This window comes from Citrus sinensis, chromosome 8 (assembly GCF_022201045.2).
Source record: "Citrus sinensis cultivar Valencia sweet orange chromosome 8, DVS_A1.0, whole genome shotgun sequence".
NCBI classification, from domain to species: Eukaryota; Viridiplantae; Streptophyta; class Magnoliopsida; order Sapindales; family Rutaceae; genus Citrus; species Citrus sinensis.
In genome coordinates, this window is record NC_068563.1 from 13633791 (window position 1) to 13915394 (window position 281604).

A 281604-nucleotide genomic window follows, 5' to 3' on the forward strand; every position below is an offset into this window, starting at 1 on the left:
AACTTTTGATGCCATTGTTTAAGTGCTTGTTTTAATCCATATAATGATTTGACAATTTTGCATACCTTCTATTCATTTCCAGGTAGAACAAGCCCTTCTGGATGTTCCATGTAAATCTCTTTATCGAGATTTCCATTTAACATATAAACACTGTTGTTAACAAAACCATTAGAAAGAATAGCAGAGTCAAACTTTTGATGCTATTGTCTATGTACTTGTTTTAATCCATACAATGATTTGACAAGTTTGCATACCTTCTATTCATTTCCAGGCAGAACAAACCCTTTTGGTTGTTCCATGTAAATCTCTTCATCGAGATTTCCATTTAAGAATGCAATTTTAACGTCTATTTGATGAATATAAAGGTTATGGATTGAAGCTAAAGCAAATAGTATTCTGATAGAAGTTATTCCAGCCACAGGTGCATATATGTCAAAATAATCAATTCATTCTTTTTGTCTAAATCCCTTGGCTACTAATCTAGCCTTAAAAGTTTGAATGGTACCATCCGTATAGTATTTTCTTCTAAATACCCAATTACCACCTATTGGTTTAGAACCATGTGGTAAGTCAACAATTTCCCAAGTGTGGTTTGATATAATTGAATCCACCTCATCATTTATTGCATCTTTCCAAAAGTAGAATCTCTAGAAGCCATTGCTTCTTTGTAACTTTTTAGATCATCTTCAATTTGAAGAACAATGGGTATTTTTCTAATTAAACCCCCATTATTTCCTTCTACCAAGTAATGGGAAATTAATTGAGAATCAATTTCATTGGATTCCAACTCCTTTTGTTTTTTTACTCTTTGGCTTTTACGAGGTTCATTTGGTTGTTGCACAACCTTATGAATTATCTCCTCCTGAGATTTTTTATTATCTGGAGTTTGGGATTGTTTTGCACAAGTTAATAAATTCTCAAAGAACTCCACATTTCTAGATTCAATTATGACATTAGACTCCAAATTTAAGAGTCTTTATGCCTTGTTATTAATAGTATATCCAACAAATGCACATTTAATAGCTCCTGGACCCAATTTTGTTCTCTTTGGATCCGTGTTCTTACAATATGCAAGACACCCCCACACTTTAGAGTATCCAATATTAGGTTATCTTCCTTTCCATATCTCATATTGAGAAATCATAGATTTCTTTAAAGGAATTCTATTAAGGATATGACATGCAGCAAGAATTGCTTCTCCTCATAAACTAAATGGCAATTTAGCATTTAATAACATAGAGTTAATCATCTCTTGAAAAGTTCTATATTTTCTTTCTGCTAATCCATTTTGTTGAGGTGTATGGGGTGCAGACCATTGATGTATTATACCATTTTCTTCATAAAATGCATTAAATTCATTTAGAAAATATTCTCCACCTCTATCACTTCTTGGGATTTTAATCTTTCTTCCTAGTTGGTTTTCAACTTCTGCCTTATAAGTCTTAAAAACATTAAAAAATTCATCTTTACGTCTCAACAAATAAAAATAGGTATATCTAGAGCAGTCATCAATAAATGTTATAAAATATCTTTTACCACCTCTAGTTAATATATCATTTAATTCACAACATAATGTATTAGGTCTAAAAGTTCATATGATCTTTTAATACTATGAAATGGTTTCTTGGTCATTTTGGCTTTTATGCATGTTTCACACTTCTCAAAACTATTTATATCACAGGATAGCGTACCACATTTAACCATTCTTTTATTGGTACTAATTCCCATATGTGCTAATCTACCATGCCATAAAGAAACGGAATCAACCATATAAGCCAAAGAATTATTTTTATTACCATTATTGTCAATAATACATAATTTCATCATTCCATCACAAGAGTACCATTTCCCAATAAATATGCCATTTTTGGACAAAATTAATTTACTTGATTCATACACAGATTTAATTCCAGGCTTGATAAAAAGATCCCCACTGACAAGATTCCTATTCATATCGCGAACATGAAGAACTTGGCCAAAATAATCTTCCTTCTAGAAGTGAAAAAAAAATTCCACATTCCCTTTGCCAAGCACTTTGGATTGGCCTTCATTTCCCATCTGAATCTCATGTTCATTAGTGACATTTTCATAAGTCTTGAAAAAAACATAGGAAACATGAACTGTGGCACAAGTATCATACCATAACCTTGAACATTGCCATGGATAGCATTGATATCGCTCACAACAGGGACAATCTCTTCCTCTATAGTATTTACTTTTTCTTTTTTATTTGGCTTCTTTCGAAACTTACAATCACGGTCAAAATGTCCTACTTTGCCACAGACAAAGCATGCTCCTTTGGGTCTTTTGAATTTCTTGTTATCCTTTTTAGGACCAAGAGAATTCCCCTTTTTTATGGTTACTCTTACTGGAACTTTTCGGTTTGCTCACAATATTGGCCTTTGATGTGCCTTCATAAGACTCTTCAGTTTTATCCCTTGATCTCGATTCTTCCTCAATACGAAGATGTTTGTGAATTTTTTCAAGAGAAAAAACTTCACTATTGTGACTAATCCTCTTCTTAAAACCATTCCAAGATGGAGGCAATTTAGCAATTATTACTCCAACTTGAAATGGTTCTGGAAGATCAATTTTGACAACCCTCAGTTTGTTGACAACAACTTGCAATTCATGTACTTGAGGCAACACAGGTTTGTTATTAATAAACTTAAAATCAAAGTACTTAGAAATTAAAAATTTCTTTGTACCTTCCTCCTCTGCTTTGTATTTGTATCCCAAGGCATTCCATATTTCCTTCCTAGAAGAAGTGTTGGTTTAGAGATCATACAATTTGTCTGATAAGGCATTCAAAATATGTCCCCGGCATATAAGTTCATCCTCTTGTCGTTTCTTGCGCTCTACTTTCAATTCTTCACTATTTGTTTCTGTAGGTTCTGGAATGGCCTTTAAATTTGGATTTAAAATATAGAAAATTTTCAGAGTAGTCAACATGAACTTCAATTTGTCTTGCCAACGACATCGAAGCGATCTAGTTTCACCAAATCTTGATTCATCAATTTGATGGTGGCAATGGTGGTTTTGGTCTCCAAAATTAATGCTTTAAGATTGTTAAATAAATAAAATAATAACAATAGTAGATAAAGACTTGAAACACGTATTGAATATGTTTTCCTTAAAGCATTAATTGCCCCATCTTGGTAGAGATTGCTTATGGGTTTGTTGACAAATTGCTTTCAAGATATGACAAGCCTTTAATGTGAATCTGCACCAAGCAAAAGTGAAGAATTCACTAGGAAAATATAAACACTTTATATCTGACAAAATTTTTATTTTTATGTTATAGGAAATTGATAAGGACAAGACTTATAAAGAATTGAATTATTTTTTGAAAGCCATCTCCCTTGTCCTTATATAGACTTTTAAAACCGACACCCCACCACCAAACATTGTGATTTTTGCAATACCTACCATCAAGCACCATGACTTTTCATAATTAGACTTGACCACAACCCCACCAAGCATCATGATTTTTCATATTTAAATTTGACCACAACTCCACCAAGTATCATGACTTTTCATAATTAAATTTTATTCTTATTTGATCAAAACACAACATTTACACTCAGAGAATGGTGGGGATTTCGGTGCCCTAATTTCAGCTAGTGAAAAACCTCATTATTGAAGCTCATTAGCCTAGCTAATTCATTTTTTACGATGGCAGAACCACTCTCGTACCTACAGCATCCCCAAAATTTTAGAATTTTTTTTAGTAGTAAATAATTTTTTTAAAATATTAAGTAAAGAGTAAAAGTTGAGAAAATATTAATAATAGGTAACTCGTAAACTTTAGAAACACATTGATAATATTCGTTTTATTTCATTGAAAGTTTTGGAGTAAATTGGAGGGAACACATCAACCATCTAATAAGCAAGGGTAAATTTTATTGTGCCCCCTACTAGAGTGACTAGTTTCAAAATACCCCCCAAGGATACGAAAACATCACTCAATCCCCCAATTATCGTGATCTTTCTGTTAAAGTTATGAGCTTAAATGGTAAAATCGTATTTGAACAAATACCATAACGAGCGTTAGCCTAGAGAATTGTGACATGTCAAATCAAGGCAGTCTTTCAACCACTCCCTAGAATTTTATAATTTTATATAGGGTAATATAAAATAAGTTATTTTCAAATTTTTAATGAGAAAATATATAAGTGGTTAAATTTAAAAACAGCAAAGGATCATTTTCTCTTAATGCGAATCATCATCTTGTTTATAGTTTAGAGAGAGAAACTTTGAAACAGAGCATCAAATATTGGCCATAAACAATGCATTTTTTGTTCGAAAGACAAAAAAAATTGACTATTGGAGAATGATTGCTGGTAACAACAACCTTACGATGGCAGAGGTAAGGAATTTATTTTTTTCATTCAGTTATTTCCATTCAAAGCGTTTAGCAGCATTGTTTTAAAATGTAGGACAATATTAACTAGAACAATGACCTACATATATGAAAAATTTGTTCTATAATTTTTATTATTTGAAGAAAAATAGGTTTAAACCCTAATTCTTAGTGAATTGGGGCATTTTGTTTTCATTGTACCATTAACAAGATTTATAGTATTTCCTTTACAAATCAGTTGCTGCTAGAGATTTTAAAAAATGGTTGTTTAGCAAACATAACTAAAAAACTGAGTTATTGATATATTCCCTATATGTTTTGGTTTTGGTGATTGATATTTTGGTGTTGCTTTTAATTTTAAAGATATCATGCCTACATTGGTGTTATTATTGATATTTGTAAGGCTTTTGTTATGGAAGGGGCATTTGAGGGTTAAAGGCATTGTCAAATTTCGGACTTTGCACAACATACACACCTGTAAAGGCCTTGATAACAATCCTGAGGTAAATGAAGTTTGGATAGCAAGAAAGTACCGCAATAAAGTGCTTACTGATCCAAGGATAGCTATTGACACACTTGTAAATGATCTGAAAAAAAATACATGGGGTGACTGTTGCTCCACAAAAGTTTATAGGGCAAAGAGAAGAATTTTAAAATCAACTGTTGGTGGTGACCATGTTGAGAGCTTTAACTCATTGTGGGATTATGCAAATGTCATCAAACAGCAAATGTCAAGGGCATTGGCCTTGTTGAAGGTGACAAAGCATGACACACTTGCTAATAAGTGCAGGTTTCAAAGGTTTACGATGAGCTTCCTAGACCTTAGAGATGGGTTCAAGGAGGGTTGTAGGCCATTCATAGGGCTTGATGACTATCACTTGAAGGGGCCATTTGAAGGTATATTTTTATCAACGGTAAGTTTGGATACAAATCAAAAGATATTTCCCATTGCAATGTGTGCTTGTGATTCTGAGAATACTGAAAGCGGGACTTGATTTTTGGGCCACTTGCAAGAGTATTTAGTTGATGACAGGTAAATGACATTCATGACTGACAGGCAAAAGGGAGTATTTAATGCACTTCATTTGGAGTTCATTGGAGCACAAAATAAGTTTTGTGCAAGACATGTGTTTGTGAATCACAAGACAAGATTCCCACAAGTGGAGTTGAGGGATGAGTTTTGGAGGGCAGTTAGAGCATCAAGTAAAGATGTTTTTGTAAAGGCAATGAATGGCATACGAAAAATTGATGAAGATTCATTTCAGTGGCTGAGAAAGTTAAATCCTAAGCATTGGTCAGTGCAGGCCTTTGCTAAGTTTGTAAAGTGTAATCACACAACAAACAACATGACAGAGAGTTGGAATGCATGACTTGGTGAAATGAGGAAACCACTAGTTATAGCTTTGGTGAAATACATTAAGAAGCGCATGATGAAAGCAATAATTGAGAGAAGACAAACTTGTTTGAAGTGGCCAAGTGATGTTCCTGCTTTTATTAACAAGAAGATGAACAATATGCTAAAGGTTAGTAGGAATTATCACGTCATACCAACAAGTGATGCCTTATATGAAGTTGAAATAGGCCAAGAGTTTTATATTGTCAACCTTGATGAGCATACATGTAGTTGTGGGTTGTGGCAGATCAGTGGCTTACCTTGTAAGCGTGTAATGCCTTGTATAGCTCACATTAGGGCTACTTATGAGAAGTCTATTGCCCCTTATTTCTAAAGGATGCATATTTGAGATGCTATGCTGGCATTATTCATCTATTACCAGACAAATCTAAATGGGCACATGTTGAAACTGATGAAATATTACCCCCAATTGTTCAAAAACCACCTGGCAGGCCTAAGGCATGTAAAATAAGGGAGGCTGATGAACCACCAGCACATAGAAAAAGGTTTGCAGTATGTTGTTCATACTGTCGAGGTATTGGTCACAATATAAAGGGCTGCCTTGTTGATCCAGCCAATGCACATAAGAAGACCAGGCGCATATTGGTCAGTTTAAAGTTGCTTAAAATTTAATTTTTAATTTTTCATATTCTTTTAGATACTATTACGTTATCTTGAAATTACCCCCACCCAGAGTGACTATATATGGGGTAAACTGATGTTTTCACATTTTTTGGGATATAAATTAAAGTCTTGTAACTATATATTGGGAGTAATATGAATTTATCATAAGGATTGGGTGTACTAACATTATAATTACAAAATTTACTTAACTGTGCTAAACAGAAGCATCGCAAGAACTTGGCAGTAGCCTCAAGCTCAGGAGCATCATTTACAAGAGTGAACACTGTCGGAAACTCAACACCTAGTGGATCAGCAGCTCAGCCATCACCTAATACTTGTACGCCTACCCCAAAACAATTAACAAGAGGTTCAACAACAAAGAAGAGGCATTGAAATTGGAGAGGGAGGCAAATCTAGTGGAATCACTCCACAATCTGGCCCAATTCAAACAAAGAGAGATTTGAAGAGCAAAGCAATCGCTTAAATTGGCTTTAAGTTTTTTCTTTTTCTTTAAAAAATAATGTTTTATTTACATATAAGATATTTTTTTCTTTTTCTTAAAAAAATTAATCTTTTGTTTTGCCAAAATAGAAACTACTAATTGGGGCTTTATGTTGTAGAAAAATACTATTATAGTGAATGGCATGATAGTAGTAGTATGGACATTCATAGAAAATGGTGCTGCTAATTTTGATATTTTGATGTGCTTTTTAACACACTGCTACTACAGTGTAGTATATATATGTAATTAAAACCTAATTGTAGACTTTAAAAAAATGAGACGCAGTATGTGTGCTCATGTTTTTTTGGAATTGTTAATTTAATAATTTTATCTAATTAGTTAGGCTTAATTACTATTTCTTTAAAATTGCTTATTAAGAACTTCGCGGTAAAAATCAAATGAAAAAACCTAGTCAAGAGGAAAAAAAGAGTACAGTGCACATGTGTCTAGTTTAGTTGTAGAATTTCTTCTTTTGCAAGATTGCACTTCCCCTAATGTTTGCTCCACTAATGATTAATTTGATAATCTGTTCAAATGATGCATGCCAGTACTGTATACGATTTTCTCAAATGTTGAAGTGGGTAGAGTTTTAGTGAATATATCTATAAAATTATCTATAGAGCGTATCTACTTAATATCAATATTCTTGTCATGTTAGAGCTCATGATATTCCGTCTCTTTTAATATATCCTCCTTTGAGTTGAGTAATGCAAGCAGCATTATCCTTATATATCATGTTGGGGCATCCGCACTTAAAGTTAATTTACAGGTGCTCTGGATGTGATTAATGATAGACCGCAACTATGCATATTCTTAACATGCTTCATGCAATGCAAGGATGTTAGAGTAATTCAAGGATATAGCAAGAGTCTACTTCCCAGATTTGTAAAAAATTACTATACCATTGTAAGTAAAATCATATCCCATTTATGAACTTTATGAGGATCAGATAAATAACCTGCATCAACATAACCAACAAGACCTAATTTTTTTGTTAATTTATTAGATTTAAATAAGCTCATATCAATATTCCTACGAATATAATGAAAAATATGCATGACACCATTTTAATGTTGTCCAATTGGTTCATAACTAAACCTTGCTGACACGTTTAGTGAAAAAGTATGCATAGGCCAATATATTAAAGCGCCAATGACATTCAAATATGGTACTTTAGAATGCAGTATATGTTCATCATTCTCTTTAAGATAAAAAATATCGTTGTTAGGATCAAGAGACCGAACTACCATTTGGGTATTCAATGGGTCATCTTTATCCATATTGAAATATTTCAATATCTTCTTTGTATGATTTAATTGATAGATAGAGATACCATTAGATCTATACTCGATATGTAGCCCAAGATAGTATCTAGTTTTTTTTCTAAATATTAATTTAAAAGTCCCTTTTCAAATAATCAACAACCTTTTGGAGATCTTCAAGTTCTAATTAAATTGATATCTCTTTATATACGGTATAATAGTAAATCCATATTCTGACTTCTTTATGAATAATTAAGGACAAGTAGGGTCATTTATGTATCCTTCCTTAATCAAGTATCCATTGAGATGATCATACCACATATGTCCATATTATTTTAATGCATACAAAGATTTCTATAGCTTTATAAAACATAAGTTATATTATGGTGACTGAGATGCTTCAAGCATTTTGAATAATTTAGGATTTTACACACACACAAACACACATTTAATGAGCTATAGCAATATTTTGTCGCCACATCCATAACATGCAAATCAAGCTTCTAAGATATAGCCAAACTAATCAAGAATCAGAATGTAACTGTATACATTACTGATGAATATGTCTCATTTATAATTAATACCAAGTATCTTTGAGAAACCTTGTGCAACAAATTGTACTTATATCTAATGACCTCATTCTTTTTGTTACATTTTCGAACAAATATGCATTTATATCCAACTAGTTTAATACCAATAAGTTTTTTACTATAGGTCTAAAAACATAGCATTTGGCTAAAGAAACCAATTCTACGTGGATTGTTTCTTCACATTTGGGCCAATCATGCATTAGTATGAATTTATTGATGGATTGTGGTTCAATATCATCATTTAATAAGTTATGGCCACTGTGAACGCAAAAACATTGTTGATAATTTTTTCTTTATAATTCGACACTTTCTGTGTGTGAACAACGCTTATAGATTTTTTTCATTTTGAGCCTCATCAAGGGCATCAAGGGCTTAGTCCATTTATTAGGTATTTGCCTCTTTAAGAGGAAGTGTTACTATAAGGACACAGATCTCATCAAAGAACTTTTCCTCTAAAAGAACACTCTCAATTATAGCTTGATCATTAACAATAATATGATCTTGATTTTTCACCATTTTTTATTTATATGCAGTACTATCTTTTGAACTAAGTGGTCTACCACACTTCAAGTTTGTCATAGAGGATTCAACAGCTACCTTTTATTAGAATGCTTAGTAGGAAAACTTACTCGGCCAAGTTCATTTGTAGCTGGTATATATGATGATTATAGATGGTGAGTCAAATCTCACATAAACCCCTAAATGTCATTGGGGTCCCGTTTTAAGTATGTTGGGGAGGTGCAACAGTCACTTGTACAGTGTGACCAAAGTGTGTAGATGTAATATATTAGGTTGATGCTCTAGTATCAATTGTAATGAGAAATACTGGTGATAGATGTCAGGCCTCAAGCAAGTCAATGCCACATTGTGCAAATAGTGTGTCCTTATTTAGAAGTAGGTAATTGAATATATAACAATAATATTCTTACAATTACTCTTAGGCATTTGATAAAGGATTCTGCTAATCCACTTTTAGTACGCATATGTGGTACTAGGTGTTCTGTATCAATCTCAAATGACATGTAATAATCATAAAAAAACTTAGAAGTGAATTCATACTCATTGTCTAGTCTTATAGTCTTGATTGGATAGTCTAGAAAATGTGCATGTGCACTTGACCTAATATCTTATGCAAGCTATCTAAGAAATGCAACATATAATAAATAAACATATGACCATCGTATAAATGCATCAACCACTAAGTGGGTGAATAAGTTCACATATACCTCCTTAAATTATTTATAAAAATAATGGAGATTCAAGACTATCTTTTAAAATAGATGGTTTGATTACTAACTTACCTTGGGAACAAGTACTGCAACTATTTTCACAAGATAAAAGAATCTCCAAATTCTTTAAGGCGTCCATCTATGCATTATAATTAATCCAGGGTGACTGAGAGGATCATGATGGATCACAAAGTTTCTAGTTCATTACTGCATAGTTTTTAGTAGCTTTTAATTCTGTATAATACAAACCAACTGAGAGAGTTAAAAGGTTCTTAAATGTACGTTTCTGGTCAGAGACACTAGAAGTTTCGAATTATTCTCATATACTGTCTCTATAGGAAATTTAGTTAACGAACTTTTTTGAATGTCAAAAGATTTCTTCTAGATTTATGTGACTACAGAGCATCACAAATACATAAGCATGTACCATTTGTTAATAAGAACATGACTCTTCCAAGGCCCTTAATCTGATCTACAAGAGATAGTATTCACCTTAACTTCACTTAATATTAAACTCACAAATATTCCTCATTACAAATAATAATATATATAGTTGTACTGTTAGCTAAACACATTTATATCCTTTCAAGAGAAAAGTATGTTAGATAACATCCTAATAGATAAAAGCAAAATAGATCTAAATATAAAAGTTTATAAAACATATTAAATGGTCTTCCATCCACCCAATATTAATTGTGGGTTGGTTCTGAATAATGCAGAATTATATTTTTTGATGCTCTCGTAGTCGAAGGTTTCACCACTAAAATGAAGAAGAATAATTAATGACTTTAAGTGGCAAATCTCTCTTGTAGATCTTTGACGACCTGTTTTTAAGGATTGATGAAGAAGATGACGACGGAAGATCATGGCTTTGGTGCGATCTTGAGCGGAAGTGTTGTTAACAAGCTTGATTATGTTGCGAGGTCTATAGCATTAAGATGAATCTCTTCAATTAATATTCAAAATCTTCTGATGTATTGAAAGATCTCTAAATTTTGAAGTTAAAAACTTCAATCTTTAATTGATTTCTTCAGATTCTTGATTTAAGTCTTCGCTGTAGAGCACTAGTAGAAAATAAACAAAATCTAAACCTTATTTCCTAATGTGGAAGATTCAAATTAATGACAACCACAAAGGATAGTTGTATTAAATATACAAATGAAATAAAAGAGTAAAGGGATAAACTACTCCATGTACCAGAGCCATATCATGCTCATAACGTGTTATGCCTATGTAGAAGTATTCTAATATTCAAAGAAAAAATAAAAAGAAATAGGGAAAGAGAAAACTTTCATTATCATTCAATATACCCTGGATGAATTATAAATGTTCACATTGATAGCTTCTATTTATAGAAAAATGTAACTGACTATTGGAATTCTGAATTCAATCGATCATTGGAATTTCGAAACTTAGAACAGAAAATTCAAAACTTAGAACTCAATGCAGAATTCAAAACTTATGTGCCAATAGAAATAAAGTGGAAGATTGACAAATAAATTCACAAATATTTTAGCTTAGAATTTCTTTTTAACTTTAAAAAAATAAAAGTAGTAACCAACTAAGCAATGCGATTAAGCAAATTTTGGTTCTCTTATATACCTTATATTCCCTTTCTACATTCCTTTCAGAAGCTAGACTAGTTCTCTCCAGAACTTAACCATAGAGTGAAGACTTTGAAGAAACAAACAAAGATTGAATGATAAGTCAATGTGGAAGAACATTAACCACACCTTTATAGCCGAATAAGCCAAAATGCTTACGCAGCCTCCGACATCACAATCAAGTTGCTGCCACTCCTTCGCATAAATGAAAAGAGATTACCTCGTCTATCCTGATTCAGCCATGGCGTCCGAAACCAGCAACTTTCATTTTATCTTGCTTCCTTTCTTAGCTCAAGGCCATTTGATTCCCATGTTTGACATTGCTAGATTGCTTGCACAGCATGGAGCTACTGTGACAATTGTCACAACCCCAGTTAATGCAGCAAGGTTCAAAACAGTGCTTGCTCGTGCCCTACAATGCAGACTACAAATCCGACTCATTGAAATACAATTTCCATGGCAAGAGGCAGGATTACCTGAAGGTTGCGAGAATTTCGACATGCTTCCTTCAATAGACTTGGCCTACAACTTCTTGACGTCACTTCAAAAGCTTCAATTGCCTTTTGAAAATTTGTTCAGAGAGCAGACTCCTCAGCCCTGCTGCATAATTTCTGACATGTGCATTCCTTGGACGGTGGATACTGCTGCCAAATTCAATGTTCCAAGGATTATTTTCCATGGATTTTCTTGCTTCTGTCTCTTATGCTTGGACATCTTGCGTGTTTCAAAGGTTCACGAGAATGTTTCATCTGATTCAGAATACTTTAAGGTACCTGGCTTCCCTCATCACATTGAATTTACTAAAGTTCAGTTACCAATATCCCCCCCGACTGATGAATTGAAAGAGTTCAATGACAAAATTTTGGCAGCTGACAAGAAAACATACGGGGTCATTATAAATACCTTCGAAGAGCTTGAGTCAGCATCCGTAAAAGAATACAAGAACGCCAAACAAGGAAAAGTTTGGTGCATCGGCCCTGTTTCTCTGTGCAACAAAGAAAGCTTAGACAAGGTGGAGAGAGGTAACAAAGCAGCAATTGATATTCCCGAATGCTTAACATGGCTTGATTCGCAACAACCAAGCTCGGTAGTGTATGTTTGTCTGGGAAGTATTTGCAATCTAACATCTTCACAACTGATTGAGCTTGGTTTAGGCCTGGAAGCATCTAAGAAACCATTTATTTGGGTTTCAAGGGTAGGAAATAAATTAGAAGAACTAGAGAAATGGCTTGTAGAAGAAAATTTTGAAGAAAGGATTAAAGGGAGAGGCCTTTTGATCCGAGGTTGGGCACCGCAAGTAATGATATTATCACACCCTGCAGTAGGAGGATTCTTAACACATTGTGGCTGGAATTCATCTTTAGAAGGGATATCAGCCGGCGTTCAAATGCTTACATGGCCACTTTTTACAGACCAATTTTGTAACGAGAAATTGATTGTGGAAGTTTTAAGGATTGGTGTGAGTGTTGGAGTGGAAGTTCCAATGAAGTTTGGGGAAGAAGAGAAGATTGGAGTGTTGGTGAAGAAGGAAGATGTCGAAACGGCTATAAACATACTAATGGATGATGGAGAAGAAAGAGATGGAAGAAGAAGAAGAGCCAAAGAGTTTGGAGAGCTGGCAAAGAGAGCTTTAGAAGAAGGGGGATCTTCTTATAACAACATCAAATTTTTCATCCAAGATATCATGCAACTGCCGACCTCAGAAGTGATGTAAATGTTGTTCCTTTAATTTAATATTGTTGTTCGTACCTTTCAGTTCAAAAATTTTATTTCGGAACATTGATGTCGAACTTGTATCGATCACATTGTTTATGTATGGAAGTTATTGCTTTCTAGACTTGCATATGACTGAAGTTAGTCGATATGGCAATCGGGACATTCGATAAGAAACACATTCCCAAAATGCAGCCACCAGCTCCTTATAGTTTTCAGCTGAAGACTAATGTGCTTTAACACGAGTTCTTCTTTTGCAAAGCTGAATCCCGTCGCTTGATTAACTCCTGTCGCTTTAATAGTGCAACAGTATTAGCACTTACTCTTGCGAACATATAAGCTTCTATTTGTCGCCAAACAGCAATTAAATTTTCGACAAACGAACGGTGTCGTTGTCTTACAACCAGGGGTACCACCACTTTGAAGAACGGTCGTTACTCTGTGCAATGTGGTAGCAGTGAACAATGGCAGCTTTATAAATTGTCCGTAATTTTAATCACCATTTGGTAGTAAATGAAAGCTCATACGCCAAGGAGAGTACCATCGTGTAAATGGGGCAACAGAGATCCCACAATCCCATTTATCTCCTTAATGAATGGTGGGGCCGGCACTATCCGATTTGGTTCAGTTCTAGCCCAGAACCAAACCGAACCGAAAACATGCAATTCCTTAAAATTAAAACCCAAGACGAACCAAACTAAAGAACCGAACCGAACCAAACCAAATTCAGTAAAAACAAACTGGATGCCCACCCCTAATTTGAACGGTGTCCCATGGCCGTCAGCAAAGGCTTATGAAGGCCAGTTGTGAGACCTCTTGTTTTTAGCTTTCATCTTTTAAGTTATTAAAAGGACAATTGTACTTCACAAAATAGTAAGGGTAGCAAAGTTTTTCATTATAATAATCAAGAATAGATGATAATATGAGCTGATTATAAGTTCAAATGCACCATCAAATTCCACTTGTATATCATTTAAAAACATTCCAACACACATGGAAAGTAAGTTTCCAATGGTTTCAGTTTAAATATTTGGAATTTGTCTACAATTTTTTCCAATGGTTTCAGTTTAAATATTTGGAATTTGTCTACAATTTTACATAATTTTGAATCGGAATAGCAATATCTGCATCAATCACTTATTTCCTGATAACTTTATACAAGAAAACAGAAAGTGACACATATATACCTTGCGTGCATCATAGGGTACAAAGGAAAGGAATGGGAAAAGGAAGTAACATACAATTATTTCTAATCTCGAAACAGTAAGAACTATTTCAATCCAATCCCCTTCTTCAACAAAAACAACCACTTCTACAAGTTCTCTGAAAGCACTTAAACTAGGTCGTAAATGCACACTAAAATTCTGTTCAAAATAAAACAATCAAAACATGACAAACACATATCCCATCACACAATCATTCCATAGATCAACAGACGGCAATCATTTATAGCAAAGAACTAGCAGGAACTACAATTCTTTAAGCTGAATCTAAAGCAATTTGACACCAGATTCCCTCAGAGAATCAATAACGGCTTTCACTTTACCATGATATCTTTGTTCTCTCTTCAAGAAAACAGTAACAGCAGGTATATCCTTGAGAAGAAGTCGCTCACCTAGAATTTTCCCAATCTTGGAAGCAGCTGCCACATCCCGAGTGCACCCTATGCTCGACCTCAGGGCCTTCTCCTGTGAGGTTGCAGATGAAGCCACTGTGGCTGTTGGTGAGTGGATCACTTGCGCACTCACATACTTGTTCGTAAAGTGCATCCTCAGGACATATGGCTTCAGAAAGTTGGAAAGTTTAGGTGGCCTAACAGGTGGAGGAATTACCATCTCTGTTTTGCAATTAGATTACGCATTAATATTCAGTATAACTACGAACAGCAGCATAAAATGGCCTGAATTAACAAGGAGATAAGCAATTCTTCTTAAGCGAATTCCCGGTCTAGCGATGCAGCAAGCAAGATACAACTACACACACTGACTGACAAGATTCCGTGGAATGGAAAACCTATACTGTGAGACAAAAGTAATCGTGACCCTTTTAACGATGATATAAGAAGGTTGGCCATAAACTAAATTAATCCAACCTGCTCCCTAATCAATCCAGACCCAACAAAGAACAAACTGAGGGTATGTTTGTAACTACAGTAAAAGCCTCAATATGAGTTTCGGTTTCAGTTTAAAAGCATAACTACGAAAATATTTGACAAACACCCAATTGACAGCGAGTGATTCCAGTCCATCAGCTACCTGTGGACTGGAATAAAACAATAACGATATGCGACTCAAAAACAAAGTATCTCAGACATTAATGAAGAAGAGAGTTATTACCTAGGTTTAATTTGGAATCACCATCAGAACATCGCGACATAGAAATGAAATTCCAAAAGAAAATGCCGATAAAACTATGAAGATACAAATTAAATGCCAAGAAAACTAAAACGAAATTACCATAAATATGAGTTCTTCAGTAGCAGCGTTGATGGTCCGGCGTCGAGAAATAGGAGGCAGCGGGAGCAAAGACAAAAATGCGTCCGTCCTCTTAAAATGTCTTATAAAACCCCCACATTTTTATGTTTACAATTTTAACCTTAAAAATTAAAAAACAAAGTGATATTATTTTTTAGCCTATCTGCTGTTTAAAAAAAAAAAGGAAAAAGAAAAAACTCTGGTTTTCTATTTTTATTATCCGAAGATAATACTTCTATTGAAATTATTTTACCTTTATATTATCTGATTATGCGAGATAATTAGGACTGAAATAAATATTTCACTATTCACACAAGAAAGTTTATTGAATTTGAAATAGTCCATATAAAGAATGAATATTAAGTTTTTTTTTAAAGAAAAAGTCATGATCTTTTATTTGATTTTGTTAAGAAATAAAAATAAAAGGGATGATTTGAAATAAGGTTATTAATACTCAAATTTAATCGAAACTAAAATAGAGGCGGCTCGAGAACATTATTTAAGTTGAGAAATTTAATAGAGAGAGAAAATTATGATCGTTAGAGAGGGAAAATAAAGATTTTAAAAAAATAAATGTGTAAGGTTATTTTGTAATTAAAGTAGAAAATTGGGTTTAAATTAGTTTTCTTGCTGCTGGTGTGTAATAATAATAGTAATGACATTAATGATGATAATAATAATAATAATAATAATTAATATAATAAATTCAATAATGATGATGAGCATAATTAATTGAGGATAATTTAAGAATTATAAAAATTCAATAAGGTGAAATGGGGAGTTCGAGAAGTGAGAACTTGATTTCCACCTACCCTCATAGGTATCAAGTTTCTATTCTTTAATTCTAAGTAAATATCATAACTTACACCTATAAATCATACTTTTTAAAATTCAGAATAAACAATTTTATTGGATAAATAGAGTAACCTTAAATATTTACATTGATAATTTTGAATCAATCGAGAACAGCTAGAAGCCGCAGTGTCTGCTCACTTGAACGGGAGTGACAGTAGTGGTAGCGTGGTGGGCGTTTGTTACTGACATCAGTGGCTGTAACGTCGGTGTGGCTGTGTGTTGTGAGTGAAGGTTCGTTTTGTCTTGTTCGCAATGGAGAAAGAATAAGAAAGAGTGAAATACTTAGGGATTGCGTTGTTGCCTTATGTATTTACAACACACATATATATATATATATATATATATATATATGTGTGTGTGTGTGTGTGTGTGGGAGAAATTATCACTGCACCACCTCTCTTTTATCTTATTTTCATCTAACCACCACAAAATTTTAACATATTTTTTGCATCACCTTTCTTTTTAAATTTGTATCAATTAGCCACTTTTGCACTAACACCATTAAATAATTTAAATAAAATGTTAAAATAAATTAAAGGATCATTTTATTTTATAAAAGATTTGAAAAAAAAACCTTAAATTTAATAAAAAAATAAATCTCAAATAGAGGTACTCAGTTGATTTTTATTAAATTTAGATTTTACAAAATTTTAATAATTATTTTTAATAAAAAATTATAATGTTGCAATATTTTAATAAAAATAACTGAATTTATTTATTAAAAAATTATAATTTTGCAAAATGTTATTAAAATAACTGAATTTATTTATTAAAAAATAAATTCCAAAACTTTAATAATTTAGGGGATTTTTATTAAATCCCAAAATTTTGTAATTATTTTTATAATTATAATTTTTATTAAAAATAAAAATTCTAATTTTGGGATTTATTTTTTATTAAATTTAGGAGTATTTTTATAATTATAATTGTTTATTTTCAAAGTTTTTATAAAATAAAAATAGTCTTTTAATTTATTTAGGAGTAAAATTATCATTTCTTTAAATTATTTAATGGCGTTAGTGCAAAAGTGGCTAATTGATACAAATTTAAAAAGAAAGGTGGTGCAAAGAACATGTTAGAATTTTGTGGTAGTTAGATGAACATAAGGTAAAAGAGAGGTGGTACAATGATAATTTCCCTATATATATATAATTTATTTTGTTTAGAGGCTAACCCGATCGGTTTATAAAATTGAACCCGATCAAGTTGTTAAGGTCAACCTGAACCGAACCAAACCTGAACCGAACCAAATCCGAAATTTATTTCGGGTTCGATTCAGCTCGAGTTGACTCGATCCGAACACCCACCCCTACCCCTTGGATCTATGTGGAAATTTAGACCTAATGTCAACACACCAGTACAATTGTGAGAATATTTCAATATAGCTGTGGCATATAATATTCTTGATCCTCTATTTATTCTTAGAGTAGTTAATTAGGATCAAGTCACATAATATCCAAACTAGTAAAAAAACACAAAAAAATAAATATAAGAGAGTATTATGTTTATGATTTGAATATCAAAAATGAATCCCAACACCTTAGCACTTCTAAAATTTAGATTATTTCTTCTTAATTTACTTTTATACAACTACTTTCATTTAATTATTGATTACCAGATTTTTATTCTTATAATTCGTTCCCAAACTCATGAGATTATATTTTAACTAAGCACTCTTATTATTGGGAGTAATCAGCCACTTTTGAGTCATATCCAATAACGTAAAACAATGCCCAACCTTATCCCAAAAACACCGAAGAACCGGCCATGACTATCTCTAAAAACAACCCCGCAAGTCGACATACCACGATTATTCTTGAGAAGACTATCAGAATTTACCTTAACAAACAAAATAATAATAATAGAGAGGATGTCAAAACCCTTGAATGATCTAAGTTGCCGGCACCAACTAATCTTGATAGCAATATTTTTAAGAAGAGATAACTCCAAGAGAGAAGACACATAGCCTGGGCAAACAGAGGACGAGGAACGAAGAAATGACTTGCAAGTGTGAAGATAGCTCATTATGCAGAAGTGAAGAAGAAGAATCAGCGTGTCAAGTTACCAGCTGTCATTAGTGCCACGTCAGAAGATCCACGTCAGCAGCAGTTACCAACCTAACTAACTTCACAATGCACACGCTGTATTTGGTTATTGATTAGCTGAGTGAGCTTGTGTTTAATAATTAGTTAGTCAATGTAAGCATGTATAAATAGCTGCAAGTTCGTGATTGTTGTTATGTACAAAATATCAGTTCATTAATGAATAAGAAATTTTCCTCTGTATTTTCTCAGTTGCCAAACAGCAGCACTTATTCATTTTTACAATTTCTTCATGGTATCAGAGCCAATCATGGCAATCACAAGCAATCAAAATACAGTAGCTGCAAATCAAACGACCTTTTCTTTCATCACACCAATCAAATTAGATAGATCTAACTACATGCCTTGGAAAAATCAAGTCCTGGCCTCCATCAGAGGAAATCGACTTGAAGGATACATTAATGGAGAAAAGATTGCACCAAATCGATTCATAGCATCATCAAGCTTTGCCGAAACAGCTGCTGGATCTTCTCAACAGATCGAGAATCCTGAATACACAATTTGGAGATCTCAGGATCAAACATTACTCAGCTGGCTTCTTAGCTCAATAACTGAAGATATTCTCAGTCTAGTTCACTCATGTACTACTTCATTTGATGTATGGAAAACATTAGAGAAAAGGTTTGGTGTACAATCTGAGGCTAGAGTTCTTCAACTTAAGTATGAGATGAGTGTCTTAAGAAAAGAATCACTAATTATTGAAGAATATTGCTTAAAAATGAAACAAGTTACAAACGAATTGGCGTGTGCTGGTAGTCCTGTATCAGATAGAGATATGTTGCAGTAAATTCTCAATGGTCTAGGAGCTGGCTATTTGGATTTAGCTACTTTTATCACAGCAAGCAAATTGGATTATGATGATGCTTATGCTTTATTACTCACTCATGAAGCTAGACTTGAACAAAGTCAAAGTGAAAAACACATGTTTAATGCAAATTATGCTAATATGTCTAACTGGAATAATAATAGTATGATGAATGCATACTATGCTCAAATGAGATGTCAAGCTAGGAGAGGAGGATATACAGGAGGTGTCTAGGGCAATTATAATAGTCATTCAAGTGGTAGAAATGGCATGTTTAATGGTAGAGGAATATTTTTGAACTCTCATGTAAGAGGTTTTCCTGCCGGAACTGGTCATTTTGGTAATCATGGAAGAAATCAAATGATGATGGGAAGTAATAGATTTGGTTCTTCTGAAAGAGGTTCTTTTAGTAGTACTGGTTTCATTGGTACTGGGAATTTACCTTCTTTTGAATCACAAGCATCCAACAGTGATGATTCCATGAATACATGTCAGATTTGCTTCAAAGCAGGACATACAGCTGTTGAATGCTGGCACAGATTTGAAGAAAACTACATACCTCAGCCACCAAGACAATTTCAGAGAGGAAAAGGTTCAAATTCTGCTTACATAGCTAATTATGAACATGCATACATGCCTCACTATCCAACAAATGATGATCCATGGCCTGTCAATAATATTGGATTACAAGTGTCACATTCTGGACATTCTTGTGTATCTGACTATTCTGGTATACCCTGGGCTGGAGCTGCTTCTGCTGCATATTGTGAAGGACCTGCAGATGAAGGTTGGTACCTAGATAGTGGTGCCACTCATCATCTGACCAACAGCATGGGCAATCTAAATATCAAAGATGAGTTTAGAGGTAATGATAAGCTAATTATTGGTAATGGTGAAGGTTTATCAATAACTCATATTAGTGATTCTTATTTTTCATTCAAGAGTTCAAAATCTAAACCTGCAGATTCACATATTGCACTTAAAGATATTTTGCTTATTCCCTCTATCACAAAGAACCTAATAAGCATTTCCAAACTTACCACTGACAATAACATTTCTGTTGAATTTCTTGGATCATTTTGTGTTGTGAAGGATTTGCTGAAGGGACAAGTTCTAATGCAGGGCATTGCTGAGAAAGGATTGTATAAACTACTGGTCAAACCTTTGTCTTCTACCAAGAATTTTGAGTCATCATCTGTTGTGTCTCATAGTCAAGCTAATAAACCTCTGTCAATGTTATCATTCTGTCATCTTGCTTCTCATATGCCATCTGTAAAGTTCATAAATAATCCAAACAATTGTTTGCAGAATGGTTTTGATGTATATTCTAATAAGCCTAATAAAATAGCTCTTTTACACAGAAGATTTGGCCACCCAAATTCTCAAAGCTTATTGCATTTACTCAAACTTCATCATGCTGATAAGTTTTCTCTGAATATGGTTAAATAAGCAACACAACATTTCTGTGAAGCATGTCAGTTAGGTAAAATACACAAATTGCACTTCCTAGTTACAAAAATCAAAACCAAATCAGCACTTAAGCTTATACACACTGATCTTTGGGGTCCCTCACCAGTTATTTCAAGAGAAGGCTTTAGATATTATATTAGCTTTGTTGATGATTTCACTAGATATACTTGGATTTACCCATTGAAGTTGAAATCAGAAGCTTTAGAAGTTTTTAAGCTATACAAGTTGCAAGTTGAAAACCAGTTCCAAACAACCATTAAGATACTGCAATCTGACTGGGGGGGGAGAATACAGATCATTCACTGAATTTTTAAACTAGTGTGGCATTTTATTTAGGCACTCTTTGTTGTGCAAATTTTAATGTACTCGCAAGCGCACGAATCTATTATAGTATAGACCAATGGTGACGAGTGTCGATCCCACGAGGAGGTGGATTTTAATTGTGTGTAGAATTAATTTTATAAATGGGTGATTGGATTTATGGTGGAAATGATTTGGAATATGCTAAAACTTAAATTAAAATGGCGAGAATAAATTCTAAAATTGGAATTGAAATGGCGAGAATAAATTGAAGAGAATTCTATTGAGATGACGTACTTGGGTATCTGGATCCGTATCAACATGCATCATGGGCTAAATAATCTGTATTAATGCCAATTAAATCATGAGGGGGGAATCCACACCTCATGAACCACGCTCTAATCAATATGGTGCTAAGGACTTATCGTGCCAAATAATAATAACCTTGTACTAGAGAGCCGGTGTAACCAAGGCGGTATCTAGACAAGACTATTATTTGTCGACGAGAAGTCAAAACATCCACAAAAATTAGAGGGGAAGAGAAAATAAATTTACCAAATTAAGCCCATGACACATGTTGAGACTTCACCTTCAACCCAAGCTTGAAAGAAAATTAGCCACTCATAATTGAACTAGGGGCAAAATGTGAATTTATTAAAATACGAAGAAAATACAAGATGGAGAGAGAATTACAGAAAATGGATCCCAAAAATGGATTCAGAGATATCAAATTAGGGGGGGGAGGCCCCCTTTTTATAAATACATTAAGTAAATTGTGGCCATCAGATTAAAAACAGTTTGGACGCTCAGGATTTCGCCACGTCATCAGTCAATAGTACGCGTGAACAGTACGCGGTTTGACCACGCGGATGAACAGTAACACGGTTTGACCCGGGTGAACAGTGATGCGGTTTGGTTGAAAATAATCCTGTGTGATGCATGTACCGTACGCGAGATTTTTGGTCCACTGATATGCTGCCACGTCACCATCAACAGTACATAAGAATTTTAGTCCAACAGGATCGTGACACCTCATCAGTCAATGCCACATCATCGGTCAATGCCACGTCATCGATCCGTCTATATGAACAGTGCCGTGAACAGTAACGTATACAGTACCATACATGTGAATAATACCGTACATGTAAACAGTGTCATTTTTTCTTTTATACTCCTCCTAAGGTTTTCGACCGTCCTGAGTTCAAAAGTGATGTCCGTTTTGCCATCTGATCTGTCGTTTATTGTGAAATGACTACGATGCTCCTAAAATACATAAAATACTTAATTAAAATAAAACACACATAATTAAATCAAAAGAATGTTAAATTCATAAAAGTAAAGGTGTTAGTAAAACTTGTAGTGTAAAATGATGATTTTCTCCTTTATAAATATACATTTTCTAACACTCAACACACCCCCCAACCAGCTTATTGCTAGTCCCTAGCAAATAAAGGGAAAACAAAATTCAAAACCAAAATGATTTTTCTTTATTTTATTTAGAAACACTCGTGTTTATTCAATCAGATTAATGATAGCAATCAAATAAAAGTATAAGCATTATCTCTAGTCTAAAGCAACATCACACCCACATCAACCATCCACATGAATCAGCCCAGTAGACTTTGATATAGCTACTTTCAAGAATGACATGTCAAACCCCAAAATCTCACTAGAAGTAGTGACACTCTCACAAAGAAATTAAACCCAATAAAAATAGTCACTCCAATGAATGGTAATTGAGAGAAAATTATAAAGAAGTGATATCACATGCTCTCACCAAGATGAAATAAATATGCCCTCAACTTAGAAATAATACAATCTCAAGTCAAACAAAAATGCTAGTCAACCCAATTTATTTATCTCTTTTTTTTCTTTTATTTATTTTTTTTTTTTGTTATGCACCACTACATCTTTTTAGCCCATATAACTAGCTTCTACTTCAGAATATAGTTCCCTAAAATCAAGAAGGACTTTTATTAGGACGTAACGTAGGCTAGGGACATGGCTAACAAAGAAGGAAAATAGGGAAAACAAAGTGTATGTTTGAGAAAAATACAGAGAATTTTTTTTTTTTGGAAGTTGCAAGGTGGATTTCACCTATTATTGTTATTTTTATTCTTTTGAAACAACAACTTTTGTTTTGTTTTGTTTTTTTGTTTTTTTATTTTTTGCTTTTATTTGGCATAACTTCACTGAACAAAATAATTATTTACATTTTCTCAAACATAAATAGGTGACGGAACTTATAAGACATTGGGTAATACTCCAAATCGGAGTAGGTCAAGATGATAAGTTGACAAAGAAAAGGTTTTCATTTTTTTTTAAGTCTCAAAAGGGTTAACTATGGATATTTAATAAAAGGGATGGCTAGAAAGGCTCAAACGGATCAAAGATGGCCTTTCCATCGTCTTTTAGGGCTCTAAATAATCATTCATATCTACTAGTTAGATGGGCCTCCCAATGTAGCAACACACATTTTTTTTTCTTTTTTTTAAAGGGTTAACTCAAAAGAAATCTAGAGATCGCGTATACAATAATAAATTGTTAAGCTGTATAAAGAATGGGCAAAAGGGTTACTCTCCAAGAAAAATGATAGGCTCAAAAACTCACTTGGTACTTATTATGACATGTTCATTCCTTCAAGCAACTCATATTTGTCTTCGACATCAACATGTAGAGTAGCAAACATAATGTAACATCACTTAAGACCAAAGATAATACAAATACTAAAATTTGAAATAAATCATGTCATCCAATGTCAAAACAAATCACACAATTTTATTTTTTAAACAACATTCTACCCCCCAACCTATTCTAAACATGAAAGGAAAATATACATGCAGAAATGTGAAAATGATGCATAAAAACTAATTAGAAAACTTATACGTAAAATGATAGAAAACGAAAATGGTTTTTTTTTTTAACTTAGAAGATGCATTTCTAGAGGCACTACACTCCATATTCAGCCATCTTCGACTCAAAAATTTGAAAATATATATTTATAAGGATAAATTAAAAAGAAGAAAAATAGACATCAAAACATAATAAAGAAAAAGAAAATGTCTGAAATTTTTTTTGTATTTTTTATTTTTTAATTTTTTTTAATGATGAAGATGCGTTTCTAGAGTCACTACACTCCATATTCAGCCATCTTCAACACAAAAAGTTAGTAACAGTTAGTTTCTACAACAAAAAATCAGTAAAAACTTAACCAAGATTCCACAATTGTCGACTATTCCCTCCCCCCAACCAGAATGAAACATTGTCCTCAATGTTTGAAAGGAAAGAAGTAGAGTTTAGAAGACATCACCTGGGTGGTGTAACACAGAAGAAAATATTTACAAGCGGAGAGTTAAATCTAATTTGTACTTCTTACTGCGGCTACTGTTACCATCATTATTGGGGCGCTCCAACACAAAAGTCCAGAGGTCTGGCTCCGGTTTATAAGCTTGTAATAGATCAAGTAGCTCATTAGCAGTGTGAGCACAAATAAAAAGTTTTTTCACATTAGAAGGAATGAAATAGTTTTTTATTGCATGGTTAAGAAATGCGATAAAGCCATCATAAAAGTTATTGACATTTAACAAACTGATGGGTTTCTGGTGGATGTGCAGATGGGCCCAAGATGCTACTGTGATAAGTGCCTCTAGTGTTGCAAGATCTCCTGGAAGGAAAATAAAAGCATCAGCATGATTAAGCATTCCAGTTATTCTTTCTTGCATACCTGAGACGACTAACTCTTCTCCAGTTGATAAGTCAGACGAACTGCCCAATGGTTTTAAGACTCTTGGGATGATGCCTAACACTTGACTTCCTCTTATAAAAGCTGCTTCTGAGACCATTTTTGATAACCCTCGGTTACCTCCTCCATACACCAAGGGTAATTTTCTCGCTGCTATGCTGCGACCAAGATCTATGGCTGCCTCAACGAACTCTTTATGTTTGCCATATGTAAATCCAGAAAGCACACAAATGTTCTTGAATTGTCTATTGGGAGTAGCTGCCATTGTGATACTTCTCAAAAATAATTTGTGAGTGCTTGACAAAAAAGAAATCACATTTAAGAATCTTGATGACAGTGGATCACAGTTGTGTATGAAGTAACATGTCAGTGTCAAATAACGTGTAAAGCACGTGGCTCGCTAGTCAAAAAGGAAACAGTAAAAGGGAAAAAGCAAACAGCAATAAGGAAAAAGCAAACAGTAATAAAATTATTAAAGATAATAATGCACACAATAAAACAATAGTGAAATAAAATAACAGTAAAGTGGAAGGATATTTACAGGTAGTTGCAACTGTGTCTCACATCTTCCTCTGGTTTTACGTCCAGAAACGGCTTGAACGCCCTCTATAGGTCAAGGATAGGCTTCCCATCCAGTTTTCTTATAAACTGGCAAACAGGGTTGTTTATAGTCAGATTCCAGAGATTATATCGTGCATGCTCTTTCTGGAATAATGGCCATAACTGGAGAATCGCTCCTTGCACATATCCACTGGGATGCGTTTCAAGAGACAAATGGATATCATCCAATGACTCCTTATTCAAGCAATCCCTAATGAATTGAATCTTATCTTCCTTGTTATCAGACACCATTCCTAAAGAACATGGGTTTTTATTGTAACTCATTCTGGCACACTTATGACAAGCAACAAAAATTCTTCGAGCTCGTCGTTTTCTTGCATAATTTCCTTTACCACAACCAGGCATGTATGCAATAAATTTTGGAGGTAACTCACCTGCCGATCGTACTTTAGCCTCGATTAACCAACGGATGTCAGCATGTATGTTATTCCTCATGAGTAATCGCATGCGTTCGAACTGAGCTTTATAGATCGTAAGGAGGGCATTCTGAGGAAGTGAAGGGAATCGCTTGTGAAGCTTCGCTAGAATCTCGTTTCTGTCCATACTTTCGCCTCAGAATATCAATTATTATGGGAAACTGAAGTAACCGACTTGATTGTCACAGAGTATCGTTATCCGCCACTTCACCGGGGTAACAAACTAAAGCACACAAACAAAAAAACAAATTAAAACACACAAAGAAAATTAAAATCGTCCTCTTATTGAATTCACCTCAAGCTCCAACTAGATGTCGTAAACACTTCTCTCAATATCTCTGAGTTGGCTTTCTAGACCCTCAACATAGGATACTAACTCTGGTGGTTGTAGAGCCCAAATGCGATGTGTTTTACAAAATTGAATCTGCCTTTTGAGATGAGTTTTGACACGTTGAAGTGGTTTAAGAATGTTCAGGAGGAACGGTCTAAGTAAGGTACTCATGATAAAAAATGATAAGAGAAAACTTAATAGTTAAACAAACACACTTATGCAAAAATAATTTCAATTAGCAAAAGAATAATATAAAGAAAAAAAGAAAAAAATCAAATCACCGAAAAGAAAAAAAAATCAATTCAAATTTGGTGGGTCACTCAAATTTATTTCGATGTCTTCTCCAAGTGGTTGGTATTCTAGATATGGCTTTAATCTTTGACCATTAACTTTAAACGTGACACCGTTCTTTGGGTCCTTAATTTCAATTGCCCCATGTGAAAAAACAGTATGAACAATAAATGGGCCAGACCAACGAGAGCGTAACTTACCTGGGAATAGGTGCAAGCAAGAATTGAATAAAAGCACTTTCTGACCTGGAGTGAACGATTTTCTCATAATTTGCTTATCATGGAAGACTTTCATTCGTTGCTTGTAAATCTTGGCATTTTCGTATGCATCATTACGAATTTCTTCAAGTTCTGCCAGTTTTAATCTTCTTTCTGAGCTGGCTTGTTGCATGTCAAAATTGAATTTCTTGATGGCCCAATATGCACGATGCTCGAGTTCCACAGGTAGGTGGCAAGCTTTTCCATACACTAGCCTGTAGGGTGACATCCCAATCGGGGTCTTGAAAGCCGTTCTATATGCCCATAATACATCATCAAGTCTTAATGACCAATCTTTTCTGTCTGGCCTCACCGTTTTTTCTAATATGTGCTTTATTTCTCGATTGGATATCTCAACTTGGCCACTGGTTTGCGGATGATATGGGGTCGCCACTTTGTGAGTGATGGAATACTTTGTCAAAAGAGCTTTGAATGCTTTGTTGCAAAAGTGGGCACCATCATCACTTATTATTGCTCGAGGGAATCCAAAGCGCGAAACAATGTTGCTTTTCAAAAATCCTATCACCACCTTGTGATCATTGGTTCTACATGGAATTGGTTCTACATGGAATTGCTTCTACCCATTTCGATACGTAGTCAACAGCAACCAATATGTATTGATGGCCAAAAGATGGGGGAAAGGGTCCCATGAAGTCGATACCCCATATGTCAAAAATCTCAACCACTAAAATTGGATTTAGTGGCATCATGTTCCTTCGTGTAATGCTCCCCATTCGCTGACACCTATCACACGAAGAACAGAAAGTGTAAGCATCTCGAAATATAGATGGCCAATAGAAACCACATTGTAAAACTTTAGTCGTTGTTTTCTTAGCACTGAAATGGCCTCCACAAGCTTGTTCATGGCAGAATGAAAGGATATTCTGAATTTCACTTTCTGGGACACATCGTCTAACAATTTGATCCGCACAATACTTGAACAAATACGGGTCATCCCAAAAGAAATTCTTTATCTCTACAAAGAATTTAGCCTTATCTTGCTTGGTCCAATGCTCTGGAAGTTTACCTATAACAAGATAATTAACTATATCAGCATACCAAGGTAATACTCCCACTCATTAATTGTTCATGACACAACTTAAAAGTAAATTTTAACTCCCAAGTATAAGAGTGTCTTGTTGTATTATAACTCAGTGAGTCCGAGGTCAATCCACAAAGAAAAGATTTAATTAGTTTATTTTATTTTATCTAAAAATTGAAATTAAAACTTGAATATAAACAACTTAATTTAAATGAAACTATGGAATTGAACTAGTTAGGGTTATGGATCCACTCTTAGAAATAAATAAAACTTAATAAATTCTTTTTGCCAATTTGTTTTAGATTTATTACCCAAAAGATTAATTATACAAATTATTATTATTTTCCCTTTAATTTTATGATGGATTAAGTATTTATTGTGCCAAAATTTAATTTGTCTACAATAAGTCAAAATACCGTTTCACCATGCCTTATATTAAGATCTTAAGAATTTATTGTGCCAAATTCATTTGTTTGTCTACAATAAATCAAATTTTCAAAATATAAAACATGTATAAAAGTAAATAGAAAATAATTTAATTTATAAAATTAAACATAGAATTTGATTAAATCATATTTATTTCTTAAGAGTTTCACCTTCCCCTAACTAATATTATTTAGTTAAGCATAATTAAAATAAAAAGAAGTAGTAAAATTGAATTACTTATAATTAAAAGAAATAAAAACAACTAAAATTGGAAATAAAACTAATTTTATTAATGAAAATAATTATACAAAATATTAAAAACACACCTGGAAATCAAGATTACAAGGAGATGGAGAGAATTTGAGAAGAAGAGAGTTGTAGAGAGATGATCAAAACATAAAAATGAGGCTCTATTTATAGAAAAATAAATTCATAATCCAGTGCTTTGCGGTCCATCATAGGCTTCATGCATGTGCTCCTCACAACCCTTAGATCAAGATCCAATGGCTGGTCAAACTTCCAAAGTCAACATCACACATGGCATCATTTGACTCGTCCGATTTACCCAAAGAACGGTTGAGATTTGGCGGGTTAATGGGTGGATCGGGTCAACCCGAATACAAAGATTCGGATCCTCCAACTTGCTTCACCAACCATTGCCACATGGCACAATCATGGCCATTGAATCATGAACGGTTGAGATTTAGTCAAGATTGCCAGTTATCCCATGCACTCATATCTATTGTAAGCTCATTTCATCATCCAATCAGTGCTCAGTCAATAGGAAAAGTCAACTTTTTTTACACAAGCCCAATTTTAAGCCGATCTTGACTGATCTTAAGGTTTTCGGACCTCCGGAATCTAAATTTGACCTCCGTTTATCTGTTTGAAGCCTCGAAGTACGTGAAATTAATAATTTTCCTAATAAACACATAAAAATACACAAAATTAAATATATTTAAAACATAATTAATAATTCATAATATATTACATAAACACAAATATAAATTATAACATAAGCATAAAATAACATATTATCGCTTGATAATTAAACAATTTTTAATACTAATCAGTTCATCTGGAAATGACTCATTCAATATTAATGGCTCTGTAATTGTGTCAAAATGGAGACGAGAGAGGTGGTCCGCCACAACATTTTCTGTCCCTTTCTTATCTTTGAATTCCAAGTCAAATTCTTGTAAAAGTAACACCCAACGAATTAGTCTAGCTTTTGCATCTTTCTTTGTGAGAAGATATTTAAGAGCAGCATGATCTGTGAATATAATTATTTTACAACCAATGAGATAAGATCGAAATTTCTCTAATGCAAACACTACTGCTAGCATTTCTTTCTCAGTAGTTGAATAGTTCAATTGTGCATCATTCAATGTCATACTAGCATAGTAAATAACGTGGGGAATTCGATCAACTCTTTGTCCTAATACTGCTCCTACTGCATAATCAGATGCATCACACATGAGTTCAAATGGTAAGCTCCAGTTCGGGGCCTGAATGATGGGTGATGATGTCAACAACTGCTTTAATTTTTCAAAAGCCACAATACATGAATCATTAAAGATAAAAGGTACATCCTTAGCAAGTAAATTGCATAAGGGTCTAGAAACTTTGCTAAAATCTTTAATGAAACGTCTATAAAAACCAGCATGCCCAAGGAAAGATCTTACTTCTCTTACTGTTTTGGGTGGAGGAAGATTAGAAATGAGATCCACCTTGGCTTTGTCAACCTCAATACCTTTGCTCGAAATGATGTGACCGAGAACAATACCTTGTTTTACCATAAAATGGCATTTCTCCCAATTTAAGATCAAGTTCTTCTCGATACATCTCTGCAGAACTAGTGTTAGATGATGTAAACATTGATCAAACGAATCACCAAAGACAGAAAAGTCATCCATAAAGACTTCAAGGAATCGTTCAACCATATCAGAAAAAATGCTCAACATGCATCGTTGAAATGTAGCAGGTGCATTACATAATCCAAATGGCATTCTCCTATATGCAAATGTGCCAAAAGGGCAAGTGAAAGTGGTCTTCTCTTGATCTTTTGGTGCTATGGGGATCTGATTGTATCCTGAGTAGCCATCTAGAAAGCAATAAAATTTATGGCCTACTAATCTATCAAGCATTTGATCAATAAATGGTAAAGGAAAATGGTCTTTACGTGTGACAGAATTCAACTTTCTATAATCAATGCATACACGCCATCCTGTAGTTACTCTAGTGGGTACCAATTCATTATCGACATTCGTAACTACTGTGACTCCTGACTTTTTGGGGACAACTTGCACAGGACTGACCCATGAACTATCAGAAATGGGGTAAATGATACCTGCATCTAATAGCTTAAGGACTTCAGTTCTAACAACTTCTTTCATATTAGGATTTAATCGACGTTGCATTTCCCTAGTAGATTTAGCATTTTCATCAAGGTGAATGTAATGCATGCAATCTGCAGGGTTTATACTTTTAATGTCTGCTATGGTCCATCCTAATGCCCCTTTGTGCTCTTTTAAAACATCCAACAACTTACTTTTTTGTTCGTCATTGAGGGATGATGAGATGATTACTGGCAGAGTGCTTTCTTCTCCCAAAAATGCATATTCCAAAGTGTTGGGCAATGGTTTGAGCTCGAGTTTCGGTGGTGATTCTGATGATGGGATGAGTTTCTTCTCTGATGGTGCTAGTTGTTCAACTCGTGACTTCCATTTATTAGTGTCCATGGATGGTGCTAAGTCAAGCAGGGCGTTGACCTCATCGACCGATCTGTCAATATCAAAATCCAAACCAAAGTGAGTTAAGCATGTCTGTAAAGGGTCATCACTAAGGTTTGAAACAAAAGAGTCATCAACTAATGTTTCAATTAAATCCACATCAACAATTCCATCATCTGCATCGTGAGGTTGTTTGGCAATGTTGAAAATGTTGAGCTCCATAGTCATGTTGCCGAATGACAACTGCATATTTTCAGTCCTGCATTAAATGTGAGCATCCGCAGTTGCCAAGAAAGGTCGGCCTAGAATAATGGGGATGTGCTTCTTTGAATCCTGCATTGGTTGAGTGTCAATTACAATGAATCAACAGGAAAATAAAACTTGTCTACCTGGATAAGCACGTCCTCCACAATACCACGAGGTATTTTCGTGGACCGATCTGCAAGTTGTAACACCACTAGAGTTGGGTGTAATTCTCCTAGTCCAAGTTTCACGAATACTGAATAAGGCAACAGATTTACACTAGCTCCTAAATCCAACAAAGCATTCTCAATTGTGTGGTTCCCTATACTACAAGAGATAGTGGGGGAGCCTAGGTCTTTGCATTTTAAAGGAATTTTATGTTGGAGTATAGAACTGACGTTTTCTGTTAAAAATGCCTTCTTTTGAACATGCATATTTCTCTTTTTAGTACAAAGGTCTTTAAGAAACTTGGCATAAGATGGAACTTGTTTAATAGCATTAAGCAAAGGGATGTTAATGTTGTGAAAATTTTAATGTACTCGCAAGCGCACGAATCTATTGTAGTATAGATCTATGGTGACGAGTGTCGATCCCACGAGGAGGTGGATTTTAATTGTGTATAGAATTAATTTTGTAAATAGGTTGTTGGATTTATGGTGGAAATGATTTGGTATATGCTAAAACTTAAATTCAAATGGCGAGAATAAATTCTAAAATTGGAATTGCAAGGGCAAGAATAAATTGAAGATAATTCTATTGAAATGACGTACTTGGGTATCTGGATCCGTATCAACATGCATCATGGGCTAAATAATCCGTATTAATGCAAATTAAATCATGAGGGGGGAATCCACACCTCATGAACCACGCTCTAATCAATATGGTGCTAAGGGCTTATCGTGCCAAATAATAATAACCTTGTACTAGAGGGCCGGTGAAACCAAGGCGGTACTAGACAAGAATATTATTATTTGTCGACGAGAAGTCAAAACATCCACAAAAACTAGAGGGGAAGAGAAAATAAATTTACCAAATTAAGCCCATGACACATGTTGAGACTTCACCTTCAACCCAAGCTTGAAAGAAAATTAGCCACTCATAATTGAACTAGGGGCAAAATGGGAATTTATTAAAATACGAAGAAAATACAAGATGGAGAGGCAATTACAGAAAATGGATCCCAAAAATGGATTCAGAGATCTCAAATTAGGGGGGAGAGGCCCCCTTTTTATAGATACATGGAGTAAATCATGGCCATCGGATTAAAAATAGTTTGGACGCTCAGGATTGCGCCACGTCATCACTCAACAGTCCACGGTTTGACCACGCGGATGAACAGTAACACGGTTTGACCCGACTTTGAACAGTAACGCGGTTTGACCCGGATGAACAGTAACGCGGTTTGGTTGAAAATAATCCTGTGTGATGCATGCACCGTACGCGAGATTTTTCGTCCACTGATATGCTGCCACGTCACCATCAACAGTACATAAGAATTTTAGTCCAACAGGATCGTGACACCTCATCAGTCAATGCCACATCATCGTGTTAACATATATGTTTCCATAATATTGATTTTGATGATAACAAACAAGATTAAGAATGATATATCTTTTAAGCTTAGATTGTTTTTATTCTTTTTAAATAAATCATTATTTTTACATTATAAAGGTTTTATATTTAATGGAAAAATGATTTTATGAAATTGATTGTTTTCATTCTTTTTAAATAAATCATTATTTTCACATTATAAATGTTTCATATTTAATAGAAAAATGATTTTATGAAATTGGTTGTTTTTCAAAGTTTATGGTTTAATTGAAACATTTTGAAAACTTTGAAATAAACAAGTATTGCTTGAAATTTTGGAGAATGACTTATTTGAAAAGTGTCATAGCATTTTGGGCTATACCATAATTTCAGAAAGTTTTGGGATTAACAAAGCATTACTTAGAAATTCTGAAATTGGACCTATGTGCAAAGTTTCATAACGTTTTGGGCCGTAATATAGTTTTATAAAGTTTTGGGGTCAAACTGTAAATTTCGAAAATACTTTCACTGTAGCAATCACTGTAGCAAACGGCTAACCGTTTATTTAAAACGGCTAACCGTTTATTTAAAACGGCTAACCGATAATTTCCAGAAAGCATGTTCTGCAAAGTATTGTTAAAATGATGATTCTGCAAACTAACGGTGAACCGTTTACTTAAAACGGTTAACCGATTATTTCCAGATTGCTAACCTTGAACCGTTTAGTAAGAACGGTTAAACCAAATTTGTTTTGCAGGTTTCTGGAAATTAACGGCGAAAGGGTAAGCCTAAACGGCTAACCGTTTATTTGAAATTTGGCCCAACGGTAACTTTGACCAACCAAAACGGCTAACTGTTTATGGTTAACGGCGAACCGTTTTCTGTCCGACAGTTTGTAACGGCTAGATTTTCAGCTCTAACTATAAATAAGCTCATTCAAATTCAAAGGAGGTTGATCACAACACAATCATTGAGCTTATATTCGAGAATACAATCTTCATTGAGCTTTAAACACATTCTCTCTTCATCTATTCACACATTGGGCATTGATTTGTAATCTTAAATATTGTGTGAGAGAAAAACAATTTGTAATCTTCTACTTTGAGTGATTGTAAGTGTTGGGATACACTTGGGTTAAGAGATTGGGGATAATCTCTTGTTGTAAAGGTCCATTGACACCTTGGAAGTCAATTGTAAGCGTTTGAAGCCTTGGGAGGCTAGCTTAGTGAAATCCTCAAGCCCGGTGTGCTTGGAGGCGTGGACGTAGGCGGGGATTGCCGAACCACGTAAAAATCCTTGTGTTTGTTTTCTCTTCCCTTACTCTTTTAATATTGTTCATGATTGAATTTATTGTTTTCAATTTGATTAAGGCAATAGATTAAATTGTTGTGTGGTTTGCCTAGGATAATTTTTAAAATCCCAATTCACCCCCCTCTTGGGTTGCCTAGTTAGTATTTCATTTGGTATCAGAGCGAGGTACTCTTGTATAGACTTAACCGTCTAGAGTTAAAGATCAATAGCAACCCAAATTAGTTCAACTTTCATGGAAGGCCAATCCACCACTAGACCTCCATTCTTTGATGGTAATGACTATCCTTATTGGAAAACTAGGATGAGAGTGTTTTTACAAGCCTTAGATTATGAAATTTGGGAAGTTGTTTGTGATGATTTACTCATTCCTAGAAAGAATGTTTTAAGTGAATTGGATAAGAGAAAGATGTCTTTAAATTCCAAGGCTATGAATGCTTTATTTTGTGCCTTAGATAAAAATGAATTTCATAGAGTTTCAAATTGTTCTAATGCTTATGAAATTTGGAGAAAACTTGAAATTGTGTATGAGGAGACTACAAACGAGGAGGAATTTCATGAAGTGTCGAATTTGGCACTTATGGCAATTGGAGATGAATCGGATGATGAACTTGATGAGGTAAGTGATCCAACATATGATGAATTGTATGATGCTTTTAAAGAATTGTATGATGAGTGGATAAAAATTGGTAAAAAGAATGCATGTCTTAAAAAGAAAATGGTAGAGCCCAAAAATGAAAATGAATCTCTATGTGCAAAGATTACATGCCTAGAATTAGAGAATAAAACATTGCATGATAGAGTTGCATTATCAAATGAGAAATCTAGCACTTCACATGAGCATCTAGAATCATATGTAGATGACTTGAAAAATGAAAAGAATGCTTTACAAAAATGCAATGATTCATTAAATGAAAAGATTAAAGGACTAGAGTTAGATAATAAAATGTTGCATGATAGAATTGCATCATTTAAAGGTAAACAAAGTATTTCATATGAGCATGAAAAATCACATGTTGATGAGTTGATGAAAGAAAATGAAGTGCTTAAGAGAAAGAGTAATGAGCTCAATGAAATTGTTTTGAAATTCACAAATGGGCAAAAGATGTTGGATAACATGCTTAATTCACAAAAATGTGTGTTTGATAAAGGAGGACTTGGGTATAAGCCTTACTTGAAACAAAAATATTATAAGAATTATTTTGTTAAGGCTACCTCCACAAATGATCAAATTGTATGTCATTATTGCAATCAAAATGGTCATATGAAGAATAGATGTCCAATTAAAAGAAATGTGTATTATGGAGTCAAATGTATTTGGGTTCCAAAAGGAACTAAATCTAACATTCAAGGACCCAAGAGTATTTGGGTACCAAAGGGTACAACTTGAATTTATTTTTGTAGGTACCATAAACAAGGAATGGTGGAGAGTTCCTTGATGAAGCTTGTGGAGATAATCACTTGATCATAATCTAAAGCAAAAATAATGAGGCAAGATGATTTAATTGTTTTGGTAATTATTATTGCCTTATTGATTATAAGTGATGGTATTTTAATCTTAGTAAATATTTAACACTTCATTTGATATCATAACATTAAGTGCATTAACATGATGTGGATAAGTTTATCTTGGCTATTTACTATATTGAGTGAATCATGATAAATGAATTTGCGAAAGTATGCTTGTATGTTTACATGATGGAATTATCATTGTGTTTAACATTGAGTGCTTTATCATGATGCATGGTTATATATATAAGATGATAGCTTGTCAACTTATCATGATAGATTTGTTTGATTTTTAATGATTATGTAATGCCTAAGCATGATAAATAAGTGATATGCTTTAATTCTAAATCTTTGAATATTTACATATTTCATGATTGTGTGATGTATATGCATGATAGATGAGTTATATGTTATTTCTTGCATTAGAAGTGATCATGGTGGATAATTCGAAAATCATGCATTTGAGATTTTTTTGTAATGGTTTTGCCATTGAATATAAATTTTCATCACCTAGAACTCCACAACAAAATGGAGTTGTAGAGAGAAATGATAGGTCTATTAAAAAAAAAATGGTTAAGACCACATTGATTAGATATCATCTCAATAATACTCTCTATGAGCTTTGGAAATATAGAAAACCCAACATTAATTATTGCAAAGTTTTTGGATGCAAATGTTATATTTTGAACACAAAAGATAATCTTGGCAAATTTGATCCAAAATTTGATGTTGGTATTTTTCTTGGCTATTCAAACACAAGCAAAACTTATTGAGTGTATAACAAAAGAACTTTGATTATGGAAAAATTTATACTTGTTATATTTGATGAGTCTAATTCTTCCTCTATGGAGAAAGTTGTTTTTGATGATAATGTAGATGAAGAGCTACAAGAAGATTATCAAATGATAGCCAAAAGAATGCACCACTTGAAAATCAAGAGGAGCAACATGAAGAAACAAATGCGAAGTAAAATGAAGGTACTTCTCAAATACTCCCCAAGGAGTGGAGGTATGTTTCTTCTCACCTTAAGAACTTAATTTTGAGAGATCCATCACAAGGTGTAACTACTATATCATCTCTTAAAAATATATATGAGTATTTGTAATAATGGATTTGATCACTTGTTCTTTAACTCATCATTATGGCTTTTCTTAGTAGTCATGTTGATTTTTATGATCTATATATTGGCATATGTTGATTTTGATGATTTATATACTGCCATTATGTACTTATGCTTTGCTTAAGTTTTGATGATAAAATTTGTGCTTTGATGATTCCATTGTATTTGATGAAGTTTGATCTTATGGAATCTATGATTGGTGAATGGATACATTTTTGTTTGTGCTTTCTTGACGCATTGTTAAATATGCATAACTTGCTTTAAATGATATCGAAAAAAAGGAGAAATTCATATACTTCGATATTTTTAAGCATATGAGATTTTTTTTTATTAAAATGTCACATTAGATCTTTGATGTGTTTAGTTGTCTTTATTTATAAAATGTGATTGATAATTATGGAGCTTGGATAGTTGATAATATGCATGCCAATTTGGTAAACAAATCAAAACCTCTTTGCGAAGAGTAATTTTCAAAAATTCGGCATAAACTTGGAATAATTTGATTTCTTGATGATTTTGATAATTGATAATTATATATGCTTGATTTGAAGTCTTGATGATTGATAGGGGGAGACAAATATGATATGTTTTTAGATAAAATCTTTTTGGTTAAATTTTTAATTGGCCATATATTTAGGGGGAGCATATAATATGATTTTGGATAATATGCATTTTGATTTTTTTTGTCCAAAGGGGGAGACAAAGTAATATATCATTTCGATGTTATCAAAAGACGGAGAATAATATGCATTTTAAGTAATTGTTTTGATAATTGATATTTGATTATGATGATGATTTTGATGATTTTGAGATATGATGACGATTTGATTACATGGGTGTTTTATATGATAATTTCATATTATGAGTTGTTGATTTGGTAATTAATGGAATAATGGGACATGATATTTTGGTGTGATTATTTGTGTATGGAGTTGGCTTTTATCATGATCTATAATAATTTGGGAGTAATATTATTAATCTTGTATTTGAGGTAATGCTTGTTGTTAGGGGGAGATTCTTTCAAAATTTCTACTCAAACAACATGGGTAACAAATTTGCTACTTTTATTCTTTTCCTTTACGTTTTCTTTTTTATGATGAAAGGGGAGAAGAATACATGTTTTTAAATTTATAAAAACGTTTTCTTTTTTATGATGAAAGGGGAGAAGAATACATGTTTTTAAATTTATAAAAAAAAAAATTTGCTACTTTTTTTTTCTTTGCCAATTAAGTTTTTCTTTTTGATGATGAGGGGGAGAAAAATCCATGTATTTAAATCATTAACTTCGCTAATTGGCAAATTGTAAGAGCAGATTATATTTAGGGGAGTAATTTGTGGAATCATTTTTTAAATACATGAAATGTTTGTCATCATCAAAAAGGGGGAGATTGTTAACATATATGTTTCCATAATATTGATTTTGATGATAACAAACAAGATTAAGAATGATATATTTTTTAAGCTCAAATAATTTTTGTGGAATCATTCTTTAAATACATGAAATGTTTGTCATCATCAAAAAATGGGAGATTGTTAACATATATGTTTCCATAATATTGATTTTGATGATAACAAACAAGATTAAGAATGATATATCTTTTAAGCTTAGATTGTTTTTATTCTTTTTAAATAAATCATTATTTTTACATTATAAAGGTTTTATATTTAATGGAAAAATGATTTTATGAAATTGATTGTTTTCATTCTTTTTAAATGAATCATTATTTTCACATTATAAATGTTTCATATTTAATAGAAAAATGATTTTATGAAATTGGTTGTTTTTCAAAGTTTATGGTTTAATTGAAACATTTTGAAAACTTTGAAATAAACAAGTATTGCTTGAAATTTTGGAGAATGACTTATTTGAAAAGTGTCATAGCATTTTGGGCTATACCATAATTTCAGAAAGTTTTGGGATTAACAAAGCATTACTTAGAAATTCTGAAATTGGACCTATGTGCAAAGTTTCATAACGTTTTGGGCCGTAATATAGTTTTATAAAGTTTTGGGGTCAAACTGTAAATTTCGAAAATACTTTCACTGTAGCAATCACTGTAGCAAACGGCTAACCGTTTATTTAAAACGGCTAACCGTTTATTTAAAACGGCTAACCGATAATTTCCAGAAAGCATGTTCTGCAAAGTATTGTTAAAATGATGATTCTGCAAACTAACGGTGAACCGTTTACTTAAAACGGTTAACCGATTATTTCCAGATTGCTAACCTTGAACCGTTTAGTAAGAACGGTTAAACCAAATTTGTTTTGCAGGTTTCTGGAAATTAACGGCGAAAGGGTAAGCCTAAACGGCTAACCGTTTATTTGAAATTTGGCCCAACGGTAACTTTGACCAACCAAAACGGCTAACTGTTTATGGTTAACGGCGAACCGTTTTCTGTCCGACAGTTTGTAACGGCTAGATTTTCAGCTCTAACTATAAATAAGCTCATTCAAATTCAAAGGAGGTTGATCACAACACAATCATTGAGCTTATATTCGAGAATACAATCTTCATTGAGCTTTAAACACATTCTCTCTTCATCTATTCACACATTGGGCATTGATTTGTAATCTTAAATATTGTGTGAGAGAAAAACAATTTGTAATCTTCTACTTTGAGTGATTGTAAGTGTTGGGATACACTTGGGTTAAGAGATTGGGGATAATCTCTTGTTGTAAAGGTCCATTGACACCTTGGAAGTCAATTGTAAGCGTTTGAAGCCTTGGGAGGCTAGCTTAGTGAAATCCTCAAGCCCGGTGTGCTTGGAGGCGTGGACGTAGGCGGGGATTGCCGAACCACGTAAAAATCCTTGTGTTTGTTTTCTCTTCCCTTACTCTTTTAATATTGTTCATGATTGAATTTATTGTTTTCAATTTGATTAAGGCAATAGATTAAATTGTTGTGTGGTTTGCCTAGGATAATTTTTAAAATCCCAATTCACCCCCCTCTTGGGTTGCCTAGTTAGTATTTCACATCGGTCAATGCCACGTCATCATCCGTCTATGTGAACAGTGTCGTGAACAGTAACGTATACAGTACCGTACACGTGAATAGTACCATACATGTGAATAGTGCCATTTTTCCTTTTATGCTCCTCCTAAGGTTTTTGACCGTTCTGAGTTCAAAAGTGATGTCCGTTTTGCCGTCTGATTTCTCCTTTATTGTGAAATGACTATAATGCCCCTTAAATACATAAAATACTTAATTAAAATAAAACACATGTAATTAAATCACAAGAAGGTTAAATACATAAAAGTAAGGGTTGTTAGTAAGACTTGAAATGTAAAATGACGGTTTTCTCCTTTATAAATATGCATTTTCTAACACTCAACACACCCCCCAACCAGCTTATTGCTAGTCCCTAGCAAATGAAGCGAAAATAAAATTCAAATTCAAAATGATTTTTTTTTTTAAATTTAGAAACACTCATGTTTATTCAATCAGATTAATGATAGCAATTAAATAAAAGTATAAGCATTATCTCCAGTCTAAAGTAACATCACACCCACATCAACCATCCACATGAATCAGCCCAGTAGACTTTGTTATAGCTACTTTCAAGAATGACATGTCAAACCCCAAAATCTCACTGGAAGTAGTGACACTCTCACAAAGAAATTAAACCCAATAAAAATAGTCACTCCAATGAATGGTAATTGAGAGAAAATAATGAAGAAGTGATAACACATGCTCTCACCAAGATGAAATAAATATGCCCTCAGCTTAAAAATAATACGATCTCAAGTCAAATAAAAATTGTTAGTCAACCCAATTTATTTATTTTTTTTTTATATGCACCACTATATCTTTTTAGCCCATATAACTAGCTTCTACTTTAGATTATAGTTCCCTAAAATCAGGAAGGACTTTTATTAGGATGTAACGTAGGCTAGGGACATGGTTAACAAAGAAAGGAAATAAGGAAAACAAAGTGTATGTTTGAGAAAAATGCAGAGAATTTTTTTTTTTCAAGTTGCAAGGTGGATTTCACCTATTATTGTTATTTTTATTCTTTTGAAACAACAACTTTTGTTTTGTTGTTTTTTTTTTTTTTTGCTTTTTTTTTTTTTGTATAACTTCACTGAACAACATAATTATTTACATTTTCTCAAACATAAATAGGTGATGGAACTTATAAGATATCGGGTAATACTCCAAATCGGAGTGGGTCAAGATGATAAGTTGACAAAGAAAATGTTTTTTTTTTTTAAAGGCTCAAAAGGGTTAACTATGGATATTTAATAAAAGGGATGGCTAGAAAGGCTCAAACGAATCAAAGATGGCCTTTCCATCGTCTTTTAGGGCTCTAAATAACCTTCCATATTTACTAGTTAGATGGGCCTCCAAATGTAGCAACACACACTTTTTTTTTCTTTTTTTTTATTTTTATTTTTATTAAGGGTTAACTCAAAAGAAATCTAGAGATCGTGTATACAATAATAAACTGTTAAGCTGTATAAAGAATGGGCAAAAGGGTTACTCTCCAAGAAAAATGATAGGCTCAAAAACTCACTTGGTACTTATTATGACATGTTCATTCCTTCAAGCAACTCATATATGTCTCCGACATCAACATGTAGAGTAGCAAACATAATGTAACATCACTTAAGACCAAAGATAATACAAATACTAAAATTTAAAATTAATCATGTCACCCAATGTTAAAACAAATCACACAAATTTTTTTTTTTTTTTAAACAACATTCTACCCCCCAACCTATTCTAAACATGAAAGGAAAATATGCATGCAGAAATGTGAAAATGATGCATAAAAACTAATTAGAAAAGTTACACATAAAATGATAGAAAACGAAAATGAGTTTTTATTTTTTTTTAAAGAAGATGCGTTTCTAGAGGAACTACACTCCATATTCAGCCATCTTCGACTCAAAAGTTGGGAAATGTATATTTATAGAGGAGAAATTAAAAAGAAGAAAAATAAACATAAACACATAATAAAGAAAAAGAAAATGTCTGAATTTTTTTTTTTAAACGATGAAGATGCGTTTCTAGAGTCACTACACTCCATATTCAGCCATCTTCAACACAAAAAGTTAGCGACAGTTAGTTTCTACAACAAAAATTAGTAAAAACTTAACCAAAATTCCACAATTGTCGACTATTCCCTCCCCCCAACCAGAAAGAAACATTGTCCTCAATGTTTGAAATGAAAGAAGTAGAGTTTAGAAGACATCACCTGGGTGGTGCAACACAGAAAATAATATTTACAAGCGGAGAGTTAAATCTAATTTGTACTTCTTACTGCGGCTACTGTTACCATTATTATTTGGGCGCTCCAACACAAAGGTCCAGGGGTCTGGCTCCGGTTTATAAGCTTGTAACAGATCAAGTAGCTCATTAGCAGTGTGAGCACAAATAAAGAGTTTTTTCACATTAGCGGGAATGAAATAGTTTTTTATTGCATGGTTAAGAAATGCGATAAAGCCATCATAAAAGTTATTGACATTTAACAAACCGATGGGTTTTTGGTGGATGTGCAGATGGGCCCAAGATGCTAGCGTGATAAGTGCCTCTAGTGTTGCAAGATCTCCTGGAAGGAAAATAAAAGCATCAGCATGATTAAGCATTTCAGTTATTCTTTCTTGCATACCTGAGACGACTAACTCTTCTCCAGTTGATGAGTCAGACGAACTGCCCAATGGTTTTAAGACTCTTGGGATGATGCCGAACACTTGACTTCCTCTGATAAAAGCTGCTTCTGAGACCATTTTTGATAACCCTCGATTACCTCCTCCATACACCAAGTGTAATTTTCTCGCTGCTATGCTTCGACCAAGATCTATGGCTGCCTCAACGAACTCTTTATGTTTGCCATATGTAAATCCAGAAAGCACACAAATGTTCTTGAATTGTCTATTGGGAGTAGCTGCCATTGTGATACTTCTCGAAAACAATTTGTGAGTGCTTGACAAAAAAGAAATCACATTTAAGAGTCTTGGTGATAGTGGGTCATGGTTGTGTATGAGGTAATATGTCAGTGTCAAATAACGCGTAAAGCACGTGGCTCGCAAGTCAAAAAGAAAACAGTAAAAAGGAAAAAGCAAACAGTAATAAAATTATTAAAGACAATAATGCAAACAATAAGAAAATAGTGAAATAAAATAACAATAAAGTAAAAGGATATTTACAGGTAGTTGCGACCGTGGCTCACATCTTCCTCTGGTTTTACGTCCAGAAACGGCTTGAACGCCCTCTATGGGTCGAGGATAGGCTTCCTATCCAGTTTTCTTATAAACTGGCAAACAGGGTCGTTTATAGTCAGATTCCCGAGACTATATCGTGCATGCTCTTTCTGGAATAATGGCCATAACTGGAGAATCGCTCCTTGCACATATCCACTGGGATGCGTTTCAAGAGACAAAAGGATATCATCCAATGACTCCTTATTCAAGCCATCCCTAATGAATTGAATCTTATCTTCCCTGTTATCAGATATCATTCCTAAAGAACATGGGTTTTTATTGCAACTCATTCTGGCACACTTATGACAAGCAACAGAAATTCTTCGAGCTCGTCGTTTTCTTGCATAATTTCCTTTACCACAACCAGGCATGTATGCAATAAATTTTGGAGGTAACTCACCTGCCGATCGTACTTTAGCCTCGATTAACCAACGGATGTCAGCAGGTATGTTATTCCTCATGAGTAATCGCATGCGTTCGGACCGAGCTTTATAGATCGTAAGGAGGGCATTCTGAGGAAGTGAAGGGAATCGCTTGTGAAGCTTCGCTAGAATCTCGTTTCTGTCCATACCTTCGCCTCAGAATATCAGTTATTATGGGAAACTGAAGTAACCGACTTGATTGTCACGGAGTACCGTTATCCGCCACTTCACCGGGGTAACAAACTAAAGCACACAAACAGAAAAACAAATTAAAACACACAAAGAAAATTAAAATCGTCCTCTTATTGAATTTACCTCAAGCTCCAACTGGATGTCGTAAACACTTCTCTCAATGTCTCTGAGTTGGCTTTCTAAACCCTCAACATAGGCTACTAACTCTGGTGGTTGTAGAGCCCAAATGCGTTGTGTTTTACAAAATTGAATCTGCCTTTTGAGATGAGTTTTGACACGTTGAAGTGGTTTAAGAATGTTCAGGAGGAACGGTCTAAGTATGAGACTCATGATTAACAATGATAAGAGAAAACTTAATGGTAAAATAAACACACTTATGCAAAAACAATTTCAATTAGCAAAAGAATAATATAAAGAAAGAAAACAAAATCAAATCAACGAAAAGAAAGAAAAAAAAATCAATTCAAATCTGGTGGGTCACTCAAATTTATTTCGGTGTCTTCTCCACGTGGTTGGTATTCTAGATATGGCTTTAATCTTTGACCATTAACTTTAAACGTGACACCGTTCTTTGGGTCCTTAATTTCAATTGCCCCATGTGGAAAAACAGTATGAACAATAAAGGGACCAGACCAACGAGAGCGTAACTTACCTGGAAATAGGTGCAAGCAAGAATTGAACAAAAGCACTTTCTGACCTGGAGTGAAGGATTTTCTCATAATTTGCTTATCATGGAAGACTTTCATTCGTTGCTTGTAAATCTTGGCATTTTCGTATGCATCATTGCGAATTTCTTCAAGTTCTGCCAGCTGTAATCTTCTTTCTGAGCTGGCTTGCTGCATGTCAAAATTGAATTTCTTGATAGCCCAATATGCACGATGCTCGAGTTCCACAGGTAGGTGGCAAGCTTTTCCATACACTAGCCTGTAGGGTGACATCCCAATTGGGGTCTTGAAAGCCGTTCTATATGCCCATAATGCATCATCAAGTCTTAATGACCAATCTTTCCTGTCTGGCCTCACCGTTTTTTCTAATATGTGCTTTATTTCTCGATTGGATATCTCAACTTGGCCACTAGTTTGCGGATGATATGGGGTTGCCACTTTGTGTGTGATTGAATACTTTGTCAAAAGAGCTTTGAATGCTTTGTTACAAAAGTGGGCACCACCATCACTGATTATTGCTCGAGGGAATCCAAAGCGTGAAACAATGTTGCTTTTCAAAAATGCTATCACCACCTTGTGATCATTGGTCCTACATGGAATTGCTTCTACCCATTTTGATACGTAGTCAACAGCAACCAATATGTATTGATGGCCAAAAGACGGGGGAAAGGGTCCCATGAAGTCGATACCCCATACGTCAAAAATCTCAACCACTAAAATTGGATTTAGTGGCATCATGTTCCTTCGTGTAATGCTCCCCATTCGTTGACACCTATCACATGAAGAACAGAAAGTGTAAGCATCTCGAAATATAGTTGGCCAATAGAAACCACATTGTAAAACTTTAGTCGCTGTTTTCTTAGCACTGAAATGGCCTCCACAAGCTTGTTCATGGCAGAATGAAAGAATATTCTGAATTTCATTTTCTGGGACACATCGTCTAACAATTTGATCAGCACAATACTTGAACAAATACGGGTCATCCCAAAAGAAATTCTTTATCTCTGCAAAGAATTTAGTCTTGTCTTGCTTGGTCCAATGCTCTGGAAGTTTACCTGTAACAAGATAATTAACTATATCAGCATACCAAGGTAATACTTCCACACTCATTAATTGTTCATCTGGAAATGACTCATTTAATGGTAATTGTTCTATAATTGTGTCAAAATGGAGACGAGAGAGATGGTCCGCCACAACATTTTCTGTCCCTTTCTTATCTTTGAATTCCAAGTCAAATTCCTGCAAAAGTAACACCCAACGAATTAGTCTAGCTTTTGCATCTTTCTTTGTGAGAAGATATTTAAGAGCAGCATGATCCGTGAATATAATTATTTTACAACCAATGAGATAAGATCGAAATTTTTCCAATGCAAACACTACTGCTAGCATTTCTTTTTCAGTAGTTGAATAGTTAACTGTGCATCATTCAATGTCATACTAGCATAGTAAATAACATGGGGAATTCGATCAACTCTTTGTCCTAATACTGCTCCTACTGTATAATCAGATGCATCACACATGAGTTCAAATGGTAAGCTCCAGTTCGGGGCCTGAATGATGGGTGATGATGTCAACAACTGTTTTAATTTTTCAAACGCCATAAGACATGAATCATTAAAGATAAAAGGTACATCCTTAGCAAGTAAGTTGCATAAGGGTCTAGAAACTTTGCTAAAATCTTTAATGAAACGTCTATAGAAACCAGCATGCCCAAGGAAAGATCTTACTTCTCTGACTGTTTTGGGTGGAGGAAGATTAGAAATGAGATCCACCTTGGCTTTGTCAACCTCAATACCTTTGCTCGAAATGATGTGACCGAGAACAATACCTTGTTTTACCATAAAATGACATTTCTCCCAATTTAAGATCAAGTTCTTCTCGATACATCTCTGCAGAACTAGTGTTAGATGATGTAAACATTGATCAAACGAGTTGCCAAAGACAGAAAAGTCATCCATAAAGACTTCAAGGAATCGTTCAACCATATCAGAAAAAATGCTCAACATGCATCGTTGAAATGTAGCAGGTGCATTGCATAATCCAAATGGCATTCTCCTATATGCAAATGTGCCAAAAGGGCAAGTGAAAGTAGTTTTCTCCTGATCTTTTGGTGCTATGGGGATCTGATTGTATCCTGAGTAGCCATCTAGAAAGCAATAAAATTCATGACCTGCTAATCTATCAAGCATTTGATCAATAAATGGTAAAGGAAAATGGTCTTTACGTGTGACAGAATTCAACTTCCTATAATCAATGCATACACGCCATCCTGTAGTCACTCTAGTGGGTATCAATTCATTATCGGCATTGGTAACTACAGTGACTCCTGACTTTTTGGGGACAACTTGTACAGGACTAACCCATGAACTATCAGAAATGGGGTAAATGATACCAGCATCTAATAGCTTAAGGACTTCTGTTCTAACAACTTCTTTCATATTAGGATTTAACCGACGTTGCATTTCCCTAGTAGATTTAGCATTTTCATCGAGGTGAATGTAATGCATGCAGTCTACTGGATTTATACCTTTTATATCTGCTATGGTCCATCCTAATGCTTCTTTGTGCTCTTTTAAAACATCCAACAACTTACCTTTTTGTTCGTCATTTAGGGATGATGAGATGATTACCGGCAGAGTACTTTCTTCTCCCAAAAACGCATATTCCAAAGTGTTGGGCAATGGTTTGAGCTCGAGTTTCGGTGGTGATTCTGATGATGGAATGAGTTGCTTCTCTGATGGTGCTAGTTGCTCAACTCTTGACTTCCATTTATTAGTGTCCATAGATGGTGCTGAGTCAAGCAGGGCGTTGACCTCATCGACCGATCTGTCAATATCAAAATCCAAACCAAAGTGAGTTAAACATGTTTGTAAAGGATCATCACTAAGGTTTGAAACAAAAGTATCATCAACTAATGCTTCAATTAAATCCACATCAACAATTCCATCATCTGCACTGTGAGGTTGTTTGGCAATGTTGAAGATGTTCAGCTCCATAGTCTTGTTGCCGAAGGACAACTGCATATTTCTAGTCCTGCATCGAATGTGAGCATCCGCAGTTGCCAAGAAAGGTCGGCCTAGAATAATGGGGATGTGCTTCCTTGAATCCTGTATTGGTTGAGTGTCAATTACAATGAAATCAACAGGAAAATAAAACTTGTCTACCTGGATAAGCACGTCCTCCACAATACCACGAGGTATTTTCGTGGACCGATCTGCAAGCTGTAACACCACTGGAGTTGGGTGTAATTCTCCAAGTCCAAGTTTCACAAACACTGAATAAGGTAACAGATTTACACTAGCTCCTAAATCCAACAAAGCATTCTCAATTGTGTGGTTCCCTATGCTACATGAGATAGTGGGGGAGCCTGGGTCTTTGCATTTTAAAGGAATTTTATGTTGGAGTATAGAACTAACGTTTTCTGTTAAAAAAGCCTTCTTTTGAACATGCATATTTCTCTTTTTAGTACAAAGGTCTTTAAGAAACTTGGCATAAGATGGAATTTGTTTAATAGCATCAAGCAAAGGGATGTTAACACTTACCTGTTTGAAGATTTCAAGAATCTCACCTGTGGATTTTCCCTTCTTTCCTTTAGCTAACCTTTGAGGAAATGGAGCTTTGGGAACATATTCTCGTGGGTTAGTTTCTTCTTTCTCCTCCGGTGATGAGTCCTCAACATTCACAGGTACAATTTGATTTTCTTTTGTCACCGGCATCTCCACTTTGTTGTCGACTTCCTTTCCTTTTCGCAAGGTCATTACTGCTTTGATCTCTCCATGCTGCTGTGGTGAACTGGTACTTGCTTCATGTACTCCTTTAGGATTAGGCACTGGTTGACTTGGAAACTTACCTTTCTCAACGGTCATTGCCAAGGTCTGAACTGAAGAAGCAAGTTGTCCCACCATCTTCTCGAGGCTTGAAACTGATTGAGCTTGTGAGTTGAAGCCTGCTCTCAACTCATTTCGTAGTCCATCAATGGTGCGGTTCTGTTGCTCAATCGTGGAGTGAGTAACATTCCTGAAATTCTGGAATGCATCCTCCCATGGTCTAGGTTGAGAGTGGTTCTGGTTTTGATTGTATGGTCTAAATGGGGGCTGAGAGGCTGGAGGATTTTGAGGAATTGGTGGAGCTGGAGCTGCTGGTCCATTCTGTTGGAATCCTTGAGACCATGAAAAATTGGGGTGGTCTCTCCATCCAGGGTTATATGTGTTGGAGTATGGGTTGTAATTTGATGGCTTTCTCATTACACCTATGGCATTGGCTTGATCTGAGTATGAGTCATGGTCATGTGGTTCTGTTGATTTAGCAGTCGATAACGATGCTATTTGTCGAGCAAGACCTTCAACCATCTCCTTGACTTCTTTGATTCCTGAAGTTGATTCGCCAATTTGAACCTCATTCACTCCTTTAATTCTTCTAGTAGTCCTGAGTGACCGACTCCGTTGTTGGGAATTATCCGCTTGTCGCTGGAAGAATTCCCAAATCTCTGATGCACTTTTTGACATTAGCTCTCCTCCACTTGTTGCCATTAGCCATTCTTGCACATTCGGTAATAATCCCTCCAAAAAGTATTGGCATTGATGCCATTTCTCGTACCCATGATGTGGACACTTCAAGAGTAGCCCATTGAATCGCTCCCATGTCTCGAAAAACTGCTCGTCCTCTCTCTGAGTAAACTCTGAGATTTCCCTGCGAATAGCATTGGTTTTATGCACTGGGAAATATTTATTCAAAAATTTCGTTACCATTTGTTCCCATGATGAAATGCTATTGGCAGGCAATGTATTAAGCCATGAACGAGCTCTATCCTTTAAAGAAAATGGGAATAATCTAAGTTTAACATCATCGTCTGAAAAATTCTCGTATTTAAAAGTTTGACAAATAGAATGAAAATCATTCAGATGATTATATGGGTCCTCATTTTCTAAGCCATAGAATGTGGGGAGACAATTTAGCACACTAGGTTTTAGTTCAAAGCTCCTAGCAGCTACATTTGGGTATCTTATACATGATGTGCTCAAATTTGCTAAAGGACTGAAATAATCCTTAAATGGCCTCTCCTGTGGTTGCAAATCCATTTTATTTTTTACTTGTTTGTGTGTGCGAAGTGTTTTCTCAAGTTCAAGGTCTATAGGTTCAAGATTGGGTAATAATGACCTTCGACCATGCATGCAAAACAAATAAAATAAAAAATAAAGATGGGAACAAAATAAATAAAAATAAAGAAGAGGGAGAAATTACGATACTAACCTTATTGCGCTATTACAAACTTTCTATAAAAATACACAAAAACAAATACATGAAATAAATTAACTAAAAATTAAATTAATAAAATAAACAAAAAAATTACAAAGAAAAATAAATTGAAAAATAAATTACAGAATTTTAAAGAAGAGAAAAAATAAAAGAAATACTAACCTTTAATTGTAGATTTAATTTTTTTTTTTAATGAAAAAAAATTACAAGAAAACAATTAAAAGAAATTATTCACAAAAATTAATTCTATGAATTAAAATTACTTACCTCCCCGGCAACGGCGCCAAAAACTTGTTGTGAAAATTTTAATGTACTCGCAAGCGCACGAATCTATTGTAGTATAGATCTATGGTGACGAGTGTCGATCCCACGAGGAGGTGGATTTTAATTGTGTATAGAATTAATTTTGTAAATAGGTTGTTGGATTTATGGTGGAAATGATTTGGTATATGCTAAAACTTAAATTCAAATGGCGAGAATAAATTCTAAAATTGGAATTGCAAGGGCAAGAATAAATTGAAGATAATTCTATTGAAATGACGTACTTGGGTATCTGGATCCGTATCAACATGCATCATGGGCTAAATAATCCGTATTAATGCCAATTAAATCATGAGGGGGGAATCCACACCTCATGAACCACGCTCTAATCAATATGGTGCTAAGGGCTTATCGTGCCAAATAATAATAACCTTGTACTAGAGGGCCGGTGAAACCAAGGCGGTACTAGACAAGAATATTATTATTTGTCGACGAGAAGTCAAAACATCCACAAAAACTAGAGGGGAAGAGAAAATAAATTTACCAAATTAAGCCCATGACACATGTTGAGACTTCACCTTCAACCCAAGCTTGAAAGAAAATTAGCCACTCATAATTGAACTAGGGGCAAAATGGGAATTTATTAAAATACGAAGAAAATACAAGATGGAGAGGGAATTACAGAAAATGGATCCCAAAAATGGATTCAGAGATCTCAAATTAGGGGGGAGAGGCCCCCTTTTTATAGATACATGGAGTAAATCATGGCCATCGGATTAAAAATAGTTTGGACGCTCAGGATTGCGCCACGTCATCACTCAACAGTCCACGGTTTGACCACGCGGATGAACAGTAACACGGTTTGACCCGACTTTGAACAGTAACGCGGTTTGACCCGGATGAACAGTAACACGGTTTGGTTGAAAATAATCCTGTGTGATGCATGCACCGTACGCGAGATTTTTCGTCCACTGATATGCTGCCACGTCACCATCAACAGTACATAAGAATTTTAGTCCAACAGGATCGTGACACCTCATCAGTCAATGCCACATCATCGGTCAATGCCACGTCATCATCCGTCTATGTGAACAGTGTCGTGAACAGTAACGTATACAGTACCGTACACGTGAATAGTACCATACATGTGAATAGTGCCATTTTTCCTTTTATGCTCCTCCTAAGGTTTTTGACCGTTCTGAGTTCAAAAGTGATGTCCGTTTTGCCGTCTGATTTCTCCTTTATTGTGAAATGACTATAATGCCCCTTAAATACATAAAATACTTAATTAAAATAAAACACATGTAATTAAATCACAAGAAGGTTAAATACATAAAAGTAAGGGTTGTTAGTAAGACTTGAAATGTAAAATGACGGTTTTCTCCTTTATAAATATGCATTTTCTAACACTCAACAGTTAACACTTACCTGTTTGAAGATTTCAAGAATCTCGCCTGTGGATTTTCCCTTCTTTCCTTTAGTTAACCTCTGAGGAAATGGAGCTTTCGGAACATATTCTCGTGGGTTGGTTTCTTCTTTCTCCTCCGGTGATGAGTCGTCAACATTTACAGGTACAATTTGATTTTCTTTTGTCACCGGCATCTCCACTTTGTTGTCGACTTCCTTTCCTTTTCGCAAGGTCATGATTGCTTTGACCTCTCCATGCTGCTGTGGTGAACTGGTACTTGCTTCATGCACTCCTTTAGGATTAGGCACTGGTTGACTTGGAAACTTGCCTTTCTCAACAGTCATCGCCAAGGTCTGCTGAAGAAGCAAGTTGTCCCACCATCTTCTCGAGGCTTGAAACTGATTGGGCTTGTGAGTTGAAGCCCGCTCTCAATTCATTTCGTAGTCCATCAATGGTGCGGTTCTATTGCTCAATCGTGGAGTGAGTAAGATTCTTGAGATTCTGGAATGAATCCTCCCATGGTCTGGGTTGAGAGTAGTTTTGGTTCTGATTGTATGGTCTAAATGGGGGCTGAGAGGCTTAAGGATTTTGTGGAATTTGTTGCATTGGTGGAGCTGGAGCTGCTGGTCCATTTTGTTGGAGTCCTTGAGACCATGAAAAATTGTGGTGGTCTCTCTATCCAGGATTATATGTGTTGGAGTATGGGTTGTAATTCGATGGTTTTCTCATTATACCTATGGCATTGGCTTGATCTAGATATGAGTCAGGGTCATGTGGCTCTGTTGATTTAGCAGTCGATAACGATGCTATTTGTCGAGCAAGACCTTCAACCATCTCCTTGACTTTTTTTATTCCCGAAGTTGACTCGCCAATGTGAACCTCATTCACTCCTTTAATTCTTTTAGTATTCCTGAGTGATCGACTCCGTTGTTGGGAATTATCCGCTTGTCGCTGGAAGAATTCCCAAATTTCTGATGTACTTTTTCACATTAGCTCTCCTCCACTTGTTGCCATTAGCCATTCTTGCACATTCGGCAATAATCCCTCCAAAAAGTATTGGCATTGGTGCCATTTCTCATACCCATGATGTGGACACTTCAAGAGTAGCCCATTGAATCTCTCCCATGTTTCAAAAAATTGCTCGTCCTCTCTCTGGGTAAACTCCGAGATTTCCCTGCGAATAGCATTGGTTTTATGCACTGGGACATATTTATTCAAAAATTTTGTAACCATTTGTTCACATGATGTGATGCTATTAGCAGGCAAAGTATTTAACCATGAACGAGCTCTATCCTTTAAAGAAAATGGGAATAGTCTAAGTTTAATATCATCGTCTGAAAATTTTTCATATTTAAAAGTTTGACAAATGGCATGAAAATCATTCAGATGATTATATGGATCCTCATTTTCTATGCCATAAAATGTGGGGAGACAATTTAGCACACAAGGTTTTAGTTCAAAGCTCCTAGCAGCTACATTTGGGTATCTTATGCATGATGTGCTCAAATTGGCTAAAGGACTGAAATAATCCTTAAATAGCCTCTCCTGTGGTGCTTGTAAATCTATTCCAAATTTATTTTTAATGTGCTTGTGTGTGCGAAGTGTTTTTTCTAATTCAAGGTCTATAGGTTCAAGATTAGGTAATAATGACCTACGACCATGCATGCAAAACAAATAAAATAAAAATAAATATGGGAACAAAACAAATAAAAATAAAGAAGAGGGAGAAATTACAATACTAACCTTATTGCGCTATTAAAATCTTTCTATAAAAATACACAAAAACAAATACGTGAAATAAATTAACTAAAAATAAATTAATAAGATAAACAAAAAAAAATTTAAAGAAAAATAAATTAAAAATTAAATTACAGAATTTTAAAGAAGAGAAAAAGAAAAGAAATACTAACTTTAAATGTAGATTTACTTTTTTTCTTTTTTTTTAATAATAAAAAAATACAAGAAAATGAATAAAAGAAATTATTCACAAAAATTAATTCTATGAATTAAAATTACTTACCTCCCCAGCAACGGCGCCAAAAACTTGTTGTGCAAATTTTAATGTACTCGCAAGCGCACGAATCTATTGTAGTATAGACCAATGGTGACGAGTGTCGATCCCATGAGGAGGTGGATTTTAATTGTGTGTAGAATTAATTTTATAAATGGGTGATTGGATTTATGGTGGAAATGATTTGGAATATGCTAAAACTTAAATTAAAATGGCGAGAATAAATTCTAAAATTGGAATTGAAATTGCGAGAATAAATTGAAGAGAATTCTATTGAGATGACGTACTTGGGTATCTGGATCCGTATCAACATGCATCATGGGCTAAATAATCTGTATTAATGCCAATTAAATCATGAGAGGGAAATTCACACCTCATGAACCACGCTCTAATCAATATGGTGCTAAGGGCTTATCGTGCCAAATAATAATAACCTTGTACTAGAGAGCCGGTGTAACCAAGGCGGTATCTAGACAAGACTATTATTATTTGTCGACGAGAAGTCAAAACATCCACAAAAATTAGAGGGGAAGAGAAAATAAATTTACCAAATTAAGCCCATGACACATGTTGAGACTTCACCTTCAACCCAAGCTTGAAAAAAAATTAGCCACTCATAATTGAACTAGGGACAAAATGGGAATTTATTAAAATACGAAGAAAATACAAGATAGAGAGAGAATTACAGAAAATGGATCCCAAAAATGGATTCAGAGATATCAAATTAGGGGGGAGGCCCCCTTTTTATAGATACATTGAGTAAATTGTGGCCATCGGATTAAAAACAGTTTGGACGCTCAGGATTTCGCCACGTCATCAGTCAACAGTACGCGTGAACAGTACGCGGTTTGACCACGTGGATGAATAGTAATACGGTTTGACCCGGGTGAACAGTGACGCGGTTTGGTTGAAAATAATCCTGTGTGATGTATGTACCGTACGCGAGATTTTTGGTCCACGATATGCTGCCACGTCACCATCAACAGTACATAAGAATTTTAGTCCAACAGGATCGTGACACCTCATCAGTCAATGCCACATCATCGGTCAATGCCACGTCATCGATCCGTCTATATGAACAGTGCCGTGAATAGTAACGTATACAGTACCGTACATGTGAATAGTACCGTACATGTGAACAGTGCCATTTTTCCTTTTATGCTCCTCCTAAGGTTTTCGACCGTCCTAAGTTCAAAGTTGATGTCCGTTTTGCCATCTGATCTGTCGTTTATTGTTAAATGACTACGATGCCCCTAAAATACATAAAATACTTAATTAAAATAAAACACACAGAATTAAATCAAAAGAAGGTTAAATTCATAAAAGTAAAGGTGTTAGTAAAACTTGTAGTGTAAAATGATGATTTTCTCCTTTATAAATATACATTTTCTAACACTCAACACTCTTGTCCACATACTCATCATCAGAATGGCTTAGTTAAGAGAAAGCACAGACAAGTGGTAGAATTGGGTCTTACATTGTTAGCTCAAGCCAAACTTCCTTTGAATTTTTGGTGGGATTCTTTCCATGCTTCAGTTTATCATATCAATAAGTTACCAACTTTAGCTCTTAAAATGTTGACACCATATGAAAAACTTTTCAAACATAAAGCTAAGAGAATATAGATCATTCACTGAATTTTTAAACCAGTGTGGCATTTTATTTAGGCACTCTTGTCCACATACTCATCATCAGAATGGCTTAGTTGAGAGAAAGCACAGACAAGCAGTAGAATTGGGTCTTACATTGTTAGCTCAAGCCAAACTTCCTTTGAATTTTTGGTGGGATTCTTTCCATGCTTCAGTTTATCATATCAATAGGTTACCAACTTCAGCTCTTAAAATGTTGACACCATATGAAAAACTTTTCAAACATAAAGCTGATTATAAGATGCTGAAATGTTTTGTTTGTGCTTGCTATCCATACTTGAGAGATTACAATAAGCAAAAGTTTGATTATCACACAAGTAAATGCATATTCATTGGTTATAGCCTTGCTCACAAAGGATATAAATGTTTGCACCATTCTGGTCGTATATACATAGCAAGGCATGTCATATTTGATGAAAATGCATTCCCTTTCTCTTCAGATCCTATTTTCAGTTCTAAAAATAAAATACAACCAATATCCAGCTCTACTTTGTCTCCTCATCAAGTTTTTCATTTGTCCACTCTTCCTGTTGTGTCAAATCCTTGTGATAGCAGTTTTGAATCCTGCTCTCCAGCATGTTCCAATAGCACAGAACTGTTCCCAACAGTAGATCACCAATAAGCAAATGAGGCTACATAACTTCAAACACCAAATCTTAATCATGCTCTTGAACCTACTCATGATCTAAACTCACCAAACACTTCAAATTCTACTCCAATTCCATTACCGTCTCAATCTCAAATAATCTCAAACAGTATTCAACCTTTACAAAACAATCACCCCATGACTACAAGAGGAAAAGCAGGTGTTTTTAAACCAAAAATGTATACTACAGTGTTAGTTCACAAAGAGCCAGATTCAGTTGATAAAGCTTTGCAAGATACAAACTGGTTTACAGCTATGAAAAATGAGTATGATGCACTAATTGAAAATAGAACTTGGTCTTTAGTACCAAGAACAGAAACTCAGAAAATTGTTGGAAATAAGTGGGTGTATAGGATAAAGTATAATACTGATGGCAGTGTAGCTAAGTATAAGGCTCGATTGGTGGCAAAAGGGTTTCAACAGATTGAGGGTGTGAATTATTTTGATACCTTTAGTCCAGTGGTAAAGCTAGCAACAGTTAGAGTAGTTTGTAGTCTTGCAGTAATGAATCAGTGGATAGTTAGACAGGTGGATGTCAACAATGCATTCTTGAATGGTGAATTGTCAGAAGAGGTGTTTATGCAGCAACCTAAAGGCTTTGTTGATAAAAGCAAACCTAACTGTGTTTGCAGATTACACAAAGCATTATATGGTCTTAAGCAAGCTCCTAGAGCTTGGTTTGAAAAGCTCAGAGGATGTCTTCTGCAATGGGGTTTCAGAAATTCCAAATCTGATTCTTCTTTATTCTTAAGAAAAACTAAAGTGTCACTCATTATGGTATTGATATATGTTGATGACATATTAGTTACTGGACCTAACAGTGAAGAATTGGACAGCTTTATTCAACAGTTTAATATTGTTTTTGCATTGAAAGACTTAGGAAGATTGTCATATTTCCTTGGTATAGAAGTGTTGTATGGTCAGGATTGCATTTATTTGTCTTAGAAGAAGTATATCAGAGATTTGCTTGCTAAAGTAGTCATGCTTGACTGTAAAGGAGTGATAACACCAATGTACAGTGGCAAGGACTCAAAATTGCAGAAGATAGTTAAAGGAGATTTGGGTTACTATGTTGAAGATGCTACTCATTATAGAAGCATTGTAGGTGGTCTCCAGTATCTGATCTTGACAAGACCAAAAATTGCTTATTCTGTTCATAAGCTGAGCCAATATGTATCTGCACCAACTATGCAACATCTTATGGCTTGCAAAAGGGTTCTTAAATATCTAAAGGAGATACAGGATTATGGCTTAAAATTTGTTAAGGATGGTGATCTGAAAATTACTTCATTCACTAATGCAGATTGGGGAAGTGACCTGGATGATAGGAAATCAATTGGAGCTTATTGTGTGTATCTTGGAAATAATCTGATTTCACGGTCTTCGAAGAAGCAAACAGTAGTCACTAAGTCTTCATCTAAGAGTGAATACAGGGCACTTGCTTCAACTGCTTCAGAGATAGCTTGGTTGAAATCCTTGTTTCTAGAAATGGAAGTTTGTTGTGTAGAGAGACCAACAATATGGTGTGATAATATGAGTGCAACAGAACTAGCAAAGAATCATGTGTTCCATTCAAGAACCAAACACATTGAGATTGATGTTCATTTTATTCAAGATAAAGTGTTAGTTGGTGATCTCAAAATCTGTTATGTGCCAAGTGAAGATCAAATTGCAGATATCTTAACCAAGCCCTTATCTTCTCCTCAGTTCAATTACTTAAGGGACAAACTCAATGTCTTTCCATGCCCTTTGAGTTTGAGAGGGACTGTGAAGATAGCTCATTATGCAGAAGTGAAGAAGAAGAATCAGCGTGTCAAGTTGCCAGCTGTCATTAGTGCCACGTCAGAAGATCCACGTCAGCAGCAGTTACCAGCCTAACTAACTTCACAATGCACATGCTGTATTTGGTTATTGATTAGCTGAGTGAGCTTGTATTTAATAATTAGTTAGTGAGCTATTAGTTAGTCAATGTAAGCATATATAAATAGCTGCAAGTTCGTGATTGTTGTTATGTACAAAATATCAGTTCATTAATGAAATAAGAAATTTTCCTCTGTATTTTCTCAGCTGCCAAACAACAGCACTTATTCATTTTTACAATTTCTTCAGCAGGAAACTATGATTTAGGTAAGAGAGAGCCGCTTATCCTGAAAAATAATATGGTTACGAGCTCTCCAAATATGATGGAAAATAAGAACGCAAATGCGCCACACCAAAATAAACTTGAGGATGAAATCCTTTAGAAACCATGGACATCCCTAATCTGACATTTACAAAGAAGTACGAAATAGGCTTTCTAACCAATGCCAATGAGATTGCGCAAAAGAATAATGCACAAAAATGTCATCCAAAATTTCAGGGCTAGAAAGGTGAAAACACCAAGCGAAGCTAAAATCATGCTTTTGAAGATTATCTTCTGTACGAAGTATACGAGAAATAATTCTCCAAAGCAAGGATGAAAATCTTGGGGGAATAGGACTACACCGTATGAAAGCGGCCCAAGCCTGAGTGGGTCGTTTAATTCTCAAGCTTCATAACAACTAGTAAAACAAAGAGAACCTTCCTTAGGGTCAGCCCAAATGAGGGAGTCTTCGCAAGCTCTAACAAGAAGTGTCAATGTCACAATCTCCTTAGAGATATGAGGAAAAAGCTGAGTGAACCTCAGTAGAAGGTTCCATGATTGATTATCAATAAAGTCAGAGACCTTCAAGGTAAGAGCATGGAATCGATGGATGTTGTGGGGAGATAAAGGAGTATCTCAGAAGTCAGAGCCATTTAGAATGCCAAAAATCAACAGCTTTACCATCTCCATTAATCCAATTGGGCTTTGTCTTTAATAATATCTAAAACCTTGCGAAATCCTGGCCAGATAGACGATGGCTTACATAACACAGCAGAGTCCCAGAGGTCATGAAAATAAACACACCAAGAAGAGTTTTTTGTGAAAATAACTTAGGCAAATTTTAAAAGGGCGGCTGAATTGAGGTCCTTGAGGTCTCGAAGGCTAAACCACCTTCATTTTTTTCGCAAACAGACAATCTTCCATGAAGCAATAACTAGATTATGCGTACAATGATTACCATACCAAAGAAAATTACTAAATTCGCTCGGGAGTTCATTAAAAAGAGATCTTGGCCATTGATAAACATGGAAACTGTGCAAAAATAGAGAAGAGATAACTGATTGTAGAAGTTGACATCCCTTTTCAAAGCTGAGAAGCATTCCTTTCCAGCCTGCTAACGTAGAAGCAGCTCTGTCTGAGATGGCTTGAAAACACGAACGTCGTGGGCTGAAAGGAAGAGATCCCTCGTAAAAGCGAAGGATGTGGAAACTGCATTTCAGAGATGTTGAGATAGCGTGCTTAAATAAAATTGACTTTTATCTTCATTCACTTGCCGGCCAGAAATAGAAGAATAAATCTGTGAAAAAGAAGCTTTTAAATTATGAAGGGAAATGGCATGCGCTTGGGGAAAGATGAATATATCGTCCGCATAAAGAACATGAGAAGGAGCAATGCGACCTCTTGGAGCAGAGATCAGCTTAATGAACCCTTGCAAGTAGTGGTGGGATAAGCCCCTGCTAAGAAATTGTTCAGATAGAAAAAAACAGAATAAGTGAGTGGATGTCCTTGACGAACCCCTCTTGAAAAAGGAAAAAAAAAATCTATGAGGGCTGCCGTTTATCAAAACAGAGAGGCATGAAGAGTGAAGAATGGAATTAATCCAAGTTATAAATGTATCATGGAAACCAAATTTGTCACTCCCCAAACTATGAAAAAGAGTACAAAGGTGATCTTTCTAACAAACAATATCTTAAAAATGCGGAAATCATATTATAAATAAGACTATTTAAATATTTAAAAAATTATTAACTTACCACTAAACGTAATTATTCCCAAATACAAATGACATGTTACATTTTATAAGTCACAAAAATCTCAAGTTCTAGATACACATGTCAAAAAGTCCTTATGGATTAAGTGTCTATTTAGTATAGATTATCTAATGGTTATAAGTATTTATTTAATTATATAAATTCTTATGAAATTTTTTGTTATTTTTTGGTTGGGTTTTCAGTGGAGCTTTTGAAGATTAAATAAGGTATCTTACCTCTACTAGCAAAAATTTTAAACTTTTGAGAGTAGATATTGAAAAACTTTTTTTAATATTAAAATATTTAAAATATTATCTACTTATTTGACAATCTTATTTTATTATTTTTCATAAAATAAATTTTAAAAAACTTACCTATTAAATTAATTTTATAATTTTTAATAAAAACTCTCATTGATGACCAAACAACTAAAATTTTTTTAGGTGAAAGCTTTACTTATAAAAGCTCAATTCATAAAAGCTATTCTCAAATAAGCTTTACTTGAAAACTTATATCAAACGGAGCCTAAGGGAACCAAGGAATGCCAGTAGCCGTGCCAAATTCATCACATGCTAAGTCTATCAGTCATATGGGAATCACAACAAATTATAGTGAGTATAAAAACTTAGTGACCAAACTAGGCTTTCATATAGCAAAATAAACACATAACATATACACTACATGTGCATGCAATGGCATAAGTACAAAGTTACTTCCAAAGGTTTTACAATTCTAAAAACACTTAACAAAACTTATCACTCTTATTCTGGAAATATTTATAATTTTTTACCATTTAGTAAGACTTCATATATCATATATCAAATAATAAGCCTGAGTCCCTGTGACCTACCGTACATGTTACATATAACAATCCTAAAGAAAAGGCTATGCAAGTCAAAAGGCTCCACATAAGCATATGGGTGCCTATTAAGTTAGTAACAAACTCATTACAACTTCACTTGCAATTCCAAAAAGGTACTAACTTCTATAAATATGATACTCATATAAAAAGGTACTAACAAACTATTTTACTCAAGAAAATATTTCCTATAACTTCATAAATCAAAATATTTCATTCTCACAGTGTAGAAACATTAATGATCAGCCCTCAATCTCTGATTTTTATAAAATAAAATACTTATCCAAAAGCCCTGAAAAATTTTCAAAGCTTAAACAGATGCATTAATATATAGGTTGTAAAAATTTCAAACCTAAATTCATTCAAAATATATTGCAAATAAATTTTATTTCAAGACTATTATATCATGAAATCCAGAATCCATAATTAAAGCTTTAGTCATCAATTAACAATAATTAAAATATAAGGAATTAGGACTCCAATTTTGGATATGATATACAAGAGTAGATCTAGAATATTTTATAATTTTTGGAGAAGCTTTTTTCAATAATTTTTTTTTCATTCTGTAACACTGCAGAAATTTCATTTTTCTAGAATCACATTATATAATTCAAAAATTCATTAAAAGCATAATATAACTCATTTTTCAATGAAACAAAATTCTATATAACCTTCAAGACGTCTAGTTTTACTATATATAAGCAAATTTTTATAACAAAAAATACATCTATTTTTAAATAATTTTGGGAATGAGTGACTATCATAAAAATTTAGCACATTTCCTTAATCCTCATGGTTTTCATTTAATCAATAATTCCCCAACACATAATACCCATAAAAATCATACAAAAACCTCAAGAATCAAAAACCAAATCTTAATAAAAAAGATCAAAGACAATAAGTAAGTTTATACTAGAAAAAGAGTACCCAAATGTCATAGAACTGCATACCTTAAACACCTCTACAATTATCTAATAATTTTTACACTTCAATGATATAAGCCACCTAAAAATATTTATCCATCTCTCAATCTTTTTTTTTTTTATTACCTCAATCTTCTTTTTTAGGAGAAGCTTAAGTCTCTCTCATTTTTCTTTTTCCTTTTCAATTTATCTGTTTATACCTATAATGTGATTTTTTACTATTGGGCTTGGGTGGGCTTGACTAAAACAAATAAGCCTTGGCCCAATAACTATTCTAGGCCCAAAACTAAATAAGTCCAACCATTATTACATTATTAATACTAGTACTAATATTGTTGAGTTGTGTCCCACATTGGTTAGTAAAAGGGAAATACTTCGGTGAATAAGAAAGATATGTCACTCCACTCAATAGGTTAATCTTTTGGTTTGGATACCTATAAATCATAGGCCAAGGCCCCTCAACAATTAATATCAGATGTAGATGTTAGCAGTCAGAATGTGGTAGTGGAAGTACGAAAGAACCAAAGTCTGGAGGTAGTTTCATCCAGGGGATGGATTGTTGAGTTATGTCCCATATTGGCTAGTAAAAGAGAAATACTTGGGTTAATAAGTAAAATAGATCACTCTACCCAATGAGCTAACCTTTTGGGTTAGATATCTAGAAATCTTAGGCGAAATTCCCTCGATAAATCTTAATAGTAATAATAAATAACAATAATGATAATTATAACATAATAAAAAATTTAACGGTTAAATAAGAAAACAATCAATAATAACAATAATACTATAAAAAATAATACTCATAATTACTTACTTAATTCCCTAGTATTACAAAATTTCTTTAACACTCAACAATAAAATCCATATGAGAGTATCAAAAGCCTTAGTGAGTTTAATGTCAACATTCCCTTTGAACACTTTTGAATCCAGAAGAAGCTGTGGATTGTCTAAAACCAAGCCAATACAGTAAGAAATATTGCAACCTCTCGAAAATGCTGATTGTGTAGAAAAACAAGTAGAGATACTATTAGTATCTAAATTGGGAACTCATCCAAAAGAGAAATGAAATTTATTTGAAATATAACTCAAAGTATCGGTATTTGATGAATTTAATAAGAGTATTAAACATAAAATTAGTGGACTAAAAATTTGAACTTCTAATTGAAAAAGTTTAACCAAAATTAAAGGGTACTTTAACCAAAAATGAAATTCTATAAAGTAAATTTGGTATCTAACCAAAATTATTGGAATATCACTGAGAAAATGGGAACATTCAGCACAAATCTAGTGAAATTTTTAGTTGAAACATATGAGTCCAAAAAAGACAAAGTTTAACTAAAATTAGGAACTCACATAATAAGAAATAAAATTTACTTAGAATCTAACCTAAAATAAAGCTATTTAATGAATTAAAAATTACATTCATAAAACTAATGGATTAAAAAGTTGAAACATGTGAACCTCTAGTTGAGAAACTTTAATCAAAATTAGGGATTAATCCAACCGAAAATGAATATTTTTAGAGTAAATTTGGTACTTAACCCAAATTATTAGAATCTTACCTAAACAATGGGAAAATTCAACATAAAACTAGTGGAATTATTTGTTGAAACACCCAAACCCATAAGCGAGAAAGTTCAACCAAAATTAAGAATGCATCAAATAAAAATGAAATTTGCTGGAATAAAACCCAAATATTGGTATTTAAAGAAATTAATAAGAACATTAAATACAAAACTTGTAGACTAATAAGTTGAAGTAAATGAACCAATAAATGAGAAAACTTAACCAAAATTAAGGATATATGAAATAAACTTAGAACATCCATTTATTTAATTGGTATTTAAACAAAAGAGTTTGGATACGCTTAATAATGAATTTTCTTTTCATTCGATTTATTATTTTTTTTCAATGTTAAATTTGGGTAGTGGCCGTATAAAATACGATCACCGCATTGTAGGATTCAAGAAAAGGATGGGAACACAACCTAGCATACTGATGGTGCTTTAGGAAAAGTCAATTGACTGTGCCAGGAATTAGATACAGTAGGGGCTAACTTATATAACATTTCAATTTTTTTTCTCAATTATCAAAATGATAAATTTTAATCTGACACATGATATTGTTAAAATTCCACAATAATTTACTTAGATCATAGTTAAGACTTCTAAATATTTCATTATTTATCCTACAATATAGATTGAACCATTAGTTCGTTAGGATTTAAAATCTTGAAGACTTTTAATTTTATCTCTAATTTAAGTTGCAAATGTCGTTTGTCGAGTTGCGTCGTGGTGATAAATTCCTCAATAATTGAAAGAGAGATAAAAGAAATAAATTATTATAAGTTGTCTTATAATTTGATAAGGTTAATAAATAAGAGGAAGATAATAGAATCTATTGCAACAAATAATAATTGATGAACTTTCATATTTTTAGAGAAGAATAAAGTAGAAACTAAGAGGAGATAACCCTTATATTTTAAAAATGGGTAAATTTTATATTACTCTATTCGTGAATTTACTATTTTTAAATTACTCCTTACTTTTGAAAATCTCATATTACTCCTTAAAAGTAGTTAACTTTAATAATTGACTGCTGTTGACTTGATAAACTACAAAAATACCCCTATTTTAACCATTTTTGTTAACTAATGATTTTAATTAAAAAATATATCTGAATTAATAAAATAACAAAACAAAAATGACTTGAGATCTTTAAAATTCAAAAGGAAAGAAAAACTATATCTTCTAGTTTCATCTCCATACAATTAGAACCACACTACACCCTAGCTGAAATATCCATAATTTTCCCTATGACGTCAATTGGTTGGCATGGTTACGAGGATTTGGTTTTAATGGCCGCATGCAGCCATGGGTTTAGGCGATGCCTTGGCCTCATGCAGCCATGGGTTTAGGCGATGCCTTGGCTGCACACAGCCATGGCTTGGTTTTTATGGCCGCAGTTTGGTTGCTTTGGCCACATGCAGCCATGGATTTGATTGCCTTGGCCATGTGTGGCCATGGATTTAGTTGCCGTGGCCACGAGGCTAAGGTTTGGTTGCCTTGGCTGTGTGTGGCCATAGTTTTGGTTGCCTTGGCCGAGTGTGACCATGGATTTGGTTGCCATGGGTGGGGTTTTGCTGACTCTGAGTTCTCTGAATTTTCTTGACCATGGTAGGCAACTGTAATTGATAACTGTTCATAGATTATTCAAATCTATAATATTGACTTCCAAACTGACTAGGTTATTGTAAAATTCATTTAGATTTTAATTAGATTTAAATTTTACTTTAGCTTTTATTTATGTTTAGGAGGGAGAATGTCACAGTTGTACTACATTTATTTGTAGAAGAAAGCGAAGAGTATTATTAGATCGATGAAGATGAATGAACAAGAATTTTTAGAATTTTATTTTTTGAAATTAAATTAAAATTTTATGTTAAAATACGTTTTTCTCGTTCAAAATATAAAGGGTAATGAAGAGTAAGAAAATAGAAAGGTTTGACTTCTTTCGGCTGATTGGCCATTTTAATTATATAAATACTATTTTATCCTTTTAACCAATAGAACTAATGGAGAGATAATAGATTTTGATTTTCAAAAGTAAGGGGCAATTTGAAGATTATCAATTAATGAGAGAGATAATCCAAAATTAAACCTTTAAAAATTTCATAAACTTAGAAAGAGCTTTTAAGGTAATTAATAATAAACAGATTATTAAAATAAGGTAGGATATTTTGACCCTACAATATGTGTAAATCCACTGCATTTCAAGAAATATTTTACAAAAAATAAATAATTTTTTTAAATTTTAAAATAAAGAGAAAGTTTGAGCTATTAATTCATTTGATCCAATTTTTTTACAGAAGTCTTTTTATCGTTGTTGATCACTAATGTTGTTTTAGAATAACTTATTGCTTTTGTTACATAAGCTTTAACAATTAAGGAGGATTTAATTAATTAATTAATTAAATTTGTTCTTTATTTTAAATTTTTAAAAATAATATGAGTTTTTTTTTTAAGTGAGGTTGCTTCACAATTGAGTGGTGAAAATATCATCACAACTGAAAACAAAAACAATTTTAATTTTTTTCTTTTTTAAGTCAATAGGGGCTTCAGCCCTTTTTCGCACTCTTTGACAATAGGTATATAGAGATGTTTAGTGTTAATAAATATGAAAATGGTGAATAGAGTTATAAAGAGCATAATATAAAGAAAAGACAATGAAGGTGGAAAAGTCGGTGATAATCTAAAGATAGAGAGAGAGAGAGAGAGAGAGGATAGCCCCTAAATATAGGTGAATATGATATTTATATAGTGAATGCTAGTAGTGAGGACAGAGTATAAAAGTTAGGGTAAAAATTCATTATTAAGTTAAAAAGAGAGAATAATTTTAGGACTATGTGTCATTTTTAGGAAAAAAAACAAGAATATTCCCTTTATACTAGGTTTATTCTTTTCATAAATATCTTAATTTGTCTAAATTTTACCCTTAATTTCTAAACTATGTAGCAAATTCTTCAAAATAATATCTTTATATTACTTCAAGTTTGTGCCCATTTTAATGAAGTTTAGGATCCTTCATACACTCTCGTCTCTCACAACACATCCAGCAGCACACACTCACACCCCTCAGGGTCTCACACTCTCTCTCTCATCGGCACACTCCATTTCTACCACTGACAGTTGCTCCTCTCTCACACCATACACACAGTCGGCAGCCCTTAGCAGTTAGCAAACGGCCTATCAGCCACCAGCCATTCATCGCGTTCATGACAACCCCACAAAAACCATCCTTCAGCTGCACTCGTCACAAGCTGACGACCATCACACCAGATTTCTCAGTTTCTTCTTGTTTCTCTTGATTTAGATCAATTTCTGATTTTATCTTTGTTTTAATTCTATTTCTTTGTCCAAGTACAATAACTGTATTAAATTTTGACCTTTTTCTTTTCGCTGTTTTTTTTTTTATATTTTCTGCTGACCTGCTAGTTTTTGGTGACACCCATGTGAAGGCCTTTTTTGGTTATTGAAAAAATATTGGAATTAAGGGTAAGTGTTGAAAATGTTGGGAAAATGGAGAAATCCATGAGATTCTTTGTGTATTATTATTATTTTAGGAATAAAAGAATGTTATTATTTTCTTGTTATTGTCGATTTATAATTTGTATCAATTTCTTTTTTTTTCTTTTCCCCCTAAATTATTATGTATGGTCTGTGACGTATGTGTTGGGACTTTATTATTTTGCTAATTTGTGAATTTTATTATGTTATATCTAGTGTTAATATTGTGTATGTATTTTAATACAAGTGGAAATTGTAAAGCTAAAACTGAATAGAACCAAACCAATCCAAACTGAATCAAAGTTTAGAACTAATACAGTTTGGTTAAACACCGGTTCGTATTTGGTTCCAATTTTAAAGAACCAATTAGTTATGATTTGGTTTGATTCTTGGCCTGAATCAAATTGAACCAACCTGTATCATATAGTTTCTAGCCCTAATGTTGGTTATGAGAGTGCCTAAACACTGAGGGGAAAAAAAATTAGAGAGTTTGTCAATATTTCTCCTACAAAAATTAATATTTGGAACTTACCTACCATTGTTTTCGTAATACCTAAAAGTTCTCCTAACACAACAAATTTAAAAGAAAAAAGAGGTAAATGAATTATTTGCTTGATAATTTGTCTTGAGAATATAAAATATACATTTATTATAAGAAAAATATTTAAAAACAACAAAGAGAATAAAAAGTTAAGGGCTTTGTCTTTACTTTTTTAATTTACTTGTAATCTAAACGCTGCCGTTTTAAATTAATGCACTGGGATTAATATGTATTCCTGCGCCAAAACTTGGTCAAGGAGGAAAAGCATGGTGAAAGTCAAACTCATGGGGCACTAAAAAATTAAATTGAACTATAATGGGACTTGCTGCTTCTTTAAAGTGCGACCTAACTAGCTAATTATAAATTAACGTATCCAAATGTGCATATTAGTAGTCCATTGCTTTTCATTCAACTTATTTTTAAACCTCATTTTTAGAACATCAACGTTGACCCTTCCCACAACATCAACTTTTTCTGAGGAAACATCAACTTTTGTGAGACATAAAAACTACAAGAGGGCTTCCCCCTTCTATCCAGATTGAGCAATGGCATCCGAAGCCAGCGAGTTTCATATTCTCTTGCTTCCTTTCTTGGCTCAAGGTCATTTGATTCCCATGTTTGACATGGCTAGATTGCTTGCAAATCATAGAGCCATTGTGACAATTGTCACCACCCCAGTTAATGCAGCAAGGCTCAAAACAGTCCTCGCTCGTGCCGTACAATCCGGACTACAAATCCGACTCGTTGAAATACAATTTCCATGGCAAGAAGCAGGATTACCTCAAGGTTGCGAGAATTTCGACATGCTTCCTTCAATAGACTTGGCCTCCAAGTTCTTCAATTCACATAGCATGCTTCAATTGCCTTTTGAAAATTTGTTCAGCGAGCAAAGTCCTAAGCCTTGCTGCATAATTTCTGACATGGGCTATCCTTGGACGGTGGACACCGCAGCCAAATTCAATGTTCCAAGGATTGTTTTCCATGGATTTTCTTGCTTCTGTCTCTTCTGCCTGCACATATTGCGCGATTCAAAGGTTCATGAGAATGTTACATCTGATTCAGAATACTTTAAGGTACCTGGCTTGCCTGATCAAATTGAATTTACTAAAGTTCAGTTACCAATATTCCCGAGTGATGACATGAAAGATATTAATGAACAAATGTTGGCAGCTGATAAGAAAACATTCGGAATCATTATAAATACCTTCGAAGATCTAGAGTCAGCATATTTCAGAGAATACAAGAACGCCAAACAAGGAAAAGTTTGGTGCATCGGCCCTGTTTCTCTGTGCAACAAAGAAAGCATAGACAAGGTGGAGAGAGGTAACAAAGCAGCAATTGATGTTCCCGAATGCTTAACATGGCTTGATTCGCAACAACCAAGCTCGGTAGTGTATGTTTGTCTGGGAAGTATTTGCAATCTAACATCTTCACAACTGATTGAGCTTGGTTTAGGCCTGGAAGCATCTAAGAAACCATTTATTTGGGTTACAAGGGTAGGAAGTAAATTAGAAGAACTAGAGAAATGGCTTGTAGAAGAAAATTTTGAAGAAAGGATTAAAGGGAGAGGCCTCTTGATTCGGGGTTGGGTACCACAAGTAATGATTTTATCACACCCTGCAGTCGGAGGGTTCTTAACGCATTGCGGCTGGAATTCATCTCTAGAAGGGATATCAGCCGGGGTTCAAATGCTTACATGGCCACTTTTTGGAGACCAATTTTGTAATGAGAAGCTGATTGTGGAAGTTTTAAGGATTGGTGTGAGTGTTGGAGTGGAAGTTCCACTGAAGTTTGGGGAGGAAGAGAAGATTGGAGTGTTGGTGAAGAAGGACGATGTCGAAACGGCTATAAACATTCTAATGGATGATGGAGAAGAAAGAGATGTGAGAAGAAAAAGAGCCAAAGAATTTGAAGAGCTGGCAAAGAGAGCTTTAGAAGAAGGGGGTTCTTCTTATAACAACATCCAATTGTTTTTCCAGGATATCATGCAACAGCCTACCTCAGAAGTTATGTAAATATTTTTCCTTTTAATTTCATCCTGTTGATCTTCTTTCTATTTGAATCAGTTCAAATATTTAGTTATTAGAATATTGTTGTATGTGACTTCCTCTTGTTTTATTTGCAGCAAAAGAGACAAGCAATTTTTCGTAAAGTCCAATGGCTAATTAAATTTATATACTAGATGAATTATTTTGTAGAAGTTCAATGGATTATGGAAGATTAACAAACAAAGCACCAAAGTAGAAGATTTTCAGTTGAATTAATCGCACTTCATGAATCATATCATGATTTGAATGATAACATAATATAGCTTTCAAACCACTTTTGAGAATTTGAACTTTTCAATTCATATCGGATCAGTGTTTTTTAAGAAAAATTTATTTCTGAATTTTTTAATGATCAACCAATAATTTCAAAAATTTATTTCTGAATTTGGTTCATTCGTTTTTGCCTAGCATATCGGATCAGTGTTTTTAAAGCTCACGTATATCTAGGCAACTATAAGTGGAAGACTAATATTTGCAATTAGGAGTGAAAAACGAATTGGTTCAGTTCAATTTGGTTCTAAATCGACTTGAACTGTTATTTTGTAGAAATAATATTTCAAACCAATTTGATTTATTCGACTTTTTCGATTTTAAACCACAATTTCCTTCATATTTTCTAAATGTTTTTTAGTATTTTTTCTCGTATAAACATATTGATTTTTTTTTTTTAAACTGTAAAAACCAAAGGTTAGTTTGATTCAGTTCATTCGGTGCAATGGTTTTTTTGCCCATCCGTATTTGCAATGGATAAGTTATAATATCAGCCGCTTGGAACTATTATGATGAAATGGGTGACCTACTGTGGAATCAAACCGAACTCAACCAATTCGCATCTAATTTTTTAATGACTAAAAAAATTAAATTAAAATGAAACCAATCGGAGTAACTTTTTTTTTTTTTAATTTTATGTGCCCGCTAATAATAACATGACAAATATATAATTTATGGAAGGGTTAATTTCAAATTACTCCTCGTGAAATAATAATTTTCAAAATTCCTTCAAATTATTGTATACTTTAATTTACCCTCATTTTTATTAAGAAGATAAAAAAAATTATTAACTTATCCCGATTTTCTCCATATCTTTTGAAAAAAAAATAGAATAAGTTGATATTTACAATAATTTAGAGAATATTCAATAGATTATTATTTCACTAGAGGTAATCCAAAATTTATCCCTTATTAAAAAGTTTGAATTTTCATTCCGGTTTTCTATTCTAAAATTAAGAACCAAAATTGAATTGACTTTTTCGATCGTAATCAAAGAACAAGGACACGATACTAGTTGAGTGCTCTTTATGCTTAAGGGAAAAAAAAACAAACAAACAAACTGCTCTTTGCTTCAACTGCTTTATCTACTTTCGGCTTAAGGCAAAAAAAAAAAAAAAATTCATTTGTTGTTCAAAGCCTCAAAACAACAAAATTACAATTAATTTATGATTTCATCTCAAATTTTTAGATTCAATTTTTCTATTCTTTTTTTAATGAGTTATGTTATTTAGTTGTTATTATTTTTTATTAAAACATTCTTGGTTCATTGGTTTATTTTTTTTCTTTAGCCTTTTAATTATCTGGCATAATTGTTTGCTTGTTTTCTCTTTTTCAATAAAAATAAATAAATGTTATTAGAAAATATGCATGGAAAACTTCAAAATAAGAGAAGAATTGAAAAGTTAATTCTATCTTAAAAGGAGCTGTCGATAAGTTTGTTAGGAATAGTAAAAAAAAATTAAATAGATTGGTTGCAATATCTATTGAGAAAGATTTATTGCCAAATTTAGAATACTAATATAAATTTGATTAATAATTTTACTTCTCAAAAAGTTATTTTAAATATTTATAATTTTTAATATAATTAAAACATATATTTTACCTCAAATTTTTACAATGACCTAATTAAAATAATTCGCCTAAGACCCTAATAGGTTGAGCCGCCTCAAGTGCCCACATCTATATGTGGAGGTTGATATGAAAGAGCCAAAGGGTATTTGGTAAAACTATTCCAATTGATTGATTATGTTATATTAGTTTAAAGAATAATGAAAAAAGTATGTTAGCATCACATGATTTTATAGTTGTTTTTATGGTCATTCTTTAACCATTACGGATAAATATTATTTCTCTAGGAAAATGCTTGCCGTTTAGAATGGTGAGAGAATGATAAGAGAAACAGTAGCACAAGTTGTCGTTTTAGCTTCTCTCTCTCGCCATTCTAATAGTTTTTTATTGTTAAAAATAAAAAAAGGGAGAAAATGACAGCCCATATCCATAGAATCCCCATTACTCCATCACTCTCTCTCCCTCTCTCGACTTTCATCTCCCTCTCTGGTTATTCTCCAGCCGATGAGAATGTGCTAAATTCGATTTGTTAGTATTATGACTCTTAAAATGCTTTTTGTTATTTGCTTGTCATCAAGTCTAGTTAAAATTTAAATGGTTACTCTTCTTTTACATTCTTGTTGCAGCATTTTCTCATCTCACTTAATGGAGATTAAAGTGACTGTGAGCGCAACATAATGGAGAATTTTCAAAGCAATAATGAGGAGAAGTGACTGAATCCATTGAAACTGTTGGAGAAGAACGTCAAACCGATGAAGAGCACATGAAGGCTGCAGAAACAACACAATATAACTATACTCCAAGCAAGCACAGAGAAGCTTTGTGAGCAAATAGTCCCTCACGTATGCACTGGTGTTGAAATGCGTTATGGGTCCAAAGAGGAACCTCCAAAACAAGTTGAACTGTCTAGGGAAGGGCATCATACTAATACAGAGTAGATGAAGGTCATGGAAATATCATCACAAAATAGTGAATGTTAGGTTATGAAAAGAGAGGATCCATTGTCGAGGGAGGATGAAAGTCGAGAGAGGGAGAGAGAGTAATGGAGTGATGGGGAATCTATAGATATGAGTTATTTTCTGTTGTTTTCTCCTTTTTTAAAAAATATTTTTAGCAACAAAAAACTATCAAAATAGTGAGAGAAAGAGAAGTTGAAACGGCTGCACAAGCTGTTGTTTCTCTCATCATACTCTCGCCATTCTTGATATTTAGCACGACTGATTTTTCTATAACTTATAATAAAAGTGTTTACGACTATTCAGAATTTTAATATTTGTAATATAATTATATAATTTATTGAAGGAAAAAGGACATATGCACCCCAATGTTTGGGGAAATGGTCACAAAGACTCCTAAATTTTTAATAATAAACACCAAGAATCTTTTTTTTATCATAATACCCTTTGACTCTATAAAGCTAAAAAAATTAGCCCTAACATTTTATAATAAATAGTAACATGGCAGTAAAATAAATTTAATAATATAAAAATTTTTAAATGATTTTACTATATAAAAAAATATTTTTATATTTTACAATTTATTAGAACTATTTTATTATATTAAAGTAATTTTTAATAATAAATAAAAACATAATTTTAAAATAAATTAGTTGAAATTGAAATTATTTTGAATATTATATAAAAGGTTAATTTTAATATTACCAATAGGGAGATTTTTTTAATTTTAAAATCTATTTAACCAAAGATTTATTTAAAATGTGTATAATAAATATAAATATATTATTAAAATAAATATAATAATTTAAAATTTTAATATTATTTTAAATTTTAAAAATAACTTAGTATTATTAGTCTACTAGATATATTATATTATTTATATTAAATTTGTCTTACTTAAAAACCTCTAAAGTCAATTTTTTATTTACTATATACTAAGGGTATTATGGTCAATAAAAGGGTTTTAGTGTCCTTTTTTAGAAACTTGGGACTTTTTGTGACAATTTTTTAAAATTTTGGGGTGTGAATGTACTTTTTCCTTTATTAAATAATGAGCTGCTAGGCTCTATAGAGATTCCAATAACAATAGGGATGGCAATGGGGAGGGGAGGGGAGGGGACCGATCTCCCCGTACCCATCCATGATATTTTGCGTATGTCCCCGTCCCCTCCCCGTCCCCGTCAGAATTACTTGAGAGAATCCACATCCCCTCCCCGAATAATAACAGGGGATCCCCGAGAGTCCCCGATCCCCGAATAACTAATACATTTTTTTTTCGATTTTGAGTTAATCATATTAAAATAAAAAATTCAAATAAAAGTAAAGTTCAAAATATATCTTACATTAATATCTATTACAAAAGTCACATACATTAAATTAGTAAGTAACGCAACATGCAAGGGATACAAACTTCTTTTACAAACTATCATGAACAAATTAATAGTTTAATACAAAATTATTACAAATAAAATCAAATTTAGATTCAAAATTAACTTTTTCAATGGTGGAGTGGATACTTTATAAATGTGGACTATTCCCTTTACAACACAATAGTTAAATCGGAGCAAATCAAAAGCAAATATTAGATTAGATTAGATTAGATATTAAAATTGTGATTCGTTGTGGGCAATTATAACATCTATAAATAAATAAATAAAAAATAGATTTAAGTATAAAATATTTAAAGAATATTAAAATTAAAAAAAATGTTTGGCTATTAGAATCCATTCGGTCTTTTTAATGTCCTAAATAAAAATTTAGGACTTTAATTAGTTAATTATGCCTAAAAGTTTAATAATATAAATATTTTGATATTTTTTATTTTTACCAATATTTATAATTTTATAATTTAAATTTTATAATTTATTTACTAGTAATTTTAAAAAATTAAAATGGGGAAATGGGTAGGGGATGGGGATTCCACCTCATCCCCGTCCCCTCCCCGAATAAGAAATTGGATATGAAATTATCCCCATACTCTCCCCGAATGGGGAAAATCCCCGAGGGTACCCGTCCCCGTGGGGACTTTTGCCATCCCTAAATAACAATGACACTAGACATATCAAAATGTCTGAAGATATCAAACTAAAAGTTTAAACAAAAGAAAATTAAACCATAACTTTTGTTTACAAAGAAGGTTTAAAAAAAATAATAACAAAATTTTGGTCTCAAATTGGGTGCTGAGAGCAAATGGTGAAGGGGAAGACTTATTTATAAGAAGTTTGTGGGGGTAAATGCTTAATTAGTTCCAATATTTTGAGTTAAGTGTTCATTAGTTATTATATTTAAAAAGTACCTCAGGATACTTGTACTGTTAAATATATGCCCTTACTTTTTCTTCTTTTTAAAATAATACCCTTACAATAATAATCTTGGAGATATTAATAAAAAGAAAAACTAACAATGTATCAAATTAACCTTAATATTTTATATTATTATTATTTTACTTTTAGGACTAATTTGGTATATTAACTTTTATAAAGTAATTATTAATAAGATTGTTGTGAGGATATTTAACATTACTTTAAGTTGACCGATATCAATTTATATATAAATAATTATTAGTAAGATTGTTGTGTAAGTATAAAAAATACTAGTTCTTTTAACCGATACTCATTGATTAATTTGCTAATATATAATTATTGGTTAACTTACTAATTAATTTTTTTATAGATAAATCAACTAATGTCAAGAATATTGTTGAAATGTATTATTATAAAAAGAAATAAAAAGCAAGAGTAAAAATGTAATGTATTTAACTGCAGTGATATTTTGATATAATTTTAAAATATAGAGACTAAACGAATATTTACCTAAAGTTTGTGCCAAATCTCAAGGATTAATTTTGTAATCCAAGATCACTAAATCAACATTAATAATCCTTCTAAAATCTCCAAACTATTATAAAATCTTTCAGCTTAATATTCTATATATAATTAGAATCCTGATTAAGAATTTATCTACAAATTACTTTTACTTTGCAGAGATAAACTTAGAATTCTTATTAAGTAGTGGAGATAAAATCTGACCACATATTGAATTTTTAAACTAAATTTAAAGATATCTTAAAATTAAAATTCAAACTAACTTTGAAGATATCTTAAAAAGGGTAATTGTTAAGTTCATCATATGTAACTTATAATAATTTTAAAATAGTCATCCAATACAAGAGGGTGATAGCATATGAAACAAATGGAAAGTCATTAGTAACTACATTTGAATTTATAATAAGTTTCATTAACTTTGCAAGATCCCCTACAAAAATGCCTGCTAGTGTGGCTTTATACTCACTTTTTGAGCAATGATAGGTATCTCAATGCATAAGTCTTAATTTGAGTCTCAATTGCTGTGTCATTTATCTACTAGATGAGGGTTAAGTAATTTTACTAATTATGAAATTCATTATCTAATAAATATGTGACACATAATATTAAAATTTAAGTTGGGACTTAAATATTAGGATCTCAAATATTATTTTTCACTTTTTTTTAATGTAATTAGGTAAATTGCTATGAAAGCTGTTTAACTATTAAAAATTAATATGTTCATGTACCAAAACTCGGTCAAGGGACGAAAATATGGTCAAAGTCAAATGGATGCGCATCCAAAATGTGCATCGGTGTGGTCCATTAATTGTTCTTATCCAATATCCACGCCAGCCCATGGTTTTATTTTATCTTGTTTTGCTGTCACCATGTTGTGAACCTTGTTACGTCACGCTGACACTAATATAAATGACACGTCATCAATTTCTAATAGGATTCAGAGTCCGGGTAGGGATGGCAAAACTTCGGATCAGGTCTGTGTATTGCAATGACCGGATTTTGTCTGGATACAATCGGTCTGGATTCGGGTTTAGGTCGAGTTTTAATTTGGGTACCCGAATTTTATATTTTTTAATATTATATGTGTATATATTTTTATATTTTTTGATAATTTTATAAGTTTTAAATTTATTTCAATAAAATTTGACATGAAAACATAAATTTTAAGTATTTAAAACTTTATATATGTATAATAAATTAGTCAAATAAATATAAATATTTAAAATAATATATATATATTTTAATATTTTTTAATAAAATTTGAATTCCAAATTTATCAAGTGATACTCAAGACTGACCCGACTTCATATCCGGACTAAATAATACCCGACCCATAACACCCGGGTACGGTCCAGGTCCAGACCGAACGAATATTTTTACAACCTCTAAGTTCAAGTTACCGTATAAATAATCATTTCTGATAAGATTTGGAGTCCACGTTACCATATAAGTCATCATTTGTAATAGCATATTCAGTCCACGTTACCATATATAAGATCATCAAATCACGCAATTTCATGTGTTAATTGGATATCGTTATTATGGTTTTTTCCAATAACGACTTGCGATTATGAGTAATAATATAGCATAAATATTTTTGAATAAATTGATGTGACATATTATTTTTAGTTTAATTAAAAATATGATAGGACTCATATGATTTTTTTAAAAATAATTTTATCAATTTATCACATCTTGTTACATCAATTTGCATAAATTGTTTGTAACTCTACAATTGTTTCTAGAATATCTATTGAAAAACGAATAAAATTATGAAACTAGATGATCCAACTGCATGCGTGATAGAGACTATCTCACTTCAGATTATTTAAACATATTTTTGAGGTATCTAAAGATAGAAAAAAAAATTGTTATATTTTTTGTTATCCTCATCAAGAGCTTCAAAACAACAATACTTCTAAATCCAACATCATTTATCCTATCTAGTCTTTGCTGAAAAGTGTTCTTCAGTATAATGCTAAATTACATTATAAAAGCAAAATTATCTTTTCATAAAGATTTCCTAATAAATTCCAGACCTATCAACGGTAAGGTATAAAAATGGTATTATTCGAAACTTTGAGTGCCAAAATAATAGATTTCAAATGTTTGTAATATCTTTTACCTTTTATCATCTACAAGGTAAAAAATGTTGAAAATAACTCACAAGTGATTATTTTGAGTGGGATTCAATTAGAGTAAATGAAACTTTGAAATTGTTTTGGATACTCCTTTGTAAGTACCTCAGAATGATATACTTATGTATTCAAAATAATGCTTAAGTGAATGAGAAATTACCACGCACCCATAGAATTAAAAAAAAATAAAGAAAATACATTTATCCATCATGGAAAAGAGAATTAAGGTACAAAAAGTTGATATATAATTACTTATGTGTATATGGGTAATAATATAAGCATATAGACTTTTTTACACGCAAGGAGGTGCAATCATAACCCAATTAGCTTGACTCATATGCACCCACATCCTGCCTATGCAACTGTATGCCCAAATTGTGTCAGGTCGGTCTTATAAAATTATAAAATTTAAGGTAGTTGTTACACCTCCTTATTTAAGACCGAAATGCCCCTCCCAATGTCTATAAATTGATTGCTCCTTTCATTTTAAAGACCAAAATTTCCCTCTCAATGTCTACAAATTGGCTGCTCCTTTCATTTTAAAGACACTACATGCATCGCACAATTCATTATTCTTTTGACGTTATTTCGTATTTAAGAGGTCGAGCACACTGAAAGTTCACTTTGAAACGATCCAAAGGTGTGTTGAAATTAATTCGTCATGAAATAGTTGCCATTCAAACCTAAAGCACCTTACAATTTTGTCACTTATCCGACTTTGTTTATTATTGCTGTTGTTGTTGTTGCTATTAAGTTATATTGCAATTTATTGTACTTATAATGTTGCAGAGGTGGATCCACCTCATGACCAGTGAGGACTAAGCCCCTGCTGGAGAAAATAATTTCAAAAAGAATTAAAGAGAAAATTACTTAAGTTGTTAATTAGTCCCACTAAACTTATAAAAATAGCCCCCATAAACTTATAAACTCATAAAATTTAAACTTTAGCCTTGAGAATTATAGAAGCCCACACTTTAATTAAAAAAATACAAATCCATAGTAACTCATATGAATAGTTTTACTATTATTTAACTTAGTTCCTATTAAATCTATTAAAATAACTTTTACAAATTCATTAGCCCATAAAATTTTTATTTTCACGTCTTATTGTTTATAAATTAGCCACTGATAATTTTTTTTTTTTCTAAAAACCGCCATTGTTATGTTGCATATTTCTAACAGAAAAATGGTAATTTCCCTTCTTTTCCATAAAAGAACGTAGAATGACGAAAAGAGATTTGGTTATTGAGCAATAATTACAGCTATGAATTCTAAAATTCTTGCATCTGATAACTTGAAAATGTTTATATTTGCAATGTACAGGATTGGTTGTTATTATTATTATTATTATTTATAGAAAACCGGTTTTTTAAAGATATTTGGTAAAACAATAAAATTTGTTTGAAATGTTCATAGAAAAATTGAAATGCATTAATAATTTGAGGTATTTCCTTAATGAGAGAACAAATGCTTTCCAATCTTAAAATGATGTTAAACATCTTATAAAAAAAATGATATTAAACAATTTCAATAAATAAATATTTATTACCGAGTGAACAACTTGTTTGTATTACAATAAAATGTTGTGGGGCTCACATCATCGGTGGCGAAGAGATTGGAATTGGGACATTGGGTTAAGTCAAAAGATAAAATGCTTGCTTTTAACCATTAGTAAATTTTAATTCACCCAAATAGAATAATAATCTTCAATTTATTCTTCAAAAGTTTGAATATTTTAATTTTTTTTCTTATTTATTTATAAGATGATGATAAATGAGGGGTGCATTGATTAATTTTTTTTTATCCTTTTAATAAGAAATGGGGGCAAATTAAAAATTATCATTCTGTCAAAATAAATTCAAATTTACCCTACAGACAATTATCTCTATATCTTAAGGACCAATTTAATATTGTTTTTAGGAGATTCAAAAGTGATTTTGAAAAGTTAAAAATTAATTTGGTGTTTCGTAAATTTTTTTACAAGTTATTTTTGGCAAAATCATCCCATCTTATCACAAATTTTGAAAAGCAAAGAAGGAGTATCTATTCATAATCTGATTTTGAAAATAAATTATATACTTAATACAATTTCATATATATCCTTATATATATTATAAAAATTTAAAATTATCCTTATTAATTAGAAAATAAAAAATAAAATTAATGATATAAAATATTTTATATACATAATAAAAATATTTTATATACATATTTATAAATGTGTAAATAAATTTTATTTAATATTATATCCAATTAAGTTATTTATATTCTTGTGATAGTTTAACAATAAGATTTACCAAACACATATAATTGTCTTTAAAATTCACAGTAGTTTTAAAATAATTTTTTTCAAATGTTTAACTAATTCTCATTACAATTAATTATTTTTATAGTATAACTAACAACAATTATTTTAATAATTATAACATTAGTAAATTGACCCTAAGTCATATTGTTTGAAATTTAATTTAAAACTATGTTTGATTCATTTATTGAATGAGTTTTGGTGTGCTACGGTTTCACACAAAATTACACAAAAGATTTGGAGGGACAGGGCATAATGGACATCATTCAAGCTAGCATTATCACATATGTTATTATCATTCTTCAAGCTGGCATTATCAACATTATTGAATTCATCAACCAATTGATAAATACCACATTATTTGAGATAACTTTTTAAGATAAAAAATTTGGGATACGTACTGCTACTCTAATCATTATATCTTCTCCATTTCATCTCATACATTTCAATTAGATTTATTACAAATTTACCATGTTGAGTGTATCATAATTGAATCTTTATTTCTTATTTCCACCACAGCCTTACAAGTTTATAAGATATCTGAATTTTCACTGTATACAACCAATTTATTATTGTTTTTTAAACCATTTTTTAAAAATAAAGTTAGAAATTTCTTCAAAATTTTCCATATTTTTTTCTAGCACATCAATTTTGACCCTTATCTCGCAAGTCCACGACAACAATGAATCCTTGATAACATTATATATTTTAAATGTGCCCCATCTAAATTTTATTTAAAACCTTTTTTCTTTTCTACATTCTTATTTTGACCTAGGATGTTTCGCCATCGGCATGGGCAGACCCCACGGCCACATCATAGGTTCGCTCTTCTCTATCTCAATTAATCTAAGATGCAATAATTATTTCAAGAACCATTTTGCAAGGTTTCCTAAAACCAATAAATGATCTTGCACATTTTATATCAATACTGAACTAATATTATAATAATTCTTAAAATAAATGATGGTACTAAATCCTCATAATTTACCGAAATAGTCATAAAAATTCAATTATTTTCAGAAATAATCACAGAAATCTTTCTTAAGTTGATTATGTCCTTTAACTATAGTGACACACTCAACTGTATTTTATTTAATTATTATTGTTTAAAATGGGACTATATGACTATTATGAAAATAAATAAGTCTCTTTGATAATTTTAACATTACCAATGGGGTATCTTTGACATTTCACCAGGTTCGGTCAAAGAAAGCATGGGTGTCGCCCGCGTGCAACGAACGTATTTCCTTGTTGCTTCTTCCAATTTGCCTCCTCTTCTCATTCATTTGTAAATATAAAATACTATATAAAACGAAGAACCACATGCTTCAATTTAAAGACGAAACACAAACAGCGAAGACTCATTCAGCTTTGTTGTTGTTAGAAGAGAGATAGAGATTACTGGAGAGAAAGAGAGAGAGAGAGAGGCTTAAACCCATAACAAATACAAGGGGAAAATAATTAATGGCGGCGTCTCTCAACATATCTTCTCCTTCAACTTCAGCTCTCTCTTCTCCTCCGTAAGAAAAAATTCTCTTCAATTTTGAATGTTCTTTGTAGTATATATGTGTGTATATAATCAATGGCTTACAATCAATTTAATAATTCTATTTCTAGTTATGATGCTTTTATTTTATTTATTTTTTAATTGAGGTCCCGAGGAGATTCTTTTTCTTTTAATTTTTAAATAAGTTGATTAGATCCAACATGCTAATGGATGTTGAGATTTTGTATTGAAATTTACTTTGTTCGTAAAACAAGACAAGAAAAGTTGATTTTTTTTTCCAGCTGCTTTAAGGCTTTGTTTTAGTTTATGCTATTGTAAGGGATTTAACAAGTGATAAAGAAGGGATTGCAGCTTTATAATTGTGATTAGATATGTGTAACAAAACTTTTCCTTACGGCATTATGAGATCTGCTATAATTATTCATATAGAAGTTGAATCAAGGAGCTTCTGTTTCTCATCTTCATTGTTTAAAACTGTTGGAAAATCCCAATTTTCGTATGGTCTAAGAAAGGATTATGTCCAAGAAGGACCTCAATAGGGATTCACTGAATAGATGCTTTCCCCAACGATTTCTGTACACAAGGAAAATGTTTGTAGTATATTATCAATTGAACTCTTTACCAGGGAATTTTGAAAATTTGGTACTTTTTATGCTCAGAAAAATGGAGTTATTTTGGTAATCTGTTGATATTCATTTTAAAAGTTCTCCATATGCAAACCTCAACTAAAAATGCAGTGATCTGTACTATGTTGGCTAGTGTTCTCAACTTTATTTTTCTGTTTTCTCTGTTGGACAGTGTTAAATTTAATTTTGTTACATTAAATTCTTTGCAGAGCACGCAGAAATGTGAATTTTGTTAGTGGATTTCCCAGTACGAAGTCACTTTTGGCAAATGGGCACTCTTCATATTTGGCCTTTGTAAAGCTAGCTACTAAATCATCCATTAGTATCAAGGGTGTCGGCAAAACTAGAGCTACACTGATATCTGGAGAAGGTGACCTTTTAGCTTATCCCAATGGCAATAACCTTGTGGCCGAAAGTACTGGTGCTGATGATCAATTGGTGGGGATTGAGTTACAACCGGATGCAATAGCATTTGGAGCACTTGCAGCAGATACCGCTCCCACAACTTTTGGATTTTCCAGTGATGATGATGAATTTGATTTGGATAGCCCTACAGAAGGTTTTTCTTCTATCCCCGAGGCCATTGAAGACATTCGCCAAGGAAAGGTTAGTTGTTTCTCAAGTTTGAAATGTGACCTGTAATATGGTATTAAACTTGTTTCCTGTTTCTTACATATCATTTCACTTATCTATTTTTATATTCGCTGATTGGAATAAGCAATGCAGTTTGTCGTGGTCGTGGATGATGAAGATAGAGAAAATGAGGGAGATCTTATAATGGCAGCACAGCTCGCAACACCTGAAGCTATGGCATTTATTGTAAAACATGGAACTGGAATTGTTTGCGTGAGCATGAAGGGGGAAGATCTGGAGAGGCTGGATCTTCCTTTAATGGTTGCACAAAAGGAAAATGATGAGAAACTTTGTACTGCATTCACAGTGACAGTGGTATGTATTTTTCAACTTGATGTCTAAACATTTGGAATGTATGATCATTTTCATGTCCTCAGTGTGTTCTCTGGATCATAGTTTCAATAGAAATAATGCAAATGGAGAAAAATATGTTTTTGAAAGTTTATTATAATAGTATTTCACCTCGAAAAAGCAATTGAATTATGAATGAGATAATTGACAACCTAATCATGGGAAGTATCCTAAATACGTTGATGCAATGATTGTAAATCAAATGATGCTCTCACCGATGAGCTTCTCTGAAAAGTTGTTGGGTTATATAACCAATTGAGAAGAGTTTTTGTGATATTTAGTTACATTAAGTTTATTTTTTTTACCTCATTTTAATCCTCTTTCTAATCAGCTTTCACACAACCTGCCTATTATTATTATTTCTTAGACTATTATTTTGAGCTTGACTTTTTCATTTAACCTGATTTTGAAGGATGCAAAACATGGAACAACCACAGGGGTCTCAGCTCGTGATAGGGCAACAACTGTTTTGACTCTTGCTTCTAGGGATTCAAAACCTGGGGATTTCAATCGCCCGGGCCATATTTTTCCTCTGAAGTACAGAGAGGGTGGAGTTCTGAAAAGAGCTGGTCATACAGAAGCTTCTGTTGATCTTGCTGTGCTAGCTGGATTTGACCCTGCAGCAGTTTTGTGTGAGGTTGTGGATGATGATGGTTCCATGGCTAGATTACCAAAGCTTCGTGAATTTGCTAAGAGGGAAAATTTAAAAATTATATCAATTGCTGATTTAATAAGGTAAATTTGGTGGGCTTCTTTATGAACTTATGACTTACCTGTTAGACTGCTTCATCAAGATCTAGTGTTTGATTTTGTTTTATTATATTTTTGTTTTCCTGGGAATAAGTTTTTTTCTTTTTTGGATGTCTAGGTGTACACATGCCCTTTTTTTTTTAAATTTTTTAACTTATTACTTTCGAATGACCAATTGCAATTTGTTTAATGATTGGCAGGTATAGGAGGAAGAGAGATAAACTAGTAGATCGTTCTTCTGCTGCAAGGATACCTACGATGTGGGGTCCATTTACTGCTTACTGTTACAGATCAATTTTGGATGGAATTGAGCATATAGCAATGGTTAAGGTGAGCAGTGTTATTCAGATACTTTATTGTAAATTTGATGTGTGTCATAACCTGTTGGTATTGCATAATAAACTTGCGCTTATAATTGTGCCATTTAGATCTTAAGGATCACAAATGTAACCGGTGTATCTAGTGAATTGTGTTTTTCACAATTAAAGTAACTAGAAACAGTATGATTTTTCTTTCATCTCTTTGTTGTTTGTTTATTTGCATATTTATGTTTTAGTTTTTTTTGGGGTATGCCGTACCATTTGACACATATAGACTGAAAAATGAAATTTAGTTTTACATCATAACACTAGTAAAAGTCCTCTATGTCGTTATCTTTTTGTGCATGCATCCAAGAGCATGAACATGTCAAAAGATTTGAGATTATGGGATTACCTTTTGGCGTTATATTCAAATTAGTAGAGGCTTTTCTAAGGTCCTCTTAAGGCCTATTTGTTGAGTTGCTACTGACTACTACATACTGATAAGATATTTCTCCAAACTTAAAGTAGATTCTTATAATTTTCTTTTATAAAGAGAAATTTGAATTAAAGCATGTGATCTGAACAGGGTGACATTGGGGATGGACAAGATATTCTTGTGAGAGTGCACTCAGAGTGTCTCACTGGAGATATATTTGGATCAGCCAGATGTGATTGTGGTGATCAGCTTGCACTTGCAATGCAGCAGATTGAGGCTGCTGGCAGGGGTGTATTAGTTTATCTCCGTGGTCATGAGGGAAGGGGCATTGGTTTAGGCCACAAGCTTCGCGCTTATAACTTGCAGGACGATGGGCGTGATACAGTTGAAGCAAATGAGGAATTGGGATTGCCTGTTGACTCACGGGAATATGGCATTGGTGCACAGGTACTTAAGAGAGTATACAACACTTATAAATGTTTTGCTTAAGAAACAAGGTTTTGCATTGGCATCTGCAGTCTAATATGCGTTCAGTTGAAATCAAGAATTAAGTCAATGATTTATCTGATTACGTATGGAGTCGGGAATCATATTATAGTAGATTAAAATTTGCAAATTTATTATTTGAAACTATTCCAACCCTAAAATTCTTTGGAACATTTAGTTGCATTTTTATATTTTCAATTTTATTATCAAAACTGTTGCAAATGTTGAATATATTGCCTTATCTGCAGATGCTAAGGGATCTTGGTGTTCGAACAATGAAGCTGATGACAAACAACCCTTCGAAGTATGTTGGACTCAAGGGTTATGGTTTGGCTGTTGCAGGAAGGGTTCCCCTAATAACTCCCATTAAAAAGGAAAACAAGAGATATCTGGAGACTAAACGTGCTAAAATGGGTCACATTTATGGGTTAGAATCTAATGGCCGGTTAACAAATCTCATTAACGGTAACGGTAAGCCGAGTATCAAATCTTCATCTGATACTGTATCTGACTCGTAAGCTGCACTAATTTACTTGGTTTGGACACGTGATTCAAGTACGAGTTGAAGATAGACTCTGGCATGACAAAAAGGGAAGCATTATCACCTCAGAATACAAAATTTATTTATTGATTCAAATTCAATATTGTATGCATACATAAGCAGCAATTCAAACAATTTCTATGTTGATGTTGATTGCACTGATGAAGAGCGATTCATTATTTTTCTCCCTGGTGTAAATTAGCAGAAGAAATCCAATTATTTTGGCTTGTCCTTTGATAGGCATGCTAAGTTCCTAAATTTTGTCTATTGGTATAATTTTCTTTTCATCAACATTGCTAGGCCATGTAATCTTTGACTACTGACCTGCATGACATGATCCAATATTTATTATCATGGGGAAGAGATACAAACGCTATTATTCATCACTTTAGGCAGAGAAAGTTGTAAAATAAGCACGTACTCATCTTTAAAAAATCTGCGTAACTCAATAGGGTGAGGATGTTTTAGGTGGTTTATGGTGTGTTTGAGATTTGAGGTGTTGTAGCTTTTAACATATAGTTGTTGTGAAAAAAAAGTTATAATTATAAAATAAAAGTAAATAATATGTAGTAAATATAAATTTAAAATAATAATTTTAACAAAATTATTAAAGATATATTAGATTCTTTATTATACAAGTAAAAAATTATATCAATATAATTTTTAAGTTACAAAACTAGTGTTTACCAAACACTTTACTGTTGTAATTTTTAAAATACAACTGTCCAATCTCAATCTCAAACGCACTTTTAGTTGCTAGCACACATCACTGGGGGTATTTTTGCCACATGTATTTTTCAAAACTTAATTTATTATAAACACAAAGTGGATTTGTGGCTAGGTGTCATTGGGTGATGAAGTTCTGATGATGGCAGCATCCAAACTCTCAACAATAAAGTTGGGAGTTATAAAAATATTCGGTAGAATGACTTGCTCTTTCAATTGTGTTAGTTCGACGCGAGTTTTTGTTTCTGTATTTTGTACTCAACACTAAATATAATTGAATTTTAATCATTTGATTGTTTTGGAATGTGTTAATTTTCTAATCTAACACTTTTGTCATAGTTGTAAGTTACCCCTAAACTTGTCTTTTTGTGATCCAATGCAAGAATTGCAAGTTATTCCAACGGCAAGCATGTTTTTGCTTAGATTGTTAGCATTGCAATCCCTGTTGTTTCTTAAGAAGTCAAGGGAAAAGAAATATAATTAGGCTGTGTTTATTTTCTGCAGTGAAAGTGAGGAGTGTAGATTCCTTCAACTCTAGTGTTTATTTCAACAAATTGGAGAAAGATTGGGAATCTCATTCCGTGGGCCCCACTTATTTTTAGAGCAGGGAGTGGGAGTAGGACTTCTATGGAAAGAGGTGGGAGTGAGAATTTGATTTAATATTTTATATTAAATCCACTCCCACCTCTCCTTTTTCTACTATTTTTTTAATTTAATTTGATTTAATATTTTATATTTAATAAAATAAAATAAATAATATTTATTTAAATAATATTATTATATTTAACTAAATAATAATTTGCATTGATTATAAGTTTAAATTACTCAAAAATAATATTATTATATTAATAGAGAATTAATAAATATTACTATATGTTATCTTTATTTAATAATATAATATTATTATATTTATTTTAAATATAATAGTACTTTATTTATTCCATATTAATAATTAATAATAATAAATGGTTTATTCTAAGAAAATATTAATTTTGTACTAAATAATATTATATTAATAAATGCTAAATTTAATATAATTATATTAAATAAAATAATGTTTCATTTTATATTTACCATTCTTTTTATTAAATTTATTATAATTATAGTTAATAAATATTTAAATAATAATATTATATTTAACTAAATAATAATTGGGTTTGATTCTAAGTTTAATTTACTTAAAAATAATATTATTATATTAATAGAGAATTAATAATATTATTATATACCATCTTTATTTGAAAATATAATATTATTATATTTATTTAAAAATAATAGTATTATATTTATTTAATATTTATAATTAATGCTAATAAATATTTTATTTTAAGAAAATATTAATTTCATACTATGTTAATAGTAAAAATATTTCATTTATATTGCCCTTATCAACAATTTTTAATTTATATAATGAAAATTAAAATTAATAAAAATTGTGATGTTCATAATTAAGAATATTAATAATTATTATAAATTTACAAATATAATAAAATAAATGTTTATTCATTAAATATATTTTTATTAACTTTGTAATTAAAAACTATAATTCTTTAAATAAGGATAAAATTGTAATTTCAAACTATTTACTCCAAATCCAAGACAAAGTAAACACATAAATTGGATTCTGATCTCCATTCCATGCTTTCATTCCAGTGCAAGTAAACAATCTCATTCCCAATCCACACTCCCAATCCTAGGATTCTCACTCCTTAGGATTTCCACTTCAATCCAAAAGTAAACGCTACCTTAATATCTTACTGTCATTGAATCCCCTATTAATCATCCTCCTATCTTCTCCTCACCGAACCTATAAGACATTTTCATATTGCCATTTTTTGTCTTCTGTCTCAATATTGTTTATTTTATTTTTTTAAAGCTGAAATTTTTTATTTATTTCCTAAGTTGTTAAATTATAGAATTGAACTGGGAAATATTTTTCTGCTTTCATTATAGCAAAAAAATGGAGCCAAGTATTGGTAGATTAACTATCCATTTTTGTTTCGTGTATATTTGGTAGGATTTATTATGAGTTTACTCATTACTATTTAACACAGATATAATTCAGATAAAGATTTCTAGTAATTTTATTGATTTGATTTTTATGAACTAAAATGAGAAGAGATTTTGTGTCCTTTTTAGCTTAAGAGATAGACATAGATAGATCAAAATCCTTTAATTGGTCAAAACTTAAAAAGAGTTGTTCATTGTTTGGTTATTTTCATATTTGGCCAAAAACTTATGGTTTTTAAGTTTTTGATGACAATGATATAATTTGACATGAATAAGTTGTTCGGCAGCACTACTATCCCAAACATGCTCTTAGTGTGATTTTTGTCCAATCAAACTCAATATAGTTTCAACACTTGTTTAAGCATTTTCTTTTCAATGTTAGTAATTAAAACTTTGAAATTGTAGTTGGGAAATGGAAAGGATTAGAGAGAATATGCAGAGAGAGAGAGAGAAGTTGAATCTTGGGCCTCTATATATAATAAAAATTAAAACTATTTATAGTTATTAACAAAATTAATCATTAAATTTATTGATTGCGACAAAAATTGCCAAATTAAGCTGAACATTTGAGAGTAATCACCATTGGACAGTAGTCAAAGGAGGAATCACCACATACCTCACATACTCAACGAAGTAGGTACCATTGCTCCCTTGAACCACACTTACATTGCTCTAATCCCTAAGTCAGCTAAGCCTAGGAAAGTCACGGAGTTTAGACTAATAAGTCTATGTAATGTCATTTATAGAATTGTTGCAAAAGCCTTGGCTAACAGACTGAAAACTATCCTTCAAACCGTGATAGCCCCATCCCAAAGTGTTTTTATCCCCAATAGATTAATAAAATACAATATTATTGTTGGGTATGAATGTCTCCACAAAATTAGATATAGTAAAGGTAAAAAAAAGGGGTTGGTGGCGTTGAAGCTTGACATCAGCAAAGCTTACGATAGAGTGGAATGAGAATTCTTAAGGCTGACTACCTCATATTTCTCAATTATCATCAATGGGACTCCTAAGGGCATGATCACCCCCAAAAGGAGGCTGAGACAGGGATGCCCCTTGGCTCCATACCTATTTATAATATGTGCAGAAGCAATCTCTAATTTGTTGGTACAGGCAAAGAGGCAAAATCAAATGCAGGGGCTGAGATTTGGAACACATATATCTATTTCACATCTCTTGTTTGCAGATGACAATCTAATCTTTTCCAGAGCTTCACTCAAAGACTGTCAACACCTCAAGGACATATTTGATCGATATGCAGCGGCATCTGGACAAATCTTCAACTTTGAAAAGTCTTGCATGTTTTTTAGTGGTAATGTCTAGGAGAATCGAATTTCAGCCATTAAGAGAATTTTCCAACTCAATGTGGTCTCGAAGAATGAGAAGTATTTAGGGCTGCCCTCTATGATTGGTAAGAAGAAGAAAGATTTTTTCAATGAGGTGAAGCTCAAGGTTTAGAGTAAGATTTTTGGCTGACAGCAGAACTGTTTCTCTAGTGGAGGAAAAGAGATCTTAATTAAGGTAGTTGCGCAAGACGTTTCAGCATATGCGATTAGTGTCTTCAAGTTCCCTCTAGGGTTGTGTGACAGTATCCAACAGGTCATTGCTAAGTTATGGTGGAGCAATAAAAAGGATAAGAAAGGTATTCCGTGGACAAAATGAGAAAAGATGAGCAAAGCGAAAAGTTGAGGAGGGATGGGGTTTAGGGATGTATCAAGCTTCAACCAAGCTCTAGTAACAAAGCAAGGACGGAGATTGATTCAAAACCCATCCTCGTTGGCAGCTAGAGTTCTAAAGGCAAGATACTTCAGAGAAATTGATTTTTTGAATGCTTCAATGGGTTCAAACCCCTCCTACATTTGGAGAAGCATAATGTAGGGAAGACAAGTGTTACTCAAAGGGTATAGATGGAGAAATGGCAATGGTGAAGACACTTCAGTGTTCAGAGGTAATTAGTTACCAAGACTAGCTACCTTTAAACCTATTTTCAAACTAAAGTTGCCAGCAGATGCCAAAGTTGCAGTGCTAATAGACAATGAAAACAAGTGGAAGGCAGGCTTGATCCAGAAGATCTTTTCAAAAGAAGATGTAGAGACAATTCTAAACATTCCTCTACCAAGAAGTAAGAGAAAAGATCAAGTGATTTGGCACTACGATAAAAAAGGAGAATATTTCGTTAAAAGCGGTTACCAAATAGCCCTTAGCATGAAATTCCTGGATTCCCCAGGATGTTTGAGCAGTAATAGCAGCAACTGGAGTATTATTTGGAAGCTCCCCCTTTCTGAGAAGATAAAAATTTTCATTTGGAAGGCGACAAAAAACCTCTTGCCAGCAACTGAGAATCTCTGTAAGCGTGAAATTATTCAAGAGGGCCACTACAAGTGTTGTGGAAATCGAGTGGAAAATGTTTTACATGCACTGGTGGCCTGCAAGGCAGCAAAAAAGTTTAGCAGCTCTCTCCTTTGGCTGATGCAGTAAAGGAGATGGGGAACCCATATCTGTTAAGAGAATTGATAAAGCTGCAAAGAAGTCTAAGTAAAGATGAGTTTGAGCTTCTCATGTGTTTGTTCTGGATTATTTGGCATGCGAGAAACAAGTTCGTGATTGAAGGGGCAAAGTTAGATCCAGGTATTTTGATGGCCAAGGCTGAAGCAGTGAGGGGCGCATATAAAAGAACCCAATTCCCAGATATGTTGAATGATAAGAACTTGCAAAAGGAGAAACAAGATGAATGGGTTCCCCCACCTCCAGGATGGGTAAAAATCAATGTTGATGCAGCCACTGACACGAAGAGAAAATTCTCTAGTCTAAGGGCCATGATAAGAGACTCCATAGGAAAATGCACAGCTGCAGCTATTAAACCTACCATTTATAAGTGTGATGTTTTGTATGCGGAAGCAGAGGCAATAAAATAGGGTGTTTGCATTGATAAAGAGACACGTCTGCTGGCAGTGATTCTGGAAACTAACTCTCAAGTGCTAGCTGATTTGATCAACAACAAAGGAGGCAATATGACAGAGATACACTGGATCATTTCAGACATTCAAGCCTTAATGAATCAATTAAGTCGTTTTGTGGTAAGATATGTTCCTAGATCGTGTAATACTAATGCTCATCTATTAGCAAAAATGGCGTTAGGAAAGACTGATCTTGTTGTTTTGAAGGAAAATTTCCCTCTAGAGTTTAAGCATGCATTCTTTGTTTTGGTTTAATGAAAGCTACACTTTCCTATCAAAAAAAAAAAAAAAAGTTAAACATTTGAGAGACCAACGCTGCAACAAAATTAATTTGTAAATGAGAGACCAAATTGACATAGTCAATAGTACATCAAATCTAATTTTTTGATTTGCTATAAATCTCTCTTAATATCTTTGAAAATTCAAAAATCCAAAATTATCTATGAAAATCTATCAAAATAAAACGAGAGAAGAACAAACAAGATTAAAAAAAGTTTTTTAAAAAAGAAAAAGGAAAAAAAAGATGGAGTACGAGAGGGATTGACAAGAAAGAGAGAAAAATAATTTTTAATTAGGGCTTATTTATTAAAATTTCAAAACATATAGTTTTTTATTATTTTCAAAAACCATGAGGCATTGTTGTGTAATTGAGTCAAAATTGGGGGTAAATTGGGGGACCAAGATAGTATAGAACAAACGTACTATTTAGATTTATATAGTAAGATTTATTCATATTTCATACATATACAAATTCATTTTTTTAATACTGTTATACAGGATTGTTATTGATATTACATCAGGTACTACAATTAATATTTACAAACAGATTGTACAATTGAGACCTTCTTCGTGGCATGTACTATTCTGAAGCGCAGTTCAGATTCTTTTAAACCCTCTCAAATATTCGAGGGCTGTCCACTCCACTCACATTTCGTGAGGGATAGACTGACTCAACTCAATTATTTGATAATTGAGGGGGGATTGTAAATAACCCCCATAAATACTTTTATGGAGGCTCGAATCCTTACACTCACACTCAACATTGTAAGTGCAAGGGTTCTCCCACTGGACCAAAGACCCATTGGTATATACAAATTCATTTAGATCGCAGATGGAGGGAAAAAAAAGCACCGTATCTCTTTTCACTTTCGTCCTAAATATTTTCTATTTTTTCAATATTTATTTTGAAGAGTGATGCTACAATTCGAAAATAACATTTTTAAATATTTTATCCTTAATGATATGATAATAAGTTGTTGGTGCTATATTTTGAAAGTGATATTTTAAAATATTCTATCATAAGTAATGTAATATTAATTACTTAGATGGTGGAATGGTTAAAGAAGTATTTCATAAATTACAAAAATTAACTGTTTAATAGAGAAATGATACACTTGGGATCAAATCTCTTGAGATATTATTTAGAAAGTGTTATGTTGTTATTTTCTAGATTACTATTAGCGGTACTTACCAAATCTAATCAATTTTTGTTCAAATATTACATATTTTATTTTAAAAGATTGCAAATATACAAAGAAAAGAAAAATATTATTGGATCATAAATGAAATACGATATGATTAATTGAATGGTTAATTATGCTGTAACCCGATTTCAATACATTTTAAATTCTAAACCTAAATTCAACAGAATTACTAGATAAGTGGCATGAGCATGACATGATCGATAATTTTGCCATCTTAAGTCAATCAAAATTTGTCAACTTTATCTTGTGTTTGTATTAGATTAAAATAATATTTTTTTATTTGAAATTTGAATAGGTTTGAATTTAACTAAGTGCCTGTTTGGTATGGCTTATTTAAGAGCCATAAGTGCTTATTTAATCGTATAAGCACTTTTTAAAATTTTTTATGGTGTTTGGTTATTTTTTTAATAGAGTTTTTTTAGCTTAAATAAGCTAATTTACCTCTACTAGTAAAAGCCCAAAATTTGAGCTTTTGGGAGTAGAGACTATAGAGCTTTTCTAAAAATATATAATATAAAAAATATCACACAGTTTAATGGTTCAAAAGTGCTTTTTTTATTGACTACCAAACACCCAATGACTTTTTGTCCAAAAGCTCTATTGGTATAAGCTCTACTGCTATAAGCTCTACTGTTATAAGCTCTATTTAATAAGCTGTACCAAACGGAGCCTAAATTTGAATATAAATATCTGAATGACATGTATTTTTTATTTTTAATACCAAAATATAAGTGACATCTTGTTCATTTTTATAAATAAAAAATATCTTAAAAATAGTTACTTAACACTTATGTAAATGATCATAGAAGGATTATATTTTATAATTTATGAAATAAGTATATTGAATAGAGATATTTTTGAAATATAATATTTACTTTCTATTCTGATATTTTTTCATTCAGATAAAAGTTATAAAAGTTTTTTTTTTCTATTCAAATGTAAATGTCTAAAAATTAGATATAAATTACAAAAAAAAATTAAATAAAATCTTAAAATAATAAATTTTTAGACTTTACATTTAACAAGCAAATCCTAATTGATCTTGTTTGAAATTGCCCCAAAAAGGAGTTAAGCGTGTACTTCAGTAATAACTATCCTTCCTCAAAACTATTGAATGTCATGTATGAAAAATGTGCACTTGCCAATTAGAAAAATTCATCTATCTATGTTGACGTGATACTTTACATTTAATAACAAAAAAAAAAAAATTAAAAAGAAAATAAACAGATGATGAGACAATAATATTTATAATTTTTGTTATTATTTATTTAATTTTATTCTGCTATACCAATTTGCATGAAACAGTAAAAGCAAATAACTATTTTTTCTTATCAGACTAAATTTCTAGATCAGTCACATAAAGTATCTTATCTGTTCTTTTTTTCTTTTTTAAAGTTTGAGTGATTATAGATATCTCTAATTTTTTTATTTTAAATTTCATTTCAAATAGTGTGGTATTTATTGAGTGATTAGTAATTATTTATAAAATTTAAATAAATTAATTATATTATCTTATCAACTAATTAATAAATACCACATTATTTGTGATATTTTTTGGGATAGAAAATTTCAGAAAAAATATTATTTTCGTTTTTAGGATAACAATTTTTTTTTGGAAAATGAGATTCACACCACATTTAGCACCACAAGTAGCACCAAACGGTGCGTTTCGAGGTAACTATAAATTACCACTGTTAATTGACAATTGCAACACACACGCTGTTCACAACACACGCGCTCTATCCCCACACTCCGTTCTTCTGTTCTTCTCATTATCGGCTCTCTCTCTCTCCTGCCCCCTTCAAATCCAGTAGCCGTGTATCACTTTCTCTCTACCGGCTAAATCCAGCAACCCAGGTCACTCTCTCTGTCTCCCCTCCAAATCCAGCACCGGTGGGTCACTCTTTCTCCCTCCCAAATTCACAGCAGTCGTGGGTCACAGCTGTAGTTGTCTCGTCATCGACAGCTGCCGTAATCGACTCGTGGAGGTAATTTGCTTCATTAGAATATCCTTATTTTAATAATTTACTGGTTAGAAACTTAAGTCTAACCAGGTATTTTCCTAAACTAATTTTTTATGCACCAATGTAAATAGCTATCTCAATTCTATATTCTGAGTAAAATGCTGGATCTGATATATTGTTTGCTTTTGTGGTGAAAATTTTGCAGCCAGAAGAAGCAACAATAATTGAAATTAATGAGCCAGTGTCATTGACTTTGGCTCTAAGATACATAAATTCATTCACAAGGGCTACTCCATTGTCGAATACTGTTACTATCAACCTGTCTTCAGAACTGCCTGTTGTGGTCGAGTACAAGATTGCGGAGATGGGTTATATTAGATTCTACTTGACACCAAGATTCAAGAAGATGAGGATGAGACCAAGCCTCTAGCTTAAGTGTCATTTGGTACATATGCTATGGCATTTTAAGTTTGCTTTTAGAATATTTCTCGTAAATTTTCATGTTGAAAAACCAATCATTTGTAGTTCAGTAGATTGATAAGAATTCGTTTCTTGTGCTTGGTTTTTTATCCTACTGTTGTACATGTAATTGATTCATTTGTAATCTTTGTTGCTTTCAAAGGTAGGCTTCAATTGAGTTGAAACTTTCAAAAATTTATAAAAAAATGAACCGTAAATAAAAGATAGCATCATATTGGGTGACATAATGTTTTCGTGGATGATCCTGATTAATGCTGTGTATTTCGCATTGTAATTACTTGTTGATCAATTTAATTGAATTGATTAACACATTGGTTTGAGTTTTGATACTGCTGCTCTGTTTTTGGGTTAATTGAAGATCGCATTTTTGCAGCAACTGGTAAATTGGACACGTTAACAAAAAACTCTCACGTATTACTGAAATAATAACTGTTATACTTCAGCCCTTATGGACAGTACACAATGGTTGCAAGCAAATCAACTCATAACTTACACAATGGTTGCAAGCAAATCAATTTATAACTTGTAAATAAATAAACCCCAAAAAAATTTTAAATGATGGGTAATATGAAGAAATCAAATTCAAATTTTTTCTGCAATGAACTTCCCTGAAACAAAATTTGGTGATATTCCTCAAAACCGAGAACACAACCTAGTGCTATTTTCTTTGTTTGAGGTTTCTTTTTTTCAACATTGATCTAGGTATCTTGTTGCTTTTGTCAATGTGGATAAAATGAATTAATATTGTTTAAATTAATTCCTACATATATATTGGCGAAAATCATTTGCTCTGTTTCTTGGCTTCTTTGTAGAGGATGACCCCAATTATGGTGAGAGTGTAACCAGACATCCCAGTTATATATACCAGATTTCTGAATATAAGAATTGATACAACCACTGCAATAGCTCCTTTGCATTTCCAAGAACTTGAAAGCCAAACACACATGGTATGTCTTAAAATGATGTACTCGATTGAACTCAATTTACAAAAATATTAGCTGAAGAGTTAAGGCATTGGTGTGCTTGGTGACAAAAAATTGGTCAATTTGACAAAATATGCAAGCGAGGAATTGAAGATCAGATACCATAAGAACTCCACATCTTGTTTAGCAAGTGCAATTGTGATTCCAACTACATCTTTTTCCATTATTAGTACAGCAGGAATAAGGAAAATAGCAGCTACTGGAGCCATGTACATGAGAAGGTTCATAGAATTAACTTTTCTCTGAGATATCAACCAAAGTACACAACTATAGGTAACAAAATTACATGTGAAAAATGTTCATATTTCAAGTGGGTAAGCTCAAAGAAATCTGATATCCTTCAGACGAGAGCAAAATCCCTTGCAGGACTGTCCTGAGTGCCCAAGCTGGGATGTCTGGCTATAAGTCTTACCCTACTGGCAATAATAATGCCAATAACAACAGGAATGAGGGTCACATAAGTAAGTGAACCCTTTTTCTTGAGGGTCATCAGATAAGAAAAAACCGCTGTGAAAAACAATGTTGCAGACCCCACACAACAGGAGAGTGAAGCAGCAAGTCAAATTTTTGAGACAGCCGCGAGACTGAGGTGCCATGAGAGATGCAATCGACGGAGAAGAGAGAGAGGGAGCCGACGGTGAGAATGGTGAGGAAGGACGGAGCGTGGTAAGATTGGTGGCTTGGTGAGATTTGTGGCGTGAGGGAGAGAGCGTGAAAGCGTGTGTGTTGGAAACGGTGCGTGTGTGTTGCAATTGTCAATCCACAGTGACAATTTATACTTATCTCAAAACGCACCGTTCGGTGCTATCTGTGGTGCTGAGTGTTGTGTGAATATCGCTACTGTTTTTTTTTTTTAAAAGAATAAAGCTATACATATAATTTGAACAAGATTTCGGTTACACTTTTTGACTGGGGTTTCGTGATTTACGCGTTGGAGTGTTTAAAGTACATTTCCATTTACATACACGCCCCCCCGGCCCCCAAGATCTCCTTCCATTTTTTGACCGTTATACAGCTAAGCATAAGTCCGTAACATATCCAACGGTTCAGATTCACCGTCCTTCCCAACTTTTAAACTACGTGTACGACCAAGACTATCAGACAACTGTCCGTTGGTGCTTTACCAGCTTGGACTTTACTTAAAGGCAACCAAAGCGTGTTATCGTCTTGGTTGGCCAATCATCATGGTCACACGTTCACACTTCATTATCCCACAACGATTCTCAGCCGTCCGATTTATTCTCGCTTTAAGCGCGTCTGATCACTGAGCCACTCTATAAATACTCTCTCTCGGTTCTCCTTGAAAGCCATTACTCCCAAGTTAAGTCTCCTACTCTGTTAATATTTTTCACTTTAAAAACCTACGACGCCGTTTTAAAACAGGAAACCAAAATGGCTCACTCTAACTATGCAATCTTGATCGCCATGGCTTTGCTTTCTGTTTCCGCAATGGCGCAATCTCCTGCGCCGTCTCCAACGAAGACTCCAGCAGCAGCAGCGCCATCGCCATTGAAGACTCCGCCGGCCGCTTCGCCTTCTCCGTTGAGTACTCCACCTGCGGCCGCGCCGCCTCCAGTCACTGTCAGCTCTCCGCCGTCACCTCCTCCATTTTCTTCTTCTCCGGCACCGGCGAATTCTCCATCATCGATCTCTATGTCTCCATCCGATGCTCCTGCTCCATCTGAGAACTCGGCCGTTTTGAACAGATTTGCCGTTTCTGGATCTCTGGCTTTCGGGCTATTCGCTGCCGTGTTGGTTATATAGAGTTCACTGAGTGGAACATCGATTTGTTATTGTATTTGGACAATTTTTTTTCCTATTCCATTTTTTTATTTATTTACATCATTTTTGCTCACAGAAATAATTATTTTAATTTACTTCTTATTATATATTATTATTTTTCTTTTTTTGCAGTTAGTTTTATTTTCGCCATGTTAAGGTCACTTATCAGTTATCACTTATCACATACATCTACATACATACATATGTATAAAGAAAAAAGAAAAAAAAAAAGCTTTTGCAAAATATAGTGCTAATAACGTGCTATGCGTAAAATAAATAAAAATTTAAAACTAAAACTACATATAATTAGTAAATAGCATTTATTCTTTATAAAATATTATAATTTTATTCTAATTATAATATATCAACCTATGCCTTCTTAAGACAACATTTTGTTTGGTAGACACTTTCAAAAAATAAATTCTATACTTTTATTTCCTAAAAAAATATTTCGAAATACTAAGTCTTTACTGTCATTAATCATTATGAAGCGCATGAGAGCTACATGATTTCCATAAAATTCACTATCGAAAAATGATGGGTTTCAAGTTCAAGGACTTTGTAGATAGACGTGAATGAATATTAGTTAAGAGAGATATTACTTAGTTGGAATATTTAATTTATAATTAAATTGGTGTGTTATCAATAAAATTTAAATTGGTGTGTTATTAATAAAATTTATTATTTAAATTAAAATAATAAAATTTAATAATTATCTGTCACTTGAATTAAGCAGATAGTGACACATAATTTACTATATCAATTGAAATATATACAAAACAATCTGCAAAAACAATATACAATATATACAAAACAATTTCCAATTAAATAAGTATAGAATATTGATTCAAAACAATGCTTGTTTTCATTTTCTTACTCACTCTGAGTACATTTACATTTTGTTTTTTGAACAATAAATTTTTGGAATTAAGAATTGTTTTTCCTTGTCACTTTGTTTCTTCCTCTACAAATTTATCAACAACGGGTTCTACAAGTTTCTCCAAGTCGTTTATATCTTGCTTCACTTCATCAACCTACATTCATTCAAACAAGCACTAGTGAAAATACGACTAATAAAAAAGAAAAGAAAAGAAAAGTATACGTTGTCTGTTTTTCTAGGTTTTGCTAACTAATTACCAGCAAGAAAACTAATAATAATAATAATTTTTAATTCACAAATTAAATCATTGTTTTTACATTTGCATTTTATGGTGGGCAGGAGGATTTGAGCCCATTACTAAATTAATCTTTGTACTTTTAAAAAAATTATATACTTGCTTCCATACGTTGAAATCAACTTATTTATATATGTTCTACTTTTCATGTGTTGCACGTCATATTTGTTTGAATATTGACCCAAACCTTAAGGATTAAAGGATAATTTACCTTTTTCTAAGTGGTACAAAGATTAGTCTTTTTTTAGCGTGTGGTATTAATTAAGTTATATATTATTTTACACCAACATAAAAGTCATGTTTAAGTGCGGACGTTTATATTATATTAAGTGAGGACACGCCTATTTACCCATTTACATCAATTAAAATATTTTTTTTCAATGACATAAATTTGTTTCAGCACTGTACAGTTCTTCTATATTGATGTAAATGATGAGTCCATGGTTTATAAAGTGTAGATGTCAGCACTTGAGCATTTTCAATAAAGCATTATACGTTACAGATGCAGCTGAAAAATAAAGTGAAATGTGAAGAATTTGTACCTTATGAATGAAATTTTCAGTAAGTTGAGCATCATGTGCTGTTTCTTTAGCAACCCTTTCGACAAACAAAGCCGCATCTTTAAATTTGGTGTGATCAGGAAGTATTTCAGCAACCTCTGCCGATACATTCTCTGCCACGGTTGCTACCTTTTCTACTACCTCTGCTGCTTTTTCAACCTCTTCAATTACCATTTCTGCCTCCCCTGTAAAAGCATACAACTTAAATAAATTACAGGCAAATTTCATAATTTTGGGAGAGGCTTATAGTCATAGAAATTTTTTTAAAAAAAAATTGTGCTTAAGTTTGACTTGTGATCTGAAAATATTTTAAAAAATTCGGATAAATCCAAAATATGAGTGTATTTTTAACATTTTTAATTTTTGAGAATGCAATTGATTCAATATTATTAATCTGATTCAAAATCCTAGATTTATTAAAGCCTAAAAAGTTATTAAGACATATGATTTAATAGTATAATGTCATTACACTATTAAACTATATTAACTTAATAATTTTTTCAGATTTGAACAAAATCTAGATCCTAAATTATAACATTTCTATTTGATACAATATTTATAACATAAAATATGTACAATTGATCGGGCAACAACCATTCCAACTGGCGTTGAAATGGAGAAACCATAAACACAGTAAGCTATAAAATCAATGGTTAAAATTTATTTTTTCTTTTATTTTGTATTTTTCTTATCTAATAATTATTAATTTATTACTCATCAAAAATTCACATCAATACTGAATCCTTTTCCCATAATAAAACCTATGTAAAACTTTTCCTATAATAAAACTGTGTAAAACATTTTGTACCAAGCGTGAAGTGTACACAAGTGAAAAAAAAAATATTGCTAATTATTTGAATTTTTTTTTTTTTTTTTACATTAGAGTTTAGAATTCAATTCACAAATTATTTTGAGAACAGAGTTGCCAAAAAATGTTTATCTAATATTCCTTTAATTTCTTGTTTCTTAAAAGCAAGAATTATGATTAAATTTTTCATCAAACAGGCTAATCAAAGGAAATGGTAAAAGAAATTTAAAACATGTACTTCTCAAATATGCCCCGCATAGAAGCAGATGCATGTTTTCGTGAAACTTTACCTTCTATTTGCTTTAGTTTCTCCCATTTCTGCTTCCAGAAAGGTAGCAACAGAGACAGTATAGAGCCCAAAATCCACTTTGCCCTGCAGATGTGATCAAAGGATTTAAGATGGTTCTTATTCCAATTATTAATAAGAAAAACTATAAAAGAAAATTAAAAAACAATTAATGTCAATCGATTACCAGAGGGAAAAATTGAACTTTGAAGGAGCGGGAGTTGGTGCTGGTGGATTATTATTGTTCATACCATTATTATTGTTCATACCACTCTTCGCCCTGAAAATAAAATAAAAGTAAAATCGACACGAATTTATATCTTTTGGAGAAATCGAAATTGAGCCAGAAATAAAATATTTTGTAGAAATAATCACATGTGGGTATCTTGTTTTCTCCATGATTCACCATTGCTGCTGATCAAATGCAAACCTTGATGCATGGAGTAGCCATGTCGAAGCTTAGCTACTGTAACACGAGGAATATGGCCTTTGGAATTGTTGATGGAAGAAGCCCTGTAATGATGAAATATTCGAAGCAAATTTTGCATTTTATTGCTTCTTGTTGACATACTGAAATTTTTTTTCTGTAATTATGCTGAACGAATGCCAATATTTATATGCTATATGTGTTTTGATTTGGTTTGCAGAATGGAAGTTGCTGATCTATATTTTTAAGGTTATTAATTAAGCACGCCAAGGAAATGACGTCGTTTTGGACATTTGCTCAGTTCTGCTGATATGGTCGCTTCTACTTGGGAGTACTCTATGGGACAGACCACCACCTAAAAATAAATATGATGAGTTAATATGTCCAACCAATTAGGATTTATTATTTAGTAGCTGAGTGGATTTTTTTATGGGATCTTTTGCTTTAATAATATTATGGGTTCACAAAATTTAAAATAATAAATAAAGATCTTATTGCGAGACTTACTAAATATCCAAAATAATAATTCTTAATTGATCGGACTCATCACCTTAACATGTTGAAATAGTGTGCCTACATCACAAAAATATTTCTCCACTTTAAAATGAAGAATGCAAGCTAAGCGTGTCAATTGTTCCTTGCAAGTTATAACTTGAAACGGTCATCAAAGCTTTAAGGCAATCCCACATGTTGCTTCTTCAATTTAATTTGTTAAAATTCCTTGGTTAAGCAAATAATATTCTACAGAAATGAAATTAAGTGTTATTTGAGATACTTGTTGCCCCTGGTTGATCAGTTGAGTAGAAGAGTTTAATTGAATAAAATGCCTTAAAAAAAAAAGAAGTATCCAAGAAAGGAAGGAAAAAGATAACTTATATGAAAAGACTACCATTAGAACAAGTCAAAAGGAGGAAAAGAAAAGAAAATAAAAATAATACAATCAGGAAGAAAACCGAAATGGAGTGAGTAGTGAAATTAAAGCCAAATTTATGCTCAAACTAGCTGAAAGGGTTTCAACGGACATTTCAAAGTCAACTGATCAAGTATTACAGTCTATAACGGGGAAAGTAACATTTGAAATTTGATTGGGTACTAGGGGTCTATTTCACACTGACACGTTGTTAAATAAATAATGTTAAAGATTTTAATATTTAAAAGTCAATTTATACTCTAACTAATGTAACATTTATTTATTGAATGTCATTGTTTTAGCTAGATTTTAGAGTGAAGAAAAAAGGGAACAAATTGCTGCCTAGCTAAACACAATAAATTTGTATTAAGGTGAAAGAGTACTCGCCTAACCGAGATGTGTTGTTCATTTTATCCTTAGACAAAGCTTGAGAAAGAATGCCATATGTCCGACTGTCATCAAAGGCTCAAATTAGGAGAGAATTGGCTTGATGGGTTGTGTTTAACCTACAAAACGGAGAAAGAAGGTTAAAGATGGAGCCAGGGGTGGCTAGCGACCACACTGAGACTCAAGTTAGTGTTTGAGATTTTTTTTTTTTTGGAGTTAAGTGCTTGTAAGCTCTTAATAATGGTGGCTGAATGTTGAAGAAAACCTCAACCTTGTTGTGTGTGTATTGGTTATCATTGAAAAAAATAGACCTTGAGTGGTTTATATGGAGCACCCTAAGGTCTTTGGCTACCATGCCACCTGGCACATTTCTATTGGCGGTTTTGTTGTCTTATAAGGATTTTTTTTTTTTCATTTTGCCCATATCATCATTTGGGCTTTTAGGAGTATTCTCGAAGAGCAACTTGAGTGCCATTTTCATGGTTTATCTACACATACACGTGTTGGATATTGTTGATTGGTCCAGCACATTTCTATAGAGGATGCTATGGCATTTATTGGCATGACAGTTGAGGACCACTATTTTGGTGAGCAACTTTTGGCCTTTTACAATGTGGCAACTTACTGTCTCCTCTTTTCAACAAAATATTCCTTAATTGATTCCTCACTCTTAGCTAAAGATCAATTATTCTTTTTGAGCGATGGTGACACTTCACGTGGCCAGCATTTTTTACATTTTTTTCTAACCTTTCTATTTTTAACATGGTGTATTTGGGCATTACGCCGTACCTAGTGTACCCAGGGTAAGTTATTTTCTCCTTTTTTTTTTTTACTTTTCTCCTCTTGACATATGACATTCTCTTATTTATTCTCCAAACAAGATTGTTGGTGTATAAATACTAATGCTATTGGTGTCAATGTGCAAGTGTACACGACAAGTAATAAAGTGATGAGTATTCAAGATCGTCTCCACAAGGATTGATGTTATTAGACTTGCTACAACAATCTTAACAGTGCAGATTTTGTGTCTAAATTAAGATAAACAATTAATGAAACTAATTTACTAATTAAAATAAAAACACAGTAAATAAAATGCAACAAAGTAAATTATCACGTCAATCTCAAGGATAAAATCAATGGGAATATAAAGTAGTTGAGTGAATAAACTCTCTTAATGGTCTTGACTATTTTCTAATGGTTGGCTCGGTTGCTGCAGTATTTGCTACAGCACTGGGTAGAATCCTTATGTATCCTCAGCCGTCACATGTTAGATATCTTATATCTATATGCAACCTAACAGTGATAAGTTGCTATGCCAACATAAGATATAGCATTATACGCTTAGGTTTTCTTTACCCTACAAGGTGAATCCTTATGTCTAGTTCATCACTAATCTTAAATCAAGCATGGCCCTTTTGGGACTCAAGTAAAACTCAATCCGGGAAACTCAATTTAAGATCAAGTATTGTTCTGATATGTTCCACTAAGATGGGCTCTTTTGCGACTCTCTCCTAACTTGCATCATTAAATGGGTGATCAACCGAAATAATGAATAAAAATAAATACTATCAAAACAAACTGCTACAGCAAACATGCAACAACACATATATTCAGTCAATAAACCATCAAGATTGTTTATCACTCAACCACAAATAAATTTAGTTCATGGTTTGTAAAAGAAAAATAAAGAACAAAGTTTCAGCTATGAAACACATCCCCATAAATAAATAGAAAACGAGAAAGCAAGAGAAGAATAAGAATGATTGAGCTCCCAATTGATTTCTGCAAATTCTCCTCTTGTGCAACCCTTAATCTCTCTCTTGAATCTTGTTTTTCTTTTGTTTCTTTGTGTTTTTCTCCTTGGGTGACGACTCCCTCTAATTCTTATGATGTGTGCTTCTTTTATAGTTGAAAATTAGGATAAACGGAAGCCTAGGGCGCGCATAAGTCAGATTAGGAAATTGCAGATCGCAATTCTGCAAGTATCCCGCACGAAATTTTCTCTGTTGTTGTTCCAGGATTGCTACAGCAACAGCTACAGTAATGGTTGATACAGCAACGGCTGCAGCAACTGCACTGTTCCAGATTTGTTTCAATTCTTTTGTAGCCAAGTTCTTTTCCATTTTTTGCAAGCCTATTGCATCAGCATTCCTTCCATGAATTATAAGCTTCTGGAAACCTACAATTATACACACAATTTGAGCACGAATTACTTTAAATCAAGCAAAACTTATTAAGACTAAACTAAAATGAATGTTTATGCAAAATATAAAAAAAATGCAATAAAAACACATTATTTACTCTCTAAGTGATCTTAATTTAAGTCTAGAATTGCCATAATAACTCTCATTTCATAGAGTTATCACACCCCCAAACTTAAATCGTTACTTGTCCTCAAGTAATGACAACAACACTCACTCTGTAATCACACAATCATGCAACAAATAACTTAACTCTGTCATCAAATTTGCAAGGATTCTTCCACCCTCAAATCACACTCTTAATCATACAAAATTTTCATAGTAGTTCAATTCTAAACTTAGGCTTCATTCTGTTCAAAGTTTGTATGTGCCACTTTGATAAAATTTCAGAGGTTATACAACATTGCACAAACTTTACTACAACAATAATAAATTTTTTTTTTCAGTTAAACCCTTCAATGCAACATTGAGCTTTCATGTGAATGCCTATTACTTGTAATGATGACACCCAATTACTCATTCAAAGCACATGTCAGAGTTGCTACATTAATGCATTCAGGATGTTATATCTAGGTCATACCTTTGGACGCCTTTGACTCAAGGCTGAACATGGGGCTCATGAACAGACTAGGTTACTCAGTATCCTAGGTAGCGGACCTCTTTATCACCGTTTTTTTTTTGCTTTTCTTCTTCTTTTTTTTTTAATTGCTGCAGCATTGCTCGTAGCTCGTGTTACCTTTGGACTCAAGTTTGCATATGGAGTGCATACTCAACCCTGGTTGCTCAGCAACTTAAACCATTGGAACAAAATTTATTTCATAACAGGCACAAGCCAATAAAAATTTTCCCCCAAACTTGAGATACTTTCTACTCTTTTTTTGGTTTTCCTGGCTCTGCTACAACATTCTCATAAAACTCAATTAAAGTCTAAGTGTCGGGACAGAAGTTCAACTTCCATCTATAACTATCTCTACTTGGCTTTCTCATAAATACTGAATAACACTCAATTTATCTTCATTAGGTTTTCAAATCCATACACAAATATTAGATAACAGAGCTTCACACAACACAAGCATAAACACATGCACTCAGAAACACAACCCCCCCAAACTTGAGTGGTATTGTGTCCTCACAAGCACACAAAATAAAACCACATGAACCAGACATGCATACACTAAATAAAAGGACATGCAGAATGAATCAGAAAATTAAAACTAAATGAAAGAAAAGTTTTGCAGAAAGAAGTAAAATAAACTAGCGGGTAAGGGTACTCCCCTGTTGCTGAAAGCATTGCTACAGCATAGGCTGTAAAGGGTCACTTTTTCTTTGATATACTTCTCAAACGCTCCTTATCATAAAATCTGATCAATCAATTTGCTGCTGCAAAAGCAAGAAATGCCTCTGTTGTTTGAGAATCTTCTGTTATATGTCATGCCGTAAGTGATGCTGCAGCAATTCCCTCTTGCTCTTTTTGGCCACATTTTTTTTTACTTGCTGCAATGTAACATAAAGACATAAAAAAATTAGATGCACACTTAAAATAACAAAAAGACAAATTAAATAATTTAAAAGCTAAATTCAATGCTATAAAAACTTGAAACAACTTCTCTTATTGGGTTGCCTCCCAATTAGCGTTTGATTTTAGGTCTTTCAGCCTGACCTTTCTTATTTCCTCAACCTGGATCCTTCAAGAACCGATCCTTCTTTAGGCTGTTCACATCATCTTCCATATAGTGCTTCACTCTCGGCCCATTAACCTTGAATTCTTGTTGGTCTGGAGTGTGTTCCCTTTGCTGGATTTGCTTGTCAATTTTGAAGGGTTGCTTCTCCCCTGACCATGCTATGTTAGCTGCTTCATGATCTTCATCATCAAGTTCTTCAAATGTTACAGTATTGATTTCTTCCTTACTGCAGCAACTGTGTAATCTCTCTGCTACAACAAAATCCACAACACTGATAAAATTACAATCTTCAATCTCATCGGGACTCTTCATGACATCCAGCACATTGAATGTAACTTGCTGGTCATTCACCCTCATGGTTAATTCTCCTTTTTTAACATCAATTAAAGTCTTTCCCATGGCTAAGAAAGGTCTTCCTAAAATGATTGACACTTCTTTGTCTGCCTCAAAGTCTAGCACAATAAAATCCACTGGAAAAATAAATTTATCCACCTTCACCAACACATCTTCAATCTTACCTTCTGGATATGCATGAGATCTGTCAGCAAGTTGTAAAGTCACTGTTGTTGGTCTACATTCACCAACTCCCAATTGCTTAAACATTGATAAAGGCATGAGATTGATGCTAGCCCCCAAATCATAAAGTGCTTTGCCACTGTATTTAGTGCCTATGGAGCATGGGATTGTGAAGCTTCCTGAATCCTTAATCTTCTGTGGTATCTTACTCTGGAGCATTCGACTGCATTCTTGTGTTAGAGCAACTGTTTCAAACTCTCAAAGTCTTATTTCTTTGTCAAAATATCCTTAAAAAATTTCGTATAATTTGGCATTTGCTCTAGACCTTCCACAAAAGGGATATTGATATGTAGCTGTTTCAGCACTCCCAAGATTTTGCTGAACTGCTTGTTTTGTTTTTGCTTCTGAAACCTTTGAGGAAATGGTGGTGGATGTCTAAATTGTTGTGCTGTAACAGGTTGTGTAGATTGCTTCTCTTTTGCTCTACTCGGCTCTGTTGTTGTTGGTGATGTAGCTTCCTCACCACCAGGTGCTGGATCATAACTTTCTGCATATGTTGTAGTAGAACTGTATTGATTTGCATTCTGAAAAGTGAAAGACTGTGGCTCCTTCTCTACTTGAGTGTCTTTTTGGCCTTTGTTAGACTCAATTCTTCTTTTTGTCACACTAATTGAATTATCAACATCCTTTAAACATCTCAAGTTAATCACCTTGCAGTGCTCTTTCCCTTCTCTTCTTGGGTCCTCTGTATTACTGGGTAAACTATCTTGAGGTCTGTTACTCAATGCTGCAGTAAGCTGTCCAATTTGATTTTCCAAGTTTCTCAAAGATACAGTATGACTTTGGACAACTGCTTCATTCTTCACAATATAATCCTTAATCAAACCTTCAAGGGAGCTGAGTTGATCATTATTGATGCTTCTTTGCTCTCGATTTTGCTGATAAAATCCACTAGGTTGAGCAAGTCTGTTCTGTCTACCGAATGCTGCAGCAGACTGATTCTGATTACTCTATGAAAAGTTTGGGTGTTGTCTCCATCCAGGGTTGTAAGTGTTTGAATATGGATTGTCCTGGTTCTGTCTATTGAAGCTACCCACATAATTGACTGAAGTTGGATTCCCAGGACAATTGTCGAATAAATGCCCTTCTCCACAATAAACGCAAGGCACATCAGAAATTTGGTTAACAGTTGCCGGAGCAGTAGTCATAGCCTTTACCATCCTTGTTAATGAAGTTACTTGGGCTGACAATGCTGTCAAGGTATCTACGTTATGAACTCTTGTTGTTTCTCTTCCTACAGCTTGTCTAGTTGATGGCCACTGATAATTGTTGTTAGCAATCCTCTCCAAAATTTCATAAGCCTCATTGTAAGACTTAAATAATAAAGCCCTATTTGCTAAAGCGTCCACCATCAATCTAATGCTTGGGTTGAGACCATTATAGAAAGTTTCCAACTGTATGCAACGAGGAATACCATGATGAGGACATTTTCTGAGTAACTCCTTAAATCTCTCCCATGCGTCACACAAGCTCTCATCTTCAAGTTAATGGAAAGATGTGATCTCATTCCTCAACTTTGCATTCTTGGTTGGCGGGAAGTATTTCAACAAAAATTTGTCAGCCAAGTCACTCCATGTAGTGATAGAATCTGGTGGTAGAGAATTCAACCATGCTCTTGCTCGATCTCTCAAAGAAAACGGGAAAAGTCTGAGTCTCAATGCTTCCTGCGATGCTCCAGCAATCTTGAAAGTATCACTTACTTCAAAAAATAACTTAAGGTGTAGATGAGGATCTTCGGATGGCAAGCCATTAAATTGCCCCACAGTTTGAAGCATCTGAAACATCATGGGTTTGAGTTCAAAATTGTCAGCTTGAACTTCGGGTCTAACTATTCCCAGATGTATGGCTTGAGGAGTCAACACTGCGTAGTCTTGAATGACTCTATCTCTATCGTTCGCCATGTGAATAATGTTGTTGTTCCCTAGTTGCCTTTGAACACATTGTCCATTCAGACCTTCATGTACATTGACTGGTTGTATCCCCTCTCTATGGTTCAAGTTTCTCAAATCTTGCAAATCATCCATTACTACAGTAGCTTGTAATTCCTGATGCTCTCTTCTCAATCTCCTTGCAATTCTTTCAATTTCTGGATCAAACTGGAAATCAACAAATTTATATTTGCACATGCAAGGGTTGCTAGATCACCTATGTCAACAAAATAAACAAATTAAAATTAAAAAAAAAATTTAGCACCGTTAAAACTAATTTCACAAATCACAATTAATAATCAATCTCCAGCAACGGCGCCAAAAACTTGTTGGTGTATAAATACTAATGCTATTGGTGTCAATGTGCAAGTGTACACAACAAGTAATAAAGTGATGAGTATTCAAGATCGTCTCCACAGGGATTGATGTTATTAGACTTGCTACAGCAATCTTAACAGTACAGATTTTGTGTCTAAATTAAGATAAACAATTAATGAAACTAATTTACTAATTAAAATAAAAACACAGTAAATAAAATGCAACAAAGTAAATTATCACGTCAATCTTAAGGATAAAATCAATGGGAATATAAAGTATTTGAGTGAATAAACTCTCTTAATGGCTTGACTATTTTCTAATGGTTGGCTCGTTTGCTGCAGTATTTGCTACAGCACTGGGCAGAATCCTTATGTATCCTCAGCCGTCGCATGTTGGATATCTTCTATCTATATGCAACCTAACAGTGATCAGTTGCTATGCCAACATAAGATATAACATTACACGCTTAGGTTCTCTTTAACCTACAAGGTGAATCCTTATGTCTAGTTCATCACTAATCTTAAATCAAGCATGACCCTTTTGGGACTCAAGTAAAACTCAATATGAGAAACTCAATTTAAGATCAAGTATTGTTCTGATATGTTCCACTAAGATAGGCCCTTTTGCGGCTCTCTCCTAACTTGCATCATTAAATGAGTGATCAATCGAAATAATGAATAAAAATAAATACTATCAAAACAAACTGCTACAGCAAACATGCAGCAACACATATATTCAGTCAATAAACCATCAATTTTGTTTATCACTCAACCACAAATAAATTTAGTTCATGGTTTGTAAAAGAAAAATAAAGAACAAAGTTTCAGCCATGAAACACATCCCCATAAATAAATAGAAAACGAGAAAGCAAGAGAAGAATAAGAATGATTGAGCTCCCAATTGATTTCTGCAAATTCTCCTCTTGTGCAGCCCTTAATCTCTCTCTTGAATCTTGTTTTTCTTTTGTTTCTTTGTGTTTTTCTCCTTAGGTGACGGCTCCCTCTAATCTTTATGATGTGTGCTTCTTTTATAGTTGAAAATTAGGGTAAACGGAAGCCTAGGGCGCGCATAAGTCAGATTAGGAAACTGCAGATCGTAATTCTGCAAGTATCCCGCATGGAATTTTCTCTGTCGTTGTTCCAGGATTGCTACAACAACAACTACAGCAATGGTTGCTATAGCAACTGCACTGCTCCAGATTTGTTTCAATTCTTTTGTAGCCAAGTTCTTTTCCATCTTTTGCAAGCCTATTGCATCAGCATTCCTTTCATGAATTATAAGCTTCTGGAAACCTACAATTATGCACACAATTTGAGCACGAATTACTTTAAATCAAGCAAAACTTATTAAGACTAAACTAAAATGAATGTTTATGCAAAATATAACAAAAATACAATAAAAACACATTATTTACTCTATAAGTGATCTTGATTTAAGTCTAGAATTGCCATAATAACTCTCATTTCATAGAGTTATCGAAGATCCACTTAGTTTCTTTATGGCGAAAATATTTAAGGCAAAACAAACTCTTAAAAGAATTTTGAAAGTCACTGGAGATGTTTAGCCTTTTTTCATTGATGGGTGATTGAGAAAGGGGTATCCCACTTATCTTTTTTTCTAGGCTAACCATAAGTTTTCCCATGTTTGGAAACCACCTCCCCATTTGCTTCCATCGCGAAGAGTAATTGCTGTGTACTTGAGTAACAGGTCTTAGGGAAGAAGAACACGCATGTGGGCCATTATTTGGCATATAAACTTATTTCCCACATGTTGGTTAGTGAGAGTTTAAAGCATTCCTTGGCTAATTTAGAGGGTAGCAATCATAGCCTCGAGTCTCTCAGTGATATGAGACCAAGCCATAGTAGCCCTAGGACCTCTCAAGTAGTCTTTCATGCTTAGGGAGCTCAATCTAAAAGTAAATCCCCTGTTAGTTGATTTAGAAAGAGAACCATAGTATAGACTTCCCCTCGTGTCCCTAAATCTCTCCCTCCCTTAGTTTCTAGATCCAATAAATCTCGATCTTTATGGGGCAGAAAGGCTATCTCCGAAGACTTTGAGCGCATCGGGGCCAAGTATAAGATTATGAAGCACTCAAAGCCTATTAAGATATGAGTATTTCTTCAATTCTGTCTTTTTTTCTTATTTCCTCTCTTTCTTTTTGTGCATTTACTAGGTATCTCCTACTCGCTGCAGATAACCTTTTTCTTGAGTCACTATTTTCAGAAACTTAATAGTACCTTTAATGCAAGTTGAGAGATTGGAAGGTGAACTCCAAAGCTACAAGTCCCATAAAAAAGGGCTTACTCAATAAAACAAAGCTTTGAAGGGATGCCTCAATGATCTGTCCGAGCAGAAAGATTGTATGGCCAAAGATCATGAGAAGTTATGGGCTAACCCCAAATAATGACTGAAGTTTAGAGTGTAGAGCCAGGATTAGTAGTACTTAAGGTGGAGAAGTGGTTAGATAAATCAGCTATCTTGGCGGCGATCGAAGGCAAAAGGGAATCCTTTGTACCTCGGTTTGGTAGTCTATAAAGGCCATCAATGTATCTGACTTACAACGAGTAGGGTATATTGGGTTCCCCACAGGGCCTACCACATATTACAAACATATAAGAATTAGGAAAACAAATAAAGTAAATATAAGAAGGTAAAGAGCTATTTTTTTGCTAGTAGTATATTGTGTCATGACAAGATCAACTGATTGGGTCACACCAAAGGAGGCCATTTTGGTTAGATTGTTTGCTTCATAATTTTCCATCCTTGGCCCCCTTTTCACCTAAACTTTATTGAATTGAGAGATCAGCTCTTTGGGCTCCTGGAGGCACCCTTTCATGTAGCATAGCATTTCTTTAACAACATCGATGATGTGTACTCTTGCACCACATTGATGTGAATTAAAATAGTCATCGATGCAAATTTACTAGGCTTGTTCTTCTTCTACCACAGTTGTTGCCTCACTCGAGATTTTTTTTTTTTTAGTGTTAAGAACTTGCAAGCTCTTAATAACAGTGGTTGAAGGTTGAAGAAAGCCTTAGCCTTGTTGTATGTGTATTGGTTATGATTGAGAAAAATAGAACCTGAGCATTTTATATGGAGTGCATTGGGGTCTTTGGTTGTGATGCCACTTGGCACATTTCTATTGGCGGTTTTGCTGTCCTTATAAGGATTTTTTTCATCATTTTGCTTATATCATCATTTTAGGCTTTTAAGAGCATTCTTGGAGAGCAAGTTGAGTGTCATTTTCATAGTTTGTCCACACATACACGTGTTGGACATTGCTGGGTAGTCCAACAATCCTCTGCAGAGCCTTCTTTGGCATTTACTGGCGTGATAGTTGATGATCACTATCTGGTCAGGTGAGCAACTTCTGGCCTTTTGCAATCATGGCAGCCTATTGTCTCCTCTTTTTCAACAAAATATTTCTTAATTGATTCCTCACTATCAGTTAAGGAATCAATTATCCTTTTTGGGTGATGGTGACGCTTCACATGGCTAGTATTTTGTACATTTTCTCTAACCATTTTGTTTTTGACATGGTATATCTGAGCGTTACTCTTATACCTAACGCATCTAGGGTAAGCTAGTTTCTCTTGGTACTTTTCCTATAACTTTTCTCCTTCTCTTGACACGTGACATTCTCTTACTTATTCTCCAAGTAGATATAATAATAATTTTTTTAGTTATGAAATTCATCGTCCATTAAATAAATGACATGTGTAGTTGAGATATAAATTGAGATCTAAATATTATGATACCTAATATTACTCTTGCCAAATATTGGGTCCATCTATATATAAGCAAACCAAAATTTTTAATTTTATACAACATATTCTACTACCTTAAATTATAAAAGTAGAATAGAATCGTAGCAGAATGTTTGTCTATTAAGAATTTATCACAGATTTGTGTTGAAAATTATTACCTATCATGATATTATGACAAACTCCTGATAAAAATTTTATATGTCAAGAAGTTCGTGATAGAAAATTTATTTTGATTATATTTGACTAAAATTTTGATTTAATATTATATTAAAAAGGAGTACGGTGTGTTTTAGTTCAATTGATAATTTAAGTATGACATAGGTTTGAACTTTGAACTTTAAACTTTCAAGATGAATGAGAGATAATAAAGACTAAAGAGGAGGAAAAACGTATTTTACTTTAGCAATTCCGGTCTAGCGTGTAGGTATGGTGCCACTTCCCCATATTTTGCCTTTCTCTTATCAACAATTATTAACCATTAGATCTAGCATAAAAGTTGTTCAACGACTTCGATGGATTTACTGAATTATTAATTTAATAGGTCTTGTAATTTGCTTCAAATTAAAAATGATAAAATTTCAATATTTTGATACATAAGTCTAGATTGTTTTACATTTTTATACTTAAAGTATATTGACTTACTTTGACAGTTAAAATAACTTATGATTAAATTTATATTAATGTAAATTACTAAATAATTGCACACTAAACAACTGCTTCACTTTCAATATTTCAAAAAATCATTAGTCCATCATTACATTTTATTAATTTAATCATTGACCACTATCACCATATAAAAATATAATTATACCCATGGTTTATATGATTAAGTAATTGAAAAATCATTTTAGTTAAAAAGTGCCTACCTATAGTAAAAAAAGTTTAAATATGTTATAAACATGCATTAATTTTCTAATAATAATAATCCTTTTTTTTAAACAACATAAAATCTATCTAATCTACAATAAATAATTTAAATATGCAATAAAAAATTAATTTACCAATAATTTTAATATATGACAAAATAACAATGTAAAAAATTTCATCATAATAAATTATGGTATAGGATCCAATTGTAAATAATTAAAACATATAGGACTTATATGTTAAAATTTTAAAGTCTCTAGCATTTTTAATTTCGAGCAAACAGGACTGCTATGTAATTAAAGTAAAATGGGGGTAGAGACACCATAACTTTGCCCTACTAATTTATTTATAAGTTTTATTTTATTTACTAGATGAAAATTCAACATATTTTCAAAAGTAAAATAAGATTATAAGACTTTTTCACTGGTCTTGGTATGAAAAAGATCTTAAGTGAGACCTAAACCTACTTTTCAAATTCTTTTTTTAATAAATGATATTAAGTCCCTTCTTTTTATCTCCTATGACCCCATTTTAAAATATTATATTATAATTTAAATGCTTCCGCATCAACTTTCCCATACCTTGGATACATGGATTTTAGGCGCTTGCAGTAATCGATATGTAAAAGAACAATTGTGAACATAATACTTTTTTTTTTTTTTTTTAATTTCACTCGGCTGAAATTTGTTCAGCGATTTTTCTTGCGAAAAAAATTATTTTTTGAAATGAATTTATGAATTTGTTCTTGAGAGTCACTTTGAATTTGTAGCATGAAAATTCAACTAGGTTGCCTTTACATGTATTTTCGATTTTTATTAATTTACGAGAGAGCTGAGGACAAGCCCTTTTTATTAATTTTAGTTAAACGTAAAATCATAATTTAATTAAAATTCTAATCGTGGTCTAATGAGTTAAAAAGTAAGGGTTAAAATATCACCGCTTAATATAACCACCTAGACCCAATTTTGCTCAGAATTTATTTAATGGAGGTTGGGCCAAACCTCCACTATATTCATCTTTACGACGGGGGCCTTGTAAACTTGATTAAGGGTGGGCACATTTCCACCCACAAATTGTGTTTATCCGTTATCAAAAAGTTATTCATAAAAAAATTCATAATATTTTTTAAAATTTAAAATGAAGAAAGAGTTTAAACAATCAATCAATTAGATCATTCTCACAACCACTAAAATTAATGAGATGAACAATATAAATTTCATAACTAATAAATTTTGTGAGATATCATGTCACAAATACATTTTTTTAGTTCAATTAAAGTTTAATAGGATCATTAACGGGGATTTAATTTGTTAGTTGTTTAAATTTAATCTTAAAAATAATTTGAATTTTCTATAATTAATTTTTTTAAAGTGGGTGGGTTTACACAATTTGAGAGATGGAAATATCACCACCCTAAGAATAAATGGAATAAAAAGTCATCGATACCCCCAAAATTTGCTAAAATGATCACATAGACCTCCTCCTTTTTGTAGATGATTTTCAAAATTATGCCCTTTAATTATAGTAAAATTTTACAATAAATACAAATAGAAATTAAGATTAAAATAATAATAAAATAACATATATATAAGTATGTCCTGCTAGATTTTATTAATATAAATCCAAAAATTAACTTTAATATTTATACCAGTGTAGTCATAATGTAAAAAAAATTATAAAAGTATTATAATTGAAATATGTAACATATATTTTCAAGTTATTTTGAATGTTATTGATAATGTCTAACCTAACCCTTGTATATGATTTGAGGCAAATCGCGTAAAACTCACTATGTTACCTATCTTATGCGCATATGTAAAGCTCAAACATCCATAAATATATAAAACTAACATTGGTCATCTACTATAAACATATAAAAACATATGTGCCTCACCTGAAAATATATTTCAAACTTGCACACTTCACATTTCACTATACATACATTTTAGATATATACATATAAACATAAATGTGTCCAAAAAGTAAATTATATAATAATGCATGTTGTGGTCACACGTCAACTTACCATGAACGAAGCTGCACAAAACCTTGTGGAACCTGGGAGAAATAGGATAAATAAGAAAATAGTGAGCTTTGCAGCTTAATGAGCTAATATCATTTATATATAAAAATATTAAGTAGTGCTTATGTGCAATCATATGACATAACATTGCACTGATCAAAATGCATAAACAATCATGACAAGCTTAAATGATAAACTAGACCAAATAGTGCATAGGGGAAATAACTATCATACTTACTAGAATCATCATTGCGCAAGCAGAGCAGGAAAAAAAATCTCTAATGTGAGTTGGAATTAACATTAATGCATGGGCAGATCAATTTAACTCTTAATAAGCATGCGCAAAGCACATCTCATGATTGACAATAATATCATGTTACTGAATCATTAAATAAAACATAAATGCTTCATGGAATACATAATAGTAACAATAGTAATCTACTCAGATCCTAGTTCACTCTTAGGTGTGTTGGGCTCTTGTAAATTCCTGAATACTTAGATTTCTTTTAAAACACTAGGTTCAAAAATAAAATTTCAGCACTACTATAAAATTGATATGTATTGTGAAAACTATAACATAACTATTTAAACTTCATAAATCTGTTATCAACTAATTCACCAAATATAAAACTAACTACCCAATTTAATTTCCTGTGACTTTTCCATTTTGGCTCTTTTTTTTTCCATTTCTTTCTCACTCTCAGCTTTCAATTTTCTCTTATTTCTTTACTTTTCTTTTTCTCTTATGTCTTTTCTCTTCTTTTTCTCGGTTTTTTCTTTTGGTTTTGTTCTCAATTTCAAATTGATAAATGAAGCATGTCTCAGTATTTTACACTTATATATAGCCACCGAATCCAAGCAAACATTTGAGCAAATTAGTAAAGCTAGAAGATGTAATCAAATGAAGCAGGCAGCTAGCTGCTCGTAAAGTAATAAGGCACATTTGGCCTTGTATCACAAGCATGTGTGTCACAATTCCTCTTAACTTATAAAAATTTCATCATCAAATTTGAATATTAGGCTAAAATAGATATGGTACCAAGACAACATCTAATCTTCTCATCTTAAGTTTCTTAGTTTGCTGTATGACTCCTGCACATCACTTTAACAAGCGAAATCATCCATTACACGACACATGCTATTTTTAGTCAACTGTTTAAACCAATTCCTTTTAGTAAATTAAATCCACTCTCATCTTAACTAATTATATATCAAGGCTCAATTTCCGATGTGCCAAATCAAATTGTGCCTTTCTATGAAGAAATTCAAAGAAAATTTTATCTACCACTATAAAAACTCAAGTGGTCATGGCACTTATCTTTATAACTTTTCTATTTTTCTTGCATTCACTTTAACTTCTCTTTGATAATCTGAATTAATTATGGACCAACAATTTCCTTTCTTAGACTTCGTCCCTTTACATTAGAGTAATGCAATTCTTTTAGTGTAAAGCCTCTATGGTCTGAATACTGATTAACAACCATTAGTACAAACAAACTCCATCAAAGGTAAGTATATATCCCAATTACCTTGAAACTACATTACCCATGCATGAAGTATATCTTCTAAAAATCTTTATAGTCGTCTTTAATTTTTTTTTTTGTAGATGAAAAATTATACCAAAATTCTATCCTCCTATAAACTAGGCCCAAACTTAGAAGTATACCATACATCTCTATCAAATGAGCACATGCTCTTGTAAATAAAAGGTAAGCAGACTTCATAAAGAAATAAGAAATAATCCACATACTGTTATGGTCGCATCTGGTACATGGAAGTCGTACTACAACATCCTTAGTAATGGGCTTCCTTTTACACTTATGGATAGAAAATGGCTAAGATTCTTCCACAGGTCTTTGATGTTATATAATAACTTGCTAAAAAAATATGGTACCAACTATGCGCTTATTTAAAAATCTGGTTATTTGAGTCTAAATAATTTGATACACAATGTCTAATACCCATAGTCACAGGGCTACATCATCTCAATTAAAGCTCAGCTATCAAACCATTCTTTATGTCTTCCTTCCTTTTAGCAAAAACTCAAATCGTGATTATGCATTTCCTAAATTTGATTAATCAAAATAGTCTTGACTTGAACTAAAAAGTTTTTTAACTCACCTCTACTAAATTTGCTCCCATTTATCTTAAACCAATCAACAATGGTAGATATGTCACCTTCAAGTTAGCTATAAAAAGTTTTTCTATTGAGTGCATTAGCTACCACATTCACTTTACTTGGATGGTAATCAATGATACAATCATAATCTACAATCAACGTACCCTACTTATATTGTTTCAAATCAATTCCTTTTGTATGTATAAGTACATCAAGCCTTGAAATCTGTATAAGTCTTACAAGTAACTCCATACAAATAATGTCTCCAAGTGTTTAAAGTAAGCACCACTACAATGAGTTCTAAATCATGTGTTAGATAATTCAGTTCGTGTTGCTTGAGCTGTCGGGAAGTATAAGCAATTATCTTTCCATGCTACATCAGTACACAATCATCCCTATTTGGATGCATCATTATAAATTATAAATCCTTCAATACCTAACAGAAGTGTAGGAATTGGAGTTGAAGTTTGTCTTATCTTGATTTCTTAGAAACTCCATTCACAATCATTTGTTCACTCAAACTTTACTTTCTTCCATTGTCAGTTTTGTCAGAGGTAAATATATATTAGAAAAGTCTTTAACTAATCTCTAGTAATAACTTGCCAAGCCAAGAAAACTCCTGACCTTTATTATATTAGTTGGGCACTTAATTCACTCCAGCTTTTATTTTTTGGTGATCCACATAAATACCCTCAACCGAAACCACATGACCAAGAAGAATGCAACTTTATGTTAGCCAGAATTAACATTTACTGAATTTAGCATAAAGTTGTTAATGCTTTAAGGTTCATAAAATAATTTTCAAGTGTTCTGCATATTCCTCTTTACTACGTGAATATATCAAGATGTCATCAATAAATACAATATCAAACTAATCCAGATAATAAAGGAACACCCGGTCCATGAGATCCATAAATGTTGTTACAACATTAGTTAACCCAAACGACATAACCAGAAACTCATAGTGCCCACAACGAGTCCTGGATGTAGTTTTTGGTACATTGACATCTCTAATCTTCTGTTGATGTAACCTGGGTATAAGTCTATCTTCGAGAAAACTGTGACACCTTATAATTGATTGGATAAATTATTAATCTAAGGAACCAGGTATTTTATGTTTGTAGTCTATACATACTGTTATATTCTTTTCTTTTTCTTCACAAATGATGCCATAAAGATAGGGGTTATGCTGACTAATTCTTTTCCTCTCCATAAAGATGCACTAGGTTTGATGAAGCACTTGTTGACTAATTCTTGCAACTGTATCTTTAACTTATACATCTGTATAGGGCTATAAAGATAGGGGTTATGCTTGGAATCAAGTTAATAATAAACTCTACATATCTGTCAGATAGCAAATTAGAAAGTTCGTTAGAAAATGCATTCAGATACTCTTTCACCACATGAAAATCTTCTAATTTTATATCATTGACTTGGGTATCAATAACATGAGTTAAGTAAGCGGAACTACCTTTCTTAAGTAATCGTTTAATAAAATCATGAATATCACACAAGAAGAAATGATATGTCACTCTTCATAAAAAATGATATCAGATGCTCCAAACTTCCTGAAAATCACTTTCTTTTGAAAATGATCTACAGTAACATGATGATTTTTAAGCCAATCCATCCTTAATATAGCATCAAATCACAAATATATAAAGTAATTAAGTCTGCTACCATGTAACCATTACCCACTATAACCGCACAATCTTGAAATACACTCTTAGCCAACACAAAATCACTAACCGGTGTAGGTACTCCTAAGGTATAATATAGTAGCATCATCTCTTGATTCGTGTGCATGGCAAATGTACGAGAAATTAAAGAAAGGGTAGACCCTGGATCAATTAGAATATATGTCTCACGGTTAAAGATAGTTAGAGTACCTATCATAACATCCAGAGTGGTATGGGCCTCCTGCGATGTCAGAGCAAATACATGTGCCTGTATACATAGTCTACTAGTTGACTGCCATTAGTCTCTCCTCTACCTGACTGAGGCCTACTAGAAAATGTGGATCCTACTTTCTAGAGACCTTTCTACCTTGGAAAGTGACATGGGTGATGCAGACAATGGATCCTTATCATATTTGGATTAATTTCTTTATTATCTAAAGTTTAGGACTTTTGTTTTCCTGTCTAATTTAGAATTTTGTTTTCTTTTTACTTCATGATTTAGGATAATTAATACTAGCATAAATAACCCTCTCTTATAGCCTTTGAAGGTAGGTTCAAGCTTAATAATATTTTCAGATTTTCAAATCTTTGTGTAAGTATTTGAGTTTAGTTAATTCTCAGTATTCTACAGAATAAACAAGTTTTAACTACTAAATTCGCAGTATTCTTTTGAATTAATGTGAATTTATTTTGTTCTTTTTATTTCAATATTCTTTAGAATCAATGGAATATTTTGAACATTAAACTTCCATAGCATCAGTTCGGAATTAGAGTCAAAGCCTAGTTCTTAACTGTCCTCAAAACCCTAAGACCATTTACCTTATTAAAAAATAGAAAAAAATAATTCAGCAACCCCAAGGCAGCCGCAGTAACGGTTGTGTACAGTGGCTTTTTTACGATCAGGAACCACTATCACATTTAGAGAAAGCCATGCATTCAAGGCTAGAGCCATCAAGACCTAGTGTTGGTTTATTTTTATAAGAAATTAATACCAATGCAATTGTGCAAGTATACACAATAAGTAATAAAGTGATGAGTATTCAAGATCGTCTCCGCAGGGATTGATGCTACTCGAAATGCTAAAGCAATCACAATAGTGCAAATCAACTTAAGACCGAAACAAACAATTATCAAGTAAATCCTATCGTAATTAATGATCGCGAGAGATTTAAATAAAACAATACTGTAATGAAATAAACTAGGTTAAAGGTATCTAAGATTCAATTGAGATTATAGTAGTTGAATGATCAAACTCTCCTAATGGGGTGACTGTTGTTTATCAATTTAGTACCAGTTGTTACAATAAGTGCTACAGCACTGGGCAGAATAAATCTGCATCCTCAGCTATCGCATATTGGAAGTCTCATACCTTTAAATCTATTAACAATGACCAGTTGATAATATATTCATGGTACGGAATTATAGCCTTTAATCTCTCCACCCTACAAGGTGAACACCTATGTCTAGTGTGTAACAAATCTTAACTTCAAGTATTGCCCTTATGGGATTCAAGATAACTTAATCTAGGAAACTCGACTTAAGATCAAGTAGTACTCTAATAATGTCCACTAAGACATGCCCTTTTGCTGCTCTATCTTAACTGAAACTATTAAATGAGTGGTCAACCGAAATAACAGTCATATTTATAAAAACTACTAGAGTAACATGCTACAGCAATCCCATAACAACATATAAGAACAGTCAAGAACCCATTGGATTATTTGTCACTCAACTACATGTAAATTTAGTTCATATTCTGAATGAGGAAAATAAACATAAACATATTGATCTCGGAATACATCAAAACAATTAAAGGAAGAAGATAAATATAAGTTGAGCACGGAGAAAGACAAATCTAAATAATTTTGCCCAATTCTCCAATGTTGCTGAAACAACACTTTTCAATTCTGATCTTCGTCTTCTTTCCTTGTAATTATTCTAATGATAATTTTCTTGCCTCCCTTTTATGTGGTGTACGCCTCCCTTTTATATTGCAAATTAGGGTAAACAAAAGCCCATGAGCGTGCATGCGTTAAATTATGAAACATGCGCTGACCTGCGCCTAAGTTTTCTCCCGCATTGCTCCTAGATTGCTACAGCACGAGTTGCTCTAACATCCGCAACAGCACTGCATTATTCCCGATTGTGCTTTTCTTCTTCTGTGGCCATTTTCTTTCCTCTTCTTGCTCATCTAATGTCTCAGCATCCCCTCATGAATTACGACTTTCTGAGAACCTACAATTATGCACCTGTTTTTAGCACAAATTACTTTGATTCAAGCAAAACTTAGTAAGACTCAACTAAAATGAATGTTTATGCAAAATGTAACCAAAATGTAATAAAAATACCTTATTTGTTCTCTAAGTGATCTTGATTCAAGTCTAGAATTGATGTAATAACTCTCATTTTCTAGAGTTATCACACCCCCAAACTTAACCCATTACTTGCCCTCAAGTAATGACACATACTAACATTTCTCGCAAACAATCATGCACACAACTTTAGCTCTTTTATCAAATTTGCAAGGATTCTTCCACCTTCATATCACAATCCCAATCATACAAAATGACCATAGTAAATCAGTTCTAAACTTTAGTTTCTTTCTGTCTAGAGTGTGTGTGTGTTTTCTTTGATTGAATTCCAGATATGCTGTAACATCACCAAAGGGCTGCATGAATTTCAGCAGTGATAACACTTCATTCATAAATGGGGTAGCATAAATTTCACATACTCAAACTGTGATGTTTTTAACATTGATAAACTGAGTAGTAATCAACCTCCTCACTGTAACATTTATCTTTCATGTGAATGTCAATCACTTGTAATGATGACACCCAATTACTCAAACCATGCCCAGATCAGAGTTGCTGCAGCAATATTTGTAGTATAATCTTATTTAGAGGTATCGTTTACTCAAGGCTGAACATGGGGCTCATGAACAGACTTGGCTACTCAATGCCTTAGACAGAGGACTTCTTTTTCTTTTTTCTTTTTTCATTTGCTTTTCATTTGCTACAGCATTGCTCATAACTCTCGCTACCTTTGACACAATTCTGCATATGAGGTACATACTCAGATCTGGTTACTCAGCAACTTGAGCCATTGGAGCAGAGTTTATTTCATAGATATCACAGTCAATCAACTTGCTTCTTCCTCTAAACTTAAGATATTCTCTATTCTCTTGGTTTTGCTCTAGCAATCTCATACAATTCAACCAAAGTCTAAGTGTTGGGACATAATTTCACTTCTATATATAACTATCTATACTTGGCATTCTCATAAATACTGAATAATACTCAATTTATCTTCATTAGGTTTTCAAATCTATACACAAATATTAGATAACAAAGCTTCACACAACACAAACATAAACGCATGCATTCGGAAACACAACCCCCCCAAACTTGAGAGTTGCTATGTCCTCACAAGCATACATAACAAAGGCACACGAACTGACAAGGATATGGAAGATCTTAGAAAATACCACACAAATTGACAAACAGAAGGGAATTTTTTTTTATAAGAATGAACTAGTAAGGAAAGAGTACTCCCTTGTGATGGGGACTGCATCACATGCGGGATGCTATCAGCGCTTCTTGGATGCACTGCGCAGCTTATCCTTTAGTGAAGCTTATGGGGAAGTAGCTGGCAATGCCTTCGTCTTTTTCGTCGTGGGGCTGATGAGAGGAGTTGTGGCTGGGGTTGCTGTAGCAGTACCTTTAGACGTACTGCCTTTTCGTTTACTGGATTTTCTCGGATTGGTGCGAATAGGCTGGCTAGGAGTTTGTTGTAGAGGAATTTGAGTTAATGCATCAGCTGCCTAGCCCTCAGCTGTTATGGCAGTAATGACCACAAATAGTTGCTTGGCTTGCTCAGGTGTAGGCATAGCTCTGGCTGCTGCAGCAGTCAGCTCGGCATCGACTTGCTCCATGTCATCTTTAGAGGCTGGAGGTGTTGCCATTTTTGCTTTACCCTTGTCCTTTCTCTTGCCCGCAATGACTAGAATAGACGGCTCCTTTTCAAGGTCTTATTCCTCATCTTCTTGAATAATGTGCTTTTTCCTAGCTTTGGGCTAGGTTGGGATGGTTGGTTCCTCACGTGCTTTCTCTGAATTGTCCTCTGCCTTTGTGGGCGAGCTATCAGTCTCAGACTTGTCACTTTCTTCCTCAGGTGGGTCAACATCTTCTGATTCTACCTCTGCTTGTGGTTCGGCTGCAGCTTCATCTGCTGGTTCATCTGTGGCCGTGGCTTCTTCACTGGCTTCTGCTGGAGCACCTGTGGTGTTGGTGTCAAAATTATACTACTGGAGCAGTGAATCAGGGAAGTTCCGGTGAGTGCGTTTCATGTAAAGAGTAAATTGGTGTAGGTGGTTGTCCATGTGCTGTAGATAACTCTAAAACTGATCGTTTTCCCTCTGCTGAGCTTCCACACATTGAGTTATACTTGCGCTGAGTGCCTGAATGGTCTGTTCTAAACCAATATCTCATCTTGCTCCTGTTACGATAGTTGGTTTAGTGGTTGTTCCAGCACTCTCACTAGCAACTCTCACAATGGTACGTGCCATAAAGGCACCATCATTCTTGACATGGTCATCTCTGGTGTCAAGACGAACACCGAAAATTACACAAATACTGGTGATGAGTGAAGGAAATAGCAAGGCAGCAGTTCGGTGAGTCTTGACTGCACAATCCTGGATTTCTTTCGCAATAATGCTACCCACATCTATGGGAAGCCCTCGAACAATGACATATAACAAACCCAACCTCTCTTGTGAAACCGTAGTAGTGTGAGTGGTGGGCATTAGCCTAGATTTCAGAAATTTTACCCACACCTTAGCAATAGGTTTTAAATTTATCCTATTAACTACACGCCCTTCCTCGTTAGCCCATGATGCCCCTTCGATTGTAAGAGTTGTAAAAATGGTGTTCCACTTTTTTAAGGTTAACTTATCACGCAACTTGGCATACTCACAATTAAATTCAACAGGTAAATTATAAAAAGCATTGATAACTCGGGAGTCTAGTGGAACAAGTGTGTTTCTTACCTAAATGTTGTGTTGATCAGGGCTTACCAAATTGGCGTAAAATTCTTTGACTACTGGTAGCACATGATCTCAAAGGTGGTTGCAAAACTCTAACCATCCTCACTTTGCTGCAGTATTATGAATTGTTTGCACAATTCCAGTGAGTTGGTCTGGAAATTGAAACCATTTTTCTTCCAGAATCTTACGCGGCTCTATGAATTCCTCATATTTTACTTCGGTGTGGTAACTCTAGAAACGTGACGGATCTTTGAGGCGACTGGCTGTTTTCTTATACCTCGGCATTGCTGTAGCAGTAACACATTTAGGCTAATGTCCCTGAGAGTAAAAAGAGAAGAAGAGGTTAAGAATTGTGAGAGTTGTATTTGCGAAAGAGATGGGGAATAGTGTCGTAGAGCATTAAGCACAGTGACTCCTTTTTATAGTGGACTTTAATTGAAGATAATTACGGTAACCAAAGGTAAATGAGGGAATAAAATATTTTGAAATTAATGCGCATATCCCAAAAATATCGGCTAGTAAAATTAAGGCATTAATTTCGGAGATTTATTCGTAATTTCTATCCACTTCCACGCCTCCATCTGTCATGATTTATCTCCAACGGTAAGTGAGTGGCTCCATCTTTTAATTTACTGTAACGGTAAAATTGGTTGCTGCAACATCCATTCGCTTACTGTAGCAACGGTTACATACTCCTCACCAAAGCCTCTGACACGTGGCTCACCTCTGTACTCTGCCACCATACAACCTCACTTGTCAATTTTCACATATACTTCCACAAACTAAAATTAATTCTAAAATTAAAATTAGATAGATCAAATGATAGCAAAAGTAAAGAATGCAATAATTTGAAAAGATAAAATTAAATAGCTAGAATGAAAGAACAAAATTAAATAAAATGGTAAAGAGGGAGAGCTGTCAACAAAACCAAAGGAGAGCAAAATTGGTTTGAAGTGGCAGTCTCCACAATGGGTTGCCTCCCATGGAGCGCTTGATTTAAGGTCCTTCAGCCTGACCTTCTTTCATTGTTCAATAGCTGGGTTCTTTAAGGAGTAACACCTCATTTGAACAATCTGCTGCTGGATGTATGTAGTGCTTAACCCTGTGTCCATTAACTTTGAATTCTTGACCCGTTTGTTCATCTAGAAGATCAACAGCTCCATGAGGATAAAATTTTAACAGCTTAAACGGGCCAGACCATCGTGACTTGAGCTTTCCCGGAAATAATCTTAGTCTTGTATTGTATAGCAACACTAGTTGACCAGGGTTGAATTGCCTGTGCTGAATATGCTTGTCGTGCCAGTGTTTTGTCCTCTCTTTATAAACTCTTGCATTTTCATATGAAAATAGCCGTAATTCATCAAGCTCACAAAGTTGAAGCTTCCTTTGCTCTGCTGCAGCATGCATATCCCAATTTAGTTTCTTCAGTGCCCAGTGTGCTTTATGCTCTAGCTCTAGTGGCAAATGACAAGCCTTTCCATAAATAATTCGGTAAAGGGATATGCCGAGTGGAGTTTTGTATGCTGTTCTGTAGGCCCAAAGAGAGTCATGCAAGTGTAAAGACCAATCCTTCCTCGTTGGGTTCACCACTTTTTTTAAGATCTTTTTAATTTCTCTGTTGGATACTTTAGCCTGACTATTGGATTGTGGGTGATATGTTGTTGTTACCTTGTGTCTGACTCCATATTTCATCATTACTGCAGTAAATACTTTGTTGAAAAAATGTGTACCCTCATCACTAATAATTGCTCTAGGAGTGCCAAACCTGGAAAAAATATTTTTCTGAAGAAACGCTACCACTGATTTGGCATCATTGGTAGGTAATGCTGAAGCTTCTACCCACTTGGAGACATGAGCCACAACAACAAGGATATATAAGTTCCCAAAGGATGGTGGGAAGGGTCCCATAAAATCTATTCCCCAGACATAGAAAACTTCCACTTCTAGAATGTTAGTCAGTGGCATTCATGTCTTTTAGTTATGTTCCATGTCCTTTGGCACCTGTCACAACATTTAACAAATTCATAAGCATCTTTAAAAATAGTGGGCCAGTAATAACCTGATTGCAGAACTTTAGCAGCTGTTCTATGACCACTAAAATGTCCTCTATATGCTACAACATGGCATGACTCTAGTATGTGGTATATTTCTCCTTCAGAAACACATCTTCATATTACTGGATCTGAGCATAACTTGTATAAATGTGGATCATCCCACTGATAACTTCTAACAAAATGAAGAAATTTCTTTTTCTCCTAAAATTTCAGCTCAGGTGGTAGCATCCCACTTACTAAGTAGTTAGCAAAATCTGCATACCATGGGGGTCCTGACTATTGCAGCATCTGTGCTTGCTGTATTGCCAACAGCTGTTCATCAGGAAATGTTTCAGTGATGCCCCTCCTTGTCAATGTACTAATGTCTGCTTCAAGTCGTGACAAGTGGTCTGCCACTTGATTCTCAGTCCTCTTTATATCTTTAATTTTCAGATCAAATTCTTGAAGCAATAAGATTGACACAACTTAAAAGTAATTTTTAACTCCCAAGTATAAGAGTGTCTTGTTGTATTATAACTCGGTGAGTCCAAGGTCGATCCACAGAGAAAAGATTTAATTTGTTTATTTTATTTTAACTAAAAATTGAAATTAAAACTTAAATATAAACAACTTAATTTAAATGAAACTATGAAATTGAGCTAGTTAGGGTTATGGATCCACTCTTAGAAGTAAATAAAACTTAATAAATTCTTTTTGCCCCTTTTTTTAGATTTATTGCTCAAAAGATTAATTATATAAATTATTATTATTTTCCCTTTAATTTTATGATGGATTAAGTATTTATTGTGCCAAAATTGAATTTGTCTACAATAAGTCAAAATACCATTTTACCATACCTTATATTAAGATATTAAGAATTTATTGTGCCGAATTTATTTGTTTGTCTACAATAAATCAAAATTTTAAAATATAAATATGTATAAAATTAAATAGAAAATAATTTAATTTATAAAATTAAAAATAGAATTTGCTTAAATCATATTTATTTCCTAAGAGTTTCACCTTCCCCTAACTAAAATTATTTAGTTAAGCATAATTAAAATAAAAAGAAGTAGTAAAATTGAATTACTTATAATTAAAAGTAATAAAAACAACTAAAATTGGAAATAAAACTAATTTTATTTATAAAAATAATTATACAAAATATTAAAAACACACCTGGAAATCAAGATTACAAGGAGATGGAGAGAATTTGAGAAGAAGAGAGTTGTAGAGAGATGATTAAAAACATAAAATGATGCTCTATTTATAGAAAAATAAATTCATAATCCAGTGTGTTCCGGTCCATCATAAGCTTCATGCATGTGCTCCTCACAACCTTTAGATCAAGATCCAATGGCTGGTCAAACTTCAAAAGTCAACATCACACGTGGCATCGTTTGACTCGTCCGATTTGCCCAAAGAACGGTTGAGATTTGGCGGGTTAATGGGTGGATCGGGTCGACCCGAATACAAAGATTCGGATCCTACAACTTGCTTCACCAACCATTGCCACGTGGCACAATCATGGCCATGGAATCGTGAACGGTTGAGATTTAGTCAAAATTGCCAGCTATCCCATGCACTTATATCTATTGTAAGCTCATTTCATCATTCAATCAGTGCTTGGTCAACAGGAAAAGTCAACCCTTTTTACACAAGACCAATTTTAAGCCGATCTTGACTGATCTTAAGGTTTTCGGACCTCCAGAATCCAAATTTGACCTCCGTTTATCTGTTTTGAGCCTCGAATTACGTGAAATTAATATTTTACCTAATAAACACACAAAAATACACAAAATTAGATATATTTAAAACATAATTAATAATTCCTAATATATTGCATAAACACAAATATAAATTATAATATAAGCACAAAATAATATTATTATCGCTTGATAATTAGACAATTTTTAATACTAATCACACCACCCAACCAGCTTATTGCTAGCCCTCTAACAATTAAAGCGTTATATTAAATTAAGATTTATAAAATTCACATGCAAGTTAATAGTTCATTTATCCTCTAAACTACCAAATAAATGAACTCTCTCAAATTTCTTTACCACATTGATGTTCACTTATTATTCAGAATATCATCAAACCTTCTTTTGTCCTCAAGTAATTAAAACAATACTTATGGGGCTTCATTAAAAGAAAAACAACATTTTCGTTCCAAAATTCATTAGAAATTATATCTTTAGGCAGTAGATTATTCACACATATTTTTAAAATATTACATTTCTAACCCGCGTAGCGAGCTTTAGGCCAGTGACTCCCAGACCAGCTGACCTTAGGGCATTAGGAGTTGAAACACCCCTACAGACTTAATTACTCGGTTTCTAGAAATAGCAAAATTAAAAACAGTTTTTTTTCTTTTTTTTTCTTCTTTTTTTGTTTGTTTTTTGTTTTTTTTTTATTTTTTTGCACTTTCTACTACCTTAGATACTATTCCTAATAAATCAAAAGAACTAAATGCTGTAAAATTTTAACTTACAACCCATTAGTATGTGTCATAGTGTGTGTGAAGAATGATTCAATAATACCTGTTAAATAAGTAAACAATTAAATAACTTAATAACCAAGTGGAGAGTTCACAAATTCGAGTAATTCAAAGAAAATGGAACAAAAACAATTTACTATGAATCTCAAAATCAAAATATAATACAACAAGACTATTAGGATGCGTCTCAAAAGTCGTGACTTTTTACACGACCATCCTAGACAAAAACAAAAATGTTTTTGATTTTTTTAACAAAGAAAAGAAAAGAGAAAAGAGACAAATAAACACACATATTTAAAAACATACGTCAATTATCCCCACCCCCCAACCTAATCTAAACATTATCTTAACATTTTATAATTTTACAAATATGCAAAAAATAATAATAATAATAATAAAAGAAGAAGAAGGGGAGATCTCACCTGAACTTGATGCAGAAGCTTAAAAGCGGATAACAAAGAACAAGAAAAAGTCAATTTTTTTTTTTAAACAACACTCTTAAGATTAAGAAGATGCGTTTCTAGAGGTACTACATTCTCTATATCATGCCATCTTCGACTTAAATTTATCCTAAGTTAGTTAACCCTAATTTAAAAAGATGCGTTTCTAGAGGTACTACACTCTCTATATCCAGCCATCTTCGACTTAAATTTAATCCAAAGTTAGTTTTTACAGAATTTTTTTTTTTGTAAACGCATCACCAAGACTAAGACATTCCACAATTATCAACTAGGACTAAGACATTCCACAATTATCAACTATTCCCTCCCCCCAACCTGAAAAAGACATTGTCCTCAATGTTTTAAAAGGAAAGAGAAAGAGTTTAGAAGACAATACATAAACACTGCAACAGAAAATATTTATAGACGAAGAGTTAAATCTAATTCACACTTCTTATTACTGCTATTGTGACTGCTACCATCATCAGTCGACCAATTCAGTGCAAAAGTCTTTGATCTAACTCTGGTGTATAAGTTTGTAAAAGATCAAGTAACTTGTTAGCAGTAGAAGCAGAGATAAATTTTTTTTTACAGAATATGGAACAAAATAAATCTTTATTACATGATTAATAAAAGTTAGCAAGTCACCATAAAAATTATTAACATTTAACAAACCGATGGGTTTTTGATGAATGTTCAAGTGGGCCCAAGATGCAAATGTAATCAGTGCCTCAAAAGTTGCAAGATCTCCTGGCAAGAAAATAAAAGCATCAGCATGATTCATCATTTCAGATATTCTCTCTTGCATACTTGATACCACTAATTCTTCTCTAATTGGTGGGCCAGACATGCACACTAGTGGTTTCATGGCTTTTGGGATAATGTCTAGTACTTGGCTTCCTCTAGTAAAAATAGCTTCTGAGACAAGTCTTGATAACCCTCGTTCACCTCCTCCATATACAAGATGCAGTTTCCTCTCTGCTATGACACGACCAAGATCTACTACTGCTTGAACAAACTCTTTGTACTTTCCATAGTGAAACCCAAAAAGCACACAAATATTTTTGAATTGTTTACTCGAAGATGCTGCCATTGGACTAAGTTTTCAAAAACAAGTTGTGAGTGTTTGAAAAACGAGCTCATATTTAAAGGCCTTGGTGACATAAATAATGAGAAATAGCTGTAAATGGGTTGGTATATTTGTTAAATGACGAGTAAAGCTTGTGCTCAATAATTCAAAACCAAATAGTAAAAAGAAAATAATGATTAGAAAAAGTAAATAGTAAAAGGAAAAAAATATTTATTAAATACAAAATCACACCGCTAAATGCAATAATGCAAATGATAAAATAACAGTAAAGTAAAATAACAGTGAAGTAAAAGGATATTTACTGGTAGTTGTGATTGTGGCTTACATCTTCCTCTGGTTTTACGTCCAGTAACGGCTTGAACGCCCTCTATGGGTCGAGGATTGGCTTCTCATCCAGTTTTCTTATAAACTGGCAAACAAGGTCTTTTTGAGTCAGATTTTCAAGACTAAACTGTGCACTTTCTTTTTGGAATAGTATCCACAAATTATAAATCTCACGTTGCACAAATCCGCTTCAATGCGTCTCAAGAGATCGTAAGATATCATCCAATGATTATTTACTCATGTCATTTTTAACGAATTTAATTTTATCTTCACGAGTATCAGAAACCATTCATAAAGATTTACAATCCGGTCGTTTGCAACCAAGTCTTACATAGTTATGACATTTTGAGCCAAGTCGTTTAACTCTCCTTTTCTTAGCAAACGTACTTTTACCAAAACTAGGCATGTAAGAAACAAATGGATCAGAAAACTCACCTGCTAATCGGACCTTTACTTCAATTAAGCAACGAATGTCAGAAGGAATGCCATTGATCATTAACAAACACAGTCGTTCACAACGAGCTTTGTAAATTTTCCTGAGGACATTCTGAGGGAGAGGGAAAATGCTTATGCAGTTTATGTTGTATTTCTTCCATGTTTGATTTTGGGGTTTCAGTTATTGTGGGAAACTGAAGATACCGACTTAAGAAGTCACGGAGTACCGTTATCCGTCATTTATACGGGAAAATAAATCAAAACACACCAAAATCAAATCTGCAAAATCAAATCAAACGTGAAAGCGAGCAAAAAGAAACACAAAATATAAAAGGAAAAATGAACTTACATTCGTCCTCTCATTGAGTTAACCTCAAGCTCCAATTGAAAGTCATATATGCCACGCTCTATTTCTCTGAGTTGTATTTCTAGATCCTCAACATAGGACACAAATTCCGGTGGTTGCAGATCCCAAAGTGGATGTGATTTACAGGTTTGTATCAGGCCTCTTAAGTGAAATTTCACACGCATAAATCTTTTAAGATGTGTGAACAGGAATTTTCTCATTGAGGTGCTCATGATGTAAAATGAAAATTGATGAGAGAATGTACAACTGTCAAACAAACACGCTTGCACAAGAAAAATAATGTGAAAAAAAAATATGTATAGTGCATCAATCTAAAAAAAATCAAACAATGAAAAGGCAAAATAATAGTAAAACAAAACAAAAAAATCAATCATTAAAGACTTAATCAAAAACTGGTGGGTCATCCAAATTAATTTTGGTGTCTTCGTCACGTGGGTGATGTTCCAAATATGGTTTTAATCTTTTACCATTAACTTTAAATGTGACACTGTTATTTGGATTCTCAATTTCTATGGCCCCATATGAATATACATTTTTTACAACAAATGGGCCACTCCATTTTGACTTTAACTTCCCTAGAAATAAATGAAGACGAGAATTATAAAGCAACACTTTTTGACCAATCTCAAATGTTTTTTGAAAAATTCTTTTATCATGAAATGCTTTTGTTCTTGCCTTAATAATTCTTGAATTTTCATATGCATCATTCCTTAATTCCTCAAGTTCATTTAATTGCAATTTTCGCACATTACCAGCATCATCTAAATTTGAATTAAAAGCTTTAATAGCCCAAAGTGATTTATGTTCAAGTTCAACAGGTAAATGACAAGGTTTACCATAAACGAACCGATAGGGTGACATTTCTAATGACGTTTTAAATGCAGTATGGTAAGCCCAAAGTGCATCATTAAGTCTAAGAGACCAATCTTTTCGGTTTGGGTTAACCGTTTTTTCCAAAATTTATTTTATCTCCCTATTTGCTAATTCAACTTGACCATTTGTTTGAGAATGATAAGGGGTAGCAACTTAATGTGTAATTCCATATTTCTTCATTAAAGAGTCAAATGACTTATTACAAAAATGCTTACCTCCATCACTGATAATGGCTCGAGGGATTCTAAATCGACTTAAAATATTTTCTTTTAAAAATTTAACCACAGTTTTACTATCATTATTTCGACAAGAAATTGCTTCAATCAATTTTGAGACATAATCAACTGCAACTAATATATACACAAATCCAAAAGATGATGGAAATGGACCCATGAAATGAATTCCCCCACAGTCAAATATTTTAATTTCAAGTACGGGATTTAAGGGCATCATGTTTCTTTTTTGTAATTGATCCCAATTTTTGACATTTTTCACAACTTTTGCAAAATTCATGTGTCTTTGAACATGGTAGGCCAATAAAATCCACACTGCAAAATTTTAGCAGTAGTTTTTCTTGAAGAAAAGTGTCCACCACATGCTTCAGAATGACAAAATTAATGACACTACTTACCTCATTATCAGGAATACATCGTCGAAAAATTTGATCTGGGCAATATTTGAACAAGGGTCATCCCAATAAAATTTCTTTACTTCAACAAAAAATTTCTTCTTCTTTTGAGAATTCCATTGCAAAAGCATTTTACCTGTAACAAGAAAATTAACAATGTTAGCATACCATGGCATTGAAGTAACAGAAAATAAAAATTCATCAGGGAAAGAATCATTGATGGATGTTATATCATTGCAGAATTCGGATGTGAGTCTTGATAGATGATCAGCAACGACATTTTCAGCACCCTTTTTATCTTTGATGGTAAGGTCAAATTCTTGAAGTAACAAAATCCAACGAATTAGTCTCGGTTTGGCATCATGTTTACTCATCAAATATCTCACAGCAGCGTGGTCAATAAACACAACAGATTTAAAGCCAAGCAAATATGAACGAAATTTGTTTAATGCAAATACCACAACAAGTAATTCTTTCTCAGTTGTAGAATAATTCATTTGAGCACTATCCAAAGTCTTACTCGCATAATAAATCACAAAAGGCTTACCATCCCTTTTTTGTCCTAAAACAGCACTACCAGCAAAATCACTTGCATCACACATTAATTCAAAGGGCAAAGACCAATCAGGAGATTGCATAATAGGTGCAGATGTTAAAAGACAAATTATTTTCTCAAAAGATTTTTGGCAATCATCATTCCATTCCAACGGTGCATCTTTTAATAAGAGGTTACAAAGTGGTTTAGATATGGCACTAAAGTTTTTTATAAACCTCCTATAAAATCCTGCATGTCCTAAAAAGGATCGCACATCTCTAACTATTTTTTGTTGTGGCAATTTAGATATGACTTCAATTTTTGCTTTGTCAACTTCAATTCCTTTAACAGAAACAACATGACCCAAAACAATTCCAGAAGTAACCATGTAGTGACATTTTTCCCAATTCAACACGAGTTCTTTTTCAACACATCTTTTTAAAACTTTCTCCAAATTATCAAGGCAATCATCAAAAGAATTCCCAAACACAGTCAAATCATCCATAAAGACCTCTAAACAATGTTCAACCATATCACAAAAAATACTTAACATACATCTTTGAAATGTTGCAGGAGCATTACAAAGCCCAAATGACATTCTTTTAAATGCAAATATTCCAAAGGGACATGTAAATGTGGTCTTTTCTTGGTCCTCAAGAGCTATAGGAATTTGATAATAACCTGAATATCCATCTAAAAAATAGTAGTATGGATGTCCTGCTACTCTTTCTAAGATTTGGTCAAGGAATGGTAATGGAAAATGATCTTTTCTAGTGGCTTCATTTAACTTTCTATAATCAATGCACATGCACCAACTAGATGTAATTCGTGTTGGAATTAATTCACCTTTTTTATTTTTAACAACAGTGATTCCAGATTTTTTAGGCACTACTTGTGTAGGACTTACCCACTTACTATCAGAAATAGGGTAGATAATTCCCACATCAAGCAATTTAAGGACTTCTGTTTTGACTACCTCTTTCATGTGTGGATTTAATCTTCTTTGAAATTGTTGACATGTTTTAGCATTTTCTTCCAAATTAATTCTATGTGTGCAGATTAAGGGATTAATGCCTTTAATATCATTTAAAGTCCATCCAATTGCATTTTTATGCTTTTTAAGAATAGTTAGTAACATACCTTCTTGGTCGCTTGTTAAAGTACAAGAAATCACAACAGGATAAGTTTGTTCTTCTCCAAGAAAAGCATACTTCAATCCTTCAGGCAACGGTTTCAATTCCAGTTTAGGTGTTTCTTGTTGTTCTGTCTTTTCAATACTTCCAAGCTCCTCAAATTTTGGCTCGTCATCATAATTTTGTGAAGTTTGCACAGAATCAAGCAACGAATTTATATTAGAAATATCAAGTTCAAGTTGCTTATTTGACTCAATTGAATTAACTAAACAAACATTAGAAAGTTCAGAAAAATCCCCTTTTTGAATATTTTCCTCGAAACAAGATTCAAACAATTCCTTTTGTTTATCAGTATCATCTTCATTCTCATTTTCTTCATTAGGTTGTCTGCACATATTGAAAACATTCAATTCCAAAGTCATATTTCTAAAGGATAAATTCATTAAACCATTCCTACAATTAATCAAAGCATTAGCAGTTGCTAAAAATGGTCGACCTAAAATTACAGGAATTGATTTGTAATTATTCACAACAGGTTCAGTTTCCAAGACAATAAAATCCACAGGGTATATGAATTTATCAATTTGTACTAAAACATCTTCCACTATTCCTTTTGGTACTTTAACTGATCTATCGGCAAACAAAAGTGTAGTTGAAGTTGATTTTAACTCACCAAGATTAAGTTGAAGATAAACTGAAAATGGAAGCAAATTAACACTAGCACCAAGATCTAGTAAAGCATGCTCAATTCTGTGATTACCAATAATACAAGAAATGGTAGGACAACCAGGATCTTTATATTTCAACTTATTATTAGTAGACAGAATTGTACTTACCTGTTCAGCCATGAAAGCACTCTTTCTTACCTTCAGTTTCCTCTTAACAGTACACAAGTCCTTTAAAAATTTGGTATATGAAGGTACCTGCTTGATTGCATCTAATAGAAGAATGTCAACTTTCACTTGCTTAAAGATTTCATAAATTTCAGAAGAGTGGTTTGATTTCCTTAGTTTATTCAATGCATGCGGAAATGGTGGTTCAGGTGGAACACTAGTTATTTCTTCACTAGGTGTAAGTTCATTTAGTCCTTCCTTATCCTTTGAATTTTCATCATTTTCACAAGGTTCAGGCATAGGTCTATCAACAACCTTACCACTACGAAGAGTTATAACTGACTTGACTTGGTCTGTGGGTGGATTTTGTTGAATCTTAGGATTTGGTTGTGGTTGGGCTGGAAATTTTCCTTTTTCTTGAATTGTGAGTGCAGAAGCAATTTTAGGAAAAGTATCTTTCAAATTAGAAAAAGTTTGTGTATTTTGATTGTTAATAACATCTTGCTTTCTGATGAATGAATGCATTATGTCTTCTAGATTTTTCCATGGTGGTGGAACATATGGTGCATAAGGCTGAGCATTTTGGAAATTTTGTGGAGGTGGTGCTTGTGAAGATTGTGCATTATTATTATTCCTCCAACAGAAATTTGGATGATTTCTCCAACTAGGATTATAAGTCTGTGAATATGGGTTTGGTTTATTAAAGGTGTTAATGGCATTAGCTTGATCATTCAAATATTCTTTAAGTGTAGGCAGAGTGGGACAATCTTGAGTGAAATGATCATTCAAACTACATATGTTACATGCAATTTCTTGAACAAATTTTACTTGCTCACTCTTTTTATGCTACAAAGCTTCAACCTTCCTAACTAGGGATGCAAATTTTGCTTGTAAATCATGATCTTCCCTAAGGTTATGGATTCCTCCACTAGATGGAGATGGTTGTTGCTTATTTGTCAATTCAAAAGTTCCAACAGTATCCCAATGTTGTGCATTTTCAGCTAATTGGTCAAGGTAATCTAGTGCATCCTTAGGATTTTTATCCTTAAATTCACCATCACACATCATTTCAACAACCTGTCTACTTTGGGGTATTAAGCCCTCGTAAAAGTAGGTGACCAATCGCCAAGTTTCAAAACCATGATGTGGACATATGTTGAGCAACTCTTTAAACCTATCCCAACATTGGTATTATGTTTCTCCATTTTTTTGAGTGAAAGAAGTGATTTGCCTTTTAAAATAATTTGTTCTATGAGGTGGAAAGAATTTTTTCAAAAACCGTTCTTGCGTGTTATTCCAAGTTCTTACTGATCTAGATCTAAGGTTTTGTAGCCAAGTTTTAGCTTCATCTTTTAATGAAAAATGAAAAAGCTTTAATCTAATTATGTTCATGCTACAATTTTGGTCTGTGTATCTATTACAAACTTCCTCAAAATCTCTTAAATGCAAGTACGTATTCTCAGATTCTAAACCATGAAATGTTGATAAAAGTTTAATAATACCTGATTTAAAGTTGAATCGAGATGATTCTGGAGGGAATACTATACACGACGGTGCTCCGGTTCTGGTTGGATTCATGTAGTCTCTCAGAGTTCTTGGTTGATTCTGATCATGCCCATGTTGAGAATTATTGTCTCGCTGATCAATCTGAGGATTAGGTTCGTGCACAAAGTTTTCATCTTGGTTCTCATCCATGATTGGTGGTGGAGATTGAGATCTACGAATTAACCTACCACTTGAAGATCGAGACCAACGTCTCATGCAATGGTTATGTTATAAAGATAATATTCACACAAATTAATAACAAAATAAAAAAATTAAATATGCAAATAATATAAGTGTACAAAAGAAAATTAAAATTAAAATTAAATAACAATTTTGGTGGTTGAACCCACCAATTAAGCCAAAAAATGTAAAATAATAAAATAACTAAAAAAATGGTGGTTGAACCCACCAAATAAAAAAAATAAAGAAAAAAAATACAAAATAAAATAAATACTGAAAATTAAATAACTGAAAATAAAAATTAAGAGTTAGTAGTTAGTTTGGTGGTTGAACCCACCAATAAAGCAAAAATAAATAAAAAAATACGAAATAAAATAAATACAGAAAATTAAATAACTGAAAAAAAAAAGTTAGGAGTTATCAGTTAGTAAGTTAAGAGTTAGTAGTTAGAGTTAGTTTGGTCCACATTATGTCCAAATTATGTCCAAAATGTAAGTCCAAGTCTTGATTATTTTGAGGAATTTCTTCTAGGGATCCTATTGTAAATTATTTTTAATTTTATGGCCACACCGTAATTTTTAGAAGTTTATAATTGAGCCTTTTCGGATGAAAGTGAAACGACTGAAAGATGTTGGGGTCAGAACGTAATTATGAGAAGAATGAGGTAGAAACGAGAATTGTTGGGGTGAAACTAGAATTATGAACGATGTGGGGATAAAAGAGAATTTAAGAAAAGGAAAATGGGGCAAACGAAATTTTACATATAAGAGAAAAATAAAAAGGGAAAAACAAACCAAATAAAAAACTTTTCCCCGGCAACGGCGCTAAAAACTTGACATATCTTAAAAGTAATTTTTAACTCCTAAGTATAAGAGTGTCTTGTTGTATTATAACTCGGTCAGTTCGAGGTCGATCCACAGAGAAAAGATTTAATTTGTTCATTTTATTTTAACTAAAAATTGAAATTAAAACTTAAATATAAACAACTTAATTTAAATGAAACTATGAAATTGAGCTAGTTAGGGTTATGGATCCACTTTTAGAAGTAAATAAAACTTAATAAATTCTTTTTACCCTTTTGGGTTATGGATCCACTTTTAGAAGTAAATAAAACTTAATAAATTCTTTTTACCCTTTTTTTAGATTTATTGCCCAAAAGATTAATTATATAAATTATTATTATTTTCCCTTTAATTTTATGATGGATTAAGTATTTATTGTGCCAAAATTGAATTTGTCTACAATAAGTCAAAATACTATTTTACCATACCTTATATTAAGATATTAAGAATTTATTGTGCCAAATTCATTTGTTTGTCTACAATAAATCAAAATTTTAAAATATAAAATATGTATAAAATTAAATAGAAAATAATTTAATTTATAAAATTAAAAATAGAATTTGCTTAAATCATATTTATTTCCTAAGAGTTTCACCTTCCCCTAACTAAAATTATTTAGTTAAGCATAATTAAAATAAAAAGAAGTAGTAAAATTGAATTACTTATAATTAAAAGTAATAAAAACAGCTAAAATTGGAAATAAAACTAATTTTATTTATAAAAATAATTATACAAAATATTAAAAACACACCTAGAAATCAAGATTATAAGGAGATGGAGAGATTTGAGAAGAAGAGAGTTGTAGAGAGATGGTTAAAAACATAAAATGCGGCTCTATTTATAGAAAAATAAATTCATAATCCAGTGTGTTGTGGTCCATCATAAGCTTCATGCATGTGCTCCTCACAACCTTTAGATCAAGATCCAATGGCTGGTCAAACTTCAAAAGTCAACATCACACGTGGCATCGTTTGACTCGTCCGATTTGCTCAAAGAACGGTTGAGATTTGGCGGGTTAATGGGTGGATCGGGTCGACCCGAATACAAAGATTCGGATCCTACAACTTGCTTCACCAACCATTGCCACGTGGCACAATCATGGCCATGAAATCATGAACGGTTGAGATTTAGTCAAAATTGCCAGCTATCCTATGCACTTATATCTATTGTAATCTCATTTCATCATCCAATCAGTGCTCGGTCAACAAAAAAAGTCAACTATTTTTACACAAGACCAATTTTAAGTCGATCTTTACTGATCTTAAGGTTTTCGGACCTCTGGAATCCAAATTTGACCTCCATTTATCTGTTTGGAGCCTCAAATTACGTAAAATTATTATTTTACCTAATAAACACACAAAAATACACAAAATTAGATATATTTAAAACATAATTAATAATTCCAAATATATTGCATAAACACAAATATAAATTATAATATAAGCACAAAATAATATTATTATCGCTTGATAATTAGACAATTTTTAATATTAATCAAAGATCCATCTGATTAATCTTGGTTTGGCATTCTTCTTTGAAATTAAATATTTGATGGCTACATGGTCTGTGTAAACAGTTACTTTAGTACCCACCAAGTAAGCTCTGAATTTGTCAAAAGCAAATACTACTGCTAGCAACTCTTTCTCTGTAGTGGTGTAATTGATCTGAGTTGAAGTGAAAGTTTTGCTTGCATAGTATATAAAATAAAAAAACCTTATCCTTTCTTTGCCCTAATACTACTCCTACAGAATGATCACTAGCATCACACATAAGTTCGAATGGTAAAGTCCAGTATGGAGATATAACTACTAGAGCAGTGATCAGAGTTTTCTTTAATTCTCCAAATGCTTGAAGGCAATCTTTGCCAAAGTGAAAAGGTTTGTCATGCTCCAGTAATGAGCATAGTGGTTTAGCTACTTTGGAAAAATCCTTAGTGAATCTTCTGTAGAATCCAGTATGATCCAAAAAACTACTAATACCCTTTACTGAAGTTGGAGGTGGCAGTTTATCTATTACCTCTATCTTGTCTTTGTCCACCTCAATGCCATTCTTGGATATCTTGTGCCCCAACACCATTCCTTCTTACACCATGAAATGTCACTTTTCCCAATTGAGTACTAAGTTGGTCATCTCACAGCTTTTAAGAACTTCTTCCAAGTTGTGTAAACAATCATTGTATGTTTCTCCAAAAACTGAGAAGTCATCTATGAAAACTTCTAAAGTCTGCTCTACCATATCAGAAAATATAGACATCATGCATCTCTGAAAAGTTGTTGGAGCATTGCATAACCCAAATGGCATTCTTCTGAAGGCAAATGTTCCATAAGGACAAGTAAATGTAGTCTTCTCCTGATCCTCTGGTGCTATAGCAATCTAGTTGTAGCCTGAATACCCATCTAAGAAACAATAGTAATGTTTTCCAGCAAGTCTATCCAACATCTGATCTATGAATGGAAATGGGAAATGGTCTTTCCTTGTGGCTTTGTTGAGCTTCCTATAATCCATACATACTCTCCATCCAGTCACTGTCCTTGTAGGAATAAGTTCATTCTTCTCATTAGCTATGATTGTTATCCCTCCTTTCTTTGGAACACATTGAACTGGGCTCACCTATGAACTATCTGATATTGGGTATATGATTCCAGCATCCAACCATTTAATGATTTCCTTCTTCACCACTTCTTTCATAATAGGGTTCAACCTTCTCTAGTGCTCTACTGAATTGCTGGAGCAGTCTTCTAACAGGATTTTGTGCATGCATATTGATGGACATGTCCCCTTTATATCTGCCATGGTCCATCCAATTGCTTTTCTGTATTTTCCAAGCAAATCTACTAGACTTTGTTCTTCACCTGCATCCAAAGTAAAAGAAATGATTATAGGGAGTGTGTTGTTTTGACCAAGATAAGCATACTTCAAATGTGAAGGTAATAGTTTTAATTCAAGACTAGGAAGTGATTCAATAAATGGTAAAGTTGTTTTTACTTCCATGTCTGAAAAGATTCAGGTGTTCAATAAACCTGTTGTGCCTATCAGATTGCTTTTTGTCCAACCAATCTGTCTAAATTGCTGCAACATCTTCCTCTTCGACATCCTCAAAGGTGGTGATTTTGTCAAGTGCATTACTGCAGCATCTATCCATTCTGTCTACTACAACAAAATCCATTACACTTAGGAAATTGCAGTCTTCTACTTCATCAAGGTTCTTCATAGCCTCTAGTACATTAAATGTGACTTGCTGATCATTCACTCTCATGGTGAGCTCTCATTTCTATACATCTATCAGAGTCTTTTCAATTGTTAGAAAAGGTCTTCCAAGTATAATGGGTACCTATTTATCCGCTTCAAAGTCCAGTACAATGAAATCCACTAGAAACATGAATTTGTCAACCTTCACCAGTACATCCTTTATTTTTCCTTCAGGGTATGCATGAGATCTGTCAGCTAATTGCAGAGTGACTGATGTTGGTCTGCATTCCCCTACTCCCAGCTGCTTAAATACAGATAATGGCATCAAATTAATACTAGCTCCCAAGTCACAAAGTGCTCTGCCAGCATACCTAGTTCCTATAGAGCAGGGTATTGTAAAACTTCCTAGATCTTTCACTTTTGTAGGAATCTTATTTTGGAGCATATGACTGCTTTCTTATGTTAAAGAAACAATTTCAAACTCTCCTAGTCTTCTCTTTCTTACCAAGATGTCTTTTAGAAATTTCACATAATTTGATATTTACTCCAAAGCTTCCACAAAAGGTATATTTATGTGTAATTGCTTCAGCACTTCCAGGAATTTGCTGAACTGCTTGCCTTGTTTTTGCTTCTTGAACCTTTGTGGGAAAGGTGGCGGATGTCTAAATTACTAAGTAGCTTCAGGAGGTATCAAACTTTTTTTGTTTGGTTGGGTGCAGGTTGTGGCTACTGGTGTTGTAACTTTTTTTTCAGCATATTCTGGCTGAATTTCCTCTGCAGTTGCTGTAGCCTAGCTCATGTCACCAGTGTCTTGATAGAAGGCTTGTTGTAACATGCTTCCATTTTGAGGTGGTTTCTGTGCTGAGTTGAATTTCATCTCATTTTTTATCACATCAACTGGGGTATCAACATTCTTTCTAGATCTCAAATTAATTACCTTACAGTGTTATTTACTCTCTCTTCTAGGGTCTTCTGTGTTGCTAGGCAGGCTTCCTTGAGTTCTGCTGCTCATTGCTGTGGCTAGTTGTCCCATTTGGTTTTCCAGGTTTCTCAAGGATATAGCTTGACTCTGCACAATTGCTTCATTCTTTGCAATGTACTCCTTAATCATTGCTTCTAGTGAAATGATAGGATCTTGACTAATTTACTTTTGCCCTTGACTTTGCTGATGAAAACTAGGTGGTTGTGTGTTTCTATTTTGTCCATTTAATGCTGGAGCATTTCGATTCTGACTGCTCCATGAGAAATTTGGGTGTTGCTTCCAGCCAGGGTTGTAAGTGTTTGAATATGGGTTGTTCTGAAGTTGTCGATTGAAATTACCCACATAGTTTACTAAAGCTGGATTTCCAAGACAATTATCAAAGTCATGTTCTTCACCACAATATACACAAGAAAGTTTAGCAACTTGCTTTACTGTTGCTGGAGCAGATGTCATGGCCTTTACCATGTTAGTCAATGAGGTTACTTGTGCTGATAAGGCTGTAATTGCATCTATGTTATGTACCCCTGCTGATCATCTTGCTACTGGTTGCCTGGCTGAAGACCACTGATAATTATTATTGGCAATTCTCTCCAGAATTTCATAAGCCTCAGTGTAAGTAGGGATGGCAAAACATCGGGTCGGGCTCGGGCTTGGCCAAACCCGACCCTACCCGATCAATAAAGAATTAAAGCCCGACCCTAAAAAAGCCCTACCTATTTATAGTTAGGGTCGGGTCGGGCCCGACCCGAATCGGGCCAACATCGGGTCGGGCCAGGCCCGACCCTACCGAAACCATTTTCCAAATGCATTTCCAGATTTCTAGATTGCTTAAACTGCTCGTGTGCTATCCAAGCTGCTCATGTGCGTTGGCCGTTGGCTGGCAGACGGACGCGGCAAAGGGCGACAAAGGGTGACTGGCTGGTTCACAAGACAGTGAGATGCGACAGCGAGACACACGACGACGAGACACGGTTGATTGGCTGGCGACCCGGCATGCGGTGAACGGTGACGATGACGATGCTCGCTGATTCGGCAACGGGCTGGGTGGCTGGCTTAGGGTTTTTGAGAATTTGGGATTTACGGTTTAGAGAGCTGTGATGTGTGCATGTGTGATGCTGTCTGTGATGTGTACGTGTGTGAATTGTGATGCTGTGAATGTGATGTGTGCATGTGTGATGTTGTGAATGTGATGACTGATGTGTGCAGTGTGCCGTGTGCGTGTGTTAGACTGTTAGCAACTTAGCTTTTTTTTTTTTTTAATTAGGGTCAGGTCGGGTCGGGTTGGCTTTAAGCCCGACCCTAACCCTAAATTTGTTCGGGCCTTAAAATCTTGGCCCGAACTCGACCCGAAACCCGAAAATTCGAGCCAAAGCCCTTAATATTAGGGTCGAGTCATTCCGGCTAAAAATAGGGCCGGGCTAAATTGCCAAGCCTAAGTGTAAGATTTGGATAACAGGGCTCCATTTGCTGAAGCATCCACCATTAACCTTGTACTCGGATTCAACCCATTGTAGAAAGTTTCCAATTGAATGTAACAAGGAATACCATGACGAGGACACCTTCTGAGCAATTCTTTGAATCTTTCCCAAACCTCGTACAAACCCTCATCTTTAAATTGATGGAAGGAATTAATCTCATTCCGTAACTTTGCATTTTTTGTTAGTGGGAAATATTTCATTAGGAATTTATCAGCCAATTCATTCCATGTAGTGATGGAATCAGATGGTAACGAATTTAACCATTCTCTTGCTCGATCTCTTAAGAAGTAAGGAAACTGCCTCAACCTTAAGGCGTCTTGTGTTGCTCCAGCAATCTTGAAAGCATCACTTACTTCCAAGAACAATTTAAGATGGAGATGAGGATCTTCATTTGGCAATCCATTGAATTGACCAACTGTTTGCAACATTTGAAACATCACTGGCTTCAACTCAAAATTTGCAGCTTCTACTTCAGGTCTAATGATGCCAGGGTGTACAACTTGAGGAGTTAGCACAGCATAATCTCTTATAGCTCTGTCTCTGTCATCAGCCATGTAAATAATATTGTTGTTGCCTGGTTGTCTCCCGTTAACATGTTCATTATGTTCTTTTTGAATGTTAATTGGTTGTAAGGGCCCGTGAGGATTCAAATTCCCCGCATCCTACAAATTATTCATGCTTGAAATAGTTCTTGAATTCCTTTGTTCTCTTCGCAGTCTCCTGACAGTCCTTTCAATCTCAGGATCGAATTGGAATACCACAGATCTGTCTTTGCACATTCATGAACCGATCTGCCAATAAATAGAATGAATCAAATCAAATTTGGCGCTATCAAGATTTACTTCACACTTTAAAAATAAACAATCAATCCCCAGCAACGGTGCCAAAAACTTGTTGTTTTATTTTTATACACAATTAATACCAATGTCAATGTGCAAGTATACACAACAAGTAATAAAGTGATGAGTATTCAAGATCGTCTCCACAGGGATTGATGCTACTTGAAATGCTAAAGCAATCACAATAGTGCAAATCAACTTAAGACCGAAACAAACAATTGTCAAGTAAATCCTATCGTAATTAATGATCGCAAGAGATTTAAATAAAACAATACTGTAATGAAATAAATTAGGTTAAATGTATCTAAGATTCAATTGAGATTATAGTAGTTGAATAATCAAACTCTCTTAATGGGGTGACTGTAGTTTATCAATTTAGTACTAGTTGTTACAATAAGTGCTACAGCACTGGGCAGAATAAATCTGCATCCTCAGCTATCGCATATTGGAAGTCTCATACCTTTAAATCTATTAACAATGACCAGTTGCTAATATATTTATGGTACAGAATTATAACTTTTAATCTCTCCACCCTACAAGGTGAACACCTATGTCTAATGTGTCACAAATCTTAACTTCAAGTATTGCCCTTATGGGATTCAAGATAACTTAATCTAGGAAACTCGACTTAAGATCAAGTAGTACTCTAATAATGTCCACTAAGACATGCCCTTTTGCTGCTCTATCTTAACTGAAACTATTAAATGGGTGGTCAACCGAAATAACAGTTATATTCATAAAAACTACTAGAGTAAAATGCTACAGCAATCCCATAACAACATATAAGAACAGTCAAGAACCCATTAGATTATTTGTCACTCAACTACATGTAAATTTAGTTCATATTCTAAATGAGGAAAATAAACATAAACATATTAATCTTGGAATTTATCAAAACAATTAAAGGAAGAAGATAAATATAAGTTGAGCACGGTGAAAGACGAATCCAAATAATTATACCCGATTCTTTGATGTTGCCGAAACAATACTCTTCAATTCTGATCTTCGTCTTCTTTCCTTGTAATTATTCTAATGATAATTTTCTTGCCTCCCTTTTATGTGGTGCACGCCTCCTTTTTATATTGCAAATTAGGGTAAACAAAAGCCCATGAGCGTGCATGCATTAAATTAGGAAATATGCGCTGACCCGCGCCTAAGTTTTCTCCCGCATTGCTCTCAGATTGCTACAGCACGGGTTGCTCTAACATCCGTAACAGCACTGCATTATTCCCAATTGTGCTTTTCTTCTTCTGTGGCCATTTTCTTTCCTCCTTTTGCTCATCTAATGTCTCAGCATGCCCTCATGAATTACAACATTCTGAGAACCTACAATTATGCACTTGTTTTTAGTACAAATTACTTTGATTCAAGCAAAACTTATTAAGACTCAATTAAAATGAATTTTTATGCAAAATGTAACCAAAATATAATAAAAACACCTTATTTGTTCTCTAAGTGATCTTGATTCAAGTCTAGAATTGATGTAATAACTCTCATTTCCTAGAGTTATCACCTAGCCTTGAATGCCGCCATTTCATCGCTGAAATCGTCAGAAAAAAGCTAAAACAACCGCAAAAGTCGTCGCTATCGTTAGTTGGTTTCCGCTGTGATTTAGCCAGTACCACCACCATTAATCCAATCCTCTCCACGAGCCCAACCTTTCTCACCATTCCCCACTACCAATCGACGAACCAATCACCAAAATCAAAGCCAACACCAAATTGTCTTCTTTATCTCTAATTTCTTACCAAATCACTATTATTTTTGACAAATCACCACAACCATGATACTCATTGACCTGAAATCTTTCAGATCCACCCATCCTTGCTTGATTTCTGACCACCATCACTAGAAACCTAAACTTTTAGTTAATTATAGTTTTACCTAGAATTTTTATCAATTTTCAGTTTAGCCCCAAAGCATTTTTTAAAAAAATGGGAAAAATGCCTCTAAGAAAAACATGTAGGATATATGGTGTCGAAGGATGGTATATTTGTTAATCAATCGAAAATGGATGCTATTCAAGATTGGCCGCAACTAACTACTTTATCTGCGATCAGAAATTTCTATGGATTGACATCCTTTTACAGGCAATTTATTCCTCATTTCAGTACTATTATAATGCCAATCACGAATTGCATGAAAGGAGGATAATTCTCTTGGACAAAAGAAGCTAGTAAGGCATTTGAGATTATTAAAGAGAAGTTAATTACTACCCCAATATTTGGTCTACCAGATTTTTCTCTCACTTTTTAGAAGCATTGTGATGCATCCAAAGTAGGAATTGGAGTTGTTCTTAGCTAGCAGAGTAGGCCTATAGTTTATTTTCAGCGAGAAGTTGAATGAAGCAAAGGCATATTACAACACTTATGACATAGAGTTTTATACAGTGGTCCAGGTATTAAAACATTGGCGTTATTATCTGATTCATAGAGACTTTGTTTTATACATTGACCATGCCGCATTGAAGCATCTTAATAGTCAAGACAAGCTTTCTCACAGACATGCCATATGGACAACATTCCTTCAGCAATTTACTTTTGTAGTAAAGCATACTTTTGGCGAATCCAAAATGGTAGCAGATGCACTTAGCCAACAATTTTTCTTGTTGACATAGATGTATAATCAAGTTCTTAAATTTGACACATTTCAAGAGTTATATGCTAATGACCCTTTCTTTGCTCCTTTATTAAAAGACGTTGCTACAGGGTTCTACTCGGACTATTATTTACATGACAGATTCCTTTTCAAAGGTAATCAGTTATGTGTTTCATTTTCATAATGAAGGGCATATGGGTCATGACAAAACTCTGGCTCGGATAGTCGACAATTATTTTTTGCTTACTATAAAGCGTGATGTCTATCACTATGTCGAGACTTGTCGTATTTGTCAGGTTTCCAAAGGCAATGCAACTAATGGTGGATCATATATTCCATTACCAATTCCAACACAACCTTAGGTTGACAATAACATGGATGTTGTTTTGGGATTACCCCATACTCAGAGGAGTATGGATTCAATATTTGTTTTTATGGATTGGTTCTAAAAAATGGCTCATTTTATTGCATTCAAGAAGACTATAAACGCCTTGACTGTTGCTCGCCTTTTCTTCAAAGAAGTCTATAAATTGCATGGTTTCTCGAGTTCTATATTATCTACTGAGATACATAATTTCTTAGCCATTTTTTAAAGACATTATGGAAGTTTGGAAGTGCTTGCCACCCACAAACAAATGGTCAAACTGAAGTTGTCAACCGCTCTTTAGGAAACCATCTACATAGTCTAGTTGGCATAACTTGAAGAAAAGGGATAAAAAGTTATACCAGTTCAAGTTTTCTTATAACCGTGCAGTTAAGCGTAGTACTCGTTTAAGCCTTTTTCAGGTAAATTATAGATATAATCCATGAGCTCCCATCGACTTAGCTCTAGTTCCAAATTTAATTCGTAAAAGCAGTAAGGCAGAACACTTTATTGAGCAGCTACGCAAGAGTCTTTAAAAAATACTACCGAACATTATAAAATTGAGGCTGACAAAAGGCATCAAGATTAGAACTTCATATGGAAGATCTCGTTTGGTCGGTCCTAACCAAAAATAAATTTTCAATTGTGAGTACAATAAGCCTTCTGGGAGGAAAATTGAACCTATGGAGATTGTAGAAAGATAAATCCTAATGCCTACAGATTAAAGCTTCCTAGTCATATCTGTACCACAGATGTATTCAATGTCAAGCATCTTATTCCTTACAGAGGTGATCATGATGTAGATGTTATTACTGAAAATCCGAATTCGAGGACGAATTCTCTCCAACTTGGGGGGAATGTTGCAACTTAAGAATCCTTATCATATTTGGATTGGCTTCTTTATTATCTAAGGTTTAGGACTTTTGTTTTCCTTTTATTGTCCTTTTACTTCATGATTTAGGATAATTACTACTAATATAAATAGCCTTCTCTTATAGTCTTTAAAGGCATATTCGAGCAAAATAATATTTCATATTTTGAAATCTCTGTGTAAGTATTTGAGTTTAGTTAATTCTCGGTATTCTGCTGAATCAACGAGTCTTAACCCCCAAATTCGCAATATTCTTTTGAATTAACATGAATTTAGTTTGTTCTTTTTATTTTGGTTTTCTCTACTATCAGAATATTTTAAACATTAAACTTCCACTGCATCAATAGGTCTTGACTTGATACAAGATATTACTCGATGTCAAGGCTGGACAATCCTTCATTAAGTGTCCCTAGCTGACCACAATGAATGAAAAATGGTGAACTGATCATACACTACCTTCTGTGATATTTGCTACAAATGTTACACTAGAAAAAATTACCTTTACCAGCACTGTGACTATATTGGGCACTATTATAGCTACTAAAGTGTTGTTTTTTCTAAAAAAAAAAAAAAACTTTGGTTCTTGATTGCATTAGTGGCTAGTTGAGTAATCTCCATGCTATCTCTCTCTCGTTCTACTGCTAAATTCACTTACTGGCCTGGTAGGCCTCGTTAGTGATGCTACAATCAACCCCATATGCCCCTTGATTCTTGTAGCACTTTAACTATTGTGCCAAAATCTGTAAATTTTACTTTGATTACTGTAGTCCGTATATCCTCTCAAAGACCTCATTCGAATCGTCAACATTTTTCTCTCTCATTTAGTATAGTAAATAGAGCAAATTATTGATAGTTTAGAAAATTTGGAGTCACATTCCTCTATTGTCATAGATTATGGTACAAAGTCATAAACTCATTCATCTTTTCCTCCTGATAAATAATGGAAATAAATTTATCGGTAAATTCTCTCTAAAAATCTACCCATGTAACAGCTTCATATCTGTCATATCAACGTTATCATTGACATTTATCAAAGGTACATATTGTTCCTCCAACAAATGCATAGTAAAAAATACACTCTGATTGTTTGTATATCTCATCATACTAGACTCCTTCTTTAGTTGGATTAATTAAAACTCTGAACTCAGTGAATTATTGATGCTCTGAATATTCATAGTCTATAAATTACTGTACACTTAATTGTATTTTCCATCACTATTGAACCTTAACCTCAATTGGAGCAACAAAAGCAATAACCCTTACTAATCTTTCCAAAAACTGATCAAGATTATATATAATTGTTGGCTCTTAATTAGCATCTGGATTTAATTGGAGCTGAAGCTGTGTAATCTTATGTATATAGAAAAGACTCACGTATCTCATTTCTTAAAGTTTACTAAACCCAGTTCCACTACAGATTTCATGTGAGGTTGGCTACATCTAGCTATGTCATATCAATAAATGGTGGATGAAACATGCATGCATCATGTTATAGTCTATAGAATCTAGGACCATGCTCTAATGCCTCTTTGGCAAGGTCCGAGCTAACCTATTTGTTGGATCCAAAGTGGATAATGCGAAAACTCACTTATTACCTATCTTATGCTCATAAAAGCTCATAACATAAATTTAATCTACCGACATATAAAACTTAACCAGGCCTCTCTATAAACATATAATAGTATATGTGCCTCATCTGAAAACATATTCGAAACTTGCACACCTTGCATCTCACTATACATACATACATTTCAAATATGTGTGTGTGTGTGTGTGTGTGGGCTCAAAATTCAAATTATATAGGAATGTATGTTGTGGTCGTACCTTAATTTATCATAAACTAGGCAACATGAAATCCTATGTGAACCTAAGAGAAATGGGATAAATAGGAAAATAATGAGTTATGGCTCAGTGCACGGATATAATTTTTATATGAAAATACTAAGTAATTATATGATAAAACTCTGCACTGATCAGAATGCATAAACTAACAAGCATATGTGACAACTGCACCAAATAGTACCCAAGGAAAATAATTATCATACTCGTTGAGATCATTGTCATGCCAGTACAACGAGGCAAAACCCTCTCATACAAATGGAATTAACATCATCGTAAAGGCAAAGCAAGCTAGCTCTCAATACGTATGTACAAAGCACTTAATGAATCTAGTACAGTGGGGCAAAACCCTCTTGTACCTAATGGAATTAACATCATCATACCTAATAGAATTAACATGATAATACCTAATGGAATTATCATACTTGCTGAGATTATCATCGTGCTAGTACAGCGGGGCAAAACCCTCTTGTACCTAATGGAATTAACATCATCATATAAGTAAAGCAAGCTAGTTCTCAATACGTATGCGCAGAGCACCTAACGAGACAAATGGTGACTTGCAATTATATCTCATGGCTCAATCAATCATATAATATGCATACATGTAATCATATAATGCTAGTGAATCATTCAATCAAACATATGGAACACATAATAGTAATTATATTAATCCATCAGAGATTATGGTTCACTCATAGGATCATTGCAGCTCTTGTAGATTCTTGGGTACTTGAGTTTCTCTAAAACACATGGTTCAAAAATAAATTGTCAAAACTAATGTAAAAACCAATACATATTACGAAAACTATAACATAACAGTTTGAATTTTATAAAATTGTTACCTACTAATTCGCTAAATGTAAAACTAACTGCCCAGTTTTTATTCTTGTAACTTTTCCACTTTGGCTTTCCTTTCCAATTTCGTTCTCACTCTCGGTTTTCAATTTTCCCTTGTTTTTTTATTTCCTTTTCCCCTCTTTTTTCTTTTCTTTCTCTTGTTTTTTTTTTCTTTTCTTCTATCTATTTTGCCCTCAATTTCAAATTGATAAATGAAGCAGCTCTCAATATTTGCACTTATATATAGCCACCGAATCCAAGCAAGCATGGGACCAATATAGTAAAGCTAATAGATGCAATCTAATGAGGCAGACAGCAAAGTGCTTGTAAAGCAATAAGCCACATTTGGCCTTATATCACAAGCATCGTGTGTTATAGTCATATACAATTTGTTAGATATGTTTTTAATATTTAAAATGATATAAAACTTATATTAGATCAATTTTTTTAATATTCAAAATAATTGAAAATTTATATTATTTTATATATTAGAATAATTTAATAATATATTTATGCTTACAATAGAAATTTATTTTAGGGATGGGTATGGATTGGGTTAAATGAGATTTGTAAAAACCCAAACTAACTCACTATCGATTGGATTTTGAAAATATCAACCCAATATAACGAAATAAATATGTCCAACCCAACCCACAATCCAGCCCTTAGATCATTGGGTGGGATTGGGTTAGATTGATCGAGTTGACTAAGATTAAAAATTTTAAAAATTTAAACATAAAAGTTAAAAAAATATTTGGTATTTAAAGTCAAATTCAGATAATAGAAAAGCACATTGATTATCCATCATAATATTAAATATCATTAATTGTTCCCAACATCTATCAATAAACAATATGACGATATTACAAAAATTTGGGTTTGATTTATGAAATTTGCATCGAGATAATTCAATCAATGTCGGATTTAAAAGCGAGCAATTGAAAAAAAGTCTTTTTATGAAAGAATAAAAATGGTTCAAAATTAAATTTAGCTATTCAAGGTTTAACAATTGACGGCTGGCATAATTTTTCTATGATTTTTTATTTTTTTTGGGTTGAGTTGGGTTATATGAGTTCATTAAGAGAGCCATTAAGATGAACCCAATCCAACCTCATCATTACCCACCCCTAGTTTATTTAAAGTCAATTTTTTTATTGTTATAATCTAAGGGTATAATTATTTTAAAAAAAAGTTTGTGTGACTATTCATGAGATTAAAAGGATTTATGTAATCATTTAATAAACGCTAAGGGTGTATATGCCTTTTCCCATGATAAATAAATAAGTGAATAAGAGTGTAGCACATAAAATAGGACAACATGAAAAATGTTTAGAACATAACAAGGACAGAGCCTTACCAAAAACCATGAACCGGTATCGGTTTGCAGTGGTAGACCTAGGGCTATCCCAACAAATTTTTATTGATATCTGATGAGCATATAATATATACATATTTTATCCTTAATTACATAATTGCTAGTTATTTTTATTTGTTATTTTTAATTAATTGAATTGTTTTATTGAATAGGAAATTAATTAGAGATTATGGATAAAAAGTGGCATGAGAAAATTCAATTTGCGAGCATTAAAGATTGATTGATTTGGAAGCAATTAGACATACATGTATGTGGAAGAGAAGACGAGGAAACCGAAGCTAGTAAATTAATTGATCCAGCACGTGAAGAAGAAATTAACCACAAAATAAATGGCTTTAGCTTAATTGGAGTGCACGTTCATGGCATTGCAATATATGGAAAGCAATTTAAAGGGACCTGCACTTGGCTTTCAAAAGTGGAAATTAATGGCTTATGGGGGCGTTAATTTAGAGGATTTGTTTTATAATTGAAAAATGATTTCAATTAGAATTCAAAAAGGATTTCTTTAGAATTGTTGGAGGATTCGGTGGTCAAGCACTATAAAAGCCGAACTTTGGGTTTTGGAAGGAGAGCGGCCAAAGTAGAGAGAAAGAGGGAGTATTCGGCTTTGAAGAGGAGAGGCAGCAGCAACAACAGTTCGGATTCCCCATGGCTGGTTTTATTTTATTTGTTGCTCCCAATTCAAGTATGTATAGCTAATTTTCTTATACTGAGGTTAAGGATGAAACCCTATTCAATGAAATAATTATATTTTTATTTAATTAATTCCCTACATGTGTGCTTTAATGTTTATGGTTCTTGTTTCGCATGATTAGTTGGATGTTATTAAATCTTTTCACCAATTATGTCATGTATTATTGATTGTTAGGATTAATATTCAACTAAATATATGCTTGGATCTATAAAGTTTATATATGAATATTTTTTATTCTGTGTCTTTCATTAAATTGTTTACATAGAGTACGTAGGAAAACTTTGACTTTTTGTTTTTCAATATGTTCACATACAATTCTTAGATATCATATTATTAAGGAGAAAAAGAGCCTACTCAAGATTAATTTTATTTGGGCTTAATTGTTATATTTATGAGATGACATAGATTGATTTCGAGTTGTCACTCTAAAATTGAGGATTGATTAATAATTAAATAATTACCAGTTGAATAGTGGTGAATTTTGAAACCTTGGTAACTTTTGTCTTATTGAATTGTTTTCTTAGTTTAATTAGTTTAATTTCTCTTAAAACTCAATTTGTACAACTAAGTTAGAATTAATATTAATTTTAGATTTAAATTACTTTTCAATTTATAACAATCCTTGTGGGTTCGACCTCGTTACCACTATTCTATTTCTAGATTCGTGCACTTGTGAGTATATTAAAATTTTTCACAACAATATCTCTTTTTTTTTGTAGTTCTTCATATAATAATATAAATTTTATTTTATTTTTAAGTGTATCCCCTTTTCAACTCTATTTTTCTTTCGGTTAGAATTAGAGACTTATATTGTAAAATGATTAAATCATATTTATTGAATAAATTGAAATCAGTAGAGAACTAAAATATTATTACTAATTTAACTAATTATAAAAAAATGATATGGTGTGGTCTAATTGAAAATAAAAAAGAAAAGAAAATATGTCAATATATTATATCATCTTCACTAATATTAAAAAGTTACAAAATGAAATAATAATAATTAACAATATTTTCATAATTTAATGATTTATTTCCTTCACATTTATATATACTTGTTCTTTTTCTTTTCATTAAATCAAATTATTCTAGTATTTCACATTCTCTATCACTAAAATAAAAAATAAATTTTATAAATAATCATTTTAATATGTGATTTTAATGATTTATAATATAAGCTTATTGTTGCATTATTGTCATTCTTTTATTAAATATGTATTAAGACTTTTGATGTCGCATTTCTTGATATGTATATGTTATCTTTACTCCTTCATATGGACCGACATTCATAAATTTATAAATTAGAATGAGGTAAAAAGTCTTGGTTGCCCTTGTTTTATTATTATTATTTTAAGTGAATAAACTGGCATCATTTATTACTATTTCTTTCAACATGTCAAGAATAGACGCTTGCAACCAACAAGCGTGTAGATCAGCTGGCAATGGGTTGTTCTACCTTAACCAATGTCCTCAGTTCGAGGCTTGGAAATACAGCTGCGTTAAATACTTGTTGGGAGAGGTTTACCGCCCTAATAGTCCTACCCAGCTCGAATCTGAATTAGTTGAAACCCAATGTGGTATTCGGATACCAGATGATTTAATATACTAAAAAGAATAGACGCTTGCAAACCCTACGTGAACATACTTTAATAACTTGCTATAAATGGTTTGCAAAAACCGTAGTTCATTAAAAGAGTTTTTTCTCACGAAATGCTAAATTAGTTTAAGTTGTCTTGATTATTGCCACAATTCTTAACTCCTATTCAATTAAAATCTTTTAGATGTAATCGATCTTCACTTTTCAATTTCATATCAGTTCTTGTTGAATTCTAGCGTACATTATTTGGCCTAGGTAATTGATCTAATATTTAATTAAACTGGAATACGGGTACCAAGTGGGAAAATGGACATCCGAATTGTATCAAGAAAGCTGATTAAGCCCTCGATTCCAACTCCAAATCATCTAAGAAACTTGATATTATCATTTATCGATTAGCTTTCTCCTTCAGCCTACGGTTCCTTCATTTTCTAATATCCTTCTAATGGGAACATCACCATATCTGAAAAGAACGAAAGACTTGAACTTATGGAAAACTCCTTGTCCGAAACCCTAATAACATTTTACCCACTAGCCGGAAGATTCATAGAGGATAGAAACTTCGTTGATTGTAACGATCAAGGAGCCGAATATTTGATTGCTCAAGTGGGTTGCAAGCTTTAACAATTTCTTGATCAGCGAAAGTAGCTTGAGGCTGAGTTATGGAATCGTTTCATTCTCTTTGCAAAAGAAGTGGTTGCATTTTCTCCCACAGTCCTTGCTGTTCAATTGAACATGTTTGATTGCGGTGGCTTAGCCATTGGTGTGCCTCTATCACACAAGGTGGTTGATGGGTTTGTCATTTTCACTTTCTTTCAAGCATGGGTTGCTGCTTGTTGTTTTGGGAATACAACTGAAGTTGTTACATGCCCTAGTTTTAAAATGGGTTCTCTTTTGCCGGCGAGAGATACTGATAAGTTAAAGATTCTGGTACCGGAAGAATATGGAGTGACGATGGTCACAAAGAGATTTGTTTTCGATGAACTTGCGATATCAACACTTAAAGCCAAGGCTAAGGCCATTGGTGAGGTTTCTCGTGTGGTGGTTATGACAGTTGTTTTGTGGAAGGCTCGGATACTTGCGGTTCAAGCGAAACATGGGTTATTGTGGCCTTCTTTGCTAAACATATCATACAATTTGCAGGGAAAAACAGGTGTAAAAATACCTAAAAATTCTTTCAGAAACGCATTTAAATAGGTCATCGCTCAATTTAAGACATCTGAGTGCAAGTTGGATTTTAATGACTTGGTGGCTCTCCTTGGGAATTCTATAAGGGAAACTGCTGCAGATTGTTTAAAGACAGAAGATGCTGATGATTTGTTCACGTTGATGATCAGTTCCATGAGAGAGATACATGAAATACTCGAAAAAAATGAGACTGACATTTGTGTGTTTACAAGCGTTTGCGGGTTTCCTTATTATGAAGTTGATTTTGGTTGAGGAAAGCCTAGTTGGGTAAACAGTGTGCATAAGCCTTCAGATATTGTTCTTATGATGGACACTGAATGTGGCAGAGGAATTGAAGCATGGGAAACTTTGGAAAAAAAAAGACATGCTAAAGTTTCAGCAAGATGAGGATATTGTGGCCTTCAATTCGATCACCTCCCGTAGAGTCAAGTGGATAGACTGTTATTAATTATTAGGAAATTAAAGATGATCGTTTGTACTCAATAAGATCTAACCGATGCCAAAAACTTTTCCTTGATTTACTTCTTGCGTATATTATTTTATTGGTTATACTTTCCCTTTCTAATTTGAAACTCTATGTATATACTTGTTGGTGGTAAAATTTGAACAGGAAATATTTTGGTATATTTTGGGTATGACACATGTGCAGCACCCCTCATGACTCATGAGCCCTTATAAAGAATGAAGAAGGAAATAAAAGGATAGTGGCATAATAAGAAGATCCTAAAGAATAAGTTTTAGCAACCTTAACAACCTAAAAACTGTAGAAGATGTCTCCTACAATGCACCAAAACTGTCACATGTCAGCTAAGGACTAGTTAGATAATGATAGTTCTACCAATGAAGCAGCAACACATCATCATAGCGTGGTCGCTACCAAGATTATCTCTCAAACATCTCACCACAAGTCACATGAATCAAATATAAGAGATTGGGACCACACAATTGGCTCATTTAGAATGAGCCAATTAAGCCCGAGAACATGATGTCATCAGGGATAGTGTCCAACCCTAGAAAGCTCAAGAACCACAACAAGAAGAGCCAAATTTCTCCTAAACCCCTACCTAAGTAGGGAAGTAGTCAATGAGAGTTCCCCACATATCCAAAAGGACACAAAGATGCCTTTAAAAGTGCTCCCCTTTATAAGGTCAAGTTAGTCTCACAAAAGAGGTAAGTTCTCTCACTCACACAAATACAACAATTTTCTCTTTTGAAGGGTTTCTCTAAAACCCATCATCTCCTTCAACCTACAGTTAACCTAACCTGACCATTGGATTACTGTCGTTGATCACCCAGCATCACCTCTAACAGTCGTTTTCTTTGATTTTATGCTCGTCTAAGTCACAACCATCCTTAAAAATTATTTTCAAGCGACTGAATCTCCATTATCACGAAAACTATCTCTTGAAGTGAAGCTCTTATAGCATTTTCAAGTTAAATCAAAATTAGAACAAAACATTTGGCACCGTCTGTGGGGTTCAAGTGAAAGTTCACCATTTTAAACTTCATTGACAAAAAGAGTTTCTTACCTTCAAATATGTCCACTTTACAATCATAACCCATTTTCTTAAATTAGGCAACTATCTTTTCCACTAAAAATAAAAATCACACCTTTCACCCAAAAAACCTACCCTTCCTTCAGAAGGCTTTTACCTTTACCCACAAAAATACCTCTGCCCAAGAAACATGGTTAGCTACAACCAATATAAAGTAACGACCACAAAGAAGACATTGTTGAGGGTAGTAAGGCACATACTATAACCAATCGAATCGAGCTACCAAAGGCAAAGCTCCAGCCAAAATAGCCTTCAAACAAAAGATAAGCCTTTAAGTCGAAATTATGCTCAACAGTTGATAAAAAATGCCCTCTAATCTATTTTCACCCCATACTCCCAAACAGAGTTTTTATTACTACTCCACTACTTGTTGGAATGATTCCAGCAGCCCCATTTACTAGAGCAAGACCAAGTAAAAGTAAAGCCATTAAAACAAGTCAAAGTCAGAACCTATGCATAATAAGGACACTAGATCTGCACCAGTTGCCCAAAACGCAAGCCCTGCCCATCTTTGGTAACCTCTATGGTAAGCTGAATGTCAATCATCAATTTAAGAAAGAAGAGTTGGCTGAGAATAGGATGTTCAATAATGACGTACTAGTTGAGTTCTACCATCTTCTTGACAAGGTGGACAAGATTGCAAAAGGAAAGAGATCGTCCTCGAAGATCTCCCTTATACATCATTTTGTTCCTTACTCATTAAGGTCGCACCAATCCTACTAAGATCTCCCTTATACATCATTTCGTTCCTTATTCATTAAGGTCGCACCATCAAAGGCATACTAACGAACCTATTACATATTTCCCCACACCTTAAAAAGTGCAACCAAAGTGTAGTTCAAAAGCCTCCCTGTTGAGGGCGTCGCATCATGGGCACAATTGTAGCATTGTTTTCTCACCCAGCTTCGATATGCAAAGAAAGAACAAAGAGGTTTCTCAGATCTATCTCGAATAGTGAATCCTTAGACAGTTATGTTAAGCAATTCCACACGAAAGTCTTGCATGCTAGCTTATCCAATGAAAGAAGAACACTAGAAATTTTCTATAAAAATTTTAAAGTTGAAAAAGTCTACAGAAAATTCATCAACAGTAGCTCACTATCAGGCTCTTGAGCTTATTGACATCAAATAATGCTACACAATCAAAAGGCTCGGAATGACCCAACCATCATGGGCTAAGTTTTCAAAGAGACGGAAGCCTAACTATACTCCCCATTTGCTCATCGTCGAAATGGGCTATATTACATTCCTCTTCTATCACCAGCATTAAGCCAACCCAAACTAAGGGGATTACCCCCAATTGCTTGACCGCCTCGAAATAAATGTGCCCTCTTAATTTCCCTTTTTCCCCATTATAATGAGCTCAATACCATGTAAGAGCAAATCTTTTTTCAATTTAAACAGAAGAAGTTGCTCAACAACCCCACCCTTATGAAGAAGAACAAAAGATAAAGGCCAAGTGACAAACGCTATGAGTTTCACTATGATTACGATCACATTACTATCGAATACTTTCACTCAGGGAGGATATTGAAACCTTTACCATCAACAGTAAACTCCTAGAATTTATTACTGATATTTAAAAAAAGCAAGACAATGCGTAGGTGCAACAAAAAGGAGGCCTCCAACACGTCTACTCCCATGGAGATCGACCGACAGAACCACTAACCTCTGAAGCCAAGATTTAACAGTATTGCAGGGATACTCACTCTAGTAGGCGCATCAAATTAAATAATCAAAAGCTATGCTAGGAATATCACTAAAATGGTAGTTGATAGTTATAAAGTCAACTTCAACCACAAGGCTCCCAATTGTCAAGTCCAACATTCAATGTCGATCATCTTCTCTAATGATGTTGTCGAAAGAATAATTTATCCCCATGATGATGCACTTGTGGTCACACTGGATATCGCTTTTCATAATGTGGCAAGAATAATGGTCAATACTAGAAGCTTGATGGATATTATCTTTGTCGATGCCTTACGCAGAATGGATATCAAATCTATGAAAATGCACCTATAGGTGACCCCACTTGTAGGATTTACAGGCGAAATGGTGTTGTCTAAATAGATCTTATGCTTGCTAGTAACTGTAATAAATGTTATCATTGTATCATTCATCTTGTTGATTTTTTAATTGTCCACAAGAAAAGCGCATATAACTCTATCATCGGCTGTTCGTATGTGACTGTCTTTATGCACTACCTAGCTACCTAGATATAAAGGGCCCCACCTTAATGGGGATCATCTCAATCAAAGGTTGTCAAAAAATAAATTGGGAATATAACTTAAATGCAGCCAAAACGACATTCAACATTGCATTCGTAGAACAAATGAACACCAACTATTGTCGATGACAACACATCCTCAAAGCGTCAAGAGCAACCCCTAAAAGACAACCTCACCAAAATTCAACATATTATTCAAGAAGCAGTTGGAAAAGACTATGAATGTATACATTGATGATATGATCACTAAGCATATGCCTTTGTGGTGCAGCAGCATAGCATTGAGTCAAATTTTGATAAAATTAAGGCCATCCTAGAAATGTACTCCCCACACGACATCAAGAAAATTCAAAGCCTACCAAGAAAGATAGCCACTATTAGCTATTTCATCTCCCCAGCCACCAATAAATGCCAACCTTTCTTCAAAGCTCTCAAAAGCGGACAAAAATAGAGTGGACCCTTGTGTGTGAAGACGCATTCCAATAGTTGAAAAGCTACCTTAACAACTCTACCCTACTAGTAAACCCAAACCTAAGGATGTACTACTTCTTTACTTGGCAGTTTCTAAGACAGCCAATAGTTTCTTATTGATGGAAGAAAAAAAGGACAGTGCCCAGTACCCTATTTACTACACAAGCAAGGCCATGGGTGATGCTGAAGAAAGTTACCTTGATTATGAAAACTTGTTTAACTTTGGTCGTATCAGTACGAAAACTTATACCATACTTTCAAGTATAAACCATCACCATTCTCACAAACCTACCTTTAAGGCTAGTATTGCTACACTTCAACAAATTAGTAAGGCTAATCAAATTATCTTTATCTTTCTCTAAAAAGTTTACGTTTCGCTAATTTAATGTCAAGAATCGCTATCTTATTTACTTAAGTGTACAACTAGATGGATTTGATTGTGGTTTGATTGTGGCTTAAATGTTACTTTATTTTTTATCTGTAATTTTCAAAGAACTAAGCAAAAGTGGCAGATGTGATTAATGATTATGGAATATTCTCATTTAAGCATGTTAAATATAATTCAAGATAAATAAAATGATCCTATTTATCTCTTAATTCAACCTATATCTTTTTTTTTTTTTTTGATATTTCATTAAATTGAATCTAGAGAGCTTGTTCTTTGTTATTTCATTGAAAGAGGTTAAGTAAAACCTTGTTTTTCTTAACAGAAAAGTAAGAAAAGATTAAGACAATTGAGCATGTAATTATGTTAAGGTTTTCATTTTTAAGAGAAAGTAAATGATAATTCTGATAATTGACTAAATTGAATGTTTATTGGTGGAGGATGATTCTTTGACCATATTTCTCATAACACTTTAAAGCCTGTTTTTTGCATTTTCAAATTTTCTTGCCAAATTACTTTAGCTTAGTTTACATGGTAAATCAACTTCCGATCCCCCAAAATTTGTGTGAGTGTTTATTAGTGTGTCATTATTATATAACTAACTTTATAAAATACTTAGGTTATACTTGTAAAACTTTTGATTTATAAAAAATAATGATTTATTAAACAAAATCTTGAGCTTCTCAAATGCTAAACCATTCATATATTAAATCATACTGGTTTTACAAGAATTGTCGCAATAATAAGTCTGTTGAGCTCTAAACTTTATTCTTGATCATGTTGTTGTCCATTGAGTGTTTTAAGCTTGATTTCACGTGATTCACTTTATCATAAATATTTTCCTTTAAGAACTAGTGAAATGTGAAATACAATATTTTTCAAATCACTTAAGACATATGTTTGTTATCATCAAAATTACAATATATGTAGCCCTTTAGGCTAACATCAAGATCTAAACCTCTCACTATAACCATCCTCTTCCTATCCTCTTCATCTCCATTAGAGTATAAAACAACCACACACTCTGATTAAGTAAAGTACCTTACATCCCGAAAGTAAATTCATACTTTTAGTTAGGTTTTGACCCTTTTTTCCTGCACCCAAAATCTACCTAAAACATTTATAATTTTTAAAAATAGGGACTAAACAGACACTTAACTTAAAGGCATGTTTGGTATTGGTGTCAATTCGATTTTCGGATCAAAATTTACAAAACCCAAACCGAATCGATAATATCATTTGGGTCCCTATCCTTTCTAAAATTTTAGTATTGTCCAATGTTTATGAAATGTTTGCATATAGAAATTTTGTTGTGGCTTAATATTTTTTTGCAAACTTTGCAAAAGGGTCCTTGACCAAAAGTTAACAAGGTAAAATATCATTATGATCCCTAGGTTTTGGTAAATTATACTATGGCGCAAAAACTTATTTTATTTTATTTACATTTTGGGTCAAAAGTTTTTATATTAAAAACAGTAATGATGATTCTTAAAATTCTTCATTTTAGTCCAAATTTCTTGTAATTTTTTTCTTTTTTTGCGAATACAAATTTGTAAATTATTTTATTTTTGTTTATTATACATTGATTATATAAGCCTTGTGTGCAGGTTAAGCTGAACCGAAAAGCTAATTTATTCATCAGAACCGTTAAGCGAATTGTTACTGAAAAATCAATATTGAATTAAAATTTAACCAAATTGAACTATCGATTTTGGTTCAGTTTTTATTTTCCTTAAAGACCAATTTTTTTTTTTGAATTTTAGACTCAAACCAAACTGAAAATGAAGGTTTATCCTAAAACCAAATCGAAGCAAATTGATGCTCAACCTTAGAAAATACATAAAACACCAACTATATGAAATATCTTCATCTCTTAAAGAGAATATTTGATTTTGCGTAATCAAATAAGGAATATTTTGCTAAATAAAGGGGATAGCTGGGCATCACACCTGCAAAAAACAAAAGACAACACATCAGAGACAGTGGTTCTTAGCTGCTATGCCAAAAATTACCAAAACAACCTTTGCAGAGGTGTCCTCGACCACCCCGCAGTGTGCACCACGTGTACAAGAAAGTAAACCACGCCAAATAATGCCTTCTTACTCACTAAATATGCTTCTAATGGCCTAAAAATCATGATAAAGGTGAAAGGACAAAAAATTCTTGGAAAGGATAGTAAAATTACCATTAAAAATGCGTCGCATGGCAATTGGGGTAGTCCATATATAAAAACACTAAAGTTCAACTTTTCTCATAGACAATAAAAAAATAAAAATAACAAGGACACAATCCACTAGGCTAAGGTCTCCATCAACCTCCAGTCTCATTATCAAGAGCTTACAAGCTAACTTGAGCCTCATAGTGTGGTCACAGGTCACCACTAGCTCCATCTCCAACCTCTTTTGTTCTTTTGCAGGTCTAAGACATCCTTTCAAGCTCTCTCACCCCAAATCTAAAACTTTCACCATAATCATCACCTTTCTACTCTTCTTCATCTCCATTAAAGCCTAAAACAACCCACATACTTCGATTATGTGAAGTACCATACATCCCAAAAGTAAATTTATTGTTTTACTTAAGTTTTGCCCTTTTCTCTTGCACTCAAAATATACCTAAAACATTTATAATTTTTAAATATAGGGATTAAACAGACACTTAACTTAAAATGTAGAGACTAAACTAGCATTTACCTTTTGAACAAATTAAATGCATGTTTGATATTGAAGTGTTGTAAGTGATTATTTTGTTTGAGTTAAATTGCCTATTATAGCCTATAACAATTTGATATTTTTCTCATATAATATTAAATGTATTTTTTTAAAAATCTTGGGCTAGCATTTAAAACCTAGTCGACCCGTTTGCCAAAGTAATTCTATAAAGGAAAAAGCCCTTTTTATTCCTCAATTTTGATATAATAGCTCATTTCACCTTTATTTTTAAACAATAACCCATTTCATCCATACTTTTCAAACAATTGCTCAAAATACCCTTTCGTGAATTTACAATTAGTTTACTATATAATTCGTTGAGGGAAAAATAAGATTTTTTTTAATTAAATAAATGTGAACCATTTTAAAATAAGAATATCAAGAACAATTAAATATCATCTACCTTTCTACATAAATTTAAAATTTAAGGATAGCTTAAAGAAATAAAAATAACACTATATGTGTGTGCGCGCGCGCATGCATGAGTGTGTTCATTGAATTTTTTTAGAGAAGTCAACAAAATTTTTTACTACTAATAATAATACTAATAATTTTCAATCAGAGATCATTGTCCATATTAAAGCTAGGGATAAACTAAAAGATAAAATAAAACACACAGTATAATGCGTTGTATTTTTATTGTATAGAATTTTAGATCTGTATTTTTTTGTCTTTAGTGTATGTTTTTTAATCTAAACGAGGAAGTTTATGTTTACTTTTGGTAATGTATTAGCACTGATTGATTATTTATTTATTTATTTTGGCTATATTAAAGTCAATGACAAGTTAAAGGACAAAAAAAAATCATTCTAGTACCTGTGAAATCTATGTTTTTTTTTATTTTGCCCTAAATATATTATTTACATATTATTTAGTATTATTTAATTATGTTTGACAATTTTATTTTAAAAATAATTTGTATATCCTTAGTTGAAAATCATATTTTGCCCCCAATGAATTAAATAATAAACTAACTATAAATTAATGGAAGGATGTTTTGGGCTATTATTTATAAAACAGGGATTAAATGAATTATTATTTAAATAATAAGAATAAAATGGGCTATTGCGTCAAACCCTAGGGATGAAAAATATTTTTTCTCACTTTTATAATAAAGAAAAAATTTTATTTTATTAAAATAAGCAATAAACTAAAAGATGAAAACACACACGTGATATAGTGTCAATGATTTTTGTATTGTAAAATTATTATATATAACCATTATGATATAAGTAGTGTGTCTTATTTATTATAACTTTCCATTATGGTCGATATCTTATGACTTATTAATTAGATAATAGATTGTATACATACCTAAAGGGCATGTTTGGCATACCTCCTTCAATAGTGTTGATGTTTGTTTTTGATCAACTAGAAAATTGAATAAACGGGACCATATGAAGGAAAAAAACACTGAGAATTTACATGGTTTAACACTTGGTCTACGTCCACCAGAATCACAAGAGCGAACTTTTCTACTCAATAATGATTACAAGGAATTTTTTTTAGCTATTTGCCTTTGATTTTTTTTTTGGCTTGCCTCCCATGTATCAAGGGTTTCCTATTTATAATATAATTTTTTAATATTCTAAGTTGTTGATATCTCCTTAATCTGATATGCTTCGACCACTTAATTAGAGTATGATTCGAAGTCTATATTTATCTCATTCTCAAAGTTGGTTTCTGAAGCCTCTATATTTTCCCCTTTTTTCTTTCTTTTTCGCTTCCTGTCACTTCGTGCATCTATGCTTCATGCTTTCACTTTAATTAATTATTTGACTTTTCATCATTTCATGCTCCATACTTCCTTACTTGCACTTTAATTAACTATTTGACTTTTCATGCTTCCATGCTCCATGCTTTCAATTTAATTAATTATTTTATTTTTCATGCTCCATGCTTCCACTTTAATTAACTATTTGACATTTCATGCTTCCATGCTTCCCTTCCATTCTTCTTGCTTTACTTTTTGTGCATGGATTTGCATGCTTCACTTTTTACTGATATTAGATAGTGATAGTGTCGTGCATTGTATTAAAGTATTATAATCCCATATTTGCCTTTTCTACTGCATTGCATAAACTAAAATTTTAATGTGAAAAATTTCTGCATTAACAAAACCCATGGGGAGTGTCTGATTTACGTGAGTTTTCATTATATCTCAAAAAATAAAAAATTCTCTTGTGTTTTCAAAACACACACTCAAGCAAATTCGTTTGCTCTTCTCTCTTCTCCACCATCAAGCAACTTTCGTTCTCTCTTCTCTCCTACACCACCACACCATCCGCTCGCCATTCAACACTATAGCTCCATCATGATCCGCTCGCCATTCAACACTATAGCTCCATCAGTGCCACGCCTATCCTTCACCACTCGAATCATTAAGCTATAAATTTGACTTTTAAATTTAGATTTGATTTTTGAATTAGGGTTTGATTTTTGGATGTTCGGATTTGATTGTTGAATGTGCTATACAATTAGTGTTTGAAATGATTGAATTGGCTGCTAGATGAGGTTTTTAATCATGGATTTTTTGTAGAATTAGTGTTAGATTTGCAGCAAATTAATTATCAAACTATATATCTGCAATTTTGACCTTTTGTTTGTTTATCTCTTTTGATTAACTGTGCATCAAAATTGTTATTATAAACTTTTTACACAATAGTGATAAATAACATATTTAACAAAACAAATTTAAAACAAGCATATTTAACAAAATTTAAAAAACAAAGGAAGATTATAGTTGAAGAATTTGTTTTTTGAAAGGTATAGTTGAAGAATTTGATTCTAGTACTAATAGCTTATTTCGGTGGTTTGAGAAATGTTGAAATGATAGAATTTATTAGTTTAATAATTAATGGTAATATTTTTAATTTATAATATTTCTCCAAAAAATGATTTTTAAATTAATAGTAAAAAATTAATAAAATATAGAGTAGCACGAAACATAAGTTAAATAAAAATAAATATAGTGCAATATAACACCAAATATTATACAATATTGTAGTGAATCAGCAAGCCTATAACCAAACTAAACTGACCACTGCCCTAGGATGCTTGTGATTTAGTCAATGCAAGTTGCACACCCCCAAGATTTATTCAGACGAATTCACCCAAGAACAACAAAGCACAATAGCAATGAACACAAACAAGAAACTGAAACAAGAACCAAGAAACAGAACCATAGACACCAAGAAACAGAACCATAGACACCAAGATTAACGTGGTTCAGCTGAGCATGGAATGCTCAGCTTACATCCACGGGAGAAGCCTCAAGATGAGCTTTATTGATATTACAATGGAGATTGTTACAGAGCCTTACAACAGACGTTACAGAGAACAGATTAACACTTTCTCTCTTTGCAAACCCTCTCTGCAAGACTCATGAAGATCGTTATGAATCACTTCAGAAACTCAGCCTTTATACTCTGATATAGGTAGCCAGCTTGATTTCCAGAATAAACAGCTCGATGCCACGTGGTTTAACAACCTTAACGAACTCTGATAACCTTCGTCACATGCTTCCTCACGTGGTTACTTAAACTGATATGCAAAACGCGCTCAAGTCCTGTCGTTTTGATCAATTCGTTTTCTGTTGCTAACTAGCTGAGAAGCACGTGAGTTTAATGAAGCTTTACAGCTCCAAAACGTGGTCGTTTCTGGAACCAAACTTGATTCATTCATCTCACAAATATTAATATAATACAATGTTAATGTAATACATCCTTATAAAATCCAAGGTGCCAAACACACCCAAAATGTATTTGATAACATCATTTCAAAGTCAAAAGAAATATGCTTTTTAAGGTTTTATTATTTCTATAATTAACACGTTTCTGTGTGGTCCTTTCTGTGCTGTTTGGGGCGACAATTTCGTCAGGCGACATGTCACAATGATAGACTCTTTTTCGATTGAAATAAGATAGGGTTTGATTGAAAATTCGGGCTTAGTAGTCTGTGATCCACCTGATTCTCTTGCAGGGTCAATAAGGTCCAAAAGCATTACAGGTATTGGTACGATTTATATAAGTTCCTATTACAAATTTGACTATGATTGTTGTTTCGTTGAGTAGCGGATTTGGGTTTAAACAATAATGACACATGCTGTGAATAGCGAGGTGAGGAAGGAGTACACCAATGAATATTAGAGAACTAGTAACTTAATATTAATGTTTTAGGATTGCAATAGCATAGAAAGACTAATTAGGGAAACTATAGAATACTAACTGTTTTCTCAAAAATTATTTTTGAAAAATTGCTAAAAATGTTTTCTAAGAAATTTTTTAAGAAATGATTTTTTTTAGAAAAAATTAGTTTTGGAAATATTCCTAACTTACTTTTAATCGTCTCCTGAATTTCTTAACTAAAAAATATCGATCCCTAAATGAGTTGTGAAGTTTGCTACTTCTAGACTTCATTTCTTCTTTTGTATTTATTTGTACGCATGCTTGCATTTAAATTTTCATGCATGCTTAGTCATTTTTGTCGTGAATTTCATAAACATTGTATTAATTGTTAATCGTGTCTATTGACTTTCACCTCTGGATTAAGAGTTCTGCTATTTACCCGGGGTCAAACCCCGAAACTAATGCAAACGACACTGTTTCGTGCATTTTTTTTTCATCAGCATCAAAACAACGCCGTTTGAGTCCCTCATCACTCTGTCTTTCTTCCTCTTGCTAAAGCTAAACTACGCAGAAAACAGAGTTTCAACAGCTGGGGCCGCCTTCTGATACAAGCAAACGAAAAGCACAGAGCCGTCACTGAAACACTCTTTCCACAACTTTAAACGTCATGTCATCGAATGGCACTGCTAATGAAGTAGAAGTAAGCAGAGTGTTCATAGGAGCAGGCTGCAACCGAATTGTCAATAACATATCATGGGGCGCCTCTGATTTGGTCTCTTTCGGTGCCCAAAACGTCGTCGCCATATTCTGTCCCAAGGTCCTCACTTTGCACCTTCTTGATTCTACCAATCAACGCCCGCACCATCAGCCTCAACCCACCTTCAATTTGCTCAATCTGTGACATTAAATTCTTGGACAATTTACTCCACACCATGAAAGAGAGATTTCAAGACTATTGTCCCAAGACCGGAAGAGAAGCTCGAGTAGGTTTTCTTGGGTGGCCGTGTTGTCTAATGCGTCGTAATAGGAAAGAAAATGGTTGAGGAGGAGGTCAACGTGAGAGTAGAGAAGGGTTTGCAAAGAAGATGAAGAAAGAGACTTGTGAATGAGAGGGAGGGAGGAGGGTTTTTTACAGAGAAGCAAGGATCTTGGCATCTTTGAAGAAGATGATGATTTCGGCTTGATGTGAGCAAGCTCACATCAAAAAGAGACAGGGAAAGGAAACGGTGAAGTGAAGGGAAAAGGATGAAGGGAAGGGGAAATATTTGACAAGTAAAACGAATCGTTTTTGGCTTTGTTGTGAAACGGCGCGTTTTCATTTTAATCAAAACGGTGAGTTTCAATTCGGGGCTTGAGTTGGGGCGCGATTAGGGGGAAATAGCTTTTTCCCTGGATTAATGTGCATGCATGCTTGCATTGAATTTCAAGCATACATAGCAATTTTTATAAATAATTTTATAAGCATTGTATTAATTGTTAATGATGCCTATTGACTTTCACCTTTGCATTGATTTGCATACATACATTAAATTTCATACATTCTTAGTCATTTTGTTAATAAGTTTTTTAACTATTGTATTAATTGTTAGTACATGCCTATTGACTTTAAAAAAGATTTATTTCTTTTTTAAAAAGAATTACTACTTTATACTAGACTTACTTTCTCTTTTTTTAAAAAAAAAAAAAGTTGATTTTTCACTAATTCATTTCACAAGACATTCTCTTATAGGTTACGTTCGCCCAAATGAATTTATCCAAAAAGTCAATGTAAATTAGGTCTCACTTTAGTGTGTTCATACTTTCTAAATCATGGTCTACAGTAATTACTTTATATAGTGAATTGGATCTACCGTAAAATTAGTACCTTATAAATTGGATTGGGCCTTTGGGGTTAGGATCGATTTTTAGGTAGTAACAATCACATATAGACAAATGCAGCGACCAACCTATAGACTAGGGCTGGGCAAATGATTCCATTTTTGCCGAACCGAAACAAACTAAAAAAATTCGATTCGGTTCTATGAGCAAAAACCAAATGGTTTTAAAATTAACGAACCGATTAGTTTTTGCTCTACACGCCAAAAACTGAAAAAATCGATCGGTTCGATTTGATTTAATTACAATATGTTTAATTGAAAATATATAAGCCATAAAGCAAAATTTCAACTCTCTACATGCCTCTTTCAAATTCCTAAATTTCAATTTGCAACTCATCACCTGACCTTTCTGCTCTCTAGTCTCTCCCACGCCTCTCTATGTTGCCTCTCTACCTCACGTTTCTCCCTCTCCACACGGCACAGAACTTCAGCTCACCCCCTCTCGGTTTCATCCTCGTGAGCGTGTCTCTTCCTCGAGTCAGCTCAGCCCCTCTCTTCCTTGCGTGCACAATGCCTAGCACAGCCCCTCAGCAGTGGCACAACCCCTCCCCTCCAGCACGGTGACGTCGTCATTAGCCCCTCACACACGGTCATCTTTGGTTCTGCAGCCTACAGGTGTCTTTTTTTTTAATTTATGCCATGGTCCGTGTGTTTGTACAAAGTTTGTATACTCTTTAGTTTCTATTAGTCTTACTGTGTTAGGGATTGATTTTGTGGACTGCTGATGCATAAAATATTACTTGTTGGTGGAGTTAAAATGGTGGGCAGATATAGTGGTTGTGGCTTGTGGTAGTGGAATGGTTGTATTGTATATTGCGGCCGAGAATTGAAAATTTGAAAATAGACAAATGTATCATGCTTTTATCAATGATAAATTAGAAAAATATTTATTATTTAACCTATTTGGCATAATGATTAATGACTTAATTAGATTCGGGAGGTTGCAATTTGATATTGGCAATTTGGCATGGACATTTTAAGTTAAATTAATAATTATTGGAAGTAAATTATGATATGTTGGCCTAACTTGTTAAATTAATTAAATTAAATTAAAATAAATTAAATTATGATTTTTCGGCTAGTAGTTAAACTAAATTTAATTGATCTTTTTGGCATGAAAGTTTTAAATTAAATTAACAATTATTGGAAGTAAATTATGATATGTTGGCTCAATTTGTTAAATTAAATTAAATTATGATATGTTGGCTAGTAGTTAAATTAAATTTAATTGATCTTTTTGGCATGGACATTTTTAATTAAATTAACAATTATTGGAAGTAAATTATGATATGTTGGCCTAACTTATTAAATTAAATTATGATACGTTGGCTAGTAGTTAAATTAAATTTAATTGATTTTTTTTCATTTCAATAACTTGTTAAATAAATCAATATTACTTATTTATTTTTATTTTATTCATTGTAGATGTCTAATTATTCAAGAGTTCAAGACAACCTTGATTGCATAGCCAATGATCTTGAGTGTGAAGTTGAAGCTGATGATAGTGAAAATGATTCGCCAACAATTGTCACCAGTAGAAACGAGAGAAAAAAGTCTTCATCATCCAAACCGCTACTACCAAAGAAAAAAATGGCACCAAGATCAACAGTGTAGCAACATTCCACTAGACTTCTAGATAACACTACAAAAAAATAGGTAATAGATGACGGAAAATAACTGTCATAAAAAAAGGTGCATGACAGACAATCTATCCGTCATCTATGTCACTGTCATTACTTTATGACAGAAAATTTTTCCATTATAAATTTATGATAATTTTTAATAGTCATATATATGTCACACTATTTTAGTGGGAATTTCAAAATTATTTGAATTTTTGGCATTTTTGTAAAATTTTTGGCGGGAAAATGGCTATTAGTTCAATTAATAATATTTAAAATATTATTATATTCCATCAAAAAATATTATTACTTTTTATTTTGATTTTAGATTATTCTTTCTTAGATTGCATTATTATTATTTTTGAATTTTGGTTATTCTTATTTGAATTGTATTATCATTATTATTTCTTCAAATTTACAAATTCTACACATTTGTTTTCAGAAAATCTAATGATAATATTTAAAAAATAAATAACAAAATACATGAAATTTAATATATATTAAAACAAGTTTAATCATATACAAACTATATTGTTGAAGTACTTTCAAATTACATCGATCCCAAAATAAACTACATTTCACCAGCCGCAAAATACTTGCACCAAAAATCAAAGTCCGCCAAAACCACAGCTAAAATCTTGATGCAGCAACAAAATCCAAATTGATAGTACCTGCAAACAAACATAACACAGATAACAAACTATGGCATGTTAATAGTCTTTAATGCCACCGTGCCAGAATATTTCATCCAAATTAAATTAAGATGCACAATCTATTTTGAGAGGATGAACAAATTATTCTATGAATCCAATCTATGGAAGCCCTACCTTATGCTGCTCTAAGCCACACCAAGGTTCAACATTGATTAAACTTTTATCACAACCAATTGTGCATGATATAAAGGAACAAGTTTGACAACATAATAAAAATAAAGCTAACTCGTAATATAAATAAGGCTAAGTCAATGAGAAGTTTTTATCATCTTGGTATAGACACTTTATTGAAATTTGTTACAGAGGATAATTTATTTACATAATCTACTAGAGAAGCTTGTGCCGACTACAATTATTTATATAAAAGCTAGATGAAAGCTAGACAGAATGAGTTCTAGGTAATTATAGACAACAAGTATTATTGCAGTATTTTGCTAAATTAGAACAAAAATTCACCTTTGTACAATTATGCCTAGACTTGAAACAAGAGCATGCATTGTGCAGGTATGAAGGTCACGTGCATTTGCCATAGTCTTGACAAGTGACCTCTTCAAAGCAAATGTAGCTGGGATGTTTCGGGGGACATGACACACAACATGTATGGCAACGATTGGAGCAACAAACCGACATAAGAACAGATCAAAAATTTTCCCTACTGAGAATTCATGTGCATTATCAATTTATATATAATTCATTGAATTTCATTTTAACATGCAATTTTTCAAAAAGAAAGTAAGTTTGATCAGTGAAACTCAAACAAACAAAAGATCACATGCTGCATTTAGTTTTGGGAAATTTAAAATTCATTGAAAGACTAGAAAGCCAATTAGGGGCATGGATGCCTTGCTAAATATGCTAGTTATTTTTAAAAGGTTACAGCCTAAAATGCAGGCTTATAGCTAATAAAGTTAAAGCTAAAGCAACTTTAATTCATATGGAAAATAAATAATTTTCATGTTTATGTCTGACAAGAAAGCGAAAGAGAGAGTATAGACCAAATAATATAAGGCTTGAAGTTTCTAGTTAGCATATTACTCAATATAATGCTGCAGAAATTTTATTTACCTCTAAAGTACTTCTTGACATGGCCAATATCATATTTGCCTACAGCTCCAATTGACTCAATCTCCATCATACTCTTCTTTTGTGTTGTCATATGACGAGTTGCACCCTGAGAACAAGTAAAAGAAGATATAGTCCCTTTTGAAGGGCAGACCTTGTCGGTTAATGGAGATGTGAGGATTTGTATACTGAGTAAGCAACGACCTGGAAATTACCTTTCAATATCTATAATATCACCATTTCTCAAAGGTAAAAAGACACTGATTGTATCCTTGAATTCACTCTCATAGATCCTTGAATTCACTCTCATAGCTTTCATCTTTCTTCCTATAATAGACAGAAACCAATAATCACTTGTCGATGATTAAGCAAAATATAACTACCATTTAGCATAGAGATCAACCCATTAGTTTAGGGATATTGACAGAGGAAGGGAACCACAATTTAATGCCTCTTGCACCAACAACAGCACCCAAGTAAAACATATTGAATTTTTTTAAGATATAAGAATAAACTTCAAACTACAAATAAGGGTCAAAAGGATGAAATTGAAGATTAACAAGATGAAACAGAGACACAGGCATATGGAAATAACTAACATGTAATGACCACAGATTAAACCTTGGTTGATTCCACCAATTACCAAAAAGATCATATTCCACTGAAACTATAAAAAATGCTTAAGAGTTAAAATCTAAATGTAAAATCACAAATAACAGTAAATTTTTACTACCCGTAAAGAAAATGGTCCCTAGATAGTGCTAATGACACATAATCTATAAGCGTCCCTAAGTAACAAGAACCATTAGTAAAGGTTGTATTACTATCATCAAGCATAACTATACTGTATTAGATTTACACATCATAGGGGTATACAATACAAGCATCTCTTACAACTGATAAAAGTTAATAATAAGAAACAAAAAGAATAAAATTCATCATTTTCTAAGAAAACTCATAGCTATATTCCTCTTACAGATTACAGAACCTTACAAGAATAGTTAACTACTAGATGCAGCTTAGTTTCTTCATGCTAAGTCAAATTCTTATTGAGTTAACCCACCAACTCATAATCCAACTCTCACCTTCGTGCCTCTTTAGTCAAATCAGAAAAGACCTGCAAAAATTAATCAATTAATTATAGTTGCATTGATTCCAATTTTAAAGCTAATCAATTTTAGAAATCCACTAACTTATTTTCCTTACATTTTAGAATTAAAATAAAATAACAAAAACTAATCAAACAAGCGAAAGCAAACCAACCTAACGGGCAGCCAATACATTGAAGCCACTAGGATTTCTTTGCAAATCTTTGATCAAAGCAAAAGCAACCTTCTCATCTCCCTTGCTTGGCTCCCTTTCTTAAAAATTAGAAGTCTATTTGCTATCAACAACGTTCATAGGCACGGCAACAACAAGCGTTCTTTGAGAGAGCGATTTACAGTTATTGAGGCTGCGATTGTGGTTTTTTGCTGTAACTTCATTCATGGTGACTGTAGATGTGAGCATTTACCTAGGTCGATTGCGAGTGGCTGTGGCCTTATGTGGATTAACGGTGGCTGTGGCCTTATGTGGATTAACGGTGGCTGTGAGGACGCTAGGGTTTCAAGTGGTTTTGTGAGAGAAGAGTTCAGTGAGAGAGTGTGTGGTGGCCTCAACACTTAGAAAAAAAGATCGAGGGTATCTTTTTAATTTAAACTCTTTATGTTTATTTTTAATTTATAATAAAAAATTCATAATATTTAATATTTTAAATTTATGAGCAAAACGTCGTCGTTCTAATTTACGTGAAAACGACGACGTTTCTTGAGTTATATAATATTTTATTTTAAATAATACCTAAAATTTTATTCAAAGAAGCACCAAAATCAAGCCAACATTAAAATTCTATCATGAATCCTTGATGTAATATATTCTATCCCAATGTCGTCACATATTCTTGACATAATTTATTTCTATCACGAGTCTATCACAAGTCTGTCATGAATACTTGATTGACACAAAATTTATCACAACTCTATCATACTTTTATGACCTCTCATAATCAGTCACAAAGTGTCTGTCATCTATTTCTAGTTTTGTTGTAGTGTAATGATAGGAAGTGCAAATGCAACTACTGCGGTAATGAATTTGAATGTGGCTTAGTAGGGTACGGGATTAGCACTTTGAGGACTCATTACCAAGAAAGGTGTCAAAAGTACAAGGACTTACATAAAGACCAAACAACTTTAACTCAAGATGTCGGTGGTGATGAAATTGTAGCAAGAGGTTTTAGTCACGATGCTTGCAGACGAGCAGCTATGAAGATTATTGTTCTTGATGAATTGCCTTTTTCTATTGTGGAGAATTCGGGTTTTAAGCATTTTTGCAGTGTGGCGGCTCCTAGATATCTTCTTCCATCACGAAGAACCATTACTAGGGATACTGTTGATATGTATGTCGAGGAAAAAGCTAAGTTGAAGAGTTTATTGGTTAGGAATAAGCAGAGAGTATCTTTGACCATTGATATTTGGACTTCCATTACGACAGTTAGCTACATGGTCATCACAGCTCACTTTATTGACAAGGATTGAAATTTACATAGAAAGATTATTAGCTTCAACACGGTTAATGATCATTCATCGGTAACAAGTGGTAAGCAAATTAAAAATGTTTAATTGACTGGGGTATAGAGCGAGAGTTTACTGTAATGGTTGACAATGCAAATCCAAATGAGGGTGCTCTTAGGTACTTAATTGATCGACTAAAGACTTGGAGCGATGATGTCTTAGTGTTGAATGAGGATTGTTTACATGTTTGTTGTTGTGCACATATATTGAATTTGATTGTTACTGAAGGGTTAAAGGAACTAGAGTCGAGTATAATTAATGTTCAGAATGTTATGAAGTATGTGAGATCTTCCACTGCAGGATGCAAGCATTTCAAACTCGTGTGCAACAACAGAAGATTAATTGTCGAGGAAGTGTGATTTTGGATTGTCCTACTCAGTGGAATTCTACATATTCCATGTTAAGTACAGCATTGAAATTTAAGCCGGCATTTGATGGGATGATAATTGAAGATAAGCTTTATGATGCTTATTTCAATGAAAAAGAGGGTAGGAAGAAGAAAAAGGAGGGGTCACCGTTGTACAGTGATTGGGAGAGTGCTCGTCGTATAGTTAAATTTCTAAAGACTTTTTATGATACGACTTTGTAATTTTCTTCTTCTTTGAAGGTAACATCACATCTTTATTATGTTTTTGAATTTTGATATATGATATGGAATTTATTTTAGCTTGATTAACATTATTTTTTTCTTTTAGGTGGCATCGAACACTTGTTACAATTTGATATTATGTTTTTGAATTTTGATATATAATATGGAATTTATTTTAGCTTGATTAACATTATTTTTTTCTTTTAGGTGGCATCGAACACTTGTTACAATTTGATATGTCAAATTGAACAATCTTTGGAATCGTTGTTTGCTAGTAATGATAGCATTTTGTGTTTGATGGCTATTAAAATGAAGGAGAAATTTGATAAGTATTGGGAGGGCTGTTTCAAGATAAATAAATTGTTGATTGTTGCTTTTGTACTTGATCTACGAGGAAAAATGAAATTAGCAACACATTGCTTTGAGAAATTATATGGCAAGGCTAGTACCAAATGTGTTGAGATGAATGAAATGGTGAAAGATTTGTTGACTAAGCTTTATGAATCTTACAATGCACAATATAAACTAGGTGGTAGTGGGAGTGCAAGTGGAAGCCAAACTTTAGCAAATGGAAGTGGAAGTGGTTCGAATTTTTGAGATTTAGGTGGTGATGATGATGTTATGATTGAGGACCTTTTCTCCGAATTTAGTAAGGCATTTGCGGTTAGTGAAGGTAGCTCGAAATTGTCAAATGAGTTGGATCTTTACTTGATGGAGAAGACTAAAAAAATTGCAAAAGATAATTTGGGCACTAAATTTGATATTTTGATAAAGTGGAGGACTAAATTTGATATTTTGATATGGTGGAGGGTGAATAGTGTCAATTATCCTATTTTGTCAAGTATAGCAAGGGATGTTCTTGCTATTCCAGTGTCTACTGTTGCCTCCAAGTCTACCTTTAGTATTGGAGGTTGTATTTTAGATCAATATAGAAGTTCTTTGACTCCGGACATGGTTGAGGCACTGGTATTATTACAGAATTGGTTGCGGTCTCCTCTTTTTATGGATCCAACAGCGGACTTAAATAAGTTAGTTAAAGACAACGAGTTTATGGATCAACTTGCAGAAGGTATATTTTGTTTTATTTTAATTTAAGTTTACTTTTAAAGAATTATGACCTTATACAATTTGTTTAATTTTAATTTATTTTTTAAGTAATATGAACCTTATTCAAATTGATAATTTTTTTTTAATGTAGAACTTCGTAAATCAACAACGGTCGACCAACTTGGTAGATCAACATGAAAACTGCAGTTCAACATAAATAATTTTTAGGTAATATAATTGATATGTATTTATTTGTTATTAAATATCATGTCATTTTAGTTAGTTTAATTATTCGCTTTGGCTCACTTTGAATTTTGATTTAGGTGATATGGATGGTGGATGTAGTTGTGGCTTGTTTGTTACGGTGGATGTAGCTGTGACTTGTGTGTTATGGTGGATATAGCTATGGCTTGTGTTATGGTGGAGTTTTATCGAATATCAATGCACTATTATGGACTTTTTTTATTTTTTAGTTGCCATGGACTTATAATTTGTAGTAGACTTTTAAGTTTATGCGTGTTTATGAATTGCGACTATTTTGTATTTGGACTTTTATTATTTTGCTTTTGATTTAACAGTTTTATACTTGTTTATTTATATATAGTGTTATTAATATTATGTGTGTAGAGTGTAGTTTGATACTTGACTGTTAATGGAATTGTAAACTGTAAAATTAGGTGGAAAGTATAAAATTTGATAATATTAGGATAAATCTATAAAATCAAGAAAATGAAAAATCCGAACCGACTATTACCCACCCGTAGACAAAATGGGAAACTTAAAAATTGGCCTCCTAACAAATACACACACACACACACACACACACACACACACACATATATATATATCCAAGCATGACCACGTGACGAGCCAGTGCAGTACTTCGAGTTGATCAATTAATAGTGTGTTTACTTTCTGGAGTGGGAGTGAGGAGTGTGGATTCCTCCCACTCCAGTGTTTACTTCACTTATTTAGTGAAGGAGTGGGAATCCCACTCCGTGGGCCCCATCTATTTTTGGAGTGGGGAGTGAGAGTGGGACTCCCATTGGGGGAGGTGGGAGTAGGAATCCACTCCTACCTCTTCCTTTTCTACATTTTTTTTAATTTTAATTCAATTTAATATTTTATAATTAATCAAATAAAATAAATAATATTATTTTTATTTGAATAACATTATTATATTTAACTAAATAATAATTTACATTGATTCTAAGTTAAAATTATTTTAAAATAATATTATTATATTAATAGAGAATTAATAAATATAATATTATTGTATTTATTTTAAAAATAATAGTACTATATTTATTTAATATTAATAATAATAAATATTTTATTCTAATAAAATATTAATTTTGTACTAAATAATATTATATTATTATTTTATATAATAATATAAAATAATATAATTATATTTAAATTTAATATAATTATATTAAATAAAATAAAATAATGTTTCATTTTATATTAGAATTAAAATTAATAAAAAATGTGATGTTCATAATTAAGAATATTAATAATTATTATAAATTTACAAATATAATAAAATAAATATTTATTCATTAAATATATTTTTTATTAGCTTTGTAATTAAAAACTATAATTCTTTAAATAAGGATAAAATTGTAATTTGAAACTATTTACTCCCAATCCAAGACAAAGTAAACACATAAATTGGATTCTGATCTTTATTCCATATTTCCATTCCAGTGTAAGTAAACAACATACTCTCATTCTCACTCCACACTCCCAATCCTAGAATTCTCACTCCTCAGGATTCTCACTCCAATCCAAAAAGTAAACGCTACCTAAAGCACAACGCAATCAGATGATGAGAAAATAACTTTTGAAAGGCAACCCATGCCCAAAGGCATGGTAAATTTTTATTTGAGTTACAGCAGAATATGAAATAACTTTCAATAAACTTTGGTCTTGTGGTCTAGGAGCAGGCATGCTGCACAAATTCTTTTCCAACAGCGGATCATTATTAAAGCTGGAAATAGAAGCCAGGTGCCACCTTGTGCTATGAAGTATGAATAATAAAAATATCTAGTACATGCAAACTTGTTGCCTTCCAAGAAAGCTGTTATGAAATAGAGGGAAGACCCATAGAACTGCACAAGAGAAAGTGCAAACTGAAGAATGTAGCTGTATGACTTTCCCTTAGCTATAGCATACCTGCCAACAAAGACCGAGCCAGGAAAATTGAGTCATATATAGGGGACAATATAATTAATTAATGATGAAACCAAAAAAAAAAAACAATCATCATAGTCGATGTCATTGAAGGTAAAGAAAAAACAAAAATCTGAGAGTTAACTATGTAAAATCACTATGAGAGTTTCATTTTAGTTTGTGCATTTTCGGGAGAAAAGGAATTTATGGGGGCAATTTTATTAACCTGATGATGTGATGTCATCATAGGGAGAGAGAAAAAAAAAAGAAGAGAAAAGGTTCTAAACAAATACCATTTTAGTTAATTCATACTTAAAACAGTACTTACATTGCAAGAAGACTAGCAGGGCCAACAAAAATCACGGCAATTCCTTCAATAGCAAGAACTGCCACATGTCTTGATGCATATCTTGAATCTCCTTTGCTATATTCTTTCCCTGCAGCAGTGCCAGCTTTCGTTTATGAGACTAAACACCTTACTTACAATTAATTAATTTCAATGTAATTATTCTCATTAAAGACAACTTACAAACTTCGGCAAAATAATTTCCAGACTTGTCCTTATAAAATTCTGGAGAGAAAAACCAGTAACCCTCGTGAATGATGTGAATAAGACCACTAACAGCCCACCAGATCATAAGCCATCTGTCTGTTTTTGATAATTTGCGTGGTGACCTCCCTGCAGTAGACACAAATTTATTAGAAAACAAAGATTTAATTGACATTGGGATTTAACTGCAGCTTAAGTACTGTTAGATGATTAGACTTTACTGACTTTTAACTACTAAATTTAGGACAAAACTACGTTACAGACTCTGTATGTAACAGCTCAATGGAAATTAGTCTTGTATCAGCTAAGTTCCAACAACTTTTCCTCTCTCCTGCAACGCGTGGATGCTCCTCATTTGCTGCGTTACATACAGAATCTGTAACGTAGCAAGGTCCCTAAATTTATATTTGACAGAGCTGAAACTGAAAGGGTATGATATGATGTCATATCGCAGCAAGTAAAAGATTTCAACCCGAGATACGCCAGATGATAAACATGACCAAAAAGGAAGCGATTCCATTCCAAGCATGCACTTCAGACGTAGATCGTAAATTTGGAGTAAAATCTGGTAGAATCAGATCACTCGGCGAATATGGATGACTCATTTTAATTTTTTATCTTCTTCTTCTTCACCTGGAATTGAAATTATGGCTCATTTTAATTAACATCCACTAAATTAATAGATTTTCTATAGTTCCAAAATAGCATAATTTTTTTTATAAAAAAAAAAAAAGTGATGGTGACATGCAAGAAACGTAACATCTGATACTCCATAAATAGATGTTACTCCATAAAAGTCAAATAAAACCAACTACTTGTTTAAAAAAAAAAAAGAGTGATGGTGACATGCAAGAAACGTAACATCTGATACCCCATAAAAATCAAATAAAACCAGGTACTTGTTTTTTTAAAAAAAGAGTGAAGGTGACATGCAAGAAACGTATCATCTGATACTCCATAAAAGTCAAATAAAACCAGCTACTTGTTTACTATAGACCAGTAGTAACCAAGAGATATTCTGCTAACAATCCCATAAATTTCAACAAAAAAGTCAAATAAAGCCAGTTATATTGCTTAGACCAATAAAAAAATCAACAATGCCAGCTATTTCTAAATTCTTGTGCATTTGATATTGTTTTATTTCTATTTATTTTTTAAATATGTATAGTGCTATTTAAAAAAAAAACAATAATAATTGAGGATTTTTGTTTTGAATTGGAGTTTTTTTTTTAAATTAATTACCAACATACTATATTTATTTGGAATCTAACAAATATATTTGTATAACTCAACATGACTATTGTAACCGAATTAAGGGTTGCGATGACTAGTTAAATAAGTCGCTTATTCTGTGCGGATAAAATAAATTATTGATTAAGAAAAGGCCACTACAAGAAATATATTTTTTACGACTATATTTTTGTGATGACTTAATTTTTATCGTTGAATATCACTTTTTTAGGACCATAAGTGTTAAATGTTATGTTTTTTTTTTGTCAAAATTAAATTCATCACAAAAACTCACTTTTGCAACCAAATATAATTTTCGTCACAAAAGCATTTGACAAATATATTTAATTTTTAATTTATTTGCGGCCAAACACAATTCCGTTGGCAAATTCTAAACTCTCAATTACCACATAAAGATTTCGTCCCAAAAAAAGATGATAAATTAATAGGTAACATTTTATGGGATAAAAATAAAATTTTCATCTCAAATATTTACTTTTTGCGACCTCTTTCAAATTGTCGCAAAAGGTAAAAGATTGTGGTGAGAATTTTACCACCAAACATTTATAATACTTTTTGTGACAAATCATTGTTCAGTAGCTAAAGGTAGTCATTTTACAGACAATGTTACATTAGTCACAAAAAAATGATGTATAAAATCTTATAAATTTTTTTTTTGTGACTAATCACTATTGGTCACAAATTGAGTAATTTTAGCAACAACTTTAAAATATTGTTGCAAAAAGTGAAGTTTTTTGGCGGGGATTCAACCGCCTTACATAATTAATCTCAATTTGAATAAGTTTTTTGGAGCAAATTTAAATATGGTCGCAAAAGACTTACATGTTATATATATTTGTTTTATTCCTCTCTCTTTCTTTTTTATCTCTAAGTTCTCTCATTATTATAGTTCTCATTCTCTTGTTCTCTCTATCTTCTTACCTTATTTTTAACTTTTTTTTGTCACATAATTTTATTTAATTATCATGTGTAGAAGTTAATTAACCTTTGTGTTTGTATTTTTTTTGTAGGAATTAAATATTGAAGATCATATACAAAGAAGTGAAGAAAATCAAGATGCAAGAAGGTGAAGAAAACCAAGAAATTTATGAATAAATGTAATTGTTCCAAATAATATAATTTCATTTGCTATATTTTTTTGTATTTTTTATTAATAATAAATCTTTTAATTTAATTCTTCTACTTTCCTAAGGTATGTTATAATTTTTTTAATTATTAAAGAAAAATTCAACAAATTAAAATTTTATGAAATTATAATTAAATATAACATTATATTTAAAAATATATTTTTGGCGACTAGTTTTAGTATGGTCGCAAATATTGTTAATTTGCGACGAAATAATTTGGTAGCAAAAAAGTAGGGAAGACAAAGTGAAAATATATTTTTTAACTGTTTTTTTTTTGTTGCTAAAAGTTATTTTTTTGCAGCCAGCTTATAAAGTGGTCACTGATACTTTTCCTCAACAGACCTTATATAACCAACTTGTGACCATAATTTTATTGTCACAAATTATTTTTAGTGACGAATTTGATTATTTTTGCAACAAAATTTTTTATCACAGATAATAATAATTCTAGTAGTGAGCTTGATACTTTGGTAAATTGTATTGTTGCAGTTGCTATGAGTTTAAAAAGTAGTATACATGCATTTGGTAAATTTTATTACGAAAATATTATTTTATTATATGATGACCAAAATAGACATAAGTTTACATCACCTTGTATTTTTAGAGTATTTTTGATAATGTTTAGACATGCCTTTTTCTTTTTCAAACACATAAAATGAAAAAAAAAACTTAATTAAATAAAATTTAGTTCATAATTTGCAACATAAAAAATGATAAAAATTCATACTAATACTTAATTCAAATAAAATAAAAAAGTAACATGCATTACCTTCAATTAAACTGGTTGCAATAAACTTGTGACTATAGAAAAAAAATAAATAGATTGAATGTTAAAAGTCATAGTTATGAAATTGATTTTAAAAGTCGTGGTCAATTTTCTTGTGAAATGGTACACAATTCAAAGAAAATTTACGTAATCATATGCATGCCTTATTAAATCTTATAATAGAAAATATAAAAAAATATAAACTTATTAAATCAAAATTTTGATGCTGGAGAGAACTACCCATTAGACTTTGATAAAAGTTGGAAATTAAAATAATATATTAGGTAGTTAGGGATAAAATGAAAAAAAAAAATTTGAATTTGTAGCATACTCACCCATTCTGCTAAGCTGAGGCTACCAATTGCCTGATCTCTTCTCGAAGGGCTGAAAGAGTTGTAATAGTAGCAAAAAAATTCAAATAATAGAAATTGGGGTACTCACTATATATAAATGGACCTAAAAAATAGATTAGGTAATAGCTTGTTTCTTTTCAATGATACATGAGATCCCACAGATAAAAAGAAAATAAAAATCAAATACGCAAATTGAAAAATGCCTAAAAATTGATCCACAATAAAATCTGAGATATTTTAGCTAAATATTAGTTCACAAAATCTGATCACAATAAAAATTGCTATCTTATTACAATAGAATCCGAATTATAAAATTATTGAATAAAAATTTTAACGCCCACAAGTCCAAATAACATCAACTAAAATGTCTAACCAACTACTAAATATAAAATGTCCTTGTGGCCAACCCTTCAAAGTTCCAAGCAACAATTCTATACTTGTTGATTGACATTAATACTTGTATTATAAAACTATTTATTGAACTCTATATATAATAAAAACAAAAAAAAGGCTTAACAATACTAATAATCTAAGTATATTTTTCACGTGATGCTAGTAATACCATATAGAATGATATATGGACCCTACAAAAAAAAGAAAAATAAAAAATTAAAGTATGTTAATAATGATTTCAACTTTTGGACACAAATTCTAAGACAAATTTTGCTTTTGGAAATACAAACAAACACTTGAGAAAAACTAAAGTATAACGCTTGAACCATATATAAAGCATAAGAATAAAAACAAACGGAAAAAAAGAGGCTATATGTATCATCATCTTCATTAGTTAAACAACATAAATCGAATAAAAATATTAATGGATATATCAAAACCTTCAAATTCTCTAAACATTCAAGTGTTTTCAGATTACAAAGAAAATAAATTTATAAGAAAATCAAGAATGCGTATTCGTTGTGGTATTTTATCAAACAATTGGCATCCAGCAATGTAAATGACATTTAAAATTTGCAAAGCTCTATACTTTGAAACCTCACCTCCATTATTCATCCAAAGAGAGATATAGGAGGCATATACACTGCTTCTTTGATATTTATCCCCATATTCAATTATTATCATAATTTCCATCCAAACCACAAAAGTGAATTGAATTAAAAAAAAAGAGGTTCTAGACTTCTATTCAATTGAAAGAGAAAATAGCGCACCATATATATTCCTAAAGACATTGAAGAATGATCAATTAGGTTTTAAGAAAAACATTATGCTTAATAAAAGAGATGAGTGGCTATTTTGGTGGTGGAAGGAGATATCACCGACTTTGAGCAGAGTAATTAGGGATTTTTACTTTTAAAGATAGGAGAACATCAAGCCGTGAGTTTTTTTTTTTTTTTGGGTTCAAATTGTGAGTTAATAAGAATAACTGAGTGTTTGGGGTATTAAGATTTAGCTAAGTCGAGGAGAATTTTATTATCTAGTCGCACGATCAAACACTTATCTGGTCGCATATAGCAAACATAACCAGCATGACTCGAGTAGAGCATGAGCTGGTCACATGATTTTCACAGGCTAAGACAAGAGTTCCTTGCAGGAATTGGTCTGTAACGTCCAAGCGTGTTTAAAGCATAATCAGACGTTATAGCGATTGGCTAATAACTGCATAAACAGACATATTAATCCGTACACTTAAATGATACAATCAATGCATTTAATTAGGTAACGACCACAATAATCAAGGCTCGCGATCGTCTATAAAAATAGGAAAAAGATCCAGAAAAGGGGGTTGGACTTTTTGGGCTTGACATCATCTCTTTAATACAAAAATCATATAAGATCTCTGACTTGAGCATCGGAGGGTTAACGCCAAGGAATCTGGCACCCCTGGCCATCTTTTTTGTTATTTCAGGTTATTGGGAGCACCGAGACAATTCAATACTTGTGATATCAACAGGAGAGCATTTTCAAGTTAAGGCAAACTTGACCGTTGACAAGGCAATCTGGTTGTCGTTGTCCACTCGACCAGATTTTAACATCAACATTTTGGCGTCGTCTGTGGGGAATCCGAAGTAAAAGTTGCATTGTGTTAGTTGAATTGGCTATTGGGAAAGAAAAATGAGTTCCAGTGGAAGCAGGGAGTTAACGAGTGATGAAAGAGAGAAGATGATGTATGAGCGAATGAAATGGATGGAGAAACAAATAGAAACACTCACCACTGTGCTCCAAGAGATAAGAGAAGAACGAAGAGGAGCTGGAGAAGCGTCACAATAGCAAAATTGAGTTGTTGTTTAATAAATTGAGCCGCTTAAGGTGAGCACGATCCAATCGAAGGGATTCAGGATCATGGGGGACGTTATGGTCGAGTAAATGACCAACCAGGGGTGAACCAAGGCTAGATAAATCCTGAAGGGGGAGTTGATGCTCAAGAGGGTGTGATGAGGGAGAGTTTAAACGCTGTCCAAAGGGAGCATGATCAGGCAGCACTTTAAAATCCAAATTGTGCAATGGAGCTAGAAAGGGAAGTATGTTGATTGGCTTAGGTGATTGACAAGCTTCAAGGACGACCAAAGAAACCAGATTGGAGAATTATGCTGGACAACAAATCACCTCTCTCTAAAGAGATTATGAACACAGTCATCCCAAGAGACTTTCGGTTCTTGGACATCAAGTATTTTGGGAGGAGCGACTCATTGGTCCATGTTAAGTGCTTCAATGATATGACTAGAGTGCAAAGTTTAACCCAGGATCAAAGGTATAGGGTGTTCCCATTAGCTTTGGATGGAAATGCGCAGAAGTGGTACCAGAGATTGCCTCGAGGTTGTATAAAGACTTTCGAGCAGATGTGCAGAAAGTTTGCGGAGCAATTTCGTGAGGTGGTGGCCTTGTAAGACGATATGATGGAGTTGTCGGGAGTCAAGCAGGGAGAAAATGAGACCCTCAGAGAATTTCTAAACAGATACCATCAAGCAGTCCTCGACTTAGGAGCCTTTAATCACCCGCAAGCTCTGAAAGGATTGAAATAATGAGTAAAGATAAGGTGTCTCTGGTATAACTTGAGGAGTCCGACCATACAAGCATATTCTGCAGCCTATGAGCAAGTCAAGAGGGATGCAGACATTGAGGAGGAAAAGACAGCGAGGTTGAGGGCTGAACAGCTCGAAGGTTTGAAGAAGAAAGAGAAGAAAGATCGAGGAGCTATGAAGCCCATCCGAAATGATAGATCATCAACAGGTGGGGGATTGAAAAACCGAGCATTTCCATATCAACCCCCTCAAAGACAGCCTCAGTTTCAGCCTGGTAAAATCTAGCCCATTCAGTTTTCTGAACGCACCCAATAGAGAGAAGCAGGCCAGCAGCACATGCAACGTCAGTATAGTATTCCAATAACCCGCGGCCCACCAGATGTGAGGGACAGCAGGTCGAATGCCCCATCATCCGACTAGGGACATAAAGATTTCCCTAAACATCGGACAATGCAGATGATAAAATAAAGCTTGGTATATCAACGGTTTACTACTTTAAAGGTTCCTGTGGGAGAACTGTTCAATGCAATCAAGGATCGTGGCTTATTGAGTTTGCCAACTCCAATAGCAAAAACACCTAACAAGCGAGATAGGAGTAGATTCTGTGATTTCCACAACACAAATGGCCACACAACGGCACAGTGCAGGGATCTTGGGAATCAAGTCGAGGACTTAGTGAGAAATCGTTACTTGGATGACTTCATTGAAGGACCCTACCCCGTAGACATGAGCTGGAAAAAAATGCAGAAGATGTTAGATGCGAACAACCAATTATCAGGGTTATAGCTGGAGGTCCAACTCTGGCAGGAGATTCAAACAGGTCTCGAAAATGCTATTCGAGGTATGCGATGACCAGCAAAGAAGTCATGTTTAATATTCCAGCAGTGAAATGTACGAAGACCAGATAGGTGCTCATCATGTGGAATGACGATGACGAGTAGGGAATATTGTATCCGCATAAAGACTCATTAGTGATCAGTGTTGACGTAGCAAGCAAAAGATTTAACCGAATACTTGTAGATACAAGAAGTTCAGTGGATGTTATGTTTAAATCAACTTTAGATAACGTTGGAATTGCAGGATTAAGGTTAGAGAGCACAAACACATCTATGAAGGGCTTTAGGGGGGAGGCTAATCCCACTTGGTGTGGTCGAGTTGCCTATCACAATAGGTACCAGCACATTTCAGAAAATCGTGATGCTGGATTTTGTGGTAGTTAACGAGGATAGCCCTTATCAAATAATTTTAGGAAGGCCTTTTTTAAGAGTCACTAAGGCTGTTGTCTCAAATCATTATCCAGTGTTGACATATCGAGTAAATGGAATAATAGGGGTAGTAAAAGGAGACCAGAGGATCGCATAAAGTTGTTATGCTACAGCTGCTAAGGAAACAATGCGAATTACCTCGTTGGATACCCGAGAAGATATGGAAATCGGCAGGCAGGAACTAGATGAGGAGATGGAGATAATGAGTATTCAGCGAGGACAAGCTGATAAAGTCATTAAGACAGGGTCGAAGGTTGAAGCAGAGGTTAATGAGAAGCTTGTGAACTGTTGAAGGAAATATGCAGATGTGTTCGCCTAGTCACATGATGGCATGCCAGGAATTGAACCTGCAATACCTTGTCATAGACTGGCAATAAGGAAAAAAGCTCGACCGGTGAGGCAAAAAAGAAATGTTTCAACCAGGAGAGATACGACGCGATTGCTGTTAAGGTGGAGAAGCTGTTGCATGTAGGTTTTATAAGGGAAGTCGAATATCCTGAGTGGGAGTCCAATGTGGTATTGGTGAAGAAATCCAACGGCAAATGGCGAATTTGTGTAGACTTTACAGACCTCAACAAGGAGTGCCCGAAGAATAGCTTCCCTTTGCTAAAAATTGATCAGTTAGTTGACTCAACAGCAGGTCATGGTTTACTCAGCTTCATGGATGCTTTTTCAAGATATAATCAAATGCCGATGTTAGAGCAAGATGAGGAGCATACTGCGTTCATAAATAATGTTGGCTTATACTACTACAAGATGATGCCATTTGGCCTTAAAAATACGGGTGCAACATATCAGAGGTTGGTTAACAAAATTTTCAAGCCACTGACTGGGAAAACAATGGAGGTTTATGTAGATGACATGATTACCAAGTCTAAGAATCAAGTAGAGCATCCGGGGAATCTAGAAGAAACTTTTGAGCTCTTGAGGGGGTATAAAATGAAGCTTGTTGAGTGTTAGAAAATGTATATTTATAAAGGAGAAAATCGTCATTTTACATTTTAAGTCTTACTAACACCCTTACTTTTATGTATTTAAACTTCTTGTCATTTAATTATGTGTGTTGTATTATAATTAAATATTTTATGTATTTTAGGGGAATCATAGTCATTTCACAATGAACGAGAGATTAGACGGTAAAACGGACATTACTTTTGAACTCAGGACGGTCGAAAACCTTAGGAGGAGCATAAAAGGAAAAGTGGCATTGTTCACATGTATGGTACTATTCACATGTACGGTACTGTCTACGTTACTGTTCACAGAGACATATCGATGATGTGGCATTGACTGATGAGGTGTCATGATCCTGTTGGACTAAAATTCTTATGCACTGTTGATTGGTGACGTGGCAGCGTGTTAGTGGACCAAAAATTACGCGTACGGTACATGCATTACACAGGATTATTTTCAACCAAACCGCGTTACTGTTCAAGCCGGGTCAAACCGTATTACTGTTCAAACCGCGTGGTCAAACCGCGTACTGTTGACTGATGACATGGCGCAATCTTGAGCGTCCAAATTGTTTTTAATCTGATGGCCATGATTTACTCAATGTATCTATAAAAAATGGGTCTCCCCCCCTAATTTGATGGCTCTGAATCCATTTTTGGACTCTATTTTCTGTAATTCCTTCTCCATCTTGTATTTTCTACGTATTTTAATAAATTCTCATTTTGCCCATAGTTTAATTATGAGTAGCTAATTTTCTTTCAAGCTTGGGTTGAAGGTGAAGTCTCAACATGTGTCATGAGCTTTATTTGGTAAATTTACTTTCTCTTCCCCTCTAATTTTTGTGGATAATTTGACTTTTCGTCAACAAATAATAATAATCTTATCTAGATACTGCCTTGGTTTCACCGGCTCCCTAGTACAAGGTTATTATTATTTGGCACGATAAGCCCTTAGCACCATATTGATTAGAGTGTGGTTCATGAGGTGTGGATTCCCCCTTCATGATTTAATTGATATTAATAAAGAATATTTAGCCCATGGTGCATGTTGATACGGATCCAGATACCTAAGCGCTCCAATTATTATAGTTTCCACGTTAATTTAATTCTCGCCATTTCAATTCCAATTTTAGGATAATCTAAATCACTTTCACCACAAATCCAACCACCTCATACAAAATCAATTCTACATATAATTAAAATCCACCTCCTCTTGGGATCGACACTCATCACCATTAATCTATTCTACAATAGATTCGTGCACTTGCGAGTTCAATAAAATTTGCACAACAATGCTTAACCTAGAGAAGTGCATGTTTTGGGTCTCATCGGGGAAGTTCTTGGGGTTTATGGTAAGCCATAGAGGAATTGAAGCTAACCCCGAGAAAATACGTGCTGTGATTGAGATAAAGTCTCCTCGCACAATCAAGGACGTGCAGAGTCTTACTGGAAAGTTGGCCACATTGAACCAATTCATATCGCGAGCAACCAACAAATGCCATGTTTTCTTCAAAATAATGAGGAAAGGCAAGAAGATGGAGTGGACGATGGAGTGTGAAGAAGCGTTTCAGCAGCTGAAACAGTATTTGCTCAAGGCACTGTTATTGTCAACGCCACGGGAAGGGAATATACTATACTTATATCTAGTCATATCTGAATGGGCCACAAGCGCAGTCATAGGAAGGGAGGAGGCGGTGGTTCAGTGCCCCGTATATTACACCAGTAAGGCATTGCTTGATGCGAAGACGAGGTATTCAGAAATGGAAAAGTGGGTTTTAGCGTTGGTGATGGTTGCTCGAAAACTTAGGCCATATTTCCAGCATATCTAATAGTTGTGATGACAAACCAGCCGCTTAGGTAGGTGCTGCACAGACTGGAGGCTTCTGGACGAATGGTTAAGTGGTCGATAAAACTGAGCGAGTTTGATATCAGTTACCAGCCGCGAGTAGTAATAAAGGCTCAAGCGATAACAGATTTTATAGTCGAATGCATAGACACAAATCAGGGTCTTGAAAGCGATGACGGAACGAGCAGGGATAAAATCAGTGAAACATGGGTGGTACTGGTTGATGGCTTTAGTAGAGAACAAAGAGCAAGAGTAGGAGCAATCTTAGTTAGTCTAGAAGGAGAAGAGGTTTCGTATGCAATAAAATTCAAATTCAAGGCCACTAACAACCAAGCGAAGTATGAAGCTTTTATTGCAGGATTGAAGCTAGTGCAGGCTCTAAGAGCAGAAAAGGTGAAGGTTCGAACAAATTCCCACCTAGTGGTAAATCACCTGAACGAGAGCTTTTAAGCAAATGATAAGAAGATGGAGGAATATTTCAAGTATTCTAAGCAAATCATGGCCAGATTTGAAGCAGTGGAAGTCGAGCAATTACCAAGGATTGAAAATTATTAAGCGGATATTTTAGCTCGAATGGCAGCAACATCAGATGCAAAGATGCCTCGAACGGTTCCTGTAGAAACCAAAACCCGCCTAAGCATTGTGCAGGAGGTAGAGGTGGTGTGTTTGGGAACCAAAGCTTCGTGGATGGATCCAATAATAGCATACATTCGGGATGGGACTTTACCAGCAGACAAGAGGCAAGCAAGGAAGCTCAGGCTCCAAGTGGCTAGGTATACCTTGATTGATGGGGTATTGTACCGACGAGGATATACTTACCCCTCTTGCAATGTTTTACGAATGAGGAAGCAAATTATGTCTTGAGAGAGATACACGAAGGGGTTTGTGGAAGTCATTCCAGTGCAAGGTCTTTAGCTTACAAAGTATTAAAACAGGGGTAGTTTTGGCCAACGATGCATCATGATGCCCAAGAGAAGGCCAAGAGTTGTAAGAACTGTTAGAATTATGTGAATGTTTCCACTTAGCCACCAAAAACCCTCACTTCAATAACTTCACCTTAGTCGTTTGCTCAATGGGGAGTCGATCTAATTAGGCCATTGCCAAAAGAACAAGGGGGAGTAGCGTATGTTATAGTCGCAGTAGATTACTTCACGAAATGGGTAGAATCAGAGGCATTGAACAACATTACAGAGAAGAACACAACAGATTTTATTTGGAGGAATATTGTGTGTAGATATGAGATTCCCCACACTCTCATCACCGATAAATGGCAAGCAGTTTGACAATCACAAATTTAGGGAGTTTTGCAAGAACTTAAAAATTGAGCTGAAATTCTGCTTACCAACTCACTCACAAGCTAATGGGCAAGTAGAGGCCACAAACAAAACCATAAAGAGGATGTTGAAAACTAGGCTAGGCGAAAAGAAAGGCGCTTGGGTAGATGAACTCCTAGGAGTCCTATGGACTCACAGAACTACCTATAAAACTACCACAGGAGAAACCCCTTTTGCACTGGCATTTAGGCATGAACCAGTTGTTCCAGTAGAAATAGGAATGAGCACGCACCGTATAGAGCATTTTGACGAGGAACAAAACAATGAGTAGATTTACTTGAACTTGGATTTACTGTTAGAAAAAAGGGAAGTAACCTCGAAAAGAGTAGCAAAGCATCAACAGAGAGTAGCTCGTTATTATAATCAGCATGTACAAGTACAGCAGTTCAAGGTCGAGGATTGGGTGCTCAGGAATGTTAATTAGAACACAAGGGACCCTAACCATGGGGTGTTTAGTCCCAATTGGGAAGGACCGTACATGATTCTACGAGCAGCAGGGGCAGGGGCATATAAGTTAGCTCGTGTAGATGGTAAAGAAGTTAAAAAGCCATAAAATGCTAAGCACCTACGAAAGTACTTCTAGTAAGTCCCTACTAGGATTTTTAATTGCAATATGAAGTAACTTATAGTTTATTTATTATCAAAATTTTGTAAGAAAATGATATTGTCCGATTTTCAATAAGAGAAGTTGTTAAAATAAAAATTTAAAGTCTCTAAGCCCATGAGGCGAGATATGAATTAATAGTCGCTTGGAATTCGAGCAAAAGGCCTTAAGCCTCAAAACTCATTTGTGGTGAGGCAATCGTCAAAAGACGCACACGCCAACTCGATTAAATTGAAATCGAGCAAGTATTATCATAGAAGGCTCGAAGGCCTCAAAGCTCATTTTAAGCGAGGCAAGGGTCAAGGCAAGTCTCCTTTTCTTTTTCATAAAAGGAAAAAGAGGACGAAGCTTAATTAAATAAGCTCGACCAGAAAAAGGTTGAGTAGACGAGTACGAAATTTAATTGAATTAGCTCGACCAGATAAAGTTGAGTAGATAAATACAGAACTAAATCGAATCAACTTGACTAGATAAAGTTGAGCAAAATGAACTTGACCAGGTAAGAATCGAGCAAACAAATACACTCGCAAGCGGAATAAAAATTATCCAAAAAAATAAGTATCATCGGAAATAGTTAGCTGCCTGCTATTATTGAGTTCCTTCTCTAACAACACACAAAAAAGGGCCAGTTTGAATCAAAAAGCTGCTTTAAAAGAAGCTTCAGGAAGCTACCGCAGAAGGACCAGCATCAGGTCCTGAGGACTTCTGCGCAGTAGGAGCAGCTACCTCTTCCGTGGGTTCAGGAACCACTTCATCCGCGGGCTGGACGGGTATTCCTTCTATTGGCTGGGGAGGGACTTCCTTCTCACCTTCCTTATTCTGCTTATCCATATGTGCATTAACCCTAGCTTCAATTTTGCTCATGTTCAACTCAGGTTATTCCTTCTTGAGTACAAACATTATGCAGTCGTAGCAGAATGACAATCCAGAGTTGTACTCAGCAACGTCCCACTCTTCCAAAGAGTCAATTCTGCTCAGCAGACGGTGTGCCTCTGCTTCAAGCTGGCGCTCAAAGGCGAATCTTGGAGTGTCCAGATCTTTCCTGGAGTTGATCAGCTCATTCCTCACGATTTAAAGTTCACGCTTAAGCTGTGAAGAAGTAGACTCGGACAAAGCAGCTTTCTCCTCGAGCTTCTTGATCATAGCTCCGAGTTTAGTCGATTGCTCATTCTCTTTCTCAAGCTCCTTCTTTAAATTCTAATTTTCAGCCATTAGTTTCTTGTCATAATTTCCAACTTTAGACTTATAAAGAGTAAAGACAGTAGAAAGCTAGTAAATGCACTGCTGCATAGTATTATACAGCTCAAGTGCAAGGCGATCATTCTGCTCAGAAATGAACTCCTACTTCACAAACTTGTCGAAATCATTTTTAAAGGAGCTTAGGAGTTCACTCGTCAGACCTAGCAGAGCAACCTTAGAGTGGATTCTAGAGGGAGCGGGAAGCTAGCGAGCAGAAGATTTTTCTGCTAGATCCTCTAGCTCACTAGGAGAAAAAGGAGGAAGACTTTGAACAGGAGAAGCAGCTTTAGAAGACCATGACTTCTTAAGTGGGGCAGATGAGCTGCTCGGAGTGTAGTCCATTCGACCATATTTTTTAATCTGCTCGAGAATGCTGCTCATATGGGTGGTTGTCGAAGCCAACAAAAATAAATTCCTACTCTAAATAAATTGAGTATAGTGATTGAGTAGGGTCGTGTCTACAGAGATCGGTAATTATTTAAATCCTTTTGAAACGTAAAACGTAAAATGAGGGAATTGTTGACAATAATAAAAATCAAATTAAAATAACAAGAATGCAAATTAAAGTTGTAATTCAAATTAGAGAAAGCTCTGGTTGAAGGAATTAACTCAGTTTGATTCGACTACTGATCATTGATTCAAATATAGATTATTATTACTCATGAATAGACCAGTTATAGCTACTGAGACCCTCTAATAGCCAATCTCTCCTTAACTAGTCGATAACCAAGGTACGACCGTTGGTTATTTCCCTAATCAATAGACAACCCTAGATACGATCATAGGATTTAATCAATTGACAGCCTGAAAAATCAGAGAGACCCAAATCCTAATCAACACATATGATGATTCATTTAAATTAGATTGTTTATTCTCACAACACAACTCTCTGCTATGTTATTTGTCACAAACATTAAATTCTTCATACGATGAATCCTTTAATTGACAATAGATTAAGTTGATAATTAAATAGTGGCCAATTACCTAATTAACAAACATAATCATGAAAATCATTCAGAGAATAAACAAATACCCAAAAAGCAATAAAACAATTAAAGCACAAGAAAGATCTCACAGTAGTAATGAATTAAAGCTTCATTAACCTTCAACTAGAAAAATAAGTTTAGTTTTTCATAGAGAGAAGAGAAAAGATTAAATCTAGGGTTTCTTTCTTTTTCTCCAATCCAAAAAATCCCTATTTTTCACAATAGATTCCTCCCTTAAATACTCTCTCTCTCTTCTCTTTTAGAATTCTATTTAAAATAAAATACTAATATCTGAAATATTAAATTTGTAATTACAAAAATAACCAAAAATACAAAACACGTTAAACTAAAAACTGCAGGTCTGCAGTTGACAGCACGCGCCCACGCCTTATCAACAAAGTTCTTCTAACGCTCATAATTTCTCCAAGAGAACAATCCTCCTTAAACATCATCTTTTAGCTCAATTTTATCATCAATCAATAGAATTGCACCTACAAAAGTAAAACACAAGTAAAACATTATTATTAAGTGCAAAACATCGATATTAAGGGAAGTAAACAATGCAAAACTAGTGCATAAATTGCACTCTAACACATATCTTTAGAATACCAGATACTATGTGATAATTGAGCAGGTCAATGATAGACAGCAAGTCCCTATACGAGCTTACGTTAGCTAGAGCAGTTTCAACATGCAATTCCGGTTTCTCCTTGATCTTGTAGATCAAACTCCAAAAAACTGGAACACAAAAATTAAGGTTAGAAGAAGCAATAAATACAGTAAATGAAGTACAGTAAAAAGTGAGCAACCTGGGGTGCAAAAGCGAGAAGAAGAAACATGGATTTCTCTTTTAAAAGTGGAGACCACTTGACCCCAGTTACCTCCAACGAAGAAAAATGTGTTCTTTCAATTTCCACTAAAGATTGAGAGATCTATGGTGGGTTTCTTTTGTTTTGAGCTGCTCATGAGGTAATACCAGTCTGCGTCTTTTGGACTACTTCTAAATTGATACAAGTGTTTATTTCTTTTAGAGAAGGCACAATCATCCTACATCTCCAGTATAGAAGAAATAGGCCATAAATGACTCTCCATTCGTTAGGGTTAAGTTGACTAGGCGACAGGTGCAACCTTCCTAAAATCTTGGCAAAATAAGATTAGAGTGGTAGCCTAACACTGAGCTTAAAACACTCTAAATACAAAGTCACAAACCCTTTTGGGGGACAACTGGGAATATCACTTTTACTAGGAATTCTTAACTCAATTTTGTCTGGAATGTAGCATTCCATCCTAAGCCTATGCAAATCTTCATGGGTAGTCTCACAATCCGTAAAGTCAATGGGGTAAGACTCAGCTCTAGCCCTATGAGTAATCCTAGTTTTTTTCTAAATCAACTTTTCTAAGGAGTTTTAATCACTGACTTCGCTTTCGTCAATAAACGATACTATGTTAGTACCAGGATCCATATCGGAATCCGTTTCTATCCCATCAACTCTCTCAGAGGATTTACCCTTTCCAGATGAGGATGAGATCTCTAGGGACATCCTCCTAGGAAGTTCTCTAATCCTGGACGACCTGGTCCCTTCCACATACCTACGAGGGCTAGAGCCAGACCCACTAGGATGGTAAGGCAGGGCATTCAATTCATCCCTACCACCAGGGTTTAATGATGTTCTTTTCATTCTAGGCATTGTGGATAATAGAATAAAAACCCAAACAGAAAGAAACAGAAAGCGATATAAGGGGCAATCAAGTGAGATTAGGGTTACGAGTTCAATACCTGTAAGTATGGTAACTGAGAAGGCAAGTACTGCAATTTTGACTATAAAAAGGAACGCTCTCGTTCGAAGTCTAAGATGAAGAAAGGGCGGAAGAATAATTGAAAAATCTATCTCGAGTTTATAGAAAATGAAACAGCGTTTCAGATGGCATCGTGAGGATTCGAAAAGACATATCGATCTGATAAGACGTATTAAGAAACCCGAAACCCACCACTTCGATTTTTAAATGCTTGGACAGGGCTTAGCCATGTCATGCGTATTTAATACAAGGGGATACAAATTCGACCATCAAAGGTTTGAATAAAGAAACTACTGACTCTTAACCAGGTATATAGTTTCTAGCTACATTTCATTTCACTCAAAGCACTAGAAACTGGGGGGATAAATGTTTGGGGTATTAAGATTTAGCTAAGTCGAGGAGAGTTTTACTATCTGGTCGCATGATCAAACACTTATCTGGTCACATGTAGCAAACATAACCAGCATGACTCGAGCAGAGCATCAGCTGGTCACATGATTTTCACAGGCTAAGACAAGGAGTTCCTTGCAGGAATTGGTCTGTAACGTCCAAGCGTGTTTAAAGCATAATCAGACGTTACAACGGCTAACCAATAACTGCATAAACGGACATATTAACCCGCACACTTAAATGATACAATTAATGCATTTAATTAGGTAACAGCCACAATAATCAAGGCTCGCAGTTGTCTATAAAAACAGGAAAAAGATCCATAAAAGGGGGTTGGACTTTTTGAGCTTGACATCATCTCTTTAATACAAAAATCATATAAGATCTCTGACTTGAGCGTCGGAGAGTTAACGTCGGGGAATCCGGCACCCCTGACCATCTTTTCTGTTATTTCAAGTTATTAGGAGCACAGAGACAATTCAATACTTGTGATATCAACAAGAGAGCATATTCAAGTTAAGGCAAACTTGACTGTTGACAAGGCAATCTGGTCGTCATCATCTGCTCGACCAGATTTCAGCATCAACACTGTGTGAGGAGATAAAATAAATATTATGTAGTAGTAATTAAGTTGAGTATTTTATATTTTGGAAACAAATAAGGACTTGTTACACACATAATAAGTTTAATTTTCTTATTGATTGTGATAATTAGATATAAGCAATTAAAATTGGAGCAATTATATTATTAAATTTATCACTAAATAAAATCATTAAAATAATTAGTCAAAATAATTCTAAATACTAGGGACTCCTGTTAAAACTTTTTCACTACATATTAAAAGTTTTTGCTTCATTAGTATTATGGTTGTTGATGGTATCCCGTATCAGTATTGATTCGATCATTGTTGCCAACAAGTTAATTAATAGTGTGTGTGTGTGTGTGTGTGTGTTAACTAAAAAACTCAGTGATTGTTATGTAATTCTATTGATCATCACAAAAAAGTTTAATCAGAGACCAAGTAAAGTGCCACGAAGATAGAATATTTTGGCCACAAAATACAATATCAATCGAGACAACTTTTGACTATTTCTTAATTTTGTTAAAATAGATTGTTATACATAACAACAGAAAAGGGCTCTTAAATTAGGTAAAAGTATAATAGTTTTTGAAACTAATATTTTATGTCATAAATAGTTTGATAGAATTTACAATTCTTTTTTAGCTACTAAATAGTTTCGTTAGAATAATTATATTTTGCCACTATATATTTTGTCATAAAAGATTATATGTTTTCCCAAAATAGCTAATTTTGGACCCTTTTTATGCGCCAAAAAAATATTTTTTTGAAACTATTAAAAAGTTTGTCTAAAAAAAGGTTGAATCAGGTACCAGGTAATGTGTCTCAAAAAGAAAAAAAATAGTTATAAAATATAAAATTAATCAAGATAAAACTTTCAACTACTATTTTTTACTTTTTTCATTATAAGTAATTGTATATGACAAAAAATATGGTCTTAAAATTAGCCAAAACCACAATAGTTTTTAAAACTAATATCTTGTGTCACATATTGTTTGGCCAATTTTACACCCCTCTTTTAGTTACAAAATAGTTTTGTCTCTTATAATTATATTTCACGACCATTTATTTTGTCATAAATGGTGAAATATTGTTACAAAATATTCACTTTTGGAGGGAAATTTTTGCGCCAAAACATTATGCCTTTTGGCAACTAAAATAATTTTTGTAATAAAAAAGTTCAATTAGTGACCAATTAACAGGTTACAAAATAAAAATTATTGGTTACAAAATATATTATAAGTTAAGACCAGACTATTGGCTACGATTTCAAAAAATTGTCATAATAAGTACCATTTTGTGACCAATTTTAAAATTGTTGTAAAATATATTGTCTTAAAAAGTTAAATTTCCAATAAAAAAAGTTAAATTTGTTGTAGTGCAACCCTTTACCTCCTTTTATAAATTGTTGTCAAAATAGAAAAAATTATGAAATAAACAGTTTTTGCAAAATTTACTAAACACTATTTTTGTCAAAAATTATGAAAAAAGCAATTTATTGAATTTCAACCTTAATCCAAAAGAGGCATTAAGACTAGTTCAAATATCTACTCAAAACCCAAATTTGCAATAGAGAAATTATCTTGACCTCCACTTTGTTAAATTGACAAATTCACCACTAAAACCAAGACTAGGATCCTCTTTTGATTTTAGATCTCACGAATTTTTAAAAATTTTATACCATGTGTATTTTAGTAATAACGTACGGGTAAGAACCAGAAATTAACTTTTTTTATTTTTTATTTATTAACACTAATAACTCATTTAAATTTTTGGTAAAAAAAAATTTAGGAACATGAGTGAATCTTAATATATTAAACCAAGCATTAGTAACTCGAATCAGATGTTTAAATGGTTCAAGGTTCTCTCACTCTGACTTGTTTGAAATAAGGATGTTGAGTCATATGACCGGAAAAGGGATGGAATGTGCCGAAATTTGCCAATCCTAAGCCTATCCCAAACATTAAATCAGGACAAAAAAGTGTCTCGATCCTATCTCGATGGGGATCTCAAATTATTTCGAATGACATGAGTTTTCTTTCATACACTATAGATTCTATCGCAAACGACATGTCATATGCCTATAACCAATATGTCATAATATTATGACCTTCATGTCATATATATTATTAATTAAAATTATGTGACATACAATTTAACCAACATGTCATATTTATGTAATTCATTAAACCAACTTGTTGTACATTTCTAGAACCTAAATTTGAGGTCCCGTTCAAAATTTTCAAATGTCCTAAATCCCGACTCAAATAGTAAGTTGAGATAAACTTTTTGACCCGAATTCCATCCCAAACAGGCTGGGATCCCGAATCCCGATTGAGAATCGTGAAATTTTGCCAACCCTATTGAGCCATAATGGTTAGAAATAAGAGTCGTACAAGTGTGGTAGAAATCAAGGATTTTCAAGAAAAAAGTGAAATTTGTGGATGATATAATAACTATGTCTATCAAGGAAAAAAAGAGGGAGAAAATAAAAATACAAGGAACAGGAGGGGAAAAGAAATTTGGGGGGTGTGGAACTTTTTTTAGGGGTGGCAGAAAAACCCGGGCTTGTCCAGGCCCGGCCAAGCCCGGCCAAGCCCAGCCCAGGCCCGCGGGCCTAAAGCCCGGTCAGCACGGATGGGCCTAGATATGGGCCCAAAAATTACAAAGCCCACATATGTTGGGCCTGGACAAGGGCTTTGCAAAAAAGCCCGGACTTGGCCCGGGCTTTTTAAATTTATGAATAAAAAATAAATTTAATTTAAATAAAAAAGAAAAAATTCAAAATATTAAATTAGTTTAATTTTTTATATTAGTATTTGTTATTTTATTAGGTTGTATTACTAATATTTCATGTATTTGACCATTATTCTATTTATATATTAGATTATTATCTTTAATTTAAATATTTTTTCTTAATTTAAAAAATATTTTATAATTAATTTAAAAGCCCAAGCCCGGCCTGAGCCCGGCCCAGGCCCGTCTAGGCCCGGCCCGAGTTCGGCCTGTCCTAGTTGGGCGGGCTTTTGAAGGGCCTAGGCTTTGTTTGAATGATGCGGGCTTGGGTCTGGGCTTTAAAAAGTCCGGCCCAAGCCCGCAAATTGCCATCCCTAACCTTTTTGCAGTAAATGGGCTAAATCCCGACTCGCGTACTGAAAAAAATCTCTCTTTCTCGCTACACCCCTTATACAATTAATGAATAAATATTAAATTTGAAACCTCACTTTTATTCCGAAATTGTTATGAATTAATGTCTATCCCCCACTTCATTGTGATTGTGCACACATTTATGATGCATAAAATATTTAGAGTAGTGCTAGACATTACAAATGTTTTATCTCAAAAATTATCTCAAATAATGTGATATTTATTAATTAGTTAGTGAGATAATACAACTAATTCATGGATCCTCCTATATTGCAACTGTTGCAACATACCACTACTTTTGTCCTTTTGTTGTTTGATTACACCACACTACCTCATATTTTCTGTAAAATTAAATAGGCACTAGAAGTTACAAATTTTTACATACAAGTCCTTTTTTTGTAGGGGTGTTCAGAATCCAATCCAATCCTTTCAATCTATCTGATTCGTAAAAATATGATTTGTAAAAATCCAATCCGTGGATTGGTGAATTGGATTAGATTAAAATTTTAAAAATCCACAGTCGGTGGATTGGATATGAATTTACTTCTATGAATCCGCAAAAATCCGCGAATCTGTAAAAAAATAAAAAATATTTATTTAATAAAAAATTACACTTGTAAATATGGCATTATACTTATTAATAAATAAATAAGTTAAAATATAGTTTCATTAACACCATATTATGTCTTATCCAATAATAATATAAAATAAAAATAATTAAAAAAAATAACTTCCTAAGCAGTTAATTTTCATGTACTGATCTAAATAAATGAGATTTTTTTTCTTTTTGGTGTGTTATATTTTGAAACTTTGAATGTATTTTCTATCTTTATTTAAATAATTTATTTATTTAACTTTGAATTTGATTGGTAGTAAAATTATTTTTATATTATTTTTTTATTTAGTTAGTTCGTGAATAGAACATTATTAAAAAATTTTAGCCCACAAACCAATCTGTAAAGTGGTGGATTGAATATGGATTTGGTCAAATCCGCATCCGATCCGCTTACATATGGATTGGATTTGATTAAAAATTTATAATCTGCAAAATCATGGATCGGATATGAATTGATGTTCAATTCGTAAAATCCGATCCGCGAACACCCCTATGTTTTGGGATAAAATGGCATTTGAAAAGAATTTTAATTAATGTTATTATTATTATATAATAATATTATTGCTATTAAATTTTATTATTTTTATTTATTTTTATTATTATTATTATTATTATTTATTATTTGTGTTATTAATGTCATTAATTTTGTTATTATTATTATTATTAAAATTACTTACTTTTATTATTTTTATTATAACCTAATTAATTCATTATTATTAATATTAATATTGTTATTATTAAAATTATCGTTATTATTAAAATATATTAACTTTATTATTTTAATTATTATTAATTATTGTTACTATTATTTTATTAGTATTATTATTATTAAATTTTTTTATTTAATTATTATGATTATTAATATTATTATTGCTGTTAATTTCATTGTTGTTGTTATTATTATTATTGTTGTTATTATTATTATTATTGTTGTTTTAATATTAATAAATACAAATAATATTAGGGACACAATTAACAAAAGGCATTTTAGTAACTTAAAACAATCTATTTTGATTCTAAAATAAGGTACAAATATTAATGGAAATGTTATTCATTCCGATTTCAATTCTTATAGCTCAAGTAAACAACTTATTTTAATTCAAATTCATTATTATGATTCCAACTTATTTCGATTCTTATTTGGTAAACGCAACATTAGAGTTTCTTTGGAGCATAGTATTGTACAGTATTATAATATTGTTCACATTAATTTATTGCTTACCTGTGTTTGGAAGTTTTGAAAGCTAGATTGTGGTCCATTATATAATTCACTACAATGTGCCAACTTTTGCCTAAATTGAAACATTAAATATATTTAAATTATATTTTTATTATAATAATTATAATATAAAAATAAATTATTTTATAATATTATTTTATTATATCATATTATACTTATATATTAATAATTAATATAAAAATAATAATTAAATATAATTAATAATAAATTTAAATAATGAGAGTAGATTTGGAAATGATAGCAATAATTGGAGAATTATGAAATATTTATGAATTTGTAGAATAAATCAAGGGATTTATCTTTATGAAGTTAGGGAGCAAACATAGACTTTATAAACGAATATTGAATCAAGCATTGTAATTGCCCAATATCAATAATAAAAGTACTCTCAAAATTTCCTACTTCTTCCTTATTCATATCATTTAACAACTTAGTCAATAAATAAAATAATAATAATTATATTTTTTCTTGACATTTCAAACAATAAGAGGGATTGCAATGATAATAACCTAAGTAATACATCCCTACTGTTGCATTTATTTTTGCCATTCTTGCCTTGGATCCAATGGTTAGATCACAATCAGACAAAAAATGTGGTATCATACCATTGTGGCAACGTAGTTGGATCCCTAATTCACTTGGAACTTATAAAGAATTATCAATCATTCAATTAATGACACATCATTTATGATCAAATTTGAGATGTTTATCATTACCCAAATATTTATGCACATCCAAATCAAAGCACAAAATATTCAGAGCAAAAAATTTGTTCTGCAACCGAACAAATGATAGGTGCCATGATGTCATGCTACCTCACAAATCTCAACTCAAGCGGTCAGTCATTTTTTAGACTCATTCTTTTACTACAACTAGACATCAAGCTTTTGTAAAGCTGACAAATAATGAAAATTAACTATGATTCCATTACTTCTCTTAGCCTCTCTCAGTTCATTTCCATAATTCTAAAGCTTTGGCTTTCATCCATTATTATAGGCATTTCTTTATTTCAGTTCCTACATATTGCTGTATCAAAATTAGGATAATTCAGACATAGATCCATATCAGAAATAATATTTTTCTTCTTCTCTCATTTTTGTTCTTTCTTTAACTGTTGATTGCTTAAGCGTGAAGTCTCTAATAAAATAAGAAAAAGTTGCCTTTCTGGTCTCTCTATTTATTGGTTTTGATGTTAGGCATAAAGCCATAATTTCAATTGCGATTTCTTGTTTATTTAGATTGATCATGATTGAATCTATTTGAAAATGGGTGACAAATAATGATTGAAATTATTTAGAAAGGCATAACAAATAAGAATAAAAGATATTCTAGCTTTTGTTTTTTAATCAATAAATGACATTGTCGATTTTAGAGATTGTTGAATGGTTAACTTGTAAAATTCATAATAATGATGACAGGAAAAGTAAGACTACCTAATAATGACATGAAAAGTTATCTATATAAGAGATTATGGTTCTCATGTCACATGTATTATTTTATTCTCTATAGATATCTCATCGAGAAGTTTAAAGGAATTCTTTAAGAGTATATGTTGATTTGGGAGACATACCATATGACTTTAGAGAGAAATTAAGCATAATGTATTCAAATGCAATTCCACATTTAATAATTGATTCTTGTTGATATAATATGAATGTTTCTGAATAGGTAATGGATTTCATCAAAAGATTTATTGTTCTAACAAAAACTAATACTTAACAACCTAAATTTAAGTCCAAAAAGAGTGACAAAAGGGGAATTGTTTATTTTATTCGTTAATGATAAATGGAAAAGAGGGAACCATATTTCAAAATTTATTTTGGAAAAGGGATACGTCGAGATAAAGATAAATATAAAATGAAAATGGGGTTTCGTAAAGGGGGAATTTTTGTTAAGACGCTCTTGAGGTGTACTAAATAACGGGCTTTTTAAGGAAACTGGAGGAGTGTTAGTAGCTCCAAAATCGTAACACAAACCGTACAAAAATTGCTCAAGCCCACATCAACAAAAAGGTCGGAAGTAGAAGTCAATATGAAAAGGTATGAGCAGTGCTATTAACACACCTTTATCTTCCTTATAACACCACTATTTTTTTTTTCCAAGTGTAATTGCTAGGGGTGGCAAAAATTCCCACAGGGACGGGTACCCTCGGGGATTTTTCCCATTCGGGAAGGGTAAGAGGATAATTTCATACCCAATTTCTTATTCGGGGAAGGGACGGAGAAATTTTTTTACCCAATTTCTTATTCGGGGAGGGGACGGGGATGAGGTGGAATCCCCATCCCCTACTCATTTCCCCATTTTAATTTTTAATTTTATTTTAATTTTTTAAAATTACTAGTAAATAAATTATAAAATTATAAATATTGGTAAAAATAAAAAATATCAAAATATTTATATTATTAAACTTTTAAGCCTAATTAACTAATTAAAGTCCTAAATTTTTATTTAAGACATTAAAAAGACCGAGTAAAGTCTATTAGCCCAACATTTTTTTAATTTTAATATTCTTTAAATATTTTAAACTTAAATCTATTTTTTATTTATTTTTAGATGTTATAATTGCCCACAGCGAATCACAATTTTAATATCTAATCTAATCTAATCTAATCTAATATTTGCTCTTGATTTGCTCTAATTTAACTATTGTGTTGTAAAGGAAATAGTCCACATTTATAAAGTGCCCACGCCACCATTGAAAAAGTTAATTTTGAATCTAAATTCGATTTTATTTGTAACAATTTTGTATTAGACTATTAATTTATTCATGATAGTTTGTAAAAAAAGTTTGTATCCCTTGCATGTTGCGTTACTTACTAATTTAATGTATGTGACTTTTGTAATAGATATTAATGTAAGATATATTTGAACTTTACTTTTATTTGAATTTTTTATTTTAATATGATTAACTCAAAATCGAAAACAAAAAAAATGTATTAGTTATTCGGGGATCGAGGGCCCTCGGGGATCCCCTGTTATTATTCGGGGAGGGGATGAAGATTATTTCAAGTAATTCTGACGGGAACAGGGAGGGGACGGGGACATACGCAAAATATCGGGGATGGGTACGGGGAGATCGGTCCCCTCCCCTCCCCTCCCCATTGCCATCCCTAGTAATTGCATTTAAAAACAACATATAATTAAACTCATCTACCATTTTTCTCTCTCTTCAAACTCAACACACCACATATTCTTATCTTATTGTTTTCTTCCTCTGCAAACTCTTTGAATACATCGTCAATGAGTTGGTTTTTTTTTTTAGACTCTTTGTCTTTTCAAAATTAAACTTCAATTTTATTTATGAGTGAGAAAATTAAGGGAAAAAACTTAAGTTCAGGACAATTTATGTTCCCAAAGTTCAAGGATTTTCAAAAGATGAACTTGTTATAGATCCAAAGATGATTTCAAGGCAGTACCTAAAATTGGATCTTTTCATGGACTGGTGCCTTCCTTAGATACTATTATGGAATGTTTTTGTTTTCTTGATTTGCAAGGATTAGAAATTAGATGTTTTTGTCAATACATGGGCAATATGTTAATTAAGTATTTCGGATGAAATTCAATTAGTGCTTAGATAAAAGAGTAAGCTTTATTGTAAGTTTGATTATGCTCTGGATGCAAAGAGATTGTAAAAAATAAATAAATTTTTGAAAAAGAAAATAAATAGTTGTTAAACGTGGTTTAATAAGAAAAAGGCACTGTTAATAGGGAAATTTGACTCTCACTTCGTCTTAAGGGATAACTCCACAGAGGGGAATCAAGGATCCTTCAAAGAAGGAAATGATGAAGCCTGAGACAAACTACTAATTGGTCAAAGATCCCTTAAGGAAGGAAATGATGAACCCTGAGACAAAATTGCGAATTGGTCAAATATCACTAAACCAGCAAACCTAGGTTCAACGAAGAAAAATAGTTTAAAGAAATACTACGTAGTTGAGAAAATTGACTATAAGATCTCTTAGTACATAAAAATAAGAGCACAATCCCCATAACCTAGAAACACGCCACAATGTTGATAAGGCATATTTTCCACCTTAGGGAAGGATCCTATTTCAAGCTAGAACAAATAACCCTTAAAGAGCGAAGATGAATCGTTCAAAGGAGGTTGGGCTGTGAGCTTAAAATCTAAGAGTGGCAGTTAAAGTAAAGGAATTTCTCCAAACAACTCAAGTAAGAACTATCACCCCAAGGGTTGAATTAGGTTGGCTTTGCCACTACCCTAAGATCTCCTAAAATAAAGAAGATGAAGTTGTAACCACCATGCATCACTCTATTCACATGAAGTAAGAAGTCTACCATAAGCTAATAACTCCCCACACTCTCTAAAATAAAAGAACCCACTCGCCTAAAAATGTGGGAGAATATAAATACTCAATTTTATAATTGAACTTAAATTCGCTAGCCACTAACTTGAGCATTGGAGTAGAATGACGGAAACCCCTTTTCCAATCCCATTTCACTGCTCTTTTGTTTACTCTGTATGTAGGTAAGACCTTCATTTGAGGCAAGAAATAGGTATCAACAGTTGGCACTGAAGAAAGGGCTTCTGCCAATATAGTTGTTAGTTACAATGATGCAACGAAAGTCACATCAATTGTCAATTTCGCGATATCAATTCATTTCTAACGTGACTATGTCTTGTGAGATATAATTCATCTTAAAATTCACCAAATTTTGGCAAGATTAAGAAGGAGAGACTGTCAATCTAGAAGGCTGGAAAACATCCTTCCCTAGACGAACTATGTAGCATAAAAGCATGGAAAATAAGCATATAAATAGGGAAAAGCAAAAACTTGAAGACAATGTGGGATCTCAATGTTAATATCTAGAAAAAAAAAATACAGCTATTCAGAAGCGTGTCACTTGTCGACCCCAACTTCGCTAGGAGAATATAAATACACTAGCTAGAAAACCTTGCCAAACGGTTAAGCATCATCTTGGAACAGTAAGTGTCGCAAACACCTCATGGTTAGCAAATATTAAGGAACATGGAACTATCGTTGTTGAATGAAGTGGAATAAGAACCCAACTCCCAACGACTAGGAAAAATCGATGTGGTTAACTATCGATAAGAGTATTAATCTTATGCTTACTTTAAGTACAATATACATCATTGTCATTGTGCGTTTGAGATGAGACTATTATAAAAGGTATAGTAGAACCTTATTGTTTGCCTAAAGCATGCTAACTTGTCTCAATATTAACTAAGCTTGATTTTAAACACCGGCTGAGGACAAAAAACTTTAAGCTACGTTAGGTATGCAAATGTGAGTATTACAGATCATATGTTTCAATACCATTGATGTTTGCTTGATAGAATGATTTTCCACTATTTTTTTTTAGGAAGGGGAGCACAAATATAAATAATGCCCCTCATCTAAGCTAAGGCCAACTGGAGTGCACTGTAGAAGTGAAATACTTATTAATTATCAAGGGGAAGAAAAAAAAAATCAAGGAATGCAACATCAATTCAGCCAAGTGCACAACATTGGATAATCAAACTAAGAGAAGCTGGGGCTCAAATGAAGATCCACTTCAATTATAATGCTAAATATTTTCCTCCCTACGGTAAGCCAACAATGTTACGATCAAGCATGATAGACAAAAGCGATCTAGGAAGCAATTCCATCAAACTATCTTACTAATTTATTCAAATATTTTATATTAGGGTAACATGGAAAATTAAAAAGAAACAAGATTTTCAAACTATGAATGGCAATATATGCAACTGCACCGTGTGGTAATGACGGAGTAAAGAAATATTTTAACTTCAACTAGAATAGTAAATTGAAGGTTGAGACATCAGTATACTTATTACTTAACTTAAAAATTAATTTGTTTTGAAACATTAGTCCTTTACATGACATATGCCGTGTTGGAATAATCACCACCTGAGCTAGTTAATTTCAATTGAAGGAGTATTATGTGCACATTAGACTTGTTGTTTACTTGGAAATTTAAAATTAATCATTTGTGTTAGCTAACTTTATTGCACATAAATTACTTTTGAAAAATTTTGTGTTCTTTTTAGAAGGAATTATTTGTTCTTACATAAGCATATGCCTTCAAGAAAGATCTAGCATCAAGTAGGCCCACATTGAAGATCAAAGGTCAATTTTGACCTCAAATGCAGCAAATTATAAATTTCATCCTAAAGCTTTATGAGAGGATTGATTACAAATTTCACCACAACAAGATGCATGCATAAGATAGCTAAGCAAAAAAGGGAAGAAACATTAATATTAATTTTAATAAGACAAAACAACCAAGTAAATATGAAAAGCGCTACAAAAAAATCAAATGCAATGCCTAAAGAAAAGCCACTAGCTCAAGACCAGTCAAGAGTTGCCAATGCAGCCATGAAGACAACTATAGAAAGAAGAATGAATGTCTGATTAAGGAAAGAAAAGTGTCACAGATGTCTATAATTAATAGAATTTTTTATTTAATGCACTTTACAGCTATAGTTTTCTACAGCATAAAGTCAGCATGGCTAAAGACCCTTTAAATTAAAGATAGGGTAAGATTAAGTGTACTTAGGAAAGCTAGTAAAAAATAGAAAATATTCAAGTGATGACGACCTGTAAAGTCTACACACCTGTCTGAACTATCGTCACCTCAAATGAAATGGAATTAGAGGGTATCGAGAAGGCCTTGCTATTTAAACGATCCTAACCCATATAAAGGGTAATTATTTTTATCTATGCAAAATTACAGACAAGCACGAATCATTGCCATACAAAATTGCGAACAAGCACAAATCGTTGCTATTTGAGCAAAATAATGCATATAAATACGAATCATTGCCATCTGTGCAAAAGCACAAATAATTTCAATCTGTGCAAAAGAGTATCCAAGCATGAATAATTGCCATCTGTGCAAAAGTGCACTCAAGTATAAATAATTATTATTTATAAAAATGTGCATCCTAGCCAAAAGATTGCCATTTGAACAACTTCAAGTAGATGATTTCTATCTCTCCAAAAAGAATGCATATGTGAGCTGCCTCAAGTGGTTATACATTGATGCTATGTAGAAATTGTGCTTTAGGACATATTGCTAGATGTGATAACCAATGTTACCGATCGCGTAAAAGCCATCTGCATAATTTAACTTATCTCAAATGTGACAAGTGTAACTGCAACCCAAGAAGTAAGTATACTAGTGCGATGAATGAAATCTTAAATAAAAATTATAATCTGAAGAATAAATCACCACTAACATTTTAAGCATAGGAAAGTATTTAATAAGAGAAAACCATGCTTATAAGCTACTATAAGTGTGAAGAATTACTTAACAATGAGTAATATATTGAAGCTGTACAATTAATCTTTGCAAATCAGATCACCAAAATGAAAAACAAGGCAAAGATGCAGGCTAAAAAATGACGATGACCTACATAATGGGTATAAACATTTTCATATAGAGAAGAAGTATGATGATATGCTTTGAAATGATTTTCTTTCTCATACTCAATAAAATTTATCAATTATAGAGCGCTCGAGTAAGGGTTTGAGAAAAATATTTGAAAAAATGATCAAATTACCTAGGCATGAAAACATGCCTCTTGAGCATACTTGCAAACCATCTACATATGTAGTAGGGGTGTTCAGAATCCAATCTGATCCGTGGATCTGTGGATTTGATATGGATTGAAAATTTAAAAATCCACAGTCAATGGATTGGATATGGATTTACTTCTGTAAATCTGTAAAAATCCGTGAATCCGCAAAAAAAAAATAGATATATATACCAGAAATAAATCAACGCCCTTCTCAAATCTAAACAAAATAACTTAGTTTGCTTAAAAAAGGATTTGAGTTTACAAAGAATTGAAAATCAATTAGAAAATGATTTTATACAAAGAAAAATCTCTGATTTTAAATCCTAATTGAGAAAGAAATCTGTGCTGATTTACCATCTGCTTTTTGGAATAGAAAACAACATGGAAAACTCTTTTAATGAAAAACAAAAACCTACTAAAGCCCATCCAATCCAAATGAACATGGAATTGGAATAACATTGCAAAGATGAGATAAAAGATCTATAATCTAAAGGACTCATTGTAAAATCAAGATCACCATGGTTTTGTGACGCTTTCTATGTCAATAAGAATTCTGAAATAGAAAGAGGAACACCTAGATTAGTAATAAATTACAAACCCTTCAATAAAGTATTAAAATGGATTAGGTATCCCATACCTAATAAAAAGGATTTACTCCAAAAACTGCATTCTGCTTTCATATTTTCTAAGTTTGATATGAAATCAGGATTTTGGCAAATTCAAATCCATCCTAAAGACCGTTATAAAACTGCATTTACTGTTCCTTTTGGATAGTATGAATGGACTGTAATGCCGTTTGGATTAAAGAATGCACCATCATAATTTCAGAGAATTATGAATGATATTTATAATCCTTTCTCTGAATTCTGCATTGTCTATATTGATGATGTGTTAATCTTTTCTCAAACAATCAATCAACATTTCAAACATCTAAAGACGTTTTACCTTGCCACTAGAAAAGTTGGTTTAGCCATTTCTAGTTCTAAAGTTTCCTTGTTCCAAACAAAAATCAGGTTCCTTGGTCATTACATTTCAAAAGGAACCATTACACCTATTGAAAGATCTCTTGCATTTGCTGATAAATTTCCCGATAAAATCCTTGACAAAACACAATTGCAGAGATTTTTGGGAAGTTTAAATTATGTTCTTGATTTTTGTCCTAACATCAATAGAATGTCAAAACCCTTGCATGACAAATTAAAAAATAACCATGTTGCATGGATTGATGAACACACTAAAGCGGTGAAACTAATAAAAAATTCTGTTAAAAATATTCCATGCCTTTTTCTTGCAAGTCCTACATTTCCTAAAATTGTTGAAACTGATACATCAGATTTAGGCTGTGGAGGAATATTAAAGCAAGTCGATCATAATAAAGAACAAATAGTACAGTATGTTTCTGCTCACTGGAATGAATGCCAGAAAAATTACCCCACCATTAAAAAGGAAATTCTTTCTATTGTCTTATGTATTTCTAAATTCCAAAGCGATTTGTTAAATCAAAAATTTTTGCTTAGAATTGATTGCAAAGCTGCAAAACATGTTTTAGAAAAAGATGTTCAAAATATTGCATCAAAACAAATTTTTGCAAGATGGCAAGCCATTTTGAGGGTTTTTTATTTTGATATTGAGTTTATTAAAGGTGATACAAATTCTGTCCCTGATTTTCTAACTAGGGAATTTCTCTAAAACAAATAATGCCGCCTAAAAGACGAGATAAGGGGAAGGGCATTCCAGTAGGATGTAGGATCAAAGGATGGATGTGAATTAAGTAAAATTCATCAATTATATTAATCAATTTCAGTACGTGGCATTGTTTCCAGATCGATGCAGAACTTAATCTACCTTTGGGACCAGATCTGACTTAGAACAGATCAATATCCCACACGTTCTGTTTTCCAAGGCGTTGTTTCCAGATCGATGCAGAACTTAATCTGCCTTTAGAACCAGATCTGACTTAGAACATATCAATATCCCGCATGTTCTGTTTTCCAGCCGATATACTAGAAGGCAAATTTAAAAATTTTAAGCAAATTTAAACAAGACAAGGCTCATAGATAATAATATATCTGGATTCCAGAAATAGTATTATGATTGAATGTAGGGAGAAGAGAAGATACAACTAAGGGCAGAGATCTGGTCTCTTTGCCTTAGAGGAATGTAGCAGGTTTTATAAAAATTAAAACTTTAAATAAATTACAGAAATTTAAACATACAACTGAATTTTAAAACTTACAAGTTATATTGCTTGTATCCTTGAATCTTTAAGAAGATTTATTACAGTAGGAAATAGATGGAAATATATATTCAAGACAGGAAAAATTCCTTGATGTCTTAAGATTCCCAGAAATATTACAAGAAAGAAGAAAGAAAATTCTTTTGAGAGAGTGCTTTGGCCTTTGAGAACTTCTCCGAAAAAAAACCCTTTGCCCTCCTTCCTTCGCTAGACTTCTTTTAAATAGAAATTGTGGAGGACATGATACTATTGGTTCACATGCGTGGTTGGTGCAGCGGGACCTTCTAGACATGTGGGGGACATCATCATTTGGAATGGGCCTTCTTTAAGACTTTAGTGTTGATGGCTTTTGTTGTAGCTTCACAAGCGAAGATAGTGGCGACAGCATTATCTGAATTTGGAGATGCTTTACGAGGCAATAGATATACCTTTTGAAAACATGGCACATGTGCGGCCACACTTGTGTCCCGAAAGACGTTTTCAAAAGATATTCCTGACAAAACTGGCTTCACGAGGCAACAGAAACTTTTGCTTTATGGAAAATTACAAAGAAAATTCAAATGATAATTACAAGGATAAAAATACAATACAGATAAATGATAATTACAAAACTGATATGGAAAATAAAGGAAAATTACTTTTTTTTAATACAAAGGCTAATAAATACAAAAGGCTTTCAAGAATGCTTTATTGGAGAAAATATTCCGAAGCAGTCATCTTCGTTCTCGTCTCCAAGGGAAATGAACGGCTCAGCTTCACTAGAAGAACGTGAACCAGAACTAACAACTGATGGTTCGGATCTCGAGGCTAGGAGTTGTTGCATGACTTTAAAATATTCCTCTTCAGTTTTTGCACTGGCCAAGAGAGACTGGGCCTTAGTTCTTTGAGCGAGGAACGTGCTCTGGTCTTTAACATTTTAAATACTTGGGGCAAGGAGGCCTTTTGAGGAAAGCCAAACTTGAACTATGGCTTCCGAAAGTTTAGACTGCTCATCAAACTTAGACCACCATTTAACTTTAAAGGTTCTTTGTAAAATAAGTTGGGCCTCGTGAGTGTGGTAATTGAAGTTCCACATCCAAACCCAAGGAAGAAAGAAATTTGTACAAAACAGAGCAAATGAGGGAATCTTTTCTCGGACTCTGAAGGGACATAATGGGCTTTAAAAAGATTTAGACAGTGGATGGCGTTAGGGGTAAGAATATCTGGGCTTGGCCCAAAATAGTTCCACTATTGTTGAAACCAATTTGGGAGACTTTGGACGGTTATTTTTGAATTGAAGAAAAATAACCAAGAATGAGTCTTTTTTGGATTTTGAATAAAAAATGTGTTAAACCAGGCTTGTTGATAATCCCAATAGGAACAAGTTAAGCAATGGTTTAAGCTTATTTGAAAATTGGCAGGAAAAGTCTTTGGTTTGTAGAGTTGATCGTTCCACTGTTTTGGGCTCAAAACTTTAAGAATGGTTGCCGTGGAATAGGCAGTATCAGAATGAGATTCACTGAGGAAGAAATGTTTGAATTTTACAGACTCAGTGAATTCTAAGATATCCTGATAGAAAGACTGGGGTTTTGACAAATCTCGTGGTTTGAAAAACCAGCCTTTCGGAAAAATCTTTAAAATTGCTTGAAGGATCAGAGTGATAAAAATCATCTTCCATTGTTAAAACATTTTGAAAATGGGTTTTATTAATCCAATCCGAAGATTTTTTAGAAAGCTTTGATTGAGAAACAATAATTTGGGAAGATGAGCTTTCTCCCGAAATAACTTTAGAAGAAGAAGATTTTGAAATTTCTTTAGAAACAATTTTCTCTTCTTCAGGAACTTTAGAAAGAGATTTATTTTGAGAAAAACTTTGTAAGGCGAGCATAAGCTCAGGAGATTTAGAGATGAATTTCATCCATTCATGTACCTGTTCTTGAGAGGTAATAAATTTAGACTGTGCTTTTTGTTGCTCTTGTTCTTCAACTATGTCAATCCAAGATTTGATTGGCATGGCTGAGGAAAGCAATTTTTCTTTATGAAGGGTTGCAGGTGAGGCCTTTGTGGTGATTTTAGATTCAGGGTCTTTAAGAATGCCCAACATAATTTAAACTTCCTAAAAATCTCTGCAATTGAGTTTTGTCAAGGATTTTATCGGGAAATTTATCAGTAAATGCAAGAGATCTTTCAATAGGTGTAATGGTTCCTTTTGAAATGTAATGACCAAGGAACCTGATTTTTGTTTGGAAGAAGGAAACTTTAGAACATTTTCTCTGACAGCAGAAAATGTAGGAGAGGTTGGAGGAGAAGGTTCCTTCTCTTCCTGTCTTTGTTCATGTTGACTGCTAGTGTAGATTGGGTGTGGAACACTAGTGGTATAGTCAACAGAGTGAATAGATAAACTAGGTATATCCGATGTGGAAAACCTAGGTTGACTTTTTACAGGTTGGAAAGGAAGATTAATAACAGAAGGAATTTTTGAAAATTTTCTTTCTAATGAGGGAATACTCGTACTTGAGTCTTTATCGGAAAATCTGGAAAATGTAGATCTCCTAAAAGATAGTTTAACTTTACCATCTGAATACTGAGTCACGTTTTGTAACTCTGTATTTGGCTCAAGTTGTTTTGGAATCACTGGATCAGTGGCTCCTTCTAAGATCCATTCTTCAGGAAGATTGATGTCTTTCTATTAGATTGGTCTTGGAATAACAGTGTTGGCTTTAGAAAGGTCAGTCTGCAAGAGAAGAGTTTCATCTCTTTTTTATTGGAATTTATGTTGCGTACTAAATGCAGAAATCATAGCTTTGTATGAAATTTTAAAAATTAAGGCAACTGGGACAGATCCCTCAATCATGTGATAATTATGGGTCTTGATTTGCAAAATCATGCTTTTTAGAATGTTTTTTTCCTTTAGAGAAATTGTTATGTTCGGGTAACAGTTAAATGATATGGAACCTTGACAAAGACTTAATTCTATACTACTTAGTAAAAAATCATCAAAAGAGATGACTCGCCCATCTCTTAGAACAGCAAGAATAGAAGTATTAAGACTTTCTGTTATTAAGGGTTTTATACCAACTTGTATTAAGCCGATGTGAACATAATTAAAATTCTTATCTTTTAATTTCTTTAAAGAGTGTTCTGAAAATAGATGAATAGTTTCAAAAGGTTTTGAAATGGTTATATCACGTTCTTCGATTTTTATAACATAATCATTCTTTAAAAAATCAAGCTTTTTCGTTTTGTAAATAATTTCTTTTGAAATATTTGGTAATTCCCAATTATCAATTACTTTATTAAAGTCTTCAATAACAAATTCTCTTCCATTGTTAAAACATTTTGAAAATGGGTTTTATTAATCCAATCCGAAGATTTTTTAGAAAACTTTGATTGAGAAACAATAATTTGGGAAGATGAGCTTTCTCTCGAAATAACTTTAGAAGAAGAACATTTTGAAATTTCTTTAGAAACAATTTTCTCTTCTTCAGGAACTTTAGAAAGAGATTTATTTTGAGAAAAACTTTTTAACTATATATATATTTAGTTAAAAAATTATTATAAATTTAATTAAAGAATATTATAAATTTGACATTACATAGTTACATAAGTACTATAACATATCTTAGCCATTACCCAATAATAATATAAAATAATTAAATAATCAAATATACAAATATAACTTGTAAAAATTGTAAAACAAAATAAAAGCAAAGTCACACGCACTAACAAAAGCAAAGTAACATAACGCCAAGTTATCAACAATTTGCAAAGTCACCCAAAAGCAAAGTAACATAACGCCAAGTCACCAACAATTTGCAAACAAAAAACCCTAACCTTCCCCGCCGTCACATTCACTAGCAACACCCAATACTGGTTCGATACACTCTCGACACCGATTTAAAGGACATCGGCCGCATGATTCCAATGAGAGCAAGCCATCTTCTTCCCTGAGTCCATCGAGCCACTTCATAATCAGTGGTTCCAGCCAAACAATTGCACTATCACAACCTTTAAGATCGCCACCCGTACTTTTCCTGGCTCCCATCATTGACGGCTCTGTAATCACCACTTTTTGACAAGTACAACAGCCCTGGTGAAGGATCAGACTGTGTTTGGTTTCAGAAACTTCACCATTTCAATTAATTGTGGCTTTATTTGAACAATTAATTTCGGTGTTATATTAGTGTATTATTGTAACTTTATTTGAACAATTAATCTTAGTGTGTTATATTTTGAAACTTTAAACATATAATTGTAGTTTTATTTGAACAATTAATCTCGATGTGCTATATTTTGAAACTTTGAATGTATTCTTTTAGTTTTATTTAAATAATTAATTTGTTTAAATTTTATTCAATTTTAAATTTAATTGGTAGTAAAATTATTTTTATATTAGATTTTTTTTTAATTCATTAGTTCATGGATTGGGGAGAACTAAAAATTTTTAATTCGGAAACTAATGCGTAAAATGGTGGATTGGATATGGATTAAGTTAAATCCGCATCCGACCACAGATGTATGGATTGGATATGGATTGAGTCAAATCCGAATCCGATCCGCATATGTATGGATTGCATTTGGATTGAGTTTAATCAATCTGTGGATTGGATTAGATTGAAAAATTATAATCCGCAAAATTGTGGATCAGATATGGATTGATGTCTAATCAGTAAAATCCGATCCGCGAACACCCCTAATATGTAATTATGACATCTAAGCACAAGAGAGGAGAAGCCAAGTAAAAAAAAAATTATTTCTCAAGTGGATTTACACAAAAAGCAAAAACTAGATCAAGGCTACTAAGGAGTAAAAGCATGCTATCTAAATAAGCTGAATATATCGATACAGGACAAAGCCACCGCAACACAATATATCGATATTTTGCAAAAGACTATGCCAGATGTTGCTTGACCTTCTAAAGGGTTATAATTGATGCTGCTTATTGCAAAATGGCTATATTATATGCAACTTGACTTCGTCATACCTCATCACTCACTATTAGAAAGAAAAACTCTAATACTGCCATCAAAGTATTTAATCTCATGAAAAAGTGGATGCAATCAAAATCTTTAAAACAATGTAACATAAAACAGTTCCAATAGAATGTTGGAACAAGCTCTATAGTACTCTAGAGTTTTCTAAGAGCTACTTAAGTTCAAGTAATAGGGAGTCTGTCATCCTGAACGTAAAAGATGCAAAGGAAAAATCATGTAAAACAAAATCAACAAGCTAAAAAGATTTTCTCATGCGAACTTGGCATTACACAAATTAAAAGAAGGTCAACAACTTAAAAATAAATATAGGCATGTGTTTGCTACTTAGTTCATATAAAGATATTTTTTAATCTCAAAAACACTTTTCATGAGCTAGAGGCATGGCTTGATAAAGAAATTTAACGCTCACTTTATCTCAGGCAATAACTCCACGAATGGTAGGAATTAAGGGCCTCTCAAAGAAGGAATGATGAACCCTAAGAAAAAACTATAAATTAGTCAAAGATCACTAAACCAGCAACCTAAAATGTAAGAAAATATTCAACAAAGGAAAAATAGTTTAAAGTACAACCAATATAGTTGAAGTTACTGACTACAAGATCTCCAAGTACATAAAAATAAGAGCATAATCCTATTAACCCTAGAAATACGTCGTAATGTCAATATAATACTTTTTCCTACCTCAAGGAAGGATCTCATTTCAAGCTGGAATAAATGACTCTAAGGTGTGAACATGAATCTGTCAAAGAAAGTTGGGTTGTGAGCCTAAAATCTAGGAGTGGCAATTAAAGTAATTGAATATCTCCAAACAATAGCTTAAGTGAGAACTTATCACCCCATAGATCAGATAACGCCAGACATGACACCATCCTATAACTCCTAAAATAAAAGGGATGAAGTTATAACCACCACACGTGACTTGATTCCCACAAAAGAAGAAGTCTATAAGAAGTCTACCATAAGAATATGATCCCCAACACTCTCCAAAATAAAAATAAATAAACACTCACTTAAAGATGTGGGAGAATATAAATACTCAATTTGTCTCTTAAAGAGGGGTAAGTTTAGTAAAACTTCAATATTTTATAATACAACTCAAATTCTCTAGCCGTTAGCTTAAGTGTTTTGCAAATTTTAATGTACTCGCAAGCACACGAATCTATTGTAGTATAGATCAATGGTGACGAGTGTCGATCCCACGAGGATGTGGATTTTAATTGTGTGTAGAATTAATTTTGTAAATGGGTGATTGGATTTGTGGTGGAAATGATTTGGAATATGCTAAAACTTAAATTAAAATGGCAAGAATAAATTCTAAAATTGGAATTGAAATGGCGAGAATAAATTGAAGCGAAATCTATTGAAATGACGTACTTGGGTATCTGGATCCGTATCAACATGCATCATGGGCTAAATAATCCGTATTAATGCCAATTAAATCATGAGGGGGAATCCACACCTCATGAACCACGCTCTAATCAATATGGTGCTAAGGGCTTATCGTGCCAAATAATAATAACCTTGTACTAGAGAGCCGGTGAAACCAAGGCGGTACTAGACAAGAATATTATTATTTGTCGACGAGAAGTCAAAACATCCACAAAAACTAGAGAGGAAGAGAAAATAAATTTACCAAATTAAGCCCATGACACATGTTGAGACTTCACCTTCAACCCAAGCTTGAAAGAAAATTAGCCACTCATAATTGAACTAGGGGCAAAATGGGAATTTATTACAATACGAAGAAAATACAAGATGGAGAGGGAATTATAGAAAACAGAGTCCAAAAATGGATTCAAAGCTATCAAATTAGGGGGGAGAGGCCCCTTTTTTATAGATACATGGAGTAAATCATGGCCATCGGATTAAAAACAGTTTGGACGCTCAGGATTGCGCCACATCATCAGTCAATAGTACACGGTTTGACCACGTGGATGAACAGTAATACGGTTTAACCCAGATGAACAGTAACGCGGTTTGGTTGAAAATAATCTTGTGTGATGCATGTACCGTACGCGAGATTTTTCGTCCACTGATATGCTACCACGTCACCATCAACAGTACATAAGAATTTTAGCCCAACAAGATCGTGACACCTCATCAGTCAATGCCACATCATCGTCCGTCTATGTGAACAGTGTCGTGAACAGTAACGTATACAGTATCGTAGACGTGAATAGTACCGTACATGTGAACAGTGCCATTTTTCCTTTTATGCTCCTCCTAAGGTTTTCGACCGTCCTGAGTTCAAAAGTGATGTCCGTTTTGCCATATAATCTCTCGTTTATTGTGAAATGACTATGATGCCCCTAAAATACATAAAATACTTAATTAAAATAAAACACACGGAATTAAATCAAAAGAAGGTTAAATTCATAAAAGTAAAGGTGTTAGTAAAACTTGTAGTGTAAAATGACGATTTTCTCCTTAATAAATATACATTTTCTAACACTCAACATTAAGCATCGAAGCGGGATTGTTGGAAACCTCATTTTTCAACTCTATTTCACTGCTCTTTTGTTTACTATGTGTATAAGTATGAGTTTCATTAGTTGTTCTTACCTCAAGAAGAAAGCATCAAGAAACAAGTATCAGCAGGTACTTTTGGAATTATTTTGATTTAGAACAACAATGATTGGAAAAGAGTTTTGTAAGAATTAAAAAAAAAAATAGAAGTTCCACTTAGAAATTTTTCATAAAATATAGGAAAGTTGAAAAAAAAAAGATCTATTGGCCACAAGAATGAGTATGAAGCAGAGGAAATTGAAGTTAATCCAACAATGAAAAGAATGTTGAGGAATGAATATGAGAATGTTGAGGACTTTGCATTTGATTGCTCAATATTGAAATAAGCTTCAAAATATGAAATAATTATGCATAAAGAAGAGATATGGATTCGATGAAGATGTTTGTGACGATGCGTGTTATGAGGATAATGAGGAAAACAAAAAAGTTCCTTTTAAAGAGAATATTAATTGGCTATTCATTTCTATAACAAATTCTCCACATACAGACACTGATCTGGACCACTCAAATTTAATGACCATATTGATAATATGGAATGAGAAAAGTTAATTGTTTATATATCTGTTAATCTTGTGGTGTAAAGAAAGGTAGTTATCGATACAATCTCTTATTATTCTCTTGATTTACCTAAAGAAGACATAGACGGTTGTGATATTTTTTAGTGGTTAGTAGATTATAAGAAGACGTCGTTTTTCCTCAACTGTGTTGAAATTCAACTCAAATAGTACGAGAAGGAAATGTTAGAGAAATTCTTGATAGAAGAATTTATTTTATACAATTGGAATGATTGGCTGGACATTGTTGAGTGTTAGAAAATGTATGTTTATAAAGGAGAAAATCATCATTTTATATTTCAAGTCTTACTAACATCCTTACTTTTATGTATTTAAGCTTCTTGTGATTTAATTATGTGTGTTTTATTTTAATTAAGTATTTTATGTATTTTAGGGGCATCATGGTCATTTCATAATAAATGAGAGATCAGATAGCAAAACATACATCACTTTTGAACTCAAGACAGTAAAAAACCTTAGTAGGAGCATAAAAGAAAAAATGGCATTGTTCACATATACGGTACTGTCTATGTTACTATTCATGATACTATTCACATAGACGGATCGATGATATGGCATTGACCGATGATGTGGCATTGACTGATGAGGTGTCACGATTCTATTAAACTAAAATTCTTATGTACTATTGATCGGTGACATGACAGCATATCAGTGGACCAAAAATTATGCGTACGGTACATGCATATACACAGGATAACTTACAAACAAACAGTGTCACTGTTCAAACCGCGTCACTATTCAAACCGCGTGGTCAAACAGCGTCATTGTTCAAACCATGTGGTCAAACTGCGTACTGTTGACTGATGACGTGGCGCAATCCTGAGCGTCCGAAATATTTTTAATCCGATGGCCATGATTTATTCAATGTATCTATAAAAAGAGGGCTCTCCCCCCTAATTTGGCATCCCTGAATTCATTTTTTAGCTCCATTTTTTGTAATTCCTTCTCCATCCTGTATTTTCTACGTATTTTAATAAATTCTCATTTTACCCCTAGTTCAATTATGAGTAGCTAATTTTTTTTCAAGTTTGGGTTGAAGGTAAAGTCTCAACATGTTCCATGGACTTTATTTGGTAAATTTATTTTATCTTCCCCTCTAATTATTGTGGATGTTTTGACTTTTCGTCGATAAATAGTAATAATCTTGTCTAGATACTGCCTTGGTTTCACCGGCTTCCTCGTACAAGGTTATTATTATTTAGCACGATAAGCCCTTAGCACCATATTGATTAGAGTGTGGTTCATGAGGTGTGGGTTCCCCCCTCATGCTTTAATTGGCACTAATAAGGAATATTTAGCTCATTGTGCATGTTGATGCGGATCCAGATACCCAAGCGCTTTAATTATAATAGTTTCCACTTTAATTTAATTCCGCCATTTCAATTTAAATTTTAAGATATTCCAAATCATCTTTACCATAAATCCAACCACCCATTTAAAAAATTAATTTTACACACAAATAAATTCTACCTCCTCGTGGGATCGACACTCGTCACTATTGATCTATTTTATAATAGATTCGTGCACTTGCGAGTTCGATAAAATTTGCACAACAGACATCGTTATGAAAATCAGAAAATTCAAATTTCATTGTCTACATCAAAGCTGTACTTTGAAAATTAATCCTTATGCACGTGAAGATATTCTTGGAGACTATAACAAGCAAAATTCAAGGACGAATTGTCCCCACCCTAGTGGGAATGAGGTAGAGCAAGAAATTGAAGAAATTCTAATTAGATTAAAATTTATAATATTTAGGAATACTTTAATTAAGTTTAGTTTATAATATTTAGTTCAAGTCCTCATATTATACACATGTAAGCTTTACTATTCATAGAATAACCAAGAAAAACACCCATATCATTTTTTGAGTCAAACTTACCCAAATCTTCACCATCTTTTAAAATAAAACATGTACTACTAAATATGTGAAAATAACTTACATTAGGTTTCTTACCTTTTTATAATTCATAAGAAGCTTTCTTAGTGCCTGGACACAAGTACGCATGGTTAATAATATAACATGCAATGTTAAGTACTTCTAGCCAAAGATGTTTAGTTAAACTTCTTAGAATTTAATATCACATGTGCTATCTCTTGTAAAGTTTTATTTTTTCTTTCAACAATTCCATTTTATTTAGGAGAAAAGAATTTTCCAAGATCACTTTTAATTTTTTGTGATTCTTTTCATTTTTCAATTTAACACATAAAATTTTAAAAACATCAAACGTATCGGATTTTTTTCTAATAAAATCAACCCATATGTATCTAGAGAAATCGTCTACACAAACAAAAACATACCTTTTTTATAACAACACTTTCCATTTGCATTGGACCCATGAGATCCATATGAAGTAAATCGAGTATCTTAGATGTGGTAAAGTATTGCAAAATATTATTTGCTGTTTGCCGAATTTACAAATATCATAAACTCCAGGTTGTTTTTTATTGAGCTTAGGTATTCCTCAAACAATTTCTGCACTATCGAGTTTAGTCAATAATTTGTAATTCAAATGACCAAATTTTTGGTGCCATATCTCATTTTCATCAAAAGTAGCTTTATGGCAAGTAATAGATTGAATTAATTTATAGCAATGATCAGAGGATCTAGTTCCTTCTAGTATATATTCTCCCTTTTTATTAAATACTTGACATTTACTACTATCAAAATTTACCATTAAGTTTTGGTCACAAATTTGACTAATACTCAAAAGATTAGCTTTCAAATTTTCAACATGTAAAACATTATAATCAACAAAGGTTATATACTCTCGACTACATTTTTCGCAATTAATTAATGCATTATGATCACCAGTCATGTGTCTAGAACAACCACTATCAAAGTACCAGAAATTACTAGTATAAGCTTGTAAAGATGTAAATGACACGTTTGCATTTAATTTAGATTTCCTAATCCAAATAGGTCCAGTGAAGTTACCTTTGGAGCAAAGTTTAGATTTAGAAGCATATCTGGATTATCATATGATGAAACAACTTTCTTTATGTACTTCATAAGCTTAAAGCATCTAGGTCATAAATGTCATTTAACATGGCAAAAGTCACAAATAGGGACAAACCATTCATTCTTACCATGTGAGCTCGATGTGTAATGTTCCATATACTTACCTTCCACTTCTTTAGGGAGGTTTCCTCTAAGTCGTGATAGTTTGATCGTTGGTAGAGAAGCTTTAAACAATACTTGAAGTAATTCCATTATAATATCCAAGAGCACAATGATCTGAACTAGCTTTTCCTATATTCAAATATGATCAAGTTGCTTTGTTTTAGAATCCATCATTCTCAAATATTTTTGAGTACTTTCAAGAATAGTAGTTTGAAGGTTTATTGCCTTACTTTCAAACTTAACTTCTCACGAAAAAGTTCTGATATTGGAGTTTGCATTTTCTTGTATTGTTCATTCATCTTTATCCATTCTGAATAAATGCAATCATATGCATTACTCAAAGATCTAGCAACGTCATTAACACCATGATTGCTTTCAGCTTCTGAATTATATTCTTCATCAGTCATATTCACACCTAAAGTTTTAACATTATTATTGGGAAGAATCCATAAATCACAAGAAGGAGAAATATCACATGATTTTGATCTTTAGATCATAGCTAAGGGTGGGCATCAGTTTGGTTCAATTCGATTTTGGGATAAATTTTCGGTTTCAGTTTGATTTAGGTATGAAATTCAAAAAAATTGTTCAGTCTTTAAGGAAAATAAAAACTAAATCAGAACTGATAGTTTGTTCAGTTTGATTTTGGTTCGATATTAGTTTTTCGATTCAGTTTAAGTTTTTCGGTAACAGTTCACTTAACGATTTGGATTAACAAATCAATTTTTTAGTTCAGCTTAACCTGCATACAAGACCTACAATAATCAATGTCTAATAAACAAAAATAAAATAATTTACAAATTTGTATTCGCAAAAAAAAAATGCAAGAATTTTGGACTAAAATGAAGATTTTTCATAATCATCATCACTATTTTTAATATAAAATTTTTTTGCCTTAATTATAAATAAAATAAAATAAGTTTTTGCACTATAATATAATTTACCAAAACTTAGAGATCAGAATGATATCTTTTTCTGTTGAACTTTCGTCGGGGAAAATGTTTGCAAAAAATATTACGCTATAACAAAGTTTCTATCTATAAACATTTCCTAAATATTAGGCCATACTAAAATTTTATAAAGAACATAAATCTAAACGATATTACCTATTCAATTCAAATTTTGTAACTCTTGATCTGAAAATCGATCCTGACAGAATGGCTCGATTTGCTATTTCTTAGATATGGTCAATGGGCTGAGCGGCACGAGGCACGACACCTGTCCGTACAACACGGCACGACACGAGCACATTTCGGTAGGGCACACGGCACGGTACAACACGAACGTGGGCCGTGCTGGGTCTAGAATGTTAGGCACGAAGGCCTTAAAAGCATGACACGATTAGAGATGAGACAAAGCACGGCACGCGAAAAGGCACGTAATAAGCACGCTTCATTGGTGGGTTAAGCACGCGGCCCGTGGGCCACCAATAGCACGTGGCCAAATTATATCAAAGTAAAATTTTTTAATGAAAAATAAATATAAAATATCATGATTTTACAAATATCTTGAAATTAAATTTTTTTAATATATTTTTTTAGCATTGGCTTTTTAAAATTAATTTAAGTCCTAGTTTAAATAAATATTCTAATTTTTTTATGTTTATAATTTATTAAATGGATAAATAAATATCATGATTTTATAAATGATAAATAAAAAATTTTACGACATTAATATTTCATTTAGAAAATCATAACTTCGTTAATAATTAATAGAGATATGTTTCGTTTGTGAATGAAATATTTTTCATATTTATGCACAAAAAAATAAAATTATGAACAAAATATTTTTATGATAAATTAAAAATTACATTTTTATTCAATGGAGTTTATGTGCAATTATAATATTAGTAGTTCAAATAAAATTAGATGTAATTGTTATTCTAAGATTATAATTTTATTTTTATTAATCATTACTATGATCTATGAAATTATTATTATTATTATTATTATGCTGCTGGTGGGTTTAAAAAAATACATCAGATACATAGATTTTTTTAGACACGCTGAACATGTAAACTTAAAATATAAAAAAAAAAGTTGGTAGCCTTTTTTTTAGCATGGTCCATCAAGTGTCATGCCGCCCACTGGCCATCATTAGTATTTCTATATTTAATTTTTTAGCTTCATAAAAATTGAGTCGAAACTAAAAAACTGAACCGACCCGGAGTTTTTTTAGTAGGCTCGGCTTTGCCCACCCCTACAGTCATACCTGCGCTGCGCTGGCATGGTATTTGCGGTGCGTTATATATATAGTATAATATATAGGGAAAGCAGAGTAGGAGCCGAGAAGCATAGCAAATTTGGTTAGTTTGCCTAGAAGACGTGAAGAAAATGAGCCATCCGTATGTGCCCAGAGATCTGAATCTGGTGGATTACGCGCCCAACTTGCTCTCGCAGTCCACTATACTTGCTGCTTATGGACTTGCCTCTTTGTTCGTCGTCTCCCTTATCAGGGTAATCTCTGGTTTGTCTCTTTTCTCTCTCAAATCTTTTAAATATGCATGAATATTTTATGCTGATGCGTGGTTATATTAATACATTGAATTTTTTACTGCTCTTGATTTACACGTTTATTTTCACTAGCACAATTATAATGAGGTAAAGGGCAGGCCAGTTTTTGAGTAATAGTAATAAGATTATGAGATTTCTTAGTCTTGGATTGGCAGTGGAAAGCAAAACCCTTGATCCCTTGGAAGACGGAACAGAATCGGATAATCCCAGCTTGATTTTGAGTAAATATAGATTTGTCTGGTTTAGAACCCCTCAACAAATTGAAGAGAAAAATGGGTGCTTAAGAGAAAGTTAAAAATATATATATATATATAAGAAACAATGTAGAACCAAGATAACTAGTTTTGAATGGAGTTAAAGATTAGATAAGATGGTAAATCTTCATCACACAATTTGTATATTTTCCACAGCTATAGATCATTTCTAGTCCAAATATAGCTGAGATTAATAGATCAAGTGACCCAAAAGCTCTTCTCCTTGGAATGTTCTATTGATGCTTTACTATAATTTCAATCTTTTCGGAGTTGTTGTTTGGTCTAGTCTTATGGCTGTGGTCGAATTTGTTTAATTTGTCTAGTGTTATTACTTGCTTTGTACTTTAGGTGGCCTGTTCTGCTTTAAGCTATATAATAATCTGACATTCTGAAAAATAGAAATGGAATTCGTTTTAACTTCTTATTTTGTTTACTCATCCTTTCATTATTTCCATTTTTATCAGGGAAGGTACCCAAGATATCAAAGACGGACAGATGGCTCATGTGCTGGTGGGCTTTCACTGGCCTTACTCACATCATTCTAGAGGGTTATTTTGCTTTCTCTCCAGAATTTTACAAGGACAAGTCTGGTTTTTACTTGGCTGAAGTTTGTAAGTTTTCTTCCTTTATGTCAGCTATCACAATTCTTGTCATAAACAGTCGAGGTGACTCAACTTGTAAGGTCCCATACTCATGAACAAAAGTTGGCAGGGAAGGAATATAGCAAAGGTGATTCACGATATGCAGCAAGAGATGCAGGAGTTGTTGCTGTTGAAGGAATTACTGCAGTTTTGGAGGGCCCTGCTAGTCTTCTTTCGGTGTAAGATTTGACTTTTCTGCCTTGAACAATAATTCCATATTTTCCATTTTTCTTGGCTGAAATCATGCCTCTCACATCTTTTAAACTCATTATTGATGGTGCAATTATTTTACTGATATTTGTTAGGTATGCTATAGCTACAGGAAAATCGTACAGCTATATTCTTCAGTTTGCAATTTCCCTTGGGCAGCTTTATGGCACTGCTGTATATTTTATGACTTCTTACTTGGAAGGCGATAACTTTGCTGCTAGTCCATATTACTACAATCTGTACTACATTGGAGCAAATGCCTCCTGGGTTGTGATACCCTCACTGATAGCTATCCGGTGTTGGAAGAAAATTTGTGCAGCACCCCAGCTGCAAGGGCAGAAGAAGAATAAAGTTCGCTGAGGTAGACTTTAGAACATTTCATTCGGAATCTCAGTAGTGTTTCAAATTATGGAACTTCATTGTGCCGTGGATTTGATATTTTGTAACTTAATTTATGCAACTCGATTTGTTATCTTCAAAGAACATTTAAGATTAACTAAGTACTTTTTGTTTTCGTGAGTTTTCCAAATATATTCTTGCACTTCAATTGATTCAATGAAAGCAATCATGTGGTCTTATGCATCAAGTTCATGGATGATAAGTTTCCAAGTTATTTTAAGCTTCAAGCCATATCATCTCAATAAACATATTTTATTTTCTAAGTTAACTTTGATCTCCTAGTAATGAACCCATCATATAGGTCATTTTTTTTTTCATGCAGACACATTTTTAAATCGTGTGGCTTAAGAGAATTAGTTTTTAATACTATTAAACCGCACGGTTTTATAGTTCATTAAAAAATAAACCTATTAAACCCCATGGTTTAAAAGTATGTCCGCATTAAAAAAATAAGGGTGTCTACACCTGAGAATGATCATATATAATCATTCTCAGGTGTGAGCGTCTCTTCTTTTTTCTTTAATGCAGGTATGCTGTTAAGTCATGCGGTTTAATGGAGTTAATTTTCAATATACTATAAAGTCGCGTGATTTAATAACATTAAAAATTGGCGAAGGATTGCATGTATACACACACACATATATATTTGAACTTTGGTAAGTTGATGGCCAATCTTTAAGTTGTACAGTGATGGCTGTTTTATAGAAGCTAACTCGTAGGATGTGTTATATTACTTTTGTCTGGACAAGAGTACTACTATGTGGTGGGACTATCCCAGTATTTGGATTTTAAGTGATGTGGCTCCTTATTTGTAACTGTTACATCATTTAGTTCATGAATAAATATAAATTTGTGTATAAAACAATCATATCTAAGTTTTATTTGCTCTTATTTCTGATGTACCTTTAACATTGTTACTTGTCCACTAAATCCCCGTTAGATGAACGACTTATCCCGGTCTCATTGCTAGATGAAAATGAAGAACCTTCAACGTGATGCCTTGACTTGCCTTTGCCAAGAATTGTAATTTAATGAGAGATGTATGCCTCAGTCTTTTTCAGAGTGTCCCAGATTCCGTGCTTATAATTTCTTACCCCCTACCAAAAAAAAAAAAAGTAAACCTGTGTGGGGACACACAAGCAGTTAGTCTGTTGCGTGCATCATAATTTGTTGACCAGTTCTAGTTTTCTGACTTATTTTTGTGCTTCAACCTTCATTTGCTCCTTGTTTCTAAGAAGCTTCAAGGGCAGAGGGAAACTTCTGTCATATATCTGGAAAAAGGGAGAAAGATTTCGACAGGCTAAGAGTCAGGAACAGAAAATATGGAGTGGAGCACTCTAGAACTGAAAGTTAATTCTTGCAGTGATCTAAAAGCTTTCAATCTTTTCAACAAGCTATCTGTCTATTCCGTTGTGTCCATAATAAATGGTGAGTTAAAGAAGAAAGAACAGCGGCAAACTTGTTTGCAGAGGCAAAAGACTCCGACAGACAGAGAGGGAGGCGGGAATCCCGAATGGAATCATATGATGAAGTTTGATATCAAAGCTTTTGTTGATAATTGCAATCATCTTTTCATTGCCTTCGATTTGTACTCTGAGGGTGTCATTTATGGTTACAGAAGCATTGGTAAGGTCCACGTTCCACTGAAAGACTTGATTGATGAGTTCAATGGAGCTGTACGGTTTGTTAGGTATCAAATTCGGACCGGCCATGGAAAGCCAAATGGGGTCTTAAGTTTTTGTTATAAGCTGAAGGGGATGACGATCAAGAAGGGCGAAATACCTTCTCCGGAAGTTTGCTTATCCCCTGGAATCCATTCTTCTAAGGAGAAAGTTAATTATCCTTGTGTTGAAGTTGATGATCTGTCTTCTCCAGGCATCTGCTATCCTCCACTAGATTATGTTTGTTCACCTTTACCGGGATTTTATTCACCTCCACCAAATTACCAATATGAAGCAACAAAGGGTTATGGCACAACACTGCCACCACTTTCTCCAGTACAAGTGTCATCGCTTACGGTGGCAAGTGGATCGCACTACCATCCATGCCCTTCCCCTTACGTAAAAAGCCCTTGGCCATGGCAGCACGTGCAGTCAACAGGTTATGCTAATGCTCATGATCTGAGTGTTCATCCCGTGTCTGACGGTTCAGAACACTCAAGTTTGTGGACTCCAAGCAGTACTAGATGAATTTTAAGTGAGTTTATATGGTTGAGTGGTGTAGTTGATTTCATATTTAATGGGTTTTAGCATTGTAAGTGGGAACGTTAGAATTCATATTAATTGTGTTGGCGTGTTGTTTCTTATGTATTTGGTTTTAGATTTAATTGCTATTTTTGTGCCCTAAAAGCATGCAATAAATAACAATTACTGGATATGTCTTCTAACATTTAAATATGTGGTCACAGTTTGTTTAATAAATTGTTTATTGAGTGATAATATTTATTTGTAACTTTATTTACAAATACGAATGTAATCATTTAAGGTATTGTTTACTTGCTGGAGTGGGAGTGTGGAGTGTGGATTCCTCCCACTCCAGTGTTTACTTACCTAAAAAATGGGGGGAGTGAGAGTGAAAATCCGTGGGTCTCACTCAATTTTGGAGTGAGGAGTGGGATTCCCACTCCCATGGGGGGAGGTGAGAGTGAGAATCCACTCCCCCCTCTTTACATTTTATCCTTATAATTAAAATTAAAATAAATAAATAATATTTAATAAAATAAATAATATCATATTTATTAAAAATAATAATTATATCATATTTATTTTATTAAATTTAATAAAATAAAAATAAATAAAAATTATATTTAAATTAATAATATTAAAAATTAATTTTAATAAACATTAATTAATTATTTAATTAATAATAATAAATATTTTATTCTAAAAACATATTAATTTTGTATTATATTATCAATAATAATATTTCATTTCTGTTGCTATTATTAATAATTTTTATTCACGTAATTTAAATTAAAATTAATAAAAAATTATGATTTACATAATTACGAATATTAGTAATTATTATTAATTTATAAATATAATAAAATATTTATTTTATTTTCCAAATATATTTTTTATTAATTTTTTAATTACAAATTATAATTCTGTACATAAGGATAAAATTGTAATTTAAAACAATTTACTCCCAATCCAAGACAAAGTAAACAAATAATTAGGATTCTGATTGATAATCCATACTTTCATTTAGTCTAAGTAAACACCCTACTCCCACTCCCACTCCACACTCCTAATCCAAAGATTCTCACTACTCAGGATTCCCACTCCAATCCAAAAAATAAACACAGCAATAAATAGGGGGTGTTTGGTACCCCTCATTACATGGGATTGCATTGCATTAGCAATGCAACCCCATGTTTGGGGCACCAAACTGCTGCATTAGGGTGCACCCTAATGCAGCACTTGGGCGCATTAGCTAAACCCGACATTTAGTCGGGTTTACCTAATGCGGCAAGTGCCGCAGTAGCTTAGTTTTTATTTTTTTTACTTTGTAATAATAATAGTAAATTAATATAATTTTTAATTTAATATTATATTATATAATATAATTTTTATTTTATATTATAAATTTATTATTTAATAATATTATATTATGTTTTAATTTTTCTTATTTTAAATATATAACTAAATAATGTATTATTTAATTATATTATATTAATTAATATATAAAATTATATTAATTAATCTTTAATAAGTTAATATAACTAGTAATAAATACTTAAATAATATAATATAATATTACATTATTAATTATATTACAATAATTAAATTATTTATTTTTAAATAATTTAATATAACTAATAATAAATATTTAAATATTAATAAATTTGAATAATATTAATTGAAACTTAATAATATAAATAATTACTGGATTATTTAGCTCAATTTATTTTCTTAGTGATTATGTCATAATAATTGTATCACTTTATTATTTTATAATTATCTTGTAATATGTATAAACTTTTATTCTATCATTCTAAGATAATTTCGAACTAATCTTGAAGATTTTAACTATTTATTTATGTTGTTAAATTATTTAGAGATTATTTGATTAAATTATTTACTTCGATCTTTATTTCACAAGTTATATATTTAGAAAATACTGAAAAATACACTTCCAAAAATTTAAGACTATAAGCTTCGGGAGAATTATGACATTTTAATTTTTTTAATAATAACGTTAAATTTCTAAAATTTAAGAATTTTATATTTATTATTTTTAAGTACTAATAAATATTATTTTCTAAATATATAATTTACATTAATCACAAAAAAAGTAATACATTACAATGCAATACCAAATATAATATAATTAAAAATTAATACAATACAATGTAGCGCCAAACATTGTGTAACATTATTATAATACAATGTTAATGCAATACAGTATAATACAATACACCAACATTAAAATAATTCAATACAACATAATACAATATGTTGTACCAAACGCACCCATAGTGAATTAGGGGTAATTATGTAATTGTAGAGGGACGACATTAATCATGGACTTACCTTAATTATGAGCATGAGCAAGGGTAAATTTAATTATTATTGGTCTAAGAACAAGGGTAAAATTAATTAAAAGGATTTTTAATTAATTGGGTTTTTATTTTATTACATGGGTTCTTAGAGTGCAACTTTGGACTTTTAGTAAAATAACTTGGAGTTAACTTAGTATATTTGGCTTATTTTGAGATGTCTGAACCTTGATTATTAAGTTGAAGCAAGTAAATCCATGGGTCTACAATCCCTTTGCTAGCTCAATTCCTAGTCAAACTTCGACTTTAATAAGTTTCTGTATAAAGGAGAGGAAATTAGAATAGAAAATAATAATTTTACGTTTAGATTTTCTCTAAAAAAAGAAAAAAAAAACAATTCTAAGGTTTCGATTTCTTACATGGTAATTATGGTTTTTTACATGCCCACAAGTGTGAGGGAGACAATTGAGGATAGCAGAGCCGACTGAAGACTACAACCATATTTTGTATATCCAAAAATAGTGGTGGAAAAGATTGTAGTTGCCTTCTTTAGATCTTTAACAGTAAATCAACGTATTTCTCTAATCCTATGCATGTATATATAATCAGGAAAAAGTTCCTAGCTTCCACTGATTTTCTAAAATAAAAATAGTTATCTTTTTAAGATCTGATTTACCAAAATTTTGAGATAAAAAAATATGAAATGAACATTTGAATTATGTTATCTTATAGATCTGACTTGAAATCCGATGGAAATCACAATCAAAACCTGTACATCAATTTTGACGCTCAAATCAGTTTAGCTGATTTAAAAATGATAGAAACTAAAGTAAATAATATTGATGAGAGTGCTTTTGTAAAGCACTTCTACAGAAGTTGGACATTTTGTATAAAGTAATACTAGTAAAACAAACTTCTATAAATTATTTTGTACAAATAAGTATGGTAAAATAATTTTAGTTGGATAAATGTAATAAATAGTCACATGATTTATTTTTAATATTTTGTATTTTTATTAATAAATACTTTTATTTTATATTGATTAATTTATTAAAAAAAAAAAGTTTGTGCAACGAAGTTGTAGCGCTAGCATTACCCAAAAAAAATTTACACTAGCTAGCATCCACAATAACAAAAAAATACTAATTAATAATTCAATTGAATGTTTTATAAGATTATTAGTAGTAAAATTTGAACCAACCAATGACGGGGTGATATGTGGACAACAGTGTTTTGGATAGAGATGGGCATCTAAAACCAAAACTGGTCAAACTGATTCAACCCCACCATATTGGCCCAGTTTAGGTCAGTTTGAGTGAAGATCGGTTCGGTCCACGGGTGCATTTTTAACAACCAATCTTTTGTAGGAGAAAATGATGGTGCAGTGCCATTGTTGCACCCAGTCGTTGAATTCATTTGGATAGATGAATTTATTGAGATTCAACAACTGAATATAACAGTGGCACGATACTACCGTTGCACCATAGTCGGACCTCTTTTATCGATTTGGCTTCGGTTTGATAATCCACCGGAAAAAATAAAAGTATTTAAATTTACACATTTCAAGCTACGAAGATAGGATGTCCACTGGCTTACAATAGGCTCTCACACACATAACAATTTCTTGAAAGTATATAATCAAAAACAGAAAACCCCAAAATTATGATATAACTTTAGCCATCCAAATCTGAAAGTTGAAAGTTCTCCCCTTTCTCAACTGAAGAAGCCGCAGTGCCACATCCATTCCTTATCGCCGTCAACCTTGCCACTGTCGTTGTCCTTCCTCTGTAATTACCAAGATGAAGGACACTATGAACAGACCAGTAAACAATAATTGTATTGATAACTTTTAATGAGATACAATGCATTGTGATTTGCCCCAATTATGTAGGAGTAACCGGCCTAGAAACTTTACTGAGATCAAGCAAATAATCCCAAAACTAAAGCACAGTCAATCCCTAAAACCAGCACCCTAAACATTAAGCAAATACAATTTCAGAAGATATCCTGAGACATAACTCTTATTTCTAACTTATTCCTTATATATACAGAAAAGAGACGTTACGATCTCTCTCCTTAGGTGATGTTTGGTTAGGAGGAGAGAATGAATGTGAGGAAAGTAATTTAAATTCTCTTTTTATTTTTATTGTTTGGTTTAACAAAATATATAAGAATTTAATTTCCATTAGAATTTAATATCAATTCTAATGTAGAATTTGAATTCCACACCTAGTAGTGAAGAATTAAAATTCCTCTTATGTTAGAAACTAAAATTTCTAAAATTACCTTTCAACTTTTTAACTTGTTTAATGCCATTAATAATAATTATTTATAATTTTATTTTATTGATTTAATATTATAAATAGACTTCTGCCGGACGTCGTCGGACCTTCGCCGGAAAGTCATCGGACCTTCACCGCCGGCCACTGGACCACCATTTTATTTTATTATATATATATATATATATATATATTATTACTAGTATAAATAGTTTAATTTTTAAGATAAATGATAAATTTATCTAAAGAAAAAAACTATAATTCCTTTCCTTATTAAAATTTATATCAAACCAAACAACAAAATCTAATTTCACTACTCTTCTCCATTCCTTTCTTCTTCATTCCTCTCCATTCCACTCTTTTCCTCTCCTCTCTTTTCTTCAAACCAAACATGGCCTTAAGGTAGCCACGTGCTCAAGCCTGAAACCATCGAAATTGTTGCTGCAGCTTCAACTAAATTTTCCCAAGTGCCATCTTCATGAAAAGAATTGGACCAGTCGACCAGCATTTGAGTAACCGGTCAACAGTTCTGCTTCACCATCCTACGATCTAGCACAGCAACGGGCTCTAGCCTTATCCTCTGTTTATCATCTGTTGGTGATAAATTGGATTGAGTAACAACTGAGTCTTCAACCTTTTTCTTTAGACAAGAAATATGAAAGACGGGGTGGATTTTATTACCAACATGTCTGCTTTTTATATGCGACTTTGCCAATTCCATGTAGAATTTTTTAAGGCCTAGAAAACCATGGAGATAACTTTTGGTTCATTCATGCTGATACAAATGTTTGCTGGAAAGGTTGTAGTGGCCAATAAACCATGTCACCCACCTCAAACGCTCGTTCAGACCTGTGTCTATCGGCTTGTTGATTCATTCTGGTTTGAGATTGGCATAAATTTTCCTTTAATAACCTGATCACAGCATCCCTATCCAGCAACAGTTGTTCCGCAGCAGCCACTCTTGAATCTTGATTCTCCTGGAGTGTGTGCATTAAAGATGGGAGGTGGCCTGCCATAGACAATCTCAAATGGAGTTTAGTGAGTAGAAAAAATGATATGATGTGTTATACCACCGTTTGGCTAGAAGCAGCCATTTAAACCATTCCTTTGGCTTGTCACCTGTCATTCATCTAAGATACTGTTCTAAGCATTTGCTGACTATTTCAATTTGGCCACCTGATTGAGGGTGATAGGTCGAACTCATTTGTGACTTCTCTCCTTGCAAAGTAAACAATTCCTACCAAAAGTTACTTGTAAAAATCGAATCTCGAACTTAGAATTCACTGATCTTAAGCATACAGTTTGTTTGGCTAGCAGGAAAGTGACGGAAAGAAGAAAGAAAAGAAACTGAATCAGAGAACTTTTATTAATCTCGAATTAGTTAATTACATTCACTTTGCAATCAACTTATACTACTAATTAACAGTAATAACAACCTTTATAACAGCTGTCAATTAACTATTGGTTAAGCTAAACTAAACAATAACAATCTAACTAATTTGTCCAGCTTAGCTATCCAGCTCATCAATCCTAGTCAAGTGAATCTCAGCCATTGATCTGCTGCTGTTGATTAAGCATCTCAACACTTGATCACTGACTATAGTATTCAGCATGTTGTGAATACATTCTTCTCCATAAATGAATTGGCCACATCTTTAGCTGTGTAGGGATGGCTTAAAGCCATGAAGTCTGCTAATCCGATCCACCAGCACATAGATGACCTCTGTTTCATGAGATTTCGGTTATCCTTTAATAAAATACACGGTAATATCAGTCCAAACTTGGTCTGAAATAGGCAAAGGTTGAAGTAATCTTCGGGTAGAAATATTTTCTAGTGTGTTTCTCTGGAAAACATGACGAGCAGCCGCATATCGCGTTATATCTTTGCTTAATTTCTTCCAGTAAAAAACTTGCTTAATGCGCCACACTGTCTTCTTGATTCCCGAATGTCCTCCACTTGGCCTATCGTGAGCATCTTGAATGATTAACTATTTAAGAGTTGATTAAAACTAAGCCAAAGACGACCTTTGTATCTTAGTTGTCCATGCTTCCATGAATATTTGGAATTACCTATAAAGTCATTTTGAATGGATTGGATCAGCTCGCGAGCCTTAGAATCAGCTCCCCATTCTTGTTATAATTGTTGCAGCCAATCTGAAGTGGGCATAGAAATTGCCATAACCTGGGCTCTACCTTCAAATTGTCGAGAGAGAATATTAGCAACTTTGTTTTCAGCTTTTTTTTTTTTTTTTTTGGTTACAGATTTCATAATCATAGTCCATGAGCTTTGTTAATCATTTATGTTGCATAGCAGTGGCAATCTTCTGTTTTAATAAATATTTGAGGCTGAAGTTTTCTGTATAGATTTTAAAATGCTTTCCCAAAAGATATGAGCTTCATTTCTGAGCAGCAAAGATAACAACCAACAACACTTTTTCATATATGGACAATCACGAATTCTTTGTTGATAAAGCCCTACTATTGAAAGCGATCGGCCTCCCTTCTTGCATTATTAGTGCCCCAATCCTGCTATCTGAAGCATCACATTCAACAACAGATTCCCTATTGAAGTCTAGTATGGCAGATACCGGAGTACTACAAGCAGCTTCTTTGAGGGTTTCAAATGCATTCCCAGCTTCCTCTGTTATAAATATTGTCTTTCTTCAATAAATTAGTAAGTATTAGAATTATCTTACCACAGTACTTGATGAATCTTCTATAATATCCAGTAAGACCCAAAAATACCCGTAGAGACTTGAGTGAATTTGGCTGTGGCCACTGATGAACAAACGCTGGATCAGTTGCTACTTCCCTACTGGAAATTATGTGGCCCAAATATTCAAGCTGTTGCTGCTCGAAACTGTATTTGAGCCATTTACAAATAACTGGTTGTCTTGTAGTAGCTTTAAAGTTAACTATAACTGCTGTAAATGTTCTTCCCAAGTTTTACTGAAAGCATCATCAAAGAGCACCAATATAAATTTTCCAACATAAGGCTTGAAAACATCATTTATCAAACCTTGGAATGTGGAGAGTGCATTTATTAACCTAAAAGGCATTATTGAGAACTCATAATGACCTTCGTGTGTTCGAAATGCTGTCTTAAGGACATCATCAGGATACACACGAATCTGGTGGTAGCTTGACCTCAAATCTAGCTTAGAATAGCACGTGGCTCCATGGAACATCTAACGATTCATCAATAACAGGGATAGGAAATTTGTCTCTAACAGTCAGTTTATTTAAAGCCCTATAGTTCACACATATTCTCCAAATATCATCTTCCTATCTTGAGTACCATCCTTAAATTCTTGAAATCCCGTAGGATTGGACCCAACTTAGCCAGCCATAGTATCCCTAACACCATGTCACATCCACCCAAAGGCAATAACCTTATATTAGCTTGAAATTCTCTTCCCTGCATATTATATTTATGCTGACGATAAATTACATTGCTCTTAATTTATCTGCTACGACTACCACTAGAGATCCACGTTCATGTATTAAACGACCTGTTCTTGTAGCCATCAATAGATCCAAAAAGTTGTGTGTACTTCCTGAATCAATTAATATGATGATACCCTTCTTTTTCTTGTTACCTTGAACGTTCATGGTTTGGTGAGATGTCGCTCTCGCAAATGCATATGATGAAATTATTGTCTTTTCATCTGCTTCTACATTAGTTTCGATTTCATCTCTATCAATAACCTTTAATTCCTCTCTTTCCAATGAGAAAATATGCCTCGTTTTTACATTTGCGGCCAGGCACATACTTCTCATCACAATAATAACAAACTGTTTTCTTCCTTTTATCTCTGTAGTAGAAATGGGCTTAATAGGTGGAACAGCCCCGTTTGCCATTGGCCTGTTTGCAGAAGCCATGCTTGATTGAGTTCTGGTTGTGGCTCGAGCTTCTTTAATAATAGTCTCCATTGTACTTTCCTACAAAAGTGCTGACCTCATGGTTTGTGCAAGCGTAATTGGCTGAATCAAAACCACTTTATTTTTCATGGACTCTTTTAAGCCACTGATAAAACAGTTTACAAAAAACCTCTCACCTAGTCCCCTAGTCCTTGCCAGTTGCCACTAACACTTCAAATTGCTCATACTATTGCCTCACAATATTGAACTGTCTGAGCATGGTAAGTTGTTCAATACGATTATCAAATTAACCAGGTCCAAAACTCGTAATTATAGCAGCAGAGAATGATTCCCAGTGCAAATTTGTAACACTGATTTCATAGCCTTAAAACCACTCCAAGGCTTTCCTTTCCAAATGGATTGTTACCAAGTTTTCCTGCTCTTCCTCCTTTATATTATTGAATTTGAAAAGTCTTTCACACTTGTAGATCTACCCGCTTGTATTTTTCCTATTGAAGTTTGGGAAGTTCAACCTCAAGAATTTAGTTTGAAAGCACTCACACCTGACTGCTGCTGGCTTGCAAACTCTCCCAACCTATCTGAGGTCTCGTCTGACTCACCCATCTTCGAGACTAATTGTTCGTACTTCAGATTCATGGCTATTACCAACCTAGTTAATTCAGTAAGTGCAATTGCCTGTTTATCATAATTTTCCTTCAGTTGGTGCACTGCCTCCTTCATCTGTTTTGATTATTGTGCTCTAGTTCCCTCGACCATTGCTTCGAGTATATAGGGCCGGAAGCTGCTCCGGTACCAAATGTAATGACCAAGAAGAAGAACACTGGGAATAGAAAATAAACAATGATTATATTAATAACTTTTAATGAGATACAATAGATTGTGATTTCCCCCAATTATATTGGAGTAAGAAGAACACTAGGAATAGAAAATAAACAATGAGAATATTAATAACTTTTAATGAGATACAATAGATTGTGATTTCCCCCAATTATATTGGAGTAAAATTATCCCAAAACTAAAGCAAAGCCAATCCCTACAACTAAGCACCCAAAACATTAAGCATAAACAATTTTGGAAGATATCCTAAGACGGCTCTTATTCCTAACTTGTTCCTTGTATCGAAAAGAGACGCTACATCCTCACAACAGCCATAACTAATTAGCTATTGGTCGTCTCTATGTTTATTTATTTATTTCTGTTTTCTTTACATTTTTTTCCCTTATTCTTAACTTTAAAAACACAAGTCTGTAAACTTGATGATGATGATAATTATAATATAAGCTATGTTTTTCTTCCTTGAAAATTGTTTACTATTTTACAAATTATGGTTTTGTCTTTTCCCGGTATGATTCTCTTTGTGTTTTTCTCTTCCCTCATTTTTATATTAATTTTCAAACCTTTTCTTCTGAGTTTTTAAGCAGTTGAGTGTTGAGGGTTGATAGTTCAAATTGAGCCGACTGAGCAAAAAAAAAGGTTTGGGTCGGGTTGATTTGGAAGTAGTGGCATACCGGTTTTATTTTCTAAAACTCTCAACTCTACTGTTCCGGATCGGCTATGGGTTCAGATGAAACCGACCCAATCCGATCAGTGCTTACCCATGGTTTTGGTTATAAAGTCCTATACAACCCAAAATGGGGATCAAAGGTTGTGGGAATTATGGAAAAAATACAATGAGTGGGTGTGAGCCATATCTAAAAAGTTAGAGATGTCTTATATTTTGTGTCCAAACATTGTTACATGTTCTATAAAGACCATAGCAACAATAACAGCACTGCCACTAGAATTAATACAAGTACGGGACGACCTGATGTAAACCAGTCTAAATCCCTCCAAAATCTCTCCCTAATGATCACACACATTGATATTGAGAGAGCAGACTACATCAGACAAAAGTAAGAGAATTAGTTGGAGTAAGCACAATCAAATCAACCCTGAAAAGGATTTGGTTCAATTTGGAATTTTTTGGTTTTGATTCAGTTCTTGCTCACAAAAAACTGATAAACATGTAAAATGAATATTATTTTATAATGAATAATGCCACGTGGCATGATATAAGAGGGAGTTGTAGGTATATTTATGATGCAACAAAATATAGAATTCTAATATTCCATTGAGTTTTGAGAATATAGGAATAAGGCAGGGGCGAAGCGAGAAAAGATTTTTTAGGTGGGCTAAATTTTTTCTAAATCCAAATATTATCGCACCTAAGAATATAAAACTTAATGAAAAATTCATTAATATATGAGAAAATAAATCAAATCCCAAAAGTAATTCAATTACAATTAAAAACTATTTAGATTGTGTCTTACGATACTTTCAAGAATTAAATTTATATATTATCGAATTTGAATTGATAGTGCTACAATTCTCTTTTATTGTAGATAACTGTACAATCTAATATAAACTTCTTCTCCATCTTATTTCAAAGTTGTGTCTTAATAACCCACTAAACCAGGCCATTTGATTCAGCTCCTGGATTTCTTCTTTTCTTTCATGAAAATAACTATCTCTAAACTATGATCTATCAATAATCAATTTAAAAATTTGATTGCTAGAATTCAATGATTTGACCTAACAATAATTTTATCTTACGCAATAAAATTAGAACAAGAACTAACTAAAGTCTTTACTACCTTACAATTAATAAATATATTGTAAATGATTAAATAAAGAATAAATTTATTATATATTCTTACCAACGAAAGACGAATAACTGAAGAAGAAGCAGAGCATGCCAGCACGAAGAACCCATGAAACAAAGAGAGCAGGTTCTAAAAGAATAAAGTGAACGCTCAATTTTTTTTATTTATTTATATGAATGACAAAGTTGTAAATTAATAGAATGATTAAGTTGTAAATAAAAGAATAGAGTAATGACAATTTTGTAAACTTCGCACAATGATATCGTTGTAAATTTTTCAAAATTTTGGGCGAGCTACATCTCTTCCCAGCCCACAAGTAGCTCCGCCTCTGAAATAAGGAATGGTCTAAATTTATGTTGATTTGAGAGAATGTTGTGAATATATTGGTTAAGGCTTGTTGATTCCGTAAAATGCTGAGAATTAGTTAAACTAAGAAACTCACACAGAGCTTTGAAAATTAAAAATATTATTGAACTTAAATGTGCCTCCAAAGGAGATAAAAGAAGGCTATTTATACTGCTAGTAATTAGCCCAGACCATAAAAAAAAGAAAAACAAAGTCCTAAATTAGTAAGAAGAAAGCTAATTTAAATAGGATAATGATTCCGAATTTGCAACATTCACCCTAGGATGAAGAGAATTTGTCCTCGAATTCAAATTATCATTAACGGCATCTTTTTCATGATCATCTTTGAAAACAATAAATAGGGTTTATCTTCTCGATAATTTCCAAAGGTCTGATTTTCTTAGGTGAAAGCTTATTGTATTCTCCAATTGAGAATTATGTCTTTAGTTATGACAGCCCAAACAAGGTCTCTCACTTGAAGTTCTAAAGCTCAACACTTTTTGTCTGTCCCAATTTGATACCAAAATCAAACCAAACCAAACTATCAGTTCTAGTTCAGTTTTTTATTTTCGTTAAAAACTGAATGGTTTTTTTTTTCGTTAAAAGCTATGAGCTAATGATCTATCCGTATCTTGGTATCTATCTTTTCTTTTTAACTTAGTTTTTCATTAATCACCACTTGTATATGAAAAATGGGTAAATGCATATTTAATTTTATATTTTGACTTAAGTATATGTTTAATTTTTATACTTTAAAAAAAAATTGAAGAAACTCCTACAATTAAATATGTTACATATTTTATTCTTACTTATTCTTTCTTTTTATAATAAATCTTTCAATAATATTCTTAACATTAGTTAATTTTCTATAAAGAAATTGATTATCAAATTAACTAATAAATATCAGTGTTAAAGAGTATTTTTTTATACTTGAGACATAATTTTACTGATAATCACTTATAAATAAATTAATATCATCCAACTTAAAGTAATATTTAATATCCTTACAATCTTACTAATAATTATTTTATAAAAATTAATTCACCAAATTAATCCTAAAAGTAAGATAATAATATAAAATTTTGTGTAAATTTTTATGTTACTTTTAAGGTTAATTTGATAAATTATCATTTTTTATTAATATCCCTAAGAATAATATTGCAATGACATTATTTTAGAAGAAAAGCAAAAGTAATAAAAAATTATCGTTTTTTATTTTTAACATTTTTTTTGTTTGAGGAAGAAAATAAAGATTAATAATGAAGTGCTACGTGTTAATAAAAAATTGTATGATTAAAAATAATTACTAGAGGATACCCAACCTAAACCGAGTACACTTGATAATGAGCTAATACATAGGGTACGCCATGTCAAAGGCAAAATAATTAAAGAAAATACATAAAACGCCAACTGTGTGAAATATCTCCATCTTTCAAAGAGAATATTTGATTTTACATAATCAAATAAGTTTTTGCTGAAAAAGAAGGGACAGCTGGCTGTCACACCTGCGAAAAGCAGAAGACAGCATAGCAAGAACAGTTGTCCTCAACTGCCACACCAAAAACTACCAAAATAGCCTTTGTAGAGGTGTCTTTGACCACCCTCCAGTGTGCATCCTGTGTATGAGAAAGCAAACCACCCCAAATAATGCTCTTCTTGCTCTCCAAGCATGCTCCTATGGCCTAAATATCATGATAAAGGTAAAAGGAAAAAAAAAAAGAGATCTTGGCAATGACAACAAGATCACTATTAGAAACATGCCACCTAGCATGACAGTAAGGGTACTCCAAATATAAAAACACTAAGGCTCTACTTTTCTCATAGACAACAATAAAAGAAAAAAAGCACACACACACTTTCAACTAAGGCTGATTTCTTCATCAACCTCCAGCCTCATTATCAAGAGCTTGCAAGTTCTTGACACCATAAATAGTTTAAGAAGTTGGCTTGAATGTCGAAATGTGGTTGCTAGCTCCACCTCTAACCTCTTTTATTTTTTTACAGGTCTAAGCATCCTTTCAAGCTCTCTCACTCCAGATCTAAACCTCTCACCATAACCATCCTCTTCCTTTCCTCTTGATCTCCATTAGAGTCTAAAACAACCACACACTTTAATTAAGTAAAGTACCCTACATCCCGAAAGTAAATTCATTGTTTTAGTTAGGTTTTGCCTCTTTCTCTTGCACCCAAAATCTACCTAAAATATTTATAATTTTTAAATATAGGGACTAAACAAACACTTAACTTAAAATGTAGGGACTAAATTAGCATTTGCACTGTGAAAAATTAAAGACATATTTGGTATTAAAGTGTTGTAAGTGATTATTGTGTTTGATAGTTAATTTGGGATTTCAGGCTTTTGTGATACATACTGACTACATGAAATTATTATTTTGTTTGGATCTTTTAATCATTTGCTTATCGAATTGAAATAATCGTATCCTGCTCTGAGTTCAATGAAGTTTGGGATATGATAATTTGAATATGTACTTCATAATAGTTTATGGAATTTGAGAACGATAGTTGTTGCCATGTTAAAAAGTTAATGTTTATGGTTTGTTTAGTTCCAAACCCCAGTCATGTCAAATTAAAAAGTATATCTTTTGTAGACTTGTGGAATTAATTTAGAATTTTTTAAAGCTTGTTAGAGTATTTTATTGAAATTACATATTATGTAGATTCTTTGAAATTTTATTGAAATTACATATTTCACATTGAAATTTTATTGACTATGTAAAACAACTTGTTGTTAAAACATATTATGTAGATTCTTTGAGTTCTATCATAAATAATTGAAATTACATTTGATCTAAATTTCAATTTTTTAACATTCCAAAACAATAATTTAATTTTTACGTTTGTTCAAGCAGGACTAAATGAATTAATCGAGCATATCTCAAATTCACGTCTTGTTCAAGACCATAATTTGTCCGAATTGAGTATTCAAGATAATCAATGCTTTGTGAATGTTATTCAAGATTTTAAATCTGATTTAGAGTTATTTACATGATGAACAAACAAGGCGTTATCAAATTATGAAGAAAAATCAAACATAATCTTTGTTTCCTAATATGTTTTAGAAGTAAGATATTTTATTTATTTTTTACAGTAGGATCTTTTATTTCTTTTTTTACTTTATGTTTGAGTGTTAAGAAAAACCTTATTCTATAAGTCAACTATTTAAAACCCATGTAACCCTATTAGAAATTTCATATATGAGTTTATAATAATAGTGAGAGCTTTTCTCTTTTTTCTTTAAAGAACTATCAAAACTTATCAATATTTTATTTTGTGGCATTTTTTCTTGACTTATCACTCACAATCTTTCTATTCTTTCTTGAGTGTGGCATCAACCCTATATTTCGTATGCCATTGGTTCTTATCTTTATAGGTAAAGGGTCAAGATCATGATCTTATAGTTGTTTTTAATCTGAATTTGAGCGATCCTTGGCAAAGGAACCTCATTTAGTTTAGGATCTTATTTATCTTTGTGAGGTGCACATCAATTGGTATCAGAGCTTTAGTCCTAAATCAATTTTGATCTATTTTAAACCTTGGCCCATACTCTATGGGAGAATGTAACCACAACTCACTTATGACCTTAAATAAGTCTTTACAATTGATAAAAATTTATTCTGTAAGCACAGGTATACATAGAGGAAGAATATTTAAAAATTATGCCAAACCATTCATCATCGTCAATTCAAGTCCTTCTCCTTACTCATCATGAATCAAACCTAACTTTTGGAAATTGAATCACAATAAATTATAATGAGTACAAAGCTAAGTAAGCAAACTAGCTTTTCTTATACCCAAATACATATATGCTTACATATAATACAAATGGATGATATGCCATGAACTTTTGAAAAAATCATAAAAAAATTCATTACAATCGCTTTTTGTCACTTTCAAACTTTCACATTTTCTTTCAATAAAATTTATATCATGCATATCACACTTTGTGGTATGCGTGGCACTTTACACTATATGCGGCACTTTGCGGCACATTGACTCTTCAAGAGGTGGCCCCAACACAAACTCTTATAAAACTTAGTATAATAAAAAAATTCATGTATAAATCATAGAAATTACAAATGCAATTAATAAACATGCTTTTTATAAAAGCTTCACATGTTTATGCTTATGTCAAAGAACTTTCACACATATGTATGCTCATGTACATAATCACGCTCAACACATAACAACACATCACATAAACACATGGGCAAAAACATATAAATTCATATATGTCGAACATGTCAAACATAAACATATTGTCTATTGTGATTTATTTAGAAGTCTAGTTTACTTACCTCTTGACATCCACATGTAACAAATGTGTATTGATATCAACAACCTAAAAATCATTAACAAAACTCCCATAAAATATAATCAGGGCCTCATTATAAGTTTTCAAAGTACCCATGAGTTCATAAATACTAAAATATCCTTGAAATCCCAAAATCATAAATTACCAAATTGTCTTCACTGGTCAACGGTAACCAAAAATCAATCGTTGGTGATTTGAAAGTTCTGGATAGGGACTTCAGCTCACTTTGAATCCAACCATGGCGGCGGTGCGCTCCGATGAGTAGTCCAGCACCAGATCGATCTTTAATAGTGGTGAAACTTTAATGGATGATTAACGGTGATTTGGCTACTTTTGTTGGTGGTTACCAGTTAGGTTTTGAGGAGGTTGTTGTGAGGAACAAAATCCAAGTGACGACATGACCGAAACATGCAAAAACATGTCAATTTGAGGCAGTGATGTCACAACTTTCTCGGGCTCAATTAATGACTTTTTGGCCAGCTCTTGAGGTTCTAATCGATGCCTTCCATGGTTGGTGATGTGGTTGGAATTAGAAATAGTGGCCGAGTTTCATTTTTGGGTTGATCTGACCTAACCCGAACTTCAATTCTCTCTATTTGATCTCTGAATTGCTTCTTCTCTCAAATCGGTGCTTAAGCTTTTTATGCCTTGATTTATTTATAACCTTTCACAATTAAGGCTTTGAAAAGATAAAAATATGCTTGCGAAAAATTGGGGAATTACATTTAGTATTCTGCATCCTTTTGTATTTTGTTTCCTATTTTTTTAATTTGTAAACCTATCTTCTTCTTTTCTATAACTTTGCCCTAATCCTTTAAATCATGTTCTTTATCATTCAAATATTAAAAAAAAAATAATATTCTTGTTATTCAATGAGGTTGCTATTCAACGTTTGCCTATTCTTATTTTCTAGAATTCGACTTAAACACAAAAAGAAAAAATAGGGGAGGGGGAGGCAATCCTAATTGCATCAAAATTATGTTATTATTTTTGTTTCTTTCTTTGTTATTTGATTTATTGAGTTTAGTAATTACAAGTAACCTCATTGAATAACAAGAATATGAAGTTATAAGAGGGAAATCTATATTTGATAAACATGAGCATGAGTGCTATCAATCTTGAATGGTTGAGTAGAAACACGGAAATGAGTGCTTACAAGGTTTCTAACTTTGTTTTATAGGTTACTAAATATGTCTCAGGACAAAAATCAGTCTATTTCTGATCATGCTTAGGAAAAAAATAGACTTTAGACTTTTTTTTAAGTCCTTAGAAAAGGAATTTAATGCTCGGAATTGAGGTTTGATGAGGTGAATGAGAGAATAGATAAAGTTGAATCTAATTCACAAAAGGGGCAACCACCTAAAGCTTGTAATGTGCAACACAGAGAGAAATCCATATAGGTATGTTGATGAAGATAATTATAGGGAAAATCCAAGTGAGGAAGATTGTGCTCCTCATAATAAACAATACTAGTGCATTATTTGTCTCTTTAATAATTGTATATCTCAAATAATAGCTAATGAGAGGATAAAATAGAAATCAAGACTAGTAGGAATGAAAAGGTTGATGCCAGGAACTTACCGGTCATTTAGGAGAAAACAGAGTTAAGTTTGCCTTTCAATCATCCAACAAAAGATTATAACCCTTGCCCCCAAATTCAAATAGTCGGCCACTATTTTTTTTTCTCACTTTTTCTACATTTATTAATGATAATCTAAACAAACCTTTTGGACTTTAGGCTTTTGGGCCACCCAAATGAGATGGACCCAGAAAGTCTCCCCCTCTAGATCATATGGGGGCATGACCAAGCTCGCTCTCTGCTTATAGCTTTTTAGGTTCTTCTTAGGTAATGACTTTATCATCCTGTATGACCCTTTTTTTCTTTGTGAATCTTTTCAAAATATAATTGTTTCTTTTTAAGTACGTCTTGTATTCAATGATACCTCACATCAATATGCTTGGATTTCGAATGGTATGTCAAATTCTTTGCCAAGTGAATGGCACTCTGATTGTTACAGTACATAATAAAGCTGTCTTGTTTCATATCTAAATTTGTAGAAAATTCTTTATCCACAAGGTTTCTTTGTAACCTTCAGTGATAACAATATACTCTGGTTCTGTGATAGAAAAAATGACATATTGCTGAGGTGTAGAGTGCCATGAGACTACTCAACCTGTAAATTTGAGCAAATATCATGATAAAAGTTTTCTAGAATCAACATCTCCCACTATATCAACATCTATGGACACTTGTAACTCAAGTTCACTACCAAAGCATAAACATGTCCTGTAAGTGCCTCTGAGATATTTGATAATTTGCTTCACTGCTATCCAATGTTCTTTTCTTATATTAGAGAGAAATTATCTGGCCTTGTACAAACCATTGCATACATCAAATTGCCAACTGTAAAGTATAAGAATTCCTCTTATCTATTGCTTCTTTTTGTCACTTGTATGACAATGCTTGGAACTATACTTGAAATGGTCTATAAGTAGAGGACAAACAAATTTTGCTTTGCCCATATTAAATCTTTAAAAAATCCTTTCAAAATATGGTTCTTGAGATAACTACAACTCCTCGATTTTTTTTTGTGATGGGAAATCTTCATGCCAAGATTCTATTTTGCCAATCTTAAGTTCTTTAATGCGAAAAACATTCTAAGCTCTTTATTCAGTGTATCAATTTTATTAGCATCCTAACCAACAATAAACATGTCATCAACATAAAGTAAAAGAATGATAAAGTCATTATAACCAAACTTCTTTATAAAAACACAATGGTTGCACACAATTTGATTGAAACCATGATTTTCTATAAAATAATCAAGCTTCTTGTACTACTGTTGGTGCCTATTTCAGCCTATACAAACTTTTCTTTTAACTTGAACTTTTCAGGTTGCTCCATTTATATTTCCTACTCTAAGCCACCGTGTAAGAAGGATGTCTTTACATCGAGTTGTTCAATCTCTAATTTCAAGCTAGCTATTAATCTCACAACAACTCAATATACGACATCTTTGTACGAGAGAAAATATTTCTTCAAAATTAGCACAGTTTTTCTAACTGAAACCCTTTACAACCAATCTAGCGTTATGCTGTTATTGTAAGTTATTTTCAGTCTTCAAACTATAAACCTATTTGTTCTTTAGTGCCCTTTTTCTCTTAGAAAGTTTATTAGATTATAAGTGTGGTTCTCATTCAAGGATTTCATCTTGCAGGTCTTTAACCCATTCATTTTTACACTAATGAGATATAAGTTCTTCAAAACATTCTGGCTCCCCCCATATGTAAGCATCACATAATCATATGGTGGATATCTAGTGGAAGGTCACCGTTCTCTGATGGATCTCCTTAATTCTAGTTTAACTGGTGGTACAAGTTGTTTTGAATGTGCTTGCTCAATTGGTTCTATTGGATCATCATTATTGTCCTCTTCAGCTCGCCCTTGATCATCGGTTACTATAGGTAGATAGAGATGGCGGCACGACCTGCCAAACCAAGGCCCACTAGGGCCCATGGGCCAGCACAACATAGCCCACTAAGTGAATGGGTCGTGTCGTGCTATGCCTAAATTTATTTTTGTCCTGTCATGACGCATGGGACAAGTCCAAGTGTGTTGTGCTTAGGCTGTACCCAAAAAGAGCCTGCCAACTTTTTTTTTGCAAGTCCACATGCCTACGCGTGCTTTTTCAAGTTCATCAGCCTATGCACTAATAACAATAATAATGATAATGATAATGATGATGATGATGATGAAGAAATCATGATCATCATGATCATCATCATCATCATCATTGTCATCATCTTATAATAATGACAACAACAATTATTATTATTATTATTATTATTGAGGGAACTATTAACATTTCATTATTAGTTTATCACAATTTCACAACTATATATTTAATTTCACAATAACCCACTATAATACAACAATGCATAAATTTAATTCCAAATATCATAGTAATGATTAACAAAATTAAAATTATAATCCTGAAATAACAATCACAAGAAATCACAACTATGAGATATAAATTATAACAAGTCACAAATTACAACTACAAAATACTGATTATGACAATTCAACAGATCACAACTACGAAAATATGAAATATTGATTATTAAGCATGAACTAACGTTTATTAATCACAATTATAGATACGGTAAATGAGCAAGATTAATTCTATACTGGTCTCAGTGTTGAGCCAAACTATTTGACACGTGTCGACGTAAACCCTCTATGCCATGGACTTTTGAATAAGTAACTTCTCGATGACAATAGTTACACTCGAAGATCATCCATTTGTAGGGATGATGTGAACCATTATCTACTATTTGCTCCCTTATTGAAATAAAATTTTGAAAACTTCATTTAAATGATGGGTTTTGGATTAATTTAGCCTTGCATTGTTGTTTTGTTGAGGTCTAACTACATGGACACCATGTTTTTTAGAGTGTTGAGTTCTTTTGCATTCATATTATATTCTTGAGAATCCATGGTGATTTTAGTTTTTGGAATATTGAAAAGTTTGAGGAAAAAAATAAGGAACAAGAAGAATTGTGAATTGGCGTGTATATATAATTATTAGGTAGTGGTAAAAAGAAAAAAAATGCTTTTATTACTTTGGTAGGACGGAGTAGTCAAGTAAGTAGAAAATATTAAGTAAAATATAAATACTTGTGTTAGGAATGAGTGAATCTTGTGATCTTGATTTTTTTGAAGTCGTGGAGTCGTAGAGGCAAGTGTGTGGTTGGTAGGAAAACGTTATTAGATTATTTAAAAAATAAATGAAAAAATTAAAAGAAATGAAGAACATTTCTTGAAAAAATATTAAAAGAAATGAAGACAATTGCATTGTTGACATGTTTGTCTAAGCTCAAAATCAAAACTGAAAAAGTATCACACAAGCTGATAAAAAAGTGTTGAATTATGATTTGACATTTGACTACAACCTACACACAAGCTGACAAGCACAAATGCACAATGCTTAGTATTTTCTATTATTTAAATATCATTGTTGGTAACTTTCACAATTTTCAAATTTTAAATTGATTGCACTGCACACAATTTTTAAATTTCATAGTTAGAATAGCAAAATTGATATGACTACTCAATTTTACTGCACGGGTGCACAAAAATGCCACCACTAGTCCTATACTACCACCAAACGACCAAGAACATCAATTGTTTAGTTATGTTTTAGTTTGGAAAAACATCTAAATAAAAAAAGGTGAAATGGCGGATGCAGCAGTATGCAAATTTTGTCAAGTTGTTTTAAGTGCCAAAAGTAAAGGTGGAATCGGACATCTCAAGTAACATACGAAAACTTGCCAGGTAAAACACGAACCACGATATCCAACACAAACCCAAATTTCACAATATGGTTCTGGACCTTCCAATACTATAACATCATTCAGATATTCACCACAAAGCATGAGAGATGCATTAGCTAGGTATATTGTTATATAGAGCAACCTTTACTTTTTTTTAGAAGATGAACATTTGATAAATTTTCTACAAAAATAAATTTAGCCTCAACTTTAGAAAGTGCCTAGAAATACACTAAAACATGATTTAGCCAAAACTTTTCATGACATAAAAAAATTCTTGATTAATACTTTTATCAATTTTAATGGTGTTATTTCAATTTCTTCTGATTGTTGGACTAGTATTTATATAGTTGGTTATTTTTGTTTGAATTCGCATTCTATACATGAGATTAATGGCAAATGGAGGTTGGAAAAAAATGTTTGCATTTCATGAATTAGAATATCGTCATACTGGTTCAGTAATTTACTCCACCATAATGTCTGTTTTAGAAGAATATGAAATTATTGATAAATTATTTAGCATATCATTTGATAATACATTAGCCAATACAACTTAAATTGATATGTTTTTGCAGAATATTTCTACTCTCACACCACCACATAGCTCAAATTTTTTTTTATGTGAGATTTGTATGTCATATTATTAATTTAATTATTCAAGCTGATATGACCCATATGAATTATTATTTAGAACAAAATTAGAGCAGCCATTTTATATATTAGAGCACCTTTAAGATGTAAATGGTTTTTATCGACATTGAAAACTTTTGATTAAAAAAGAGGAGATTCAACATTGACATGAAAGTTCATTAGATTCTACATATTTGATGTTGCTCTCTTGTCAAAACTATTTTGAAGTAATTTCTAGTTTTTACAATAAGAGAATGAAGGATGAAGATCATCATATCGCTAATTATGATTGGAATACTGCATTTAAATTTATGGATTTTTTAAGGTATTTTATGAGGCTACTCTTGCATGTTTTACTATTTATGAGCCTACTTCAAGTAGAGTGTTAATCTACATGTATAATATGAGTTATGCTTTTAAGACTTTTAGATAGAATATTATATTTGAAAATATTTATGATGATAGGGAGGCAATTTTCTAAAAATATTGGAAAGATATTCCCGATCTATTTATATTTACACTAGTGTTGGATCTTACAATCACGGAAGTTGGTGCAAAACTTTTAGTTGAGGGTATTATTGAAAATAAATTCTGATACAATTATGTCCTTTATGCATGAACGTTTTAATTTTTATCAAAATAATTTCGGATCAAGAAATACATATTATAATGTTCAACAAGCATCGACTTCTCATAGAAATCTAGCGCACATTTTGTTGCTCAAAAGTAAAGGTATTGCTTCTAGTATTGATATTAATCATAATGAATTGCAAATGTATTGTTTTTCCATTCCTGAAGATTTAGTAACTCTTTCACAATTGTAAATTTTGATATTGTAGAATTTTAGATGGGTCAGACATATTTTTTCCCATTATTATCCATTATGGCATGTGATCTACTAACCCCTCCAGCTTCAACTGTAGCATCAGAGTCAGCTTTTAGTGTAGGTGGTAGAATTCTAGATGAACGTCGGTCAAAATTGTCATAAGAGACATTAAACTCTTTGATGTGTTTGAAAGATTGGGAAGATGCTGAAAGCTAAGTGTAACAAGATTGGTAAAATGCTTTAATGAAACAAATTGAGAGTTTGGATGTTAATCAAGAGGAAGTACATCTAGATTATGCAGAGTAGTGAACATTGAAATCACCTCTAGAGACTAGGGTCCTTCTTTCCTTTTAACTTTTTGGAACAAATTTTACTAGTGGAAAGGTTGTGAATTTGCAAATGATAGGTAATTGAGCAGGTGCCAACCTAGTTGGAATGTACTGTTAATTGTAGTGATGCGAATTACACCTAATTTTATTTGAACTACTAAAATATTGTAATTGCACTTGAACTCTATTGAATGAAAATGCAACTTTTAATTTATAATAAAAAAATATTTCATTCATAATTTTATTTTTGTGTATAAATATGAAAAATGATTTCATTCACAAATGAAAAATGTCTCCTTTAACTAAGTTATGATTTCATAAATGGAATATTAATATTGTAAAATTTTAGATTTATCATTTATAAAATCATGATATTTATAATTTTATTTCTTAAAATCATGATATCATTTATTCATTTAATAAATTATAAACGTAAAACAATTAGAATATTTTTTAACTACGACTTAAATTAATTTTTAAAAGCCTATGCTAATAAAATATATTAAAATTTTTAATTTCAAGATATTTATAAAATCATAACATTTTATATTTACTTTTCATTAAAAAAATTTTACTTTGATATACTTTGACCCACGTGCTATTGATGGCCCATGAGTCGTGTGCTAGCCCATCAATGAAGCGTGCTTATTTCATGCCTTTTCGCGTATCGTGTTTTGATCCATCTCTAATCGTGTTGTGCTTTTAAGGCCCATGCACTTAAAATTCTAAGCTCGGCCCAGCCCACGTGCGTGCCATATCATGCCACCTGTCGCCTGTTGAGTGCTAGAAAATGTATATTTATAAAAGAGAAAATCGTTAGTTTACATTTCAAGTCTTACTAACACCTTTACTTTTATGTATTTAAGATTCTTGTGATTTAATTACGTGTGTTTTATTTTAATTAAGTATTTTATGTATTTTAGGGGCATCGTTGTCATTTCACAATTAATAAGAAATCATACGGTAAAACAGACATCACTTTTGAACTCAGGACAGTCGAAAACCTTAGGAGGAGTATAAAAGGAAAAATATTACTGTTCACATGTACGACACGATTCACATGTACGATACTGTCCATGATACTGTTCACGACACTATTCACACATACGGAATGATGACGTGGCATTGACCGATGATGTGGCATTGACTGATGAGGTGTCACGATTCTATTGGACAAAATTTATATACACTGTTGATCGGTGATGTGACAGCATGTTAGTGAACCAAAAATCGCGTGTACGGTACATGCATATACACAGGATTATTTTCAACCAAACCGCGTCACTGTTCAAGCCGGTTGACTGTTCAAACTGCGTGCTTAAACCGTGTCACTGTTCAAACTGCGTGGTCAAACCGCGTACTATTGACTGATGACGTGGCACAATCCTGAGCGTCCAAACTATTTTTAATCTGATGGCCATGATTTATTCAATGTATCTATAAAAAGGGGGCCTCCCCTCCCCCTAATTTGATACTTTTGAATCCATTTTTGGGCTCCATTTTTTATAATTCCTTCTTCATCTTGTACTTTCTACGTATTTTAATAAATTTCTATTTTGCCCCTAGTTCAATTATGAGTAGCTAATTTTCTTTCAAGCTTGGGTTGAAGGTGAAGTCTTAACATATGTCATGGGCTTTATTTGGTAAATTTACTTTCTCTTCCCCTCTAGTTTTTGTGGATGTTTTGACTTTTCGTCGACAAATAATAATAATCTTGTCTAGATACCGCCCTGGTTTTATCGGCTCCCTAGTACAAGGTTATTATTATTTGGCACGATAAGTCCTTAGCACCATATTGATTAGAGTGTGGTTCATGAGGCGTGGATTCCTCCCTCATGATTTAATTGGCACTAATAAGGAATATTTAGCCCATGGTGCATGTTGATACGGATTCATATACACAAGTGCCGCATTTCAATAGAATTTGCTTCAATTTATTCTCGCCATTTTAATTCAAATTTTAGGATAATCTAATTACTTTCACCCCAAATCCAACCACCCATTTAGAAAATTAATTCTACACATAATTAAAATTCACCTCGTCGTGGGATCAACACTCGTCACCATTGATCTATACTACAATAGATTCGTGCACTTCCGAGTTCAATAAAATTTGCACAACAAGTTTTTGGCGCCGTTGCTGGGGAGGTAAGTTATTTTAATTTGTAGAATTAATTTTTGTAAAAAATTTCTTTTAGTTATTTTTCTTGTAATTTTTTTAATTTAAAAAAAAGCGAATTTACATTTTGAGGTAAGAATTTTTTTTTCTCTTCTTTAAAGTTCTGTAATTTAATTTTCAAGTTATTTTTCTTTGTAATTTTAATTTTTAGTAAATTTATTTCACGTATTTTTTTAGTATGTTTTTATAGTAAGATTGTAATAGCACGATAAGGTTAGTACCGTAATTTTTTCTTCTTCTTTATTTTTATTTTTTTGTTCTCATTTATTTTGTGTTCTTTGCATCCATGGTCGAAGGTCATTATTGCCTAATCTTGAGCCTATAGACCTTAAACTTGAAAAAATATTGGGCACACACAAACACATTAAATATAAAAGTGAAATAGATTTGCAACAACAACCACCACAGGAGAGGCCATTTAAGGACTATTTCAGTCCTTTAGCTAATTTGAGCACATTGTTGGTGTATAAATACTAATGCTATTAGTGTCAATGTGCAAGCGTACACAACAAGTAATAAAGTGATTAGTATTCAAGATCGTCTCCACAAGGATTGATGTTATCAGATTTGCTACAGCAATCTTAGCAGTGCAGATTTTGTGCTAAAATAAAATAAACAATTAATGAAACTTATGTACTAATTAAAATAAAAACGCAATAAATAAATGCAACAAAGTAAACTATCACGTCAAGCTCAAGGATAAAACTAATGGGAGTATATAGTAGTTGAGTGAATAAACTCTCTTAATGGTATTGACTATTTTTTTAATGTTTGGCTTGGTTGCTGCAACATCTGCTATAGCACTGGGCAGAATCCTTATGTATCATCAGCCGTCGCATGTTGGATATCTTATATCTATATGCAACCTAGCAGTGATCAATTGTTATGCCAACATAAGATATAGCATTACACGCTTAGGTTCTATTTACCCTACAAGGTGAATCTCTATGTTTAGTTCATCACTAATCTTAAATCAAGCATGGCCCTTTTGGGACTCAAGTAAAACTCAATCCGGGAAACTCAATTTAAGATCAAGTATTGTTCTAATATGTTCCATTAAGATAGGCCATTTTACTGCTCTATCCTAACTTGTATCATTAAATGGGTGATCAACCGAAATAATGAATAAAATAAATACTATCAAAACAAATTGCTACAGCAAACATGCAGCAACACATATATTCAGTCAATAAATCAAAATAAATTTAGTTCATGGCTTGTAAAAGAAAAATAAAAAACAAAGTTTCAGCCATGAAACACATCCCCATAAATAAATAGGAAACGAGAAAGCAAGAGGAGAATAAGAAAGATTGAGCTCCCAATTGATTTCTGCCAATTCTCCTCTTGTGCAGCCCTTAATCTCTCTCTTGAATCTTGTTTTTCTTTTGTTTCTTTGTGTTTTTCTCCTTTGATGACGGCTCCTCTTTTCCTTATGATGTGTGCTTCTTTTATAGTTGAAAATTAGGGTAAACGGAACCCTAGGGCGCACATAAGTCAGATTAGGAAACTGAAGATCGCAATTCTACAGTTATCCCACGCAGAATTTTCTCTGTCGTTGTTCCAGGATTGCTACAGCAATGGTTGCTACAGCAACGGCTACAGCAACTGCACTGTTTCAGATTTGTTTCAATTCTTTTATAGTCATGTTATTCCTCCTTTTTTGCCAGCCTATTGCATAGCATTCCTTCCATGAATTATAAGCTTCTGGAAACCTACAATTATGCACACAATTTGAGCACAAATTACTTTAAATCGAGTAAAACATATTAAGATTGACTAAAATGATTATTTATGCAAAATGTAACAAAAATGCAATAGAAATACATAATTTACTCTCTTAGTAGTCTTGATTTAAGTCTAGAATTGCCATAATAACTCTCATTTCATAGAGTTATCACACCCCCAAACTTAAACCGTTACTTGTCCTCAAGTAATGACAACAACACTCACTCTGTAATCACACAATCATGCAATAAATAACTTAACTCTGTCATCAAATTTGCAAGGATTCTTCCACCCTCATATCACACTCTTAATCATACAAAATTACCATAGTAGTTCAGTTCTAGACTTAGGCTTCATTGTGTCCAAAGTGTGTATGTGCCACTTTGATCAAATTCCAGAGGTGCTACAACATTGCACAAACTTTGTATACAATTCAGAGGTAGAACACAAATATATTCACATATGGGGCAGTAGAACTCACAATTATATTCAAACTGTGCTACAACAATAATTTTTTTTTCTTCAGTTAAACCCTTCAATGCAACATTGAGCTTTCATGTGAATGCCTATCACTTGTAATGACGACACCCAATTACTCACTCAAAGTACATGTTAAAGTTGCTGCAGCAACACATCCAGGATGTTATATCTAGGTCATACATTTGGACGCCTTTGACTCAAGGCTGAACATGGGGCTCATGAACATACCAGGTTACTCAGTATCCTAGGTAGTGGACCTCTCTATCATCCTTTTTTTTTGCTTTTCTTCTTTTTTTTCTCTTTTTTTTATAATTACTGTAGCACTGCTCGTAGCTCGTGTTGCCTTTGGACTCAAGTTTGCATATGGGGTGCATAATCAACCCTGGTTACTCAGTAACTTAAACCATTGGAGCAGAATTTATTTCATAACAGGCACAGTCCAACAAAAATTTTCCCCCAAACTTGAGATATTTTCTATTCTTTTTTTTTTTCTAGCTCTGCTACAACATTCTCATAAAACTCAACCAAAGTCTAAGTGTCAGGATAGAATTTCAACCTTCATCTATAACTATCTATACTTTGCATTCTCATAAATACTGAATAAAACTCAATTTATCTTCATTAGGTTTTCAAATCTATACACAAATATTAGATAACAGAGCTTCACACAACACACAACACAAACATAAACACATGCACTCAAAAACACAACCCCCCCAAACTTGAGTGGTGTTGTGTCTTCGCAAGCATACAAAACAAAACCACATAAACCAGACATGCATACACTAAATAAAAGGACATGTAGAATGAATTAGAAAATTAAAACTAAATGAAAGAAAGAAAAGTTTTACAGAAAGAAGTACAATAAACTAGCAGGTATGGGGGTACTCCTCTGTTGCTGGAAGCACTGCTGCAGCATAGGCTGTAAAGGGTCACTTCTTCTTTGATCCACTTCTCAAACGCTCCTTATCATAAAATCTAATCAATCCATTTGCTGTTGTAAAAGCAAGAATGACTATGTTGTTTGAGAATCTTCTGTTATGTCATGCTGTAAGTGATGCTGCAGCAATTCCCTCCTGCTCTTTTTGCCCACATTTGTTTTTACTTGCTGCAATGTAACATAAAGACATAAAAAAAAATTAGATGCACACTTAAAATAACGAAAAGACAAATTAAATAATTTAAAAGCTAAATTCAATGCCATAAAAACTTGAAACAACTTCCCTTATTGGGTTGCCTCCCAATTAGCGCTTGATTTTAGGTCTTTCAGCATGACCTTTCTTGTTTCCTCAACTTGGATCCTTCAAGAACCGATCATTTTTTAGGCTGTTCATATCATCTCCTATATAGTGCTTCACTCTTGGCCCATTAACCTTGAATTCTTGTTGGTCTGGTGTGAGTTCCCTTTGCTGGATTTGCTCGTCAATTCTGAAGAGTTGCTTCTCCCCTGACCATGCTATGTTAGCTACTTCATGATCTTTATCATCAAGTTCTTCAAATGTTACAACATTGATTTCTTCCTTACTGTAGCAACTGTGTAATCTCTCTGCTACAACAAAGTCCACAACACTGATAAAATTACAATCTTTAATCTCATCGGGACTCTTCATGACATCCAGCACATTGAATGTAACTTGCTGGTCATTCACCCTCATGGTTAATTCTCCTTTTTGAACATCAATTAGAGTCTTTCCTGTGGCTAAGAAAGGTCTTCCTAGAATGATTGACACTTCTTTGTCTGCCTCAAAGTCTAGCACAATGAAATCCACCCGAAAAATAAATTTATCCACCTTCACCAACCCATCTTCAATCTTTCCTTTTGGATATGCATGAGATTTTTCAGCAAGTTGTAAAGTCACTGTTGTTGGTCTACATTCACCAACTCCTAATTGCTTAAACACTGATAAAGGCATGAGATTGATGCTAGCCCCCAAATCACAAAGCGCTTTGCCACTGTATTTAGTGCCTATGGAGCAAGGGATCGTGAAGCTTCTTGGATCCTTCATCTTCTGCGGTATCTTACTCTGAAGCATTCGGCTACACTCTTGTGTTAGAGCAACTGTCTCAAATTCTCCAAGTCTTCTTTTCTTTGTCAAGATATCTTTCAAAAATTTCGCATAATTTGGCATTTGCTCCAGAGCTTCCACAAAATGAATATTGATATGTAGTTGTTTCAGCACTCCCAAGATTTTGCTGAACTGCTTATCTTGTTGCTGCTTCTGAAATCTTTGAGGGAAGGGTGATGGGTGTCTAAACTGCTGTGCTACAGCAGGTTGTGCAGACTGTTTCTCTGTTGCTTTACTCGGTTCTGTTGATGTTAATGTTGTAGCTGCCTCACCACTAGGTGCTGGATCATAACTTTCTGCAGATGTTGTAGTAGAACTGTATCGATTTACATTTTGAAAAGTGAAAAATTGTTACTCATTCTCTACTTGTGTGTCTTCTTTGCCTTTGTTGGACTCAATTCTTCTTTTTGGTACACCAATTGAACTATCAATATCCTTTCCAGATCTCAAGTTAATCACTTTGCAGTGCTCTTTCCCTTCTCTTCTTGGGTCCTCTGTGTTGCTGGGTAAACTGCCTTGAGGTCTGTTGCTTAATGTTGTAGCAAGCTGTCCAATTTGATTTTCCAAGTTTCTCAAAGATGCAGCATGACTTTGGACAATTGTTTCCTTCATCACAATATAATCCTTAATCAAAGCTTCAAAGGAGCTAAGTTGATAATTGTTGATGTTTCTTTGCTCTTGATTTTGCTGATAAAATCCACTAGGTTGAGCAAGTCTGTTCTGTCCACTGAATGCTGCAGCAGGCTGATTCTGATTACTCCATGAAAAGTTCGGGTGATGTCTCCATCCAGGGTTGTAAGTGTTTGAATATGGATTGTCCTAGTTCTGTCTATTGAAGCTGCCCACATAATTGACTGAAGTTGGATTCCCAGGATAATTGTCGAATAAATGCCCTTCTCCACAATAAACGCAAGACACATCAGAAATTTCGTTAACAGTTGCTGGAGCAGTAGTCATTGCCTTTACCATCTTTGTTAATAAAGCTACTTGGGCTGATAATGCTGTCAATGCATCTACGTTATGGACTCTTGTTGTTCCTCTTGCTGCAGCTTGTCTGGTTGATGGCCACTGATAGTTATTGTTGGCTATTTTCTCCAAAAATTTCATAAGCCTCATTGTAAGACTTAGATAACAAGGCCCCATTTGTTGAAGCGTCCACCATCAATCTAGTGCTTGGGTTGAGACCATTATAGAAAGTTTCCAACTGTATGCAACAAGGAATACCATGATGAGGACATTTTCTGAGTAACTCCTTAAATCTCTCACATGCATCACACAAGCTCTCATCTTCAAGTTGATGGAAAGATGTGATCTCGTTCCTCAACTTTGTATTCTTGGTCGGCGGGAAGTATTTCATCAAAAATTTGTCAGCCAAAAATTCCATGTAGTGATAGAATCTGGTGGTAGAGAATTCAACCATGCTCTTGCTCGATCTCTCAAAGAAATCGAAAAAAGTCTGAGTCTCAATGCTTCTTGCGATGCTCCAGCAATCTTGAAAGCATCACTTACTTCCAAAAATAACTTAAGGTGTAGATGAGGATCTTCGGATGGAAAACCATTAAATTGCCCCACTGTTTGAAGGATCTGAAACATCACTGGTTTGAGTTTAAAATTGTCAGCTTGAACGTCGGGTCTAACTATTCCCGGACGTATGGCTTGAGGAGTCAACACTGTGTAGTCTCGAATGGCTCTATCTCTATCATTTGCCATGTGAATAATGTTATTGTTCCCTGGTTGCCTTTGAACACATTGTCCATTCAGACCTTCATGTACATTGACTGGTTGTATCCCCTCTCTACAGTTCAAGTTTCTCAAATCTTGCAAATCATCCATTACTACAGCAGCTTGTAATTCCCGATGCTCTCTTCTCAATCTCCTTGCAGTTCTTTCAATTTCTGGGTCAAACTGGAAGTCAACAGATTTATATTTGCGCATGCAAGGGTTGCTAGATCACCTATGTCAACAAATTAAACAAATAAAAAAAAATTAGCACCGTTAAAACTAATTTCACAAATCACAATTAACAATCAATCCCCGGTAACGGCGCAAAAAACTTGTTGGTGTATAAATACTAATGTTATTGGTGTCAATGTACAAATTGTACACAACAAGTAATAAAGTGATTAGTATTCAAGATCGTCTCCACAGGGATTGATGTTATCAGATTTGCTACAGCAATCTTAACAGTGCAGATTTTGTGCTAAAATAAAATAAACAATTAATAAAACTAATGTACTAATTAAAATAAAAACACAATAAATAAATGCAACAAAGTAAACTATCACGTCAAGCTCAATGATAAAACTAATTGGAGTATATAGTAGTTGAGTGAATAAATTCTCTTAATGGTATTGACTATTTTTCTAATGTTTGGCTCGGTTGCTGCAGCATCTGCTATAGCACTGGACAGAATCCTTATGTATCCTTAGCCGTCGCATGTTGGATATCTTATATCTATATGCAACCTAACAGTGATCAATTGTTATGCCAACATAAGATATAGCATTACACGCTTAGGTTCTATTTACCTACAAGGTGAATCCTTATGTCTAGTTCATCACTAATCTTAAATCAAGCATGACCCTTTTGGGACTCAAGTAAAACTCAATCCGGGAAACTCAATTTAAGATCAATTGTTGTTCTAAAATGTTCCACTAAGATAGGCCATTTTGCTGCTCTCTCCTAACTTGTATCATTAAATGGGTGATCAACCAAAATAATGAATAAAATAAATACTATCAAAATAAATTGCTACAGACAACATGCAGCAACACATATATTCAGTCAATAAACCATCAAGATTGTTTATCACTCAACCACAAATAAATTTAGTTCATGGTTTGTAAAAGAAAAATAAAGAACAAAGTTTCAGCTATGAAACACATCCCCATAAATAAATAAAAAATGAGAAAGCAAGAGGAGAATAAAAAAGATTGAGATCCCAATTGATTTCTGCCAATTCTCCTCTTGTGCAGCCCTTAATCTCTCTCTTGAATCTTGTTTTTCTTTTGTTTATTTGTGTTTTTCTCTTTTGATGACGGCTCCTCTTTTCCTTATGATGTATGCTTCTTTTATAGTTGAAAATTAGGGTAAACGGAACCCTAGGGCGCGCATAAGTCAGATTAGGAAATTGCAGATCGCAATTCTGCAGTTATCCCACACAGAATTTTCTCTGTCGTTGTTCCAAGATTGCTACAGCAATGGTTTCTACAGCAATGGCTACAGCAACAGCACTGTTCCAGATTTGTTTCAATTTTTTTATAGCCATGTTCTTCCTCCTTTTTTGCCAGCCTATTGCATAGCATTCATTCCATGAATTATAAGCTTCTGGAAACCTACAATTATGCACACAATTTGAGCACAAATTACTTTAAATCGAGTAAAACATATTAAGATTGACTAAAATGATTATTTATACAAAATGTAACAAAAATGCAATAGAAATACATAATTTACTCTCTAAGTAGTCTTGATTTAAGTTTAGAATTGCCATAATAACTCTCATTTCATAGAGTTATCACACATCATGCATAAGATACCCAAATGTAGCTGCTATGAGTTTTGAACTAAAACCTAGTGTGCTAAATTGTCTCCCAACATTCTATGGCCTAGAAAATGAGGACCCATATAATTAATTGAATGATTTTAATGCTGTTTCTCAAACATTTAAATATGAGAATTTTTCAGATGATGATGTTAAACTTAGACTATTCCCATTTTCTTTAAATGATAGAGCTCGTTCATGACTCAATACATTGTCTGCTAATAGCATTACATCATGGGAACAAATGGTAACAAAATTTTTTAATAAATATTTCCCAGTGCATAAAACCAATGCTATTCGCAGGGAAATTTTAGAGTTTACCCAGAGAAAAGACGAGCAGTTTTTCGAAACATAGGAGCGATTCAATAGGCTACTCTTGAAGTGTCCACATCATGGGTACGAGAAATGGCACCAATGTCAATACTTCTTGGAGGGATTATTGCCACATGTGCAAGAATGGCTAATGGCAACAAGCGGAGGAGAGCTAATGTCAAAAAGTGCATCAGAGATTTGGGAATTTTTCCAGCGACAAGCAGATAATTCCCAACAACGGAATCGATCACTCATGAATACTAAAAGAATTAAGGGAGTGAATGCGGTTCACATTGGCAAGTCAAGTTCAGGAATTAAAGAAGTCAAAGAAATGGTTGAAGGCCTTTCTCGACAAATAGCATCGTTAACGACTGCTAAATCAACAGAACCACATGACCATGACTCATACTCAGATCAAGCTAATGTCATAGGTGTAATGAGAAAACCATCAAATTACAACATATACTCCAACACAAATAACCCTGAATGGAGAGACCACCCAAAATTTTCATGGTCTTAAGGATTCCAACAGAATGGACCAGCAGCTCCAGCTCCACCAACGTAACCAATTCCTCAAATTCCTCAAGCCTCTCAGCCACCATTTAGACCATACAATCAACACCAGAATTACTCTCAAACCAAACCATGGGAGAATTCATTCTAGAAGTTTAAGAATGTTACTCACTCCATGATTGGGCAATAGAACCGCACCATTGATGAACTATGAAATGAGATGAGAGCAGACTTTAACTCACAAGCCCAATCAGTTTCAAGGCTCGAGAAGATGGGGACAGCTTGCTTCTTCAATTCAGACCTTGGCAATGACTGTTGAGAAAGATAAGTTTCCAAGTCAACTAGTGCCTAATCCTAAAGGAGTGCATGAAGTAAGTACCAGTTCACCACAGCAGCACGGAGAGGTCAAAGCTGTCATGACCTTACGAAAAGGAAAAGAAGTCAACAACAAAGTGGAGATACCAGTGATAAAAATAAATTAAATTGTACCTGTAAATACTGAGGACTTACCATCGGAAGAGAAAGAAGAAACCAACCCACGAGAATATGTTCCCAAAGCTCCATTTCCTCAGAGGTTAGCTAAAGGAAAGAAAGGAAAATCCACAGGTGAGATTCTTGAAATCTTCAAATAGGTAAGTGTTAACATCCTTTTACTTGATGCTATAAAACAAGTTTCATCTTATGCCAAATTTCTTAAAGACCTTTGTACTATAAAGAGAAAATTTCATATTCAAAAGAAGGTCTTTTTAACAGAAAACGTTAGTTCTATACTTAAACACAAAATTTCTCTAAAATGCAAAGACCCAGGCTCCCCCACTATCTCATGTAGTATAGGAAACCACACAATTGAGAATGCTTTGTTGGATTTAGCAGTTAGTATAAATATGTTGCCTTATTCAGTATTCGTGAAACTTAGACTGGGTGAATTACATCCAACTTCAGTGGTATTGTAGATGATGTGCTTATCCAGGTAGACAAGTTTTATTTTCCTGTTGATTTCATTGTAATTAACACTCAACCAATCCATGATTCAAGGAAGCACATCCCCATTATCCTAGGCCGACCTTTCTTGGCAACTGCCGATACTCACATTCAATGCAGAACTTGAAATGTATAGTTGTCCTTCGGCAACATGACTATGGAGCTAAACATCTTCAACATTGCCAAACAACCTCACAATGCAGATGATGAAATTGTTGATGTGGATTTAATAGAAGCATTAGTTGATAATATTTTTCTTTCAAACTTTAGTGATGACCCTTTACAAACATGCTTAACTCACTTTGGTTTGGATTTTGATATTGACAGATCAGTCGATGAGGTCAACGCCCTACTTGACTCAGCACCATCCATGGACATTAATAAATGGAAGTCAAGAGTTGAACAACTAGCACCATCAGAGAAGAAACTCATTCCATCATTAGAATCACCACCGAAACTCGAGCTCAAACCATTACCCAACACTATGGAATATACATTTTTGGGAGAAGAAAGTACTCTACCGGTAATCATCTTATCATCCCTAAATGACGAACAAAAAGGTAAGTTGTTGGATGTTCTAAAAGAGCACAAAGGAACATTAGGATGGACCATAGCAGACATCAAAGGTATAAACCCAATAGACTGCATGCATTACATTCACCTTGATGAAAATGCTAAACCTACTAGGGAAATGCAACGTCGGTTAAATCCTAACATGAAAGAAGTTGTTAAAATTGAAGTCCTTAAGTTATTAGATGTAGGTATCATTTACCTCATTTCTGGTAGCCCATGATGCATGTTGATACGAATCCAGATACCCAAGTACGTCATTTCAATAGATTTCTCTTCAATTTATTCTCGCCATTGCAAGTCCAATTTTAGAATTTATTATCGCTATTTCAATTCCAATTTTAGAATAATTTAAATCACTTCCACCACAATTCCAACCACCCATTTACAAAATTAATTCTATATATAATTAAAATCCACCTCCTCGTGGGATCGACACTCGTCACTATTAGTCTATACTACAATAGATTCGTGCGCTTGCCAGTACATTAAAATTTGCACAACAAGTTTTTGGCGCCGTCGCCGGGGAGGTAAGTAATTTTAATTCATAGAATTAATTTTTGTGAATAATTTCTTTTATTTCTTTTATTGTATTTTTTATTAAAAAAAATTGAATCCGCATTTAGAGGTTAGTAATTTCTTTTCTTTTTCTCTTCTTTAAATTTCTATAATTTAATTTTCAAGTTATTTTTTTTCTTTGTAATTTTTGTTTATCTTACTAATTCTTTTTAGTTAATTTATTTCATGTATTTGTTTTTGTGTATTTTTATAGAAAGTTTGTAATAGCGCAATAAGGTTAGTATCGTAATTTCTCTCTCTTCTTTATTTTTATTTATTTTGTTCCCATCTTTATTTTTTATTTTATTTGTTTTGCATGCATGGTCGAAGGTCATTATTACCCAATCTTGAACCTATAGACCTTGAACTTGAGAAAACACTTCGCACACACAAACAAGTAAAAAATAAAATGGATTTGCAACCACAGGAGAGGCCATTTAAAGATTATTTCAGTCCTTTAGGAAATTTGAGCACATCATGTATAAGATACCCAAATGTAGCTGCTAGGAGGTTTGAATTAAAACCTAGTGCGCTAAATTGTCTCCCCACATTTTATGGCCTAGAAAATGAAGATCCATATAATCATCTGAATAATTTTCATACCATTTGTCAAACTTTTAAATATGAAAATTTTTCAGACGATGATGTTAAACTCAGATTATTCTCATTTTCTTTAAAGGATAGAGCTCGTTCATGGCTTAATACATTGCCTGCCAATAACATTTCATCATGGGAACAAATGGTAACTAAATTTTTGAATAAATATTTCCCAGTGCATAAAACCAATGCTATTCGCAGGGAAATCTCAGAGTTTACCCAGAGAGAGGACGAGCAATTTTTTGAAACATGGGAGCAATTTAATGGGCTACTCTTGAAGTGTCCACATCATGGGTACGAGAAATGGCACCAATGCCAATACTTTTTGGAGGGATTACTACCAAATGTGCAAGAATGGCTAATGGCAACAAGTGGAGGAGAGCTAATGTCAAAAAGTGCATCAGAGATTTGGGAATTCTTCCAGCGACAAGCGGATAATTCCCAACAACGGAGTCGATCATTCAGGAATACTAGAAGAATTAAGGGAGTAAATGAGGTTCACATTGGCGAGTCAACTTCAGGAATCAAAGAATTCAAGGAGATGGTTGAAGGTCTTGCTCGACAAATAGCATCGTTATCGACTGCTAAATCAACAGAACCACATAACCCTGACTCATACTCCGATCAAGCCAATGTCATAGGTGTAATGAGAAAGCCATCAAATTACAACCCATACTCCAACACATATAGCCCTGGATGGAGAGACCACCCCAATTTTTCATGGTCTCAAGGATTCCAACAGAATGGACCAGCAGCTCCAGCTCCACCAATTCCTTAAATTCCTCAAGCCTCTTAGCCACCATTCAGACCATACAATCAAAACCAAAACCACTCTCAACCTAGACCATGGGAGGATGCATTCCAAAATTTCAGGAATGTTACTCACTCCACGATTGAGCAACAGAACCGCACCATTGATGGACTACGAAATGAGTTAAGAGCAGGCTTCAACTTACAAGCTCAATCAGTTTCAAGCCTCGAGAAGATAGTAGGACAACTTGCTTCTTCAGTTCAGACCTTGGCAATGACTATTGAGAAAGGCAAATTTCCAAGTCAACCAGTACCTAATCCTAAAGGAGTACATGAAGCAAGTGCCAGTTCACCACAGCAGCATGGAGAGGTCAAAGCAGTCATGACCTTGCGAAAATGAAAAGAAGTCGACAACAAAGTGGAGATGCCGGTGACAAAAGAAAATCAAATTGTACCTGTGAGTGTTGAGGACTCATCACCGGTGGAGAAAAAAGAAACTAACCCACGAGAATATGTTCCGAAAGCTCCATTTCCTCAGAGGTTAGCTAAAGGAAAAAAGGAAAAATCCACAGGTGAGATTCTTGAAATCTTCAAACAGGTAAGTGTTAATATCCCTTTGCTTGATACTATTAAGCAAGTTCCATCTTATGCTAAGTTTCTTAAAGACCTTTATACTAAAAAGAGAAATATGCATGTTCAAAAGAAGGCATTTTTAACAGAAAACATTAGTTCTATACTCCAACACAAAATTCCTTTAAAATGCAAAGACCTAGGCTCCCCCACTATCTCATGTAGCATAGGGAACCACACAATTGAGAATGCTTTGTTGGATTTAGGAGCTAGTGTAAATCTGTTACCTTATTCAGTGTTTGTGAAACTTGGACTTGGAGAATTACACCCAACTCCAGTGGTGTTACAACTTGCAGATCGGTCCACGAAAATACCTCGTGGCATTATGGAGGACGTGCTTATCCAGGTAGACAAGTTTTATTTTCCTGTTGATTTCATTGTAATTGACACTCAACCAATACAGGACTCGAGGAAGCACATCCCCATTATTCTAGGCCGACCTTTCTTGGCAACTGCGGATGCTCACATTCAATGCAGGACCGGAAATATGCAGTTGTCCTTCAGCAACATGACTATGGAGCTGAACATCTTCAACATTGCCAAACAACCTCACAGTGCAGATGATGGAATTGTTGATGTGGATTTAATTGAAGCATTAGTTGATGATACTTTTATTTCAAACCTTAGTGATGATCCTTTACAAACATGTTTAACTCACTTTGGTTTGGATTTTGATATTGACAGATCGGTCGATGAGGTCAACACCCTGCTTGACTCAGCACCATCTATGGACACTAATAAATGGAAGTCAAGAGTTGAGCAACTAGCACCATCAGAGAAGAAATTCATCCCATCATCAGAATCATCACCGAAACTCGAGCTCAAACCATTACCCAACACTCTGGAATATGTATTTTTGGGAGAAGAAAGTACTCTACCGGTAATCATCTCAGCATCCCTCAATGACGAACAAAAAGGTAAGTTGTTGGATGTTTTGAAAGAGCACAAAGGGGCATTAGAATGGACCATAGCAGATATTAAAGGTATAAACCCAGTAGACTGCATGCATTACATTCACCTTGATGAAAATGCTAAAACTACTAGGGAGATGCAACGTCGGTTAAATCCTAACATGAAAGAAGTTGTTAGAACAGAAGTCCTTAAGCTATTAGACACAGGTATCATTTATCCCATTCCTTATAGTTCATGGGTCAGTCCTGTGCAAGTTGTCCCCAAAAAGTCAGAGTCACTGTAGTTACCAATGCCGATAATGAATTGATACCCACTAGAGTGACTACAAGATGGCGTGTATTCATTGATTATAGGAAGTTGAATTCTGTCACACGTAAAGACCATTTTCCTTTACCATTTATTGATCAAATGCTTGATAGATTAGCAGGTCATGAATTTTATTGCTTTCTAGATGGCTACTCAGGATACAATCAGATCCCCATAGCACCAAAAGATCAGGAGAAAACTACGTTCACTTGCCCTTTTGGCACATTTGCATATCGGAGAATGTCATTTGGATTATGCAATGCACCTGCTACATTTCAACGATGCATGTTGAGCATTTTTTCTGATATGGTTAAACGATTCCTTGAAGTCTTTATGGATGATTTTTCTATCTTTAGTGACTCGTTTGATCAATATTTACATCATCTAACACTAGTTCTGCAGAGATGTATCGAGAAGAACTTGGTCTTAAATTGGGAGAAGTGTCATTTTATGGTAAAACAAGGTATTGTTCTCGGTCACATCATTTCGAGTAAAGGTATTGAGGTTGACAAAGCCAAGGTGGATCTCATTTCTAATCTTCCTCCACCCAAAATAGTCAGAGAAGTACGATATTTTCTTGGGCATGCTGGTTTCTATAGACGTTTTAGCAAAGTTTCTAGACCCTTATGCAATTGACTTGCTAAGGATGTACCTTTTATCTTTGATGATTCATGTCTTGTGGCATTTGAAAAACTAAAGCAGTTGTTGACATCATCACCCATCATTCAGACCCCAAACTGGAGCTTACCATTTGAACTCATGTGTGATGCATCTGATTATGCAGTAGGAGCAGTATTAGGACAAAGAGTTGATCGAATTCCCCACGTTATTTACTATGCTAGTATGACATTAAATGATGCACAGTTGAACTATTCAGCTACTAAAAAAGAAATGCTAGCAGTAGTGTTTGCATTGCAGAAATTTCGATCTTATCTCATTGGTTGTAAAATAATCGTGTTCACAGATCATGCTACTCTTAAATATCTTCTCACAAAGAAATATGCAAAAGCTAGACTAATTCGTTGGGTGTTACTTTTGCAGGAATTTGACTTGGAATTTAAAGATAAGAAAGGGATAGAAAATGTTGTGGCGGACCACCTCTCTCGTCTCCATTTTGACACAATTACAGAATCATTACCATTGAATGAGTCATTTCCAGATGAACAATTAATGAATGTGGAAGTATTACCTTGGTATGCTGATATAGTTAATTATCTTGTTACAGGTAAACTTCCAGAGCATTGGACCAAGCAAGACAAGGCTAAATTCTTTGCAGAGATAAAGAATTTCTTTTGGGATGACCCGTATTTGTTCTAGTATTGTGCTGATCAAATTGTTAGACGATGTATCCCAGAAAATAAAATTCAGAATATTCTTTCATTCTGCCATGAACAAGCTTGTGGAGGCCATTTCTGTGCTAAGAAAACAGTAACTAAAGTTTTACAATGTGGTTTTTATTGGCCAACTATATTTCGAGATGCTTACACTTTTTGTTCTTCATGTGATAGGTGTCAACGAATGGGGAGCATTACACGAAGGAACATGATGCCACTAAATCCAATTTTAGTGGTTGAGATTTTTGATGTATGGGGTATCGACTTCATGGGACCCTTTCCCCCTTCTTTTGACCATCAATACATATTGGTTGCTGTTGACTATGTATCGAAAGGGGTAGAAGCAATTCCATGTAAAACCAATGATCACAAGGTGGTGATAGGATTTTTGAAAAGCAATATTGTCTCACGTTTTGGATTCCCTCGAGCAATAATCAGTGATGGTGGTGCCCACTTTTGTAACAAAGCATTCAAAGCTCTTTTGACAAAGTATTCAATCACACACAAAGTGGCGACCCTGTATCATCCGCAAACCAGTGGCCAAGTTGAGATCTACAATCGAGAAATAAAGTACATATTAGAAAAGACGGTGAGGCCGGACAGAAAAGATTGGTTATTAAGACTTAATGATACCTTATGGGCATATAGAACGGCTTTCAAGATCCCGATTGGGATGTCACCCTACAGGCTAGTGTATGGAAAAGCTTGCCACCTACCTGTGGAACTCGAGCATCGTGCGTATTGGGCCATCAAGAAATTCAACTTTGACATGCAGCAAGCCAGCTCAGAAAGAAGATTACAACTGGCAGAACTTGAAGAAATTCGCAATGACGCATACGAAAATGCCAAGATTTACAAGCAACGAATGAAAGTCTTCCATGATAAGCAAATTATGAGAAAATCGTTCACTCCAGGTCAGAAAGTGCTTTTATTCAATTCTCGCTTGCACCTATTCCCAGGTAAGTTACGCTCTCGATGGTCTGGTCCCTTTATTGTTCATATTATTTTTCCACATGGGGCAATTGAAATTAAGGACCCAAAGAACGGTGTCACGTTTAAAGTTAATGGTCAAAGATTAAAGTCATATGTAGAGTACCAACCACACGGAGAAGACACCGAAATAAATTTGAGTGACCCACCAGATTTGAATTGATTTTTTTTCTTTTCGTTGATTTGATGTTTTTCTCTTTCTTTATATTATTCTTCTGCTAATTGAAATTATTTTTGCATAAGTGTGTTTGTTTAACTATTAAGTTTTCTTTTATCATTTTTAATCATGAGTACCTTACTTAGACCGTTCCTCCTGAACATTCTTAAACCACTTCAACGTGTCAAAACTCATCTCAAAAGGCAGATTCAATTTTGTAAAACACATCGCATTTGGGCTCTACAACCACCAGAGTTAGTAGCCTATGTTGAGGGTTTAGAACGCCAACTCCGAGACATTGAGAGAAGTGTTTACGACATCCAGTTAGAGCTTGAGGTAAATTCAATAAGAGGACGATTTTAATTTTCTTTGTGTGTTTTAATTTATTTTTCTGTTTGTGTGCTTTAGTTTGTTACCCCGGTGAAGTGGCGGATAACGGTACTTCGTGACAATCAAGTCGGTTACTTTAGTTTCCCATAATAACTGATATTCTGAGGCGAAGGTATGGACAGAAACGAGACTCTAGCGAAGCTTAACAAGCGATTCCCTTCACTTCCTCAGAATGCCCTCCTTACGATCTATAAAGCTCAGTCCGAACGCATGCGATTACTCATGAGGAATAACATACCTGCTGATATCTGTTGGTTAATCGAGGCGAAAGTACGATCGGCGGGTTGTGGTAAAGGAAATTATGCAAGAAAACGACGAGCTCGAAGAATTTCTGTTGCTTGTCATAAGTGTACCAGATTGAGTTGTAATAAAAACCCATGTTCTTTAGGAATAGTGTCTGATAACAGGGAAGATAAGATTCAATTCATTAGGGATGGCTTGAATAAGGAGTCATTGGATGATATCCTTTTGTCTCTTGAAACGCATCCCAGTGGATATGTGCAAGGAGCGATTCTCCAGTTATGGCCATTATTCCAGAAAGAGCATGCACGATATAGTCTCGGGAATCTGACTATAAACGACCATGTTTGCTAGTTTATAAGAAAACTAGATAGGAAGCCTATCCTCGACCCATAGAGGGTGTTCAAGCCGTTTCTGGACGTAAAACCAAAGGAAGATGTGAGCCACAGTCGCAACTACCTGTAAATATCCTTTCACTTTACTGTTATTTTATTTCACTATTGTTTTATTGTGTGCATTATTGTCTTTAATAATTTATTACTGTTTGCTTTTTCCTTTTTAGTATTTACTTTTTCCTTTTTACTATTTCTTTTTTTTTTACTCGCGAGCCATGTGCTTTATACGTTATTTGACACTGACATGTTACCTCATACACAACTGTGACCCACTGTCACCAAGACTCTTAAATGTTTTTTTGAGAAGTATCCCAATGGCAGCTACTCCCAATAGACAATTCAAGAACATTTGTGTGCTTTCTGGATTTACCTATGGCAAACATAAAGAGTTTGTTGAGGCAGCAATCGATCTTGGTCGAAATATAGCAGAGAGAAAATTACACTTCGTGTATGGAGGAGGTAATCGAGGGTTATCAAAAATGGTCTCAGAAGCAGCTTTTATCAGAGGCAGGCAAGTGTTAGGCATCATCCCAAGAGCCCTAAAACCTTTGGGCAGTTCGTCTGACTCATCAACTGGAGAAGAGTTAGTCGTCTCAGGTATGCAAGAAAGAATAACTGAAATGCTTAATCATGCTGATGCTTTTATTGTCCTTCCAAGAGATCTTGCAACACTAGAGGCACTTATCACACTAGCATCTTGGGCCCATCTGCACATCCACCATAAACCCATCGGTTTGTTAAATGTCAATAACTTTTATGATGGCTTTATCGCATTTCTTAACCATGCAATAAAAAACTATTTCATTCCCTCTAATGCGAAAAAACTCTTTATTTGTGCTCACACTGCTAATGAGCTACTTGATCTGTTACAAGCTTATAGACCGGAGCCAGACCCCTGGACCTTTGTGTTGGAGCATCCAAATAATGATGGTAACAATAGCCGCAGTAAGAAGTATAAATTAGATTTAACTCTCTGCTTGTAAATATTTTCTTCTGTGTTGCACCACTCAGGTGATGTTTTCTAAACTCTACTTCTTTCCTTTTAAACATTGAGGACAATGTTTCATTCTGGTTGGGGGGAGGGAATAGTCGACAATTGTGAAATTTTGGTTAAGTTTTTACTAATTTTGTGTTGTAGAAACTAACTATTGCTAACGTTTTTGTGTTGAAGATGGCTGAATATGGAGGGTAGTGACTCTAGAAACGCATCTTCATCGTTTTAAAAAAATTAATTAAAAAAAACACAAAAAAAAAATAAAAATAAATAAATAAATTTCTTTTTCTTTATTAAGTTTTGATGTTTATTTTTCTTCTTCTTTTTAATTTCTCCTCTATAAATATACATTTTCCAACTTTTGAGTCGAAGATGGTTGAATATGGAGTGTAGTGCCTCTAGAAACGCATCTTCTTAAAAAAAAAAACCATTTTCATTTTCTATCATTTTACGTGTAACTTTTCTAATTAGTTTTTATGCATCATTTTCACATTTCTGCATGCATATTTTCCTTTCATGTTTAGAATAGGTTGGGGGGTAGAATGTTGTTTAAAAAAAAATTGTGTGATTTGTTTTAACATTGGATGACATGATTAATTTCAAATTTTAGTATTTGTATTATCTTTGGTCTTAAGTGATGTTACATTATGTTTGCTACTCTACATGTTGATGTCAGAGACAAATATGAGTTGCTTGAAAGAATGAACATGTCATAATAAGTACTAAGTGAGTTTTTGAGCCTATCATGTTTCTTGGAGAGTAACCCTTTTGCCCATTCTTTATATAGCTTAACAGTTTATTATTGTATACACGATCTCTAGATTTCTTTTGAGTTAACCCTTAAAAAAAATTGTAAAATTAAAAAAAAACAAGAAAAAAAAAAGTGTGTTGCTACATTTGGAGGCCCATCTAACTAGTAGATATGGAAGATTATTTAGAGCCCTAAAAGACGATGGAAAGGCCATCTTTGATCCGTTTGAGCCTTTCTAGCCATCCCTTTTATCAAATATCTATAGTTAACCCTTTTGAGCCTTTAAAAAAAAAAACCTTTCTTTGTCAAACTTATCATCTTGACTCACTCCGATTTGGAGTATTACCCAATGTCTTATAAGTTCCATCACCTATTTATGTTTGAGAAAATGTAAATAATTATGTTGTTCAGTAAAGTTATGCCAAATAAAAGCAAAAAAAAAAAACAAAACAAAAGTTGTTGTTTCAAAAGAAAAAATAATAATAATAGGTGAAATCCACCTTGCAACTTCCAAAAAAAAAAAAATTCTCTGCATTTTTCTCAAACATACAATTTGTTTTCCTTATTTCCCTTCTTTGTTAGTCATATCCCCAGCCTACGTTACGTCCTAATAAAAGTCCTTCTTGACTTTAGGGAACTATAGTTTGAAGTAGAAGCTAGTTATATGGGCTAAAAAGATGTAGTGGTGCATAATAAAAATAAATAAATAAATAAAAGAAAAAAAAAGATAAATAAATTGGGTTGACTAGCATTTTTATTTGACTTGAGATTGTATTATTTCTAAGCTGAGGGCATATTTCTTTCATCTTGGTGAGAGCATGTGATATCACTTCTTTATTATTTTCTCTCTCAATTACCATTCATTGGAGTGACTATTTTTATTAGTTTTAATTTCTTTGTGAGAGTGTCACTACTTTCAGTGAGATTTTGGGGTTTGACATGTCATTCTTGAAAGTAGCTATAACAAAGTCTACTGGGCTGATTCATGTGGTTGGTTGATGTGGGTGTGATGTTGCTTTAGACTGGAGATAATACTTATACTTTTATTTGATTGCTATCATTAATCTGATGGAATAAATACGAGTGTTTCTATTAAAAAAAAAATTTATTTTGAATTTAAATTTTATTTTCGCTTTATTTGCTAGGGACTAGCAATAAGCTGGTTGGGGGGTGTGTTGAGTGTTAGAAAATGCATATTTATAAAGGCGAAAACCGTCATTTTACATTTCAAGTTTTACTACCAACCCTTACTTTTATGTATTTAACCTTCTTGTGATTAATTACATGTGTTTTATTTTAATTAAGTATTTTATGTATTTTAGGGGCATTATAGTCATTTCATAATAAAGGAGAGATCAAACGGCAAAACGAACATTACTTTTGAACTCAGGACGGTCGAAAACCTTAGGAGGAGTATAAAAGGAAAAATGGCACTATTCATATGTACGGTACTATTCACGTGTACGGTACTATTTACATTACTGTTCACGACACTGTTCACATAGACGGATCGATGACGTGGGATTGACCGATGATGTAGCATTGACTGATGAGGTGTCACGATCTTGTTGGGCTAAAATTCTTATGTACTGTTGATGGTGACGTGGCAGCATATCAGTGGACGAAAAATCTCGCGTACGGTACATGCGTTACACTGGATTATTTTCAGTCAAATCGTGTTACTGTTCATCCGAGTCAAACCGCGTTACTGTTCATCCGAGTCAAACCGTGTTACTGTTCATCCACGTGGTCAAACCACGTACTGTTGACTGATGACGTGACGCAATCCTGAGCGTCCAAACTGTTTTTAATCCGATGGCCATGATTTACTCCATGTATCTATAAAAAGGGGGCCTTCCCCCCCTCATTTGATATCTCTGAATCCATTTTTGGACTCCATTTTCTGTAATTCCCTCTCCATCTTGTATTTTCTTCGTATTTTAATAAATTCCCATTTTTCCCCTAGTTCAATTATGAGTGGCTAATTTTCTTTCAAGCTTGGGTTGAAGGTGAAGTCTCAACATGTGTCATGAGCTTTATTTGGTAAATTTATTTTCTCTTCCCCTCTAGTTTTTGTTGATGTTTTGACTTCTCGTCGACAAATAATACTAATCTTGTCTAGTACCGCATTGGTTTCACCGGCCCTCTAGTATAAGGTTATTATTATTTGGCATGATAAGCTCTTAGCACCATATTGATTAGAGCGTGGTTCATGAGGTGTGGATTCTCCCCTCATGATTTAATTGGCATTAATAAGGAATATTTAGCCCATGATGCATGTTGATACGAATCCAGATACCCAAGTACATCATTTCAATAGATTTTTCTTCAATTTATTCTCGCCATTGCAAGTCCAATTTTAGAATTTATTATCGCCATTTCAATTCCAATTTTAGGATAATTTAAATCACTTCCACCACAATTCCAACCACCCATTTACAAAATTAATTCTATATATAATTAAAATCCACCTCCTCGTAGGATCGACACTCGTCACCATTAGTTTATGCTACAATAGATTCGTGCGCTTGCGAGTACATTAAAATTTGCACAACAGTGTCTACAACATCCAATTGGAGCTTGAGGTAAATTCAATAAGAGGATGATTGTAATTTTCTTTATGTGTTTTAGTTTGTTTTTCTTTGTTTGTGTGCTTTAGTTTGTTACCCCGGTGAAGTGGCGGATAACGGTACTCCGTGACAATCAAGTCGGTTACTTCAGTTTTCCATAATAACTGATATTCTGAGGCGAAGGTATGGACAGAAACGAGATTTTAGCAAAGCTTCACAATCGATTCCCTTTACTTCCTCAAAATGCCCTCCTTACAATCTATAAAACTCGGTTCAAACGCATGCGATTGCTCATGAGGAATAACATACATGCTGACATCCGTTGATTAATCGAGGCCAAAGTATGTTTGACAGGTGAGTTACCTCCAAAATTTATTGCATACATGCCTGGTTGTGGTAAAGGAAATTATGCAAGAAAACGAAGAGCTCGAAGAATTTTAAATTGCTTATCATAAATTTACCAGAATGAGATGAAATAAAAACCCATGTTCTTTAGGAATGGTGTCTGATAACAGGGAAGATAAGATTCAATTCATTAGGGATGGCTTGAATAAAGAGTCATTGGATGATATCCTTTTATCTCTTGAAACATATCCCAGTGGATATGTGCAAGAAGCGATTCTCCAGTTATAGCCATTATTCCAGAAAGAGCATGCACAATATAGTCTCGGGAATCTGACTATAAACGACCCTATTTGCCAGTTTATAAGAAAACTGGATGGGAAGCTTATCCTCGACCCATAGAGGGCGTTCAAGCCGTTTCTGGACGTAAAACCAGAGGAAGATGTGAGCCACAGTCGCAACTACCTAGAAATATCCTTTTACTTCACTGATGTTTTATTTTACTGTTGTTTTATCATTTGCATTATTGTCTTTAATAATTTTATTTTATCATTTTTTTCTTTTTACTGTTTGATTTTTTACTCTCGAGCCATGTGCTTTACACGTTAATTGACACTGACATGCTACCTCATACACAACTGTGATCCACTGTCACTAAGATTATTAAATATGATTTTTTGTCAAGCACTCAAATTATTTTTGAGAAGTATCCCAATGGCAGCTACTTCCAATAGACAATTCAAGAACATTTGTGTCCTTTCTGGATTTAACTATGGCAAACATAAAGAGTTCGTTGAGGCAACCATAGATCTTGGTCGAAGCATAACAGAGAGAAAATTACACTTGGTGTATGGAGGAGGTAACTGAGGGTTATCAAAATTGGTCTCAGAAGTTGCTTTTGTCAGAGGAAGCCAAGTGTTATGCATCATCCCAAGAGCCCTAAAACCTTTAGGCAGTTTGTCTGACTCACCGACTGGAGAAGAGTTAGTCGTCTCAGGTATGCAAGAAAGAATAACTGAAATGCTTAATCATGTTGATGCTTTTATTTTCCTTCCAGGAGATCTTGCAACACTAGAGGCACTTATCACACTAGCATCTTGGGCCCATCTACACATTCACCAGAAACTCATCGATTTGTTAAATGTCAATAACTTTTATAATGACTTCATCGCATTTCTTAACCATGCAATAAAAAACTATTTCATTCCTTCCACAGCGAAAAAACTTTTTATTTGTGCTCACACTGCTAATGAGCTACTTGATCTGTTACAAGCTTATAAACCAGAGCTAGACTCAAGGACCTTTGTGTTGGAGTCTCCAAATAATGATGGTAACAGTAGCCGCAGTAAGAATACAAATTAGATTTAACTCTCCGCTTGTAAATATTTTCTCTTGTGTTGCACCACTCAGGTGATGTCTTCTAAACTCTACTTCTTTCCCTTAAAACATTGAGGACAATGTTTCGTTCTGGTTGTGGGGAGGGAATAGTTGACAATTGTGGAATGCTTCAATCTTGGTTAAGTTTTTACTAATTTTTTGTTGTAGAAACTAACTGTTGCTAACTTTTTTGTGTTGAAGATGGCTGAATATGGAGTGTAGTTACTCTAGAAACGCATCTTCTTCGTTAAAAAAAAATTACAGACATTTTCTTTTTCTTTATTAAGCTTTGATATTCATTTTTTTTTACTTCTTCTTTTTAATTTCTCTTTTATAAATATACATTTTCAAAATTTTAAGTCGAAAATGGCTGAATATGGAATGTAGTGCCTCTAGAAACGCATCTTCTTAGTTAAAAAAAATCATTTTCTTTTTCTATCATTTTAAGTGTAACTTTTCTAATTAGTTTTTCTGCATCATTTTCACATTTCTACATGCATATTTTCCTTTCATGTTTAGAATAGGTTGGGGGGGTAGAATGTTGTTTGAAAAGAAAAAAAATTGTGTGATTAGTTTTAACATTAGATGACATGATGAATTTTAAATTTTAGTATTTGTATTATCTTTGATCTTAAGTGATGTTACGCCATGTTTGCTACTCTACATGTTGATGAGTTGCTTGAAGGAATGAACATGTCATAATAAGTGCCAAGTGAGTTTTTGAGCCTATCGTTTTTTTTTTAGAGTAACCATTTTGCCCATTCTTCATACAGCTTAGCAGTTTATTATTTTATACACGATCTATAGATTTCTTTTGAGTTAACCCTTAAAAAAAAGTTGTAAAATTAAAAAAAAAAGAAAAAAATGTGTGTTGCTACATCTGGAGACCCATCTAACTAGTAGATATGAAAGATTATTTAGAGCCCTAAAAGACGATGGAAATGTCATCTTTGATCCGTTTGAGCCTTTCTAGCCATCCCTTTTGTGAAATATCCATAGTTAACCCTTTTGAGCCTTTAAAAAAAAATTATTTTCTTTGTCAAACTTATCATCTTGACCCACTCCAATTTGGAGTATTACCCGATATCTTACAAGTTCCATCACCTATTTATGTTTGAGAAAAATGTAAATAATTATTTTGTTCAGTGAGGTTGTGCCAAACAAAAGCAAAAAAACAAAAACAAAAACAAAAAATAAAAAACAAAAATTGTTGTTAAAAAAAATAACAATAATAGGTGAAATCCACCGTGCAACTTCCAAAAAAAAATCTCTGCATTTTTCTCAAACATACACTTTGTTTTTCTTATTTCCCCTCCTTTGTTAGCCATGTCCCTAGCCTACATTACGTCCTAATAAAAGTCCTTCTTTATTTTAGGGAACTATAGTCTGAAGTAAAAGCTAGTTATATGGGCTAAAAAGATGTAGTGGTGCATAATAAAAAATAAAAATAAAATAAAAATAAATAAATAAATTGGGTTGACTAGCATTTTTGTTTGACTTGAGATCGTATTATTTCTGAGCTGAGGGCATATTTCTTTCATCTTGGTGAGAGCGTGTGACATTACTTCTTTATTATTTTCTCTCAAATTCAGCATTCATTGAAGTGGCTATTTTTATTGGGTTTAATTTCTTTGTGAGAGTGTCACTACTTCCAGTGAGATTTTGGGGTTTGACATGTCATTCTTGAAAACAGCTTTGACAAAGTCTACTGAGCTGATTCATGTTGATGGTTGATGTGGGTGTGATGTTTCTTTAGACTGGAGATAATTCTTATACTTTTATTTGATTGTTATCATTAGTATGATGAATAAACAAGATTGTTTTATAAAAAAAAATTATTTTCGGTTTGAATTTTGTTTTCTCTTTATTTACTAGGGACTAGCAATAAGCTGGTTGGGGGGTGTGTTGAGTATTAGAAAATGTATATTTATAAAGGAGAAAATCGTCATTTTATATTTCAAGTCTTATTAACACCCTTACTTTTATATATTTAAGCTTCTTGTGATTTAATTACGTACGTTTTATTTTAATTAAGTATTTTATGTATTTTAGGGGCATCATGGTCATTTCACAATGAATGAGAAATCAAACGGCAAAACGGACATCACTTTTGAACTCAGGAAAGTCAAAAACCTTAGAAGGAGCATAAAAGGTAAAATGTTATTGTTCACATGTACGGTACTACTCACATGTACGATATTGTCCATGTTACTGTCCATGATACTATTCACACATACGAAATTATGACGTGGCATTGACCGATCATGTGGTATTGACTGATGAGGTGTCACGATTCTATTGGACAAAATTTATATACATTGTTGATCGATGACGTGGCAGTATGTTAGTGGACCAAAAATCGTGCGTACGGTACATGCATATACATAGGATTATTTTCAACCAAACCGCGTCACTGTTCAAGCCGGTTGACTGTTCAAACCACGTGGTCAAACCGTGTCATTGTTCAAACCGCGTAGTCAAACCGCGTACTGTTGACTGATGATGTGGCACAATCCTGAGCGTCCAAACTGTTTTTAATCTGATGGCCATAATTTACTCAATGTATCTATAAAAATGGAGCCTCCCCCCCCTAATTTGATACCTCTGAATCCATTTTTAGTCTCCATTTTCTGTAATTCCTTCTCCATCTTGTACTTTCTATGTATTTTAATAAATTCCTATTTTGCCCCTAGTTCAATTATGAGTAGCTAATTTTCTTTCAAGCTTGGGTTGAAAATGAAGTCTCAACATGTGTCATGGGCTTTATTTGGTAAATTTATTTTCTCTTCCCCTCTAATTTTTGTGGATGTTGACTTTTCGTCGACAAATAATAATAATCTTGTCTAGATACCGCCCTGGTTTTATCGGCTCCCTGGTACAAGGTTATTATTATTTGGCACGATAAGCCCTTAGCACCATATTGATTAGAGTGTAGTTCATGAGGTGTGAATTCCCCCCTCATGATTTAATTGGCACTAATAAGGAATATTTAGCCCATGGTGCATGTTGATACGGATCCAGATACCCAAGCGCCGTATTTCAATAGAATTTGCTTCAATTTATTATCGCCATTTTAATTTAAATTTTAGGATAATCTAAGTTACTTTCACCACAAATCCAACCACTCATTTAGAAAATTAATTTTACACATAATTAAAATCCACCTCCTCGTGGGATCGACACTCTTCACCATTGATCTATACTACAATAGATTCGTGCACTTCTGAGTTCAATAAAATTTGCACAACATCACCCCACCTATTGATCATCTTTACAGTAGAAAAACTGAAGTTGGAATAATAGGAATCTCTAGAGATGGCTAAGACTAATTACTCTTCTTTTCATCTCTAATTATTTGATCTTTAAGAGACACAACATCTCTACTCTGATTAGTTTTCTTGCCACTGGATCCCATAATCCATACCGAAATTCTTTATCTCCATAGCCTAAGAAAATTCATCATAGCTTTATCGTCAAGCTTCAATCTCTCATCTTCAAGGATGTGAACATATGCTCTACAACCAAACACTATCAAATGTTTGTAAGAAAAATCTTTCTTGGTTAAAATTATTTCAAATAATCACCATCTAATAGAGCTGAAGAAGAAAGGTTAATCAAATCAACTGCAAAATGCATAACCTCTGCCTAAAGAGATTTAAGAAGCTTAGAATTAAAAAGCATACACCTGATCCTTTATTCAATTGTTTTGTTCATCCTTTCTGTAACAACATTCTGTTGAGGGGTTTTTGCTACATTTATCTTAAATGTGATTCCATGGGATCTGCAATATTACTCAAATGTCTTTTATACTCGCCACCTTAATCTGTCCTTACACATTTTAATTTTCCATTCTATTCCTTTGTCAACATAAGCATGGAGGAATTTAAGCGTATCAAGCTCCTGGCCTTTGGATTTCAAAGCAAAAGACCACATTTTTCTAGAACAATCACCAATAAAAGTTACAAAATAAAGTATATCTCTTATTGGTCTATTATGCATCATGCAAACACCAGTGTAAATTAAATCAAGGATTTGCGACTTTTTACATAATGAAAAGCTTTTAAAAACTACTCCGTGTGTCTTTCTAGCTAACCAATAAACACAAGTCTTAAGGGATATACTTGGGAGGCTGGGTAGAAAACATTTCTTGCAGGAGTTTCTAATCATTTCTTATCAATTGGACCAAGTCTTTTATGTCATATCTCAGTGTCAGAATCTTTTACAGTCGGCTTCATATCTTCTTTCTTGATCTTGGCTTCTATAACATAGACAATGCTTACTTTCTTTCCTTTAGAGTGCATTTGGCACAC

The 281604-nt window shown here is 33.3% G+C and overlaps 11 protein-coding genes, 1 long non-coding RNA gene, 7 other non-coding genes and 2 pseudogenes across 29 annotated transcripts; 13 read left to right on the forward strand and 8 right to left on the reverse strand.

Moving 5' to 3' along the window:
- The first annotated feature begins 4213 nt into the window (after positions 1–4213).
- LOC102619571 (uncharacterized) lies at positions 4214–7412 on the forward strand. Its single transcript, XM_006492547.4, has 3 exons — positions 4214–4369; positions 4783–6362; positions 6603–7412. Exons 1-2 carry the CDS (start codon positions 4334–4336, stop codon positions 5356–5358), a joined length of 612 nt encoding a protein of 203 aa, XP_006492610.2. The 5' UTR covers positions 4214–4333; the 3' UTR covers positions 5359–6362; positions 6603–7412.
- Positions 7413–11542: 4130 nt separating this feature from the next.
- Positions 11543–13404, forward strand: LOC102619860 (UDP-glycosyltransferase 73C6-like). Its single transcript, XM_052432051.1, has one exon. It carries the CDS (start codon positions 11773–11775, stop codon positions 13279–13281), a length of 1509 nt encoding a protein of 502 aa, XP_052288011.1. The 5' UTR covers positions 11543–11772; the 3' UTR covers positions 13282–13404.
- Positions 13405–14403: 999 nt separating this feature from the next.
- Positions 14404–15892, reverse strand: LOC102620329 (uncharacterized). Its single transcript, XM_006492550.4, has 2 exons — positions 15737–15892; positions 14404–15117 (listed from the first exon to the last, which is right to left on the reverse strand). Exon 2 carries the CDS (start codon positions 15113–15115, stop codon positions 14771–14773), a length of 345 nt encoding a protein of 114 aa, XP_006492613.2. The 5' UTR covers positions 15116–15117; positions 15737–15892; the 3' UTR covers positions 14404–14770.
- A 13746-nt stretch (positions 15893–29638) lies between these two features.
- LOC127899326 (uncharacterized) lies at positions 29639–136606 on the reverse strand (annotated as a pseudogene).
- On the forward strand, positions 52342–52445 carry LOC127899525 (small nucleolar RNA R71). The gene has a single exon (XR_008051402.1). It is a non-coding gene; the product is annotated as a small nucleolar RNA R71 (small nucleolar RNA).
- LOC102628707 (UDP-glycosyltransferase 73C2-like) lies at positions 67341–68954 on the forward strand. Its single transcript, XM_052431846.1, has one exon. It carries the CDS (start codon positions 67377–67379, stop codon positions 68844–68846), a length of 1470 nt encoding a protein of 489 aa, XP_052287806.1. The 5' UTR covers positions 67341–67376; the 3' UTR covers positions 68847–68954.
- LOC102621261 (bifunctional riboflavin biosynthesis protein RIBA 1, chloroplastic-like) lies at positions 80256–84832 on the forward strand. Its single transcript, XM_006492553.3, has 7 exons — positions 80256–80462; positions 81285–81681; positions 81802–82023; positions 82472–82794; positions 83010–83139; positions 83698–83994; positions 84282–84832. Exons 1-7 carry the CDS (start codon positions 80407–80409, stop codon positions 84549–84551), a joined length of 1695 nt encoding a protein of 564 aa, XP_006492616.2. The 5' UTR covers positions 80256–80406; the 3' UTR covers positions 84552–84832.
- Positions 94980–95740, reverse strand: LOC127899104 (probable sugar phosphate/phosphate translocator At3g11320; annotated as a pseudogene).
- Positions 96474–97075, forward strand: LOC127899076 (classical arabinogalactan protein 1). Its single transcript, XM_052431847.1, has one exon. The coding sequence runs from the start codon at positions 96574–96576 to the stop codon at positions 96943–96945; it is 372 nt and encodes a 123-aa protein (XP_052287807.1). The 5' UTR covers positions 96474–96573; the 3' UTR covers positions 96946–97075.
- LOC102628403 (uncharacterized) lies at positions 97676–100545 on the reverse strand. Its single transcript, XM_006492577.4, has 5 exons — positions 100168–100545; positions 99980–100072; positions 99797–99879; positions 98681–98883; positions 97676–97997 (listed from the first exon to the last, which is right to left on the reverse strand). The coding sequence occupies exons 1-5, from the start codon at positions 100359–100361 to the stop codon at positions 97911–97913; spliced, it is 660 nt and encodes a 219-aa protein (XP_006492640.2). The 5' UTR covers positions 100362–100545; the 3' UTR covers positions 97676–97910.
- On the forward strand, positions 107386–107492 carry LOC112495963 (small nucleolar RNA R71). The gene has a single exon (XR_003062379.2). It is a non-coding gene; the product is annotated as a small nucleolar RNA R71 (small nucleolar RNA).
- Positions 136047–136152, forward strand: LOC127899574 (small nucleolar RNA R71). Its single transcript, XR_008051452.1, has one exon. It is a non-coding gene; the product is annotated as a small nucleolar RNA R71 (small nucleolar RNA).
- A 6584-nt stretch (positions 136607–143190) lies between the features above and the next one.
- On the forward strand, positions 143191–143298 carry LOC112497822 (small nucleolar RNA R71). The gene has a single exon (XR_003064805.2). It is a non-coding gene; the product is annotated as a small nucleolar RNA R71 (small nucleolar RNA).
- An 11581-nt stretch (positions 143299–154879) lies between these two features.
- On the forward strand, positions 154880–155584 carry LOC107174417 (acetyl-CoA-benzylalcohol acetyltransferase-like). The gene is made up of 2 exons (XM_015525288.2): positions 154880–155227; positions 155342–155584. The coding sequence occupies exons 1-2, from the start codon at positions 154880–154882 to the stop codon at positions 155582–155584; spliced, it is 591 nt and encodes a 196-aa protein (XP_015380774.2).
- Positions 155585–170776: 15192 nt separating this feature from the next.
- On the reverse strand, positions 170777–173754 carry LOC112496864 (uncharacterized). Of its 11 annotated transcripts, none has more exons than XR_003063474.2 (5): positions 173343–173754; positions 173165–173196; positions 172295–172406; positions 172083–172217; positions 170777–170975 (listed from the first exon to the last, which is right to left on the reverse strand). XR_003063474.2 is itself a non-coding variant. In XM_052432944.1 (3 exons), exons 1-3 carry the CDS (start codon positions 172171–172173, stop codon positions 170876–170878), a joined length of 390 nt encoding a protein of 129 aa, XP_052288904.1. In that variant the 5' UTR covers positions 172174–172181; the 3' UTR covers positions 170777–170875. The 11 variants fall into 11 exon arrangements, 1 of the variants encoding a protein (XP_052288904.1); XR_003063472.2 differs by having other exon boundaries at positions 173073–173196; positions 173343–173749; XR_008051288.1 differs by having other exon boundaries at positions 172083–172188; positions 173073–173196; positions 173343–173748.
- A 1352-nt stretch (positions 173755–175106) lies between these two features.
- Positions 175107–176933, forward strand: LOC102607354 (uncharacterized). The gene is made up of 4 exons (XR_008051293.1): positions 175107–175295; positions 175485–176346; positions 176476–176552; positions 176648–176933. It is a non-coding gene; the product is annotated as an uncharacterized LOC102607354 (long non-coding RNA).
- Positions 176934–177986: 1053 nt separating this feature from the next.
- On the reverse strand, positions 177987–179717 carry LOC102607060 (probable 3-beta-hydroxysteroid-Delta(8),Delta(7)-isomerase). The gene is made up of 4 exons (XM_006478528.4): positions 179522–179717; positions 179029–179178; positions 178828–178936; positions 177987–178502 (listed from the first exon to the last, which is right to left on the reverse strand). Exons 1-4 carry the CDS (start codon positions 179652–179654, stop codon positions 178241–178243), a joined length of 654 nt encoding a protein of 217 aa, XP_006478591.2. The 5' UTR covers positions 179655–179717; the 3' UTR covers positions 177987–178240.
- A 45054-nt stretch (positions 179718–224771) lies between these two features.
- Positions 224772–226648, forward strand: LOC102606772 (probable 3-beta-hydroxysteroid-Delta(8),Delta(7)-isomerase). The gene is made up of 4 exons (XM_006478527.4): positions 224772–224982; positions 225748–225894; positions 225995–226103; positions 226230–226648. The coding sequence occupies exons 1-4, from the start codon at positions 224850–224852 to the stop codon at positions 226492–226494; spliced, it is 654 nt and encodes a 217-aa protein (XP_006478590.2). The 5' UTR covers positions 224772–224849; the 3' UTR covers positions 226495–226648.
- A 2983-nt stretch (positions 226649–229631) lies between these two features.
- On the reverse strand, positions 229632–229784 carry MIR3948 (microRNA MIR3948). The gene is given in 1 exon segment (NR_130588.1): positions 229632–229784. It is a non-coding gene; the product is annotated as a microRNA MIR3948 (primary transcript).
- A 29517-nt stretch (positions 229785–259301) lies between these two features.
- On the forward strand, positions 259302–259408 carry LOC112497796 (small nucleolar RNA R71). The gene has a single exon (XR_003064778.2). It is a non-coding gene; the product is annotated as a small nucleolar RNA R71 (small nucleolar RNA).
- A 5941-nt stretch (positions 259409–265349) lies between these two features.
- On the reverse strand, positions 265350–265453 carry LOC127899563 (small nucleolar RNA R71). Its single transcript, XR_008051441.1, has one exon. It is a non-coding gene; the product is annotated as a small nucleolar RNA R71 (small nucleolar RNA).
- Positions 265454–281604: the final 16151 nt, after the last annotated feature.

Excerpts from the sequence above, each read along its gene's own strand:
- LOC102619860 (XM_052432051.1), top strand. The coding sequence starts at position 11,773 with ATGAAAAGAGATTACCTCGTCTATCCTGATTCAGCCATGGCGTCCGAA.
- LOC107174417 (XM_015525288.2), top strand. The coding sequence starts at position 154,880 with ATGTTTGATTGCGGTGGCTTAGCCATTGGTGTGCCTCTATCACACAAG. Across the intron at positions 155,228-155,341 it reads GGAAGGCTCGGATACTTGCG|GTCATCGCTCAATTTAAGAC; the intron begins GTTCAAGCGAAA and ends GCATTTAAATAG.
- LOC102628707 (XM_052431846.1), top strand. The coding sequence starts at position 67,377 with ATGGCATCCGAAGCCAGCGAGTTTCATATTCTCTTGCTTCCTTTCTTG.
- LOC102606772 (XM_006478527.4), top strand. The coding sequence starts at position 224,850 with ATGAGCCATCCGTATGTGCCCAGAGATCTGAATCTGGTGGATTACGCG. Across the intron at positions 224,983-225,747 it reads CCTTATCAGGGTAATCTCTG|GGAAGGTACCCAAGATATCA; the intron begins GTTTGTCTCTTT and ends CATTTTTATCAG. Across the intron at positions 225,895-225,994 it reads TTTTTACTTGGCTGAAGTTT|GGAAGGAATATAGCAAAGGT; the intron begins GTAAGTTTTCTT and ends AAAAGTTGGCAG.
- LOC102620329 (XM_006492550.4), bottom strand. The coding sequence starts at position 15,115 with ATGGTAATTCCTCCACCTGTTAGGCCACCTAAACTTTCCAACTTTCTG.
- LOC102607060 (XM_006478528.4), bottom strand. The coding sequence starts at position 179,654 with ATGAGTCATCCATATTCGCCGAGTGATCTGATTCTACCAGATTTTACT. Across the intron at positions 179,179-179,521 it reads TATCATCTGGCGTATCTCGG|GGAGGTCACCACGCAAATTA; the intron begins GTTGAAATCTTT and ends TGTCTACTGCAG. Across the intron at positions 178,937-179,028 it reads AAATTATTTTGCCGAAGTTT|GGAAAGAATATAGCAAAGGA; the intron begins GTAAGTTGTCTT and ends GCACTGCTGCAG.
- LOC102621261 (XM_006492553.3), top strand. The coding sequence starts at position 80,407 with ATGGCGGCGTCTCTCAACATATCTTCTCCTTCAACTTCAGCTCTCTCT. Across the intron at positions 81,682-81,801 it reads AAGACATTCGCCAAGGAAAG|TTTGTCGTGGTCGTGGATGA; the intron begins GTTAGTTGTTTC and ends TAAGCAATGCAG. Across the intron at positions 83,140-83,697 it reads AGCATATAGCAATGGTTAAG|GGTGACATTGGGGATGGACA; the intron begins GTGAGCAGTGTT and ends TGATCTGAACAG.
- LOC102628403 (XM_006492577.4), bottom strand. The coding sequence starts at position 100,361 with ATGTCAACAAGAAGCAATAAAATGCAAAATTTGCTTCGAATATTTCAT. Across the intron at positions 99,880-99,979 it reads AAGTTCAATTTTTCCCTCTG|GGCAAAGTGGATTTTGGGCT; the intron begins GTAATCGATTGA and ends TCACATCTGCAG. Across the intron at positions 97,998-98,680 it reads CTGAAAATTTCATTCATAAG|GTTGATGAAGTGAAGCAAGA; the intron begins GTACAAATTCTT and ends GAATGAATGTAG.
- LOC102619571 (XM_006492547.4), top strand. The coding sequence starts at position 4,334 with ATGATTGCTGGTAACAACAACCTTACGATGGCAGAG. Across the intron at positions 4,370-4,782 it reads ACAACCTTACGATGGCAGAG|GGGCATTTGAGGGTTAAAGG; the intron begins GTAAGGAATTTA and ends TTGTTATGGAAG.
- LOC127899076 (XM_052431847.1), top strand. The coding sequence starts at position 96,574 with ATGGCTCACTCTAACTATGCAATCTTGATCGCCATGGCTTTGCTTTCT.
- LOC112496864 (XM_052432944.1), bottom strand. The coding sequence starts at position 172,173 with ATGACAACACAAAAGAAGAGTATGATGGAGATTGAGTCAATTGGAGCT. Across the intron at positions 171,673-172,082 it reads TGTCAAGAAGTACTTTAGAG|TAGGGAAAATTTTTGATCTG; the intron begins GTAAATAAAATT and ends ATGAATTCTCAG. Across the intron at positions 170,976-171,473 it reads CTAGGCATAATTGTACAAAG|GTACTATCAATTTGGATTTT; the intron begins GTGAATTTTTGT and ends GTTTGTTTGCAG.